Here is a 244,388-nt window from a genome sequence, read left to right on the forward strand (position 1 = left end):
GTTCTGTAGGTGCCATATTAAATCAGACGGACAGGTACAAAATATACTTTTATTTACATATATACTAACTTTCGTTTAAGAGAATATAGAAAATTGGTGCCTTGTCTCTAATTATTAAAACATATATGTCTTTAATAACTCTTTAACGAATGAAATTCTAAACATAAATAATTGTCTGTCACTAAACTTCTTGTATATACAAGAAGTTTGGTATAAGAAATAAAATATTAAAAGAAATTAACAAAACAGTTTTTCTTTTAATAAAATAATGTCTACAGAGAACAATGCAATAAAAAGGTTTTGCTCTTATAAAATGAGAACGTGATTTATGTGATTCATGCGAATATTATTGAGATACATTCTAAATCTGAAACTTACAGATACCCATCTTAAATACATATTTATTTGGTCAAGTCACATACAAAACGAGTGCACGTATCAGATACGTGCCTCCGAAAATGTTGCTCAGATGCCATCCCAACGCAGGCGAATGTCGCATTCTCCCCATCTCCATCCCCCCTTTGCTTACTTTAATTTTTCTGTAGCAATGACGATATATTCCATGTTTTATAGCAACATTCCCCAGCTACGTATGGGTGTGATAGTAATAAATAATAAAAATTTCAACGTAAGTACACCCTATACCTTCTTTCTTATAAGAGGTAGAGTTTGTATCGCTGATACTGAGACTAGAATGGTAAGATTCATGACATTAGCGTAGTATACAGTATAAAATAAATAATTTTTGTAATTACAAACTACTAACATCCTAAAACAAGCCACAAAAAACGGCTAGTTTTTCATAAAATATTTCTTTGGAATAGGACTTCTTTGCTGAAATGTTCTTGCAGATTAAATATCAGAACCTATTCAGTATTATTATAGTACATGTTTTTTTTTGTTGTCTTGAAAGAAAATTAAGGTGTCTTAATTTATATTATTTAGAAAGTTTACGTACCTGCAGAAATAGTTTTCACAGTCAAAATAATAATATAATCCTTTGTTTTATTTAATAGCACATGGTGGACAGACAGACGTTGGTAACTAAAATTATACCTACTACTAATTTAAGTGCATATACAAATTTTATTTTAAATCTGTTTCAGTGGCTCTAGTATACCTAGGAGAGGAAACGAAACTAAATCTATATTCCATGAAATGGGCATAAGGTACATACCTAATACATAATGCAGACTTTCAGACACAATTATGTAGGTAACATGCTTATAGCACCTAAAGTTCTTAAATACAGGTATCGGAAATCACTACGACTTCTGCCCACATTGTTTCATTACTTTTAAACGTAATTTCGTTTTCGTAATTCTAAAAGTAGCTATTAACAATATTTGAACCAACCGAGCAACCTTGATAATGAATACATTTTAATTTGAATGAGAAACCTTACTAATAATACCGACGTCCCTTATAGCTATGAATCCCCGCTTAAATTATATCAAATTTTAAATGTATGTATATTATTATTAAAAAATGTCGACTACATATATGTACTTTAAATTGTTATGCTAATATTCATTATTTTAAATTATATATACCATAAAATTGAATTTTAATGTATTTAGTACAGAACACAAATACTTAAGTCTGTGCAGTAGATAGGCAAAGATATACAATCTCTGCTTATGTATTGAAATAAGCATCCTCTTGTAGCCACCAGAAATAATTAGATTTTCTTACTTGCTACATTTTTACTTTAATAGAAATGGAGCTACGGCGAAGTTTTGTAGAAGTATATATTGTTATTTTTATTGTAAATTGTATTATTGTATATTTATGTAATTAAAATCAAAAATAATAGAATTTTAATTACAAATCACAGTCTAGTCCTTTACAATTTCCATTATTATCTTTGTCGATACATATTACAATTATTAGAAAATAATACAAACAGTAATAATAATAATACATTAAATATATTAATATATTTTCAAATCGTTATTAATCCTACATATGCAAAGTAAAGACCTTACCCTTCCCGGTAACGAATATAATGATTTATCTCGTTTGAAATCTATCGGTTTGAAAGAAAGTGTCGATGTAAAAATGAGGAAGGATCGGGCATGTGGGAAGAATGTCGAATGATTGGGATTGACGCAACAATGTAGAATATACAATGCTAAAATAGAAGACATGAGGCATGTAAGAAGGAATGCATGTAACCATGAATGCACCTAAATATTTTTAAACATAAAACCTGTAAAATTTTCTATGTAATTACCAAAATATGAACAAAAGAGATTTGTAACAATTCTTATTCTAATTTGAAAACTAACTTTCACTTAAAAACCTCTATAAAGTGAAGAATATGAATATTTATATATTAATATTATACTAGGATGTATCTATAAACCATTATTTATTATTAGTTAGCGATGTTGAATTATATAATAGAATTTCTATTAAAATCTAAACTAGATATTTGGACTCATTGACATTATAATATTCAAATTTTTTATTAATATCTATGCTGTATAATTTTTAAAAATCTTAGCTAATTCTTCCATTAACATTTTAAAACAGAATAATGTTCTGAAATAAACTAACGAATTTATAAAGCAGTTTATACATAAACATTATACGTTTATATAAAACGGTTGGGCAAGTTTTATCTGACATTTGGCTGTCTGTTACGACGAGCTTTGACTGCTAACAACAAATTAAAGTGACCGGCCCGGCCCCGAGCTCCCAGCGCTGTGTGGAAGAGCATTGAGCCATGATTGAGCGCTGGGCGCACGAGACTCGCTTGGCAAAATAGAACGGACTTTAATTAAGCGGCTTATCAAATTTTTGCTTCAAAATTTTCATATGAAAGCAATCGCAATATTTGAAAATGTGAACCGAAATATGAATACCACGGTGTATTAAAAGTCGCATCTATATTTATATAGGTTCAGTTAGAAAAGGCATTTAATTTCGATAACAAAAAAACGTGGAAGACCCTGCAGTTAGATGACATGAAGATATAGAAGAGAAAGGCTGAAGGGTACTGCAGTCGTGTGATAGTGATATTGTTATTAATTATTGAAAATCATCATCATATCTGTAGGCGCTAATCATCGGTTATTACCAGTCGGATTTGCAAAAATGTCTTGGAATTTGCGACTTTAAGTAAATAATGAGTAAAAATTAACTTTAAAAGTAAAGGAAAAGTCTATATATTCGTACAATGAATATCGCGTAGGTATATACTTATCCACCAAAATGCAGTCGAAATGAGTACTCAATTATTTTTAAAATGTGTTATTAGTAATATTAGTGAAATATATTGTGCTTTTTAATGCAGTAAACTTCGTTTAATTTTATTCATACATTCTGATGAATTCCGTTTAAATTTTATATAAACGAATCTTAAACATCGTGGATCTCTATTTCAATAATTCCGTTGTCAGAAATATTTACTGATAGAAATTTTAATCGTTCCATTATTTATAAGTTATATAATAACCACCATCTGGCATAACGACTTTGAACAAACTCTTGGAACTAACTAGCTTATTTTCAGTTCCACTAATTTTTAAAACCATGATACCTATTATGAATTTGTAACTCAAGAATATTGTAAAAATAGATTGTGATATGGCAGACAGATTCACACATTCAAAAGCACATGAAAAGTGTCAGATGAGGTCTAAAGAAAACTAAATTAGGAACACATATACTTACTATATTTAATATACAAGCGTAATTATTAATATTAATAATTACATTACAGTAATAAAATGTAAAAAGATCAATACACAAACTAAGTGCAAAATTCTGCATAGTTATGTACATCCGATTTTTTGTAATATACGTACTGATGACAAAGAGATTAATAATATGTTGCCTGAACAGTTTTTAATCACAACAATGGCTGCCTTTACATGTACGCCCTTTCACGTGCGAATAGAGTTTCACACAGTAAAGAATATGCATGTTAATGTAGACAAAGAGAAGAGAAAAACCGCGCGCGCCGCCAGCTCGAGCAGTCCTGCGTCCTTCAACCGTGCGTGCTTTGGCGCCTTTTTGTAATAATTAATTATCATTGCCAAATATCGGACATCTGACTATGAAGTAAAGACATAATTATAGATTTAATGATAATTTATAAAACTTAAATGTATTTTTAGAAAATATAATTGTAAATAAAACAAATATCACATGAAATACGCACGCGCGGGAAAGTGTGAATACAAAAATAGCTAAATGCAATCACTCACGATAATTACAATAATTGCATAGAAATAATTTTTCAGTTACAATATATAGGTTTATTAAAATATTACAGAAGAATGTACAGGGTTTAATGTGTAAGGCAATTTTAGAAACTAGAAAAGATTACAACACATGAATCTTAGAAGGGAGGGCACAGCTTGATGTATTTTGATACATCTTGCTCGACTTGGGGCGGCCCGAACTGGCGTAGTACCTCCTCCAAGCAGAAAACCACAGTAAAACAGTGCTGTACTTGCAACAGCACTGAGTTCCTGTGGTATGTAAGGCGACCAGAGCCCCGGGGATTGGTTGTGCTGGTATTAGAGGACCTGTGTGTTCAACAGTGCCACGGGATTGCATAGGCGCGACGTGGTGGCGCAGCGTTCAGGGAGACCCGGTGAAACGGCTAACCGCTGGCCGCCCGCAGATTGTTGGGTTCCCGAACCCAGGGATTACTTAATATCCACCCTGGGAGGCTGAATCACCGCCAGCGCATAATCCCTGGTGTAGTAGTCGTGCCGGAGAAGGAGACCGAAGTGTACCCGGCTGCTACACCAATGGGGGGACCGGGGGCCCTTCCGGCCGCTGTGCCACCAAATTGCCAAACCTGTGCAATACTGGGGTGCGTTGACACATCCTTTGTCCTTTCTAATACCAGCGTGATCATTCCCTTTCAACCTTAAAAAATAATACCCAAATGGCCAGAAAAAAGAAAAGGAATCGCAGTAAATCAGCGGCACCCCTATCCACTATTAATATGGATTTCTGTAACATCAAGGGACTACACGGAAACATCAATGCTGGACCGCATTCATCTCGAGACCGCCAAGCCGACCCTTCTGTTTCTTACGGAGACACAGATATCCTGTCCGGCTGATACTTCGTACCTTAGGTATCCCTTAGGTAGGGTATACACTTGAGCACAAATTTGTGCGTCGAGCTGGGGTATGTTTGTATGTCCGGGAGGATATCTGCTGTCGCCGCCTTCTTGGCCTAGAAAAAAAAGATCTGTCAGTACTATGGGTACGCGTAGATCAGGATGAATACACCGGTATCTACACGTGCCTATACAGGTCTCATAGCGGTGACGAGGGCACGATTCGTCTGTTTGAGCACCTTCAATTCACGTCTGATAAAGTTCTCGAGCAATGTCCCTCCGCGAATTTAGTGATACTTAGAGACTTTAATGCCCATCACACGGAGTGGCTCCGTTCTCGAATCACTAACCATGCGGGGAGAACTACTCACGAGTTTGCCCTGGCCTATGGATTCGCACAACTGGTTCTCTCCAACTTCTTTCAACAACAAAATTCTCCAGCGAGAATACCAGACATCGAGACCCATACGAGCTCCTTAATGGACCTTCTGCTGACTACAGGTCCGGACGAATATTCAGTCACCGTGGAAGCGCCTCTTGGTTCTTCGGATCACTGTCTTATTCGATCCCAAGTACAGTACACACAACCTGCCACACATCGAACACCTGGTCGACGTCGAATGTGGCATTATAAGTCTGCAGATTGGGACAGATGCGGGTATGGAATGTTTCATTCCAAATCTGCTTGTTGCTTTAGGGGCGTAAAAGCGACCGTGGTTTAATAGGTCATGCAGAGAAGCCAGTAAGGCTAAAGAAACTGTTTATCAGGCTTGGACCATGGCTCGTTCCAACAGTGATGTTGATGTATCTGATGCAGGGCGGAATTTAAATGGTGCATCCAGGTTTAGTAAGAGAGTAATTGCTAGAGCCAAATTCGACTTCGTCAGTAAAATTGGTGAACGACTAGCACGACATCCTTCTGGAAGTCGTGCCTTTTGGTCGCTTGCCAAAGCTGCCGAAGGTAACTTTAGTCAGTCGTCCTTACCACCACTACGGAAGCCGGATGATAACTTGGCAATCAGTGCAAAAGAGAAGGCCGATTTGTTGTGCGCTCTTTTTGCCTCAAATTCGACTTTGGACGCCGGGGACACCATACCTACTACCATCCCATGGTGTGGTAACTCTATGCCGGAAATATCCGTAATGCAACGGCGTGTCCGGCGAGAGTTACTGTCTCTTGACGTCCACAAGTCGAATGGGCCAGACGGCATACCGGCATTGGTGTTAAAGAAGTGTGCTCCGGAGTTGTGTCCCGTACTCACGCGCCTTTTCGCGCTTTCGTACTCCTCTGGGCAATTTCCGTCTTCATGGAAGACCACCCTTGTGCACCCTGTGCCAAAAAAGGGCGACAGATCAAACCCATCGAACTACAGGCCTATCGCTATCGCATCTCTACTCTCCAAGGTGATGGAGCGTGTAATTAACACACAGCTCCTGGGATACCTAGAGGATCACGATCTATTGAGCGATCGTCAATATGGCATTCGCCATAATCGCTAAACTGGTGATCTTTTAGTGTATCTCACACACCGTTGGGCTCTTGCCATCGAGAGTAAAGGTGAGGCATTGGCAGTCAGCCTTGACATGGCGAAGGCATTCGATCGGGTTTGGCATCAAGGTCTTCTATCGAAATTGCCCTCGTACGGTATACCAGAGGGATTATGCCAATGGGTCGCTAGTTTTTTGTCTGGCAGATGCATCAAAACCGTAGTAACCGCTGGCGTCCCGCAAGGCTCCGTTCTCTCCCCGACACTGTTTTTGCTGCATATTAATGATTTGTTAACTACGGTTGACATTCATTGCTATGCGGATGACAGTACTGGGGACGCATTTTACACGGGCCGTGCGAACATTCCTCTTTCCGTTGTGGAGTCAAACCGCGAACAGCTTGTGTCTAAAATCGAGAGTACTCTCACCAGAGTCTCCGATTGGGGGCGATTGAACTTAGTTCAATTCAACCCTACCAAAGCCCAAGCCTGCGCGTTCACCGCTAAGAAAACCCCTTTTGCTGTGACTCCGCAATACCAGAACACGTCCATTACGATCTCTAAGAGCATTGGGATTCTCGGTGTCGACATCTCTAGTACAGTTGAGTTCCGTAGTCAAGCTGGCGTCCAAAAAGCTCGGTGTGCTGAATAGAGTGAGGCGGTACTTCACTACGAACCAGAGACTTCTTTGGTATAAGTCGTAAGTTCGGCCGCACAGGGAGTACTGCTCTCATCTTTGGGCAGGAGCACCTGGATACCAGCTCGGCCCTTTTGACTCGGTTCATAGACGTGCATCATCGACAATTCTCATGAATTGTCGATGATCCCAATCTCTCAAACGGTATCGAACCACTTAGCTTGAGGCGAGACTTCACATCGCTTTGTGTGTTCTACCGAATATACAACGGACTGATGAATTGTTTGACATGATGCCTACCATGTCAAACAATTCATCAGAACACAGTCCGTTGTATATTCGGTAGAACACACAAAGCGATGGCTACCTTTTAGCATCGCACCGCTCGCCATCGCCAGGGAATTCATCCCCACACGCTGGAATATAAGTGATCTCGGACAGTGCGGTTTCAGAGGAGCTTCCTCCTGCGTACACTTAAATTGTGGAATGAACTATCTACCGAAGTTTTCTCGAGAGACTACAGCATGGGGTTTTTCAAGAAGGGTATATTAAGGTTTCTTAAGAGTCGGCAACGCGTATGTGATACCCCTGGTGTTTTTGGCGTCTATAGGCTACGGTAATCGTTTACCATCAGATGGGCCGTATGCTTGTTTGCCACCTAAGTGGTATAAAAAAAAAATTCATAAGAAACATTATAATTTCGTAAATATATATAATTTGAAATATCATCTATGTTCTATCGTCAAATAAAAACAAAATAGAAAACTATTGACATAAAATTCTTAGCAATTAACATGTTGGTAAACTCGTCAAAGAAATTTGTCTTGATCTCAAAGTCGTAAAGACAGAGGATGTTCTAAGAACAACTGTGCTCAAAACTTTACCAAGATCATTAGTATAAGTGAGAAATGTGTGTGGTGCTAATCGAGTGGGCAATACAGCTCACTTTATGAGGCAATATAAATCAAATAAAATCGAAAAGGTTTTTTTATATAAGCTGACGACCCGCCTGATGTAAAGTATGTGATAACACTCGCCTATATGTGATATGTGAACAGCATTACGAACATGAATTTCTGATGTGACTCACGCGACCAGTTACCATTGCTTTTCCAGATGATGTCATGATATAATTTCACTGTTTTAGCTCTCTCTTCAACCGATACACAGCTTAAAAAGCGAGTTGCTTGACGGCTGAAGAATTGTGAGACTGAGGTAACCTAGCAGACGACTTTTATCTACCTCAGTTATAAATATCAATAAACTTCTTATCTTTCTATTTAAACAGTAATTTTCGAATAAATAAATAATAAATACAACTAAATTATAAGAAAATAGTAATTCCGCATATATCATACAACGTCATAAATAAAGGGGATAAGGAAGAAGCAGATAATGATGATGATGGTGATATCATATAACGCCATCTGTCATGTAGCTATTCCAGTGAAGAAAGGAGTGACGTCAGAGTTAATAATTTCACAGCAAAGTTTACCTATCATTTAAATTTTAAATAATATTTATTATAATTGTATCAGCATCGCAGAAGCTGTTGAAATATCCTTCTATTTATTCGAAAAATAATTGGTAACCCAGTTAGTAATTCAATAATATCAAGTAAATAGATGAAATCTAAAATAAGGGCCTATATATATATTTCATGTAGTACTTGACTAATTTTCCTACTTTAAGTAAGCAATAAGCATTACAATACTATTTTACATAAATATGTATATTCATGAATTGTGTTATATATAAAAACATCTTCTATTTATTTTTCTCATTGAGAGGATTTTAAGAGCAAAGTGTTTCAGTCGGTCGCAAAATTCTTACCTCAGGCAGTGTACGCACCAGTATTGAATACTTCGCGGAATTCACGATTCAAAATAAATGTAAGAATATTGTTTGCTCCAAAGTACTAAGGTACAATTCACTATTTATTTAGACTCCTATGTAAAAGAAAAATGTTTATTTAAATACATTGGAAATTTAGTTTTACAAATAATAGCAATCAATGTTTTTAATTTACTTAGTTTCATAAACTGTTCCATGAAATTTTCAAATCCGAGTAAGTTTAAAAATAGGTAATTCATGCACCTATTATTAAACTTATTGTTATTTTGCATCATTAAATCGCATTTGTAAAAATTAAATTATAGTATGTCGACTGTACTCGCACTACTTCATGTGTTCACTAGTTATTAAAAAAAAGAACTACAATCATGTTTTTTTTAATTCAATGTCATTGTAAGCGGTATTACTCCACATTATGTTTCTTTTAGTTTAACCTAAAATATGCAATTGAGGTAAATTGAAATTATACAAAGACGTAGAAAAATGTTCGTAGTCTGTCAGATATTTTTACCGAGGTTCCCACCGTTTGATAAATTTATGGTTAATTAAATTAAATTAATTGAAGTTTAATAAAAAATGGAACCACAATGTGCTAATGGACCTGACCTCATGTCCATTAGCACATTGTAGCATCTATTTATCATCCGATACTAGTTCTCCTCCAGCGTAACCCAGTAGCACGCTCAAATGCATGGTGCATTTGAGTCCAATGGTCCATCATTAAAAAATATGGTTGAAATACATCCATTGCTATATGTATGTACCTACGACAAATATACAATGTAACTGTAAAACATCAATTATAATTAAAGCAATCCTGCCGTTATATCTCTTGAGACAACGATATAATAGTAAAGTTGTTGTTTTGTGACATCAATCTGTTTGTAAAATGGATTCTCAAACTATGTTTAAGGAAACAATCTCGATAGGAAAATGTATGGTTATTTAACGTCTATGTGATCAAATAAACTTGTAAGTTGTAATCATTAATTTTATTGACAAGGGTGGGATTTCTAAATATAGTACCTAGGTCTTTTTTGTTACACGATATCTTAAGGATTTTGATGATTTTTTGTAGGTCGTATATATATTTTAGATTTCTAAGCCTATTAGGCTTCGTTCATGTGTGTTCCAAATACCATTGTATTCGAAATACCCTATCCTATTTTTTTTTAGTATTAAACTTATTGTTTTTAAACTGACTGGAATAAACAAGGAATTTTAAGTAAAGCTTACTACAATTATTTCATGAAAACCGCACCCAATATTAGCCCTTGTCATTAATGATAATTGTATCTTATTCGTTGACGACACTACACTCATAATAAAGGGTGAATCTGAGATTAGAATGAAATTTGAAAATAATACTGAATAAAAATAAAATTTATAACAAAATAAGAATAACCTAAATATACATGACATAACCAAAACTAATTTTATTGAATTTCAGATTTATAGCAGCAAATCGCTAGTCATAAAAATAGTTGTGAATAATGATTGCTTAAAATTGGTTACAATTTATAAGTAATATTAAGTATGCGTTACTTAATATTAAAATTGATAATATAATTGAGTTATATATGTGAAATATATGTCAATACTTTTTATTAAAAAGTAATGCTCAATTATATGTATTAGAGCATTACTTTAAACAAAAATTATATACATACGCAAATACTTCATCATATCTATTGTATAAGGAAGAAAAATTAATAGTAATTAACCTGTTTTTATAAGCAAATCATCACAAATAAATAAATACGTGACACATTGTTATTAATAATATGTATATTACTCACACATATGTACTATAGAACTGTGACCAGAGTGTAAAATGTGCAGTTGTTTCTAGCAACTAGCTTGCTACGGCAGATCTTTAGAATAGAACTGACGTACATAGATATTACATATTAAGAGCGCCATATACGACCTGCCATGAGGATTTTCACCAACAAAACATTTTAATTTATGTTTAAAATCCTAATTCTTAATTACTATAATTAATTGAGTAATTAATTTGTACTAAAGCAATTAAGAAACAATAACGTTTTAGAAATATTTATAGTTTACGAAATACTTTACAGGTATTTATTTATGAGAGTTAGGATAATAATATGATGGATAATAAACACAGCGCCATCCAGTGTCACAATAAGCAGAGCTTATGCTATGGATACTAGACAACTGATATAAACACTTAGATTTTTTTGTAAATACATACATTATATACATAGAAAAATATCCAGATCGATACAAACACTTATGAATACAAATGTTTAAACTGTGCGAGGAATCAAACCCGCGATGATCGAACCTAAAGTGGTGGTTTATGATTTTTTAATATCTCAAAATGTAACCACATGGTTCTAAGTTTCATTTCAAGGCTAATTGTGTTCATAAAATTATTTAATATAAAGTTTTAATAATTTAATTTAAAGTACTCATATTTCCTGTGGTTTAATCCGTCTAGTATATTAAGATAAATGACCTTATAAAGCTACCTCAAAGGTTAAATACAATACAATTGTAACCCCAATATGGAATTGACATTAATAATAATATAATAATAATAATTATATAAAGATTTAACTCAGTAGAATCGTTACAATATTATTTATACAATAAGTACACTTTCAAGATTATTGTGTAGTCCTGGCTTCTGAACTAGCATTAGCCGTATGTCAGAAGCCAGAATAGTAAAATTAATAGAACTTAAGAACAAAATAAAAACATAATTCTAACATCATCCTTTTTACAATGTCACTGAATATCTGAATTACAACGTAAAATTATGATACAATGTTTATTAGTTTATTTTTTTAATTTATTATATTAAATAATTAAAATTGTTATTGTGACATAATTATCTGTTGTCATATAATTGTAATTACTATTGACATGCTATTCTGTAACGAGATGAGTTACATTTAGGAATAAAATAATATGAATATGATAAAGTCAGCATTAAAATAATTGTTGCTGACGTACTGGCCATATACTTTTATACTTCATATATTGTATTTTTCTAAAGAATTTTATTATATTATTTTGTATACAGAACTTTAATATCAAATAAACATTGTGACAGACAACAACATCTGGTGTCAGAAGCTGAAAAATTATAAAAATCTTCGCTTACACAAAATAATTTAATATTATTATCGATATATTAGTGCAAAACTGTGTTGTATATTATTTTCACTACGTAAGTACTAGTCCAATTTCATAAAAATGCTAACTCGGAGCATGACAAAGCGAACCTCCGCAAAAAGTGCACCTTCCAATCGCTCATCAACAAGCGCCGTGCAAGCAGAGAGGCTAGCAATAGAAGCAGATCATGCACGTCGCGTTGCCGAAGCCGAACGTAGATCCTTAGCTGCCGAACGCGAGGCACAGCAGCGAGCGCTTGCCGCAGAACGCGCTGCTTCTGAAGCAGAAATGCGTGCCCAGATAGCAGCACTAAATAGTCGTTCTAGCCGCCGTAGCTCCAGGAACTCAGTAGAGAACTGGCTGGACGCTAACTTCGCTACGACATCCAAGAACTGCGCATCAGCCCCGAGAGAAGATATAGCAACAAACTGCGCGCCGGAGACTCAGAACCCATCCAGTCCACCTGCCATTCCTGCTGCATGCGATGCAGTACCTGCAGGGCCTGCAGTGCCGATGCCCATGGAGGGCCCTCACGGCGCTGCCTTCAAGGCCGTGCCACAGGAGCAGGCGGCCCATAGTGGGCACTTCTCGGCGCACCCCATTGTGACGGACCCGTACATACCACAAAACAACACCATAGGCACACATACGCATAATTGTATCACAAATAAAAGCATAGAAAACCACCACACTCTACACCTTGCTCGAGCAGTCGCTGACGTCGCTATAAAAGCGGCCCAATCATCCAAGGTAAGTGCACCGCTCCCACTCTTCGATGGTCGCGCGACGGATTGGCTTATATTTAAAAAGTCATATGATGAGTCCAGCCCGGCGCTAACACCAACGGAGAACTTGGCGAGGCTCAATGCTAGTCTCCGTGGGGCCGCGCGCGATCACGTAGCTATACTGCTAGCGGCCACGCGCGACCCTCGTGAGGTCATTCATGCTCTTGAGGTATTTTTTGCTAGACCCGAATTCATAATACTTTCAGAGATCTCGGCAATGCGAGCTCTCCCAAAAATAAGTAATAATGAGAGCATGAAGGAACTCAATCTTTTTGCTTGCAAAGTACGCAGATGCACGGAAGTCGTGCGACTGCTCAACCGACCAGAGTATTTGGCGTCACCCGATTTGGCCAACGAGATCTTAACAAAATTTACGCCATTACTCAGGATCCGTTGGGCAGACTATGCAGCAAGCAAAGAGACTCTGGGCAAGTTTCGACTCGAACTACTGTCCGAATTTCTTATGCTCGAGGCGGAATTACGTGTTCGGTATGGAACCTATTCTGAACACGTAAAGCCCGAACCGCCCAAACGTCAATGTCATCCACTGACGTCATGTCATAGTACCATAGACAAAGTTGCTATTTGTCCTTATTGCTCAAAGGCTCACAACATTGAAACGTGCAAAGAGTTTAGTTTAGCTACAGTAGAAGATCGATGGAAGTGGGTCATTGCTAACAAAGTCTGTTACAAATGCCTCCAAAGCAATCCCCATTTCTTTCGCCGCTGTACGCTTAAGCATTGTCAGGTGAAAGGGTGTAAGAGTAGATTAAGCCATAACTCCCTACTCCACAGAACCACCTCACCAACAAAGACTCAAAACGACACAAGTCCATCGAGTGACGATACAGCGCCGAGTTCGTCGGCAACCGTCACCCACAGTCGATCGCTCCCTACGTCCCAGCGTCCACTACTGAAGGTAGTTCCCGTCACAGTAGCCGGCCCTAAAGGTACTTTCGATACTTTTGCCCTGCTAGATGATGGCTCTACAGCCACCCTATTAGACTCGTCAGTAGCGTCCGCCATAGGTGCAAAGGGACGAAGAAGCCATATTAAGATCGATGGTATAGGAGGTATGTCAACTGAGTCCGATATATCCCTAGTCGACATCACAATCAAGGGACGTTATAGTACGGAGTGGCATTCTTTAGAAAATGTTCGTTCTATTCCTAACCTGAACCTTGGTCCACAACATATTGATCGCGAGTTTGTTAAAGGTTTACATTATTTATCTGATTTGGTCGATTTTATATGTTATGAACATGCTAAACCGATGCTTTTAATTGGTATCGACAACTGGAACCTCACCCTGCCCACAGAGATCCGCCAGAGCTCTAAGTCTCAGCCTGTAGCCGGTCTCACCCCTCTTGGTTGGGTCCTTTTCGGTTTCAGCTCGAGTAAAACCAAACCAATCGAGTTCGTAAACCATACCATTTCCACAACTGTAAATCCGTCAAACAGCTATGAATCGTTAGAAAATCTCATAAAAGAACATTACAAACTAGATTCTATAGGCATTGTAGCTAAAGATTATCGCACCCCTACTGAGCAAAGAGCGTTAGATTTACTAGAGTCCACCACTACTCGCCTTCCTTCAGGGCGATTTGAAACAGGTCTCCTATGGCGAGACAACTTAAAAGATGTCCCCAATAATTATAAACTTGCCTTGTCCCGCTTTAAAAGCCTAGAACGAAAACTCATAGGTGATAACTCGCTTGCAGAATCATATAGGCAACAGATAAATGCCAACATTGTCAAGGGTTACGCAGAAATATGCACAGAACCTGCAGACCCCTCCAAAATCACTTGGTATCTGCCACATTTCGGCGTCGTACACCCACAAAAAAAGAAACTTAGGGTTGTACACGACGCAGCAGCCACTTTTGAAGGTGTTAGCCTCAATTCTATGCTTTTAGCAGGTCCCGATTTACTGCAACCTCTGTTAGCAATCCTGATGCGTTTTCGTGAAGGCCGCATCGCTCTCAACGGCGATATTCGGGAAATGTTTCCCCAAATTAAAATCCGGAAGGAGGACAGAGACGCTCAACGTTTCCTGTGGCGTAATGAGCCATCCCAACCGATTTTGGAATACAGAATGTCGTCGATGATTTTCGGTGCGGTCTCCAGTCCGTGCACAGCTCTCTACCTGAAAAATAAAAACGCATTAGATTATAAAAAAGAATTTCCGATGGTCGTAGATGCTGTAGTTAACAACCACTACATGGACGATTACCTGGGTAGCGTCGACTCTGCAGATGAAGCAGCTCGTCTCGTAGCTGATATTGTAGAAGTCCACTCTCGCGCAGGTTTCGAGATGAGAAATTGGGTTTCTAATTCTAAAGAAGCTCTTACCTTGATTCCTCGAGATCTATGTGCCACAAACACCTTAGAGGTAAATCTCGCAAACAATGCTCCAAACCATAAAATTCTCGGAGTGTCTTGGAACATCGTTGATGACTCTCTAGGCCTTTTGCGAAGTTTACCCCCTATCCATGAGTCTTCTAAGTGGACTAAGCGCCATGTCCTATCATTACTAATGCAAGTATATGACCCTCTAGGCTTGTTGGCTCCTATTGTCATAAGAGGTCGAATTCTTTTTCAACAAACCTGGAGGCTCGGTATCAACTGGGACGATCACTTACCATCCGAAATTCTATTAAAATGGAAACATTGGTTTGAGCACTTATCAAATCTCCGCCAAACTTCTATTCCACGCTGCTACACAACATGTGAGTGGACGGAAAAACAACTCCATGTCTTTGCTGATGCTAGCGAATACGCATACTCCTGTGTAGCGTATTGGCGTTTCATAACGCCCAACGATTGCAAAATAAGCCTTATTGGTGGAAAAGCGAGGTTAGCTCCTCTAAAGCCAGCCTCCATACCTAGATTAGAGCTCCAGGCAGCTCTGATCGCTGCTCGTTTTTGCAAATATTTAATAGAGGCTCATAAACATAAGCCTGTCAAAATTTTCCTTTGGTCAGATTCTTTGACAGTTCTCAAATGGCTTCGTAGTGATGCTCGCAATTTTAAAGTATTCGTTTCACATCGGGTTGGAGAAATTTTAGAACTCACAGACATTAGAACTCACAGACATTTCTTGTTGGAAATATGTTCCAACTCATCTGAATGTTGCTGACGACGCTACGAGGCCACAATCAAAATTCGAAATTTCACGATGGTTCTCCGGGCCACCCTTTCTATTACTCGGTCAAAATGAATGGCCTGAGGAACCTTCCACAAATGTGCGACTAGGCCCCGAAGAAATGAAATGTGATCGAGGGCTAGTTGCACTAACAACAGATAATTCTCCGGAACTATCCCCAGTAGTAGCTAATCACTGTCGTTTCAGTAATTGGTTACGTCTAGTTCGCGCTACAGCTACTGTTGCTCTCGCTGCTAGGTTTTTTATACATTTATTGTTTCGTAAGATAGGGAATAGGGTTGACGAAGCCCCTTCTCGACGGCTACAAGCCTCAGATCTAGTCGCATCAGAACTCCGCTTACTCTTGCGTTCCCAACTAGACTCCTTTGGAGAAGAACGTCGCCTTATTAAAGCCGAAAAGCCCTTGCCTTCTAGAAGTCGTTTGAGACGGCTAGCTGTCACCTTGGACGATTCCCAAATATTAAAATTAGCAGGGAGGACAAGAGCCTGTGCGGGTTCAATCACCACAAGTAACCCCATTGTGCTCGACGGCAAGCATCCCATCGTAAAACTTCTAATAAAACACCATCACAACAGAGCAGCACATGCGAACACAGAATTAATTGTCAACGAATTACGACAGAACTATTTCATCTTCGGTATACGTCCAGCCGTAAAGAAAGCCGCCAACGAATGCATGATGTGTCGCCTTCGTAAAAAGAACCCACCGACCCCACCGTTCGGTGATCTACCTGCAGAACGGATGGCTCATAGCGTACGCCCATTTTCCTTTGTTGGGCTAGATTATTTCGGGCCAGTTACTGTATCCATTGGCCGACGAACCGAAAAACGCTATGTGGCACTCTTCACTTGCCTGACAGTACGAGCCATCCACCTAGAAATTGTTGGCAGCTTATCCTCGGATGCGGCAATCATGGCTCTACGTCGCTTTATATCAAGGCGTGGATGCCCAATTAAAATTTACTCAGACAACGGGACAGCCTTCGTCGGAGCAAATAATATACTGATGCAACTCTACCATGACGACGTAGTCAATGATGCTGCCAATAAAAGGATCCAGTGGCACTTCATTCCACCTGGGGCACCCTTTATGGGCGGATGTTGGGAGAGGCTGGTCCGAAGCGTAAAGACAGCTCTCTCCACAACACTAAAAGAAAAATCCCCACGAGAAGAGGTTCTACACACACTCCTCCTAGAAGCCGAAGCCTTAATAAATTCAAGGCCACTCACCCACGTCTCCGTAGACCCTAATGACGAAGAAAGTATAACGCCATTTCACTTTCTAATTGGTTGCTCCTCTCCCCACCAATCATTCGGAGAGATGGATGAACGCGACCTTATCCGTCGAGTAAATTGGAAAAAGGGCCTTCGTCTTGCTGACCACTTTTGGGCTAGATGGTTGACGGAATACCTCCCCACACTGAATCCGAGACGACCAGGAGAAAAACCAGAATTTAAAGTCGGAGACCCGGTTCTCATTGCCGACGGCAACCTTCCGCGCGGTTCATGGCCACGGGGCCGTATCTTTAAAACATTCCTCGGTCCCGACAAAACGATCCGTGTGGCAGAGGTCGCCACCAAAGGAGGTATCCTCAAGCGCCCAGCCCGAAAGTTGGTTCCTCTACTAGACCGCCAGCATGTCAGCTCAAACTAAACCGGTGCTCACACCGCGGGGCGCCATGTTGCTGACGTACTGGCCATATACTTTTATACTTCATATATTGTATTTTTCTAAAGAATTTTATTATATTATTTTGTATACAGAACTTTAATATCAAATAAACATTGTGACAGACAACAACAATAATATTCATAGAAGCCATCCCATCGTTACTTGACAATATCAACTCAAACTACTTAAAAAAATCAACTTATTAATCCTGTTATCCTCTAAGACTATATTTCACTAGACATCACTACAGCATCTACTCTATTCCTTCCAAAACCCAACACCTTTATGTCAATACACGAGCTCATTACGATTGACAAAGGATAAAAGCTTACAAATCCTAGTATTCTAGTAGACAATATAATAGCACTCAAGTAAAATCTTAGATCGTAGTTACTATTTATATCAGTTGATCGACGGATATAAGCTTGGGGTTTAAGGTGCCTACATCATTCACCTCACATCTCACATCCACAGCAGTGTGGGCTGTATAATTAAATAGTAAGGTAAATGAAAATGAACAGTAAATTTATTTTAATACCCTAAACTTTTTAACCATTTGTTAAAAAATAACTTTTATATCAGTTTGGACCTTTGTCTACGTAAAAAAAGATCCAGACAAATAAATATAAAACTCATTTTTGAAAAAAATATTAAAAACACATGTAAGTATAAAAAAAGTAGTTTGTCGATTGTAAAAGTTTTGCTTAGTTTGGAACTACATGGTGTCTATGTCGTTATTTATTTTGTTCTATATATTTTGATATATTATCTATTATAATTATGCAAAATATTCTTCAATTCAATAAGAACCCGTTGAGCAGACACCTGCATCACTACTTCATTTATTTACTTTTAGCTAAATGAAAATTTATTATTACCTATTGTTATTGATATTGTACTATACTGTAAGAGTATTATGCAGTATAGTCAATAATTGACATGTCAAAAGATGTAGTTTGTGATACCATTCAATTTTCAAGTTTAGTTGATCTCCAATTGATACAATATTCTGGAATAACTACACAGTAAAAGTATTGAAAAAGGTCGTAATAGCAACCCAGCGTTGGAACAGAACCCTTCGTACCCACACTTTCTAAACTTTGTCTAGAAAGACGCATACCTCATAAATATGAATCGAGCTTTTGCGTCTTATTGTTATTCAACTACGGTATGAAACCTCTGATCGAATCGAGACGAAATTTATACGAACTGTGTTTCTAGTATTGGCGAATTGAATGAGACAATATAGTATAACAATTATTATAAATAATATACAACTATGTCATAATATTAAATTAAATACATATATTAATTTTATAATAAAATACAAACTCTCTTAAATGATAGGAATACACATGTAAACACAATATATCGCAGAATAAAGTAAGAATAGCAATATAGAAATAATATTATATATTGACATATTTCTAATCCCATAATATGTTTTATAGACAATAAAATAATAATACTTTAAATATGTGCAAAAAAAATGAAGTCTAATAATTAAAATACATAAATATCAAACCAAACATATTTACAAACTCACCTTGCTTTAAGTCGAAAAGGACGCGGAGAATCCTTCTATATCTGTAACAGTAAACTTCAAACGTTCTTTACAGGGGAACGAACTTATGAGACAAGTTGTGAGGGAACATATTTATATTTAATAAAGTGCTTATTGATGCAAGCTGGATAAGTGAGCGGCCGTCCGTTCTAGCAGCAGCTACAACGGCGACGGAAGGGTCAGGGCGGGCGGTACGTCGTACGTTGGACGCAAGTCGCACTAGGCGGCGACTCTCGCGTAGGGCGGCTGGGCGGAGACTGCCGTCGGAGGCTACGTTCTCCTTGCTCCTCGCAGCCTCGCCCGGACTGGTTTCCTGTTGATCGTGTACGCGACAGGTGATCTCTATCCATTTTTAATCGGAGATTACTGTTTTTCAACTTGAAATTCGTCAAATCTAAATTATAAATATTTATTAGTTCATTAATTGGACAGTTTAATTACGATTTAACTTTCTACCTAGTCTATCTTTGTACAAAATATAAATCAATGCAATATAAGTGTTTATTGAATCCTTATTTAATAAGAAAACTTAAATGAAATATAATCGGATCAATGATCATTCAGCAATTCTATTCAGACACTAAACATGGCCATCTAATTACTTATTATTTGATTAATGAGAAAAAACTAAATGTAAAAATGACAATAGCTAAGTGCTAAAGTGTATGTGAAGCAGCGAAACACCTAGCCGTGTTTCGCTGCTGCTTTGCTTCTTTGTCTTATCTGACTGCTACTGTATTTATATGTAAATTTTAATATATTTGTCATAATAATATATATTTTAAACATCTAATACCACATTTGACAGATACTTTCAGCACGTAATAATCAAATCCAAGAAGCGACTTAATCCGAAGAAACAAAGCATTCGAAGGAATAACAAGCAACGGTAACTTGATGCTTTATAAGAACAAAACTTTCCATATAAATTCCAATGAAAGCTTAAGAAAATAATTATAATGGCTGTTTACTCAGAAGGTATAAAATTACCTGAACTACCTACCTGTATCTTTATATAAAATATGTTCTTACCAAGCAAATAACATAATTATATTTCTATTTGTTACGAACGTTTACTTTAAAAATATATAATTATCATTGCATATCTAGTATAAAATAAAGTCGCTGTCGCTGTCTGTCCCTACATATGCTTAAATCTTTAAAACTACGCAACGAATTTTGAAGTGGTTATTTTAAATAGTTAGTGTGATTCCAAAGGAAGGTTTTTATATATATAATACATGTACGAACCCGTGCGAAGCCGGGGCGAATAGTTAGTATACTATAAATAACTAAGGAGTTACTTTCCTAGTAAATCAGACGATTCCACTCCATAGTTAACCTTCTTGCAATTTTAAAAACATTTATATATTAAATTACGCTTGTTAATTAAAGATTACACCTACTTACATCATTTTGTTATTGCGTTTACTTTTTAAAACAATTTCAAATCCAATGTTATGAGGTCCTAACGTTTATTATCTAGTTGTCATGTTTTATTAAATAATTGACATTACAAATAATACTGGGGACCCACCTCAATTCCGCGCGGATGTACGGTGTATACAACGGAAGTCGTATAACTTTTACTGTACGTCAAGCCAATGGAAAAATGTTCGGTTTATAGTACTTAAAATGTATATCAAATCTATTACATGGTATAAATAAAGTATAGAACCAAATGGACTACTTTGCCCAATATTTATTTACTCGAGTCAAAACATCTCTCGGACTTGTTAATTATAATTATATACTGTTACTCCGTCCGAATAACAGTATATACTTATATGTACAAATTAAATCAGTATTAACTCCAAAACTGCAATTTTGTGAAATTTTAATTAACTAGCTTTAATTGAGAAGTCTTTTTCTAATTTTATATGTGTTTGTTTATTTATTCAAGTGAACGCAGCGTAGTATTAAGCGGGCAATATAAGAGAAGTAAAAAAAATTTTAAATATGAAAAATATATAAATACAACGTTTTTATATCCATTATAATGACTTACTTGTTACGTACATCTGTTAGTACTAATGAGTAGTAGCCGTGACAACGACGCTACACTATTTTCCTCGAATAGTTCGAAGCATGAAAAACAAGTTGCTTTTGTCGGTCTCCTAATAAGTCTTAATAAGAACAAATTACCCGTCGTTCTACCTATAATTGTATTTATTTCTAAGCATAATCTATCGCTTCTCATGAATTTGTTAATTTTTATGTACAAAAATAGCATATGCTGTATGTAATATCTATGCAAATATTTTCCATTATTATTTTAATATTAAACATTATCCAACTTTATTTTAAGTTCCACCTATAAAGAGCAAAAGTTTATAAATAACATTTACGAGAACATTTTAAACATTATTTGTTAGATTATTCATTTTTAAACCAAAAACACTTATCTCGACTTACTAAGTAATCCTGATATTTTATATGAATTATTATTTCGGCATCTACTACGGGATTGTAAATCTCCCTGTGGTAGTCACGATAATATTCTTATATTATCTCTTACATCCTACGGGAATAATAATATAGTCTTGGGTGAATGCCCGATAATTATTTATTTTTTAATTAATTATAGTATATATACCTACTTCTTACTTTTCAAAACCAGTTTACATATGCGGCGGCCTGCCAGAAATAATCGAACTTTTATATTTCCATAGCTGATATTATGAGAGTACTTTCATAGTTTGAGGGATTTTAGGTAGACGTGGCGAAGTTATAGGAACGACCGAACTACCGACTAAATCTGCTAACATCTCCGTAAGAATTGGACTTGCATATCGATTAACTACAACCACGTTTGACGAGCAATGATGAGTGCTCCGATGTATGCCATGCCGACTCCGACTTGTTGACGATTGCAAACGTATTGGTGTTTCCTATTATAGTTGTTATTCAATTATCCATGTTAGACAGGATATATTAGCCAGTAGTATATCCAACAATTAAACAATATTTTAGAATTGCCCATTGTTGACTTAAGGCTATGTTATTAATAAACGGTAGCGTGATCAGAAAACGTAGTGTGAATGCAAAGTTTCAACAATATATCTATAATTAGATACGCATATAAATACACATATACATATACAATAATGATCTGAAAAATAGGTATTATATATAGTACTAATTCTTGATATCAAAAGTTCTGAATTACCTATATAGAAATAGATACATATCTTATTTATATTAATATATTTGTTATACTAAATTATATTGACTTTATTATTTAAATGTTTACTTGATGACATATAAAATAACAAAAATAATTGATATTGAGGTTATGATCTATGAAGCTGACTGTACCATCAGTGTCTTGACACCTTATCGAACTTTAGCAACTGAATCAAATAACCAATTAGACAACTAATTACCTCGGAGATTTGAAACCTTAAGTCTATAATAGATTGTATTTAATTACATTTGAAATAACCAATTTATAGTAAATCTAACAGATACCTATCTTATAATAGTTAAGGTTTTTATAAACATTACATGTATTATAAAGTATGTATCTATTACAACAGATAAAATCTACAACGACGTAATATTAAAAAGTGGACATTCAAAGTTTGTATAGTATAATTTTATGTATATATTTTAAATATGTAAAGTTTTTAATATTACGAAGTCTGTAACCAGTTATATAGTAAAGATCTATAGACACTTCAAAGTGTATGTAACCCTTGAAAATCTTGATTTACTAAAAAAGAAATTATACGAGTATACCCCATTACCCATGCATAAATTCGTGAAATATCGGTCTGTAAGTTTGATTCCATAAATTACCATTCAAAGTAAGCTAAAATATAAAAGTAGAAATATTCATTCATTTCATATTTTATATGGAGATTAATATGCTTCTTGACCTTTGCCAACTATCCCGGGACAAAAAATTTGACGAAGGTATGAACTCCGTCTGACGCAAACTAACGCCTTGGTTTCACAACCAAATAATGATAAAAGGAATAACTCTAAGTAAAATAAGATCTTTATACTCCACTGAGACCAAATTAAGGCGAATAGTTGACATATGAAATACTACTATCTCGGCATAATATCCCGTTAAATTTATATATCTGGTTCATTAATTATTATACTATATATATGTATATATATATATATAATTATATATATATAATAGTAGATATTTGTTTATGAAAGGAAAAACAAGGCTAACTACATACTACATATATATTGACTCTATATAAAAAACAGGCTTTTACAAATAACAGCAGATTAACTGTGTTAAATTCGGCATCACTACATACAAGTATAAATTAACAGAGAATGTGAAATTTGAATAAAAACAACAGAACAGTAACAAATAATGAATTTATACAAAATTTATACATATACATATTCTTCAATAATAATTATTTATTATTCAAATGACTCATATGGAGAGTATTTGTTACTCGGTGGAACATCGTGCAACCCGCCGCCTTTATGCTTACTGCTTAATAGTATGAAAACCACAAAATACAGTATGACGGCTGTGGTACCCTTCATGTGTTGTCATTTCTATCGAAAATGTTATGTGACTCGCTATGATTACTCAGAAAATTCACTGTAAGATTTTCATTTAAACCGGAACGTAGCTTCTGAAGCAAATTATAAAACGGTAAATATAGGAGAAACAAACAAAACGACGGTCCGATGGTAAGAGATAAACATATGGAATATGGACAGTTCTAGGGACATCACAATATCGTATAAAACCCGTAAGACCACTCATGTGTTGCCATTCCAGAGGACTAAGATGTCATATACCTTTTATCCTGTAATTTCACTGCTTCGTCTCAAGCTTTAAACAAAACTCAACTTACTTTGGAGATGAAATAGGTGATACTCAGGTATATATTTGTATATTTGGGGTCGTCGCAGTATATCATCTTTTTCCGCTGATCCCTATCCCCAGAGATTACACATAGATATATGTTCTAGTAAAGAACTAAAGAGGTTTTTATATACTAGAATAGCAAATATGTACTGTACTGTGCACATGACAGAAAATGATAACCGCAGTCTATTGATATGAATGGATATCAGAAGTAAATGGATATATTTAGAATCCAATGTGGTATTGAGCGAGCCTCATCATCGTCTCTGAAATAATTTTTTGGTTTGATATAGGCGTTACCCTCACCGAAGTGTGTCAGATATACAAAATTTTCTTTCTGCCAGTTTTACTATTGTTCTGGTGTAAGTCGGGATAGTAAAACACTACCTCCACCACCACAAAACTCTCAGACGATGCTCAAATTAAAAAATAAGTTATTATTATAGTGTATTATATTGTATGTACGTATGTATATTACATAAGAAATACATACGTACCTATATTAAATTTATAAACCTTATTATATCGCGGAGCATTACTACGACATAAAATCTTGAATGCCACCTGTTAAAAGAAAATTACCTTTTTGCTCATTCCAATTAAATGCTCAAGTCGTCAAATGAAGTATGTGTAAGTAACAGAGTAATGACTTGTTCAGGGAGTTTTATGTTCCCATAACGTAATACATTTGACGTCAGACATAAAAGCACGAAGATTATTGTACGCAATAAACCTTAATAGAGAAAGCACGTAAACAAGGCGTGTCATGCAGCGACGCCATGCTACACAATTCTACGATAAAGGCAACGAATAAGGTAAGTATTATTGAATGTCATCATTACTCGCCAAACTAGTCAAGTTATACTTGCCTATTACAAATCAAAGAAATGTGAGTGGTTTTATTATGATTGTATAGTTTCCGCAGGATATGTCACTAATAATTGTTGTAAAATCTAGTAACCTAGAGTAATTGCTTACTTATTGTAACGTTTTTTTCTGTAGAATATAGCTAAAGTGTCTAAACATTACTTGATACAACTTATAAGTTGTAAATTATTATATTATAGTATAATTTAATACTAGTTTAATAGGAATACAATTTATTAGGAAATAATATATAAGTTGTACAATAGCAATTGCAGTAGCAGTGTAATGCAGTACAACTTTTCAACTAGAATGTTCGATTTTATTAAATTGTAAAATATTATATTATCATAGAAAATATTAGCTTATATTCGCTATTACTTATTTAGATATACGACAAAATATATAAATTACTTTTCTCCATGCTGGAAGCAAGCTTTCATTTTGGCACAATATATTTTTATTTTTTTGTTCACATAGGTGCTTATGAAGGAAACCTTTATAGAAAAAAAAATTGGTATATACTTATTAGAGAGTAGATAAAAGAGTGTGCTTTATATGCAATTAAATATTTATCATAAATATGCTTTTTTACTTATAAAGCAGTATTACGGTTGTAGGTTGAGATAAAGCTACTGCTTTTCTTATATGCTTTTGTCATGTAACTTTACTAAGTTACAGGATACGTGGCATGACATCGTATCGATCGACTTCTTCGGAAGGACAACGCATAAGTGATATCACAAACTTCATGTGATGGCTGTAGGGTTCATGTGGCTACATAGGCGAAGGTTACCACTTACGATCAGATAGGCCGTCAGCTTGTTTGCCATCACATAAAAAACTATTTAATTTATCTCTTATTTCATATTGTGTTATATTTATTTTCCTAGCATTACATAATATAAGTAAGTACTTCAGTAGTAGACACGTTTTTATACTTTCTTAACGTTTATTTACATGGTACATAAAGTTGAAGACTTGCAAAATAAAATATATGAAGATTTATATTGATACAGTGTGAAAACATGGAGGGAAGACTAAAAGTTTCAGAATTATAACTTTCTCACCCTGCCACCGATTGACTGACGCGTAAGATCGTAAAATAATGACAATAATAATAATTATGGACATTATTTCCAACAATATTCAAATGCTGGTAGCATTTAAATAATATTTGAATATATATGATTATGTAGTACTACAATAGCATATTACAGTCGTATATCTCTCTCTTACCAGCTATGTCTCCCACATGATGGTGGCGTCAGCTTTCCTTGTTTTTCTCCGCCACTTTTCCCTGTCCCAGACATTGTCTTCAGAAACCTCGCACTTCACCATATCTCCAGCAATTACGTCTTCCCACCCCTTCCCAGTACAGTCACCCATATTACAGTCGTATATTTGCATATAATAAACATTTAGCCTTTGCAAAAAGAACAACAACATGAAAAGAGATATCTAGTCATTTTTGTGTTCTGTCGATTCACTAATTTGAAAAGTTTAGCATGTAGCATATATAGTTATGTATTTTAAATGCATGTTTTCTTGTGCAAAAGAAATTAATATATAATCTACTAGATTTTACCCGAATTTGACTACAACAAACTCTTCATCTTCTATTTTCCCACTTCCAATTTTATATTTTAAGATACAAGATAATTTGTATTCATCATCCTAATCCGTTCTATCTGCATGTCAAATTTCATTAGTATCCGTTCAGCGCTTTAAATGCGATCAGTTAACAGACAAGTATACTTTCGCATAATAGCAGATATATGTATATTAAATTTATACTTTTTAGTGATTTATAAAAGTTAGGTTAGGTTAGGTTAGGTAATCTATTTTATATTGCTGGTGGAGAAGTATATACTGATTGCTAAGATTTATTTTATTAGACAACTCAAACACTTGCACACTTGCTTACACATTATCAATAATAAAATATTGGGATGAATCAATCCTGATGCAAGAATTTGTGCTCCCAATCCAACTCTGAAAAAAGAACGTACCTAACACCAATTTTTCGAAATATGTACCTTAAATACACAAAGCTTAGAAACAGGTAGGCTTACCTCCGCCAAAAAACCTCTACATAACCATAGTATCGAAACCACTGGAGTGTGCAATGATTTATTATTTGTTCGACGTGGGAAACAGAAGCGAAACCAATTTCAATCTAAGACACAAATTTATGTTTATACACAACAATTTCATTGTGTTGTAGGACTTTTTTAAATACAATCTACACTATCAAGACCAAACTAACAATAAGTGTATGCAGCTATTAACTACTAACTAACATTTGTTGTATTACTTTGTTTGAAACCCATTTGATTAGATTGATTATAATCCGATTTTCATAAAGTCTCACAATGTTCGAACGAGTATCGTACGGTAACAAATTTTCTAATTTGTTATTTCCGAGTTTGTTCTAAGTCGTCAATAATAGAAAACGTCATGCTCATGTTAGTTTCGTTATGACTCAAGTTGTTTGTCAATCGTCTTTAATCAGAAAGGATTATCAATTACTATTCTAATTACAAATAAATGAAATTGGAGTGTCTGTTTGTATTATTAAAATAACCGTTTTTTATTACATGCATATGAAAATAAATACGGTACATACACCAAAATATTTTTTTTACAATTTTTGTCTGTCATTTTGTTCTGGCTAATCTTTGAAATGGCTGGACCGATTTTGCCTGGACTGTTTTTGTCTAGTAGCTGATGTAATAAGGAGTAACTTAGGGTACTTTTATTTCAGAAAAAATCTTTTATTATGCAATAATAATAAAGTTAAATTCCCCGCTGACGAAGTCGTACACGCGACTACATGCATGCATTATATGTATACAGCTAGTCTATACCTATAAATAAAATTGGAGCGTCTGTTTGCAATATTGAAATAACCGTTTTTTACCACATACATATGAATATAAATAAGGCAATATAAATAAGGCAAGGAGTAACTTAGGCTACTTTTATTTTAGAAAAATTCTTTTATTTTAGTAAAATAAAATTATATTCCACGCGGACGAAGTCGCGGGAACAGCTAGTATATTATAATATTACAACAGGACAGTTCACACAGCGCCGTCTAGTCCCAAGCTAAGCAGTTTAACTTGGGACTTATGTTATCGGTATTAAACAACTGATATAAATACATAGACACATTTTTTTTGGAAATACATACTTCATTTAATTAGAAAAACACCCAGACTGATACAAACAATCATACTCACGTACCTGCAACGCAACCGCCATCATCGGAAGTAAGACGGTGTATTAAGCCACTAGACCACCGAGGCCGTCGAATGCTAATGCCTACTATGCCTAATGTATAGTACATACTACATACTTTAATATAATTTATTACCACATAATTCAATAAGAAAACGACTATATTGAATTAATGTGATACCAACAGGAAGTAAAGGTGATAAAAAGCTGATTAAAGTCACTTTTTTCATATAAAATTAGAAATTATTACTTATTACAATTAACGTATTTACGTCTAATTTATTTCATGCTGTTATTTATATTACGCTAATGGGAGATTACCGAATCCATCCACAGTGATGAAAATGTTGTATTTCCTGTAGAATAATAATCCTCTGAAACAATTTGGTCACCTCCTAGTGTTAAAAACATTTTGACAAAGATTCGTATTTACAAAAAATAGTTCGCATCCTAATCACCTAGTCCTGGTAATTTGAAAATAAGAAAAATGTTACCCAGAAAAGTTAGTGTATAAACAAGTCAACATAAACACGTCACACATTGCAATGAACAACTTGTTGGGTATTTTGTATAAACTGCAATGACGTCTTTCGACCGCAATTCTCATAAATTGTCCGGACGCTTACTTATGATATACTACGCTTGCTTGCTTATGAATAATATTCACACTGTTTCCTGTGTCATTGTAACGTCCAACTTAGTTCCAGTCTGTCTGCCGCTTCTATCGAGTTACACGTATTTAGTGCCGTATAAACTTTTGTTTACAAATGTTGTTAAAATGCCAACTGAAATTATGACAACACCGTTCGATCTCGGCAGTGATACAAACTTAACTACAGAATCTTTTGCATCCCCATCAACATGGCTCAACAAAAGCGATATTACTTCTGTTACAGCCTCAGGCGCAGAAGTTTCGATCACAGAAAGTGTTAGTAACGCGATTGACGTTAAGAAGTCATTTCACAGTGAATCTGGAGATACTTTATCATTGTTCAGCGCTTTCATTATAATTGAAATTGTTATGACAGCTTTGGAATTAATAATATCGATTACAGCAGCTCTGAAGATACAGCGTTGGAGGAGGAATTACAGAAACCAAATGTTAATGCAGCTAAGTCTTGTTCGGTTCTTGAAAAGAGTAGTGCTTACAGTTATTTATTTAAAAGAAAATAATTTAATAACCACCGGAACACAACTGGATGCGGCAGTGTTGGGCTGTCAAACGTACATAGATTTTGTTATAGTTATTTTGGTTTTCTTTTTTATTAAGCATATGTATGATAGTTTAATTGTAGTGTTGATAAAAATAAGTCAAAATAATTTATACAAAGTATTGATATGTTCTTGGCTATTGCCATTACCAATCGCTATTATTTTTACTACAGTAGTTGTAACTAATGTGTTAGATAAGTGGCTCATGTACTTACTAATTTGTTCTATATTTAGATGGCCGCTTATGCTTATAGGCACTGTACTTTACTTAATGATACTACATAAAGTTTTAAAAGACAAAATTAGACAATTCGCTAGAAGTTTAACGGTTATAACCTTTTTATTGTGTTTAGTGATAAACTTTTATTTATTTTCAAGAGATGTTATTGAATTGTGGTGCAGCCATTCTTTTTCAACTTTGCTTGTAAGTTACTTATTAGGATTTCTTTTAAATTTCCTGATTCTTTGCCTTTATATTATATTAATTATACTAAATTTTAAATGTAATGTAAAATCTTTAGAATCTCAGACCAATCATAGTGTAGGTTATTAATGATGAACTAAAACTTCTACTGTATGTGATATTTATATTCCTACAATCCAGTAAATTACTAATTACTTACTTAACCAAGTAAATTACTAATTATAATCACTGTACATAATGTAAATAAAATTATTTATTAAAGTGATGTGTAGTTAATAATATCTAACCACCTAGTTTATATTTGCACATTCGTACAAGCAGATTTGGTAGATGGCATGAAAACCGTATATGACTTATTTTGTTACAGTAAACTTGGACAAATGCTTATATTTATTTGTTGACTTAACTTGACTCTACTCAAGAAGTTCAGCATTAGATATTAATATATTTTATACACAGCTACAATGTCAATAGTATTGAAATTTCACACATTGCAGCGCACTTATAACGTGGACCTACCACGTTGCGATAATGGAGTCCACGATTAATAATCATATTATCTATTACTTGTGAGTATCCATATACAAACATATTGATAACAATATACAGTATTAGTGTTATATCCGTGATAATGCTAATATTTGTTTCCTTGGGGAAGTTGATTCATCTTGGTTATTGTTAAAAATGTATTAACTAGCACATAGCGTTCAACGCCATATATGAAAAATGTATAGTATAAGTAGGTCAATAATCAAATTAAAACAAAGCTATAAAACTAATAATAAACATTTAATTTAGGATCACAATAAAAATATCTTTGTATTTTCGCTTTAGATTACAGTAAGTAATTATCACCGGTCAAATCATTATTTATTTGCTTTACAAAACGTAAGTGTGCAATAGTAAATGCAAAATGTTTTCTAGAATAATATAGAATAAAATAATAATCTATAAAACGAATATTACATCTGTCTACTTTTCACTACCAACCTACAGTTTACAATGCGCCTAAATTTAGGTTCTTTTTATTAATTTATGTTCATAGGAAACTACAAAAATGTTAAGTCATAATTACTCAAAAGTATTTTATGACTCAATTTAACCAAAAGATTAATCAATAGATATTCTCCACTACAAACTACAATTAAACAAAATATTAATTAACAAATAAAAATACAAAATAATTCTTAGCTTCCGATAGGTAATAAAAACGACATTTCTAAGCGGAGTAATTAACAACTTTATTTACAGAGAACTGTTAGCAAGAAGTCGTTATAACATGTATGGATATTAACAAAAAAGGTATTTTAATTACAAAAATGTTGTTTGTATTATGGACGGAAGTATCGCTGTTAGCTAAATAGCTAAAGCGCTACAACGCTTATGGTTTAAGCGCAGTCACAGGCGCAACGCTTGATGCGCTTCTCACGGTGCAAGAGTGCGTCCACGCTGCGAACGGAGCGGGGCTGCATGACTGTAAATAAAAAAATAATTTGAACATTATTTGCCAAAGTAGACTTTGAACAAAGTCGTCTATGTGGGCACTTCTTTTTCATAAATTTCAATCGCCGAATAGGTTGCTTAGCATATGCCTTGTAAGATTGTTCCGTTTGACGGATAAGATACAGTAGTGAAAGTGCCTTACTATCTAATAATGTCAGAACAATTCATACATAGCCATTTAGACCAAACAATCTAAAGCTTGTGTTATAGGTACCAGATAACTGATATAAATACATAGATATTTGAATTATAATTATACTCATGAATACAAACTTTTATATCGTGCGAGGAATTGAACCCGCTACCATTGGAAGTAATGCGATGTGCACTTTACATCAGCTTGTCTGCCATTCTAGTCACATACCTACATTACAAAACGCTTTTCAAAACTTTTTTAATAATAATAATATATTTTTCAAACGTTAACTAATAGTTTAAAATTACTATTTCACATTATATTTTCACAATAAAAATTTGTTCAAAACCAACATACTCATAATATATACTTGTATATATAATGCAACAAAGTAAAAAATAATAATAACGAAATTTATTTTACTATCTTTTAATACACAATATATAAGGCTAAAGACTACTAAAAGTATACTACTATTGCTACAATTTAGATAATATTGCCTAAAACACATAATGTTTTAAATTCATGTTTTAATTTAATGACATCCGTGGAAAAATATAAACTCTTTTTAATGGTTGTACTGTACCATATTTTCTTACATTTTCCTTATTTTCTTATATCCTGCTCCATGATTTTATAAATCCTACCTAAATAATTTTCATAAATTTTTAATGAAACCTTTAAATCTCCGCTTGACTTACGAATGTTCGCCAGATGTATTTTGCTGTTTCACAGATTATAACATACAGAATTGGTTTACAAAACAAGGTCTTTAATTTTCTACAATATATCCTAGCCGGAAAATTATATGAATAAAATAGCTAAATTTAATCTAATTAAGATAACTCTTCCAACATCAATCAATTTCAGAAAAAAATCATAGTAAAAATACTTAATTAAATAACGTAAGTGATGAATAATTTCGCTCCACTTGAATTTTTACCGTCCATCTCCTTGATAGATTCATTTTTAAATGTCAAAGGTGCGTCGTATCCTAAATTTCCCTTGAGATTTCGCTTATAATTTCTTTTAAAATGCAATGTTGAGGCTTACCTCATTTAAATCATTGCTCAGAAGAGGGTAATGTTTTTAAATAATAAGAATAAAATAACAAAGAGGACCAATATTCCTCATAACATGAGAATTTTATAAATAAAAAAATTACAACACATTGTAATTTAACTGCAATTAAACCTGTCATTATCATCCAGTAATCTGTACTTTACCTAGACTATATTTATTTTATTTACTATTATATTACATTTTATGCATAAAATATAGGTAATATTGTTTCTTTCATATTATACCTACATTATTTTAATTAGAGCAATAGAAAATAAATTAATAAATAAAAATAAATATATATATTATACATATCACATATTATAGTTTTAGTGGATACCTCTATTCGTTTTATGCATAATCAGTCCATTTCAATGTACCTTGCAGTAATTTAATGAAATGAATTGCATGTAGTTAAACCACGCAGATACAATAATAGACTTATATTCTTATAAATAAGATATAACGTCTATTGTGTTAAGTTTCGTTCATAAAAATTTTCTTATAAAACCATAATTAAGTTTGAAGCTGTTCATGTATACATATGTAGAATTTTTATTTATAAAAATATAATATTATTTTTGTAATACGTATATTTCTTGAACCATATTTATTTTTATTATTATGATGATATGACGGTGACATTCTGATATATATTCTTATAAAAATAAATAGTGCTATTCTTAGTTACATTTTTTAACTGTTATATTAATTTTCTACTAAAGTAAAATGAACTTAATAAAATATTAATCAACTTTATAAGAATATCATAATGTCACTGTCATAATAATTAAAATTCAAGAGGACAAATTTGTCAAATAAAGTGACAATAACATCGTAAATAATACTTACAATGTGGCCTCTCATCCACATCTTGTGGCAAAAGTAAAGTGCGAGGGGCGCGCGGGACATCGGCCTCCTGCGACACTTGTTCAGCCTGACGCCGCTGCTCGTCTTGTCGTTGTTGTTCTTCGGCCTGGGCTTGCGCTTCGGCTTCGGCTGCCGCCGCCAGAGAGTTCATAATTGTTTTCACCTAAAAATATTAAGAATTTTTAGGTATAGTTACTGCATGCTACGGCAGCTAGAACGTTTACTACCACATTCAGTCCATTCCGTGTTTAGGGTTATAATCGATTTTCTTCTTTGTTATACTTACAATTAACTTACTTGAAACCGTTCGTGTCTAGTAATGACACTTATTTAAGCACATATGCAAATGTGTTTTTATTTCTCGTATATTTCTAATTTTTCAAATTTAGAAATATGAAATAAATTATTGCCATAGTTGTACTGTAATTGTCCATAAATTTAAAAAATATTAATGTAAAAGATAGGTGATGATAGGTAAGTAAAATCTACTTCCTTTAAATAATATTAATGTATAAATAATAAAATCCGCAAAAGTCATTTACTATGGCTCATAACACATAATTCACTCTTCTTGTATTATGTGCAATTTTAATTAATTAGAATTTCATTGTAACGTTAAAAATAATGTTATTTTACTTGTTTACACGATTCTTTAAAATTAATTACGTACAAAAAAGTAAAAACTATTGTAATTAACAAAAATATCTTTAAGCCACAACTAATTAGCAACAGACAGTACCTGTAAGTTGAATGAACGCTCAACTTGTAACCTTTAATTTAGCTGCGATATAATTATACATTGTAATAAGTATTCTTTTAACTATATATTAAAAATAGATCAACATAACATATAAAGAATAGAGACAAATAAAAAAATAATTATATCTACAAATAAAAATGTGATATCACAGGGACATACTTATTATAATTTTTATATTTACTTGTGAATTATTACTAAAAACAAAATATTGCAGTATAGAAATCATTTAATCTATAGATCATATAATATATGGCCTACATAACATGGATAGAATAAAAATAGGGGGTGAATGTATGTTTGTTACGGTTTTAAGTAAAATCATATACTATTTAACACTTCTACAGCTTAACATAATTACTACTAAAGTCGTATTCATATAATGTAAATACCTCTTGCATGTCATTATCTATCTGTTGGTCGCGATGCTGTGTAGCAGCGGTATCTTCTACGTTCTGTCTGATTGCAAAGAGCTCTTGAGGACTCAAGCTCCACGGCATCTGCATCGGAGTACCTTCAAGCGAGACCTTCTTCATCTGCGATGACAATAAAAATATATTTTTACTATAAGAACGTATGTCAATGTTTTACTACATAATAATAGGACTCAATAAATTCGGAATCAATTGATAATAGATAATATCATAACCATGCGCATGTTATACAAATTATTGATATTTCATATATTGACATTTGATGTAGAGAGTACAACGAACAATGTACCTGTTTGTGAGTATTGAAAAATCAAAACATTGATGTTTACATGGTTATATCATGAAATACCATTGAAAGGTACCTATTGGTAAATTGATGTGGTTTCTGTTGAACAATAAGGAAAAGAAGCGCTATAAATGTAACTATTTGCATATATAAAAGCACAATTTAATAGGTAAATACGTTGTACAATATCATTTACACAGTAAATTTTAAGTTTTCCTGAAAAATAATCTTACTTATATCTGACCTGCACTCATTAAAAACTAACTAACGAAGATAACTAATATTTTTAAATACTTAGTAACACAAAAATAATATATTACGAAAAAGTTGTAACTCGAAAAAATCTAGGACGTACAATAGACCGTTTAAAATTTCAAAAGAGAATTTGTACTGGGGCTTAAAATTTCTAAGTATACTCACTCACTCACCAGCTTAAGTAGGATATTATATGAAAGTGGTTGATTTGTACAAGTAGGGAAAATGTAAAATATAAGATTATTTTAACAGATTTCTTAGGGATAATATCTAGTATTAGATATGTAGTTAATAAACAATCAGTAGTTATTTATTATAGTTTTTAAGTTGGCTTTCAATTCTACTATACTTTCTGAACATATGATAAATTCGGGTTGTACATATAAAAGCAAATTACATTAATAAGTATATTACTTTAGTTCGTAACACCAACACTTCATTACATAGTTTTGTCATATTATTTATAAATGATGACACTTATGTATGCCAGTAATGGACAGTCTTTACACTTGTGCGTATATTTTTATATGTCAGATATTATTAAATACGGAAAGCCGTAGCTAGTCGTTTATACAGAGCCATTACATTTACTGAACAAGACAAAAAATATTCTTACTTAACTGATGATGTCTGACAGTTGACCTTGTAGCTAATGTACCTACCTACGTTACAGCAATGTTCAATAATATTGTTTTTGTTGTCATTACAATATTTTCATAACAATTATGCTACTTCACGGTATTGCGAAGAACAAATGAACTACTATACTATTCTTACATTTACCAACCCGTAAAACATAATAACGTATGTAACGTTATATGTATTGGTATTATAATAAAGATTTCTGATATGAATAACACATTCTATTGGATTACCTGAAAAGTATACACGGAAATCTTTGCTTCTTCTATCTGTATGTGACGGGGACGGGGAGTGGAGAGTAGGTATACTGAACATATGATGATTGATGACACTTACTGAATTCAATTATATTACGTCAATTTAAAATATCAATATGGCTAAATCAGACATTTCTGAAACTTCCTACCACTAACAACGTGTGGTCGTCATTTGTTATTGTTCCAGTAGAAAATATACCATATATATCTACTTAATTAACCAAAATAGAAAATACACCTACAATTGTCCAAGTATTTAATTACCATAACGGTGCTTATGGAGGGCGGTAATCACTTAACATCAATTGACAGGTACGTTCTTTTATATCTATTCTAAATAACTAAATATAGAAAAGAATCTATTGCAGGAACCAAAGCCCCATTAATTAAAAAATAAGGCAATGTGTTGGCATCTAAGTTGTTAATAATGCCATAGGTGAAAAAATAAATTATATATGTTTTAAACGAAATCTATAGAACTTATTTGTATACATATAATTAATTACTTACTTCCGGTTGTTCCAATTCCTGTGTAGGCGCGGTCTGGGGCACGAATTGGTGGAGAACTGTGGGCTGCTGTGGAATTCAAAACATGAAAACGTGATGCTAAACGAAAACAATCATTTTTAAAGGCATTCATTATTTTTAACTGCCTGCGAAAAGGAGGAGAAATTCTAAAATTCTAAATGCATCTATATATCTAATAATAAATTTTAATAGCACTAACTAATAAGTTTTCGATGTTTATTTATTTTGATTTATTTATATATTCATGTTGCTTTACATAATTATGTTTTTCAATTATGTGGTTTACTCCAGTGTTAGACTCATATAAATAATTTCAGTATGGTAGTCAGTGTATGTTTTAGTTGGTTAAAAAATCCTTAATAGTACCTATAGACTTTCGGAATATATATGTATAAGTCAGTCAAATAATGTAATGTCTAATATTAAAATTTTTGTCTTAGACTTTGCCAGGAACTCAATATCTCATTTTTAAATTGGCTAACGCTCTTCTTTCTTTCATATTATTTTATAATAACCTTTGTAGGGACTTTGAACAAAAAAAACAAATAATTGTATTAAAATCCTACGTTTTTGCATTGGTACATTAATTCCTACTTGTATGTTATATATTATACAAAGTCACAATAATCGCTACCATTTTTATGTCTAGAAACCTAGTATCGAAAATTGATATCGTAGAGATAAATTTACGTATAAATATCGGTTTTTCACTGAGAGCAATGTCGTTTCGGTGTTAAATGTGTAAAAGTGCTAAATAAAATAATCACAAACTTGGTTTGTAAATATTGCATATACTAAATTTATAGCGTTGAAGATGTGATGAATGTACCGTGTTCGCATACCAACAATTGTCGAAGGGTTCTTTAACCTCCGCAGCACAACGCTTCGGTGGCCCCGCGATGGACATGTCTTATGTTGTTCTTTTAGCAAACACTTTTTATCCGAAAACGTAGAATTACTGAGTCATGATGACACTATGTTAGCTTAAAAACATAGCATTAAACTTAAGAGTGGACTTGCAATTACAAAATTGAAAATGAATTATCTTGTTGAAAGTTGACTAAATAAAGAAATATATTTAGAACAAAAAGAATGAATTAAAGAGGCAAAATGTGTAGTTACATATAAACAGAAACTTCAGAAATTTCTATTAATAGTCTAATTAATATAAAATTTATTCGCTCCAATTAATTTACTTCATTTATATATTAAATTAATAAATCAACGAAGCATACTTAAATTTTGATTAAACATATTTATTCATCACGGCAGACGTTTCATGAAATCAATGTACATCAATATCAATATCACAAATAAATACACAAAAAGAGTTTAACATTTCTTTTTTACACATTCTATCTTTACAGCTGTGGTCCTAGCTGGGATCATAATTAGAAGTAAAATGTGACGGTGCTGTAGGAAATATAGATAACATTTAACTAGGCATTGTGTAATCTCAATAACAATTTAAGATCTTGATCTAAAAAAAGTCTTCGACAGTGACTAAACTCATAAATAATCAACGCCAGGAAAACCTTTGTCAACAAATATATAGATAGCTTATTATCAATGCCTCCATTAGCGGAAGTATAATTAGAATACATAAATTAAAGCAGTTCTTATGCCACTCATATTCTAATTTTTTCATATTGTAATCCTTTAAAAACAAACCTAAAGATTATTAACTCGGGATAGTAAACAATTAAATCAGGAGGATTCGAGAAATGAATTATATTTTTTTGAATATGCAATACTTCTAAATAAACTACTATTAGATATCAATAACATTATAATTAATTATGCAATAGAAATAATATCGTGTTTTAAAATTCAATATAATATACGGAATGCACGTAATCAATTTTTTCCCCGTTGCTCGCTATACAAATTTGATGTTAGTACATCGTGTAAATCAATAATACCTACTAATATCGATGATTATGTAAATACAGCCAATGTTTATCAATGACTCAGATCGTGATAAGTTCATACATATACAAGTATATATATATATATAAATATATACAATTCAATCAGGTCTATTAAGATGTGTCGTTATACGTATTTCCGTGTAACAAACGTCTTCCATACGTTTTATTAGATTGTAAATTACGAAGTAACGGAATGTTTTATAAGGCTACTTTTACACATATACCTAATTTTAGTGATGCGTAAAAAGTACGACAAAGTATTAGTATTTGTTTATTAAATACAATTACACAATCTATAATTATGTATTTCTAACTTATTAACATAGAGACGGTATAGTGCTCGCAGTATTTATTTAATTTTAAAGGTTCAACGAATACTTTTAATGTTATTTTGTTTTTATTCTTTAAAAATAAAGATTATATAGGATTTATCTCTATGATCGAAAATTCAGCTTTAACAATTATATATTTAGAGTAAACTCTAAATATATAATTTTCTATCTACTTTTAACATAATGAACACAAGAAACAGAATTTACAGTTAATTAGTAGAAATTTTCATAATGTGTTAATTATGGCATATTCCTGTTTATTTGAATATTTCTGTATCAAATGTATAAACATAATACATCAAATGATTGATTAAAAATCAATATTTCTGTATTAAACATGAAATGATTATGATAATCTTATAAATGTAGTGATAATTATATGGACAAGGAAATGTTAGCAAGTTGATACAACCTCAATATACGAGTATAGACCATCATCAGCATATACCATATCTAGAATTACAATCATTAACATTTATTTAAATTTGATGCACTTATAATAAAGACAGACTTAACACTTAAAAATATTTAGAATTTAATGTGTTGAACCACAACAAGATAAACACATAAACAAGAATATTAAAATGATTTATAATCAATATGCACTACTACACAAGCACAGGAGAAACCACTTTTGCATATATGTATGTGAAAGCGATATCTATTTATTTAAATATTAGCTTACCCTACAAACGTTGTTTAGCCATTTAAATTAAAATCGATATTAAAAAATAAAGGTTGGTGATAGAAGGCTGAAAATTTAGGGTTGAATGTATTTAATATCACATTATAAAAAACCAAAAATAAATTGTTTATCCAAAAAATATCAAAAAAATTTTAGGAGTGGACAACCCCAAAAAATCACTTAGTAGTATGAAAAATAGATAGTAGCCGATTCTCAGACCTACTATCGAATATGCATATAAAATTTCATCAATATCGGTCAAGACATTTCGGAGGAGTATGGTAACTAACATTATGATACGAGACTTTTATACATAAGGTAATGTTTTACCTCATTCTGTTCAGGACCTTGGGGCATTGCTGGTGGCGATACGAATCGGTTAACTGCCTCAGGCTGAGGAGGCATATTGGGTGGCATAAAACGAGGCAGCGATTCAGGCTGAGGTGGCATGTTCTGAGGTCCAGGGATAGCGATTACCCGTTGTACGTGGATGCGCATCTCACGAGGTGCTCCCATTTGCTCCTCAGATGAGTCCCATGGCATCTATGGACAAAATTTAAATTCTATACACATATTCTTAATCAGTTTAAAAATATAAGTGTTGGGAGATTGTGTAATATATTCGGCAGAGAAGCTATTTCCGCAATTACTTTATAATCGAAAATACTTTAGAAGGATTTTATTAATAGTATCTTATGGTTAGGACATACTATTATTGACATAAAATTTATTTAGTATTCTGATAAATGCATATCGAGATATCAAATAGCATTGTTATTTTACAAATAAAAATTATATTATGCTACACATATTAGTGAGACGGTGTTTTTTGGGAAACATTATCATATCATGGCGACTTGAATAATGCATTGCGCAAACGCATCGAGAGCGTCAGTTTGTGATGCGAGCGAGATGAACACCGGTGATCAGGAAGCAATGACCGCTGGCTACCGAGGACGCAACACCGAACCCGCCGCGTCAAACAAAGCCGACGAACTCTACCTACACGTCCCCACGCTCACAACACTAAATCAATTATCTAGCAATGTGACCGACCACATATACATAGCCATCAAATTTTGTTCTCAACCAACTCCTAAGGTTCGTATTATATTTTTTGTGTGTATGGCGATACCTTCGCCACAGCCTTCGCTAAATAATATCGGGACCGACATTATTGTTTTTTTAACCTATAAAGTTAACGGATTAAGTACTCATATAAAATTAGTAACCACATTTAATACACTGGTGTCGAGACGACTGGCACAAATATAAGCCTGATCGAAATAAAAGAAAAAGTTGCGTAAAATATTTACGCAACTTTTCTTTTATTCACAGTCCCCGACATTAACTTTTCTATTTTACTCCTAACTATTGTGATGGTGGTTACTCACAAATAGATCAGAAAGCAAACCTGAGTAGAATCAAAAAAGTACAGCTCTAACCAGCTATTTCATGAGAAAAGCCAATGGAAAGGAGTTTAATACTGTTGCTATTGTTGCTATTGATAATGATGATTTATTTGCCATATATTTTATAGAATTTTATTTTGTCTTTAGACATTATTGATAAATAATTTAATTAATTGCTTCATATATTATTTATGTCATGAGGTTTTTAAAATTTCTAAACCTGTGAAACTTAATTATTTACTTTTAAAATATAAAACTGTATACATAAACAGATAATGTTGGTAACAAATGTAATTTTCAATTTCGAGTATTTCTTCCTATGCGTGTTAAGCAATGTCTCTGCCAAGCGGAATAGGTTTATATTTCTCTTTTCAAAATTGTAGAGTTTTCTTCTACGTCGTTCATATACAAATTTTCAAAATTCATGTACATTTTTATACCATAACAGTGATCGATAAACACTTTTTGGTTATAACCTAACTAAATATGAAACATAGTATGAACGAGTACATTGAATAAACACCTGGCAAAATTAGGCCTCAATCTAACCGCCACTACATATCCCATGTGGTTGTGGCGCACTCATGCATGAACGAAATATCTTCTTTGGTAATATATAACATACTCTATTTTGAAAAAGGGCGAGCACAATAGATCTTTGTAGGTCGCAGTTCAGATCTGCACAGGTCTTAATACCTTACAATAGTCCAAAACCCCCAATAAAAAGAAATAAAAACCATGTACATGTTGAACTCAAATAAAAAATATTTTAGAATATGTCGAACGCTAACTTTGTTTATGAAAAAAATCATGCACAAAAACTTGTTTAGGATACAAATAAACTCTATCGATTACCTAGCGAATTCGACCAACGATTATTAATATTCTAACGACGATACTGTGATTAACGCGGCAAGAAACAAAAACGCGGAAGCGATGCTTCTCGCATTGTATATGAGTCCTTGACAAAGTGTCATTCGGTAAATAGTAAGTACGCATTGTGAAGAAAATTGTTATGTTTAAGGAACTAAATATATTACGCAGAATAATGTAAGGGTTTGTAACAGAACGTAATTGTGATTTAATTGGATTAATATAATTATTAAGATTTGCGGGCGCCTTACGGACTACTACATTATCAGACAGCATAACTACTTAACACCAATAAATGTTGAATATTACCAGTATTTTATCTTTATTATTTTATTTAGTAGACAAAACTGCAAAATATATAGGTTTCTATAGTGGCAATAAGTAGATATTGCAAAATATTTTTAATTACCACAGCTACTAATTTTTTTAGAAAGTTATTGATAAAAGTATATTCATTTTGTTGAAATATGGAATATAAAATATAAACATTGTTTTCTTTTGTCTTATATGATCATTATGTCATGCAAGTTGATCTACATTTTCGCGCGCTGTCCATATACTATATTTATATAATAGGATCTGGCATGGTGGTTGCAGGCCAATACCCCGCTTATGCCAATACCCTTTTCGCAATTTCGCACCTGGATTCGCCAGAGATCCACCGAGATACAAAACCAAAGATGGAACCTAACCACTGATTGCAAACAAATAAAAGTGGCAATTCCAAAAACAAACCATCGATTAACAAAACGTCTACTTAATCTAGATATAACCTTAAAATAATAATAGGGACAATAACGGGCCATTGTTCCTTAAACAAACACATATACACAATTGATGCTACAGACAGTCCCCTTAGTCGGGGCTGCTTTGAAGCTGAAGAAACGGCGGCTCACGTAATCCTGGAGCGCGGCAGTGGCCCTACAAAGAAAACAAATTTTCGGAACGGTGAGGCCGCTCTGTGAAGCCTGTGAAGACACCAGGAGACTTCTGCGCTTTTAGGAGGAGCTTGGCTGGCTACTTTAGTAGTCTAGCTCTGCACGCACAACGGTCCGAATGAGAGGCTAATTGCGGAGACTGGAGTCCAACATACTATATTTATATATTCTAATACCCCTATGTATAAATAAGTATAACAACCAAAAATAAAATAATTTGTGGGATAATTAGAGTGTTAACTTTTAATTTCACTGCACTACAATCAATCAATTATAAATATAATTATTACACACACACACAGTATTTTCTCTTATTTACGTCATAATATCATGAATCCCGCAGAGTGATATAGCATGAAAAATTACTTTTACAAATTCCACAAGCGCTTATCGAATTCAATTTGCATAATCTTGACTCCATTTCAATTGATCGTTCCAAAAGAAGTAATTACTCGTCGGTATCGGCGAATCGAGATTCACAAATCAAATACCTTTAGATTTGGTGCAAATATTTTCGATCGGCGCTAATGAAATTCGAATAGGAGTGGACTCAAACATTGCTCTTCACCTTGGATAGCTAAAGCTCGTCGATATACTCGTACTGGTATAAGTATATACATTCGACACAAGTGTCCGACTTCCGTTTACTTTGAGCTCGTTTCCGCGATGACGTTTCTACAACCAAAACCTGATAATTTATTAATAGGTATTACCTTTTTAAACCGACTAAGTAAGAGCACAAACTCACAATATATAGATTTATAAAAAATAACAAAGCAAGTCATAACCACCTATACGAACTTAGAGCTACGTCTATTTATAATATAATTATTATGCGAATTAGTCAAAAAATAATTTGGCACAAATTCAAGTATAATTTCCAATATTTAACCTAAGTAATTATTCCTATAAAAAATCATAAACTATTAATATACGTACATTAATCGTTTATGATTTAAAACGTACATAAACGTATGAAGTTTTATTAATGTGTGCGTTTGTGCAAACAATTCTTGAAACGACTTAACCGATTTAAATACTGTTTTCACTGATGTATTCTTGTAAGGTTTCCGTAATATTTAGTGTTTTGTTTCAATCACAGTCACAAATAAAAACTTTATAAACTATTATTATTATATAAATACTACGGCATCGAATTCGGGGGTCATCTAGTAGGTATTTACTATTTTGTTAATTAAAATTGGTCATTAATTTATTGGACTCATTTCAACATATAATGACTACAAACTATGTATCGTATTGTAAGAATAGTATTTAGGAATGTAATCATCAGAGCAAGAATGATTTCGGAAGGTCGGCAGCTTAGGTAGGTAGGTACTTCGCTTCCTGTATTCTGGTTTTCTATTTGTATTTTGGAGATGACCTCGCATTTTCAATTCCGGATTAACAAGACATGTTTCAGCTTTCTATTTGGAAATAATCACGTTATATCAGGAGATGCATTGTATTTGTTCCTTTTTAGTGTAGTAGTTTTTGTGGTCTAAAATATTAATCATTATTTTCAAAAGTGAGATAAAATTTTTAAAGTATTTACATTACAGTACATGTAAGTCTATATTACTTTAGTTTCCATATGTTTAAAAATAATAGTGTCAAATCCATTAAGCACATTTTAAAACAAAGTTTAATAAATGTATAAAATTATACAAAACTGATTTCATAAACAAGAATTTATAGTGACATTGTAAAATATATGTGTGTCGAAAAAAAGAAGTAAAACGTCGTTAATTCATATTCACTCTTCGCATAATGATATTATATTATATACTTATACATACATTCCCACATTAAATTGTTTTTCTGTATAAATATTATCCTTGAAGAATCGTGTTCTATGTCTATAAACGAGCAATTCAAAACAGTTAACTGCATTGCACGTAAATTGAACTGAAACCTTCAACTCTGCATATTGAACCTTTTAATATACTTTCTGAACTATAACAACACAGGTAGATAAGTACTTAGATACAGATATATGGATAATTTGGTTATTTAGATTCTAGTTTGTACTTTAGGTAGAGATTGTCACAGTAATTTAAAGAAATCGTAAATATTAAATTTCACCTATTATCCCGTACTTAACGTCATTAGGCATATGGTGTGATAGGTTATGGATAAGTGGCCGCAAGCCCCAGCAACGGTACGATGGTCACCTTGTGCCGTCGAGAATATCGTGGGTAATATCGCCTAATGTAAGTGGAACAAGGTTCATGAGCGTTCGTATTCGTACCCGCCTGTGCATCAAATTATAAGAATAATTGCAGCTTAATATATAACTAGCGCGAATCAAACTCAAGACACCGTTAAGACTCATCACCCACCGGTGTCTACCTTCTGCATAATACAATAGGTATACTTTTAAAATCCAGACCGTCTCGCGTCGAACATATGATTATACAAAAAAGTGTACTCGTTTTGGGAACGAATGGTATCGATCAGTAGTATATATAAAATGTGTGTTGGGCCCGCGCGGCTCAAACACTCAGCACACACGGCAGTATGCACGCGTATCTCGCGCTCGCACTCGCGCTGGCTGCGCCCGCGCTCGCCACATCTCGCGACCGTCTCGGCTACGAAAGAGAAATAGACTCCACTAAATACAACCAAGTACCAAAACTCCAAGATTACGTACTCAGCGAGGAATACCTATCGGCACAAAAGAATAGAGGAAAGCTCATAACCAGACTGAGACCGGACGAGCTGGTAGCAAGTGATAATGTCATTTTAGAATCCAATGTTGTAACAATCTTACAACCTGAAAAGAAACATATAGAAAATGAACATCAGCTTGTACGGCGGCGGCGAGGATATAATTTAGAGAATGTCAGGGTACCAGCCCGGTATCCATACCTCCCGGTACCACGTTTCGACCGCTTCCGCAGATGGGGCTAATATCCGCGGAGTGACCGATGCTCCATGCCGAGCGCTTCCACCAAATGTCAAGGCTGCGCAGACGCTGCTCACAGTGGGTCCCAGCGCGCCTCGAGCGCATATCCCGTGCATGATGTGTGTGCGTCGTTTATGGACTATTTTTAGTTATTATATAATTTATATGTCGTGGCTGTGTTCGAACACTCAAGTTATGCCGTCATTCATAAGGCTTGAAGGCAACGACTGTCAGAATGAATATACGCACCAATTATAGATATACAAAAGTGGATCTAGATATAGAAATTACACCCATAATTATAGACGTTATTATAAGATAAAAGTAGAGTTCACATTGTTTTATTACTTTCTTAAATAACTTCAACAATAATAATATCAATAAATTTATATTATTACCTTGTTTTTACGTCATCGATCAATGGACAAAAAGATCTAGTACTCATATTTTTAACTTCATAACAAGGATACTATGATATTAAAAAGTAACTTATAAAACATTACAAAACAAACACACAAACGTATTAAATATTCTTTGCATCTAGTTAACATTGAAAAATACGCCTAATAATATTACGCCATAGATTTGTAATTACTAATTAAGTAGTATGCGTTACAAAATCTTTTCATTTTAATTATATACTAAAATATTTATAGGTTACGGGTAAACGGATATTTTTTACTACAGGATTATTATGTACATAAATGCCATTTTTTTTGTAGGACGGATACTGTAATTGATTGCAGCTGTTGCATTATGTTGCATGCGCGATATTACTAGGAGGTTTGCAGGTAGATTTGTAGGTTTGTACATAATTAATATTACAGCAATTAGACCCTATCGTGTTGTAATAGGAACAATGAAGCATAATATGCATGTTTAAAATGCAGTCAACACAATCGGTGTCACGAGGACCAGGGGGCGATTAAAATAGCAACTTTGCATTAATAATAAATAATACAATTATAATCAAACCTAAACTATTGTTGATATTCAAATATAAAAGCTACATAAATTTTAGTTTTTATTCCTTTCAATTCTAAGCTGGATATTAAAATCCAGTAGTTACCTTTTTGGATCTCTTGTTATCTCAAAATTTACCTTTTGATTTTACAACTTAAATCAAATTGAAGTCCTATTGTGCAGTATTCCTATATTTAATTATCTACGTCAGGAATATTAAATGTATGTTACTAGCGATTAAGCCAAATTACAAAATTAAATATTATACATAAACAATCTACATAGCTAAAACTTTTATTCATATCAACTGAGACATATTTCGTGCTACAAGCAACTACGACACGTACAAGAATGTTATAAAAAATCACAATACGCTTTAATCTATAAACGTCAACTGCAGTTTCATAACCTACAGAAAATGAGCAACTGACAAATGAACAACTACTTTAAGCACGTATCAAAACACAGCCGGGTCAACTTAAATTGACTGATAACTATAATTTCTCAAATAACTATAATTATTCAAAATCTGTAGAAATGCCCGACCTAACGAAACCTATCCTTTTATATTGATACTTTCTTCAAATACTAATTTTCTTCGGCACTACTGTATTACGATGACACAATAATAGTGATGTATTAAAGTGATAATAAAACGTTGCCATGTCACTCACACCAAAACAATGTCGCAATATAATAAAACAAAAAATATAATAGTTGGAATGACAAATGGTCGTGTGAATTGTTGTTGTCTGTTGGACAGCAAGATGTATATAGTGCGGGTATATATTCGCCACTTGTGAGTTCAACCCTATATGACAGACTTGCAGTCTACGGGACACACCGCAGTCCGCACCCGAGTCACCCGTCCGAGTACCACCCATTAGGGATGTAAAAAATTAATCGATTAAAGAAAAAATCGTATTAATCGATTTTCTCTTTAGTCAATTACTATTTTAATACAATAACAGTTTACACAGGTGTATCTAGTCCTAAGCTATATATAGCTTGTGTTAAAGGTACTAACAACTGAAGGAATACTTAAATATTTTTTGTAAGTAAGTACTTACAAAAAATATTTAAGTAGTAATAGAAAGAGACACAGGCCGGATAAGGTGGCGTCCTAAAGCGCGAGGCCATCAAATTGCAACAGTACTTCAATAAATTCATTAATTAAATAATTTTTGACAGATGTGAATGTGAGTTTTCTTGAAAGTGACATAAACACAAGGCGGTCTAAAAAAGTTAAACAATATATATACATACGAGTATAATCGAAATTACAGAAAACTATTCTATTCAGTAAGTGATCCCCTTTCTTAATTGATTATCCGTTACTAAAAATTGTTTACTTGACAATCGTTTTTTTTATATAAAGTGTTCATTACTACTATCCGCGGCAGTAACCGGACATCTACCCTCCGTCCTTCAACTCCTACACAATTAAACTCTGCGTGCCACAAACATCCCATTGTTCACGTAGAAGCTCTCAAAGTATTAAGCTACAAGGATTAAGTATAAACGTTATACTGGAAATTAATATGTAGATACTTGTATATTCATTGATAACGAATTTTACTCTCGTTTAAAAAGGATTTTTAGATTATCCAAACAAATTGGAGCTTCGGAACTTTAGTCATTAATTTTTATCAACCGACTCTAAACAGACTACTGAAGTCCACTGTACATTTTATATACAATTTTATGCGACTTTTGCGAAATTCACATGATTAAAAAAAAATTTTTTTTCGGATATATTTCACATTATAAAAACAAAAGATTTAATTTGTCTTTTTTTTTTAAATTTTGTAATATAGTAAACTCAAAAACTACTTAACTGATAAAATATAATGGCTGTTTATTACCAAAAATAGGTAGGTATTAATAAACCAATACAATAATTGCTGCCATGCCAAGCCGTTTAAATTACTTTAAAGAACATCTATAAATCTCTAAATATATATATATATATATATATATTAATAATAATATAAATCTCTAATATATATATATATCTTACTTACATTTTTTATCTTGGAAATGTAAGGACACGTGACACAAGACAGTTACTGATAAATTGATGGCTGATCACTGAGGACATATTTTTAAGCGAACAACACAATCTATGACACAGTATTTACTTCCTACATAAAAATAAATAGTAACTATGTTACAGAACGAAATAATAGTATCTATTTAAAACTTCACAAGTACTTAATATGGTATATTACAATAGACATAGGTAGAGCAACAAGTATCTCTATATATATTTCACATGATATTTCTTGACATCTCATCTAATAAACTATTAATAACACTATTTTTATAATCCAAGAATCACTTAAACTTGATTAACTAACCAAAAAATTCATACAAATTCCCCATTTTTCATAAGAAAATATAACGCTACTGTATCTGAAGATTTGTTTCAGGAAACAATTGACCTAATTTTAAGGTATTTTTCTAATTACAATTTTAGACGCAACATATTGTTCATATTTAAAATTAAAAGTACATACGATTCACGTTTATTCGGTTCAACGAATTCTTTAATCTATTTTTTAGCCATCTAATCTGTCAAATGTTTAGTGTATGGAATCGACCGTCAGTTACAGTTAGCTTTCTTAGCGATGAGTGATCGTTTAGATGGCTGGCCCACTGACACCTTATTGTCTTATGTGCGACCTCATGATCATGTACCGCTACATAGCAGATACAACAGCAAGTCATCTCTTTTGGCTCTTGTTTATTAATGACGTTCGTGTATTAACCAGGACAACGGTTCAGGGCATAAGCCCCAACTACACGACTGTTCAAATAACTGATTCATTGTATTAGTTACTTATGTACATTTGTTCATTTAGGTAAATATTTTACGTATATCATTGGGTGCGCCCAATAATTTAACTCGAGACTAGATTAGCAAGTAAATCAAGAGACGCCATTAAATAGATTTAAAAGAGAACTACACCAATGGCTCAAAAAAAAATGGTATTACGCTTTGCGAAAATTGTCTTAACATTTAATCTTCTGTATTTGTGATGTTATTTGTAATTTGTAAATTATTAAGAATTATGATTTGCCTCCTGAATATGAGGTGAGCTTTTGTATCTAACACGTGTAAGGTCTACTGTAAATAATGTTATATTATCTATCTAACAACACTAGACATTTCATCTATTTAATTTATTTTTTCAGTTACATTATCACCTCCTTCTCTTAGTTAATATCATTTGGGATCGCTATAGATAATATGTCTTTGTATTTCCTTTATCACTTCACAGATATCGGTTCATAATCGTTTCAATATTCACTATCTCGTCATCTAATTTTACACTGCCCATCCATCTCTTTAATAAAAGGTAGACACATTATAAAACAAAGGCCTTGGAGCGTTTGTCTATGCGCGATATTTTCAAAAACTACGTAATAAATTTCGATTTGTTAACAGTATACCTGTGTAATATTATAAATAATCTTAATGTATTTGTGATTAGTGGACTTAATCAGTTTCATATGACACGCACATATCTACCTCCATGTTTTTTATTTTAATTAACTACTTATTTACGTAATAATAATCATAATTAAATATATTACAATATAATTCAATTACTGTATAAAAACTACTTTTTATAAAAAAATGTTTGCAGATATAATTTCTATTGACCCATTTTCACAAACTCTGACTGAACTTTCACGATAGTAATAATTCAAATCTCGTTATAGTTACTGGAGAAGTCCGATCGAGTCACTACCGTAACTTTAAAAGAAAAATAACTTCGTTGACTTTAAAGCAATATTGTCTGCCAACTTCAAAAGAGAGGAGTTAGGAGTAGTTTGTGTGCATCATAAATATGTAATAAGATAACTTTTGACCTTTCTTTTTTTAATTGTAACCTCACTCCGGTGACATGAACGAAATCTTTTTTTTAATTCTTGGTACTGTAATTAATTCTATAACTTTAATATCATTTAAAAATTTTATTTCTGCCTTTTAGAATTACAATTTATTAAACTATAAAAAGATCTTCTGTCAAATTAGTATGATAAGTTATTGTTCCTATAGTAAGTAAGTGATTTATACCATTTATATTCAAAGATGCCGTGAAATAAAATAGAGTGTCTATACAGGCCATTCAATATAAAAGCAAAAAGAACACAAACATTCAAAGTATCAAATACATAGGTAGCTATTTATACCTCTAAAAGCCCCTCGCGATATCGAATCAAATTTTAACTTCTCATCATAAGCGTATTGGTACCTACCACTGATCTGAGAAATGTGAGGCTGTGTTAACGTCGAGTCAACAAGCAATAAAAACATATCTGGTCGAAATATCAGCGTGGCGGGCATCGTACGTGATCTCATTATTGGAGACCTTTTTAGCTCGGAGATCTGTTATTATTTATTTCTATGTGGTATCTTCGCAATGTTGCACTGACAATTCACAGAAATATATACATATGAAACTCTACATATGTGTATAATATATTTCGATCAGTAAAATGTATAGGCTATTAAAATAATTAAGACCCTACTATACCCTACTAACTATATATACACACTGATGCCTTCATCTTGAATATAAATATTTTGCTATGCTAGAGCCACCACCTTTCCTCTACAAAAGAAAATAACCCAAATAAGTTTTAATATTGTAAATACCTTTATGGTATTGTCTTTTGTTCCTAGCTTTAAGTTAGTTGTTATTAGTACCTGCCTATTAAACGGCTTAAACTTAGTTCCCTAGGGGTTGTTCCCCTCGAAGTCGATGCCCTAACCTTCACGTCTCTAGGGGGGTGCGGATAACTGGTGTCGTATCATGGTCAAAGGTTGTCTGGACGAAATTGTAGAAGCGATGAGACCGTTTTTTGTACCTTATTACTCTATTAATAAAGATATATGTAATAAAGAGTTAAAAAATAAATAATATAAATTCAAGTTGAAATGGAAATATCGAAAGTTGGTCTCATGTATTCAAAAACAATAATTCACAAACTCCCGCGACTTGTAATGTAAACCATCTCCGGGTGAAAGCTCCGTACAAAATAAATTATTGTTTAATATGCGAAATACCGGTTCAGTACATTATTTTAGTATAATGCTATTAATACCTTCTTTCACCCAGACATGTGAAAGTATAATGTTTACATTTTATAAAAATAAAAAAGAAATCTAGCATGAAAGATCAGAAGTTTAAATAATTCATTGAAGTAATGTACTAGCAGTACATTATTTAAGCCATAGAAATTGTAAACAACAACACTAGTAAAAAAGTCGTTGGATAATATTACTTTAGTTTCAAGGCTTCAATATTAATTTTCATGATATTCAAGGATCATACTGATATGTATTATTTTACAAGCTTTTGCAACACAACGTCGTCTGCGTGGAAAAGAGAAAATACATTTAAAAATAATGTTCATTCAAATTTACAGTTCAGTTTTAATTTATTCCTGAGGTATGAATTTGGGTAAAGAATAATATTGTGAGTAGATTTGCATACTCAAGATGATTGTGGAAGGCAAATGAATAATTATAAATTACTGACATCGCCATTCCTAATTCTAGACTAAACTAAATTCTGTTTACAATTTTAATATTTTGTACAAGTTAAAACTATAAAAGTTTTAAGAATTTGTTGTTTTATCTTATCTATAGCTAAGCTTGTACATAGCTCAAATTTAGACAATTCACCTTAAAAAGACGGAAATATATTACAGATTTACATATCGATGGCTACTTAGCTAATCTAAATAAATCTGATGAACACGCATTACGAAGACGTACACAGAAGAAAGTAAGAAATGTAAGTGTACACAGAAGAAGTAGTATGTAAGTACACACTAATGAAGTCTCCGAGGGTGTCATGAGGTGAGGACGTCTATATTCGTGGGCTACGCTTATTAAGTTTGTTTGCCGTGATCGGAAACGTTTACGTTTATTTACGTTAGCTCGTGCCTTCGTGTCCAAACTTCAGAAGACTTCAATTTTGCCGCAACACCACCCTCGCCACCCACTTTCCAAATCTTGCTGCCGTTAGATGTTCTCTAAATAAATAGCAAAGTTAATTTTCTGTACTATATTGCTGTCATTGCTATTTCTAAAAAGTAATTACATAATATTCATAATTCGTACATATATACCTACTTTCACTTTTTGATGATATTATTATTGTAAAATAAAAGATCTTACAAAAAGATAATCTCGTAACTATCGAAATGCCCATGTTTGTCACGTGTATTGAATATAGTTTCATTGAATAGTATTATAAAATAATCTCAATATATTGATATATAAAAGGATATAAAGTAAACGGTAGTGGTCAAAACCGGAACGAACGGTGATTGCATAAGCCCATGTGCACTCCGATTGCAGGAACCAGTGTTAAGGGCAACGACCGATCGACCCTGATTTTTATAAATTTTGCGCTCTGCACAATTAATTTGGTTTACAAAAAAAATGTATATAACATAAACCGCTGTTATAAGAAATCTGATATTAGGCAAAATATTTTCTTTTCAAATCAATTCCAGAAAGAGATGTATTTTGATTATTTTTTGTGTATTTTAAGCGATATTTCACAATCCTTATTATTAATTTAATCAAATCCTTTTAATTTTATAAGACTCTTTCGGCTAAATGCACACGATATTTTAACTAATATGTGCATATGCACATGTATAGCAGGCTCCTCAAGGATAAGAAAATCTAACTTCAATCCTTTTCAATAATAAATTTCATGGCGAATGTAATAGAAAATATATACGACATCTATTTTTCATGGAGATTCTCACATATGGTACTTCAGCAGATGGTACTGTCAACGCACTCTCGGGATACAACAAGTCTTGAATATAAATCATTTTAGTATAAAACAATATGTATTTTACTTAAAACAAATGAGCCCGTAAAATATATATAATAAGATATTATTAAATCCCTTCAATCAAGATTGCCTCAATTCCTAAAGGATGCGTCTACATTACATTAGTCATTATACAATAGTTTCCAAAGTCAGGTTGATAACTTTCAAGAAGCTCGAAAATACGACAGTATAATTGGTCAATCCATTCGCAATGGGTCGCGTGATGGATTGACATCGGTCCATTATAATCTTAATCGTTCTCTTGTTACCCATCGGCCGAGAAAAGAGCATATCCCAAGGGACACGCAGTTTTATCATCTAAGATTTTACTACACAAAAAATTCATCTTCAATCTTGATAAAATTAGTATGGAAATAAAAATAGACAAAGCCATTATAAATAATGGTCTGCAAATTTGCATTATGTTTATTATAAAATAAAAAAATATGTAGGTATATCAATCTGTATATCAAAAGAGGTTGAGAACTGGAAAAGACATTGCTAACCAACACACATACAAAACTTATTCGAATAACCTACAAACATGACACCACAAAGTTCAATTGTAAAATTCAAATATAACAATTTTAAAAACAACAAAATCAAATAGTTAAATCCTTTCAGAATCAGTCATTTGTAAGAACGTCCGTTGTATCTCTTTACAAAAATTAAGTAAAAAGAAAGTTGCTATGCTACAATCATACTATTCGTTATACGTCATAGCATTGAGCCGTATTTGCAATTTGGACGCACTTGTAAAATATATAAAACAAAATGTAACACACAAGTAGGTTCCACGTGTTGAATACTCGGAAGTAGGTTACCCTAATCACGTTACAACAGAGGGTTAGAATGCCAAGAGAATGTATGTTCCGCTATAAAAAGCGTGCGTGTATTTATAATATGATTTATCATTTAGATTCTTCTATAGAAGGTTCACATTTATTTCAGGTCCAACTGTCATTCTTGGCATTGCACGTGTATAGTAAAATAATGTAATTTTATTAAAATCTACCTATCGTTTAAGCGTGATTGAGTAAGAAATAACCAAATATTAAACATCCAAATGTCTTGACAAACTTTCAAACTTATGTAGTATAATTAAATTATTCTAATGTTTGCTTGAGTGCTGAATATTTAATGTTAACTGCTTTACAACAGCAAATAGACTATTACCACACCTTAACTTGGAGTAGGTAAACAGAGAATTGCCAAAGAAAATTAATTTTCATAATAACAGATTCTAAAATAGTCAAAGTACAAATACTAGGTATTAATTTTGTGTGCTCTGACAAAAGCAATTTAATAAATCGTGTAATAATAATTATTTCATTTTTGTTTAGTATTTTTAAGATTTGTTATAATTAGGTTTGATATAATGGGATTGACATGTTTGGAAACTACAACCCCAAAATAAATTCAGATAAAAAGGTAGGTCCTTTTAAAGTAGTAAATACATTGACTATTTTACAATCACATATTATGAAAAATAACAGAATTTCTTTAACAGTATCATTATAATTATTCCTATACAATTAACTTTTTTAATTGTGGCATGAACAAATTCATGGACATACGTGATAAACTGGACAAGATATAAATTGATACATATACATAACAGTCAAGTCTTCTCATACATTTATTTATTCATAGTAAGGGTCTAATTTATGTAATAACATACATTAAGAGCAATTGCCTGCGGGTGAATTGAACCTCGTGTCTTTTTCTAAGATATACCACTATGCAGTTTTGTCATGAAGTGATTGATTAACTAAGTACCTAATAGTAATCTCACCTTAATCTTATAGTTGATTAAGAATATTTAGTATTCTCAGTCATTCAGTATTTCTTTTTTATAGAAAAATAATTAGAAACATTTCGCAGATGCACCGCAATCGCACTTGTAAGGTTATAAACCCATATATTCGGATATTGTATAAAATACAGTTGTAAAAAAAGGGTGGTATAAGTTTAACGTGTCTGTGTTCGTTTGTGGTATCGTAGCTCCTAAAAGAATGGACCAAATATTATACGGTTTTTCTTTTATTGATATCTGACGTGATTGCGATGGTTCTTATCTACAATTTGTAAAAAAATATGATTATTCGGGAGAAAGGTGTTTAAAATTTCTATTTTTTTTAATTATTGTACTTATAACGTTATTAAATCTATAAAAGAAAAAAGACTAAGAACCTGAAATTCAATAAATTATAATATGATTTGCCAAATTATATTCTACTTCAGAATATACTTTATTTTACGTATTTACAGATATGTTATAAATGCTAGGTGCCTTTATCTACATAATAAAATAACCTTTTGTTTTTAAAAAATATTTTTTTCTGATTTAAGCCCAGGGATGAAAACAGATATAACGTAATTAAATAATAATCATGACTGTAGGGACTGTTAGTATCATAAAGACATCTATGAATACTGTTAAAAAATATACTAAATTTTAAATGTACTACCACATGTGTTAAAATTACATTAGCAGTGTAGTTACGAAAAGTAACAAAGAACAACTTACAGTTCACATTATAAAAAAATTGCGGATACATAAATATTAATAAGAATCATATTAAGAAAGAAGAATTATATATGTATATATGAAGAATTATATGTGTATATAATTCTTTTGTACGTGTGTTTATCTTCTAACTCCTCCTAAACTGCTATTTGGATAAAATTGTTTGTGTATATTTCTAATGGATAGATAGGTACGTGGAATATGTACCCCCCTAGGAGGTGAAGGTTGGGGCGTCGGGACGAACCCCATTGCCCCGGCCTGAACTCAGTGGGCGACAACCTCCGGAGAACGTTAAAAAAATAAAACAATTGATTCCGTTAGGTAGCATTGTTATTTCCGGCCAAAACAACGTCCGCCGTCTCTGCTTGTCTACTATGAATATATTATATTTCAAGGAATCTGTTCATGTTTAATTAGAAGAAAATTAGAGAATCTCCGTAACAAATCTATAATTTTACATCTAGTACAAATACAGTATTTATAACAGGCATGAAATTAGAATAGTCTTCCTATCTAGAAACTACATAGTAAAATATCTGCGCATTTAATAAAATATACAATATAGTACTTCTACTTACTACTTATCTAATAGTTCTCTATATAAATAACAGATTAAGGAAGTTACTGGCACAACTGCTTAGTTAATCGAAAAGTAGCATAAGTCTCTTTAGACTGAACAGTAGTCTCTCATCTACGAGTATATAAGCACTACTAGAAACAAAGGATTATCAGTCACTATGACCCGTATGTACTATTAAGAGATAAAGACTTAATTATAAAAGATATACCATATCCAAAGCCAACGATTCCTAAGAGTTCTGTTTTTTTTTTAACTTAATTAAAGCGGTGAACAGAACACAAAGTTTAATATATTCATAAAAACTGTGTGACCAATTTGAGTCAACTCGTTATGAGTATGAGTAGACTTGGTATATCTTTTACTTAAAATATTGAAATATATAGATAAGTATATATATTCTCATTAGTTTTTTAAAGAAGGTCTAAAAAGTAAATGTATGTTACTTAAGGGTCGGCAACGCGCACGCGACACCCTTGGTGTTTCAGGCGTCTGTAGGTTACGGTATCAGATGGGCCGTATGCTTGATTGTCACCGCCGTGGTTTATATTTTTGTCGTTATGTATCTATCATTATCCACACTCACATTTAATGTAATCGAGATTCAAGCATAAATATAATACAGGTTCACAAAGAATAAACTCTCATGATACTATAGATGAATAAATATAAACATCTTCTTGAATACTAGAAAGGAACGGTATGTGAGATCTATATTAAAGGTAGATTTATCTGATGTTAAAAAAGTAAAAATTATGGTAGATACTCACGGGTAACGGGAACGGCGCTTGACGGTGAGCCAGTGGCATGAATGGAGGCATGCGGGGTTCGGCAGCTTGTGGCGGAGGAGGAGCGCGTTCGGCTTGCGGTCTCAGGGGGAGGCGCACGGGACCCGACAAGGGGAACGCGAACACTTGCGACTGTGGCTCCGGGAACATGTTCACAGGCCTGTTGAACAAATAAACATTTTTGATAAACACACATCTAATGACACTTATTATTGACATTGTCCATCGATGTCGACATCTCATAGTAATTATACATAGGGAGAGCATTTTATTATGAGGAAAGTAAAACCATTGCAGCAATTTGAGAAATTGTAAAACTGTTAGAAACCGTGATAATCTATATATTATGTTAATATACACAAAATGAGAGCTTTGGCGAAGCTGAGGCGGCCCGTTAGTATCGACTATTTAAAGTAGTCTTATTTATTCCACATCCGGATTTATGAGTAAGTATATTACTTATAGGGTTTTTAAGTCTCTATCTTAGTTCAGTTATTGTTGTACATACTATGAAATTATAGTACAAATAGCTATTACACTAAAAGCAAACACATACGTATAATATATTAAAACCTAATTCTAATCATGACCGTATGCTTATTTTTTGGTTTTAATGTACATTATATGTGATGAATTTAGATTGTTTATATATTAAGTATAGTAAATTATTCAGTGTTTACATATGTATTTCATATGTTAAGTATACATATATGCCTACAGATCAAGAAGAAAGAACAGAAAGAATGAAGAAGTTAAAGAGATAGATAAACCAAGATTTAAAATGTTTCAATTTACTATTCCATTTTTTTTTAAACTTCATCAATTTGAGCATGTGACATTCAAATTACAAGTATAATCAAAGACTACAATACTGAATTGGTTTAGCATATAACACTTTAAAGATCAGAGGTTTGATTTCCGCATACACATATTTGTATTCATAAGTATGCCTGTTTGTATTCGTGTGGGTGGTGGTGGTGAGTTTGCTTTGATGAATACTGTACATATATTTATACAAACTATAGTGCCTACGTAAGTATATCTAACAGTTGTCTAATATCCATATTATAAAAATGTTTAGTTTTTCAACTAGATGGCGGTGTATAGTCCGGGTATATCCAAAGTTATTTCTTATTATTTATTACAAAGTGTATGACTCCTGTCTGGTTATTTTCTAACTCACTTCAGCAACTTACGAGTTATCTTAGGCCGTTTTTCATAAATTTCATCGAGGTAAAAAGTGCTTACTCAATATAAATATATATTATATGCTATGGATTTTCCAATATTAAATGAATAAATACAATTCATGGTACCTTATCATTTCTGTATTTATTAAATATAAATTAGATAAATTATTTAATTAAAAAATTACTATAATATATATAAAACATGATATAAAGTAAGACTCCTACAAACATCTTCTATGTGTGACATAACGTCTTTTTAACTTTTAAGTTTCGTCGTATAAGTCTAGTTTCAAGGACTTTTCCGCCAATTAGTAGGTAGAATGAATTATTGCTGTATTCATAATAAATTTTGTATATCTGTATACTTATACCGTTGTTTATATAAATGAAGATGACTCACAAAAACTACTTTTAATACAGAACTTGTTTAAAACCGGATTAATATTTACAGTAAGCCAACTGAAACAGGACGACCAATATTTGTTTGATTTGAATCTAGTATTAGTCTTATATATTAGACTTCTATTGATTTCTTGGCCTTAAATATTGTAACTGATTAGTCAAAATATACTGCTATACATAAGTTTTGTTTATAAAGTTCTGTACCAGCGCAATTTTGGTTTAATTTGTTAACTATTTAAATATTCCAAAAAGACCCTAAATACAACATTAATTAAATCAAATTTATTTTTTCAATTAATTTATTTTGCAAGCAATTATATTACGAGAAACTATAGGACAAATATATCAAAGACCAACAGACGGTTTTCCCAGCAATATGTAAGTAATTATTTTTTATATATATTTTTAAATTAAAAATTATATGCCATATTTATACCTTACTATATAATTTTAAAATATTAGGCAGATTAAAATTATTGCTTAGTTTGGTTAAATCGGGTATACTTATTACATCTGCATGAAATCTACCTACGTAAATTCCGGGAGCGTTCAGGGACACCGGATGAAATGAAAAAATACCACAACAACTAGAAGAGCGTACCTCTCTCTAATTCGACGCGGCCGAAAATTAAATGATGAATTAAATAAACCTATAGTAGGTACCGAGTCACACTAAAACAATTTATTCTACTTTTTATCAAAATACTACCTCCTCAGCTGTTTACATTAAGAATAACACTGATAGCGTCATTGTGGTATTAATTTTTTTGATTTATTTTTGGGCCCCACTATTTTTTAAACAGGTAAACCATTTTTTAGTCCATCCATGAATTCTTTTATTTTCTAAATATGCCAAACGCATTAAGTTATCTGAATTTAGAAGATTCTTAAAAAAATATACAGGTACACATAGATTGATAGCTATAACCTTCGGTCGCTTTCACATCTTTGTAAACAACCATGGATATTTATAGAATCCAGGGCGTTATTTACTCTTTCACTCTCATTGAGTCTCCATAATACTTTCCTTTCCTCACATAAATATTTCCGAATTCCAAGACACGCAATAAAGCCCGGGATAATATTCGTCTTTAACTCTAATAATGGCATTTGCATGCATGCAAATATTCTATGTATTTTTAAAGCAGTAATTTTTTTATTTTATATTTTTTTTTATAAATACTAAAACACAATATAAGTTACTACTTTTTAAACCTTTTTTTGTACGTCTTGGAAGATACCTTATGGATAGTAGCATATAGCCTGTACAAATAGATTATACAACAGGTATCAAACAACACACCTCATCCATTCCGATTGATTAAACTGTATAACTCTATGCCCATAAATATTACTACAATATGTCACCTTTGAAACCGGAGTATACAATAGTATACAAGTAATACATGCAATGCTACTTGTCTGCGTTACAAATGGTAACGACTTTGTCACTCTCCCTCTGGTATTATATTTCATTGATGGTACAAGTAATTTAGTCAGAGGCCTTAAATCACAATAGACATTTCATGAATCATGAAACCTATCGTCAATTCACAACTGTTTCCTATAAACAACAACGACAGAGACGCCAATCAAACACCGCTCTACCTCTGCTCTATATGATGTAAACCTTGTCATGTAAGTTATGGATATTTATGAATTACAATAAAAATGAGTAACTGAAGATGAAAAAGGATATGGTTACATTTTATCCCGAGCAATTATAATCAAGCGGACAAAGTAGCTGAAAACTGCTAGTTACAATTAACAAAAATGTAGACTACAATATTCTCCATGAAAAATTCTATTATTATGATGCGGGATGATGAAGCCGTCAAAAACTGAATTATGTAATATTTTAACGCACCCTGCGGCGAATGCCTAAAATAGACGTTGTATATTGAATTACAATGTATTTATACTAAGCAAAATATATTATACTCGGAATCGTAAATATTAAAATAACAGTGGGTAGACAGATTTTGTGTAGGTGTTTGTTAGATGTATAATATACAAACCTACAAACGTCCATATGAGGAAGCATTCCAAAAGTATATAAACTTATGTCAGTACAAAGCATATAATTATACCATTAACTATCTAATTTGATATTAAAGTATCAAGTCACCAAATGTAATAAGAATATAATATTGAGAGTAAAATAAAATCATTATAATAATGAATAAACAAACCTTGGCTCGTCTCCTCCGTGGCAGATGATGGCGATACGTTCAGCCTGAGCGCTGCGTGGTGCAAAGGCTCCAAGGATGTTGAAGGGGAATCGTTTCTCCATAGGATCCTCACGACGACGTTCCACCACACAATTCATGCGACCTCTACAAAAAAATAACATAGCCGTCGATAAGTATGTACGTAGAATTCATGATAATATTAGTTTTATTACATTCATTATAGACCTACCTAAGTGTATAAGTCGATCTACATAGATTTTGATTGACAACATTTATTTATTTATTTGAGAAAGTAGAAAGATGTATTTTACATATTACTAATCATATATAATTTTCCTTTGTTAACTAATAATCTTCACCAATAAATAGTATTACCTACTAAAGAAATTTTGCTCATGATCCATCAATATCTAATGCAATGTAATTACATACATACGTTACAGTGTTATAGCTATATGAGCAACTACAGGATTTAAAACAGAATATTGTAATATTACTGTAATAATTATAATTTAATTGGAATATTTCTCCTCCATTTCTTCCATTCATTACATTAATCACTACATAACAAAAAATACATATAGTGTTTTTTGGATGATTTAAGGTCCAAAGTTATAATGATTAAGATAATGTATATATCCACACATAATCGAATACACACTTTGAGATATATATTATATACTATTACCTATGTATTTCTCTACTTTAATTTTGATAAGTTTATCGTAGTGTTTTAATCTTTCTTTTCGGAAATCCCATTAAAATATACTAATATTTATTATAATATCTACAAATAGTAATTTTTTCTTTGTATTTGTCATGATATTTGTCTACAAATATGCGTTGCATATGAACTTAGTACTTGAAAAAACAAGCTAATATATACTGCACAGTTGTCACGTATGGAATATAAAACTCGTTCCAGATAGGTACCTACCGTTAGTTCGTTCACCGCGACGAGTTCGTCTCATTAATTTAATCTACACTACACACATATAAAATTAAAGATATTGTGAAATGTTCAGTTAAATTTCACATTATTATTGTATGTTCATACATTGATAATATAAATATTACTTTCCTAGAGATAGACTGTGTAAAAAGCAGTTTGCTTTTGTCGAATCCAAAAACATCTTGTATTTCGATTACAGGATAAGAAGCATTCTTAGTCCTCCGGAATAGCAGCGATTGGACATCACATGATAGCATGATGTCGTAGTGCTGTTTCATATATAGGCGACGGTTATCACTTACCATCAAGTGAGCCGGAAGTAATTTTGCCATTCCAATAACCTGAAAACTAACTGTTTAGAATTTAACATGGAAATCAACCATATTTAAAAGTTCAGTTGTTTTTATTGCATTTCTGTTAATTACTCGTATTTTTAATAAATTAAATAAAATTGTTGTCCTAACTCATATTATTTCTATGAATCACAACGCAAATACAACGCGACAAATCTGTAAATGACACTTACTTCTGATTGTTATTGGCGAGGAATGCACCAGCTAGCTCATCCAGATCAAACTGTATAGGCAGTTTGAGCATCGGCCTCACGGCAGAATCGAATTCGTCCTCCTCCTCTGCAGAGCTATCGGACTCCGCCGAACTCTCGTCGCTGCTGGAGTTCGGAGACTCATTCTTAGTGTTGTCCTCGTCAATTTTCTGAAATTGTAAACTAACTATATAAATAAAACAAAAAAATATGTAGCAATAACTTTATGTAAAGACATGTTTTTAAAATTGTATAATACAACATTTCAAATAAGTTAAGTCAATAGGGAAATTTCTTAGAATGATGTTATATCTTGTCATTGAGTAGTTTTCAAGAATATTAATAGCAGCACTAACATGCTGGCAGCGCTAACATCCTGCTCTTAACTGTAGGATGTCAATATTAGTTTTCAATTTAATTAGTATATCTGCAATTACTTAAAACTAATCACAACGATATAATTATAGAATATAGAATTTGAACAACCACCACGCAGTGGATAAAAGCAATCTAGTTTAATAAATCAATATATTATTTCTGAATAATAAACTAAATTTAAGCATTAACGCAGACAGGACGATGTTGTTATAATGTACATTTATCACTTTTATTATACCAAGAAGAATTCGTCCACCTAAGATGTATCATATACTTTCATTATGTCAACAGAATATCCTAAGTTTTAGGAACAAACGGCTACTGCATAAATAACAACAGGCGACCCACAACATGCCCCAGGGCTCCAATAATCGTTGCTACGGCCCGGGAATTAATCCCCTGCGGTACAAGGTCGTGCTCTATTATTGGTTTTAATTTTATGTGGGTACAAAGCAGTCGGTTTATTTTTGTTACAACTATTATTTATGTTAAAAATATATATACATAAATAAATATTGAAATATTCTCTTATTTGTAATAAGTATTTTATATAGATTTTCTAAAGTTATATTGTTATTTTTCTTGAATAGTGCATTATCTACCTCTTAACTAAGTTTCAATTGTTTATGTAGAACCTACACTAATTATGTCATATCCGTAACCTTATTAGGAGACATGTTTTCATATTACATATGTCTATACATAGAAATCAGTACAAACGAAGCATTATGCAAGGACTTTCTAGTGCGACTCGAGTTCGTTAGGTGCAACTGCACCTGCGCACCACGGCGGAATAATGGCCTCGACCCCGGATTATACCTAGGTACAGCAAATAAAGCCTTATAGCTTGAAACAAAGCATTAATATAAAAACCTCATCTATAGAAGCTTTTTCCTCAAACATTTCGTTATATAATAAGAATAAAACGTTTGACAAAAAACAAATTTATATAAAATTGTTCGCGGCGCATTCAAATATCCGAAAAAAGTGTTTAGCTGTGTGAAACCCGTGTCTAAATTCACTGCGTAGTTGAAATATAGTGGATATCGAGATATTTCGTTTGTACTATACAAATGAAACATCTCGAGAACATCTCTAGAAATATAATTTTTCTTCGTAAACATATATTCCACTCCTTAAGATATGAGATGTCTTCGGGTTCTTAGTCCTCGAGTCCTAGTTACGCGTTCGATACAAAATATTTATAATATATGTATTTATTTATTAAGATATCGTAAACAAGGTATCCACCTCTTCCGACGAAACTTCGGGAGAGAGACTAGTTTACACTAGCCGTGGTCGCGAGATGACTAGAATAGTTCGTTCAACTAAAGTCACTACATTTCTCAACAAAAAATCTCTACTACAGCTAGCACTCACGGCATCGGTACACTTATTGATCAATATTGCCGAACTTTATATAAAATTATTCATCACTGGATTCCAGGCAGAGCTGATGACATTACTATAAAATTCGATTAACTATAAACTTACGAGAAATAAACCCGAAACTTAAAAACAGATTTATGAGTGGTACATAGTAAATAATAATACATGTATTAAAACTTTCAATTTCGTTACTTTTAATTATACATACCTATGTATATCGAAGCTTAGTACTGGTATACAGATTAATGCAAATAATTTGATTTCAGTTTATAATATTTTAGCAATGTAGTGAATAATGCTTTTTGTGTAAGTATATGTCTGAACGAATCTACAGATTTGGTATATCATCTGTACGTTATGTTTTAGTTAAGCTAGACTTAAGCATATATGTTGGAACTAAATAATATCTTTTTTTTATATGACTGTTATCTTCCACCAAATTAGCCATATAGAAAGGGTTACAAGAATACTATACAAATTCTACGAGATTTCTCAGAAAATCTTAACTACAAGAACAAGCTCGTTAGTGCAAACTGCAAATAGTTATTACCCGAATGAATCTTTGTTCATAGTCGTCTGCATAAGCAAGTACCTTTGTTTCATTTACGTCTGCCACAATCACGCTTGCATGAATTAAGTGTTTCTATTTTACTGACAATGGATAGCTAGGTTATGAAGTTCAACTAATTGCTCCATAATACCGCTACTAATTCATGGAGTACTATGGGGCTACTATATTGTCTCAAAAACAATAATGCAATATTGCTCTGTGATGTCTATATATCTATAGGAATACTGTCAGCTTATTTATCCGCGTAGAAGAATGTAACCTGACACTAGTTGCATTCCATGGCTTTTCCACATATCATTATTATTATTACATAGTATAAAACAAAGTCGCTGTCGCTGTCGCTGTTTTGCATGCTTAAATCTTTAAAACTATGCAACAGATTTTGATGCGGTTTTTTTAATAGATAGAGTGTTTCAAGAAGAAGGTATATACGAGGCGAGCACCTAGTTAGATTTTATAAATGTATGAAACCGTGTCCACGTAATAATTTTCTCCAAGCCGAATATATGTACTGACTCTAATTTGTGAATACGTGAATATCTATAGCAAATTTTGAAATATTTTTATTTTATAATAATTCCATATTAATTTTGCTAGTATTTCCCTGTTATTCTAACCTATAAACCACATCGGCGCTGTTAGTTTGTTCGATACGTCTGTTGTAAAATGAAGCATCATAGTATTGAGTAGTGTCAATCCGCTAGAACAAGAATATTTTATCTCGTTCTGTGCTGTTTGCCAACCACAATTGGCTCGGATATCCTGCGCGAGACAATGCGCCCGCGCTCCATTGTTCCACCGCCCTCCATTTGAAAATATTTCCAGCATTTGGATTGCTCAGCCTATAATATAATCGACCTACAACTTTGTTAATTTGTAACTTTATTTTTTCTAATGTGTGCATTTATAGTAAGAATTAGTACGATGTCATTTTTATCATTTTGAAGCAATTTGTAACATAATAACATAGGCTTTATGAATTTGACATGGATTAATAATAATAATATAATTAATTTATTTGTCTCATATAATATATGCTTTAAGATTCATATAATGTATTCATACCAAAGGTAAGAATTTAGGAGACAATTTAATACGACAAAAATATAAAACAAATACTCATGACTAGTCTGAGTCAAATGCTAGACATTGTTAATCATCGAAATTATTGTGAATGCTACAATCCCAGATGGCAAAGGTTGAACTCATAGCCGTCTCTAAGACTACTTTGGTTTGTTATCGGTGATTCATAACTGGAAAGTTAATCAGAAACCTAAAAGACGCTTGTAAGCTCACTTTTTTTATAATAACTATAATAGTATAGTCTAGTAAACGTCATCGCTTTCATATTCAGAAAAAAGGATTATAGTTTTTCTAAGATTTATACAGTTTAAACTAAATAGATATATACATATAATATTGCTTAATCGTCAGTACATATGCTGTATATATACTGACGATTCAGAAATTTTATATGTACATATATAGAATTTACTCTTTGGCAAAACTTCAGTTTTATGATTATTCATATTCTGCTGATATTACTGAAATTAGCCCCGTGTCTGTATATAATTAGACGTTGCGGTAATAGTTATAATACTTTATTAACCATTGCTTAATATTATCCATAATAAATTTGTTTTGTTACAGTACATAATCGATGTTCATAATAGAAATAATAAGTAATGCCCGCTTTCACGCATCGCAACAATCGTGTCTGTCACCGGGCCTTAGCGCCGCGCCGCGCCGCCCCGCTGTGGGCTCGTGCGCCGGGCGGAGGTGGCCCGGCGTTTAACCGGGCCGGCAGTGAAAGCTGTGACGTCACAACTTACACCAACACGCTTCATCAAATACATATACAGTGAATTATGCAACGAATGTTTGTGTACGTTATAGCAATGTTATATTAACGTATGAATAAAATGCAACCACGTACATATGTTTCCATATCGATTATAAGTGACAACTTATACAATTTTCTAACTATAGTCCGCTATGTAATATAGTAGTATACATTATGTAATTCTAACATTGCATTTTTATAATATGGGAATGGCTAACAAGCTGACTCCTGATGATAAATGGCAACCATCGTATTCAACTTTTACAATACAATATTACAATAAAAGGTATTCAAATTTCCTCTCGTCGTTTTGTTATTAGAATACCGGATTTATTTAAAAAAAAAACTGAATTAATAAACACGAACACTACCACGGATATCACTTCACCATATAACGCCCATAGTACGTCTTATGCGTTGCCGTTCCGGAAAATTAGGATATCATACCTCTATCCCTCCTTAACTTCCCTGTCTTATCTTCACCCCTCAAGCGAAATACGGCCTACAAAGCAAGCTGCTTGACTAGGGTCTAGAATATGTAACTCTTATTCGTGCTAATTAATAGATAAGTATAACCTATACTAATTCTAAAATAATTAAGATTTTAAGATATTGGCTCACATTTAAAGTCGACCTCGGGTCTTAATGGCAGTAACCAATTAATTACCTGTAATTTGTCTTCGTCAATCTTAGACTCGGCGTGGTTAAGTGCGTCGTCTTTGACCTGATTGTCGCCGAGCACTGGTTGACTGGATGACGTCGAGACCGGAGCTGCTGAGGGCGGAGGCACGCCGTGCAGTGCATGGGCATTGCCCACCGGCAACGGCTCATCCTGAAACAGAATTACTTAAATAATGTCTTGCTTCATATATAATTATTATTTAGATAAAATTTGAAGAGTAATCCACTTAATAGGGATAGTAAAAGAATACCTGAATTTAAATCATCAAATGACTAATAATGATATATTTTAGCTACTGAACTTTGAAACAGTTCAGTCTTTTTCTTATGAGGTTTCTCTGTATAAAACAATACCAATGTTTTTTGTACAAAGAGCCATTGAATACATCTATTTTTGTACAAAATACGCCGTAAAATATGTCGAAAGACATTACTAACTTAATAATACAAGATGAATGACTGTGCATCTTTTACATTACTTAACAATAAGACTTCAATAATAACTGCAAATTATTATAAAATAATTCAATGGTCATAGATCCTGTAGATTACTTCTCATTTAGTACAAAAACTAATTGTACTTAAAGCTATGTTTATAATTAGTTTCATGAGAGACACAAGACCTTCGAATAACAAAGAGTAAATTAGCATCATTGTTATTGACACTAAGAATAACTTTTTTTATTGAGATCTAGACATAATTTGCATATAAGTAAGAAATTTGTAGATAATTATGCAAATAAACCGGCAAATATTTACGGATTAGTATCAATATAAAACTTTATATGTGTACAGAAAAATTAGACGCAGATCAGATCAAATACCTAACAAAAGTAAAATTGTAATTTTCCGCATTATCATTTTTTATAGTTTGCGCACTCAACACCACCGGAAAGTCTTTACAAAAGTCTGTCATTTATTTCTTCGGTACCTAACATTACGAAGCAAAAACATTGCCAACGTCGCCGCTCACTTTTAGCGCAAAAACCATCAAAGTGCTCATCGTAAAATGGCGGATGCCTTTGCATGTAGCCAGTCTCTTACGTAACTCACGTAGGTAGTACCTACATAGATTATATACATGTTCCTATACAGACATTGAGGTTTGTCATTGTTCATATCAATTGCCACGTTCTCACTGGATAATCACTACAGTTGGCGACTGACACAGTCATGCAAACTGTTTATAAAAACATTCTAGCAAAAGTGCAAGGTTACCTACCGATGGCGACTTGATTATAATGTTCTGCTTATGTTTATTTCGTGTATTGAATAGAAATAATTTGCATTCCACTAAGTGTCGCTTTGAATGGCAACTTTATAAGAAATACTTTTAAAACAACTATACACGGATAGTATAAAGAGGTAATATTTGTGTTTTTTAAACCCCTTTTAAAATTCTTGCACCATTAAGATGCTGATGATTATTATTGACAAACATGGACTATATTTATTGTAATACTAAAAAAATTAAAGCCGTCCATCGGGCGATGTCGGAACATATATGTTCAATTTCATGTATGTCGATTGCCTGGTCCTAAAACCAGAAACTTACCTATTCTAATGCATATAAATGAACTATGTACTATATTTGTTGGACGATATCGACACACAGTTCCCAACCTAATTAAAAAGTTGTTACCTACTTTCGCCTGACTGATACTTAACTGAAACTTTATTATGAGTTAACTTGATGGCATTTGAATATATTAGGTATATGACCATGATTACAGAATATAGCTCATGAATCTTATTCTGAAATGAACTCATCCTACAAACATAGTAAAAATATTTGTATAAATGTATTACGCAATCATGATCAAACGGATTTGAGGGAAATTTGATACATGTGTATATGGATAAAATAACAATCGTAGTCCTAGCAAGATATATATTTAACATTTTATACATAAACAGCACCACAGATTGACCCCGTGGTATTGCCTTAACTGACCCTTCACCGATACTTATAGACAAGCCGTTTGACGACTGAAATAGATAAGACAGAATACTACTTATTCTAGTTCTAGTAATTTTATTTTCTATCATAGATTATATGTCCATGTGTTTATAATGGTAAAGAAGTATTAATATTTCTTTATAAAAATAATGAAATAATGGTAACATGGGGTGTCGGCAAGCAGCCGAGCGCGAAGTGTTTGTGACCGCAACTGATAGAAAACGGTGATTACGTCGTCAGCACTATTGTCGCATTGTGCACAACGCCCACTACACTTTTACTGGATTTACGAAACATTCTAAATGTTTAACCGTTGTTCTTACTGAACCGAAGGTTGCAAGATAACAAGGAAATGACACTTCTTTAAACATGTACAGAATGCAATCATCTATGCGTAGGCAGTTGGGTCGGAGGAACAAAAATTAAATACCAGGCGCTTTGTATACAAAAATTACTTGAAAACATTTCAATAAAAAAAATGTGGTGTACATTTTAATAAATTATCCAAATTACAAAGATAACATTTTTAGAGAATGAATGAATATAATATTTCTGAGTTTTAATTTTTACTTGAAGACGAATTCCCGAAATTTCGAATTAGGGGAATTTCTGTATCTTATGTATAACATCTATATAGTTATTATTAATAATTTGATTTATTATCCGTTAAAATTAATAGATTTCAAGTATATAGATATAATGAAATAGGAAGGTCTACTTCATCATAAATTGATTTATAATTATTTTGCCATTTTAGATATATTTTAGTATATTTCTTATTTCTCTGAATTGAATTATTGAAGGAACGTACTTTCCTAATTGTTTTATGTCACTAAATTTATCAATTATGTGTTTACATATTGTTAGGTTCTTCGAAACATATGTTCGATGTATAGGTATATACATATGTCAATGTTCAAAAATAATTGTCGTTCACGTACTGTAATCCATCAAAATTCATACAATGGAATTGGCATACCACTAATCAACAAAACAACTGAGTCAGTTCAAGTTCTATTCATAGAAATAAAAGCTCATATAAACGGTATGAATGATGAAGACGAAGTGCAAAAATATGTGCTGGAATGAAAATAAGTAACGTTCCATTCTCTGGGACTACTTTTTGAGAAATATTACGAAGACTTACCAACGAATGTGAATAATCTTAAAGACCTTTCCGAATTCACCCACCCTCTTTTATTCTTTTGTGAAATATTACGTGAATACTTTACTTTCTACTTTACACAAAGCTTTTATTTACCCTAATATATTATACGTATATTCCTATTAAAGAACGCCCGTTCTTTTCCTTTTCAATATTTCTTATTCTTATAACATCTTTAGATCATATTACGAGGGAGATACATACATATTGATGTACCTATATAAAGGACACTATGCATTACGAAATTCCACAAATTGTTATATCCATATAATTTATCCAATATAATGACTCGCTGGTATAATGAGACTAAAAATTTCGGAGTATCTGTAGTAAAAAATAAAATTCGGTATTTAGAAAAACCCAGTCGTTTCCACTGCGTATTTTTGTTTGTTGTCGTGACAATGGCAGTAACATATCTACCCAAGTATAACTATTACTAATATATTTACTTTAAATATATAATATTCCGTACTTTGAACACATCACGAGACGTTTACATTATACTAAACCATTCATTTCTACGTATTTAAATATATATGCGTTTAATAATTCCGTAAACAAACACCTACGTAATTTAAAATAAAATCAAGATTTTATTAAAGCAAGACAGAGTTGTTTCCACACTCTATTTTCAACTACAAGCCGTTTGCTCTACATTATTCTCGAATGAATGAAATATGGCAGAGAAATTACTTGATGCAGAGGCATTCTTAGTCGTCAGCACAGATAAAATAATATTACATAGTTCTCAGCCCCCATTTGCAACATCAGGTAGATCTTTCTGCTAGATTCCTTCTAGTTGTATAAAAATAACACTTTTTTAATTAACTATAATGAAAGGTGCATCCTGCGTTACCGGTATACGCTGGAGGCTGGAGGGGGGAGTGGGGGGGCACCAGTAAATGATGATACCAGGGCTACCATTCCTTATAGCAATGCCTTCCTCTACAGTATACATATATCATTATGTAAAACAACGCAAATCAAGTGTTACATTCACCATAACTGTAAAAAGCAGTTGACAATGCCGCTGACTATCATGGGGACCGTGACGGCCATGAGCTTGTTTATTATAATACTCAAGTTGTAAAATTTTGTTATATCTATCATAAATACTAATTCAATCTTGACTTCAGATTTACTTTAAGATCTGCAGTAAAATAAGTAAATACGTGTAATATGTGGATATTTATAGATATATTTACATACATTGTCATTTTCTTTGTTGTTTATTTATGACGATTGTTAATATTTCATTATTTATATATACCCCAGGTTAAAAGAGATAAAATGTCATTCTAGTTTTTAGAGATTTCATCATTTCATTGTGTATTTAGAGTCGAATTCCTATTCGATTGTATTTTATGCTTAAATAAGTCGACCAATTTCGCATTTACACTCTTAATTTATTATTATTATATAAACATTTCATGTCTTTACTATCTAGCTTTATATTGTTATTATTTCGAAACTGACTTGAAAACAACCAGTTACAATTAAAGTGTGTATTTTTCATATTGTACCATATATTAAAATCGATACGATCTCATACTAACTTATCCCAATTACAGTGGAATTTTTGTAGGATAAATATTTTAAATCATCACATTAAAATCGCGTTCTTGTTACGCATAGTATATATCAAGCATAGTAAGTAGCTGACTAAAGTTATTTATTATTCTCAGTAGTATAGCAGGTTTGGAAAAATTGTGACTGTAATAATTATTAACTTTGTAAGTATGTAGTTATTTTTGTCTATCTAGATAACGAGCGCATTACATTGCAAATTTAAAAGTTAATACTCAATCGCAGTAGGTAGAGATAATCAGTATCTATGGCTTTAATCAGAGTATAATAATCAATAATTAAACAAACAGCGGACTGGACGGATATGAGAAAAGAGCAGTGCGCGAGCGCGGAAAATCGCTAGTTTCCGTTGGCACATGTACATAACGTACAACAATATATATGTACGTACACGTGAGCCACGATAATATATAATTATAAACATACCTACTTAGAAAATGTAACTAAGATACTAAATCAAACTTGGCAATGTTATTATTATTGTGTTATATAAAGTTATATAAACGTAACCTTTATAATATATGCAAACTATATTTTCTAAATTGAATAGATTGTAAGATAATTGGCACTTGGCATATATATAACGCATATTTATTATAATTCTATTCAAATTTTATTATAAAATAAGTATAAATAGATATTAAGTGCATATATCTTGTATAATTACCTATTTATAAATTAACTTCAATGAATTCAGACGATACAAAAATTATGAATAATATATTAATGAAACTCTTATTTTCCAGTGGGAACAAATATGGGATTACTTTTCAACTCGTGTTCTAATACATGTGTAATACTTACATTGTATCTACATCTTATAACTTAATAGTTAATATCCCTGTATTAACTATTTTCACAACAAAACACGTCTTACATATAATACATTATTCTCGTATATTTTAACGGGTACTTCCCATAGTTCTGAGTTACTGAGATTTTCTATTGATAAAATAATGTTTCAAAACGATTCAGTTAATCTAAAAATTATTCTTCAATGCAAACAAAATTTATCACTACATACAATAATATTAAATAGACATTCTACGCAGAATCTATACAAAATTATCAAGTAACACACGAAGTAGGTATTAACCATACATAGGTATTTTATTTTCAATACGATTGGTCAACGTCTGGCGAATCAAGAACTTTATGCTATTCAAATGTTTACACTTCACATATTAGATCTAGAAAATATTTCGATTGTAGAGTCACTTACACGTTTACTACATGACCTACTTATATTTGATGTTCCATGAATTAATTACTGAAACAGTACATTTTTTTTTCTAGTAAAATCAACAAGTCTCTAACATAATGTATGGCAATATTGTTTATTCATTGCCATATACCTACTGTAGGTACCTATAGTATGTGCCGACGTGCGAACTGCGACGTTACACCGTTCTTCTATAATAGGACACCAGCCGGTACCGACAGATGCTTAACATAACAATAGATATACAGATACAGAGACTGTAGGCACGCCGTGCATGTAGATGTGTAGAGGTAACACGAGAAAGGTGTTCGACGAACAGTACTGAATAACCGAATACTCATGACACAGAAAAGAAAGTCAAAATCGTTTTGAAATGCAAAAACAATCTAACTATACACTATTGAGTGTTGAGGCTCAAAAATTATTTACCGCAGAACCATCTTACATAGGAGCACTTTGTTGCACTCTTTCGCAACTTAACGAGTGAATGCTAAATATGAAAAGGTTCGACTTTCATGTATTGCAAATAGATGCAACGCGACTGAGTTCATTGACCACGACCATCGTCGACTACTTTCGCTATATGATCATCAACTCAAAAATGGTTTCTATGCTATAGCATCATAAAGGATATATGATATGATCGACACTTGTGGTCTGCACCGTCTGCGTGACGAAGCACGAGACGCTGCGCCGGCGTTGCCGACCTTTGACTTATCCCTCCTCTACTAAAAAGTGATCGTTGAAGCAAGGTAATTCCATAAACGCCACACAGTATAGGTAAATCTTTGTTCTCAAGATATTTCGTAACTTTAGTTTAACCTTGTGAACAGCAATACATTTTTAAACTGAACGTTCAGTTAACTCACATCGTTCGCTCACTTACAAACCTATTTTGTATTTTTAAATAATTAATCAACTCATTTTTTGGCTTGGTGACATTCACATATATACTGAGAGAAATTAATCTAATCTATATCTGAAATGAATATACTCGTAACTGTCGATACCTTCGTACTTTGACATTGACCTGTAGAGTAAATTAGGTACTACTTTGGTACACCTATAACAACTGTTTCATTATTTACATACACCGACGCCAATTAAAATAGCCTTCCGAGTCCTGAACTGTTGCATAAAATCATAATAACATTAGAAACGTGGCTTTGCGTCATCTGTGAAGAGATTCAAGGTGAGCCGGTTGGGTTGGCTGATGCCGAATACTGCCGCGACGTGGCTACATGGCACCAACACGACGCCGCGACGTCGCTGTACCTTATTCTAACACAATGTACCATAAGCCGAGTGTCAACATTCTTACATGCCATCACACAAAATATCAAACAAAAATAACGATTAAATTAGAATGTTTAGATTTAAGTCGAGATTGTACGACTTATTTTCATGCACCACAACAAGGCTTTACGAAATCATAAAATTTGAAAAACAAGGTTGTCGGGTTGCACAACAAAATCGTATATATGTACATCCAGAGTAGATTAAAAAACCTTATATATATTAGTTCGCAAGTTTCTTTAAGTGATTGTATATTATTATTTTAACATAGATATCAATAATAATCAATTTTCATTAAAATATTTGAACACAATGCATTAAAATATCCTAGGACTCTTTATTGTAAAATTTACCTATTGTATAATGGGTCAATCATTATCAATATTTATAAGGTGGCAAAAACACGTATTTCAAGAGAGATGTTTGATCCAGTTAGATCTTGTTTAAAATGTGTACTTATTAAGTTAATTCTAATAATTAAGTAAAAGCCATCTGTGTTTAACATCATAATATAATGATGAATTCATCTATATAAATACCTATCTGTCGTTACAATGTTTAAAATTGAATTTTTTTTTAGTTTTACACAAATATAATTACCTACATTAGATCCTATCAGTATCAATTAGTTTACATGTAGTATCAAGCTGTCACGATGGTTCTTATAACTTATGTGGTACACTTACCGCTATCAGACCATCGTTCCCGTACGCTCTACCTTCCAGAGCGAGTTCTTTGTCGAGCATAGCATCGAGCTGCTCCAGTTGGTGACAAGAGGCGCGGGCTGCTACCCAGCTGGATGCTAGGATGAATGCTCCGAGGATGAAGGAAGCTGCCACCACCGTTAGCGCTGCGATCCTTGCTATTTGTACAGATGATGACACCCGATGACGATACGCCTGTTAAAACAAATGCATCTGTAATTATTATATTCAATAAGTGTAACTCTATAGTCAAATCTAGTACAAATCGTTGAGTGTCGGCCTGTATATACATATATAAACAGTCTTATGGAGTAATTAACTACAATTATAATGAATAAGTCAAAGTTTATGTTAAAGACCCATCAATCAATAAAAACACGTATGTCACATGGAACTCCGGGCGAATATCCCTAGAAATTATCTTATTTAACTTCTTACATATTTGCCACGATATCCTGGCTGCATGCTCGTCCTATTATTCTCCACTGGCGCCTCGCCAACGAAGATCGTTAGCGGGTGTACTATCCATATACATTTGTGAAAACATGTTATCTAAAGCATACTCTTACTTTATGAAATAAGGACATATAAAGAAATCTGATATCAATTCTCTATATTTCAACAATAATATATATTTAAACTGTGACTAAATATGTAATTTTAAAATTTACTAAAACACAACAAATTTTAAATAACATACTCGAAACCTATTTGTTTCCATAAATTATTAATTTGACATGTTATTGTTATATTTGTACATCTAAAGTAATATTATTAATGTAAATCTGTTAAATATATTACTAAAAATAACAGTAAATAAAAAAATATAATTGCATCCAAAAAAAGAAATAAATTTACAGTTTATTTTACTGTTAAAATTAATTAGATATAATTTATCCACACACATCTTTATTTCCTAATTGTAATTAACTTGATCTAATATCTACTGATTTGGTTATTTTTAACAGTATAACGTAATATATATCATAAGATATACCGTTAAAGGACTTTTGAGCTATGATCGTTTAGTGCTTAAAAGCAAGCTTACATAATTTTTGCACGGTACGATACGGCGCGGCGACGTTGTGGTGGCGCACGAGAACGGGCCGTTCGGGCTGTGGTGAAAGTACGATTGCATTCGAGAAATCCATCATCTTTAGCGTGGTGTTAAACGGCGCCGATTTCAATCTAAACAATTTGTTTTGCTAAGATGCGTACAGCTCTACTAATCCGTATCGCTACGTAGTAATTTTAAACAAATCAGAGAAACTGACTATCTAATAATTTCTATTTGACCTAACGATTTCTATTTAATGCATGTTTGTTACCCTCTTAAATACCTATTAATATTTTTATAGATTAAGTTTAAAGAAATCAATATATTTTACATATAAAAAAAAGAATATTAATATTTAATCTATAATACTTCTGAATAATTGATCTACAAATGCACAACTTAAAGGCTGAGGGCAGAAACTTGAATTTTACAATAGTAGCTGCTATGATTTCAAAGGCATACATACATTCTAAAAAAAGTTTTCTCTAAATTTCCACTGTATGGACACCAACGCAGTAGAAAGACAAAATTATCTGATTACATGTTGTATTTTATTATTTATTATACTATAAGTAGGTGATATTATTTATTATACTGTAGCTTTCTACAAATGACAGACAAGAATAGGCCCTTGATTTATAGGTTCGCTGTGAAGTATAAATATATCTAATTATTTAATAGTATTAATCTGACTGCAGAATGTTATACAATTTCGATGGCTACAACACTATTTTTCCATATTAAGGTAGATAGTTAAAGATATTTACTGTTTTCTTAAATATTTAAATTTATATATGAGTAATCCAGTATTACATTTATGGCCAACTTACATTTACGTCATTGTAAACCGGTTCCTGTTCATGTGTTTTAAATAACTTGCTCTCCGAAAACATCATTAAGTGTTTAATTATGTTTATCTAATATAATAACTAACCGATTTTAACTTGAAGATCTACCTACGTCCAAACCCTTCCGATTAATTCTCAATGAATAAATAGATACCTAGTCAAATTTATTCATCAATTGTAAACACATAGCATACATAAAGTACAGAAAAAATAAATTGCCATGTCACAATTCCATAATCAGTAAAAAAAACCGGTTTCTGTTAGAGGGGACGGTATTGTTTGTGACATCGGTGGTTGTTTTCACTGTAGAGATGATAAAACATTTCAATTTGGCAGATTCGAACTCAACTCCACTATCATTTCCTTAGTTGGACCACAGGTAACATAATATTACATATAGTTGGACACAGTTACAGTTAATATTCTACATAATACAAACATAACTAAATACCTGAGCTAAAAACATATATATATATATATGTGTATATTAGACCACTAGTGGAAGTAACTGACTAGAAATTGGTGTCAGTTTATTTATTAACAATTTTATAGCCGATTAAAACAATATTAAACCACCTAAAATTTATATTAAAGATTGTCTGGAATATGGAATGACCTCTGTTTTCAGAGGTTACTGAGATTAATTTTATTTGAAATGTATTTTTATAACATTTCTATCCCTTTTAAATGCAGGTGCCTAGCTACTTTTAAAAGGGCTTTTACAAATTCATACTGGAATGGGAGATAACTTGATCAAAAAAATCAAACTGCAGGTAAATATACCTGCTTGTCTTTTTGCATCAAGTTTTATTATATAAGACTCCTAAAATAATATTTAAAATATGGCAAGTTCTTACGCAACGGAAAGTTTATTATGTTAAAGTATCGATACACATGCTAATTGGACAAGTAGCACTAAATACTTGCAACAAGCACACTGGTAATGAAGCAATGCTTAGTATATGTTAAGAACTTAACTGTATTAAGTAAGTGTACTTAAGTACTTTTCAACACATCGTCAAGCTTTGGTAATGCTGAAATAAAGAGGTTTTACTTGTTTTCATGTTTTTGAATTAAAGGTTTACAAGTTTTATTTAACTTCAAATATAATTTAAGTATATTTATTCTAATTGACACAAATTCGTAAAACAGTTGCACTGATTACGGTGTAACTGTTTTACGATTTTGTACCAACTTCTTATGAGCACTGTTGCAAACTCGCCAGTCTTCTAATATTTTATTTTCTACGGATTTCTCTACATAACCAGTTAATTATAAAAATACAAGACATATCAGTTTATCAGGACAAGTTTAAGTACATACATTATAATTATTACTGTAGTGTCTATAAATAAAGCAGTGCTTATTGGCACTCTGTAATTTTCTGTACTACTCTGTACTCACAGTACAAAGTTTACTTACCTAACTAAAATTAAATTAAAATAGTACATATTTTCAATACCAACGCTTAGCCCCTATTTCAGCCCTTAAGAAATTATTTTATTAAAAATATAAGGATTATTTAATACATCTATATCTCGATATTTTTTATGTAGATGTATCAAAAGCTTAGTCGCATTGACTATTTGTCATTCCAAGTCAAAAATTAACGTTCGTTCATGTAACTTCATTTATTTCAATCTGTTTATAAGTAAACCATTACTATTAGGTAACTATTTTGATTTTCGAACTATTTTAAATAACGCAAATAATTCTAATAAGTTTCATTAAATAAACAAATACTTAAACCTCGGCTTTTCATTCAGTAATTGACAATTTACCAAAATGCAAGATAATCTATTACGTGAATAGAAATGGACTCTATACCAATACATTTATGACATTATACTACGATCAATAGTAGCAGGGCTGCAATGAAAAATGTTGGGTCTGCTACTATGTTACAAACGCCCTCGTAGGACTAGAGGTTCAGCACACCGCCTTACTTTCAATGGTCGCGAGTTCGATTCCTAGCATGGTACATGCATTTTATTCATAAGTATGATTGTTTGTATTGGGTGTTCTGGGTGTTTTGTATACATATTATATATGTATTTACAAAAAAAATGTATCTATATATTTATATCAGTTATCGAGTATCCATAACACAAGCTCTGCTTAGCTTGGAACTAGTGTGAGTTGTACCACCGATACCCTAACATTACATGCTATATTATATATACATGATATATTATTATTATTTAACTGGCTATTACACCGATATGCAAATTTTAATAGCAGTAATGTCCGCTCATATGAAACAATCGAAATTCAAATCTATCCGGCAGACAATCATGATTTGCGATTTAATGTAACTATTATTTTACTGCGTAATAGAAGACTCCTCGCTGGAACGTAAAAAATGTAACTTGTCAATGTTCTGTGTAAATAGTAGGTTTTTACTAAGTCGCTAAAAGTAGGATGTTACGACAAGAGCAATAATAATCTAGTTTGCGGACATGATGGCGACGCTTGGTGAGGTCGAACGCGACCGATGCAAAGTGACGCAAGTGCCATTGTGTTCACTTAGTCAACTAGCGAGTAAATAGTTAGTACCTATCTATCTAACAATTGAAAACTTGATTTTACCTGAATTGTTTACTTTATTCTTTATCTAATAACTAACATCTAATGAATATATTCTTGTTTTATATTCAGAGTTATGATTAGGTACCCACGCAGGTAACTATGAAAATAAATAATTATGACTTTTCTTATACTTATATATATACTTAGTTTCAGATAGAAACCACTGAAAGAATTAAGAAGAAATTTACCAAGTATATTATGTTGTTAAATATTTAGGATAACACATAAGTGTAAAGCATAAAGTCGTAATGTCTTATTTGTTACTGACGTCCGAGTATGTCGATTATTATCAATAGATAGTATCTACAAAAGTAGGTAATTTGTGTCGGACATACAAAACATATACCTATTAATTACTCTATGGTAGGTAAATCAAAATGAAGGCGTATGAAATCATTCGTATCATATATAATTCAGATTTCTTGTCTTAATAACACTTTGTACTGCTATTACAGAAATGTGATAAGTTTAAAAGTCAACTTGTTGAGAATAAATTGTTTAAACAAGTGTTGTGTACCCCATTTGTACCGCAAAGTAAATAAACTTTGCTATTCGTTAGTATAACAGCTGACTGAAAATATGGCGCAGTAAAATGATTATTTACCTATATTATTCACGCAAAATGGGTACCAAGTTCATAACATCCATACTAAAGATCAAGTAAGATAAATACTTCGTATTGTCTGAATTTTCATCTAGTAATATTACTACTACTACTAACTTATGAATAATATTTAAAGTTAAATGAAAGTATAATCATGTCTAATTGTGTCTATAAGACAACCTGAAAATAATATAACCTGATATAAATCTTACTAATATTATAAACTACTATGTTTCTGAGAGTATGGATAGATGTTTGTTACTCTTTCACTCAAGAACTACTGAACGGATTTTGATGAACCTTCAAAGTAATCAACATCAAAATTTTTAAATAGTATATGTTTCAGAAGGTGTATCTATTAGTTCTCCAAAACCCATATTACCTAATCAAAACTGCAATGGTCTACGATATAAAAACTTTAAAACCTTTTGCATCGAATTAATTATTATTTTTTACTCGCGACTTATTCAGATTCAGTACTTGTTATATAGCCCGATATATAAGTTATAAGATTTATATATATATACAATACAAATCAGCTTGCATCTGCAAATATCAATTAGGTAATAGAATATTGCAAACCCTTCAATTTTAATCAATTACAATTCATAATTGTTAATACCTACGTACTATAATTATATAATTTGACCCGTGCTCTTTCGCTCTTCATACTTATATAGTATTGACTATTAGTAGATCCTAATAGTATTATCCCCTCTGCGTCTAGTACATAAGGCAATCGCTATAGATACACCATTGATGAAATTGCAAGATAATTAGCTACGGCCAATTATAATAGGTGGCCAAGTACAAAAGAACAATGCGTTTCCCACATTCATACGTGTGCCCACTGTTCTCGGAAAGGAACGTATCTTGCATTTATCTAAGTTGCCGTGTATTTCCTTATTTAGATTTTTTTCTATTTCATAAAAAAATACTATTTTTCTTTGTTACTTCCGTTCTGATCTCTACGCCTATGCATTATACAGTTAATTATATGCTAGTATATCTGTATTATTTGTCCTGTCAACAGGACACGCTTTTCTTACTTAATTTAAGACTACATACATGATGCAGGTGTTTGATATATAAAGTAATATTTATTTTTATTTATTTATTTCAGACAACTTAATATTATTATATAACAACTAGCTGTCCCGGAAAACGTTGTTTTGCCTTAAAATAAAAAAAAATTTAGAGGTGGACTACCCCTAACATTTAGGGGGATGTAAAATAGATGTTGGCCGATTCTCAGACCTACTCAATACGCTCACAAAATTTCATGAGAATCGGTCAAGCCGTTTCGGATGAGTATGGGAACGAAAACTGTGACACGAAAATTTTATATATAAGATATACCCAACCAAGTCTATATGGACTATTTGATAAGGTCTAATTTCCTCAATAATGGTACTTTGCACATCGACCCTAAACTAATTTAGTTTCAAGTAACGTAAATAACGGAAAGAATTTTGTAGTAGCTAGACACATCTACGTACATATAAAAAAATTGACATTATTACAAGTGAGAACAAAAGTCGTGTGGATTGTCTGATTATTATGTAGCACACGTTCAACACGACTCCATAAAATTCTTATGGTCTGTTGGTATTTGTACATACACAGTTTTCACTACACTACATATAAAATGTAAAACATGACGTTAATAAGTATATGGTGTAAGTAAAAATTTACGAATTTTCTGCTGCCATATACTTTTGTATTTTACGTTATATATTATTATGTAACCAGCACTGGACTTTGTAGGTTAATACAAGAATAACAACCGTTTCTATGATATGGGGAATAGATACTTCTAACTTTATCCCAAAACATTAGACAAGTTTTTGGACGCCATAACATTGAACATTTAGAATTTTCTATTCGACACAAGTATATATATAGACTATATTATATCGATATTGATTGCTGTGAATAGGTACGACAAACAACTCAAATGCCGTAGTATATTTTTTATAATAATAATAACTTTGTTTTTTCAAATTTTTACACTATATTCTCTGGTACTCGTAACTAAACTAAGTATAAACCGGTATTTTAGAAGCCAGTTCATCAATTTATGAATAACAAAATAGGTACCCCCATTATAAATGATATCAATAAATAAATAACAACGCCAAAAAAATATAAAGTAGGTACTACTACTATAGCGACATAATGTATTTTATAAACATAAAAACTTCGTGTGTTCTACCCAGGTAGGCAAGTTGCGTCATTCGATAACGTGACAAAACTATGGAATTAGTCTTATAAGATTTTATTATACTTTTATATAGTTTAAAACGAAGTGCTTATTATTCGCAACCGGTGTGCACCGCTAGACAATTCTCTGTTTATAAACAAGCAGCTATGCGAGGTGAGCGGACCAGCAGCCACTGCAACCAGAGAGAAAGGCGCTTTCCCGTACTTATACTGCACTTAGCCTACACAATATAATAGTTTTAAAGTAATGGCTCCACAAAACTAGTTAAACAATCCGTTTAATCAGTTGAATGAAGTCATTTAAATATTAAAACTATTATCGGAAATTGTATGTATATGAAATTATTTCATTTGTGAAGGCTGTGCGTATAAAAACTATTGTATGTACCAGTTACCATATTTTTCAGAAGGTTTCCTACTAGGTACTTACTAGTCTAGTTTCAGGTGATGCAGGGAGTTCCGTGTGACATCTGACATCATAACTGCTTAACTTAATTGTTAATGAATAACGGGTAACTCATACCGGTGGCGGTTCCGACGTGCTGTACACTTCAGAGGGTGGGTATTCCGGTTTCATGGTGATAGTCGCCATGGAGTCCGGTTGATGCTCCTTCTCCATCACGAAATTGTAGTCTTCACAAAAAAAATTGAGTCTTGTCGGTTGCGCGCGTTTTGTTTGACGATCGAAGTAGAAGTGCGGCGAGTCAGACGAGTGAATGGTTTCGAGCAATGCAAAGTGCGTAGGCGCAGCCGTGGTGGGGTAGACCGGCGTTGCGCTCACTTGGATGTAAATGGAGGTGATGGGGATTGGTGACAAATCCGGAGTTATATTCATATTAAGTATATACAGTTAGTGTTTATCTTCATCCATAGAATGCTTAAACTCTCTCTCTTAAATGACATGCCTGTAAGCTTAATTATGAATGCCGAACTTTCAAAGATAGGTGTTTTGAATGATCATGATCTAGTGTAGGTATTTAATAAGGCTATTCCTATTTTATCGTAACTCGTGCCCAAGTTATTATTTGCCCAAGTTAACATAATAAAATACTTACAACATGAATATGTTCATATATATAGACTGATGTCTGTCTATATATATGAACATATTCATGTTACTACACAGACTACATATATCTAATATTACATACCTACCATATATAAAATTCTTAGAGGTATTATAAAGGAAAATCTTGAATACGTACAATGCTCTGTTACAGATAGGTACTTACTAAAAATTAAATTATATAAATATAACACTGTACAATGTTGTAAAGTGGATGGAACTAATTAATTTGCAGATAAATCTTTCTAAGACTAAACTTATTTAATTCAAAACGTATAAGGACAAAATCATGGCTTAGGTAAATATAATTTATAAGAGCGAAAAGATTGGACAGGTAGATTCGACAGTCATCTTAATTATTACACTTTATTAGATAATTATAATAATATCTAACAATATTTTTACCTACTAATGTATACCAGAATATAATAATATTTTCTATTAATAATAATTTGTATCCCTACTAACAAAAGGTATTACAGCACCTGATATCACTGTGATATCAATTATTTATGTATATATAAATGCAATGCAAATAATAATTAACTTACTCAGTCCTAACTCTAACTAAGTAGTTTTATACAACTTACAAATGTTGAATAAATAAAGAAACGAAATAAAATTAGGTAGTAGGTAGGTACATTATATTAGGCGCAGTTCATTATTTACATTACAATGCAGATTGTCAAATCGATGACTTTTTCGAATTGATGACCAATTCTAGATGATGATCATCCTGCTTATATTTACGAGTTCCTTACTTGACAAACCTTACATTTAATCTATGTATTTCCATATTGGTCTGCATATATAGTCATAGTATCTCAAAGCGTGGCAAGAGCCGAGTCTAACGCCGCGCTGTCTCTCATAATCTAATTTGTTATTGGGGTTTCCATAACCGGAGAGTCAGTCTGAAATATAAATTGTAATACGATATTGTTGAACTCACTATATGTTTCGGCCATGGAGGTCTAATGTCGAGTAATGAATTAATTATTAGTAAATATATATACCTACTTTTTTAATAATTTCGGATTTATGTGACGGCTATTATAATACTATACTACATTGTAGACCTAAATTTGCCCCGCCAGCAAACTTTTCTGCACCAACCCTGTTAGACCGGTCACGACGTAATTTAGGTTCTTAACTAGTCTTTATTATATATTAAATACTAGCTGTTTCCGCGACATCGTCCGCGTGGAATTTAATTTTATGTTTCTAAAATAAAAGTAGCCAAAGTTACTCCTTATTAGGTACATCAGCTACCTGCAAAAAAAAGTCCCGTCAAAATAGATACAGCCATTTCAGAGAACAAACAGACCGACAGACAGATGGACAAAAATTGTAAAAAAGGTTATTTCAATATTATAAACAGACACTTCAATTTTATTTATGTGTAGGTATAAATAAGTATAATCAAATCATTCTCCAATCATGTCAATAATCATCTTCATGTTACCCAAAAAATAAATACGCAGTTATTTCAAATTCAATTTTAATAGTTAAATAAAATACGTAATGTAATTAACAAAAAGTTACACGAAGGTTACCAAAGGTTCCAAAAATGGCAAGCAACATGACTCGTACATCTGTCAACTGGTAATTGACGTGTAAAATGATTTACTACTGATTGACTGACGCACACTGAGCCCGGACTAAAATAGATCAGGATTTCAGAATTCAGAATACTAGATTAGAAACCAAACACAAATTTATTATATTTTAAATTTATAAAATATAAACAATTTTTTCTTAAATTTATCATATATAATAATAGTCGTCAATAATATTACAAAAATGTCAGGCTCCGGAAAAGGTACTTTTCAACCGGTAAGTAACGTTTTAGACAAAATAAAAACAGGTGGCTTGGTTTTGATTCACTTTATCACTATTAAGCGAGCGCCAAATATACTTTTAACTACACAAATGACCACAGATCTACGGCATAATACGGCTATTTGAGCTCTGAGCAGTTTTAAAATTTCAACATAATTCCATTTTTCTTTTCAATCTCAGATTTTGAGCGCATATCAAAACATTCGAAGTTCAGATGTCTCGCTAGAAAGTAGTTTTCTTGCGCTAAATTCAATACTATGAGCAAAAACATGTAGGAATTACACATCACTTTGCGACATATGTTAAAATGTATGCAGTAAAATCTTTTAATATACAATTAAACCTTTGAAGTTATGTCTTGCCCCTGACGGATTACTATTAAAAATAGTAACCAGGTGACACTTTAGTCTATTAATTCTGTAAATATAAGTAATATTTATTAATTTGCTTTTGTGCGTTTCAGGATTCAGATGTTCATATATCATATGAAGATCAGCAAAAAATTAATAAATTTGCTCGTCTTAATGCTAAAGTAGATGATTACAAAGATGAACTTAAAGTTAAACAGAATGATATGAAGAATTTAGAAGAAGCTGTAGAAGAGCTAAGTCTTGCAGATGACTCAGAGAAAATTCCATATTTGATTGGAGAAGTCTTTGTATGCCAAAGTCTTGAAGATACTTTAGTAAGTTAATAATTGTTATTAGACATGTTGTCTTATCCTGCATACTTACAACTCAGTGATTCAGTTAAATTATTTGTTGTTCTGAATATATTAGGCATAATAGCATTAAGTGGTAATGCATCTTGCTTTATCTATTACTATATATTGAGGGTATATATTCATCTACTAAAAGAATTATAAAGTACATGTTGTGTACAGAATACAATAATGTGAAGCATTTGTTAACCTTTTGAATGTCTGCCGTCTGTCACAGTGACCAAAAGTGAAGAGGTGGTAAGAGTGTGCCAACTGTATTTTTTCAAATGCGTTTCAATCTTATTTTGTTTTAAATAAGAACTAAATTGGTTAAAAAGAAGACTTGGTTTTAAGGCCACAGATCTGACAAGATGGTAATATGGTTTAACAGGGGTGCACAGATCTGTGCAAAACGTCTGAAGGGTTAATAATGAGCTATTAAGTACACAAATGATTTTTTTTATTCAGGCCCACTATTAAAAAAATATACTCTTAATAATAAATTTTATATAACAAAAAAATTGTTACTTAGATTCATATAGTCATATTGATGGCATGTAATATTTTAATAATTAAACAACACCATGAACAAGTAAATAAACCATACTAATCCACTTTATATCTAATATTAAAATAATTTGTTGTAAAACTTTCGAATATTATAATTGAATACTGAGTACCTATATTCCTATAGTGATTGTAATCTTAATTAGGGTGACTTAACTACTTACGTAAGATGATGAAGAATGGGGATAGATATCCTAACTCATTAGTTAATTATTGACATAAACAAAATCTTATTCATGCTCAGTATCAATTGTAATTCGACTAAAAATGACATTTCCTAAAATATAAAAATCTGACTAAGAGAAATGAAACATTGGATTTTCAGAGCTAGATAAATAACTGACTATTGACTAAAAATATACCAGCTCAATTTTTCTGTACATAAATACAACAATGCTGTATACTTTTAAATAATGATCATAATTCAATCTTACAGAAATCTCTAGAAACAGCAAAAACAAGAAAGGAAAATGAAATAAGTGAGCTAGAAGCTAAATGTGAGGAACTCAAATCGCAGATGGGCGAGTTAAAAGCACACTTGTATGGGAAATTTGGCAGTCATATAAATTTGGAAAATGAAGAAGAATAAAATAAAAACATTTGTGTCTCTAGAATACATATATTTTGCAGAATAATAACACAGATTTTGTATTTTAAATATTTGGAATAATTCTCTGCCCTATGCCTATAAGAATACTTAATTATACATTACAATGTGTATTATTATATAAGCATTTCATTTACATACATATTCTTCTTCTTAATTGTTCCCTCACTGCTGAGGATCCTGACTCTATACTATCTTGTCGACCAGCTGTCGCCATCTGCTGCGCTGAAATGCCTGATGTATTGCGGCATTTTCATTACATACATATATACTATATTGAAATACAATGACCAAAAGAAATTACTTATTCCAAAACAACAGTAACTACATAGGCTTTAGCCAAAAGTGATATATTAGCAATATATCAGTTACAATATAGTGTAAGCATATATAATAGGTAAGTTAAGTAGCTTAACTGGGATGCCAATAGTATGAAAAAGAGGAATTTATATAAGACCTAATTTATTAATTTTTCGTTTTTTATCGTATTTTATTTAGCAGGGAAAATTTGATTATTAGAAAATGTAAAAACTTGTGCAAAATTTTAACAAATTAATACATACAAGCATAATTATTTTATAACATTTTATCTAAACCAAGGAATCCCTAGTTACATAATGTTTAGCATCTATATCTTACAGATGTAATAACGTTATATTTAAATATAGTGAAGTACTACTAAAATAAATTAACTTTTAAAAACTATAGCTGTCTTTAAATATTTGTAAAGGACCCTGGGTATGTGAGTCTGACTCACAACCAGATTTTTAAACATTGTTAAATAAAAATCTCAACATATTTTAATTTAGCTAAAAATATATAAGAACTTAGACAGACTACTTTTGCTACCACATTAGTTCTGTTTAATAAATTATTGTGGGATAATTTAAATTACTATAATTATAAAACCTTAGCATTTCCAATAGGACGGCACCATTACCAATTATTCCTCTATGCCAAAAAATCGATATGCTCAAGAATCCTATTTCTTTGTATTATTTCAAGACTTTCTTCCGCAATAAAACTACCTTAACAACACATGAGTAAGAAGAAAGTCACATGACATACCTATAGTACAGTGAAATACATGTTGTATGAGCAAATTACATTTCATCGTAATAAAGTTTTTTTTATGTCAAATACATTGAAAAAAAAAACTACTTTTAATTGAAAACAAACTGACATCCAACATGACGATATGTGGCAACCGTCCATGTACACGAAATACACTTACAGCACGCCATCTATTGACATTCGTGTTACTCCTCACAAGTTATCATTCCTCTGAAATACTAAGATGTCACACGCCTGTAGCCTGCAATATCTTATCTTTCAACCGAATTTAAGTGTACAAAGGAAGCTGTATGGCAGCCGCAATAGTTTAATAGGAAAGTAGACGACTTTGTACAAAGCCTATCGTGGTAAAAATCTTTTATAATCTCTAGACAAACCACCTGTGGTGTTTATTTTCATATTATAGCACTTTTGCTTAATTTTGCATAGAAAGTTACTAAGTATAACACAATTTCAAATACCTAATTTAAAAAATAAACCTATAAAATATAAAGCTGATTGAAAAGATGAGTTAGATTATACCTATTAGAAACTCTAAAGTAATTTTAGTTATTTATTTAGAGTCATCTTTATTATTGTGACTGAATATACATACACATAAATAAATTAAAGCTACTCAACAACACTTAATCAGTTATACGTTAACTATAAATAGGTGCATTATACATTTAGCCTTGAGACAAAAATGCACAAATAACGGAATAAATATGTTTCAAATTTCTACCCTAATATTTTGCATTTCAACTTTAAATATATAGTTACTTATAGATAGACAATTAAAATTAAAATACAAACTATTTTGGGGAAAATATCCAGTAAAATTTATTACACGTATTCTAAGTATTTACATTCTCAAGGTTAAATGAAAATTTACACACAAAATCACATTTGAATACACATTCATTAAAACCAATAATTCTAAACATTAACTTGTTAAATATAAACTTTTGGTCGGTATTAAAAAGTGTAGGAATAAAAGCTCAAGCCTGCTTTAATGTCAATATTTTAACTATAGTCAAAATAAGCATTTTTCTTTTTCTGGATTAAGGATAAAATGGTTTCAATAAGAAAAGACTATATTGTAATTAATTTAAAGTCTCGGTCTTTGTTATTTTGTATGTCTTTGGCGTTGTAAAAAGATTGCCTTAATTTAGTGTAGTTTCTAATATAAGTTGTAAAATTATTAGATTCAAAGTTTATATATTTTCTAAATCAATGGCTGTACATTATATCTTACTTGAACTCAGCTTTGACACGCTCCCGCGTGTCTAGATATTATGGTTTGAAACGTTAAAACAATGGGGTAGCGTTTGTAATATTATCACAATCACTGACTATAATTGATTATGTCCATATGTGAACATTTAAATATATAATATAATAAATAGTCTATAAAACAGCTACCCACTGTAATAAACACTAATTGTACCTACTGTACAACGTGAGACGTTATACCATTATCACTAGACAATAAACTCAGGTGCATAAAATCCAAATGATCTCAAATATTGATCTCTGAATGGCCTTTTAAAAAAACGTATTGCACTAAGTGTTATGACATAATTATTTAAACATTGTTAGAAATATAACATGCACCCTCTAAGGTGTTCTCAAAATAAAATATTGATCAAAACTATATTAAATTCAAGCTCACACTCCTCTTTGAAGACTGCTATGAGAATTCGAAAGGGAGCTTTGCTGCAAGCTTTCTTCCTCATCTGTTTCCCGATCATTTGTAATTCTTATAGCTTGATACCACTGGTTAGTAAGATCTGTCATTTGACTCTTACAATCTTTAAGTTCCTGAAAAAATAAAAGTAAAAGTTGCGATAAGACAAATTAAGAAAACGAATTAATTAAATAAAAAAAGTGTACCAGTTGAGTTTTTAGCCGCTTCTTCTGAACTGAAGTATGTATCCAAACAGATCAGTAGTCATACAAAAAATGATTACTTAATGTATAAATTAACTAGAATCAAAATGTAAAAAAAACGTAACCAAATTTAACATAGTTAGTTTAATATAGATCGCAGGAAGAGGTCAAAACTTCCTCTTTATCAGGGGCGTAGCTACCACCATATCTGCCGTATCAAATATACGGGGCACCCAACGTGCGTAAGCTATAAGCTAAATTACTTCCCAATTTATTGCTTTTTTTTTCACAAATGACAAAAGTAAAAAATGCTAATATTTTTCCCTACATCAGCTATAAATAATTTTATAAATCTGTTTGCCAAAAAAAAATCAAGGAGAGTGTATATTTAATTTGAAAATAAAAATATAATTTGGAAAGAGTAATCTTTACCCTTCAAAAGGGGGGCCCTTATGAAGGGTAAAGATTAGTTTTATACCAAACAAATTTTTATACGGGGCCCCGCCAAGGCACGATACGCTTCTTTTCTTTATATTCAATTTTCATATATAACTACATTTTCTCACCTGGTGTGTAAACCGTCTAGTGAAGAATGGCGTCAAATACTTCATGTCCAATCTCACAAAGCCGCGTAATCTTGTTGCATGTGAATAATTAACCTGTAAATCATACAAATTACATTTTGAACCTGTCGGCAATAGATAACAATTACAGGTTTATATTTAAAAAAATATATTATTAAAGGTTTTAAAATTTAATAAAGTTCAACATTTACGTACCTCCAATTCTTCCTCGGTCATCTCTGATAAATGTTCTGAATCAATGGCTTGACCCCATTCCTTTGTCTTTGATAAACTTACCTCTTTTTGTTTTCTTAAAGACCGTGAACGTTTTGTTTTCTTATTGGCCTAAAACACATATTACATTAGTATTTTACAGGGTTATATACAGAAGTCTTAAAGGATATAATTCATGAAACTGAACAAATTTCCCAATTATCTTCTTCTTCCTCATAAAAACTACCAGTCACATAATGATTGTACTGTGAAAAGGCCTAGTGTCTACCAAACATATTTATTCGCGCGCGACTTCGTTGACTTGCTTGACGGGAATAAAAATAGCCTTCTCCATACCAAACTACCCTCATCACGAAATTTGGTATAGTATTAAGCAATTAAAATGTGAAATTATGGAGGAAATCGTCAATAATGAGAGTAGAAGGAGTAATATAGAGTAGTGACTCCATTGATAGCGATGTACCATGTTAGGTCGACGTCTAATTTCACATGAATAATATGATAGAATGGATAATATAAGTGAAGATTATGTATACTTGCAAATTAATGATTAATAATAATACTTACTCGCAAAAATTTTAATAACGGCATAGTGGATCCGCCCAAGAATAATGTAGTAAATAAAACTATAATAAGTGTTGTTGTTATGATCACATGGCGAGTTTCGTCAGAAAAACCAAGATGCAAGGACAAAGCGTAAGAAATTGCACCACGTAATCCTGAAAACATTGCGTCCTGTTATTAAAATTCTGGTGTCCCCATCAAATACCTGTATCATCATTATCATAACATCAATAATATATTTCTCACACATAGTCAATAAAAAATCTGATAGAGTGAGTCAAACTCCCACACAGAGGGTTCCAAACAAATGAACAGATTTTTAATTTATTTACATATTGTTCTAATGAGAAAATAACATGATTAGGATTTACTTAATATGGATATATAAGAATTTTTACTTGTAACTGAGTACACACATATGTATACATAGGTTCAATTACAAGCCGAATATTTAGACCAATACAACCTGTATAGCATTCACTAGAACAGTTAGTACATATTACTTTTTCCCATATATTAATATTTATATTAGGAGCAATTGTTTATAATGTGGACTAGTGACCCTATTGCTAATAATGTACTATGTCAGATCAACTTCCACACAAGTCAGAGATCTAGTCTGACTTGTGTACTTGACAGTTTTACATAAAATGCAGTTTAAAAATATATAGCTACGTACCACTAAACCACATGATGAACATCATTTTTTTTGTAATTTTATGTTCGCGAAATTTGTTGCACAATAATGCCAGAGGAAATATATTCGCCGCCCTGCCGAGAAGGCACATCACTATGCTCCAAATAACGAGTGCTGGCTCCACACGGTGCCTGAAACTGTTTTCAAAATATTCCTGATTGATTAGCTACATATTATAAAAATGGCTGAGCCTACAACTTCATACCCACAATCAGTTGAGAAGTTTCTGAGATTAGCATGCACACTCAGACAAACATACAAAATATCTAATAATCATATTTTTGTTTTCTACCATGTTGATAAAGTCTTCCAATAAATATCTTTTTTTTTAAATGTATTGTTGAAAAAGTAAGTTTTTGATTGTTGTTTGAAATATATACTAGCGTTACTGGTTGAATTGTTTAAGTAATTATCATATGGATATATTACATTTGTGGTAGAAAAAAGTATAAAGGATGAAAAGACATTTTAATGATAATATTTAAGGCTAAAATTCGTCAACACTGCAGTTTCTAACACCTACTCCCTACAGTGTGTTATTAAATAATATGGGAGGAAAATATGAATAGACGGAATATGAATGGAAGTTTTACAAATGTAAATTACAAATAATAATAAATGTGTACATTAATAATTATATGCTATGTATACCTGAATATAGCCAATCCCAAGTAAGCAAAAACACAAGTTTCAGCAATGAAGGCTAATGTTCTCATTGTTTGCTGCATGGTTACTTGAGTGACAGTGGAAAGGTTGAAATGTGTGTAATGAGACATTACTATACCACAAAATAGTATTGCCATTATGCCTGAAAAAGAATTAAATATATATGTTTATCACAATGCTATAGTAAAAGGTTTGTAATAAATGCTTCATAGTTTTTACAAATAATAAATCATGAATTCTTAACACTACACTCATCAACATGCCTTTCTCCCCATTATTTGGGATCAGCACAGTGTTTTATTATTAATACTGTACTATCTCTAAATTTATGGTTAGTTTGTAATAAAGCATGTTATTAACTCATTCTGTCTACAGTTCTGACCACAATAATTGTGTAACTTTTAATGATTATGCAGGCTAAATCAAACCTATGAAACTATTTCAATACCACTTCATACATTTCAAATATATAAGCAATTAAATAAACAGTAACAGATTACAGCAGTCATTATTCAGTATGATTGGACATTAAAAATAGTGATGTCTGTGTCATCTTTTGAATTTGGACTAGATTAATATTAATCTAGTCCAAATTCAAAAGATGACTCATCACTATTTTTAATGTCTACCACAAATGACATCCTTGTCGTTTATATTACTTGAGATTCATTTTATAATATGATGCATATTATCATTACATAAAAATATTATGCTTGTAATGTTAAAAATAATATTAATTACTTATAATAATTTACCTGATAAATGGATACCCTCAGCTAGCACATATGGAGCATATGTAAATACCAACATCATACCAAATTCTAATGAAGGATTTTTTCTTAAATCCACATGTTTCAATAACAGTGCACTAACTAATGCAAATAAGACTCCGATACCAGCTGAGGCAAAGAACATTAGCCAGAAACGATTTATGGCAGATAAAATAGCTTCCCCCGTTGACATGTAAGGATCATTAGAATCTAACACAGCAGTGGTGAGAACAATTGCTACGGCATCATTTAGTATGCTCTCACCAAACACCAACATATTAAGCACGGGATCAACATCCAGGGCATGAAATATAGCTACTGTTGCTACAGGATCCACAGCAGATATAAGAGATCCAAACGCAAATGACTCCACAAAACTCAGGCGGTAGACTACTTGAGCCAAACCTAGTAGATATATACCTGCACCAATTACAAATGCAGATATAGCAGTTCCAACTATAGCAAACAATAATATTGATCCAATATTTTGGAAAAAGTTGCCTTTGTGTAAATTGTAACCAGATTCAAATATTATGGGAGGCAGAAGTACTAGAAAAAAAGCAGTAGGGGAGAAAGCTTCTTCTTTCCTCCAGTTTGCTATATTCTTTATAGACATAAGATTGATAACCATACCAATAAGTGCACCAAGAAATACAATTACTACACTTTCTGGCAAATATGAGAAACCAGTTTGCAACATCAGATGAATCAATAATATACCTAAAGCCAGTATACAAAGTACAAAGAATATTGCCATTGAACTGTTATGCTCATCTTCAGCAGAGCTTTTTTCAGGCAATGGAGCAGCATCTGAGGGGCTCGCTACCGAAATATTTGGAGCTACCGATGATGAAACATTCACTTGCATTGATACAAGTGAATTAAGGGAAGTAACATTTTCATACACAGCATGTGAACTTTCGGTAGAAGAGCTAGATAGATGCGCAGATAAATTTACACTGTCCACGTTAGGGCTTGTTTCATTTGAACTGGTTACTTTCAATTCCGTGGATCGCTTTAACCTTGTGACGTCTCGTACATGTTGAACATTTGATTTTTCGTTATCATGTATGTTGACTGACTTTTGTTCGTATCCACATGATATATTAATTAAGTATATTACACTGATCCAAAGTATTTCTTTTCTAATAAATTGCAACATCTTGAGATTCCAGTGACTTATCAACAGCAATAGATTCTATTTAAATTTAAGAACTCACAGCATCACAAAATGAATGATAATATTTGCACATAATGCAATTAAACTAGAACTTATTAACAATAAAGTAAAATTGAAATAACTCTAATGACAATCTATGTATTCGGAATAAAATATTGTTATGTACAGTAATGTACAACTGTTTAAACTGAAAAATAATAATTCTTCGAATTATTATCACTTAATTTAATATTGACCATATTGATATTGACAGCTCAGATGACAGATAGACAAAGTAGTAGTAGCAAGTGCTATCCAAAACGGGTAAAGCTGTCGCAAACAGTATTTACGGATTACAAAGTAGAATATCGATATATCGAATTGTTTCGATGGTTTGGGAACAAAATTATTCTATTCGATATATTTTTAAAATCATGTAAACGATAAAGAAAACTTAAACCCTAAAAAATCAAGAAAACTCACTAACTGGGATGTTAATCTTATTTAATACAGATTTTAATTAAATGAATGCATTTCAATTTCAACTGAAGTGACTAGTAACGAAACGACACTACAAATAGTAACGAGTACCGATTGATTTAGTGAAACGGACAGGTACTTCGTATTTTATTACTTTTCATCTCTGTTATAATATGTTATTATAATTATAATTACGTGACAACGATTTATAACGTCATCTCTAATTTATTTTTGTTGCCATGAAAATATTTGATTAAAAATAGCACATTTTGGCATAATAGAAAACAAGTTTTAGCATTATTAGAACTTCAAATCAGGTTACACTAAATCTGCCAATCTGCCATTGGATAAATTCGCTTCCTTGTTTCTTCTCACGCTCAGAGAATTTCTTTTTATTTATAGTTGAATTTTAGTACAATGGATTCAACTTTACGTGAACAAGTTATGATAAATCAATTCGTGTTAGCAGCAGGTTGTGCTCAGGAACAAGCAAGACAATTATTACAAGCTGCTCATTGGCAATTCGAGGTAAATTTCATAATATATGTAAACAAACAGTTATCATGAAATGGCTGCTATATTTTTGTTTTGTGATAGCTACAAGTAGGTATTTTTTCTGATCCGAAAGTCCTAAATAATAGGTCGCTAAACAATATAATTAGTTAAACAGAAAATTCCATTGAATTTTAACTAGGAAAAATAGTAATAATAATATTTACATTTTTAGAAGCAGTAGCTGTCATTTAGCGCTAGTTCTATATTTGTTATTAAATTTAACACGCAATAGCTGCCAATATATTTGACAGGTGATGATTTTGCTTTAATATACTAACTGTTCAATCTTATTTGTTGACTACATTCTGCTTCTGTTAGATTAATAACATGATATTTAAACTGTTATGGTTAATATAATGACAAACATAACCTTCATTAAAGTTGATAATATTGTTATTGATTCTTCCATATATATTCTACTTGTACATACATACAAATGTCACTATGTGTATAATACTGACTTAGTTTATTAACATGTAGAATACTAGAATTTGAAATATATGATAGACATAGACATAATACAGAAATAATCTGTTAATATAGATTTTTGTAAATGTGCAAATTTTACTCCAATACATAAGATTGAGTTTCCATTTGTTCTAGGGGCCTGTAAACTATAGGTTAGGAGTTAGGATAGGAGAAAACAAGTGAGATTGCATAATCAAGAATTTCACAATTTTATAAAAAGTATTTACTTGAGTTGACCAGGCATGGCACCTGTATTAAATTTCTTGGTTTATATATAACATTTTTCTGAACTAAATATAGATATTCATATCAGCATGGCATAAGCTTATAAATTTGGTCAATGACAAATTTACAAACATTAAGATCAATAGTAGTAGATAACAGGACACCAGAAATGTTAAATTCTTATCAATTTGTCACAACATTTACATGATTGTATGGTACAACTTTTCAATTACTGTGATAGTACTTCAGCTGTCCTCTGAGTGCCCATCATACATTAAATATTGATCATTTTCATTGTCTATTGTAAATTCCAGACTGCTCTGTCAATATTTTTTCAAGAAGTTGCCATACCTGCTGGAGCCAATGGAATTGCTGCACCACATTATCGTCAGGTAATTACTACATTTTAATGAACTTCATCTTTTTCTTTGTATGATATTATCCTATTATCTCAATCTCAATCTCACTTATGTCAGCTGCCAAGCATTGTCAGATATGTTTTGATTAAATGTTTAAATAAGGCAATAGTCCTCCAGATAAGTAATGCATGGGTAGTATTATCAGAATTATGTGATAGTGTGGTATCCATAGTACTGTTATATATATATATATAGTTTATGGTACAACTTACCCTCAGGTAGGCTGACATTGTGATTGTCATTCCAATTAAAATTTTATTTTTGTAATAATAATGTGTGTACATATAAAGTTATATATTTGGATGTACCAAAATATTTAGTCATAGAGACTTTGTATAACAATTTTTAACAGTATTAACCACTGCATGCTCTCACACATTATTAATTTCAATAATTAGTTTTCTTATTGATACATGGTATTATATGGTCTTATTTAAAATTTTCCTTTCTTGTTCTATTTTTACTTCATTCCCAATTCTCATATTCACATAATCTGCTTTTGAGAATCTAAGGTTGAAAGAAATAATTGCCTATAGATATGCTATTATTTATTTAGGAAGCATGGTAAATAATAATTCAACTTCTAACTTAACTACATTGCAGCAACTGATGACACCATGTAACACTCCAGCTACGCCACCGAATTTTCCTGATGCTCTAGCCGCGTTCTCGCGGCTATCGACGACGGGTAGCCCAAGCAACACCGGCGGCAGCTGCATCGGCACTACTGCTCCGCCCGTGTCGCCGCTTGCTACCCATCCACCCCCGCCGCCTCCACCTCATATGCAAATGAACAATTATCCTGGCTCTCCGAACTCACAGACAAATTATACGCCGCTGTCCTGCTCAACCGCGGTTAGTTCATAATTATTTAAATATAATACCAATATTTCCCAAGAATACTATTCTATTTGTATTGCCTATTTTATTCATTCTCACTCACTCGTTACTTCCTGTAGAATATTATATAAACAACTTTTAGATTAGGTATGTAGAAATAATAAATATATTCTCATCCTATCTATTTCTGTGACGACATTAAACATCCTTTACATACCTCATTAAATTCTAGTTCAGGAATACAGCTGATTTCACTTCCTTACTTATAAATATTTCATTTTTTTTAAATGCGAAAGTAACTCGGCCTGTCTTCTAGTCGCCCTTTCACCTCAAAACTACCGAATCGATTTAAATGATATTTGGTACAAAGATACTCTAGATCCTGAGAAGACATAGGCTACTTTATATAATATATTATATATAATGCGAAATAGGGTTGTAAGGAGTTGAAACAGGAGATGAAAGTTTATATGGAAGTATCATTATTTTTAAATCTCGTAGTTTGAAACTCATGTCTTAGGCTATTTATTCAATATAAATAAATGTAACAATCAAAGTTTGTAAAAATTTTATCCTTAAGGGGATAATATAAAATAGGGGATGAAAGTTTGCATGGAAATTGAAACACTATAAATACATTATTAAAGTATTTATGTGTATATGTTTTATTTGTAAAATAATTAGTTAAAATTAAAAATACTATCCAAGGTCACTATTCCACAGCTAGTCAATCTATATATCATCAGACATCATCCGTGTATGTCAATATCAAGTCTAAAATTGGCTTAATATCGCTTTGGTAGGGTATGTTTTGTATTTAAAACGTTAATAGGCACAATTCGTCTGTTTTCTCAATAGTAAACAACTAACTTCAACAATTAATATTGTGTGGCCTGTCTGACTTAACTATCGGCTTTGCCCATGCAGTGTTTCATTTTCAGTAGTAAATTGGCAGAAACTATTACAGAAACATAATTATGTTTATATCTAGAATCTACAATTACAATCACTAATAATCGATTTGAATTATATCAGAAAATACGGCAAAATATTTCTCCCTTCACACTAAGTATTTACGTAAGGCGAACTTCACACATCACAGTTTTCTTCCTAGCGAATATGGTTTAGATAATCTGAATTTAATATTTTTTTAATAAAATCGAAATTCTAAGATCTATATCAATAATGAAATGTACTTTTGCGAAATAGTTTTTTTTAAATTCAATCATATCTACCTACCTACTTTAGCAGCTAGGGTAGCCTTATGCCATTCCGCACTGTACACGAACGGTACCTATACACAAGTATATAATAAGTGCTTTAATTTTTATAGACATCTTACTAATTCAGTCATGCTCTGATAATTTTTCATTTTACAGATCTGCAGTGAACACATGCCAAGATAAATGGAAAATGTTAGTTTAGGAGCATCTATAATTTATTTTTATAATGGTGCGCAATGTGAGCTGTGGAATTGTGTATGAAAAATGTATAAATATTTCACGAAACACCCCACTTTGAAGGCAAATTGCTGGACAATATTTGGGGTGCTGTAGTCAATCATGTTAAATATATTATAGATTATTGTATCTATTTCTATGTATACAGCAGTTTCAAGGAATAATGCACAATATACTTACTAGTTTTAGGTTATCAGAATTAGAAAATTTCTACAATTTTGATACCCTGAAAATAATTTGTGAGCAAAATAGATATGTGATTGTATAAAAAATCAAACTAAAGTTAATATTGAAACTACTTTTTTTAATTGTTAATTGTCATACTTTTTTATGACTGTGAATTAAAATCAACCTAGCTATTGTATAAACACAGGTTTATCATATTCAATGTATATTATAATTAATATTTCTTAAAAGACAATACATAGTATTGATGCAACAATTTGTTTAATTAATACCAAATTAATACCTAATACCTTAATACCAGGAGTGACGCTGTAACAGACCCTTGGACTGTAAAAAATATTTCCGAATGAAATCGAAACAATTGTCGCCAAAAACAGAAACATATAAAGTAATGAAACTCCCGTACATAAAACTATTTACATAAAATATAAAAAATTACATGTCAAATATATACAGCGACTTGGAGAGATTGAGATTCTTTGTTCCTGTAAATGATCTCCTGAGGGATCGCCGCAAAAAAATGTCTGACGGTGAGGAAGATAGCTCTGGTCCAAATTATCTGACGTCCCAAATGGATCGATGAATACAGGTAATTAACCGAATTAACGCAGGATAGATGAAGTGATGACGACGTCTGACTCACGTGTTCCTCTTAAACTAAGAGAAAAAATTACAGGGCCTTCTGTCTACTATGGATCAAAGTGCTTGCCTGTAAAGGCGACGACTGCATGCAACTAAAATGCGAATATTGAAATGTGTGCATGGTGTGGCAAAAATGAATACATTAGAGGAACTATGAAAGCGTTGGTGAGATTGTTGAAAATAAAAAAATATTTTAAATAACTATTAATAACTTTTTAAAATATCTATCAAACTTCACTCTGTAATATACTTATAGAATATAGATAAACATTTACTGATATGCTTATTTATCACTAGCTGTTCCCACGACTTCCACCGCGTGGAATTTAACTTTATTTTTCTAAAATAAAAGTAGCCTAAGTTACTCCTTATTACCTCCTGCCAAAAACTCCCGTCAAAATCGGTCCAGCCATTTCAAAGATTAGCCGGAACGAATAGACAGACAGTCAAAAATTGTAAAAAATGATATTTTGGTGTATGTACCGTATTTATATTCATATGCATGTAGTAAAAAACGGTTATTTCAATATTACAAACAGACATTCCAATTTTATTTATAGTAGACTAGTACTAAATTTTATTATATGATCAGTATTGGTTTATTGATGAACAGATTAGTGAGTCAGAAATATCATACAAATTGACGAAAAATATTTTGATGGCGGTTAGTTTGGAAATCTACAACCTTTGAATGTGGAACGACCACGGCACTCTTAATTGCATTTTTTTATTGTTCTATAATTAGTGAATAGCGAATTGCTTTAACAATATTAAGCAATAAATATTATTACGTATGATATTATGCAAATAATACGGATTAGCAATCAGTTAAAGACATACTGTTGTAGAAATATGTAATAAAACTATTTATGACTGAAAATTGTATTTTAATGTTATGGTAGATAGAGAAGGTGACACAATATAATTTTTATTTTTATATTTTTGATTATAGAATAGAAAAAACCTTTAAATATATTAATATCAAAAGAGTTTTCTCAACACATACGCACACTCGTTATCATTTTCCGCTGCATTATATACACGCAAACGTCACGACAAAGTTGGCGCCATGCTGCCAGGTTTGCCGACGTTATAAACATACGGAGTGTACGGCAAAAATGGAGCGAAATTCTAATCATTCAGTTCCTGTAATCCGACTCAAGAGTCCGGCATTCAACCCCGCTTCTATACACCACCGGGCCATGGTGCTCGCGTTGAGGGAGGTAGCATTCCAAGTAAATGGCACTGAAGACGAACGCATGTGTCCAAGCACCTACTTAAATAAGTAGAGCGAACAAACGCCTTAGCTGAGACTTACCCTATTTCACATGTTAACGCGACCCAGCGATGATGGCGGTTCATGTCCGTAAGGTACACCGTGTGGATAGAAAAAAAAAATAGTCCTAGGGCACAGATCGAAAACTAATAGGAATTTGAAGAAATGGCAAACTCCATTGTATCTTTTCCAATTTCGGTCATCTTTTGAAACGTATTGAAATCCTTGTTTCCTATTAAAAAACAATTATTATAATTTTCATGGAGAATATCTTCACTTTGTATAGGACTCGAGGTATTAGTATACTTGATTTTTTTAAATATCAACTGCAACCAACATATTTATTTATTATTAGTAAACATACTTGCTAAATAGAATCCGTACATAAACCAAACTGGACTTAATAGGTAAAAGTATGAACATTTCTATAATCAATTGATGAAAAGCCACTTAATAACATATCTACTAATATCCATTACTTTTATTTCAATAGTTTATATCTAAATGATTATCATTGCTTTTTACATTCATCCCATTACTTGGGTTATGTAATATTATTTTATCTATGTTTGGGATCAACGCAGTATGGCACCTACTGATCCCTATCGGCCTCGGTGGTCTAGCGGCTTAGCACACCATGTTCAATGGTCGCGGGTAAAACAAGACATTCCTCGCAACTTCCCTATTACGTATGCAATAGGGAACTATATATATACATTTCTGAATCTGTCATTCCTGGCACACTACACATATATACATCTCAACATCTCATCTCTACCACATACACATATTTAATTATTTGTAATTAATATAATAAAAAAATATCTCAAAGGTTTTTATAAATGAATTCGCCTTTTAGATAACTACGTTATCAGCAAATAACATGCAGTGTATTCTATGCGAACACCGCTGCTTTATAGTCAAATGTGTTCCGCAGTGAGTTATAAAACATTTTTCTGAAGTATAAATAAGTATATACAAATCTATTTTTGTTACTTAATTAAACATGTACTTACATAGTTATACCTACATATATCTAAGTATTCGCTGAGTCATACTGATATACCTATTATTAGGTATTGATTAAATACATACCTTATACAAATTTGGTATTTCATATACCAATAAGAGCAATATTGAAACGACCATAATCATAAGAGAAAACAACAAATAATTGTAGAGTAAATATAGGCATTAAATAACAATACATATATGCTCCGCATAAGTTTATGCCTTGAATGTTTATACCACTTTCGCTTGTTTTGTTCCTGGTGTCTACGAAATAAGTACATATAAAAATTAACTCATATTTTATCGATAGATGTAATTTAATTTTATCAACTAATTTTGACGTACCTACTCATGTTTACGTACTTACATCAGGTTAAAAATGCTAACTCATTTTTGTAGATGTCAGACATCATTCATGTAGAAAACGAAAACTGTTATATAACTAAAAGACTGCGACGTATGGTTTCTTGAATATCGCATATTACGTAAAGTTTATTTGTGTTAACCGATTGAAACAGGTTAAATGTTAAAATCCCTTGTTGTAATTTAATTTCGGCCCTTATACCTCAGGCTAAGGGTTCGAATATAAGCTCACAGTGTCCCGTCTGTTGGCCTTATTGCAAAGGCGACTTTAATCTGAGGGCTAAAGTAGAATCCATCAGGCATACATTTAAGCCGCTCCTTAGGTCTTTCCGAGGATTTCGAAGGCCTTCTGCGCTTGTGCCCAATTTTACAGGATGAAATAAAAACCAGCTGCGACCAAGTTCGAAAAAACAAAAAGAGTAGCATGATACAATACAGCAGGGGGAAGAGAATTCTACAGACGGCGATATGCTAGCTTACTGCCATGTTTGGTTCAATAGTGAAATGTAGGCATTGTTTGGCATGTCAAGTATTTTTTTTACGATGGTAATGGAATGGTACACCCACCTGCGCTAACAATATTCGCTGGCGAGGTATCTGTGGAAGACAAGATGGGCATGAGGTGAGGTCAGTTAGCCCATTGTAGTAAATGAACTCGAATTTATCCCCCTTCACCCCGCATATCAAGTGCCGAATACAACACATCGACAGTTTACAATGCCTTTGTCCATCTGTCTGAAACTAACTTGAGCAAGGTGATCTCAGAAAAAGCATTTACATTTTAAATGATGTACATATACCAGCAAACTACCGGAACATTTTACATTTATTTCATTCATGTATTTAATTTAGCTTAATGATTTTTTTACAATATATATGTATATATATATTAACATTGTTGTTCCGAAATCACTACTCGCTAGCTAATTAGGTTTAATTAGTTAACTTTTAAAAAGCTGTGAAATATATTTGCACGATAATTATGTAAGTAATGTGTCTATTCGCGTATAGGTTGTTACTTTTTGCGAAAATCATAATTTCATCAATAAAATGGTTCATTGTATATTTAAAAGAGTTAGAGAGTGTATACTTGTGTGTGTTGGCTTTTAGGCACACAACCAAAATTGTACTGTGAGGCTTAGAAAGAATGATCTCTCTTCTCAAAATTGTTGTGGTAATTAAGTTTTTTACACTTGGAACTTGAGACAAATCATTAAATTATTTAGTAAGCATACCCTAAGTGCACACCGGAGGATCTGTGCTTAAAAGCAGATGATGATATATCACATCACATTTAGTCAATAAATATTTACTATATTTATTAACTAAATGGAAAATATAGATTAAACTTAAAAGAACATTATTTAATTATGCGAATCAACTATTTAATTCTTCTTAGAATTAAAACATTGTAGGACATATTTTATCACAAAATATTGATCTAAATATATTTAGAATATACTTAATAGAAGATATAAATGAACATTCAATTAGCCTTATATTATTTCTAGAATTATGAAGAGAATGAGTTATTTATAGTTATTTACAATACTTCCAATAAATTCTTCCACAATTATAGAGTATAAAAAAAGAATGCATTATTACGGACATATACAAACTATAATAGGTACTTATTAAGTTTTCTATACATATGAAATGTTAATAGGGAATAAAAGAGTTATTTATTATAAATTAATTGATAAACTAGGTACAAAAAAAGAATTTAGATTTTATAACTGCTGTTCAAAATACAAGTCTACATTCAACTAATTTAGTGCCAATCACAGAAACTAAGTAGAAAATTTATTTGTCAATTTGGACTAATATTGTTTGGTCAATTCACATACCTTCTATTACCTTATTTCACCCTCTGATTTGCTAAAGTGACAGTTCAGTGACATGATAATGAAATACTAACAAATACATCCCCTACCTTATTCTTATCATATAATGTTCCTCCACAAATAATATGCATATCAATGTAATGTTTAGATGTTTAATAAATTCAAAGTAGCAAGAAATTAAAGTAAATGATAGTTATCACCTCCCAAGTATAGAATTTCTTTATGTTAAAAATATAAAATGTAAGGTTAGGAACATCTTATAAATATGTACATATATTTTAATGATCAGGTACTATTATGTTACATTCTTGAAACAACTAGTTTGTGCCACTCATTTTTATGTGATTCTAAAATCAGCATCAATAGTAACAAGACCTTATACCTTCTATCTAATGTTGCTACTCAGTTCAGAAAAATATTATTCATATAAATTGTGGAAGAAATCATTAATATTGGACCACTTGTTTTATTGTAATACATTTTCCTAAATATACATCATTTCTGCCATTGATGACATCTTCTTAGGTATATGAACCAAAGTTTCAAAATAACTTGCTAGTTCATCAATTGTAACATCACAAGGAGGGTTAAGTGCTTGTTGAGAACAAGAAGTACCTGTTTGGTTATTTTCTACTACTAATTTTCTAACTTGCCTAGCATGTATTAAATCATTCTTCCACCATTTTGCTGGATTATTAAGTTCTGCAACTGTTAACTTTCTATCCTTTTTGGAACTAGATGATATGCGTAACTGATTACAATTATCAACAAGTGCACATAAATTTAAAATATCTACATTCAAATTTTCAGCAGAACTTGGATTTACTTTATTCCTTGTTTGTTGCTCCTCTTTCTTGTTATCTACAGTATTTGTCTTGAGTAATTTTAAGACAGGATCTTTAAGTATCTTATTATTTCTTTTTTTATGAACAGCTGGATTAAAATTTTTCTTTTGCCATGTACATGAACATTTACTTTGTGTTGTTTGCCTAAAAATTCTTTTCTGTTGCAACTGGTTAATAAATGGATTTTCATCAGTAGTTGTGATATTTTGCTTTATTGGTTCTATTTCTAATTTTCCCATCTCCACCCGCAGTAGTATATCTTCTTTAGCCATTTTTAGTGTGTTCTGAAAATGAAACAGCATAGGTAAACAAATGTTAATTCCCCGGAAACCTACTTGTAATTATACTGAAATTTACAATAAAATTATCAGCAAATGATATTGTGTACAAAATCAATAAAATGGGAAACAAGTTGATGGCCAACCTAATGATAAGTGGTAACAGATGCCTATATACATGCACTACAGACACCACATCATCAGGTTTCACTCATTGTACCTATCATGAAATGCACATCTGAAGATGTCATGCCTCTTTAGCCTGTAATTTCACTGCATATCACACCCAATTTTATATGATATAAGAATGGTATATTTTTGAGAAATATGTTAAATTAGGTTGTAAAAATGTAACACCACCATCACATAAACCACATCTCTCAACACTCATTGCTTCTTTATTTACCTAATTGTATTATATTCTACAATAGCATTAATTGTGATTTTTATCTGGTACTTATATAAATGAGTTGTATGGGAAATAAATATAATTAATATCTACTTATACAATTTCATAATATGTAACAAATATTACCTAAGTCAACTAGTAACTTCTGCATTGGGAAAGTTATTTCAAATTACCTATTTACCTACTGTCATCAAATATAAAAGCAGAAAATTAACCATAAATACAATTGCCAGCAATTTATACTATGAATTAAATTAACATATCGTTACAGGTAAAGTGGGATGTAAGATAATATTTACCATAAAATAACCAATTTTGTCTTGTGGAACTCCAAACGTCTTAGAATAATACTATTGACAATGTAAATAATTCCACTAAACACACTATCATTCTGGTGAAGAAAAATACAGAAACCACGCAAATTTGTAGTTAAACAGATTAATACAGATGTGAGATATTAGTGTTATTGTGCAAATTGTAATTTGTAAATGTATGTAATCAAAAATGTATGTCATGTATTTTTTGCGTGTTTGGTATGGTCGCGTCATAAAGTGTTGCCAGATACCATTTTTTATTTTTTTTTTAATTTTGTGTTAGACCCTCTGCCCTGGGAGGTTTGTTTTTATTTTTCGATAAGAGAAAACCGCATGTTACGAAATATGGAGTTTTAAATCACTAAAATTCTACTGTTATTAACATATCGACTTTCTCCCAGTATATTCCAGTGTACTACTCTAAATACAAAAACAAATCTCATCTGTTACATATTACGTATTAGGTTGTGCGTCCCGTTGAAAGAAAACCACAAAGGATGGTATTTGTATTCAATTTCTATATAAAAATAGTAATAGGATTCGTAGATCTATTAATCTAAAATATAAATTTTCTATTGTTGTAGAATGTTCACGTCAATTTATGATAATTGAACATTTGTCGTGATTATTTTGCTACACTGTGCAATAATTAATTAACAAATATATCCGTACATTTGCGATTCTAATAAAATATTTGTTATAATTACACAAAAAAAATTCCCATCGATTTGGCAGAATTAGCGTGCCTGTTAGTGACCATCAGCGGACACACTTTAAAAACTATTATTGGTACCATGATAAGTATTAATTTTTCTGTACCTACCAATTTTCTCTTTATATTAAAATCCTGTGGTTGGATTTTAGATAGTAACATGTGTTTCTTTTTTTTTTTAGTTTCTCCATATTCTTGATTTCAGGAACTTGGGCCGCGCCGAAGATCACTGAATATCTGGCAACTCCGATAGTGTCGAAGTACATATAGTCAATTTTTTCTCACTTATCACTTTTTATTATTAAAAAATACTAAACATAGTTCTGAACTACAGCAATAAATTATTGTATTTTATTCCTAATATTTGTACGTTAATCTAGTAAATATAAACCGTATAATTTTATTCTCAATTTGTCACTTAAATTGTATTGATTTTCAGTTATCAAATAATGGAACCAAATCCTGTAATTATTGCTGCCACTGCGAAACAAACTGCATCTGTAAGTCAACTTGATAAACACGTCAATGTTTTAATAAATTTATCAGCTATCAGTACATAGTTCTTTTTTGTTTCAGCTTATATTTTTACATGGTTTGGGTGATACAGGGTTAGTAACGTACACCAAATTATTATATTTATTATATAGAACTGAATAATGGACGGAATGCAGTGATGATAAATTTAGTGTTCCAATCTACTAAATGTTTCAGACATGGCTGGGCAAGCACAATTGCTGCAATCAGGGGTCCTCATGTTAAGGTGATCTGCCCTACAGCAGCCACTATACCAGTTACACTTAATGCTGGGTTCCGTATGCCATCATGGTTTGATTTAAGGACCCTAGATGCCACAGCTCCGGAAGATGAAGAAGGAATTTTAAGAGCTACTAGTCTTGTACATGGACTAATTTCGGATGAAGTCAAGGTAAGTATCTATTTGTTATTGCATGTTATATTACATCACCTATATTTGTATAAGTTAGAACAAAATTAATATTAGTTACAGTATAGTTGATAACTATCATGATTTTAAAAAAATATCAAAAAGAGGACTTGTTTATTATTATATTATATGAATTTATGTGTTGCTAGCTGTACCTGCAACTTCGTCTGCATGGAATTTAACTTCATTTTTCTAAAATAAAAGTAGCCTAAGTTACTCCTTATTACATCAGCTACTTACCAATAAAAGGTCCAACAAAATCAGTCCAGCCATTTCAGAGATAAGCCAGAACAAACAGACAGACAAAAATTTTTGAAAATGTTATTTTGGTGTATGTACTGTATCTGTATTCATATACATGTAGTAAAAAACGGTTATTTCAATATTACAAACAGAGACTACAATTTTATTTATATGTATAGATAATCTAGACACGCGGCAGCGTGTCAAGCCGAGTTTCAAGTAAACTGGCTTGCAGCACCGTGTGTATATTTACACGAACCATTTGGAGCCACTTTTGACCCCCTCATAACTCAAAAACTCTTTCACACAAACCTGTCAAATTTGGTTCATATATTGAGACTTGCGAGATAAATATGTGTTCCAAATTTCATAAACATATCTCAAACGGTTATTTAGATATTAATGTCCAAAAATCGTCATTTTTATCACTGATCAACTATAGATCAAAATTATAACCCACTTCCAGATGACCTAGGAAGTTCAAATTTGGTATGCAGATAGGTAATTAGGTGAATATAAAGGAAAAAATCTGAAACTGGTAAATTGTTATCATTTTACTACAATTTTTCACTTTAATTGATTCTATTTCAACTTATACTGGACGAATACTAAAATTCTATGAAAACGTCGATAGCCACCAATTGACATTGATCCCTGGCGAAAAATCTCATCTTGTACTGGACCGAAAGTAATATTGTATGAAAACGTCGATCATTACCAATTTACATTGACCCCTTCACATCAGTGTCGATAACTAGCAAACTTCAAATATTGCATTGAGCGGTAAACACTAGTTGCTATAATTTAGATTCTGTCTAAAATATACTTGTACTTATAACTAGGAGTATAGTCGAATTTCGTATTTATTATGTTATTAACTGAGATTTGGTATTAATTATTGTTTCAATATTTAGCGCACATCGATAGTGTAAAATCATTATTTTTATAAATAATTATTAAATAATAGGCATTTCGGTATAGGGCGCCGCGGTGGCGCCGTGTGGGAGCGGTACGATAAAACTCAATGTTTTGTTTCTGGATATCTAACCTATAAGGTTGCGATTTATGCTACGAAATTTATAGCTTTCTTAAATTATACTTATATATTTGTGATTATATTATTATTACATTATTTTAGTAAATACGTATGGTATAGACAGTAGTTTAAACCAAAAATTAATAACAATTTTAGTATAGTTATAAGTAGGAATGTACAGTTAACTCGAGAATGAGAACTTATTGGTAACAAATTGTTTTCTTGAGAATTCAATAGATAACAGTCAATTTGTTACATAATCGTCTTTACGAACTATAACGTGTCAATACGAAGTTTCAGATATTAAATAAGGTATATGTTGATAGAGAACAATTCCGTATTTGCTTAACATATGCTATTACTATCCACAAATCACAAGGCCTTAGTTTTGGCAGTCCTCTTCTCAACATAGCCTCCTCTATATTTAATAAAGAGCAGGTTTACGTTGGAGTCTTCAGAGTTAAAACCTTAGATGGAGTACGTCTTAACAATTTTGATCCAAGTCACGAGAGCTCTATTGTAGAGTACAACCATCTGTGGACGTTATACCGCCCCGATTTGCCCAAAAATTCCTGATACTGAATTGGCATTGCACTTGAACATTTAAAAGTTACAAGAAAATATAGAAAATAACACAAAAAAAAGACAATTATACCCCGTAAATATACGAAAATACAGTAATTTATCAAAAATAATTTGGTATTAATTTAGTTATAAATAAGTACCTCGTATAATTTATGTACAAAAAGTAATGATATCCCATCAAAAACATAAATGTGAAATGATAGCCGAGTTTAATATTATGATATATGGCTTGATTGTTGACTTCTACGACAAAAGAGATGAGATCTAAATGGGTGCCAAGTTCAATGGTCTGTCCTGAAATGTATTTATAACAATATAAAATATCATTTCTTCTTATAACTTAAGATAATATACTGTAGCCTAAGGTCTAACTTGGCTAGTTTTCATATACGAAATATACTGTAGCCTTCGCAAGTTCTAAACATGTTACTTGTCGGTTCCTATTTTAATATTAATAGTAACTAGCAATCGAAAGTAATAATTGGTATATGAGAACTGGCCAAGTTAGACCTTAGGCTACAGTATATTATCTTAAGTTATAAGAAGAAATGATATTTTATATTGTTATAAATACATTTCAGGACAGACCATTGAACTTGGCACCCATTTAGATCTCATCTCTTTTGTCGTAGAAGTCAACAATCAAGCCATATATCATAATATTAAACTCGGCTATCATTTCACATTTATGTTTTTGATGGGATACATTTTATCACTATATAACACAATAATCTGTACTCTAATGACAGTAATAACATTTTAAGACAAGACAATTTTTTTACATTTAATTTATGAGTTAGTCACTTATTAAAAATAAAAATAAATTAATTAACTAATTCATGTCCAAAATTTCATTTATGACAAAGAATGACCCAAGAATTTTAGACATATAAATTTATTATGTTTATTAGTTTGTAATAATCACACATGCTCCTATAGTCAAAGAGACTATACCAACATGTTTAATGTACTTAAGAGAGATATATCTTCATCATTTTAATGAATTTACCTACTACCGGGCTACGGGGCTACTGGGCCAACTCCTGGGCCTTGTTATTATCTTTCCTCCTTTATTATTTATTAAAATCAAGCAAGAGTCAAAATAGAAAAAACATAGAACAATTATTGAAGAGCTAATGAAGAGTAATGTAATAAATTTGCCTTCAAATGCAGGGACTGTTGTTAAAACATGAATAGTGTTTCAACAAAAATGTAATAATGTAATTTGATTAAAAAATGGACTCTTTATTAAAATTATATGGAATATGATTTAAATTCTTTATTATATGGATTGAAAATTTACTTACTATTTCATTAACAAGTTTCTACTGATTTCATTCTAAAATCTATTCTTTAAGTTTCTAAAGTAAATCATCATTGCCTTGCCTTTATCCCATTATTTGGGGTTGGTGCGGTATGTTATTCTCTTCCACTGCTCTCTATCATTCGTCATATCTGAGCATACTCATCTTTTATTCATATCATCTTTCACACAATCTATCTATCTTTTCTTAGGGCCTCCCTTTACACCCATCCACATTAATATTATACACTTTCCATAAGACATGATTCTCATTCCTCCACATAACATGCCCATACCAGCTCAATCTATTACCTCGCAACTTTTCTATAACTGGTGTAACTTTTAAACTTCCTTGTATATAATTATTTTTTTTATGTTATGAATTATATAAGATAATTTCTGAGATAAGAACTCATAGATAAACTAGTAAATAGAAATAAATTCTAAGAGTCATTGTTTGGTTTCTAATGATTATGTTGTATAACATTACAGTTCTTCTCTCAGTTACATTTTTATTACATATGGTATATATAGATTGGTATCAGGTACCATAGTACCAACTACCCTTAGTTTGAGACTGTGCGGTGCTGTGTTGTAGTGCACTAGGCACTTATTTACCTTGAAAGGCGGCTAAAAATATACGAATATAATATTTGAGCAATACTCTTTTAAAATTTTTATAATTTTTATACTTACTAGTACTACTAATATTCTGATATGATAATGCTTGTATTTAATTGAAACTAATATTACACCATCACCTATATACCAATAAGTACTCATTATATATATAGTATAGTATGATTAGTCAACAAGCATAATAGATATTTGCTGTGCTAACTAATTGTTACCAATTAACCACCTTCCTTGACTCCTCAATCCTCCAGTCATCACCTAATATTTGGAAGATCAAGGTGAGGTATTGTGTGAATATCATTGTAATACCCATAACTATATATAAATGACTTAACCTATATATGCATATATGCCTTCCTCAATATCTTCCAACAAATACACACCGCATTTGTTAGGACTGCTGTTCCATAATATTAATATAATTATTATATGTATTATAGGCTGGTATACCGGCTAACAGAGTGCTGCTGGGTGGTTTCTCGCAGGGAGGAGCATTAGCTCTTCATGCTGCCTTGACTTACTCTCAACCTTTAGGAGGTGTCATGTCACTATCATGTTGGTTGCCTAGACATGCTCATTTTCCTGATGCAGTTAAAGCACCCTTGGATTTACCGGTAAGACTAACATTACATGTTAATAAAATTCAATTGTTGCCCACCCTGACTACTCGCCTATGGTCGATAATATGAGTTACGTGGCTTGTAGGAATGAAATGACCCTGTATAGAAAATATGCTTCACGTCTATCAACCCACATAAATGTTAAACACGAACAGACATTCCGCTATTTCCATTTTAATTTTTGTCATTGTATTATCATTCCTATTGAATTTAATTACTTATAATGGATCCTGATCCTGATCCTATAATGGATTTTCTTCACCTCAAAGTACAACTAAACTATAGTAATGTATTAAGGCACATTACATATAAATTTCGTTTCTTATGTTTCTTCATTGCAATTTCCGCCCGTTTTTGTTTATAAATAATATTATTGTATCATATACCGACACATTAATATTTATTACATTAGTTCACAAACTTTATTTACATTAAAAGCAGCTATTGTTTTGCCATGAACTCTTGTAATTTGATGTAACAGGATTTAAATTGTATGCTAAAATATTGGACTATTATGCATACCACATAGGGCAGGAAGGGCAGATTAAACTTAAATTATATTTATCAATACAATAGGATTTGATACATACGATTTTATATAGGAAGAAATGGACAAAGAGCCACCAAGGAACTAAAATATCCGATGCGAAAACATGTGATTTGAATATTTTATTGCATGATTACACTAGTTGTGACCCGCTAGAAATACAATAAAAAGTATCCTATACTTCTCTCGTTACAGCATAATGATGACGCATACTTAAATCTATATTCAAGATAGTGCTAATAAAATAAAGTTAATGAAGGTGGTACCGGTTATATGTATATACTAAAAATGTGTGCATATATGTGTGTACTACATGTGTGAGACTACTAACAATCAGTACCAAAACACGATGAGCGCAACCGGAAACGACACAACCTTCTCCATTGATGATCCAATTTCGACCATTATGGAGCCTATGGCCTATACTCATATTGCGACACGTGTTTGGCTGTTTGAATGAGGCGTCATTACCAGAATTAATCTCGCGAGTTCCACCTATATCATGAAATATTTTTGTTACGTTTGTGACCATAGACGAGACTTTTCATTGTACCGGACTAGAACTGTGACTTTTATCGTCATCATTTTTTGCCTTTGCCATTTTTCGCAATTTACAAAGAACTGGCTCCCATAAAGCCATTTTGTATGCTCAAGATATTTTTTTTTCTAAAGCTCTATTGTCTTCTTAGCTGACTAAGCTGACTTCTTATTATTTATTTTAATTTATGCAATTTATTGAAAGATTTGTAGTGAAATTATTAGTAATAATTAAGTGCATGATAAACCCCTATGCTATATTAACTTTCAGATTTTCCAAGCGCATGGAGACTGTGATCCAGTAGTACCCTTCAAATGGGGTCAGATGACGGCATCATTCCTGAAAACATTTATGAAGAATATTGACTTCACTACGTATCAAGGTTTATCACACAGCTCATCAGAGGCAGAATTAAAAGATATGAAGGCATTTATAGAAAGAACATTGCCTGCAGTAAAATGAAATTATTTTAAAAGATCCCATTAATATATTTACAATTATATAGAATATACTTTCTTTAACCATAGACTATTTTATGCACTTACTACACGCAAATTAAATTACAAAAACACTAATGCCGATTACATAATCCTGTTATTTATTCAAACTACTCATATAAGTAGTATCTAAGTAAGTAGTAAGTAAGTACCTATTTATTTTCTTAGGTGTCTGTTACACGACGTTGTTAAAACTAAAATGTAGAAACTGATAAAGTACATAAATAAAGTAATTAAACATTTTGTTTCACTTTACGCATATGCACACACTGGTATATCTACCCTATTAAAACATTATCAATTATCTATACATATAAATAAAATTGGAGTGTCTGTTTGTAATATTGAACTAACCGTATTTTACTACATGCATATGAATGTAGATACGGTACATATACCAAAATAACATTTTTTACAATTTTTGTCTGTCTGTCTGTCGGTCTGTTTGTTCCGGCTAATCTCTGAAATGGCTGGACCGATATTGACGGGACTGTTTTTGGCAGTTAGCTAATGTAATAAGGAGTAACTTAGGCTACTTTTATTTTAGAAAAAATCTTTTATTTTAGAGAAATAAAGTTAAATTCCACGCGGACGAAGTCGCGGGAACAGCTAGTAATATATATTATGGTAATGATATAAGTACCTAATAGATAATTATTCTCAGATATTAGAATATGTATCGTATAAAAATATAATTATTATAATATAAATTGTCTATAAGCAAAGTTGAGACTACTTCATAAAATCGATATTGTAGAAACAATATAAAAATAATATTTTGCTAGAAGTCTCAGTAAGTTTTATTGGATTTTTTATAAAGTCAAAATCTATACTAGCACTGTACGTAAATGCTTACGTATTTGGTTTACTTGTTATGTTTTCAACCCTAAACTGCTTGGTTTAGAATTTACTGGGATTGAATTTTATTAATTGGCAAGACAATAAATTCGAACAACATCTCACTCCTTACTTCCTCTCTCCAGCTATAATATTGCCGATTACAAGACATTTAAATGCTTAAAAAAATATATATATAACTTTTGTTTTACTCACTGCTACGACTATGGGGAAGACTTTCCAATCGCGGACAGTAAATGTGATCCCCATTGCCTTACCGAGTATATCTATCTTTAGTCAAGTATCTTAGGCAGTAAGTTACTAAGGGAAAATCTCATCGAAAAAATCATGATCTATGGCTATTTAAATTGATTATTCAGTTTCCCTATTTGTCACAAGGAAACGCGAATAGACTACATCCCCCTGGGTTAGTCAAGTCTTATCAACTGTTAACGTCCTTATCAATGCAGTCGTTTGACATACAGATGGCAGTGTGGACCTTACAGCTATCTTTCAGAGATTATTTTGGTTTCTATCACCGGAGAGTTAGTAAAAAGAGTTCGTAAGAAATTTGTTTTTTCCTCATTATATTAGATTTGACATTGCGCAACCTGTAGTCTGTTAGAAAACGAGTCGTGCTCTTATATTATACATATTCACGAAACAGTTATATACCATGCCGCAACGGGAATCAAATTACTTCATAAATAATTAAGAAGTTGCTGCTGCTACTAAATTTTAATTTAGTTATTTGTTGTTATAAGAAAACCCATGGTGATTACTTGTGGGCACAAACGATTAGAGTAGTCTCAACGAAGACTAAAATGTCCGCTTTGATACCTCAGTTTAACCTATTTCAGTCGCCAAGTTAAACAGTGAAATTACAGGATAAGAGGCATGAACATCTTAGTCCTCTATAATGGCAAAGCAGAATGTTATCACAGTATGTCGTTTATACTACTGTTCATGTGTAAAGGTAACGGTTACTGATTACCATTAGGTGGATAGTCAGCTTGCTTTAGGACCTGACTGCGAAATCTGAATTTTGAGATGAACACTGTCGAAACGCTGTATACTAGTCAGACATAGACTACTGGGAGGGATATTAAACATACGGAATTCGTCGAAGAAGTATAACATTTTTGGCTTTGTACAAATTTGTACAGACATCGATTAAGACAATAATTAACGAGGTTTTTTTTTATTCTTACATTTATTAAGGTTAGGTAAACGTGTTTTTGTACATTTTCCATTATCTGTAAATAAACACACCTATTTCTGGGTAACCTATAAAAATGGATAATTTTTTATTTATTAATATTTTACGGCTCTGGATACAGGTCTTTTTTAGCCCAACAAAATTAATATCCGATTAGTGCCATAACCCTATTTAAAAATTGGAAAAAGCTGGCAACATATTTACTGTCAAGTTTGTCTCCGGGATGAAAACACAATATAATATTTTTTACCAAATCCGTTTCAAATTTAATTAGAATAACTATTGCTTATGTACCATGGACGGACCAATGAATAAAAAACGAAAACCAAACTTTGATAATGGTAAGACGACAATTTTTATAACGTTATGCTTTTTTTTTGTTTTACTAACTTTGCAAGCGTAACCTATACAATAATACCTAACATATATTGTACTGGTAACTTAATATTTGCTGGTACCTAACCTAACAGTAAACATCTCTTAATCATAATTTTAAATCGATATGTTGAAATGCATGCCAATTATATGACATTTAAAAATTTAGGGTTGGCGCAGTATAACATCTTCCATCGGTTTATATCAGCTGTTACATCTGAGCTTACTCTCGATTTGTGTCTATCATCTTTCACACACTTCCTCCATCTTTTGTTCGGTCGTCTTCTCCCTCACAACCACTTTTATATATATCATGGTTCTGACTCCTCCACATGACATGTCCATACCAATACAATCTATTACTATTAGTTTTAGATCGGCTGATTTATAAACTAACTCCAGAGATTTTTACCTTATTAGATAGGAGTTTTAAAGATTGAAAAGGCAAGCAAGTGGCTTGTAATTTATAATAATTATTATATCTATGGCATTCCACTACTTAATTATAAATTTTCCTGAGATTAATAGCACTTTGTACTAATTTTGTTGACTTTGAAAGATCCAATTTATTTTAGCTTATTAAATATATATTTAATAAATAGTACAGTATGCCTATAATATTCTCCTCTGGGATGTTAATTTGTCAATTTAAAACTATATTTCTGTGTTTATTGAAGTTTTTTGACATGTTTTCTCAAATTTATTCTCATAATAGTTATAAACATGTATAAGTTTTGCATATTAAAATATCTAGAATTAAAGAGAATATGGTAATAAAAAAAAATACAAACATGTAGACGACTACTCAAATAAATAATCTTATTAAAAACTGAAAAGATTACTATAAACTGAAAATATGTATTATAAACCTGAGGCCATCTTATACAAGGAATTTTATGAGAACTGTATGAAATATCTAAATATAAAATTTTCCTTTGAATATTAGGAAAATGGTCTGATATGCTGGTGATTCAATGATAAATGTGTTGCTAAAAAACAACAGCCAATCATGAAAATCAATTTTTCCAACATTATTGATGATAATGTTAAAATATATTTTGTTACACAATTGTTCAGTGAGAAAATCAAAGATGTACTGAAGAAGAAAGCAAACAACAACAACACTTGTATACACTTGTAACACTTGTATACACTTGTTGTAACACAACTTAAAAATTAGCATGAGTAATTTTTATTAATTATAATATTAATTGAATATATAAAATAATAATGGTAAATATCTCTTCCACAGGTAAATCATCTGTAGGGGCAAAACAAAGTAAGGTACTTAAATCCAATATTTCAAAAGAAATCAATAAAAAAAAACACATCCCTAAGTTTCGTTTAAAAGCTACAGGAGAAAGTGCATCATTGTCCCATCCACAACATGAGCGTGTACCAGTGATGCTCACAGACTTACAACATTTGCTATTGCATTCACTTCTAGGTAATTTAAATTTATCCATACCACCACGCTGGTATGTGTTGGAAAAATGTAATCATATAAGTCAAACAACATGTCTCATATTAGAAGGTATTTCAATAGAACATTGGCAGAAGTATGCAAATAAATTTATACAGACACAGAAAATATTTAATGATTTTGTAGAAATTCTAACGCCTTCTGTTTATAATGGGTCATTGGTGCAAGAACTTGCATTAGTGCCTTTATCAGAGGTTGATAAAGAAGAAATTATACAAAAATATGGCAGTATGAACTTGGCTCTGGAAGCGAGAAAAGATTTAATGATTATGATGAAAGCTGTTTTTCCAATTAAAGATCAACAAACAAAAAGTATTGATTACATATCAGAAGATAAGTTTCCAAGAACACAATTGATGTTATCTGCTTGGCAACTTATTGAAGAAAATTATCCAATACCCTTGAAAGGTAAATTGAAAAATGCATATTCAGATTATGTAATGACAAAAAATGAATATAAACCAGTTACAGCTAAATCTCCAATGTTTGGATTAGATTGTGAAATGTGTATTACAAATGCGGGTTCAGAATTAACAAGAGTCTCAATAGTGAATGAAGAACATAAAACTATATATGAATCTCTAGTAAAACCTTATAATGATATAACAGATTACTTAACACGATACTCAGGTATTACAAAATCATTACTGACTGATGTAACTAAAAGACTTGAAGATGTCCAGACTGATATAAGAGAATTGCTACCAGCAGATGCTATTCTCGTAGGACAATCATTGAATATTGATTTGCATGCTTTAAAAATGATGCATCCATATATAATAGACACTAGTTTAATTTATAATTTTACTGGAGAAAGAATACGTAAGCCTAAGCTTAAAGTATTAGCAAAAGAATTTCTTAATGAAGATATTCAGTCTGGCAAAAAAGGGCATTGTTCTGTGGAAGATTCTTTAGCCTCCATGAAATTAGTCCAATTAAAACTAAGTAAAAGTATGGAGTATGGAGATGCAGTCCACACCAACAGACAAAAATATAAGGAAACTGCTGTTAAAGTTTCTAGAACACCAGAGATTGCTTTATCAATATTTAATCACATGATAGAACAGAAAAAAACATCCCTAATTATTGGTTGTGATGACATCACAGGTGACTATCATACATATTTAACACAGGCTCGAGAAAGTGTGACTTCCCAATTTAAGAATGGAAAAATAAAAAAAGTTAAATTAAGCACTGTCGATGGAGCAGAAGAAGTGATTGCCGCTGTCAGTAAAGCTGTAGTAGATTACAATTTTGTAATGGTTCATTTGAAACCAGAATTAGATAGTAAATCTGAATCCGAACAATTTGATACTATTGATAGGTGGATTGAGACTGTTTGGAGAAGTGTAACGCAATCTGCATTGTGTGTTGTTATCTTCAGTGGGACAACTACAGATAATGGTATTGCTATGATGAAAGTAAAAAATACTTTATAGTACTATGTATAGTATAGATAATCTAAGTACATTGTTTTTTTTTTTGTTACCTGTGTTTATCCTTGCTTAAGAGAATACATTATTTTTATATTTAACGTTTTCTTTTGTTTCATAAAATATCAGTATGTAGTAGTTTCTTTTATTAATTGCTGTTCGTGCGTCCTTGTGTGATCGATATTAACGGATTAAACGGCGGCCTAAGCAGAGGATCGAACCCCGAAGTATCGTCTAGACTACAGTCATATCCATTAGGCAAGAGTTTTGCGTAACGAATATATGCCGTCGTTTGATCCGATAAGATCGATCACATATGGAAGCACGTAGGACTTCAACCGCTCCATAAATCAGTCATGGGTTTGGAGTGCCTCAACACCCACATTTTCGTCCGCTGAACCTGTAAAGGCCAGTTACGGCCAATAGAATAGAACTAATTATTTCTCTTTTATCATTCAATAATAAAGCAAAATTTAAAAAGCCGAATGAAAAGATTCCTTGTTTTTTTTTTATTATAGAGCAACTTTTCTAATTATTAAATTATCTATATCTATATATCTATATCTTATCTAATTTTCAAATTATATTTTTTTTTAATAAGCGTTATTCTTAGTAAATATATTTAATAAAAACAATCTAATTCCCTTTCATTGCATAAAATCATGATATCAAGACCGAAATCAATATTATATTTTGTGCTACGTCTATGCCATAGCCATATACTGTGACTTTTTTTATTTGCTATATTTAAAACATAAGTAATTCAGAACTAGGTAAGTAGGTAAATAAAATATATAAGGTACATTAATAAAAATAAATATTAAAATTCGCATGTTTTTAATATTAACAAAAATATATTTCTGTACATAAAAAATCTAAATTAGATTTATTTAAATAAATTAATGTAACGAGTAAGCTACCTAATTTTTACTTAGAATAAAATTGAGCTAACTCCTCCAATACAAATATCTTATACTTAATTATATAGTGTACCTACTAGCGACGTGTATACACATACTAGTATTACAGTAATCAGTGTTAAAAATATCTTTCGTTAAGTTTGAATGCTTCATTTAATGCCATTGCTTTATTATACATATATAGCCGTCAGCATTTGATCTTGATTCTGCAATTAGAAACACTCGTATGGAGTCGTGAGTATGGTGATCATTTTAGTTAACATTAGCGTTGTAGATACACATAATGTGCAGAATAGTGCGAACAATGTCATAAAATACTTTTCCACATTTGATGTTTAGGAACGTAATGCAGCTGAGCAGATAGGGGTCCTGTTATATAGTGGTTGAAACATTGATATTGATCCGTGTTCAGTAAAGTATGTATATTTTATTAAATCATATTTTAAAATGCATTGTTTTTTACCAATATACATAAATTTATTAATTTCTAGGTCTTGTCTCATATTTCATTAAATAGTCAAAATCTATGACGGATTCTTGTAACATGTTAATGTAATATATGTGGTGCTGATCATATACATAGGCGACAGTAACCACATACAATAAGGTTCTCCGTAATTATATAATAATTATAACACTGAAATTATATTCTAAAAAGTTCATATCATAAAAATATTTAATAACTATAACACTGATAAAGACATTAAGAAAAAAGTTAAGTAGTTTGAAATAATTTACAGGTTTCAATAAAATTTAAACACATAAGTAGTTTATATTGAATTAGACAATCATGTTATGTACCTATATCTTTTTCTTTCACTTCCGCCTATCATCTGTTAATTGGTTACTGTAATATTAAATATTCTAATTTATTTAACATCTGATAGAAAACCAGGACCTATGTTTTTATTTAACAATAAATACATACCTATAGAGACTATTTTTATATATAACAGATAGTTCACAAAATCTATGAGAAATCAGGAACTGACATGCCTATGAATCCTCTACACAAAACAGTTTACAAAATGTAATTAATTAGTAAAAGCAATTAACTTTTATTTTGTAATAGAATAAACCTTTATTTTATTAATAAGAATTTATTGCACCAACTATCACTTGTAAAAATCTAGTTATATATTTTGTTCCAAAAGTTTGATTTATAACGTTAATTGTGAGAAAATTGGTACTACAGAACAGTAAAAAATAGAATTTTGTTTGTTATAACAATAACCATAGAAATCCACCTTGTGTTAACGAATATTATTGAATCTAAAATCCCCATTTAACAAAAAGTATTTTGCATTTTGCAAGTACAAAATGGGTTTTAATACTAAGTGGAAAAAGGTATTTTGCATTTCAAATAAGTACTATTATTAAAAAATTGTCACATCTCTGCCTACATACAGTCCGTGTTAATGAGTATTTGAAAACTGATACAATTTAGCCCTCGAGCCATCGACTAATTTCGTTAATTATTTCCTTACGTTCGAAAGCTTCTACGATGGTTAAAATGGTATTCCGAAAACAAGTGACATCGATAGCAACTACATTCTGGAAGCCGCTGTAGGTATAGGGAAACGAATTCGATTCCGTTAGAAATTAATACCTAAATATAATAACTATGTTACAAGTTGTCATCGTACCTACCTACTCGTATATTAGACGTTTGGCGTTTTTGTGAATAAGCGTATCTTCTCTACATCTGCTTTAGAGATTTGCAATGATTTATAAAAAAAAATTACATAAGCTCCTTTAAATGTCTATTGATTTCCTTTCATCGTGGAATAATCGTGTTAGCATATAGTTACATAATTGTCTGCAAAGTTTAAAAACATCATTAGGTACCTAATACAGCTATTTGTGCAACATTCACATAAGTTACGTATATGAATAGTTTTACGTCGGCACCAAAGGGTTTAAGTTATTACACACTTAATAAATGTTAACAACAGATAATAGAGAAATCCCAATTTCATTTAAATTTAAAATTCTCTTTACTTTGACAGCGCATAAATCTGGCCAGTAATCGGATCAACAGTAAGCGAAGGTGGTAATTCTGCTGCGATGTCTGCTAATGCTTCCCATCGAGTCGCCCGACTGCTAGTGGATTGACTAGGACTGATGGCTTCTTCCATTTTCTCATTTCTGCAGAATAACAGCATATTACGTTAATGATTCGTAATTCTAGAATGAAGATGTATAAGTTCTTTGGTTAATAAATGAGTTCTCATTTACTTACATTACATTATTTGTATCTGTTTTATGAACATCTACAGGGTCTTCATTAGTTTTGTTGTGATCTTCCGCCTTTGTAACATAATTTGCTTTTAATTCCTCCTGTACAATATTTTTTTCGTCGGAAGAATCCTGCACACTTTCAGGATTGTCTGTAATATATAATTCTACTACTTTTTCAACAACTTCTTGTAAAGAGGATAATTTGTCATCATCATCTTCCGCCATACCAACTGTGTTTTCGTTCTCCATCATTTGTTCATTAGTATGTGTATCTAAAATATTGTATAGTTAATTTTAATACGTTGATAATTTTAATTATAATGAACAAATTATAATCAAACAATTTACAATACTACTTGAAAGTTTCAAGTTTGTAAATCGTATGAGGTATCTACACTTCATACGATTACGAATATCTTCAATCTTACTCTTAGTCACATCTACTTTACTTACGCACCAAGTAATTTAAAGTAGAATAAGCAAACAAACAAACTTTGGTTACATTTGTTTAAACTACGTTCTTACGATAAAGTAGAGTATATACATACATGTGTATCTATTGTAGTATTGGTTGGTTTAGAAAAGGCAAATAAGACAGAAAGTGTCACACACAACAACTGTCTTTGTAAACGAAAACAAACATAAATAATAATAATAATATCCCTAGACAATTCACAGAACGCCATCTAGTCCTCAGCTAAGTAGAACTTGTGTTTATTATATACGTAAAATATATATATAGATATCATCCAGATACAAACAATTATACTCGTGAATACAAATTTCTATATCGTGAGAGGAATCGAACTCACGAACATTGGAAGTATGTAATACGCTGTGCTAAACCCAAACATCACGAAATTCGTATGTTGAGTACTTATATATTTTATACCTTTTTCCATATCCAGATTGGAGATGTTAATTACTGATTTATTATTTCTATCTAATTGTATAGATTCATCTAAAGTATCACACGAAGGAAGCACCTTATTTTCGTATTCTCCAATTCCATCATCAGCATTTACGGCCACGTTTGCATCCCCAATTGATTGCTCATGTGATTCCTCCGGAAATTGGAGTATTTTTTCTGAAGAAAAAATGTATTCAAACATATATTAATTTCTATATTTCACTGAATAATTACCTATTATTTTTTATATTAAAAAAATAATATACAAAATTATCATTGTTTCGACCTGCAAGAGGAAAGAAATTGTTAGTAATGGGGACTAATGCCCCATTGCTAGGAATATACCCTATCAGATCGACCTCCACGCTGTTTTCTTCGAAACCATTGTGGTTAATTCATGACTTCGTCACGATATGCTAACATCATTCTCCACTGGAATAAACAAAATCCTGCAGGATTCCAAAGACTAAGTACCTACCTACATATTTTCATGTCTACTTAGATATGAAAACAAAATATATATTATTACGTACCCCGGAAGGTAACATTACACTTAGACGGCACTCTCTTTTGACTGACCTTGAAGCAGGTAATAGGTACCTATATTACAATCTAAAAATAGCATGAATAGATTGTAACTATGTTGGAAATAAGTACCTACCTACGTACTTGTAAATAAATATATATTAGACAGATATTATAGTAAAACGGAACCCTGATTATGTCTTTGGTAGTCTGTCTACCCGTTCTGTTATAGCGCTATATTTTAGAAACTACAAAAATTTTACTTTGAATACAGGCCGTTAGTGTCAATCAGGAAATTAAAAATTAATTTTATTTGTACTACAATAGAGCCTCGTAATTTCGTAATATATATTCACACTTGCGTCTGTAGATAGATACCTATAACTGTATATTTGTATAAATTAAAATTCTCCTCGTAGATGTAGAAGAAAAAAACATTTTTCCTAATATTTCTAAAATGAAGCCATACTCGTGTATGCTCAGATATGCTACATGAAAAATATATTTTGCTCTAGTTATAAATTTTTCAAGAAATCATCAAACTGCCCCTTAACAACAAATCAACTTAGTTGTTCGGTTCGTTTTTATAAATAAATAGAATAAATACTTTATTTATATCTTCAGCACATACAATAGAAAATAAATAAAAAAATATGTAACAAAAACAGCACACTGTAACAATAATAACTAAACAACTGAACGTGATATGTGTCGCACATGTACCTAATGCGTGTATGGGTATATTAAGGTTTCTTAAGGGTCGGCAACGCATATGTGACACCCCTGGTGTTTCAGGCGTCCATAGGCTACGGTAACCGTTTACCATCAAATGGGCCGTATGCTTGTTTGCCACCTAAGTGGTATAAAAAAAAAATGTTACTGAATTGTGTGGTACAACAGTACAAAAAGTCCGTAATTCAGTGTGATTTTTGTCCAGAGAGAAATTTCAGCTATCTGAAGGCTATAGCTGAAAATCTGAAAATAGGTACGAAAGAGCAATGAATTACGTTACTGAAATAAATTTATTCCACGAAAGAGATGTATTAACTTCAGTAGGTATATAATTAACATTATTATTATTTAATCAGCAATAATAAAACATGAAAATATAGGCATAAATAGGTAATATTAATATTACGACAATATCGGATAAGAAAAGGGGCTGGCCTACCCTAGTACTTACGATTTTTATTTTTTACTAGCTGTTCCCATGACTTCGTCCGCGTGGAATTTAACTTCATTTTTTTTAAAATAAAAGATTTTTTCTAAAATACAAGTATCCTAAGTTACTACATCAGGTACCTTCCAAAAAAGTCCCGTTAAAATCGGTCCAGCCATTTCATAGATTAGCCGGAACAAACAGACCGACAGACAGACAAAAATGGTAAAAAGTGATTTTTTGGTGTATGTACAGTATTTATATTCATATGCATGTAGTAAAAAACGGCTATTTCAATTTTACAAACATTTTATTAATAAGGATATTAGATGTTTCTTAATAACTGACTAACTGTTACCCGCGACTCCCTCCGCGTGGTAGTTATCTTTTTAACTAATAACATTAACTATCTCCGTGTGAAAGTCCCATCAGAATTTGTCGACTTATAAAGTCATCAACAGTCATACATTTTAATATTTAAACTATGATACATATCTATACATATACTATATCTATAAAGTGATGATGTATTAGTATCACAGTTTATACATACATGAACATAATTTAAATATATGAACAGATATAATGTTTACATTATGTATATGTTCAGATCCCTTGATATTAGAGACTGACTTGTACCTTACGGTTTATTCTGGGTGATTTTCTTGCTTCTACTATATGTAATGGTATATATTATAACGTTATTAAACTAATGTTTCGCACCAGTTTAAGTAGATATAGTAGGTAAATAAAGACCTGTCATGACAACGCTAAAGTAACAGATAAACTGTTTTAGGATATTTATTATTTTAAATAGAAGGATAACTTATGTAGACACCTAATTGAATTGAATCGTTCATTATATTTATATACATAAGAAATTTCTTATAGCTATATAAGACCGCCTTTTGTTATTATTTTTCTATTAACTGTTTTTCTTATGTCTTCTTATTTTATTATTCTTATTTCTTTATATCTATGTTTCTTCTGTGCACACCACAAAGATATTATTATTATTATTCTATATAGGTATCTTCATTTTTTCATACAAAGCTGTCATATTAGTGGCTGATGAGTCTTTAATCAAAATTACTGTACATGTAATATTAGTATCTAGTTGGCAATGATTGCAGGCGCTGCCTACAACCTCTATATTTACATTACCGGTTGTTAGACTGGTATTATCTATATTATATTAATTAGGTGTTTTATTAGGCGAACTGAAGACGTTATAAATAAAACATTTCTTAACTTTCTGCTTACTGATAACAGGTGATCCTCAATTCTACCGTCAAATATTTTTTTATTTGTTGTTTGCTCTATACGTAAAACTCGTTTGATGATTATTTTTTTAATTAATAGTGTTTTCTCTCCTTATTGTGCATATTAAATTCAACATGGTTCACATTCATTTTTTGTTAGACAATCTTAATTATTATAGAGACCTATTTAGTGTTTCTGTTAATTGAATGTATATGGTACCTGTAGTGTTTACATGTGATGTGACCATATTTGGAGCGCTGCTGGTACAGCCCATGATGCATGGACTAACTTTCTATGAGATAAATGCCATCTGTAAACGAGAGTGAGGGCGGTTCAGGTCGCGGGGGCCGCGACAGTCGCCTGACCAGCCGGCCGCACAAGCTTCGCTCGACTGCGCGCTGCTGCCTTTGGTGGCGGGCTTGTCGTGTGTGTCGGCGGCTTGGCGCTGCCACCGCCAACTCTCTCGCACACAACCCACAGCACAGATTGTATCGTACCCACCTATTAGTGGAGGGAGTCCACTCAACTGACCTCGCACCCCCATCGCGTTTTTCCAATTAAACCGACGTAGTACATTCCATTATAGTGACGCGCATAATTTTTAGTGAAAAGCCTTACTTTTCAAGGTATTTCAACATTAGATATTTTTAGCTTTGTGAACAATATTAGAAAATAGAGATTATTATCAACATAAAACTAAAATGCTTTTTAATTCAACGTTCATTTCATACGTATCTATGTACTTCATCAGAATTGAAATTCTTTATAGCTCCACAATAACAATGCCTACTATTGAGGTTAATCGTAAATGATTTGTAAGTATATATATAGTAAAGAATATGACTGCAGATATCAGCCGAGCAGAATCCGTGGCATTTTATCCAAGGAGGATAATGTCATAAATCACAATATAGGTAGATATGTGCTGTTCTTGCTGGTTTAGTCTACTAGAAAACATCCGAAATGTTCTAATGCGAAGTTGATTTGAAGAGAGCACGTTTATACTCCCTTTTCTCATTTTATTAATAGATATTGTCCATTGGATTTATTTATGCAGAACCTTTTTTTATTACCCATTAGTACAGTTTTATAATACCACAGATAAGATAATCCTTACTAATATAGATATTATAAATGTGAAAGTAGGGATGTTTGTTAGGGTTTCAAAACTACTGAACCGATCATCATGAAATTTACACATGTTCTTGGAAGTATTACAATGTACGTAGGATAAATTTTATTTAAAAAAAAAATATTTAATGGATTCAATTCGAGCGAAGACCAGTAGTTGATGTACAATAATACTAACAATGATATAAACATTATACTCTTATAATAAAATCCTAGGTACTTTTGTATATTAATTTTAATATTTTCATAATATATATAGAAAACACCAAGACCAATTCAAACAGTTATACTTATGAATGCAAAATTGAGTTGTCCGGTGATTGACCGCGTGACGAAATGAGAATGCGAGGTAGTGAGGAAAATAGGGTTCCAAATAGACATCAATTTATATAAAGGCGTTTTATATTATACTAAGTGCTATTATACATTTATACTAAGTGCTCTTATACAGATATAGGTTTATACGTTCTTTCATAATTTACGAGACAATAACAGAAACAAACTAATTAAGCACAATACTTAAGTATATTGCTGGGCTAGCTTCTTGTTGACCAATAAAGCCTATGGCCCACCTATGGGAAAAAATAATTGTCACCTATCTGACAAAACGTCGGTATGTGATGCGTTGCCATTACTTTGTCCTACGATTTCCTTCTTCTTTATCAGCACAGGGTAACCCACCCTTGGGTATATGACTCTCCAATCCGTTTCCGTGCTGCACGGTTTGTGGCCTGTCGGTACCTTAATTTTGCAGTTGCTGATTACTAGGCATACCGGCCTATACTTCTTTTAGCCCGTGGGACACGGGCTAAAAGAAATATAACTATACTCAGATTGGACTTGACTCTTTTACATACTTCTTTGTGCAACCTGGTGTTTTGAATTAGCTCCGCTGTGATAATCCACGCACGCACATTGATTAAAGATCTTAGTTTTCAGCGATTGTAGGTAATATCTTTAACTGGAGGCACACCTTTGACATTTCCAAATTATTCTACGCTCTTTAATCCCGACCTAGTCGAATTAATTTTCCCAATTATAGTGTCCCAATTTCTTTAAAAGGTAGAACCTTTTAAAGAAATTGGAGATCATTTCATGTCATCATCTTGGTTTTCTCCATATTAATTTTGAGGGAAATCCTAAGTGTGATGCATGTGATGTGATGCTTTTTAAGAATATATTGCAGATTGTCGTACATTGACGCCTAAGATATCCTGTAATTTTATAACATTGCAGACTGCGACAGTATTACCGTTATTATTTATTATGTGAACCGAAATCCAGCCTACAAAATAAGCGTCATGGATATGGAAATAGGCGATACAAAGATGCCCGATATACTTTGTACAAAATGTAGCTTGGCAATTAAAGGTATACCTACTGACAATCAATATAATTGATTAGCTAAAAATTAGTTACAATACTAATTAGGGAAAATTGCAGCCACAGCGACTGGTCTCGGATCGCAAATGGTTCTTTATTAAATACTTTAATTATATCTATCATTTATTCTGTACTCGTTATTGCCTTCGAATCTTGTACACATAGCTATATTTCTACAAACGAAACCTCTTTGTTCTTAGACATGGCACTAGCATTTGGTAATTCACGCAATACCTGCCTAGTGTATAAATTATGCCGTCCCCGCCCGCTGGTATGGGCGCCCCGCTAAGTGTTCTCACGGTTTTCACGACCACCCACTCTAGGTCAGTTTGAAATTCACTATCATATTCAGAAAATGAAGTTATGCTACCAACTCTCGTGTTGAGGTCACAATAAACACGAATATCTCACGTGTTTATCGATAACACACCTTAAGGCGAAGTATCGCATTTAAAAGGAATTTAAATTTAGAAAGCTATGGAGATATGTAAAGAAATATTAAGATCTATTTACAAACTACCTAACTAAAAACTTTCAATCCACCATTTGAACTAGAAGGAGCTTGACGGATAGGTACTACGGGCGACACGTGATTGTGTGTATCCAAGGCGTTGTGGCATGGCGACTGTTAAGTACGTGCAAATATAAGCAACATCTATAAACATGTAACAATGTGTAATTTGTAATACTTGCACTACTATTTACTACCGTAGTTATAATATCAAATATTTAAAAAAAATGTTTATCTTCTCGGCAGATTCTTTAATCATCATCATTTTCTTGCCTTTATACCCATTAATTTTATTATTTGTTCATTTAATTCAGGCTACTAATGGTCCATACTATTAATACCTTATAGACTAACATACAGATGATATTGACATTAATACAAAATATAAATATATGTATATTGTCCGTGTGGTCAAAATATATAAAATGATAATGTATGTATCCTAATTTTCCTGAATATATTAGTAGTAAATTTCACTTCCATGGGGACAACACCAATCGCTCCCTTCGCACAACTAGAAGATTTTTACTTCATGTCCCGGCACATTTGTCCGGTTTTGTCCATCATTCTTTCGCCGTTCAGGCTATCAAACTTAGGAACGACTTACCCCTTGACATCAGGACTGCCACGAGTAAAATTTCTTTCAAGCGAAGATTGCGGAAACATTATCTTTACATATAATTTTGTATACTATTATTTATTATCTTTTATATATTTTTCTCTTTAGCATTAAGTTTCTTCATTTCTACTACAAGGCGAATCATATTGTATCTGTTGTAATATGCTTACACTGTCGGCTGTAATCACTATTTCATTGTCAGATTATTGGTCATATATTTATGTGTGTATGGTATATTTTTGTATATGTATATGTATTTTTGTGTATATTTGTAGGAATATTTATGTAGTTACATGTGTATATATATATATTTATTCATGTATATTCTATAAAATAATATATTATTGTTTGCACCGCCAACAACTTATCTCTGCACAACTCATGGTTGACTGGTAGAAAATGCCATTAGGTGTTAAGTCCGCCATATGTACTTTTTACCTATGTATGACGTGCATTAAAGTTATTTAAATAAAAATAAATAAAAAAATAATGTGGGGTCGGCGCAGTATATAATAATTCTTCTTCTACTGAACCCTAGATTCCTTATAATATTATAAAATTTAACATTATTTGGTAAAGTGAACCGTGACTGAAAGTTTACAAGTACTTAGGTATAGTTACCAGTATATTTTAGGTTTTAAGTTGTGTACTAATATTGTTGTGGATAAGAATACTGATGTAATGCAATTAATTAGTTAGTTTCTGTTATTGTAATGCAGAATAAATTACTTTATATTTGATTATCATTATTAGATGAAAAAAAGAGCATAGTCTTCTGTACTCTAGATTAGTCGCTGCGATCTTGATGATTTTCACATTCTGAATACAATTAAGTCTTTTGGACAAAACTAAAAATACACAAATCTAATACTTTCTAATAAGTAAATCAGTGGACAGGTAACCTACAGATTTTCAGACGATCAAAACAGTCACGCACGCAAGTCTGGACGTGTATTCAAATTTAAGGCCGACGACTTAGGAGACGCAAATTGCGTGGTGAATGGACTTGTATTAGAAGCATAATTTGAACAAAGATAACTGGAGACTACCCTTTAACTAGCTGTGCCCATGGTTTCATCCACATGAAATTTGTAGCCTATGTATTATTCTGATACTTAAGCTATATTACTGTAAACGTTCATAAAAATCCGTTCAGTAGTTTTTGTGTGAAAGAAGTAACAAACATCCATCCATCTATCCATATATACTCACAAACTTTCGCTTTTACAATATTATAAGATATTTTCGATGATATCAATATATATACAATCACATACGTATATATATACGTTATATAACGTAGAACAGAAATAGATTGTAATGGTTTGTATTATGTAACTAATAAATATCTATATCTCTTCGAGAGGACGGATTTGAAAACTCCTATCTTCATACAAGAATGATTCGTTTAAAGGTTATTTATAAAATTTATTGATTTTATAAAGGCCGACCCACAGTCTCATCGGAAGGATGGATTGTCTATAAAATCAAATCAAACTATATGCGTTAACTTCCTGCTGTTAAAATGAAATGCTCTGTTTGTGCAGGTAGAACGGCTATTTTAGATAATAGTATTTTCTTGTCTGTGGCGCGGCTCCAGTAATTATTCGCAATTAGCGAGCATGCACGCCAAGCTCCCGGCTTGCACTAGATCCGGCTAAAGTTACCAATATGTAGCATCAGATAAGAGGCTTAGAGATCTTAGTGGACATAGGTATTACGGGTATTACTTCATAATGATGACGTGACGTGCGCAATGGTGTTTATGACGTGCGCAATGGTGTTTATGTCATCAACTTAAAAAAAGGCTACAACAGATAAGTCACTAGATTAGCAGACACAGTCTGTTTTAGGTTACAGAACTCGGTTATATAGGTATAAGTGCTCAATAAAACTAGTCGGATCCCAGTAAAAAAGTATTATATTATTTTAATTTATTAAATATATTTAAAATCTCCGTTTACAACAACAGGCCTAGTCTGGAGTGTAATCGCTAATTTCCATAGTAGACGACTTTTCCAATATTGACGCATACTATACTCCTAATATGGACAGTAATCAAAGCAAAAATGAAAGCAGTGCTATAAAAAAAATAGTTAAAGTTCTCAATATTTAATATTTACCGTGTTCACTTTCAATACTGACAAGTGAGAATTTTTAGAGAAAATTAAAGGTAATAAGCGAGCCCTATCGGACTTCATAATGACCATCGACCTGCTGGGTTTAGTCGAGTTTATTAACATTTATCAACGTCCTAATATTTAATGATTACTATCGCCTGTAAGGTGGTTGGCACGGCAGTCCAAATTTTAAATACGTGAACAAGGACAAGGGCCCGCTTCGGCTACCACTAGGTCACCGCTAAGCGCGATTGCTTCGATCTCTACAGCAGCACCCATCGGAAGTTTGGCCACTTGATAAGTCGCTCGTGCTGGGAAGTCTTTTGAAAAATCTAAAAAATAAATTATTATTGATATGTAGTTACGACTACGGACTGTAAAGGTGGTTTATAACATAGGATAAAATAAAACTTACATTCTGCATAAACTTGGTTAACAGCTTGAAAGTCATCCATGTTGGCAAGCAGTATGGTTGTTTTAACGACAGATTCCAGAGACGCACCGCCTGCCTCGAGCACGTGCTTTAGATTATCAAGGACTTGCCTCGCCTGCGCCTCGGCTCCTCCACACACCAACTGAGCGTCAGCGTCTAAACCTAGCACCCCTGATACATAGAGAGTCTTATCCGCTAATATAGCCTGACTGTAAAATAAAAAGACAAAAAATCGTGATGGAATCCTATATGACCAGCTTTACGTTCTACCAATTCTGTGCCGAATTGACAAACAATATGTGTTTGTAGTTATTTTATAGTAACTCTGTAGTTATTTAAACTAATATTATACATATTGCACGAATCTATTGACTTGCAACAAAGATTTTGTACATGACACCTTAGTCCTTTGGAATGCTAACATATCAAGCACATCATGGGCGTAACTTACCATCAGGTGGGCCGGCAGTCAGTTTTCAATTCAGAATTTAGACTTAGAGATAGAAAAGAGAAATTTAGATAGAGAAAAGTATTATAGTACCACTTGGGTGGAGTCACTCAGTCAATACAAAAAATAACACTTAATTTTAATAATTCTGACTAATTAATAATCCAACATTATCATAGATAAAGCAATCTGCGGAAGTTGGTCCTAAATAGCCATTGATGTTACTTTACTAAAAGAAAAATGATAATGTCATATACAATAATTTTCCATTCATAATTATTACACCACACACTGTACAAACAAATAAAAGAAAGAATTATAAATTACACCTATACCTACCTATATAAAAATGCCTAAATAAATACGACTTAGAGATATGTACGTACGCACATACATAATAATCTGTAATTTCATAAGTTATAGGTAATTATTACAAAAAATCGAATAAATATGTATAAACTAGAAAAGTTTAAATAAAAATTATAAGTACCGTTGTCCACTATCGTTCTGTCAGTGTTCGTGCAGTTAAAAATTCTTTGTTAGCGGGTACCTATTTTATTTTTATTTGATGATAATGGAAATGGTGCACCCGCCTATGCTAACGGTATACGCTGGCGGGGTACCAGTGGAGGATGATCAGATGAACACGAGGTCAGGTCAGTTAGCCCATATATCACGATGGTTTCCAGGGTGAACCGCGTGGAGGTCAACCTGACATGGTACATTGCTAGTAATGGGGTCATGAGTCCAGATTACTAACAATCCCCTTCCCCCCCGGATACCTATGTTATAAAATAAACAGATACCTATCTTCCAAAATTCAACTTTCTATATATATACCTAATAGTTTTCTGTGAGTTGATAGTCAGTCAGGACAAACGACTTTATAAGAATAATATAGTGTAGTGTATAAATGTACTCGATATTAAAAAAATATATAACTACCCCTTATTAGACACAAAGATCAGATACACATATATTAATCAAATATTTCATCAGCATCACATTTACAAACAATCTATTCACAAATACAAGACGGACAAAATTTATTAGAATATCTACATAGGTATACTCGTATGGTATGCATTACTTTGTATTTACAGAAAATAAATGTAGGTATATGTACCTGTAGGGTCCGACAGGCTTGTATATTTTAGATGAGGTGACGATAGTCTTAGTCACTTTGTTTATATTAGTTTCCGATCTGTCTTTGGATACATTCATCTTCGATATAACGTCCGTTTTGTTCTTTGAATGTAACGCGTTTGAGCTCATTTCATATACTCACTGACAACAACTTAAGGTCAATAGATCATCGGATACCATATTTATTACTACTGATAATGATGTCTTGCAACAAAAGTATATTATTGTAATATTTTGTTAAAACAATAGGTAGGTACAACACAGAAAGCATATATGACGTATAGGTACATTCCTATAAAATTCGCTATGAAACCTCTATGGTATGAAAAAGAATATAATCTTGTTTTTTTGGTAGATATAGAAAAATAGATACCTATCAGAATTTATTCATACCAGTTATTCATTACTATAAATGGGCCACAAACACCCAGTTTAAAATCTTATAATAAAGGTAACTATAAAAAAAACTTTGTTATATATAACTAGAGTGGCTTACCAAATATTGTAAGCGGTGAAGACGGAAGCAGATACGGGTATTACACACTGGAAGGGATCGGGCGAGTAGGTACACGACACGACACGAACACTTTAACACTATTATTTACAATTTATAGAACACGTATATAACACACAGTTTTCAGTTTTTTTGTGAATGACAATAAACAAGGAGGGTAGCCCTAGTAACCACTCTAGTCATAGACTTTATACTAGCGCTATTCAATCTTAACAATATAGTCGAGAAATGAGAATTTTAAATAGAGTACCTATTTTAATATTTTGCATTTATAAAATATTAAAGTTGAGAACAAAAAGCAATATTAATTATTAAATACGTATAATAAGCAAAACAAAAAGATTAAAATCAAGAAGATGCTAAGCAACGACATCGTTATCGATACACAGACAATTAGGTCGTATATCTACAACTCATACTCCTAACATCGTCTTCTTTTTATAGCTGCTGCTACTCATTTCATGCGTGAGGACAGTTCTTCTAATCTTGGTTTGTAGAGTGGCTTCGTGAACATGTCGGCTAGTTGATATTCCGATGAGACATGCTTCACTAATAGATGCCCGTCGATTACACATTCCCTGACATAAAAATGCTTGCGCTTGATATGCTTTGTCCTTTTATGATATTCATATGCAGGGTTGTGAGCTAATTTTATTGCAGATTCATTGTCCACATAGAGAATTGGTTGCTTGTCTAGCTCCGTTAATTCAGATAGTAACTCTTTTAGCCAAATAATTTCCTGGGTTGCTTCAGTAGCAGCCATAAGTTCAACCTCTGTCGAAGATAAGGCTACTATTCCTTGTTTTTGACTTTTCCAACTTATAACCCCTGAGTAAAGGCATATTATTCTTGTGGTAGAGTGACAAGTTTCTTGATCACCACAGAAATCTGCATCACTGTAACAATTTAAATTTCCTGTGATATCAGGTTTAAATGTTAGCCCCTTATCTACTGATCCTTTCAGGTAGCGAAGTATTCTTTTACTCCAATAACATCCCATTTCGTTGGTTTTTCTAAATTTCTGGAGGCAACACTCACTGCGTAACTAATATATGGTCTTGTCCCTACCATTAAATATGACAGTGCTCCAACTGCCTGGCGATAAGGAAATTTGCTTTCATCTAGGGACGTATCTTCACTGTTTTCTTTTATTATTGATGTTAAAGCTGGTTTGGAGTCAGACATGTGAAATTATTCTAGTAATTTCTTTGTATAGGCTTTCTGACTTAATGTTATATATAATATAACTAGAGTGGCTTACCAGATATTCAAATATCGTAAGCGGTGGAGACGGAAGCAGATACGGGTATTACACACTGGAAGGGATCAGGCGAGTAGGTACACAACACGACACGAACACTTTAGACACTATTATTTACAATTTATGTAATACGTATATGACATACACTTTTTCAGTTTTTTTGAGAGTGACAATAAACAAGGAGGGTAGCCCTAGTAACCACTCTAGTCATAGACTTTATACTAGCGCTATTCAACCTTAATAATATATCCATCATTAGATCTTTGATGTGCTTGATCGATGGAAAAACGACTTGTTTTATGTAAATAGTTTATTTTGTTAATATAATATTATGAATGTACAATATAGTTTTTTTGACAATATTATTTTTCATATAAAAGCGGCGATCGAGTGAGTAGTGATGTGCCAGTGTCACCAACAAACTCCTTCTCACAACACTATTACTAGATTGTGATGCCCAGACAATTTCTCAGTTGTGATAGTCTTGGTCCTGGTAGTCCTTTAGTGAGTAATTCAGCTTCCATCGTTTTTGTGTCCATATATTTTACTTGGATCACTCCCTTTTTAACACTATCACGAATAAAGTGTAGTTTTAAATCGATATGTTTCGATTTCGATGTGATTATCGGATTCTCACTCAACTTTAGCGCAGCTTGGTTGTCATTAAATATTACAACAGTTTGTTGCGAAATGCCCAAGTCTTCAAATAGTCTTTTTAAGTAGATTGCCTCTGTAGCAGCTTCAGAGATGAGACATATTCAGCTTCGGCTGTTGAAAGTGCTACACACTTCTGTTTTCTTGATGACCAACTAATACATGAGCCAGCATATTTAAAGCAATATCCAGAAAATGATTTTCTGTCCATTTTATCTGCACCCCAGTCAGCATCTGCCAGTCCATATAAATTATTTGGGCCTTTCTTTTCAAATCTTAAACCAATAGTTTTTGTATCTTCAAATTCTTTTTGCGCATTTAATATGTTCTTCATCATAGCTATCATTGAATTGAGATAGATAACTTACGGAGTACATAATATGAGGTCTAGTAGCCACGGCGCAATACATCAGTGTACCAATCAAGTTTTGATACGGTAATTCTAGTTTTTTATCTTTATTAGGTTTCAATGTCAAACCGGGTTCAATAGGTGTGACAGCAGCTTTACATTGTTCCATTTTGAATTTATTTAAAATAATATCTATGTATACCGTCCCACGTTGCCCCATTTATAGAAATATTCAAAAATCTAGTCCATAATGGACCAAGTAGTCCAATGGAATTGCAGAAGTGTACTTAGCAAAAAAAATGTTTTAATTCATTTAATCAATAAATATCAACAACCCCTTGTTATTGCACTAACTGAAACTTGGCTTAAACCTGATTTTAATTTCAAATTATCAGAATACTCTTGTATTCGAGATGATAGGCCAGATGGATATGGTGGGGCTGCCTTACTCATCAACAAAGCTACTCATTTTTCTTCTATTTCTTTACCTCTTATAGACAAAAACAATATTTCTATGGTTGCTGCTGTTGTCAGCGACATTTGTTTAGTCTCCCTTTGTATATATACCTCGTCCTTCCTCTTCAATTATTGCATATTTAAATGAGTTATTTTCAATTCTTCCTAAACATTTTTTAATTATGGGTGATTTCAATTGCCATCATCAAGCTTGGGGCAGCTCCTATTCTAATCACCATGGTAAGCAATTGTTAGGCCTTCTTGATAATCTGTGTGTTTTAAATGACCCAGTACCTACTCGTATTACTGCTCCCACTGAAAGAAATAGTGCTGTAGATCTCTCTATTTGTTCTTCCAATTTATCTTCCTCTCTATCATGGTCTATACTTTCATCTGCATATGGGAGTGACCATTTTCCTATTATCATTTCATTACCAATTCATAAAAAAACATCCTCGAAAAAAAAATCTTTTTACAAACATAAGTTAAATAATAATAATAATTGGGATAAATTCCAAATTGGTGTACAAAATAAATTATCATCTCTACCTCCTATATTTACATTTACGGAACTTAGAACCGTTCTGTCTCATACGAAAGATTCATCTCCAGGAAATGACCACATTCCATATTCATTTTTAGCGAATATTAGTGATGAATGTATGTTGTATTAAATAAATTAAATAAGCAGAATAAACAGATTACAATCAACAAGATGCTAAACAACGACATCGTCATCGATACACAGACAATTAGGTCGTATATACAACTCATACTCCTAACATAAAACATTTGACAGCAGTTGTTGTTTTAAAATACAGTAATTGAGGAATATATTTAATATATTACGAATATAGTGACATAGTTTCGTGTTTTTCTACAATGTCAATAATCAGCTAGATGAATAATAAATATGACGTCGGTCTATAAAAAGTATTTATTATACCACATTACTCCCTCCCAAAGGAAAACAAAGCTTCTAGTCTCTATAAACCAAATCGTGCTGGTAGTTTCCGCTGGCGTTGCGAATCACGTGGCACTTGCAGCTGCGGTATTGTGGTGCTCCCGCCCAGAGGTGAGAACAGTATTCCATGTGCGGCCGGATCTGCGCCTTGTATAATTATAAGCGATGGGCCGCCGTGAAATACCGTCTCACTCTACTGAGTACTCTATTAAATAGTATAAAAATAGCCTCAAAAAAGCTTGATGTGCTCAGTAGAGCACACCAAGCTTTTTTGAGGCTATTTTAGCATTGTCCTCCAAATGACCGCAAAACTGAACGTCACTGGATATATCAACGCCAAGGACCTCGAGATTTGGCTTCACATCAAGGAGAGTGTCTTGAAACTGAGGAGATACGATAAATTGATTCTTTTTAGCGGTAAACGCGCAAACTTGTGTCTTCTTGGGGTTGAATTGAAAACAATTTTCCTGACCCCAAACCGAAACTTGATGGAGTGAAGTTTCGATTTCGGACACAAGTTTGTTCCGGTACTCTATAACTTTTACCTGCGACATATTAGCATGGCCGCTGTACAAGGCATCTCCGGTACTGTCATCCGCATAGCAATGAATGTTGTTGATTTGTAACATGTCATTGATATGCAGAAGGAACAGAGTCGGAGACAGCACACAGCCTTGTGGAACACCAGCATTCACAGAGTGTGGGTCGGAGCAAGCACCATCGACAACGATCTTGATAGCCCGATCAGCGAGAAAGCTGGCGACCCATTTGCATAACTTCGCAGGCAACCCGAAGGATGGTAGCTTTGAAAGAAGAGCTTTGTGCCAAACCCGATCAAAGGCCTTCGCAATATCCAGACTAACAGATAGGGCCTCCCCCTTACTCTCAATAGCCTCTGCCCATCGATGTGTCAAATACACTAGAAGATCACCAGCTGAGCGACCCTGGCGAAAGCCATACTGACGATCAGAACGACGACTGGTTCACTTCTAAGTATCGTAGGAGTTGACGGTTGACAATCGACTCCATTGTCTTTGAGAATAAGGAGGTGATCTTAGGGATCGGATGAACCAAAGCCGTCTTCCAAAGTTTCGGGACTACACCTGTAGAGTAGCAGTACCGGAAAAGACGCGTTAGTACCGGAGCCCTGAGTTGGCTGAGTTGGGAGTGCACACGTCCTGAGCACAATAGCAGGAATACCGTCAGGCCCACTCGACTTGTGGATATCAAGGGAGAAAAGAGACTTACGTACCAGCTTTTGGCTAAATTTTACCTCTGGCATAAAAGTCTCACACCGCGAGATGACCGGCGGTGATTACTCCCTATCGTCCAGTGTCGAGTTGGATACAAAAAGAGACCCAAGGAGATCGGCCTTCTCTTTAGCATGTTGGGCCAACGAGTTATCCTCTCTGCGCAGTGGTGGAAAAGATGGCTGACAGAAATTTCCCTGAGCAGCTTTGGCAAGAGACCAAAAAGCCCGGGATCCAGATGGAAGACTGTTTAGTCTCTTACCAATTCTACTGATATGCTCCGACTTTGCTGTGGCAATAATTCTTTTGAAGGACCTGGAAGCGGAGTTATACTTCCTTTTATGGGCACTGGTATCTGGATTACTCGACTTCACAGCTCCAATCCAGGCACGGAAGCATTCCTGCTTATGGCGAGACGCCGATCTACAGGATCCGCCATACCAGGACTGAGATCTACCACCGACAGGTACCTGGGAATTTCGAATAAACATCTCCATTCCCTGAAGTACTACATCGGTGACAGATTCAGCTATTACATCAGGATCGTCCAGTGCGAAGCAAGCTCGCCCCCATGGGTAAGATGCAAAAAAACTTCGCATCTCATCCCAATCTGCCGACTTAAAATGCCAAACACGACGTCGACCAGTAGATCGCGGCAAAGAAGGACGCGTGAGAGGCACTTCGCTCCGTATCAGACAATGATCAGAGGATCCCAATGGGGCTTCCACAGAGATCTGATATCCGTCCGGATGAGAAGTCAGCAGAAGGTCCAACAGTGAAGGTATATGGTCAACAACATCAGGTATTCGCGTTGGCGAGGATACCAGTTGCGTCAAACCATATGCCAAAGCAAAGCCATGAACAGATCTCCTCGCATAGTCGGTGGTACGTGAACCGAGCCATTCAGCGTGGTGGGCGTTAAAGTCCCCAAGAATCACGACCTCAGCGGAGGGAATCTGTTGGAGCAAAAAATCTGTAGCCATTTGGACGTGTTCAATGAGTCGGTCAGTTTCGGTGTTACTGCTATGGGACCTGTATACGCATGCATAGATGCGGGGGTAGTCATCGCAATCTACACGCAACCATAAAATGGACAGGTCAGTACCTTCAAATGTACCAAGACGGCGACAGCAAATATCCTCTCTGACATAAGCGCAGACACCGGCCCGTGGAATAAAATGGTGTTTCAATCTATATCCAGGGTAGCTCAGGTACGAAATTTCGTCGGGACAGGATATTTGCGTCTCCGTAAGGAAGAGCAAAGCCGACCTCGCCGTCTCTAGGTGGTGGTGGACGGCGTTGAGATTGGAATGAATTCCCCTGATGTTGCAAAAACTGACTCTGAGCAAGGGAAATGCCGATGGAGATTTGCTCGGTTTCCTGTTGGCCAAATTGAGCTGAGTATTGCCCACCTCAGAATACGCAGGGCAGCTTGAGTGTGATATCTCAGGGGTGGATTCTCCAGTAACACGGTTACTGGTACCACCCTGGGGTAAAAATCTCTTATATTCCGCTGCCATGGTATGTAAGAAAGGGGTGGGTAGGGGAAGGAAGTAGGAAAGGGATAGGGGGAGGGGGAGGGGGAGGGGGAGGGGCATCCGGAACCTACAGCTCACCATGCGAAACGCGATAACGCTTAACGCCGGTTTTCTGCCGAGGTGTGGTATTTCCCGGTTCGAGCGGCCCAATCGAGCTGAACAACCACGTGTGGTCGTACAGCTTGCTCTACCGCTTTAAAACTTGTAGGGTCATCATCCTGATTGCCGCTCAACCTTGGACATAATTGATCGGAATGCTTACGGTTACGAACTCCATTTGAAAACTCCATCTCGTAAGAATATGGTCCGTTACATTTCGTTATTATTGCAGGATTTGATCCCTTTGTGCTTATTTACCCAAACCTTATCTCCAAGTTTATATGTTGGTGGGACAACTTCTTTGTTTGTTGGTCTAAACTCCTTATATAATCGCGTTCTTTCTAGATCATCTCGAATGTTAGGTTTCAATAAATCGAAGGTAGTAGGTACGCATTGTTCTTCCAAACATCGCTTCGTAAGGTGTTCGGTTCGTTGAACGTCGGGTTGTGTTCCAGTATGCCTGAAGAATTCTGTTCCATTCCAGACGTCCGTGTATGTCAATATTCTTATCCGAGGCAAGCATACGTTCTTTGAATGTTCAGACAGCACGTTCAGCTAACCCATTAGTTCTAGGGTGATATGGTGTTGTTTTTATGTGTATTGTGCCGATACTCTGACAGTAGCTTCTAAATTCGCTTGATATGATTTGAGGGCCATTATCTGTAACTATATATTTCGGAATACCGAATGTGGCGTATATATTGTCTAGACGACTTATTGTTGCTCCTAATGTTGTTGATTTCATTGGTATAACTTCCAGCCATTTTGTATAAGCAATCCGGGTCCGGGTGTACCAATAATTGAAGGTAGGGTATTGTAGGCAGGTCTATTTTTGTAAACAATTGACCCACAGTTAGTTTGGATGTAATTTCCTCAAACCTTGGTAAGGGGTAGTCATCGACTTGTACATGCTGGTTGATCGTTACTTTGAAATCAGCTAAAATACGTACGTTTCCATTAGATTTAATTGCAATAACTATAGGTGCCCACTCAATCGGCGTTACCATTGTATCAATATGTTCTAGAACCCCCTCTCTTACTAAACGCTGTAATTCGTCGTTGACTTGGTCTTGTAGGGCCAATGGAACTGGTCGTGGTCTGGAAGCCTTAGGACGTACATTGTTAGGAATATGGATCTTGGCAGTATGACAGTTAATTGTACCTAATTTTCCATCAAATAGTGTTTTAAAATTCTTTAGTAAACATTCAACCTCATCCTTGTTATGTTGTCCTGTTATAGGGGGAACTGTTTTTGTTATGGGTTCTTTTATGTTACAGAGACGGGCCCCAGGTGGCATAGATAGGTTGAATTGTAAACACCAATTTAATCTAAATAAGGGTAAGTCATTATGTTTTGTTACATAGGCTGGCAATATCTTCATATTATTAAAGGCCATCACGGTTATGTCGCAGAGTCTCGACCTTGACGTCTGTAGGCAACAAGATCCTTACATTTTTTTAGTGTTGGTCGACCAATTCCTTTCCATAACAATTTGCCAATTACCGCCCCAGGGTCATATAAAATATCAACTTCTATACTGTTAAGTTTCGTCGATATCATAATTTTGCTGGCAGGATTACGAAAACCAACCGCACGAGTGTGTGTGCTCTCAGCATCAGAATCTTCATTTTCGCTATCAGTACGATGTTTCTTTATCGAAACTTGGTCTTGTATTATTATACTACTTGTTTATTATATCACTTGTTTATTTTTAAATGACCACTACCTCTACAAACGCTCGAGAAATGGTTCATTTTATTGCAAGCATTGCATCTTTTCCCCTTTACAGGACAGTCGTTCAAATTTTGGTGGTATTTTCCTCCACAAAATATACATTTTTTTGAGGGAATGTTTGTGTCTTTTCCGGGTTTTCTATTGTTTTTGATGTTAAGTTTGTTTACAGCTTGCGGTGATTCATTAGTAGTTTCCATAGCAGTATAGTTGTTGTTTGTTAAACGTTGACTCTGTATTTTTGCTTGTTCCAGTTTGTTCAGTGTAGCGATAATATCAGCAAGTTTCGAATCATACGTTAGGTGTCCTTTGATGAGTTCCTGTTGCCATGTAATGTTATTAATGCCGATTACTAGTTGATCTCGAATTCGTTCTTCTAGTGTATTTCCGAATTCACAGTATCCAGCGAGTGAACGAAGTTGTAGTATAAATTGTGAAATTGTCTCATTTTCGTTTCTATACCTTGTAGCAAAAGATAACCGTTCGGAGAGAATGTAGGTCTTCTTGCCATAATATTCATGTAATTTAAATTGTCGATGTTACGAGAGTCGGTCGAAAATAATTCACAAGTACCTTGAATGATGTTCGACCGATTCGGGAGAGAAGTAATTGTTTTCTCTTATTATTACTATCTGACATTGTTCGGCCAAGCCCATGAAGTTGTAACTCGATCTCAAACATTTGTATATAGTAATCCCAGTCTTCTGTATTGTTGTCAAATATATTAAAATTAAAACGTTCCAACGACATCTCGTCGCCAAATTTATGTTGTATTAAAATACAGTAATTGAGGAATATATTTAATATGTTACGAATATAGTGACATAGTTTCGAGTTTTTCTACAATGTTATTGACATTGTAGAAATCAGTTAGATGAATAATAAATATGACGTTGGTCTATAAAAAGTATCTATTATACCACAGCAGTAAAGATGCAAAACTGTCAATTTCAATCTATTGAAATTTCTGTTACACTCTTCCGTGCCACTTACGAAATCACTCCCACTAATTAACTACAACAAAATAAAACTATTTTTTTATTATTTAATGTATTTCGTCTTATTGTATCTTAATTGTGGTCTTATCCTTTACTGCATAATGGAATCAAAACTTTAGGTAACGATGTTACAGGATCAGATAGTAGAGAAAAAAGTCACACATCAATAAATTCACTTTCGGAAGCATGTGGTTATTAGAAAATTGTAAATACAATAGAATAATTAAAAGTTCCATAAAATTTTACGAAAATAAAAAAAAAACAGGTACATTTTAAAAGAAAAAATAGTATCATTACATGTATATTACGTACACAAACAAAACAAATTCAATCGTATTGAAATCGCGCTTCATTTTGAAGTCGGTTGTAAATATCTACAACATATATGGCTAACGGTTAATTGATAAATTAACCGTTAGCCATATATGTATGTATATACATTTTTAGAATCTTTCTGAAACAAAAGTATGTTAGATGATTTATATGGCACTAATTACAAAGAAAACTAATTTCAATCGTTAATAAGCACTACTGGGCTACGTTCCTTACAACGTATTCATAACCATTATTATTAGCTAAGGTATTCTTGTAATCATAGACAATCTTAAATGATATAGTATAACTAAAAAAACAATCTGAAAACTATGAATCCCTTTAAAAAATGTAAATTTATATTCAAATCTATATATCCTAATCTTTTCTAAGTCGGTTACAACTATCAATTAATTACCGCTGCTCAGAAATGCATGAATAGGGAATATAGGAATCATCCGCATCACCCGGCACGCCACGACATCAACAAACTCACTCACGGGGGCAACCGACGAACAAGAGGCAGGGCAGGAAATCTACTTAAAATAAACTGACATAAACTGTATGTATTAGGAACATTGCAATATTTACAGTTTAACCAACCTAATATGGTTTAACTTATGAACTATATTTGGAGATTTTATTATTTTTTATAGTGATTTATTCTGATCGTGTATATATGTGTGTGTTTGATATAGCCCTATATGATAAGGTTGAATAGCGCTAGTATAAAGTCTATGACTAGATTGGTTACTAGGGCTACCCTGCTTGTTTATTGTCACTCTAAAAAAAAATGAAAATCTGTGTGTCATATAGGTATGTGTTCTATAAATTGTAAATAATAGTGTTAAAGTGTTCGTGTCGTGTCGTGTCGATCCTACCTACCTACTCGCCCGATCCCTTCCAGTGTGTAATACCCGTATCTGCTTCCGTCTCCACTGCTTACAATATTTGGTAAGCCACTCTAGTTATATTACTATACGGTTCCGTTTCCACCGCTTGCTGAATTTGGTAAGCCACTCTAGTTATATTAGTTTATGTATCATAGAGGACGCAGAAGTTTTCAAGGTTCTTGACAGCAACCGCTACTGTCAAAGTGACATTATAGTCGCTACTATAGACTCTTGAATGTCAAATAAATCTGTGCACTGCATAGTAGACAACCAATATTATCTTAACCATTACGATTACTGTTTCGTGAATAATTGAGATGTAGATATTCAATTTTAATTATTCTATTTTTTGCAGTTCTTTTAGGTACGAAAGTATACTTATTACATAAGTAACAAATTCTTTCAAAAACATTATTGTGCTTCCTCCCCGCAAGAGCATATTGAGTATGAACGAAATTCCTATTTTTATTATGACCACTAAACTTGAATATATAATAATAATTATTGATTTTAATAAATTCTTTTCAGAAAATAAAATGCAAAGGCTATTATCATTTGTGAAGACCATATCCATGGGAACCAACCTGCCTGTTGTCAACACATTTAAATCTGGTCCCAATATACTAATGCCTACTAGTCCTTTAATGAATTTTATTTGTGGCATGAAAGTGAAAGGCCGAGTGAGGCGACGTTGTAAATCATGTTATTTTGTTGTAAGGGATGAAAGGATGTACATAATGTGTCATAAACATCCGCGCCACAAGCAAATGGCAATGAAACCAAAACCACATAATACTTGGATACTTACTCATGCAAGCCAAAGCCGCGTCAGACCATGGTAGTCTTTAGAATAAATGTAATATAATATTTAGTGTAGGTAACATAAAAAATAATAAAAATGAAGTGAACAGTAATAGTTTATTTTTTTGTAAATCTCATTCCTCCTTCTCTTCTTCTCATCCATCCTTCCTTCTCCAATGTTAAAGATTCGAATCCCATTTTTAAGCGATCTAACTGCTCACTTAATTTAATGTAAACAATTGGACCATAAGGGGTGACTAGTGGCATTCTAAGATTGTTAGTAATGTACCAATTCAATGGAAATTATTTCTTTCCGATAAACGAAAAACAAAAGCTATTTGAAAACTGCTCTCATAGCGGACATTGATATGGTTCTTAAACTATTGCTTTATTTATTTTAATGGTATAAATAATATTGGCAGTTATTATACCTTTATAAGTGTAATTTATACCTCTTTCTATCATAATATATCTATACATATTGAATAAGAATGTAAATTTCAATCAATACATGATTTTCCATTATCCTTCATTAATATTATATATTTAAATTGGTTGAAATAATTGTTACTGTAACAATTAATTATAATTAGGTAAAGCTTAAGTTACTTATGTAGAAATCTACTTTGTGAAATTTATAAAGCTCATTAAAATTTTCTATATAGCTACTATTTGGTTATCTAATTTAATAATAATGATATAAAAATAATCTGTACATTCCTTTAATTATTTAACAAGACAACAACTCTGTAATTATTTAACAAGGTGTCTAACTTATAAATTGATAACCTAATAAAACATTGTGATGCCAATTTTTATATTTTCGGAGTTATTGTAGGCTGATTATAATTTACCATCATGTATCTTCAGTTGAAGAATTGTTTGAAGGAGAATCTCTCTCATCATCATGTAAGTTTATCATACTGTAAGAAAAAAAATTTATTGAGTATAACCATAAATAATAACTTATAATACATAACCACATACATATTATAATACATAACTATTATATATAATCTTCAATATTAAAGGTGGAACATAATTTTGTAAATAATAAAATATAGTTTAAATAAAATTTAAAGCAAGTTGCACTAGTCATGGTTGCAAACTGACCGGAGTAAGGATGATACAGGAGTGTGAGCATTGCGAACTTTCCTTGGACAACCTAATAATGGTAAAAGAAAAACTGCTAGCACCTATCGCATTTATATATGGCATTGACATTTCCGTTACTCCAGTCAGCTCATAACCATTTTCACTATATGGACGTATGGAATTTCAATTTCCTTTTTATAGATATAAATAGAAATTCTAAAATAAAAATAGCCAAGTTACTCCTTATACTATTAATTAACTGTGAGTGTACATTCGGTCAAAAACAGTACAACCATATTCAAACAGGCAGACAAACATTTTTAACAACATTTTTTTATATATATTTTATAAGTACTGCATATATAAAAAGATTGTAAATAGCTGTTAATTTTAAATTAAAAAAGGACACTTCAATTGTTAAAATTTGTATAGATATAAATATTCTACTTTTTTATGGTAATGATATTTACCTAAATCTGTGAATTATATCACTGGATTCCTCATGATGAGAAGAGGTTACATCTTCATTATCAGAGACTTCAATAACTTCATTTTCTATTTCATTGACATCATTATCACTACTACTTTTAGTTTGTGGGATTTTGTTACTGTCAACATGTTTTATACCAGCTATTCCTAAAAATAAATACACCAGTTATAATATTGATTGAGGCTATATTATAAAAAATTGTTTCTGAAGAAATTAGAGAAACAAACAGCAAATAAATAATATAATGTATTGTATTCCTTACTTTAAAACTAGCTTTGCATGGTATTATGTTTTTATAAGCACCAAGGACAGAAATTGATAATATAATAACAATAGCTTAGGGCCCTATGTATACATATTCTAGTAAAACATTGTGATGTCCATACTTACATTATTTATTTTACTGGCATGCTTATACTAATTCCGATCACTTCTAAAACCTTATCAATTTAATATCTTTAATAAATTAACACTAAATAATACTGGCTATATTTTTATACTATAATTCAAATGTTTAACCTTTAGCCTGTAGTGTTGATTGATCACGACGTACAAGCCGACGTCTTGTAGGATCATTGCGTCGTATTTGAATCATATTTTGAAAATCAATATTATATAATGCACCAGCTATAAGAAGAGTACACTCCATTTCTCCATTGTTGAAAGCTGCTTCTAATTCAATATTACTGCGTTCATCATATTTCCACCAACCTAAAATGTTCATATAGTGTTAAAAATACTAAATTATATAGAAACTTTCTTACATTTACATTTGAAAAAAATATCTTTTATTAATACCACAAGATAATAATTTAAAGTGAAAGTGACAAACTATGATATACTGTATATTTTGGTATGTATGCACACACACTAAATCATATGTTATTTGTACCTATATTATTAACTGAGCAATGTAGATATTTGTATATTTTTCTTTCTTTTACTGTATGTTCAGTATGTCCTTTCATGCAAATAAAAGTTATATTTATATAGTTATGTCTTTAAATAAGAAAATAAAAATATAAATACCATTTCTGCCTTCATAATACCACTGATACTGTTCATTGTCAGATTGTGTGTTTTCAAGTAGTGTAGACGGATTCTCCAGTAACACTGGGTGGTCAAGGTAATCTGATGGGATATCAGTACGGCACATGGCGCACTTTTTACTTTGTATTGCTATACCCTAAAAAATCAGAGTAGTTGTTATAATTTTTAGAAGTTAATCTTTAAAGTTAGTACGTGTAATTTTGCAAAATGAACACTACTATGAACTACATGACTTTAGAAAGTACAAAGTACTTCCTAGACTACTTTCAATGATGTAAGCATCTCCTACAAAACTAACGATTTCAAATACGAAAGTAGAATGTTCCAACGTTATTCACATTTACACACCACTTACCTTAACACAGAGAAAACAAAAAATATGACCGCAAGGAAGCTGTGTTGGATGATGACATTTTTGTAAACACACAGGGCAGTCCTGATCTACAGTAAAAATAGAATAGTATAAATCTATATCGTTATTACATTAACTTGAATTTAAGTATTATGTTTCAATTATTTGATACATTTACCTTGATTAAAGTCAGACATCTCACTACAGTATAAAAGTATTGTTTGTTATTAATAACAAATCAAAGGGGTCTCCCCTTTAACATTTTCTTGACATATTTGACATTATTCTGCCGTACACATACATTACTTTTAAAATCATAGAGCAATGAACCACATGCACAGATAATAAAATTATAATGATATAAAGGGATCTTTGTATTCCTTTGTATCATTATAATTTTATTATCGATTAAGAAAACAATCGAGTTTTGTGAAATTATAATAATGTAGCGATAATTGATATGGAATGTTGGATACCATGGATGTTCAGTTAGAAAATATCAACGTTAAATTGTCGACATTTCAATGTGAATGTTTTGCACCACGGCAATAGCCGCTATAAGTTAGGTGTCAAGAACTTCTATATTAAATTCATATCACAGTACAGCCGTGCTCAAAGAACAAAATAGAAAATTTTAACAATAAATTGACAACCGAGTGCCACTATGCCATCAATAATAATATATCCCATCAAAAACATAAATGTGAAATGATAGCAGAGTTTAATATTATGATACATGCTTTGATTTTGATTGATTGTTGACTTCTACGACAAAAGAGGTGAGATCTAAATGGGTGCCAAGTTCAATGGTCTGTCTTGAAATGTATTTATAACAATATAAAATATAATTTCTTCTTATAACTTAGGATAATATACTGTAGCCTAAGGTTTGACTTGGCTAGTTTTCATATACGAAATATACTTATGAAATATTTATGAAATTTGGAACACATATTTATCTCGTAAGTCTCAATATATAAACCAAATTTGACAGGTTTATGTGAAAGAGTTTTTGAGTTATGAGGGGGTCAAAAGTAAAGTGTAAATATACACACGGTGCTGCTCGCCAGTTCTCTTGAAACTCGGCTTGACAGGCTACCGCGTGTCTAGATTTATTCATTTTTACACAATGTCACTTATTTATAGGCCGTAACATCTGTGCTAGGGAATCACTGTGTTACAGATGTTATTTCCTTTTCCGATTGTATGTACAAATATATTTTAGTTAAAATATCTTTGTACAATCGAGTAATATACAGTAGTATACAGTGGCCTGGCGACGATTATCCTTCCTTTTACCATTATCCTTTTCACAGTTTCGAACTTGGATTCGCCAGAGATCCTCTGAAATATAAAACCAAAGATGAAATGAACCACTGATTTCAAACTATGAAAAGTGACAATTTCAGTAGTAAACCAACGATTAACAAAACGCCCAATGAACCTAAATAGGTGAAACCCTAAAATGGTAGGGACAATAATGTGGCACTGCCTGTTGTACACAATTGTGCTATAGAAACTTCGTTCTTTGAAGCCGAAGAAACGGGCGCTTACGTAATCGTGGAATGCGTATCACTGGCCACATAATGCAAACAAGATAATAAGAAACGTTCTTTTGTCATATAAATTAAAATAGCTATTAAAAAATAGGGGTTGGTGATAGAAGGGTGAAAATTTAGGGTTGAATGCATTTTTAATGGCACATTAAAAAAATGTCCAAAAAATAACTGTTTGGGGTGAACAACCCTTATCACTTAGGAGTATGAAAAATAGTAGCCGCTTCTTAGATCTACGGAATATGCATATAAAATTTCATAAAAACCCGTCAATCCGTTTGAGTATGGTAACTAACATTCTGACACAAGAATTATATACATGAGATAAAATATGTAGTTACCTAAAATGATGTTTACAGGCAACAATTTTCTAAAATCGTGCTGCATGGTCTTTTGCGTGTAGGTCGAAGCGACCTTGTTACACCTAATATAAGAAACTAGCTGTACCCGCGAGTTCATACGCGTAAAATAGTGACCTTAACCAAGTTTCATCGCTCTAGCTTCAAAAATGAAATTTTCATACAAAATTCTATACAATTCAATCAACAGCCAAAAAAATAAGTTTCAAACTTCTAGCTTTAAAAATGACGTTACTTCCACATAACCTTACATCTCCTAAATGACGATACTTCTCAACCTCCTCGTTCAATCTCTTACAACCCTTTTCGCATTAAAAAGTAACCTATGTCCTTTCTCAGCATCTAGACTAGGTATATGTGTGCAAAATTTCATTGAGATCAGTTCAGTAGTTTTAGCATGTGAGTGAGACAGACAAACAGACAGAGTTACTTTCACATTCATAATATTAGTAAGGTATTTATTAAACTAACCCAAAAAAGCGAAGGAAAAGTTTCATCGTTCTAGATTAATATTATATGTCGTTTTATTCTTCAAAAATATTAATATTATGTTCTTACGTTCTTGTCTAAGAGCAGAATCACCAGTGATAGGCTGTATCTGGATTATATTTATGTATTTATAAAATAAAATTGCAAAGCAAACGTTTATATATTTAAATTTATAAGGACACAACGGATTGACAATAATCAGTTGCACGCGCAACTTCGCATGTGCGCCCTGCTTATACAAATGACATATGTACAACGCATTTATATGTGTTCAACCGCATAAAGATAACCTTGTATTTCCATTTTCAATCCCTTACAACCCTTTTTTCGCATTAAAAAGTAGCATATGTCCTTCCTCGGAGTCTAGACTATCTGCGTACCAAATTTCATTTAAATCTGGCCAGTAGTTTTGGCGTTAAAGCGAGACAGACAGACAGACAGAGTTACTTTCGCATTTATAATATTAGCACAGATAACATAATATTACATACAGACACCCCATCCCATACAAGAAAATGGTTCCTTCCTAACTCGGGCTATTCTTCGGGCTATTTTATTTCGCCACCGTAGCCGCTAGATGTCGCTAGATCTGAAGCAGTTCGGAATACTAGTGGGTGCTTAGTAACAAAGCATGAAAATAGATGGCAGTCAATTCAGTCTACATGACATCTGTTTTGCAAAGATATGTATATAATAGATATGTAGGTAACTGTATCGTGTACCTCATTAGGGACGATTCAAGATTCAATGTAAATGTGTAGGTATAATATCGTTAGCCGACACTCTGCAGATATGGCTTATGTGCCAATGTAAATACCTATTATGTTATGGTTTATTTTACATTCCATGCCTATTTTTTTGATATGTTGTAACGCGTCTGCGCTATACGTCTAGCCTGATTTTGATACGTTTATACTCGTACGTATCAAAATCGGGCTATACGATTTTTTATTTCAATCGTTATATGTATGAGACTGATTTTAGCTACAATTAATTTACTGGTATATACCTCATGTATTCTACGATGTACCCCTCTTTTACCTAATGAAAATTCCGCTATATCTTATATATAAATTTTGTATCACAGTGTTAGTTGCAATATTTCTCCCACATTTTGATGAAATTTGATATGTATACTTGCCAGGTCTGAGGTAGGGTTGTTATCTATTTTTTATACCCCTAAGTCATAGGGGTGGCCTACCCCGAAAAATATTTTTTTGTATTATGGACAATTTTTTATTTATTTATAATGTTACATTGAAAATACATACACGCCTAAATTTTCACCCGTCTTTCACCAACCCCTATTTTTAATAGCGATATTCTTACAAATATTATAAATGCTAAAGTAACTCAGTCTGTCTGTTTGTCTCGCTTTCACGCCAAAACTACTGAACTGATTTAATTGAAATTTGGTAGACAGATAATGTAGACCCTGAGAAAGCTACTTTTTAATGCGAAAAAGTATTGAAAGGGGAAATGAAAGGCTATATGAGGATATCGTAATTTTTAAAGTCAGATCTTGTAAGATTAAGTGAACAGGGTCGGTCTAGGTTTTTCATTATTAAAAATGTGTAACGGGGTAACACGTTATTTAGTGCGAAATTGTTTATTGTTTGTTATTCATCTAATATTTTTGGCATTATTTTTAAGTTTCTTCCAAATACAAGGGGTCTGACATGGGGTGTTATGTACCTACATTAAAAGATACTTTTTGAAATGTATGAAATGTTTTAAATGTATGATATTTTGAAATGTGTGTACCTACATTAAAAGATAATTTTTGAAATGTATGAAAGAAACGTATTGTATGAAATTTTTGAAATGTGTGAAATGTATGTATTGTATGAAATTTTTTAAATGTATGAAAGAAATGTATGTACCTACATTAAAAGATAATTTTTGAAATGTATGAGATGTATGAAAGAAATGTATGTACCTACATAAAAAGTTCATTTTTGAAATGTATGAGATGTATGAAAGAAATGTATGTACCTACATAAAAAGTTCATTTTTGAAATGTATGAAATGTATGAAAGAAATGTATGTACCTACATTAAAAGATAATTTTTGACATGTATGAAATGTATGAAAGAAATGTGTGTACCTACATTAAAAGATAATTTAATTAAATTAAAATATAATTTTTGAAATGTATGCACCGTACAATAACAATACACGTTAAACATCAGAGTCATACGCAAGTTAAAAACAAACTGCTATGATATTAATGAGAAAGGAAAATCAACTTTATGGTATTCGAGTTAGGGTCGATTTCTCTCTTTTTTTTAAATACTATTTTAATCTTACCAGTTGCCAGTATTCGAAGACAGCTACGATTCGTACTCGATATTTTAAATTATTATGTAATCGATTTTTCAGTACAAATGTAAATAACCAACGACACTAATAATGTACTACTATATTCCGTTCTTTGAAACGGAACACTGCTATAATACAAAATAATGAAAATTTACTGTTCACAACGACTCATTAAAAGCATCATCGAATAATGCGTAATAAAATCCTGTTATCGATTATTAAAAAAAATCGATAATACATGTATTTATTTTTAATATGACAACACTTCATACATAAGTATTATTGGAAATAGTATTACTTGCTTGTTCGGCTATTTTTAATTTACTTAAAATTTTTTTATATGTTTAATTTACAATAATAATATATTAAGTGCTTATTATTGGAAAATATAAAAAAGACATTTAATTAGGCCGATACAAATGACGACAATGCCATCTATGAAAGCATTTTGAAAACATTGAGCCCCGTATTAGCACTGATTAAAGTGTAATTAAGTACTGGAAAATAACAAAATGAGTAAATATATGAAAATTACTTTTCTAAACGCATTATTTCATTTTAACATGTATATATAACTTTTTAAAAATTGATTAAACATTTTTGAAAACACAGTTTTGTTTTTTAAAACGTTTGCAAAACTATGAAGAATTCCATCGATACCAATCACGCCATCTATATGCAACTTTTAGCAATAATAATGGCTACTTCCTCATTGAGTGCCACTGATATTAGTAAGGATTAATAGTGAAAAATTGGGTGACTTTTTTTTATTTTAAACAAACACAAAACGCGATCCAGACTCGTCTCAAGTGCAGTGGTTCGATGGCGCTAGAGAGGGTTCATCGACAATTTTCATAGCACATATGATAATGCAAGGCACTCCTGCCCAAAGATAAGAACACTACTCCAAATGCGGGTGAACCTGTGATTTATTTGAGTAGATATAAAGAGTCTCTGGTCCATAGTGAAATACTTCGATCTATTGAGCACTCCGAGCTTTTTGGACGCCAGCCTGACCTTTTATTCGAAATGACTGCAGACCTCAACTGTGCTAGAGATATCAACACAAAGAATATCAATACTCTTATAGATCGTAATGGAAGTGTTCAGGAATTGCGGAGTCACAGCAAAGGTCGCTTAACGGTAAACACCCAGGTTTTCTTAGTAAGGTTAAATTGAACTAAGTTTAGTCGCCCCCAATCGGAAACTCTAGTAAGAGTACTCTCGATATCAAACACACGCTGGTCGCGGCTTGGCTCCACAACGGAAAGAGAGATATTAGCACGGCTCGTGTAGAATGTATCCACAGTACTACCAACCTTATAACAGTGATATAATCATTAATATTTTATAATGCTACATGCAGGTAGGGATGTGGCAGATCGTGTGCACTGTACTTGAGATCGGATATGGCAGTGATCCGAAAACCAAGTGACGATTCCACAGTAACAAAATTTCCGAACAGACCTCTAGATGTGTGATAGATATTAATGTCTCCAAGAATCACAAATCTCGCGAAAGGATTTTGCTCAAGATTCTTATCAGACGTCAATTGAAGTTGCTCAGACAGACGAGTCGTAACCTTATCATCGCTATGAAAACCTGTATATACATCGTTATTGCTATGAAAACCTGTATAAACTTACTTAAACAGCCTAATAGTTACCCCGAGTGATCATAGAACTGTCAGATCTTTTTCTTCTAGACCAAGAAAGCGGCGACAGCAGATGACTATTGAAATGGATTTCTGCAACATCATGAAGTGCCCTGATGTTGCAGAAATCCATTTCGATAGTGGATAGGAGTGTTGCTGGTGTACCATGTTTGCTTTTTTTGATCTCTAGATATTTTTTGAGTATCTTTTTTATGCTAAATGGGGAATGAAATTGACGCACCTTTTGTCCATTTTAATACCAACACATGGGATTAAAATCGACAAAAGGTGCGTCAACGCACAACAGTATTACACGGGTTGGTCGAGCTGGTGACACAGCGGCCGGAAGGGCTCCCGGTTCTCTCCGCTGGTGCAGCAGCCGGATCCACACCGGTACTACTACTTCAGGTATTATGCGCAGGCGGTGTTGCAGGCTCCCATGGCGGAGATTACGTAGTCTCTGTATTAGAGAACCCAGCACGTTGCGGGGTTAGCCGTTTCACTGGGTCGTCCTGGTTTAAAAATGCCTGCTTAATGTACATATATGTAATATAATATCAATAGGACTTTATAAAACCCCTTATTTAAATGCGTTCCAAATCGATGAGAAAGCGTGTTATACAAAGTTACAAAAAATTCAACATTTGTCCCAGTGAATCCAATCTGACAGGTTGGACTCACTAAAACTAACGAAACTAAAATAAAAGTTTTTGATGATAGAACGCCATTTTGCGTCATCCGTCATTTTTAGAATGACGTCACTGTTCTCTTCATATTTCGATTATCAATCCCTTTCATAGATTCATCATAAGCGTAACTATAAAATTTATTGCTAAATTTCCATGACATTCGCCATATTTGCTATTCAGATCTATAATCTTGTAAATAACACAGAATAACTGATAAATAAAAATGTAATCACTGAACAAAATAAATAGTATAAAAACACATTAATTCATAAATTATTGAAAATAAGTGACGTCGTAACATTTAAAATATTTAAACATACTTCTTCTGCCATACCAGCCAGTATCAACATCGATTGCAGACCATAATAAAACATTCCGTCATTGGTCGAAAAGGTATTTTTTAACAGAGTCACAAAATCGGGACTTTACAAATGTTATTATAACGGTATCTAAATATCCCGTCCAACACATAGTGTTTGCACACATATACTTAACATAAAGATTAATGTGGTTAACAATATAAGTTTTACTGGCTAGATTTCATGAAACACTAGGGCAGGTGAAACTAAGTTTTTAATAATAAACATTTATTTACACTTACCCGATTATGAACAACCCAACTTATTTAGCCACAAATACAGTAATGGGCATGTAGGTAATCAAATATTGAGTAAAGTAAGGGGTCTAACAAAAGACAGAAAAAAAATTCAGTTACTGTACTGAACATTTATTACCCATTTTTTATAAAATGTTTGAATTACATAAAGTAAACTGGAATGAAGAGCCAAAGGAAATTATAAAGTGATATAATTTATTTTCACTTATTTAATCGAATTACGTAAAAACATATTGTATTCACTTGTCTCTTACTTTAATAAGATCATTTAGATCTAATGCTACACAAATTTCCTTAGAATCTGTACGTGGATTCCGGTCCAAAATTTCAGTGATTGGGTAGTAATTATCACGGTTGTCAACATTCCATCCAGAATACTGAAAATAGATTATTATTATAAGTTAATTACAAATTATTAAAATTTATTACATAGTTTAAACTCTATGTACATGGCATTACTGTTGTGTAATAATACATTACAGAGCATAGTGAATACCTCATTTATTTTGCAGTACTATAATTAAAAGTAAATTCCTTATGTTGTGATTTTGGTGTATGGTTATTTAAGCAATCTGTCATCCTGATATATTTTAGGAACTAGGATTCAATTAATTGACTTCACTGATATGGAATATGAAATAATTGTATATACTAGACACTATTATATACACTCTATTTATCATGGGAAAAAAATATGACCTAAAGTAGTGATTGTGCCATATTTTTTAATGATATTGAAATAATACAATTTTTAATAACTGGCTTAAAGCTATTTGGAATTTAAAATTTTCTTATTTTTAAGTTTAGACAATATTTTTCATAATGTAAGCATATTATTATTGCCATATCTTGAAGTAGAATCACATAGTACACACTACTGTGTGTAGGTCTGTACAGAGCACCATGGCTAGAAATTATGTGGTACATGCAGTATGTATGTGACTTACACCTTATTGATAATAATTTTTGTTTGTACATCATTTTCTCAGAATTGAATAAAATGATTTACTATGCTTTTATATTATTAAAAACTCACCACACAGGTGCATTTGTGAAGAATTTTTCCATTTGACTCCATTGGTATAAATTTCTGTAACAATGCTTTTCCATCTATTTTCCATAAATTTAATTCATCCAACTTTGAAATTACTGTGTCACCATCCCACTTAACATCTGTTTTCAGCAATACAAAATTTCCAGACTGTAAAAGATAATTATATTATTTCATTATAGGTATATCTTAAATATATAATTGTTGCTTTTTAAAATTTTATGTGTCATTTATACAAATTATTAACAGGATTAAGTGTGAATAGAGTGGACTCAGAACATAAATAAACAATCTCAGTTGTACATGACTAGTTCTTAATATCAAACTTATTACAGAAATATACTAAGCAATTATAAGTAGTTCAGTAAAACAACCTATTAAGCAGTTATTGGATAATAAGAGAGTGTGAAAATGTTAACAACTTACATGGAAATGCTTTGGTACATCTTTAGATTGACTGGAATCAGATTTGTTTCCATCAGAGTCATTCTTCTCATCATCAGACCCCTCCTCTTCATCTTCTTCGCCCTCTTCATCTTCACCTTCCTCATCCTCTTCAACCTCCTCTTCACTTTCTTCTGAAGTTGAGTTTTTACGTTTTTTTTTCGAGTTATTCAATGAAGCTTTTGATGTTCGTTTACGATCAGCACCACCACGAACTGGTTGTTCATTCTATAAAACAATAAGCATATAACTTAGATACTAAACTGGAACACAATATATAAACACTTCATAGTATCCGATTCACAATCCTAACGTCAATATAATTCTATATGATAATACTAGTATTAATAGGAATGTAAATATGAAGATTTTCTATTTACTTATAAAAGGTATTGAAATTTTAATATTCTGCTATTGCGTTTGTGTTATAACCTAGAGATTTGAATCTAAGAGGTAATACCGGCAAAATCTGCAATATTGGGGTGTAGAGAAAAACAAGACAAAATTCTGATAAAACCAAAGTATTATGCCTATAATATAAACATTATACATTTAATATCCTTGAGATCATCATATAACATTACCGGATCGGCATCCGGCGTCCAATCTTCTCCAGAATCCTGAAATTCTTCTGGTTCACCTCCACCTTCAGATCCGTCAGAATCGTCATTCGCTTTCTTTACTGACTTTCGTTTACGCATACTTAAAGCGGTTTAAATATATATTTTGTGAACAACAATCTGATAATAAGACCCACGCCGTTGTAAAATATTAACGACAATCAAATGAACAAACAGGGAAAGAAAGAAGGCGGTAGAATCATAGATAATATAATAATCTAAGTTGCCAACCTTAAAACTTTTTTTCTTATACAAAGAAGTACAAAAATCACGTATATTTGTGCTAATGAGAAATATAATAAAATACCATATGTTGTCACTAAAATCGGCTTAATATTAACAAATAGTATAATAAGGGTTGACACTAAAGAGAGTATGCGTCTCTATGAGTTAATACCTGGCACCAAAAATAAAATAGATTATATTTATGGAAGTGTGGCCACATTAGTGGTTTACTAAATCTGATGGATTTTACCACCTTTTGGTAGAAAAAAATTGTTTCTAGTTTTTTGTGGTAAGTTTATTTTTCTGAGGGCATTCTCTAATACTTAACTATCGCGCTGAACAGAAATAATACGCTGCGGCTCGGCGATGTAGGTTAACGATAAATATAAATACATTTAAAAATGTGAGGGAAGTTACCTAGTAACTAACTACCTAGTAAGAGCTAGTAAAGTGGAAAGAGGATTGTTAGCAATATGGATCATTGCTAGCAATATACCATGTCAGGTTGACCTCCTCACGGTTCCCCCTGGAAATCCTATCATAATAAATTCCAGGTGAATTTATCACGATAAGCTAATAACTGATCTGACCTCATGTTTTTATTACCATCCCCCATTGGTGCCCCACCAGCGTAAACCGTTAGCATAGGCGGTTGCTATACATTATCATTTAATAAAAAACCAAAGCTAGTCTGTAAAGACATTTAAATGGGTAGCTCGTTCTCACCGATTTCAGCCGCCAAGTAGCTTGCTTAAAGCTATGTCTCGAACATAGCTTTAAGCAAGCTACTTGGCGGCTGAAATCAGAAGGGTTAAGGGTGCGATTAGGCAGAGAAATTGTAGAATCTCTTATTCTACAATTTCTTCATTTTCATTTTCATGACACCTTAATTCCCGGGATTTATAAGTCATGTGTAGTGTCACCATAGTTCGATATAGTCGACGGTTACCACCTACAATCAGGTGATCCGTTAGTTTGTATGGTGTTCCAATTACATAAAAAAAGCGGATAAAATATAATTTTCTAAACATTACATTATTTATTACACATTAATTGATAAATTTTAATAATATGAAGGCTCAACATGCAAACAGTAATATGACTATGATGACTAACCACACTCTTTGTTTACTAGCTAGAATGATCATCGATTTTAAACACTAATAATGTTTGAGCGTGCTCTAAAATGTGAACTATATTTTAGGGCACGCTCAAACATTATTGGCAATACAGCTCTATGGTCATGTAACAAACATTTCTATAGTAGTATGGTTTTTGATACATTTGTAATAAAATAGATGTTTAATCTTAATGATACGGTAATATATGAAATAATAAAATATGTTGTAAATCTTGAAATATATATTTTTGAAGTAAAAGTCAATTTTAATATATACGCGTTCTTGACGGACAGTATATGTTATACTCTATGCTCATTGCATTGTCATATCAGCTGATTGCGTCATTGCATTTAAAGACAATAACGCAAAAACAAAAAACAAGTCGTAGTATCGAGCTTGGCTTCGCAGTGATCATTTTGGAAATTACAGTGTGCTTTAAATACCAAAATGAAGTTCCAATACAAGGAAGAGCATTCTTTTGAAAAACGGAAGACCGAAGGAGAGAAAATACGCAGGAAGTATCCGGATCGAGTACCAGTAATTGTAGAGAAAGCTCCGAAGGCTAGATTGGGAGACCTCGACAAGAAGAAATACTTGGTTCCGTCTGATTTGACCGTCGGGCAATTCTATTTTCTCATTCGAAAACGTATCCATCTACGACCGGAGGATGCGCTCTTTTTCTTTGTTAACAATGTAATTCCTCCTACTTCTGCGACCATGGGTTCTCTGTACCAGGAGCATCATGATGAAGATTTCTTCCTCTACATAGCCTTTTCTGACGAAAACGTTTATGGATTTATGTAAAATTTCTTGTTTGAACACCATTATGTTGATTCATGTAACCATATGGTGTGAAATTTAGTGTTAAGGCTTAGTTTAATATTGATGTATTATGTTAAAATGGTGATAATTTAATTTTAATTTGCAATTTCCACACACAACTATGTGATTACAATGTTGTTTTAGTTAATAATATTACACATACGGGAAATTTATTGAATCATTTCAATCTCTTTGTTTGGTTTAGGAGTGTGATTATTTCTATATCTATACAATAAACTATAAATAATATTGTTTCTTTCATTTACTTTTTAGACTATCACAATTCTATAGAATATTTTGTGTAATTAAGTGCATAATAGACTTTAAGGAAATAAATATTTTTCAACCTCTAGTACAAAAAAACACTAATAATATACTCAAACTAAGCAAGGCAAGTTGGTTGTCAACTGAAACTAGTAGTCATGAATGTTATATATATACTATACAATGCTCAAACTAGTTTTTAATAGTTGGAACAATAATAATGAACTAAATATAATACATTATACTATACAATATACAGGGTTAAATTTATAGAACCTTTCACAACTGTGTAAACAGTATATAGTTCATTTATAAGAATACTCTGCATATTTTGTGTGTAAGGAAACATGGGAAGTATATACTCGATACAAAATACTGAAAAAAATATTGTCCTCTGCTGGGATAATTACACTCATCTATTCTAGCCTGTAAATATATGTTATGAAGCCAAAAGCTATACCTATCTGCTGTAATTGATCAGTCAATTATTAGGCACAACTAAAATTAATTCACTTTAATCAGTAGTGCTCAGACATAAGCTTGCAGGTTTAATCTTATTTGCTGTAGCTATGTTACTTAGGAAGGATCATCATTATAAGTACTATGCAATTATTATATCTATCAAAACAAAAACTTCTCCTCGGAAAAAAGTCAATCATTATAATTATGTTGTAGTAATTCCGCCCTCATGGAATCACCTATGGGATGTAAATGTAGTATTTATACATGTACCCACCTGAACTATAACTGATTCACCAAGGAAGTCACATATTATAGTAGCACTTGCCATCTGTAGCCAAGTCCTCATTCCTTAGAAATAAACATTTTCTTCGGTTCGTCAATGCTCACCTCGCCTTAATAATATTGTAGGAATCATAATGGACACTGCTAGTGAGGCATTGGTTTATATATCTGCTTCATAACTGCTGGCCTGCGATCGTTATACTACACTACTATATGATGAATAGGATTTACTAGTTACAGAGGCCTTATTGCCTAGATATTAATTTTGACACGTTACATACTGTGGTTAATTTCTAATTAATTCGCCAAGTTCTATTAACTGACCTGACTTCTCATACTTACTATCACTATTATCCATTGGTGTCCGCGGGATATACTGTTAACACAGGAGGGTGTATTAAACTTGTTCATTACTATTACTCATAGGATATGTAAATTATATAATCTAAACAACTATTTTCATATCTAAGAAATATTTAAGGTAATATTGAATCATTTTCTCATTACAAAAATCACAATATATGTGATATTTATTGATGAAAGCTCCCAGACGGTTTGACATATTTGAACTAATGTACACAAATCCTTAATAAATATTATACGGCACGGTATTATTACAAAAAAATTTACGTTCATAAGCGGCTAAATTGTCCTACATATGAAAATATTTTAGATTTGATTACAGCTTTCTCAGAAATGACTCTGTTGGTGGATAAAATATTCATAAAAATGCGTTCCATAGCAACGATCACACATATGCGCCGAAAGAAATTATTTTATAACACAGAACAATACAATATGTAGTGATGTGTATATATGTAATAAGCAGTATGCTATTGAGTTCGCAGTGTTAGTTTTCCCATTATTTCTAATTTAAATATCATTACCTTCACAACCTCTGTATCTTTAATGTGTTGTGAGATGAACAGAGAGAGAGAGAGCACCGTCAGAACTACTTGTATACACTAGCGATATACTAGTAAAAGAGAAGTAAAACCACGTCAAACATGTTACTAGGCTCCTATAATAACGATTAGTCTAGTTGTTGAAACTTTCATGATACTATGTAGGTACGTAATATTAAGTAAGCTTAAGCACTTAAGGTACCTCTATCTTGTGACCTCTTTATAACAATACCTTTTTATATCAAAGAAATTTCAAATACTTTTAGAACAATGAATGTTTTCAAAACTAATCTTATCGGATCCTACTTTTACGCACAAAACAAAATCATATGGCTCTTTTTTTGCATAACACAACAATACGAGTTTCAATAATTATCTGATAAGCATAATTAATACAAAGACAATAAGAATCCTAAACCTCTAAAATAATAACAAGAATCCTCTAAAAACGATAGTGTGATTCGGATGCGCAATTCTTTACAAGAAGTCCGAACGAATAAAGGAAACTAGTTTTTGTTTCCTTTATACGATTAACTTGAAGTAATATTTAGACAAAAAGAAAAAAAGGTTATCTATTAATTGGTAAAAGACTAAATATAAAATAGGATAAACACCATTGTAAATAAAGATTTTTTTTATTGTATCATTGGACCGAGTATTTGAAACTATATTACAAATCCATCCATTTAAAATAAATAAATTACATAGATATACCTACCTGTTACCGGTTTGATTTGTATGACGAACAGCATACTACCACATCACGTTATTAGGTAAAGCCCTTGATACCTATCTTGTGTTGAAATTCCAGAGACCTAACGTTCCTTATTCTGCAATTTCACTTCATAATTCGCCCTTTTGAATCGAAACATAGCACACATTTTCGCAATACAGTACAGTACAATATCATATATATATATATATATATATAATATATATTGTATAAACTCGGATTTTTTTCAGATTTTATACTTATTTTAAATATACTTATTATGCATATTTTAGTAATAATCCTGTATTGTTAACAGCTGAAATGCGTATTACCTTAATGTATAAGTATTTAAAAAACTCGGATAAATTTAAATTGTAAGGAAAAAATAATGAAACTATGAGAAAGTTGACAATTTTGGTTTATTTCTATGTTTCATAAACAATTCAGACAAAGATGTATGGAAATGTTTTCTTAAATATAATGAAATGTTCAGAGAATAAGTATTACTTATTAAGTTATTACACACATGAGCACAAATATAATGTAAGTAGTACCATCATAATAGTTACCTACAGAAAATTGATGTAACATCCGCACGAACATAATTTGAAATACGTTATTGAATCAATTATATTTAGTTCAGTTTTCTTATTAATTAATAACTACACTAATGGTATCAATAATATGCAAGTCAGGTATTGAAATATGACCACTTAAATTATTATTCATCATCACTACTTTAAACATCAATAAAGTTTAAGCAATGAATCCTAAAGAAACAAAAATTACAAATTAAATTTAGTTGGCAGAACTTATAAATTCAATAAAAAAAATTACATATTAATTATAAATTACGCAGAAATGTATGTAACGTATCACATAGGTCCATTAAATCTAGTACATTTATTTTTATTTATTCGATACACCGTTTATTATTATAGTCGATAACAGGAAAATGACTTATTTATGGGAGCATTTAATACCTCATATGATAATTATGATTTCTTCGTGATGGACGCCCTCTTGATCGCATTCCACGACCTCGTGGACCGCTTTCACTATCTGTAAGTGTATAATATATTATAAAAGATATAATAAAAATACATATAAATAACTAGCTTTTCCGGCAAACTTTGTTTTGCATATGAATACATATAGCTATTAAAAAATAGGGGTTGATGGTAGAAGGGTGGAAATTTAAGGATGTAATGTATTTGTAATTCCAAATAATAAAAACGTGTGACACGAGAATTATCACACGTTTTTTATATTTGGAATTACAAGATATAATAGTAGCATATATGACTATATTCATATTGTTGGGGATTTCGGAGGTCTGTCTTAATGTTGACACCAACACAAAATGACATCTTGAACTGCAAATATGTATATACTTTAAACGAATGCCTCTATTATTATAAACAAAACTATGCTACTATATAATTATATTTAACAAATTTAAACGTAATAATTAATGCATTTTTATCAATATCAGTAAAGTGATTTCATGATTCAAATAAATTACTTCTTGTAAAAATACTCTACATATAAGTAATGTAGTAAGCAACTGAAATAATTCTATGAATACAAATGCTTGTACGAAACAAATGAAGAACTATCGTAAATTGAGGACATGTATTAAGTCGTCTTTATCGCCGTAGTTCGATTAAAATTCTAAATTTGACTGTATTTTTTATATGGTATGTACTTAACAGTAAGGTCATATAACAACGACCTTACAGCAAGTTGTTATTATCCAACCTTGCCATTACGCTACTCTGTCGTTTTATTTGTTGAACTGTCATTATGAGACCAACCTGTACAATATGGGATTGAATACATTTTTCAATACAAACCATTTATCAAAAGAAAGTAGAGTACTACGTACGTACTACTTCCTTATAAGTACGAGTAAATGGATCTGAATTATGTATACAATATAATCACAATAAATTAGAGCTAGTGTAACCCGCAATAATAACGCCAAGTTGTAAAAAAATGGTATTATACCACGCATTAAGTCGTTAATCGTACAAAAAGTATTTATCATCAGTTTCTGCAAATACATAGTATGCTACAAGAACGCTTAAAATAATTATATTCATCATTGCCTTGCCTTTATCCCATTATTTGGGGTCGGCACAGTATGTCATTCTCTTCCACTGCTCTCTATCGGTCGTCATATCTGAGCATACTCTTCTTTTATTCATATCATCTTTCACACAATCCATCCATCTTTTCTTAGGGTGTTCCCTCCCTTTATATCCATCCACATTCATATAAGACATGATCCTCGTTCCTCCGTATAACATGCCCATACCAGCTCAATCTGTTACCTCGCAACTTTTCTATAACCGACGCAACTTTCAAACTTCCTCTTTCCTTCGTACACATTCCTTATTCTGTCATTCACCAGGACTCCACTTAAAAGAATTATATTATTTTCGAAAATTTACATAATATAAATTGCGAGATGTGGATAATAAATAATTTGGGTAATGTATCAATACTGATTTCTAAATGTAAAAAAAATAACTAGTAACTAATTTTAGGTCACAATATGTACTATGTTAAGACTTAATATTACAGATTTTTGAGATAAAGTACTGTTCACACACTGTGCTTGTACACACTTGTACTGTGCACAAGTACTACTTAGCTTGGCACTGAATAGCTCTGTGTGAATTGGGTTGTTTTAGGGTTTTTATTTATATAATTATTGGCTCATGAGGCAACAGATTCTTATGACCAGTTTTGTTTTGATCGAAATCTTCTAAAATGTTTAATATCATTATAAAGCCTAGTGAATGTAAGTTGGCAGCAACGAGAGTGCTGGAGCAGCACGCTATTCTGAATTAATATAATTGTGAGCTGACTGCATGTAATGGCACATGAATAGTTATTTATATTTATTATTCATAGAGTAAATCAGCCAGCTCCTGACGACGGCTAGTGTAACTTACACGCAACTTCGCGAGACCTTATTTACCATAAAGTTATTTGTGTTCAGACTCGATTAACTATATTATTATCACAAATTTATATTAATAGGTAACTTAGTTTGTTCAGTACTCACTAGATGCCATTGTACAAATTTACTATGAATGGCATTATTGTTGTTATATGTAGTAAAACTATTTATGATTGGAAAAATGTATTTAATGGATCTTACCATTAAATACATTTTTCCAATCGGTAGAGATTGAAGTGACATAATATAATTTTGTTTTTATAGTTTTGATTATAGAATATAATGAAATGAAATGAATATGAAATTAAATTAAATGAATATTTATTGCTTAAAATATGGTACATATGTGGTTTTTAAGGTCTTTAGAATTAGTTTCACACATTTTGTCATTTCTGATATGCAACAGACAAAACAGATGTCAATTTTGGTTATTATTCGTTAGTCAATATTAATATAAAATTGTAAATATATCCATATATATATAATATATATACATTGTAAACATCATAAACCTGACCAATCCTTTATCCTACAAAATTCCGTTCTACTCCGTATATTTCTGTGTATATTTCCCTAACTTTGATATTGGCTAAATGCGAAGGCAAAGCCAAAGATGGAGGAGGAGAGAAAAAAAAAGCACGTACATTATTTATAATATGAGTATGTCAATTTCGTATTAATGAAATATTTATAAATTATACATGTCAATGTTTTTAATTAAGTATGTACTCCTGAACACTGTAGTAAGATTTGCTGATTAGCCATCTATGTAGTTCTTTCTTGAATTTATATACATACAAGGCAAAGTCAATATGTTAAGTCTTTGAAACAATGGCTTACAACTTGCTAGAACAAGTTGTAAGCCATTGTTTCAAAGACTTATTTTTGAAAAAAAAATTGCTGGTAGGCTTTTTTTTTGACAGACAAAGGCTCTGTTTATTTCTACAGAGTTACCCCACAAAATCAATCCGTATCTTAGCCTGGAAGCAACATAGCCGTGATAAGCAAGTATAGCCGTTTTGCTACCAGCAACCTTTGTTAACCGCCATAAAGCGTATATGAATCTGTTTATTTTATTATAGATTGTTTCGACATGTTCTTTCCACCTACAATTTTTGTCTAAAACAATTCCCGGGAAGGTTATTGATTTTGTTTCATTGATAATCTGACCATTATGAGTAATGACGAGATTATGAGTATTATTTGCATATTGATTATGAAATTGTATCATATGTTTTATTTACATTTACGTTTAAATTATTGTTTGTCAGACAACTTATAATATCATTGATTGTATTATTTATTGTCATTGTTATATAATGTTAGATTTTTCGCAGAGTCAGGAATAATTAAAGCAATGTCATCAGCATAGAGATTACACATATGTTTAGTTACATTTGGCAGATCATTTATATAAATCAGGAAAAGAAGTGGTCCCAATATACTACCTTGTGGTACTCCTACACTGTTTACTTTTACATTAGATTTATATGTCTTTTCCTTATTATTTTGATTAATTGTTGTTATTTCTACATATTGGGTTCTGTTATTAAGGTAGTTTTGTAGCCATTTCAGGGCTAAACCTTTTAATCCATATTTTTCACATTTTTCTAGTAATATTTTGTGCGATACGAAATCAAATGCACGGCTCATATCAATGAAGATGGCAGTAAGTGACACTTTGCTGTCAATGTAATTCATCATTGTAGTAATTAATTTGTATGCAGCAAGCGTAGTGGATTTACCTTCTGAAATCCATTTTGCTCATCTTTTAATATTTCATATTTTCCAAAAAATGACATTATTCTAAAGTACATTGCTTTTTCAAATATTTTTGAAAGTGTTGTTAATAGTAAAATAGGTCTGTAATTTTCCGCATGCAACTTATCACCCTTTTTGTGAATTGGTTTGACCACAGAGATCTTTAATGCTTGTGGAAATGCGCCCTATATAAATTATTTATTTACTAAGTAGCATAGAATAGGTGCTAGTATTGATGATGTCAATTTTAATAATTTTATAGGAAAATTGTCATATCCCACTGATTTTGTATTCTTTAGCGAGTTGATGACTTTAATAGTTTCGTAACGGTCAATAGGTAGTAAGAAAATACTGTTATCATTAGATATAATGTTATACTTATTACTGGTCATATTTGAGACGTCATTAGTTAAATTTATAAAATAATCATTAAATGTATTCGCAGTTTTACTAGGATCAGTTATTGTTTTATTATTATTTAAGATTTTATTGACACTGGATTTGTTTATTCTTTGTTGTCCCTTTGTTGTTTATTGCCCTTTATCACATTCCAAGAGGATTTACATACATTTTGAGATTTTGTAATGTATGCTTCATTACTCATTTGTATCGCGTTGTTTATGCACTGTTTAAGAATACGTGTATATTTACGGTATTTGGTTTTAATTTTTGAACTACCAGTTTTGTAGTACGTAAATATCAAATTTCTTTTAGTGACCGTTGCCTTTTTAATTCCCTTTGTAATCCAGCGCGTCCAGGTCTTTTATTGTGAACTTTCATTTTGTGTACAGGAAAGCAAAGATTAAAGAACAATAAAAGGGTTTCATGAAAAAGATTAAAGCTTTTATCCAGATCATCTTCATAAATTTCTGATCACGTTAAACTGTTTAGGTACTCATAAAACTTGTTTATATTTTCTGAACTGAAGTCACGATATTCCCTTATCCAGTATTTCGGTACATGATTTTGATCGTTTACAGGTAATGGTAGCAGTTGAGCTGTCATGGTCAGATAGTCCCAAAGGAAGAAGTTCCCCTATTGCTTGAGGGATGTTACTTATTATTAAATCGAAGCAAGACTTTTTTCTAGTTGGATTATTTATATGGATGTTATAGTTATAGTTTTGTATCAGCCGATGTAAATTTTGTGTGACTTCGTTATTGTTTAAAATATTTATATTAAAATCACCTGTTATTATGACTTTTTTGTTTATTTTATTTCTAAGTTTTGTCATTACTATGTCCAATTGTGTCAGAAATTCGTAGGGATTGGACATTTGATTATCTGGAATCCGGTATATGCAAATAATTAATATATTATACTGTATCAATTCTATTCCACAACATTCAAATATGAATTCTTTAGTAATGTCTTTTATGAATAGGATTTGTTTGTATTCTATATCATTTCTACATAAAATACATACACCTCTACGTTTCTTTTGTCTAGAATGAGTAGAAACCCATGAAGTTGAATATTTGCTTCTGTACCGCATTTAATAAAAGTTTCACTCAAACATAATACATCTACTTTTTTTTGCTTTTGTGCCAGTTCTTCGAGTGTTATCTGTAGAATATCTCTTTTACTTAGAAAGCCTGCTATATTTTGGTCTAAATATACTAATTTAGGATATTATTATTATTCACGAAAAGTCATTAGTTCGTGTATCAGTGTCTATATTTATGCACGTTTAATTGATTTCTTTTAATAATAGGAAAATAGTCGAGTAGAGTTTTTTTAGCCTTTGAATTTGTATCTTCTTGTAATTTGTCGATGATTGAAGTTTTTAATGTCCTTTTTTTAGTAAATGTCAAAAATTTTGTTTTACAGTTAATACTGTCAATGACAATATTTAAATGCATACACAATTCCGTCAGTGATGTCGTTTCTTTCGTTATGAGATGACAATTATTAAAGTTGCGAGAAATAATATATAATTGTTCATTCAGTTTTTTTCATTTAGGTAGTTGTTTTTATAAGAAAACTTAAATTAAAAATTAAATATATCAAGAGTTTCTCAACAATTATAAACATATTTTTACCTTTCATAGCCGTTAATAGAAATAAAAAAAAATGTAATTCAACATATTAAATTAAATCGATATTTTCATAAGAACGTCAATGTATTTTCCTATTCTATGGAAAATTGTTAAGAGTACGGATAACAGTATAACGCCATCTAGCGAGCACCAAACAAATTAAGTTACCCCAAGATTAGCAAAAACCCAGCCACAAGGCGACGTACCTGCGGCGCGCATCCAGCGCTGGGGCGGGGCTGGCGCTGGCGCGGGGGCGGGCGCGGGAGCGGGAGCGGGCGCGGGTGAGGGCGCGGGCGTACGTCTGGGCGCCGCCGCCGGCGCGCTCGCCTCCGCTTCACGACCCTCCCACGCTATCTGTTCCACACAATACCAACCCACATCTAACTTCAGCCTCACGTCAATTGCATATAGTAATAAAAAAAAAAGAAGTGTTTTTATACAAACTACGCCTATTGATCGAAATTCGACCACAATTAATTTAAATTATAAGTACATTATTAAGATTCTATTATAACAGGTAATAAACTTAGATATATATGTGGGTATTAAATATATGGTATTGTTTTTTATTGATTTAATGCATAATTAAAAAAAATATTCAGCATTCCTCTATATAAACTATTGTGTAAGTGTGTTAAATATAATACTCTTCCGCGTGTGAAATTTTAAATAGTTTTTGTTTCACGTATTAATATATGGATAACTCGATAAGGTTCAACTTTTGATACTTTTCATCACATTAATTTTATGTTATATTAAAATGATACCCACCCCATGCTGAGGAGAAGAAGGCTCGCTTCCCTGTGAACTGACCGCTGTAGTCTCTTCTTCAGCACGAGATTCTTCCCAGTCCCGACTTTCAACTCCTTCTGTACCTAAACGTTACAAAATTTTATTTAATTATTCTGAAGGTATAAAAAAAATAATTCTTTGAACAATGGACGTGGTAATATAATTGGCTAATAAGTTTTGTAAATACACTATGTAAAAACTAACTGTGTCCGCATCTTCGTGCGATTAATTAAAATAATGATAAGTAAACGCTTGCTTACTTATTAACTATATTTACTATAATATCAGATAAAAATAAACAAATAATAATCATCCATCCATACGGATGTTTGTTACTGTTTCACACAAAAAGGAATGTGGGGAAGGGGATCGTACGTCATGTGGCTTCCTCTCGAAACCATCGAGACTATTCGTGACATTCTTGGTCAAATTGCTACGACGGGCTAACTGACCTGACCTCATCTTATCACCGTCCACCGGTGCCCCGTCAGCGTATACCGTTAGCGCAGACGTGTGCCCCATTCCATTGTCATCTAATAAAAAAAATATAATAACGCATGCGTGACGTACGTGGGTCTGCGTGCGCGGAGGGCGGGAGCGCGGCGGCGAGGTCCGCGTGCGTGTCGTGGTGCGCCGCCGCGCCCGCGCCCGCGCCCCCCGCGCCCCCCGCGCCCGCCGCGCCCGCCGCGCCCGCCGCGCCCGCCGCCTCCGCGAACGTGAACCGCGCGCCCGCAGCGCCCGCCGCGCCGCCCGCGCCCACCGGCGACACCACCGCCTCGCCGAACCTGCACGCACACCGCGAGACGTTAACACATCATCCAAACATTATTTCTCACGTATTAATAGGTTTGTTAATCATGTATGTATATTATTTTTTAAATATGTCTTTAGTGAACAATAATTTGAGGTATGCATTATTTAACCCCTAGATGTATTCAATTTAAGTGCCAACGTATCGAAAGTTACTTTCGAAGCGGAATGAAATGAACCGGTGGGCATGCACTTTGCATAACGCGTTAGGTCCTCTCGCTCAGAGTGCTCAAACAAAGCCATAAAATGCGTACTTTAGCGCCTTTTTAACATAATCATTTTACGCGGGAATACGCCAGCTATGTATGTGTAAAACCAGCTACTAAAAAGATGTAAAATATTTTCATTAAAAAAACCAAAACAATTGGATTAGTATCATAAGTGTAATAAGTTTCGTGTGTTTGTATATAGTATACAATTTAAACAAACCCATCATTCCGTCGCGGGACGTAAAGTGTAGGCGTAGATGGAACTATGCTGTCATCGCCATCGTCGCCGCCATTGCCACCTAACGACAGTGCTCCGCTTGCTACAAAAACATTAAAATACTGTTAAAAGTGTTATGAAATTACAAATTTAATCACCGCTTAGTGCAGTCATGCGTCAAATAGTTAGAAAACAGTCCACAACAACTACTATATTTTAGTTTTGATAATAATATTTTAAATAAATAATGTATGATCAGTTAATTATAATTAGTTAAAATGCATTAGCACTAATATACTGAGTAAAAGTGATAAACTAATTTCTTAAACAGCCACATCCTAAATACTTTTTGAATATATTTATATATATCTAAAAGGTCTAAAAAAATACGATTCAAAAAATCATTATCGCAGGTGTGCTGTACCTAGCTACACCCGGTAACATTTCTTTCATTCTGTTTATCCTGCCAAAATGAACTGCGCCTATACAGCCAGCTGATAACATTATTTCAAAAATGACATTAACACCTGTCAATTTAGTCTCCGATATTAAAAAACTACAAAAAATTTAAGACTATTAGTAAGAATGCGGGGAAACATAGAATTTGGTGGTCGTGTTTTTTAGATAAGAATTAAATAAAAATTTAATAGTGATCAGTTAAGTTAGATATTGTAGATATTTTCACTCTTTTATATATATTTTATTTCTTTATTAGTGTAATTATAGTAGCTGTAACATAGGTAAGTCATAATTATTTAATTCATATATGGACCCTCCTGAGGATCCTGGGGGCACAGGCCCTCAGGTGGGTCTCCACGTAACTATTAGCAATAATGAAAATGACTCCATGGATACTGATTGCTCTTTTACCCTAGTGGAGAATTTGAAAGTTAAACGAAAACGTATATCTGCTACTCATGTGTGGAAACACTGTAACAAAAAGCGAAGAAGAAATCGCGGTTCTAAAGGAAACTCTAAAAATCAAGAGAACACTTGTCAATGCGCTGTTGTAAATGAAGGTGATCAACCTTCTTCTAATACATGTACAAATATAGAGGATAATGAGAATAAGGTCGAGCAACCTCCTGTGACATGTGAAAATAATGAGGATAAAATGGATAATGCTGGTTCAAGTCAGTTATGACCATCAGTAGCTAGGCTTTATTATCAATCAGGTGATGCGGCACCTTATGTAGTCCATATCCAAAAGGAGCAGTCTTCGCCGGATGACAGAATTACTGTACACCAAATTGCCTTTGGTCGCCTCTTAAAAAATTGTGTTTATAAAAATGTTATTAATGGTAGTTTGAAAAAAATTGGTAGGAATAGACTAGCTTTGTCATTCTCTAATTTTATTGATGCCAATTCCTTCATTGATTGTGACCGTTTAAAACAACAGAACTATAAAGCATTTGTCCCCTCTTTTAATCTTACTAGAATAGAAATTATTAAGGGTGTTCCCTCAAACTGATCCCTTGAAGAGGTAATAAGTAAAATTTCAGTCCCACTTGGCTGTGGAGAAATACTTAAAGTTAGAAGGATTAGACGTAAGAATATTATTAATGATGAATCCATATTTGTTGACACAGAAACTGTTATTATAACTTTTAATGGTCAAATACTTCCTAAACGTGTATTTATGTGTTACAACTCATTGCCTGTAGATATTTACATATACCAAACAATACAATGTTATAACTGTTGTTGATATGGTCATGTTAAGGATCAATGCCGTTCTACACCACGGTGCTATAAATGTAGTAAAGGACATTCAGGTGAAAACTGTACACAGCAAGAAGACTTCTGCTGCTGTCTATGTCTTGGAGATCATCAAGCTAACAGTAAAAACTGCCCGGAACTATGGAGACAAAAAGCAATAAAAGAAACTATGGCTAAAATCTGTATATCTTATGCAGAAGCCAGCAAATTGCATGGTCCTGTAACAAAATCGTATGCTGACACAGTTAAAACTAATTCTTCTATCATAACTGCGGAACATTTAAATAATACTAAACCCCAAAATACTCTATCTTGTAATATAATCAATAGGTCATATAAAAAAACCATTGTACAAAAACCCCGTCAACCTCCAAAATTATCACATGGTTATGATGTAAACATACATAAGCAATTAATAAAAGATTATAATCCTCCTACTCCTGCAGATGGCTGCGGTTATAATTCTGTAGCTGATCAGAATTTACCAAATCAATTTACAGAATTAATCATGGCTTTAATTAAATTGCTGACTGAGTCTAATTCTATTGTACCGTCCAACGCAGCTTCTCTATTTAGTGCTCTTCTTCAAATCTTCAACAACAATGGCTCCATTGGCCAAAGTTCTCCAGTGGAACTGTCGTAGTATTATTAATAAAAAAAGTGAATTATTTCATATTTTAAATAAAAATAAACCTTTTATTTGTGCCCTTCAGGAGACATGGCTGAAAACCATATTTACTTTTAAGATACCGGGTTATGCTTGTCTCAGAGAAGATAGGACAGATGGGTATGGTGGTGTCGCTATACTCGTGCGACATTTAGTTCCTTATTCACATATACCTATTGATCATAGCAGTAATTTTTCCATATTAGCTGTCCAAGTTAACAACATTTGTTATGTATCTTTATATAAACCTCATCCATCAACTTCTATTTTTAATGAACTTAATAATATTCTTTCTGCCCTTCCCAAACCTTTATTAATACTAGGAGATTTAAATTCACAACATCAGTCCTGGGGTAGTACAACAAACAATTCATATGGCCATCAAGTTTTAGAAATATTAGATACCCTTAACCTGTGTGTATTAAATACTGGCCAACTTACACGTCGTACTCCACCTAATGAAGGAAATAGTGTTCCTGATCTTTCCATCTGTTCACCTACTCTTGCAACATCCCTTGGTGCCCCTTGTCACTGTCATTTGGAAGTGATCATTTCCCTCTTATCTTTTCTTTTCCTTTTATTCATAAACCACTACCAAAATATGAACCAAGGATGAAATATAAGCTAAATAATGCTGATTGGGATACTTTCAATAACGTCATTGCATCTAAAATCTCATCACTGCCTATTATTACTCAAGGCACTGAAACCATTTGCTCTAATGCATTCACTGAAGTATTAATACAGGCTGCTAATGAAGTTTTTCCTAAAAAATCTTCTTCTAAGAATACAATACCTTCACCACCATGGTGGGACAGTGAATGTACTGAAGCTATTAGGAAAAGAAAAAATGCTGAAAAACAATACAATTTACACTCTACATTGGAAAACTTTGATATCTTCTGTAATATATCCAGAACTACCCGTAAATTGGTAAGAGATAAGAAATTAACAGGTTGGAAGAAATTCTGTTCATCTATTTCTCCCAATGTGAATGCATCTATAGTCTGGAGAAATATAAGAAGATTTAGAAGTGCATTCCACGATTCTAAATCAAATGTACTTCCTCCTCATATGGTTGAATGTTTCCTAGACAAGTTAGCCCCTCCCTCAGTTCCTGAAAAAGTTTTGTTGGATAAAGTTGTAATTACCTCTGATATAGATAATTTCTCTAAATTAAATGCTCCATTTTCGTTACCAGAGCTTAAGGGAGTCCTTACAAAAGTTAAAGATTCTGCACCTGGAGAAGATGGAATACCATATTCTTTTTTTTCACACTTAGATAGTACATCTCTCTCCTATTTCTTAGATATCATTAACTCAATTATGATATCTGGTAATATTCCTGCTTTATGGAAGACTCAAAATATAATCCCCATTCTAAAACCTGACAAAACTCCATCTGACATTGCTTCCTACCGTCCTTTAGCGCTATCTTCAGTTCTGCTTAAACTGTCAGAACATCTGATCAAAAACCGTCTGGAATGGTATATTGAAAGTAACCACTATTTATCAGATAGTCAATATGGCTTTAGTAGAGGGAAATGTACTCTTGATAGTTTAAGTTTGTTTATAAAGGATATTCGTTTAGCCTTTTCCAGAAATGACTCTGTACTTGCAACCTTTTTGGACATAGAATCTGCTTATGATAATGTTTCTTTCCAATACTTAAGCAGAAACTTGATATATTATATATTCCAGTTAAACTGTCAAATTTTATAATTAATATTCTTACTGAAAGAACTATTATTATAAATTCTGATGACACTGGAATCTCATCTAGAGTAGTATGGAAAGGACTCCCACAAGGTTCAGTTCTTAGCCCCTTATTATACAACCTATACACTTATGATTTAGAATAGGCTGTATTAAGTAATATGAATAATAATGTTTTTATTTTACAATATGCAGACGATCTGCTTTTTTATGCCATAGACAAATCTGTTCAAAAATGCTGTTTGCATTTGACATCTGCATTAAAATATCTAAAGCTTTGGTTTGATCAGAATGCATTGCAGTTGTCACTTAACAAAAGCAATGCAGTTTTGTTCTCTAGAATGCGTATGCCTCCTCCTATTTCTATATTATAATAATTGTCTTTTACCTGTAAAAAGTCAAAGCAAATTTTTAGGAGTAATACTAGATTCAAAACTAATTGGACTTCCCCATTGCGAATACATTACTTTAAGATGTGAACGATTATTAAATATTCTTCGATGTTTGTCTGGAACTTGGTGGGGCGCTCATCCGTGTTCACTCAAACTGTTATATAACGCCATTATTAGAAGTATATTGGATTACGGCACATTTCTACTAGAGCCGGGTAGCTCAGCTGGTCTTAAAAAACTGGATGGCATACAATCAAAGGCTTTACGAATTGTAACTAGGGCTATGCGATCAAGCCCGATAAATGCATTGCAAGTGGAATGCTAAGATCCGCCATTGTATTTAAGACGTCAATATCTTTCTGATAAATTTTTATTTCGCAGTGCACAATGTACTACTCATCCCCTATTTAGTAAATTAAAATTATTATCTAATTATATTAATAATTCTGAATACTGGCGTCATAAATCTATTCCTTGTATTATAAAGAGCTTCCAGAAATTTTCATCTCTTACATCTCCTACTCATCGTTCACAATATTTTCCCATCTTCTGTACGAATTATGAATCATTAATTCATGAACCAAGTATAATTTTTGACCTTAATATTCATAAAAATCACGACTCAAATATAGAATATAACTCAACTGTAGACAAGAAATGGCGGAATTGGCACCGAATTTTTTGTGATACATCTAAACATCATCCAACTGGATGTGTTGGGATCGGAGTTTACCATTCAAAATATAAAATAGTCCAAAAAATAAAACTTCCTCCAGAAACATCTGTATTTACTGGTGAAGTTTTGGTATTTACAAAGCTCTTGAATATATATTAATTACGAAACTTCAGCAAACAATAGTGTGTACTGATTCCAGAAGTGCACTGTTAGCTCTTCAAAAATTTCCATTTAAATCAAATATTAATTATCCTATTATCATAGAAATCAGAAAATTGCTGCAGTTATGTAACTCGAGGGGGTTCTCTGTCTCGCTTACGTGGATTCCAGGACATACTGGCATACATGGGAATGAGATAGCAGATCGCTTAGCGAACGAGGCAATTGAATGCGGTGATATTGTTCCATATAAAAATTATTGTCATGATCTGGCTGCTCTCCCAGGATTATATCTACATAATGCTTGGAGTGAATTTTGGCCTAATAGCTGTCAGAATAAGGCGTGACATTATTTTAACATTCAACCAGCTATTCAGTTTAAACCTTGGTACTTCAAAATTAATTTGAACAAAAGCGAGACTACGTCAATAATTAGAATGAGATTGGGGCATGTATGCTCTCCTGCACATCTAGCTAAGCTAAAAATTGTGGATAATGATATATGTAGCTGTGGTACAGAAGTGGGTGACTTGAACCATATCATTTTCAGTTGTCCTCTGTATGATCATTCCTACCTTTTAATCTTCTTCTTAATGATCTCCTATCTCACCGAATTCCTTTACCTACATCAATTCCAATTTTATTATATCTTAATGATATCGATGTGTATAAAAGTATTTCGATTTTTCTAAGTAGTAATAATATAAAATTGTAAATATAAAACTGACTGCCTCTATATAAATATATCATATGTAAATAGTTGTCTGTTAATATATTAAGGTCTTATATAAGTATATTGACATAGTGTACCCATCGAGTGTTTGCTGAAAACCAAATTTTTACACATATTTATCATTAGGAGAATTTATATCTACCAGGTTGCCTATCAAAATGTGGCCGCTAGTATTTTTAACTAAATTATTAATAATTCATAATCCGTAAGAAATTTCATTGACTTGTTTTTTCAGTAAAATGTCGTTCACTTTACGGCAACATCAATAAAGACTGTGAAATATCATGGTTGCCGTTGCGCACCTGGCCGCACCTCTTCGCAGCCAGGTGTACACAGGTATGATTTTATTACATTTATACACCCACAACGTACATTCATAATTTATATATCAAATTAAAGCTAATTTTTTCTGTTTATTATCATATACGGTTGCCTAATTAAATCTGGCCGCAAATAAGGGTTGCTGGCTATTAAATATAGTAAATATTAAAAGTAGAGTGAAAGAGAGCTAGCGCGTAACACCACTAGTCAAACGAGGATAGCGATTGCCAGCTGTCGGACAGTTTAAAGCCATTGCGCATGCGTCAGATGCTAGTGTTCTCAACCTCCGATTCAAACAATAGTAGGTACGCCTCAAAATAATAAATACTCCAAAAGAAACGTCTTTCTTTTCAAAATAATAAATTAATTTTTTTCTTACGACGAAACAATAACATTAGAGAACACTTTTTAAATGAAGCATTATCAAAGTCTAGTACATTACATTTTTTGTCGCACAGAAAACACGCCTTCATCTTTATAAATTTTATTTCGCACTGATGAGATTGATAATTTTTCGATGCACAAATGAAACAGCAATATATTATGTTGTGTATTACGTACTCCAAAACAGCGTGGTTTTTAACTTAGAATAAAAGTCGCAACTGATCCATTGAGAACACTAGCATCTGACGCATGCGCAATGGCTTTAAACTGTCCGACAGCTGGCAATCGCTATCCTCGTTTGACTAGTGGTGTTACGCGCTAGCTCTCTTTCACTCTACTTTTAATATTTACTATATTTAATAGCCAGCAACCCTTATTTGCGGCCAGATTTAATTAGGCAACCGTATATGATAATAAACAGAAAAAAATTAGCTTTAATTTGATATATAAATGATGTATGTACGTTGTGGGTGTATAAATGTAATAAAATCATACCTGTGTACACCTGGCTGCGAAGAGGTGCGGCCAGGTGCGCAACGGCAACCATGATTTTTCACAGTCTTTATAGATGTTGCCGTAAAGTGAACGACATTTTACTGAAAAAACAAGTCAATGAAATTTCTTACGGATTATGAATTATTAATAATTTAATTAAAAATACTAGCGGCCACATTTTGATAGGCAACCTGGTAGATATAAATTCTCCTAATGATAAATATGTGTAAAAATTTGGTTTTCAGCAAACACTCGATGGGTACACTGATTCTGCAGCGGGATCTCGGACCACAATTGCACAGACGTGCCAAGCAATAAAGAAAAAAAAAAAGTAAGAATGCTTTTTTTACGAGTTTGGTATACTGACGCTCAGTGCCGCTGCTGATGGCCTCTATCTGCTGGTGCGCGGCGGGCGGCTGCGCGTCGTCTGCGGCGGCCGCGCCCCCCGCCGCCCCCGCGCCGCCCGCCTCGCCCTCCGCGCCCGCCTCCGGGGACTGCACCGGAGACTCCTGCACACACACGCCTCCCTCTCTTGTAATACTATCATTGTACAACCGACCACACACACGATCGATCGATAGTTCGTCGTCCGGTAGACGCGGCGACGTTCACATGCGCGGACAGTGGGCGCGCAGCGCACCTAAGAGATCTCATCGTCTCCGAGCGCGCCCACCGGATGAAACTCGCGGGCTTCCGCGCGGTTTACTCTCCACCGGATGATCGTCATTACCGTGACGCGTGTGAGTCAAGCCGACCCGATGAGCAAAAGAAATGAATCCCGAGATACAACTCCCTACGTTTCAGTAGCCGGCTGAGGGAGTGGGGAGTGTATGCAAGTATATTTGCGGCGATAACGAACGACGCTGGGGTGGTGAACTATCCTGCTAAATTAAGAATAATACTAATGTGTTCGAGAAAGAACAAAATTATTGAATTGATTTATATATTTATAAATCAATTCAATAATTTTGTTCTTTCTCGATTATTTATTACTATATCTATGGACCGGCTGTGCATACAATTGCACTCTAAAAATAATTGCTGAAGAAATAAGCGAGGCATGTAAGTCACAGAATTCACTAAGGTTGAGGTCCGTGATTGAAATGTATAATTTCATTAATAGATGCAGCTTTATATATTATAGATAACTGTTACAAATATGTTATGTTAAAAAATATTTATATGCTGGTAGTACTATATATACAATCTTCAAAAAAGCTGTTAATATAAAATTCCAAACGATATTTCTATTTTAATTACTTGTAAAATTAAATATGTATATTAACATTCAGAACGAGTATCTTACTTGGTTGGCAGCATTATCACCGTCCTCTCCATCTGCTTCTTCTTCTTCTTCTCCCCCTTCAACTTCCTGTTCCTCATCCATGTCTTCTTCATCTTCTTCACCTTCCTGAAGCAAATATGCTAATTCTTACTGATTATAACTTTTAGGAGTCATAGTTATCTCTACAAATAATCACCATTTGGAGATGTACCTATATTTTCTATATCAAATTTTAATACAAATTGATTACCAATTTATATTAAAATTTGGCAATATCCCCAGACAATTCCCACAGCACCATTTAGTCCCATGCTACGCAGAGCTAGTGTTATAGATGCTAGACAACTACTTAAGATACAGTTTTTGTAAAAAGATACTTAACCTTTTCAGACCTGAATTATTTTTTTCACCCAATGGATTTGGTAAATTCCATGTGTCTAAAGTACAATAAGGAGACAGAGAGAGAGAAAAAAAAGCCTTAAACTTTTCAAAACAAATTAGTAGTACTAAACTGAGTAGTTTATAAGTAAACAAATCAATATAATCGGAAATTATAAAATTGTTTTAAATTGTATCTTATGTCTACAATTGTTACCCTTGTGTCTACCCTTTTAAAATTGGCGTGCCCAGTTTTGAAAGGGATATTTAAAAATACCCAGACCAATACAATCATATTTATGAATACAAATGTTTGTAAAAACCACCGAGGCAGTCGAAAATTACATTAATATTTACATGTAACATATGCAAACACATTCTAATACTGTACAGGCATAATATAATTGTTAGGTGTATATACGGCCTCCTCACCGATTACGATTTTGTAATAGTAGTTGTTGTCAAAATACTGATTGACATTATTGTAAATATATTATAAAAGGAGACAATAGAATTATTCTGCTGCAAACATATATATTATTTATTAGTAAACATATCATCTCACCATCTCAACACATAAGAACCCCACCACAACATCTGGCGACCGTGACTTTGTACTAAAATGTTGAGATTAAAAAAATCAAGAACAAATTTACGCCGATTATTCACAAAGACTGGGAACCAGTCATCAGAATTATCAAGGAACCCATACCAAATACTGCGGAAATAAAGGTGTGTCATTCACTATTTAAAAGTAAATCAGATGAATTATTTAAAGTAGACAAAGATATTTATAATGAATGGGTGAATGACGACGAAACAAATGAAACGGCAGATGAATTTTTGATTAAATGGATTACCCTAGATAATATCAGCAGCCTCTCAATTACCAGTCGCATCATCTGAGAGACAGGATATAAGTGCAAGAACACCAGATGAAAGTACGAGCGTAAATGGAGAATCGATAAATAATGTAATGACGAGACGATTCACATTACCAAAGATTGAGCTGAAAAGGTTTGAATCCAATGTGAGGGAATCCGCTCTCTCTGAGGAGATTTTACGTGCAAGAAAGAGACGTAACCAACTTGAAGAACTACTTCAATTTTTTAAACGAGAAGTTGACAGTGAAGAAAAAATCGAGTTGGACAAGTCCGGTTGTAAAAGTTATATAAAAGAAGTGAGTGAACCGACAATATCATATATTTCATCGGGTATGAGTAAGAAATATGAGGGAGGTAAAAAGATACTTTATGGTATGAAAAGATTACTTACGACTGTAAACAAAAGAAGGAAGAAAAAAGACTAGATATAATTTTGACATCCGATGATTATGAAGAAGAGGAAAATAAGTCTGTAATGATTATACAAAGAGAATATTTTCAAGCATATGACGAGTTTAAGAAATTGAAAAATAAGACTATTTTTACAGACGAAAAAAGTATGATAAGAATGAAAACTAAATTAATTCTGAGTCAAGAGGAAAATAGAGATTTTAAATATTTAATAATATTACCATCGCATAATTTTATTCATCTAGTTCAAGACAAGCATATCAACTGGAAAGTTAAGCCACCGGACCCTACTTGGTGGAGGGGAGGTTGGGTGGAAAAATTGTATCATTGGTGGGAAAGATGGTACGCTTGGTGGGAAAGATGGTACCCCTGGTGGGATGGAATAGAGAGAGTACCCATGGTAAACACAAACTCTGATGTATTGGAAGCTCATTTGCTGTAGGATGTTAGGTGTATATACGGCCTCCTCACCGATTACGATTTTATAATAGTAGTTGTTGTCAAAATACTGATTGACATTATTGTAAATATATTATAAAAGGAGACAATAGAATTATAATATTCTGCTGCAAACATACATATTATTTATTAGTAAACATATCATCTCACCATCTCAACACATAAGAACCCCACCACAACAATAATAGTAATGATATCATGATCTTACTCTGTACATAGTGCCCGAACATCTTTCGTCATCTTCTTCGGAGTCTACAACAATGACACCTTCATCATCTTGGTCGCAACGGGACGACGTGGGCACTTGATATTCCACTTCAACAGACCTTTCGAAGCCCTGAAAACAACCACCAATTTTAGGAAAATGTTTTTGACAATAGTATTTAACAAAAATTACATCAAAGGGTTATTTTCTGTGTACTACGAAATTACATACGATGTAATTTGCAACATAGCAATAATTTTAAGGCTGAACACTGGGATTCTGCTCCAAAAATGTATTCTTGAAAAAAGAAGCATTCATGCCATTTTGTCAGTTCCTAATAATATTATACTACTTCAAGAACCTTAGCCACACGAGGACGGATCTGCTAAACGTCTTATAGGGAGGCCATATACCCATAGCCAGAAAAGGGACTTTGATAGTGATGATAACCTGGACGCGTGTCCGCTTCGCGGTAACGGGTCGAGGCTGCAGGCGACGCTTGGGCGGGCGCGCGTCGGGCGGCGGCTGCGACGTGCTCACGCCGCCAGACACCAGCGCTGCACCGCTACCTGCCGAGCTCTGTGCTCGCTCTGGACCACTCGACGCTCCTGTTTCACCAACAGGATTATTAACGATCAGTTTCCACTTAACCCCAGGCCGTAGAGCACTCACTATTTTATTTACAACAATATAAACCAATATAAGAGATCGTAAAAAAATATATTACTTACAAAGGAGAAGGATATAAGCTGGTATTTTAGATTAATGAATATATCACAGTGGTAACCAAAGTCGCTAATAATGTAATAGTGCGCCTGCGCTGACGGTTTACGAATGCTGGGTCCCAGTAGAGCATGAGGTCAGATCAGTTAATATATCGTGCAAAATTCACCAGGAATTTATAACGATAGTTTCCAAGGAGAACTGCGGGGAAGTTAACCTGACGTGGTAAATTACTAGCAACGGAGTCAACAGTCTACTTTACTAACAATCCCTTTCCTCTCCTACTGCAGTGAGTTTGTTTAGTTGCATTCTCGCTTTAACTGCTTAATCGTATTTGGCATATAAATAACATTTTATATAAAATACATATTACCAGCTAGTGAAGGCGCAGCGTTGGCCGGAGATGCAGCGCTCGTGATGCTCGGTGCTACGACGGAGCTTGCAGCAGACACTCCCACACTCGCCGAACTAGCCCCGCTCGGCTGTTCTATGCGGGGCATTACTAATGCTACGGCCTGTACACATGGATGAGCAGACATTACAAAAATTAAGATATGACGGCATTCTCAATTATAAACGTTGCTGTGAATGCAACACTTTCTTATTTCTATCATTGCAATGTTAAATTTTCAACTAATTCGGAAACGAACAAACATAACAACACACACTTTCAATTTGATATCTCTTATCAATTTGAAAGAAAGTGCATATATAATGCAGAGTTGGCAAAAATATTGTATAGTAACACAATTAAATTGAAAAATATTAAACCAGTCAATTGTCTGTCTAAAGTAGTTATAGTTAGATATATTTCTACACCACTTTCAATTAAAAGATTTCATAAAATATTCTTAAATTGTTTTAATTTCATAAATTATTCAGAAACAAATTATATTATTCTGAATTTGCGGTATTATAATTAAGTTGAAGTTTCACCTGTTGTGGTGCTTGAGAATGTGATGAAGGTTGGGCACTATTGTCACTAGAACCCGAACTACCCATGCCTGCTTCACTCGTATCCATATCCTAATGAAAATATTGTTATTGAATTAGGTAAAAAGATGGGTTTTGTATAATTAATATGATTTATTATTATTATGAATAATAGGGATGGTATTCATAATAATAAATCAAAATCAAACGACATAACATCTTTATTCATTTAAATCTATTATTTAGATTGTTAAGATATGTCAAATCTACCGTCAATACTTTCGAGCTAAGAATAACTGACTAGAAATTCAACACTTTATCTTTTCAATCACTATTATGAAAATTTTACTTATAGGTTTATTTTTAAATTCAATTACGCCGAATATAATGGCTATTATGTAGCAGAAGTTAACAGGATAGCCGAAGCTAAGCTCTTTAAACGAGCACTTTTATCACATACACAATTAGATTAAATGTTTCTATTAAATGTTGGGCCATTATTTTTGGTAGTTCACGCTTATTGACAAGAGTTAACAGTAGTCTGGACACCCCTGTTATCTTTAACAATAATTTCATTCATGTCTGTTCAAAAGTTAGGACCTCGGCTTGATCATTGACGGTAGTTTTAACTGGGTGCATTATATTAATGATCTCATTGAATAATCTACATAGGCTCAAAAATTTACTTCCGATTAATAACAAGAGCTTGCGGATACTATATATTATATTTCATTTGAATATGTATATATAAGTTTAAAGATTACCATAAAATATACCTTATGACTTGTTTAAGTTGTTTTTAGAATGTGGTGCGTACCTGAGTAGATTCTGGAGGTGGAGCGGTAGTTGCAGATGACGCGGAGGGAACTGCAGAACCCGCAGAGGCCGCCAGAGCAGTGCGTGGTAATGGTCGCGAAGAAGACGCTGGCATGTATTCGGTGCTGTGCGCATCATGGGGTGCTGTAGGCCCCACTTGTGCCATTGGTCGAATGGACGCTAGCGGTGTCTCGCCACCACGTCGGCTCCCTGAGACGCTCTGTTGGGCTACACCTAGATAATGTTGACAAATCTATAATTACGTTAAGGAATACCATCAACACTTCTATGGGACTTGCACCATACTGCTACATATTATAAAATATGTGATATTTAATATAATCCCACATAGTAACATTTGTTTATAGACCGATTTTATTGACTTCTCAAAACGATGGTAGTTTAAAATCTCATTCTAATTTTATTTTGTAATCTTTATATATGCACAATAAGATTTGATGATGTTTATCGTTACATTTTATCTCTGCGCTGTCTAAAAAAATATAACATATAATTTTTTCATTTACCTGCCATTGGTTTTATGTTAGCTGTAGGAGGATCTGTGGTAGTCTTCTCGGTTGCCACTTGCTGTTTCGACGCCGATGTTTGGTTGGCCAATTGTCTTTGAAGGATATTAACTTTCTGCATTAATGCTTCAATTTCCCTTGATTTCTCTGTCTGAGCTTCGCCGCGCTCTTTTTCCAACCTAGTCAGACGACCCTCGTATTGTGACTTTATCAGAGCCAACCTGACGTCTTGTTCGTCACGCGTACTTTGTGCTACTTGTTCAATAGCTCCAATTTTAGTGCGTGATTCATCTAACTCACGACTTAAGGAATTTTTTAGTTCTGTTAATTGGACAATTTTACTTTTTGCCTGTTTCAATACTTGCTTAGCTTTTTCCTCCTTATCCAAATTAGCTGTTCTAAGAGATTCCAGTTCTTGCTGTAATTTTTCATTACTAGCTTTCTCAGTTGCTAATTGGACTTGAAGGTCATTCAATTGCTCTTCTAGTTTTTTGGCGCTTTCAGCTAAGGCGCTATCAGCGGCAGCAGCTTGTCCTTCAATCTTCTTTTTTTCTTCTTCAGTATTTCTGACCAATTCTTCATATTGAGTTTTATATTTTTTTGCTATCTTCCTTATTTGCATTTCTTTATTTCTAATATCAGTTAATGCAGTTTCTTTATTCAAAACTTCCTCATTTAGTTTTGCAACAGTTTCGTTTGCAGAATTAAGTTCCGATTTATGTTTCGATATTTCTTCGGTTAAACGCGCCATATCATCTTTTAGAATCTGCAATTCTTCACTTTGTTTAGCATTTTCTTCCATAAGTGTATTTTGCTGACGTGACAACAAAGTATATTGCTCTTCTAGCTTTGTCTTTTCCACTTTTATAGCGCCCAATTCTTCATTGAGTTTTCTTACAGTTTCTTTTTCATTTGTTAGCATTTTCGCTAAAGTTTCTCTTTCATTTTGAAGGCGTTTCCAGTCTTCTGGGCTAGTTTTATTGGCACGTTCTACTAAGGCATTTACCCTTGTTCTCCATCGAGAACAATCTGCTTTTAAAGCAACATTTTCAGACTGTAAAGTCTCATTTTTAGATATCACATCAGAAATTCTTTCTTGTAACGGCGTTAGTTGGTCTTCCATTAATTTGACTGATGCACTAAGTTCACCTACGCGCACAGATAAAACATCACGCTCTTCTCTTAAGATTCTGTTACTATCTGTCAAGGCATTCAATGTTTCCACTTTTCTTAGAATATCAGACTGTTTATTGACTGTTACCATGGTAACTTCAGAACGTTCTCTTTCAGATGCCAAAGCAAGTTTGGTATCATCTAGTTGTTTTTCAGCAATTTCTAACTGTGATTTCAGTCTCATAGTTTCAGCTTGTAAAATGTCAAATTTGGCCATAGCAATGTCTTTTTCTTTTCTTAGGAATTTCAATATTTGGAATAACTGTTCCGATGACTTGCCGTCATCTTCATTAACAGATATATTCATAGATTCATTAGTATTAGATTCATTCAAACTTTCAGAGTGTGATTTAGATGCATGGCTAACGGATAACTGAGTACCTAGTGCTTGAATCTGATCATGCAGCAACGTATTTTGATCATTAAGGTCTTTTAAACGCTGTGTTAACTGTTCATTTTCTTTGATGAATATAACCTGCCTTTCAGACCAGGCTTGTTTCTCAGTTTCCATCTTTTCCACTGCATTATTCTTTAAAGCAACTAACTCATTTAATTGATTTTGTGCTTTTGATAGTTCTTCTTTAACTTGTGACAAAGTTTGTATGTCACTAGAATGTAAAATCATCTCATGAGTATACTTTTCTTCAGCATTTTGGACTGATTCAGATAGCTTTGTAATTTCTCCACGAGCAGCTTCCAGTTCTAAACGACAATTATCGAAATTTGTCAACGCCAACTTCAATTCTTCTTTAACATTTATTAATTCATTCTTAAGGGTATTGTTACTATTGGAATGTTCTCCGATGGCGTGAAGAGAAAGTTCTGCTTCTAACTCCGAACATTTATTTTCAAGATGTTGTAATTTTTGCATGTAGTCACTTAATTTTTGTTCAGATTCGCGTTTATATATTTCATATTCACTGTTAAGATTCCGTAATTCTTTTTCGGCGCCCTCTGATATATCACAATATTGTTTTATATGTTCTTTTGTTATTTTCAATTGTTCCTGTAGAGACAGAATGTCTTTATCCCTATCACTTAATTTGTTATCCAATTCTTTTATTTTCTTTATAGTATCAAAGGATCCATCAGTATTAGGGGCAAGTGCAACTTTCAATTTCTTAGCGAGTTCTTCATTAGCCTTATTTTTGTCATGTAAATCTTGACGTAACTCGGCTACTTCTTTTCTCATTAAGTCAGCTGCATCCTTTTCTTCTTGCATGCGTAGCTTGGCTGTATCCGTCTGCCGTTCTAAATGCGCGGCTAATTCTCTGAATCTATCTTGCTCTTCTTGCAGTCTCCTTCTTAAAGCTGAACATTCCCTTGTGGCTTCATCAAGTCTTGATTCAATTTTAGCACGATTTTCTGCTTCTACACGCTCCAAGCTAGCTTTTATTAATTCTAAATTCTTTAATAATATGGACTGCCCTTGTCTTTCCCTATTTAAAATTTCCTTCTCGGTTTGAAGTCGTAACTCAGCATCCTTAAGTAATTTACATTCCAGCTTCAAATTTTCCACTTGAATTTCTGCAGCAGCAAGTTTACTTTGTGCATTAAGAACTTCGTCTCTTAAATGTTGTAATGAAACTTCATGTTTAGCAATCGTAGCGTTGTAAGCTTTGTTCTTGTCTTCTAATGAAGTTATTTGTTTTTTATAAGTTGTTATATTAGTTTGCAGTATTTTTAGACGTTCATTATTATACTCTGAAGTAGAGGCACATTTGCTATTTGCCGCAGTAAGCTTTGCAATTTCTTGCCTCATACTATCAATTTGCTCAAATAGCATTCTTTCATTTGTCATTTTTTCTTCTTTATATGTTTTATACTCTTCTTTTAATAATTCAAGGTGTTTTTCTGTTTCTTTATATTTTATTTCGAAATTAGACGATTCTATATTTCCAGGTTTTAGATGCTTTTCAGGCGATGATTCCACTGTAAATGAATCTCCTTTTTCTAAGTCACCCATATCTAGTACGGATGGCAATTCATGACGTTTACCTTTCATAAGATCATGATATAACTTTTTGAACATATCGCGTTGCCTAATGAGACCATTAACCATTTTTGTTTGTCTTTCTTGAGCTTCAGTTAGCTCCGTAACTCGATTCTTCAACGATTCTATTTTACTTTGCATCTCTCCACTTTCAAACTGGTCTTTATGACGCTCAAATTCTTCTTGTTTTTCTGTCAATTCACGAACCATTCTTAACAATTTTTGATTATTTGCTTGTAGTTCTTGAATATCGGTGAAAGTAACTAATGTCTTAGAAATTATACGAGATGAACTTAATTCAGATGAATTTGTAGTATTGGAAGCTGCATGAGATAAATCATGATCTCCATTTGGTATAGATGCACCACGACTATGTTCAATTTCCTTCAGTAAGAAACAAACTTGCCGTCCTAAATCCGCTAATTCCCCTTTTAATTTCCCATTCTCTCGACTGTAATGATTAGCTATTTTGGCTGATTCACTGTAATCATCTCGTAGTCTATTACATTCAATCACTAACGAGTCTATTTGTTGGGACAGTGCGGTATTACTCTCTAAAGCCTCTTCATATTCAGATTTTTGTTTCTGAAGTAGAGGTGCCTTTTCTTCTAACTCTTGAACAATTGTGTTGATAGTAATATTAAGACGCCTGTTTTCTTCCTTTTCTTGTGCTAAGTCATCAGTTACTTTTACTAACTGTGAATAAATTTGTGTTAAGGACATTCCGGATTTAAGAAGCTTACTGGCTGTAGCGGCAGATGGAGCTAAGTCGCTTAAAGCCATATCAAGATTTTGAGCATTAGCAGCTTTCAATAAATCATTTGCGTTATCTAATTCATTCTTCAAGGATCCTATAATTTCATTTTTCTTTTCCATTAATTCCTCATGGTCTATTTCAGCTTGTTTGTATTTTGTTTCCAGATCACCATATTTTTCAGTAGCTTCATTCAACAATTTCTGCAGTTCTGCAACACCCTCAGTCATTTCTATAGTTTTCGCTTCAGCATCATCATGCATTGTTTTAAACAAATCTGCAAGTTTAGTTTTAGCATCAAGTTCTTTTTTGTAATTTTCGGTCATCCTATTTTCTATTTCGCGCTGTTCCATTAACCGTTGCGTAAGAGTCTCCGCACGATTGTTTAAATTCTTTTTAACTTCATTCAATTGAGAAATTGTATCATTAGCAGCATTTAATTCTTCAATTTTTTCCATTAATTGCGTTTCTAAACTTACTAACCTGCTGGTGTTATTTAATCTCAGTGTTTGTAATTCGGAAGTGAGTCTATTTACTTCTTCTGTTAAACTACCAATTTGAGAATTTAACAGAACTCTTTCTTGTTCCATTCTCTTTTCGCGATACTGAAGAGAAAGTTCCTTGCTTTGAATTTCATCATTCAATGCCAATGCCTCACATTTAGCATCGATAGCAGCAGACAGCTGTTGCGACAGAGATGTCTCATTCGCTATTAGTCTCTCAATTTCAGTATCACGTCTTTGTAATATTCGGGTTAGGTCATTCCTTTCATCAACAGCCGCATCTCGTGAGCTCTTTAGAGATATAATATCATTTTCTAAACGTTGTATTTTATCTCGGTCTTTCTCGAGTTCAATATTTAGAATTTCAATTTGTTTATTCAGCTCCGTAGTTGTATCGTCTGCTGTTTGTAATTTTCTTGTTGCATCTTCATATTTTGCTGTTAATTCAAGAATTGTAGCTTCTGTATTAGCAATTTTATCATCTACAAAAAAAATAGTACATTATAAATAAATATACATTAACAAAATCACGATCAAGAACCAGACTAAGCAGAGCTCATACATATCAGAGGGTAAACTTTACCACATAGTTTTCAGTAAACAAGGTGACTAGGTAGGCTTTGTAAATTTATCTAAGTGTCTAAAAGGCCATATTATGTCTAACAATGCAATAGGCATGGTAGCTGATTTCTAAATAACACTCCCACAATGTTCTTCCAATTTGTATTCATACAAATAATCTCATATTTTTGAGGTAAAAATTACCTTAAAATATACAATTTAGATTTCGCGGCAAAACGCTACAATAGCAATGGTGTCACCTATGACGTCAAACTTTCGTAAATACTTGATAAGTGGCAACTTACAGTAGCGGTCATATGTTTGTTTGTTGAAAGTTTTTCAAGATTTTGTTGCAATAATCAAGATGAATTTCAATGTATATCGATGGTGTGCGGTCTCTCAATATACTAATACAACATTAAAAATGCCGAACAAGTAATAATGAACAATTAAAATTAATGCACCAATTGACAAAAAGGTTAGAAATACATGCCTGATCTAGTAAGCTGAAACCGGGCAGCTATATCTAATAATTAAGCAATTTATTTCTGCGAAGATTTTGATGTAAAAATTTACTTTATTTACTGCAAAGAAATGGAGTACATGGATAGCATAGCTCTCGCTTAGAGCTATTTATCTTGATGAATCCTTGTTCCATGATGGTTGTACTTTCTACTAGCACAATAGTAGTAGGTCCACTAATTAATTTTTATCAGGTTTTATCAACGACATCAGGAGTTTCATTTAGAAAGAGCGCGAAACAACTTTCTGAGAACTTTGTATAGGTCGTACTTTATACAAAAGACAGAATAGTTGACTGACATGTGTATGTATGTTTATAAAAGGGCGACGTCATGCGCTCCTGATTGATGTTCGATCTATCATAGTGAACTGATACGTTTTACATTTTTAATTTAACTTAAATAAATATAATCTCGCTTGTAATCTAAAAACAAATGCTGAAATATGAATTAGGAATGAGCCTATCATAGAACATTACATGAAATCGTGATTTCATTTATAAGAATAAATGAAATCACGATTTCATGTAATTTTAGTTAGTATTATCATGCCTATTCTTAGGTGTGGGACCCAAGATTTGCATTGCCCTGTTAAAAAATAAAGTAAAAAGACGTTGCTCAATGGTGTTTATCCTTACTAATATTATAAATTCGTAAGAAACTCTGGCTCGCTTTCACGCCGAAACTACTCAACCGATTTAAATTAAATTTGGTACACAGATAGTCTAGACCTTGAGAAAGGATATAGAATACTTTTAATGCGAAAAAAGTGTTTTAAGGGGGTTCAACCCTCTTCTCCCCCTCCAGGGGATATGAAAGGTTGTATGGAAGTATCATTTTTAAAGCTAGAATCTTGAAACTTATTTTTTAGGCTGTTGATTAAACAGAAAAACTCAATTGTGCAATGATATCTTTTAACATGACTACACTGTCCGCTATGACCAAAATATCGAACTGTGTTTATCGAGCGGTATGTGTATTCGTGGATCATTCTGTGTTTTGGAGCCATCGGTGTAATAAACGTATTTCATTTACTGCAGATTGGTCCCTTTCGTCCTGTTTTATTTGTACTTAGTATTTCCTGTTGAATGAACGATGTTTGAGTTCTGTCACATGGAGCAGAAACCAAAGGTTCATAGTTGTTTGCTTGGTTCAGATGGTAGTTTTTTTTTCATTTTATGGATGATAATGATGCATCCGCCTGCGCAAACAGTTTATGCTGGCGGGGCACCAGTAGAGGATGATACGATGAACATGAGGTGAGATCAGTTAGCCCATAGTGACAAATTCATCAGGAATTTATGACAATGCTTTCCAAGAGGAACGGCGCGGTGTTCAATTTTCTCCATACTCGCTGACTTCTTCCCTATTCACTTGTTTGCAGGTCGATAACTCAAAAGTTAATAACCCAATTTAGTTCAAACTTGGTATGTATACTCTTAATGAGGTTTAACAACTTAAAAAGTGACAAACTTAACAAGTGACTACCTGGACGAGTGAACCTACCCCCACCAACCCCTCCATTCCGCGAAATTTTTGACTGAAAATTTGAAGTTCCTCACCAAGCAAGGAAAACCCGCTCAGACGATTTTTCAAGAGCTGTTAGCAGTTCTCGCGGACACTGTGCCTGGTAAAACCATGGTTTACAAGTGGCATAATCTTTTCAAACAAGGAAGAGAGTCTATTGAAGATGACTCCCGCTCCAGACAGCTAATTGAGGCCACCACACCGAAAATTGGCGTAAAAGTAGAAAAACTTGTATTAGAAGATACCCGGCTGAAGAAGAATCAGCTTGCAGCAACGGTTGGAGTATCCGAAACAAGTACTTTAAATATTCTACATCATCATCTTGGCATGACTAAGGTATGTGCAAAATGGGTTCCAAAAATGCTCGCGCCACTTCAAAAAAGTGAGCGGGTCGAGTGTACTCGCCAGTCTTTGGAGCTCTGTGGAGAGAGTAGAGAAGAAGTTATGCCCCGGATTGTTACTGGAGATGAAACCTGGGTTCACCACTATGAACCTGAGTCGAAGTAAGAGTCGATGCAGTGGCATAAAAAAGGCACAACTCCTCCAAAGAAATTTTAAGTGTCACAATCGGCCGGAAAAATCATGGCGACTATCGCCATGATCTTTCTAGTTTTGAGATACAGAAGGCATTTTGCTGATCAAGATCGTGGTGTGATTATAACGGGACAGTACTACGCCTCTTTACTATACAGATTGAAAGAAGCTATCAAGGAAAAAATAAAAGGAAAGCTGTCAAAAGGTGTGCTCCTTTTGCACGACAACGCTCCCATCCACATGTGCCATGTTGCTACGGCTGCCATCCACCGATGCGGGTTTGAAAAATTAGATCACCCTCCTTACAGCTCATACTTATTATTAGCCCCAGCGACTATTATATATTCCCAAAAATGGGAAAAAAGCTGACGAAGAGAAAAATTTGGCGACGATAAAGAAGTCAAGTCTGCAATTTCGGCCTATTTTAACAGCAAAGATAAAACTTTTTGTTTCTATGATAAACACTAATTATCTTAGAGATATGAAAAATGTATTAAGGTTAAAGGAGAGTAAATTGAAAAGGAAAAATAGTTTCATGTTTAATTTCAACCCCCTTCCCCTTTATTCCGTGATTTTTTTGACCTCCTCTCGTATAGTATTGAATATTCAAGGATTATATATTATTGAGTACGCCGAAAACTAATTAAACAGAAAGATATCCAAATGGAAGTAACGGGTCCATATCAAAGTCTTCTATTAGCTTTCTCATGAATGGGTACGTTGTAGGGTTCATTCCCGGGATTCATGGGTTTTGTTCCCGGGAAATCAAGCTCGAGAAAAGTCGAGAACTCGAGAAATCATGTACTATATAGAAATTAAATTGCCCTTTGTTTTGCGTGGCGGCGCAATAATTTAAGATATTAACGTTTTTATTTTCTTTCATGTTATTTTTTTATTTTGTAGAAATTATTTTTGTTTACGTTGTTTTTTTTTCTAAATAAGCAGCCAAAAATGGTGCTGTCATTATAAATATAAGTCTGAATAATTAGGTCCTGAAAAATTTCAATTGGCGTTTTGTAAGGGAATAACCTGAAGTATTTTTTTCAAAATATAATATATTTATTTAATCAAAGTATGTACCATTTCTATTTATGCACTTTTGCCTTGTTTTTGCACTTTGGACAGCTCCATCGGAGTTTAATTTTTTCCCTTGCATGAAGTTAGAAGAAGGAGGAGGAAGAGGGAAAGGAGTTTTGGAGCAAGGTCCGGGAAGTACGGTGGTTGTCTTAGACATTCCAATTGAAGCTCTTCTAATTTGGTAACTGTCTGTTGTGCAGTATGTGGTCAAGCATTCTTGGCGTTTGACCAGCCTTAGTTGTTTTGCAGCTAGCTTTTCCATCTTGGTTTCTCAATTGCTGACAATACACATTGCCGAAGTGAACAACACTGGAAATAGTCCACCAAACGTTCACAAGTAACATTTTTTGAGAAAATTTTCGCTTGGGGCAGGATTTGGTTGGTTCGCCAGGGTTTAGCCATTGCAATGAGCGTTTTCGATTATCGCACAAGATCCACTTTCCATCACAAGAGATGATTTGATTTAAAATCCCTTCATTATTATGTCGGTTGATTAATGTAACGCAGCAGGCTACGCGCGTTTGTCGATTTACTCCATTGAATTCATGAGACTCACTTTTCAAGCTTTTTCACCTTCCCAATTTGCTAAAGGATTAAAACAGTTTTGTCACTAACACCGCAGCCTGCAGCTAACTCGGACGGGTTTGCGATGGATCCGCTTCCTCGTTTTTTTTTTTCTTCGACTAGCAACACCAACGACAGTTGTCATTTTCAGCTGGCCGTAATAAATAAATAATTTTTAATAGTCTATCACACGAATATTATATTTTCGACATCGTTATTAGTGATATAATAGTGCAATAAGTGTCGATTATTGTTTGTGTACAATTTGGTAGTGTATTATTTGCAAAAACCGACATTAAAATAGTGCACCGGCCATCTGTCAAATTTCTTTCGTTGGTAAACAACTAATTTTAAAACTATTTTATAACTATTTGCTGGATTTATTCAAAGAATTTCATAATATATACAAGTTTTATAGAAAATATTCACATTAAGTCAAATTGATATTAATAATTGTGAAGTTCAGTTGTTGCGTACGTCGAAGGAAAAAATATACCCACAAAATATATTGTAAGTAATTTTACGTTTTATATTAATATAATTTGAAGGAAAGGAGCACAATCTAATTCCATACTTAATCTTGTAAAATATAGCTTGTATAAATATACCTAACAGAAATTATTAAAAATTTTAACACTCAAAATAAGTAAGGTTCAGTTGCTGTTCTCGTTGTGATACTTTGTTTTTTAGAAATAACTCACTTCACTCTCCCTAGTAACTATTCATATTTTCAATAATGTCACTATCTACACGTTCCACAACTGCACGGCAGACAGAGATGAAGCTTAAAGTGGCCCTACAAGAACTTCAGGCATCCAAAGATCTTAGTGACAAGTTGATCAGGGAGAGAGAAGAGAGTGAAGATGAAATTTTAAAAATTATAAATAAAAATATCAATACTGTTACTGTTATTGTTAATAATAATTATTAACAATAAATAGTCGATATTGATGGTGTAAAGTCTAAGGGTACTAATATAAAAATGGGCGTTCCTCAAGGTTCAATCTTAGGGCCATTTCTCTTTTTAATTTATATAAATGACCTTCCCTACATGGTAGAGAAAGTTGCAGATATAGTGTTATTTGCGGATGATACATCGTTAGTATTTAAAATTGGTCGCCAATGTAATCATTTAGACGATGCAAATTATGCTATCTCTGCTATATTAAATTGGTTCACATGTAATAATCTATTATTAAACTCCAACAAAACTAAGTGTATTAAATTCACGCTGCCTAATGTAAGACAAGTAAATACGCAGCTATTGCTTAATGATGAAATAGTAAATTTTGTTAGTGATACAGTTTTTTTAGGAATAACAGTGGACTCGAAGTTACAATGGGGGCCCCATATTTCAAAATTAGCCAGTAGACTTAATTCTGCTGCTTATGCAATTAGAAGGATAAGGCAATTAACAGACGTGGCGACGGCAAAACTTGTATATTTTAGTTATTTCCATAGCATTATGTCATATGGCATACTGCTGTGGGGTAAAGCTGCCGATGTAAATACTATATTTATTTTACAAAAGAGAGCCATACGTTCTATTTATGGTATGGGTTCTAGAGAGTCATTACGTCAATGCTTTAAACAATCAAATATCCTCACCGTTGCCTCACAGTACATTTATGAAAATATTATGTATACAAGGAAAAACTTAGATAGTTTCAAGAAACTTAAAGACTGTACAAGTAGAAACTTACGCAATAAAAATAAGTTAATTTTACCTAAATGCCGTCTACACAAAGTTAGTAATTCATTTTATGGTAATTGCGTAAGATTCTATAATAAACTGCCAGAATCTACGCTAAATCTGACAGAGAGGCAATTCAAACTATATATTAAACAAATGTTATGTAAAAAAGCCTATTATAGGATAGATGAATTTATAGATGATAGTAATATATAGCAAGTATAAGTTTATTTGCGGACAACATTATAATTTGTTTTTCATACTGCTTTCTTGATATATGATAGCGTAGCGGCTTATGTATTGATTGCCGCATGCATCCTCATGTAAAGTGCGAATACTGTAACTACAATATAGTAATTTTTGTAGCTGTGACGTGGTCGAGTGGAATGAGTAGTCATGCTCACTAAAATGTCCAAACATGTGGCGGCGTGGTGGGCCGGGTCATTGGGCTCCCTAAAATATGGTCGAGCGCAGTGATGGCTGGCTCATCCATCATACTCGTGAACGAGTGCTGCTTGTAGGGACTGGTCTGCTCTTATCACTACGACTGATTTAATCTTATTGTGTTTTTATATTTGAGCCTAAATAAATTAGTGCTGGTTGGTAGTTTGTATTCACACGTTTCGACTTGTAAAATGTGAACTTACAAGGATTGTTTAAAAGAGCAACACACAAGTTTCTTGCTTATTCTTCTTGTGATGAGACAGCTTTCCGAATAAGCGGTAGATTTAAAAAAATGTTGACTTGAATATTGAAAAGTGCTTAAATTAAGTTTATTTGAATAACTGATTTTCTATTCTATTCTATTCTTCCACAATAGCCTTCAATTCTTCATTATCAACATTGGATTCCGGCCGCCCACGGATATTGCTTTGCAGGTCAAAATTTCCAGAACGAAAACGTTGGAACTAAAAATGCACGTGTTTTCTTTTGCGAGACCACTTAGCACCGTGTAGCACTGGTGCCACAGCGGAACTCGTATTCGTAAATAACGCGATACTTTAAGTTTTTTCATTTTGTATGCTGTGAGTGACCCAAAGTGAATAGCTGTATAAATTTGGAAATGGAGTTCCTAACCAAAGAGGAGATATTTGAGATCAAAGAGGCCAGTACGACAAAACGCCAATTTCATATGTAAGGACCTAATATTACTTCTATTTAAAAAAAAATATATTCATAATATTAATGTTTTTAAATATACTCAATAAAAGTTTAATTTAATACTTTTATTTGAGAGGAAAACCTCTGAATTTTTTGACGTTATTGGAACCAAATAATATGAGAAAACGTACGTAAATGTAAATTTCTCGACAACCCGAGAAGACGCGAGAAATTGACCTCGAGAATTCTCGAGACCCGAGAAATTGAAAAGCTCGAGAAATCATGAACCCTAGTACGCAAATAAACTAACTAGGGCTAAGTAAGTAAATATCGATTTTATACAGACTAACTGGACTACGCATGGCAAAGGTGATTCAACGACCACAAGCGCATACAAAACCAGAGTTATTATGAACAAAGAAAATATTGAGCTAGATGCATCAGGATGTCTTATTGTTAGCGTAATTCCTTTTAATAATAGTTTTGTCTAATGACATGGCTATTGTACACTACTATATGTACTGTAATATATGTACACTACTATACTACTATTGTGGCTATTGACATTTACTCGTAATACTTATTAAATACTATACATTATATATATATATATATGTATTTAATAAGTATTACGAATAAATGTCATGAATGAACACTACTTGACTTTGTACCTATTTTGCCAAATGCTCTTCCAATGTCTTGCAGTGAAATATTATATTTAGTGTATAGGAGGCGGCGTACATAACAAACAAACATTTCAGTCAAAATAAAATTAGTTTTAAACTAGATGACGATATTAAAAGGATTGTTAAATATTGTTATCAAAATAAGCGTTTTCAATGCTTATTTTGCCAATACAAATGTTCTACAAATTATTGGCATAATCTGGCTACCACAATAAACCCAGCGTGTCTCAGATACGCAAGTAGAAATATCAATAGAAAACGTGGTTCTTTTACAATGATAATATTTAACTTATGTATATACTTTTTACTACATATGTAAAATATAAACACTTGTCTATTAATCAATCAATATGTAAATTATAAGCCCCTCCCACTTTTACCATTACCATTAAATCCTCGGAATGTTGAGGTCGCTCCATGAAGCTTGTGAAAACACCAGGAGACTTCTGCGCTTCTGGGAGGGGCTTAGCTGGCTACTTTAGTAGCCTGGCTCTACACATACAACAGCCCAGATGAGAGGATTGCGGAGAATGGAGACCAACTTACATTATGTTACCCTTACCATCAATCATCTCGCAATTTCAAACTTGGATTTGCCAGGGATCCAAAGAAATACAAAAATCAAGATGGAAACAAATCACTGATTATGACCTAACAAAAGTGGCAATGCCAATAGTAAACTAACGATTAACAAAATGCCTACTGAACCTAAATAGGCAAAACCTTAAAATAATGATAGGGACTGACAATGGGCTGATCTCTGTATTTATAAAGTTCTGTAACACATACTTTCAAGTTCCTTTATTATTTATTTTTTTAATTCAGTTCATTTTTGTTTTTTAAGAAAAGGTACATTCACCCTTTTGGACATAAAATCAGTGTTTTGCTCCTTGAGTGACTCTCCACACTGAGCTATGTATATATAAAATCCCTATGCGTATGTCACTATTTCATTTCCGATTGTGTCTCAATACTATTTAAAAATTAGAAAAAGCAGGCAATGTGGGTAATGTTAAATTTGTCAACTAATATATAGCAATGTATCACTAGTTTTATAACAATTTATTTTAATTTTATGTATCAGAGGCACTGGAGATAATATATCCAAAACACCAAGTAATTTCTGATGTAGAGACTGGAAAGGACAACACAAACCTAGTTAGGAATTAGTAAAGTGCATAATTTTATATTTTTATTTGAGACAACTTAATATTATTATATATATTACATTGGCCTATAATATAGATACCTCAAGTACTAACATATATAGAAAATAATAAAACAATACATAAATAATGTTTCTAAGATAAAAAACGAACCATATAACCAATCAATGTTGGTTATACAGATAAGGTTGCAAATAATAAGCTAGTATAATAAGATAGAAATAATTTAGAAAGGTAATACCACCTTAAATTATGAATATGATAAAAACATTGATAATATGATCTCAAAAAATGATTAGGAGTTGCAAGTAAGTTTTTATTTTTATGTAATTAGTCTCATTGAACACACCAATATCACCTATATTGGTGTGTTCAATGAGACTTTGATGATTTGAATTTATTCAAATACAGATTCAAACGACTTAGATCCACCAGTTTCTGGTATCCTCCTTTAAAAAATTCTATACTTAAAGAATATTAGGTTATTCAAGACTTTTAGATTTACCATTCCGTTTAAGTATTCGTTACAGGTATTGACCTATGTATACTAGGTTATTCGAATTTTAAATTTACCCACGTAATTGTTATTAAATTAATACTATTGTACGTAAAGTATTCATGTTTAATAAAGCAATATAGAGAAAATAATATAATTAAGATATGTATGTTTGATATAAAAAAACTAAGAATGTTACTGAAATCACCGGTTACATGCTATGCTTACCTATTTGTGATTTGCTGGTCTCATGCAGCGCTTTCGAAGTCAAGTATTCTTCAAATTTTTGGTCAATATAAATGTTGATCTTTTCAGCGATTGAAACTGGTAAACTAGCAATCTCCGCTTCAGATAATACATTCTCCAAATGTTTTTTATCACCGGCTTCCGCAATTGAGGTATCAGCGGAATCCATTTTTGTTTTACTCACTGAGAGAGAAAACAAGGAAGCCACCCCATGAAACTGTCACACAAATAACCACAGAACACCAATACCATTCAATATCCCAGCGGCAAATGACAATGATCACTATGTAGTGACCTAGTCTATGGTATAGAGAATTTAATTCAAAGTGGACAAACACTCTATATATTATAGTTAGTATCAATGTTACCAAGATCGAAAAATTTTAGTTGGTTTCTTTGTGGGCTAACACGGCTTAGTACTTCGTCCAAACTTTTAGTTGTATAATATATAATATACACATACATAGTAAAAAAGTAGTTTCGCTTTAGCCTATTTTAAATGTATTACCATTACATACGCTTAATATTATCCTTGTTACTTTAAATTGAACTGAAATTGTATTAAATTTGATTATTTAGATATAAGATATAATATACTATAACCTGTCTGATCTTATTTTTATCTTAATTTTAAGTAGATAGAATATTATTATGACAAGGCTGTGTGGGCCGAGTCCTTTAATCATAACTTGCACAGGAAAAAAAATATTGACAGTAGTCTATGCTAGTTAATGTCGTAGTATCTCCTATTATCCAACCCATACAAAAACAATTAAAAGCGTAAAGAAGTAATTACTTCTCGTTTAATTAAAGTGACCAACATTTACATTTAGCCATATTATTTCAGATTTGACTTATTATATTATGAGATTAACTTTTTAATCAAAACTATTCAAAAGCTTTTTGTCTAATAACATTTGTTTTAGAATTATTGAAATATTTATATAAATATATGCCAAATGTGAGGCAAAAATGGAAGAAGAACAGTGTATACTTGACTACTCTACTTATTTTCATAACCACAACATTCAATTGTTACTTAAAGACTGCATTGTACAATTATGTGTAAATAAACCAGAAAACCCAGTTTCATTTTTACGACAATACTTTCAAAAATTAGAAAGGGTAAGAAAAATATTGTTAAATACATGTTTATAAATATAGATATATATTCATCAATATTAATTTACAATAGGAACAGGTCAAAGCAGCCGCAGCCGCGGCTGCAGCATCTGAGGGGGAAGCCGATGGGGAACTATCACCATTACCAGTGCCTGGTGGTCAACCGTCCCGTCGCCGTGGAGGTATTAGTGCTGAACCTGTTACTGAAGAAGATGCTACTAGTTATGTTAAAAAGGTACACTACACTACACTTATAAGTATATTAGGTACATTAAAGTTGTTAGATTCATATTAGAATTATTTAATTTCTTTTCCATTACAGTTTTAGAGGCTATTTTATTATTTAAATAGAAAAAACATTTTTATCTTGACTTAGTCACCTTCTACTCACTTACTTTACTTATTGTTTAACAAAAACTGTGGCATGCATATATGCATGATAAACTACACATAATGTATAGGGTGGTTACTGTTTACTGCATTTCCAGAGAAAAGTAATTTTAGTTTGATCACATAGCATATGTATTTGCAGTTTTTTTCCAAAAAGTAAAAAAATCATCAACCAATTTTGTTGTATGTTTTTTTGTTCTATGTTGTGTATATAATAATAATGACACAATTTGATTTGGTGTTTTAATTTTGTACAGGTAGTACCAAAGGACTACAAAACAATGGGTGCTCTATCTCGGGCAATAGCATCAAATGTATTGTTTACACATTTAGATGAATCAGAGCGTGCAGATATGTTTGATGCCATGTTCCCTGTGCAGTGCCTCCCGGGTGAGACCGTCATCCGACAGGGTGATGAGGGAGATAATTTTTACATTGTAGACTCTGGTGAAGTAGAGGTAAGCACTCTGTATATATATATTATAAATGCTACATTCGCCATGACATTCACTGTTGATAATCTGACTCCCTCCATTAAGAATAATAGTCATAAAGTAAAAAATTTATATTAAATTTAAAATGTATTTAGATCTATTTTTATTTTATTATTTAAATTAAATTATATTATAAGTAGTTATAATAATCGTAAGGAAAATAGAATAATAATACTAAAAATGTTATGTAGGTATATATCAGACAGTAGAAATCAAAACAGAAGGGTAAGTAGGAACAGTAAAAATTACCAATTATTGTTTCAACTACAGGTGTCATACCAACATCCTTACATTTTAACTTCTAAATTACATTTTACCTAATATAATTTAAAAAGTGGCAACAATCTTTCTACTATCAAAGCATTGAAAACACAAGACGCCACACCACAAAAGTGTCTATTCTTAAACATATGTATATATTTATTAGACATGTATAACATGGTGGAATATAAAAAAACAACCTGTTTGAAACAGCTGCACTATCTGAATAATCATTTAATATATGATTAATTATAAGTTTTGTTAATATGTTACATTACTGCATAATATACTTATCACAGGTATCAATTGTACTTATCACTTAACATACTTCCAGGTACTAGTAAATGGCGAACCTGTAACAACAATAGGCGAGGGTGGTAGTTTTGGTGAATTAGCGTTAATATATGGTACTCCTCGCGCAGCCACGGTGCGTGCACGTACTCCCCTCAAGTTATGGGGCCTAGATCGTGACTCTTACCGGCGCATACTAATGGGTTCAACAATAAGAAAGCGCCGCATGTATGACGAATTCCTGTCACGTGTTTCTATATTAGGTAATACTATGAAGTCTATACTATCTTGCTAGTACTATAAATGTCAAAAGAAGTTCATTTATTATTTGTTTGGGTTTAACATAATAGTGTGTGTAATATGTTATCATCAGTTACGGGGCGGCAGCAGCAACAAAAGACTATTAATTTCTTTTTACACTTATATGTATTTTTCACTTCGAGCATCTAAACTGAACTGGTCTGTGCACACAATATGGTGTTCATTTTAAAGTCAGTAGTTAGGTGGGACTATTATGGTCAAATTAGGAATGAAATGAAATGAAAATTTATTTGCGTATTATACAGTTAGATATTCGGTAATATGTCCAGGTAATAATATTATTGGCAACTGTTTAATTGCCCCTAGAACCTATATCTTGTGCTCAATAATAAACATGATTATATCAAACTTCCGGACCATACATTTTATGTCATAATTATAATTAGATTTAATCTTTACTATTTATATATTTAATTTACAGTTTATAAGCATAAATAATATTTATTAAATAAAAATATATTGTGGTGGATAACCACCACAATATATTAAGTTTTCACAACGCCATCTGGTTTGTAACGCCAGATGGCGTTGTAGTCGCTGAAATCTGCTTTAGCGGAACACGCTGCCGAACGGTTGCCGTTGGTGGTAACACATCATTGAATATAAATTATCAAAGTACATTCTTTACTTAATTTATAAATAATGGATCTACAATATTATATACTTATTCTAATATTCCAGAGAGCTTAGAAAAATGGGAAAGGTTGACCGTTGCTGATGCTTTGGAACCAGTATCTTTCAGTGATGGGGAAACTATTGTGCGCCAAGGGGAACCTGGCAATGACTTTTATATTATAGTGGAAGGTAATTTTAATTATTTAATAATATAAACAGTATATTTAGATATATACCCATTATCAAAATTGTGATCAAGTGCCTCATTTTGCCTCTTTGTGGCCCTAAAGGTTAACCACAAGGCCATTACATAATTGTACTGAATGATTTATCGAGCGAAAACAAAATTTCATAAGTCATGAATGAATAAAAAAATAATTTGGTATAATTGTTTCTTTGGCGGACGAATTAGATTGTTGCTACTTGTCCATAATTCCGTAATTGTACTTTATTCAGAGTATATGCTGTACCTTTCTTCGAACGGCCTAAAGTTCCAGCAATATAATAAATTAAAAATATGATCCAGGTTGCGCGGTGGTACTGCAACAACGTAGCGGGCAGAGGGAAGATTCGGCAGTGGAAGTGGGTCGACTGGGTCCATCTGACTACTTCGGTGAAATTGCACTGTTACTGGACCGACCACGTGCCGCTACTGTACGAGCTGCCGGTCACCTTAAATGCGTTAAGCTCGACCGAGCCAGGTTATTCGAAATTTTATATAGCTAATTTCGGAATATTATTTTAATTATATAGTTATGAGGCTGAATATTATTTGTTGATATACATGACACTGAAAATATAAAAATGATGCAACTAAATATGCAACATAATATAAGGTGTGCATGTAGTAAAAGATATTTTTTCAATATTTTTTTTTTTCAACAGGTTTGAAAGAGTGCTGGGTCTTTGTGCTGACATCTTGAAACGTAATATTGCGCAGTATAATAGTTTTGTATCATTATCCGTCTAACATCTGCCTTTTCAAACAAGTGTTTTAAACTGAACTTAATTTTTATATAAAAAGGTGAGTGGGTGCTCTCATTATAATGTCTGAAGTGTTATTATTGTTAATAATTAAATGTAAAACCTATGTACGTTAATTAAACATATTAATATTTTATGTAGGTACTATTTATTTAAAATTAGCTCATATTATAATTGAAGAATATAACAAAGTATTGGTCCCAATGTTTGTGCAGTTTGTGTAGTGTTTTGTCTCTTGTCAATTATAGTACAGTCATGAGCAATAACATGTAAACAGTTTAGTATTGTAATCGAAACACATTCTCAAAATAAACTGTTATTGTGATGGGATACAAGTGTTTCAATTTTATTACCCACTAGCTGTATCCGCGACTTCGTACGCGTACAATAGTGACCTTGACCAAATAATGAAAAAAATATTTAATGACCTAACACAATAAAAGCCAAATGAAATAATTTCATCGTTTTAGCTTCAAAAATAACGATCATACAATCTTTCATAACTCTTTCAACCCCTTATAACTCTTTTTCTTAATATATATTTCATAAATAGGCTAAAAATTAAACTTCAAGCTCCTAGCTTTAAAAATGACAATATTTCCATATAAACATTTAACTCTAACCCCCTTAAGAGTAACATTTTCACAAACTTTGAATGTCATATATTGGGTAGTTTCAGAAATGATACATCGATGCAGCAGTACTTTTATTTCATTCCTTTCTTCAAATTACACTCCACATAAATTGCGTCGCTCTACATTCACGTTTAGTCGTCTCCGTCGCCTTGAACAAAGAGAGCAGCCCGCTCACTCCTTGTTCCCGGCCTCTTTATCTCTATTATTATTGGTGGCGGCATAATCGTGACGCCGCGCCGCCACCAACATCACGTGACTCACTGTGGCTTTAAATGAATGAAATGTAAGTGTTAACTATCGTGTGACGCACCATTAATTAAAAATGGTAAAGTCAATAATCATGTAACCTGAAACGGAACGTCAGAGGCCAGAGCCAAAGTAATCTATGTGACATTGACAAGTGGATGACGGACGATTGAACGGAGGCAGCGGGAGTTTTGGAGCGAAAGTGTTGATATTATTATAAAAACAAATAAGAGATAGATAATTGTGAATATTGTAGGCATTGAGGTGTTTCTCTCCCTGACTAACCGGCATTACGCCTAAGTCGTCAGGATACTAGTGATTTTAAAAGTTCAGAAGCGGTACCAATCCCGCCTACAAATTCGACTGTAAGGTAATTCTGACTAGAAGTTGTGGTAAGTGAATTTACGTTAATAACACGCATACCATTAAACGCAGTTTCTCATTTGTTTTATTGAACTTTTGGATGAATTGCTTTCTACATATTAAATAGATTTAGTATGTACGATAACTTGCGAGAGTAATGACATGACATGTAGCACGATATTGAGGTATACAATATACCTAAGAAAGAAGTATTATGAATACATTAAGTATAGAACAACATGGCTATCTAATTAGTTTAAAATACAGAGTAACTATTGTTATGTTATTAATGCCTATGATAGAGTATGATAGGATATCAACAGATTAGAAACAGTTACATTAACTATGTTGACATACAGGTTGAACATGAGAACACATACCATGTTATACATATAAACAGTGTAATGGTATTGCTGAGTTTGTTGCTAATTCACAGTAAATTAGTCAAACTTACTGTTCAGTTTTGTGTGTTTGTTCTACGTGAATTGAATTGAAGAATTGTTATTATTTCTTTACATGGGTACAAATATATGTTTGATGATCCCATTTCAGATAAATGACAATCACAGGCATAGTCCAGGTATATGTCTTGATGGTGGTTATATTCCCAAATTGAGACACTGTCATATGTATATATATTATATTGGTTGATACTTTGATATGTGTTTATTAATGAATTAATAAAGCATATTAATATAGATAGACACAGTATATTGTTGACATAAACTGATACCAGCAACATAACATGTTATATTTCATAATATTAGATATTAAAGACATTTTAGATGCTATCTCATGATTAGCTGTGAAGCTCTCAGTGAAAATAGTACTTAACTCTGATAGTACAATTATTATATTTATTTCTTGCTGTGTTTTGAATTATATATATATAGCAATGGCTAACAATTGGTAGTAAACTCCAATGTTAAAAAACCGAATAACTGTAAACTATTATTATTAATAGTTCCTTATTTAATCATTATTTAGTATAAAATCCAATTGAGATCTATTAGGATCCTCAAGGTTATCATAATCATATGATATTGATTATTAATGTGTTGAAAAAGCACCTAGAAATGATATCCAATTCCTCAAAGGTGTCATATTATGCTGGAATTATATATTATATGTATGCTCAGATTGAATGTATTATATGTTTGAGCAATTGGTTCACTTCTTTGATGCTTCTCTTGAAATTCATTAGAATGGCCCTTAGCAGCCATTGTTGATCAATAAAGGTACTTAAAGGTCCTGTGCAGGTACCTGTAGCTATGTACATTTGTCATTTGAGACAATGTTTAGTAAGTGAGTGTTGGAATTTATAAGCACCACATTAATATGTGACATGTTAGAAAGTGATAGATTACAGGTAAGACTATTCTTACATGGTTCAGTTTTATAATTTATGAAGTTGTCTTTTAACCTAAAGAAAAGCTTTTGGTAACTCCAGAAATGAATGTTGTTGGCTCTTGATTGTATTATTGATTGTACAAGAAACCTGTTGAATTTTCTAAACAATACTTGAGCAACAAGCTTGTCTTTAAATTTACTATTAGTGTTATGAATATGAATAAAAGTTTTTGGAAATAAGTTAATATTTGTGTACATACAGAATGTTTGGATATATATATTGAGTCGCAACAGTGAGAGTATTTGCCTTTTGATGAGTTATAACTCTCCATACAGTAAATTGCACAAAATGTCATGATTTTATAATATGAATATGTACAACATATGACAATTGTTATCACAATAATGAAAATAGACTATTGTAATATATTGCAAAGTATTGCTATATTGTCCAATCTTGTGTAGTGCATAAGCTAATGAACTGAAGATTTGCTGCAAGGATCTGAGCTTAAGTTATCCATTGAGTTTTATTATTTAGTGTCATTTGTATAATGACAGTACTAAGAAACTATAAAGTGGACAGATTCATTGTTAAATCTGTATTGGAATTGAAATGTCAACCAAGGAGGAAATCATAATTGTTTAAATTCAAATTGTATTATATATTTGTGAAGTACAGATAATAAAAAAAAAAAATAGAATATAAGAATATATTATTGAATATTAATATAAATAAATGTATATCAGAAGATGATAATAACTGATTTAAAGCATTCATGAGTTAATAATGAACTCATCTTGAAGTTAGCACATGGATTGTGTCAAACAGTGTGGTCTAGAATTGTGAAATTTGGATAATAAACTTTATAATTCAGATATTATGGCAGGAAGATGGAAATAAATGAGTGCATAGCACTCTTTTGTTGTATATAGGTATGGACAGATGGGAGAGAATTAAGAGAATACATGTAAACTGTGATATGGTGAAATAGAGGAGAAAGGAAAATTGGATACTATTTTTAAATGGTTTATGTAACTTACCTTTTATGTATTTGTATACTACAGGATTATAAAATATTTTATGATTTGACTAATGAAGTTTCTGTATATTAATTAGTTATTATTAAATAGTCTCTGTGGGAGGCAATGTTAAGATATTCAAAATACATAAGCTTTAAAATTATTATAGAAGAAAATTATGAGACACAGACAGACAAGATTGTTAGGAAAGTAAAGAGATATGGATATTCTAGAAAACTTTGCTGATGACCTTGGTAATGTGGTTATTAATAGGCTGCATAACATTCCATGCATGGAAATTCGTTCCCATTCTATACAACCGTTATATATTTATGAGAATTCCTTATTGTTGGTGTTTTATGCTATGCCTTTATAAAAATGTGGTTTGTTTTATTTAATATAACTTTGTTACCAAAGAGGATGAGACTGAAGTTAGTCGGTTTTATGAAGATAGCATTTCTATACTGTGGCAAGCTTCCAATTATCTTCTGTGAATCTACTGTACTGTAGAGGACAGTGCATGGTGATTTCGGTATAGCTATGACAGGAATATATAAGTAAAAAAAAAAATAAAATAGGAAAAATCCTCAATATCTTGTGAACACAAGTTAATCACTGCAAATGTAACTTAGATTGAAAGTGAGATGTTGGTATCCGTTGGGATGAACAGTGATTCACAAGCACAGTATCAGTATAATTTATAGAAGAAAAAAATATATAAATAGTAATGATTCAAAAGAAAATTGTATCATATGTACAGGTATAAATACATATAGTCATGCCTATTTAACATTTAAATAGTATTGTGATTGATTGGATTGTAGGACGCCATATAATGAAATGAAAAATTTATAAGCCATATATATATATATATAAGAAAATGGCAGAGACGACAGACAAAAGAAACGTAGGACAGCAGAAAAAAAAGATAAGCAGATGACATAAGAAAAAAAAAGGAAACAGCAGGAGAAGATTGGATGCAAACTTCCATAGAGAGAGACATGGATAGTCAGTATGGACGAGCTGGTTTATGAATATGGATACTGGCGTAATTTATGAGATTTTTATATGGTTTACTGATGGATAATAAACTACTTTATGAATAGCATATATGTAGAATGAAAAATAAATACTGCATGGTCTAAGTTGTAAGTTTTACATGTTATAGAGAATTATTTGTTGAGAAAATATTTGCGAGCTGAGCCATTGTTCTTTAATTATAATGGTATTATAGTGAATACAAATTTAAGAAGCACAGGTAGTTAAAAGAAAAACAAAAACAAAAGGACAATTGATTGTTGTTAAATGTATGAGCATTAAAGTTTTGAAAAGTGTACATGGGTATACTAGATTTAAGTTGAAAGGATCCTATTGAACCTATAACTGTTTTAAGAGACCGTTATATCCAATGCAAATAAAATGAGAGACAATATAAGTTGTGGAAGTAAGGCTATATCTGTCAATTTAATCCCAGGAATATATAAGAAAAGTTACTAGAGGATATAAAGTAGTAAAGTAAGCTGGTTTAAAAAGTAGTAAAGTAAGCTGTAATAAGATTTGTATACCTGTCATAAAACTAGCAGATAAATAATTATTGTATTATATACGGCCCTGTGTGCGCACAAAGCATTCATGCTTTTTAGTACACAGTCATAACTTTGTAAGTCATTGTTATCTTTAAATAAAATAAATAAATAAAAAATAAATAAATAAATGAAAGTTAAAATATAAGAAAGTTAAATATTGTTAACAATAGATTACAGTTTACAGTTATAAATTACTGTTGTAGATGGTTTTGCCAATTTTATTAATTTCTAGTTAACCTTTGTTAAATCTTGAGATATTGTATCTATTAAGATTTTAATTGGTTGAAAAAAAAAAAGAGTATAATCGAAGCGTATAATGCTAAATTAACGAGCATGTAAGAATTGTTGGTATACATGTTGACTCAATTGACTGGAATATGAGATTGGATGTGTTGTATTTAGACCATTGTCACTTTTGACATAACTGTTGGGTTGAAGTAAAATAAAAGTGTTAACTAAGGCTTTTAATAGTAAACTCATCAACATATAAGAATTGATGTTGTCACTTGCATAGCATACGAGAACGGATGTATTAAATAAGTGAGGGTGTTTTAATGTTGAATTGTACAAAATTACAGGTGTAGAGATATTGGAAGTTTATAATAATAACGGTGATGTTGTTTTCAAATATTTGGTTGATATTGATCAGATAAATAAGATTGAATTAAATTTAAAGCGTTGTCTTTGACGACGACGGAAGTTAACATTTTTATAAGTAATGATCAACGCAATCAAATGCTGGGCATTTGATTCCATAGATTAGTCTGAGCTATACCTATATGCACTTGTATGTGTGGCTGAACGCCCTTTGGAGAAATCGGATTGACTATTGTACTAACTAAATAGTTTAAATTGAAATTAATCATTTCAGAATTGATTTTATGTGTCTGTTGTAATTAATGGGAAATTAGAAGAGGTGCTAATTTATAGAACCCAGACACCGTATACAGACACTTTAGAAATATTATGAATAAAGCGCTCGAGGTGTACAAGATAGTTACACTGCAAGATTGTAGTAAGGACGATCACAAGGTAAAATTTGATACACCTCTATGGAAAATAGTCGGTAAATATACGCGGTGAAGAGTTGTACATGAACGAATAGATCTGAAAGATTAAGGAATGCAAGTGATACAATGATGAGTTACAATCGATGACAAGTTGAATTATGAGCAAAATGGCTAATAGAACGGGCGGTTGATATGATAATGAAAAATGATTTGCAATACTTTGATGAAATTATGAGATTAATATAATAATCATATGACTATGAATACGATTTATGGATTTTAAGGTAAATGATGGTGATTTAGATTTGATGATATACTGATGAGATGATTGCGCTGAGATCGCGGCTGATGGTTCCGTATACGTTAGTTCACGGAGAAAATGGGGATCCGCGTGTGCTCAATACGACGTACAACGAACGACTCGCTTTTTGTTGATGCTACTCAAGATTTGGTAGATAATAATAGGAGTAGGGTATGTGGTAGTAATATATTGCATGTTCGTTCAGAAATTGGGAGATACTAGATATATATCAACCAGATATATAATTCGAATTTGGTACATAATTAAATTGAATTAACTTATGATTAAATGTTATAAAGTCCTTTAAAGCGTTGGAGAAATAGTAAAATGGAACCAGGAAATCCAGTTCTTAAAGATATGTAATAGAATAAAAAGTAATAGTAAATTTTGATGGGAGTGCATATAACCCATAGTTGAGTTGCAATGTAGAGCACTTGAGGCTGAAGTAAAAATAGCATAGTACCATAAAGAATATGACTAGTTGGAGGCCGTAACTCCTTGCGTGCGCAAGCGGTGAATGCCTCATTGAGAAAATGACCAGTTGTTAAATATTTGATGTGTTTCAGTTGGAGGCCGTAGTTCCTTGTGGCGGCAAGCAGTGGCTGAGTCTAATGAGAATCTGACCAGTTTGAGGCCGTAGCTCCTTGTGTGGGCAAGCGGTGGCTGAGTCTAATGAGAATTTGACCAGTTTGAGGCCGTAGCTCCTTGTGCGGGCAAGCGGTGGCTGAGTCTAATAAAATCCAGATCTGTTGAGACCGCAGTCATAGTGGGCAAGCGGTGGCATTTTTTTAATGTTTTGTTTTAACAGGTATTTCACTAATTAGCTAGGCAGCCGTGTTTGCAGAGATGCTGACTAGTACCTGGTGTGAAAAATTAAGTGATACAACTTAAGGCGGAAAAATATAACAAAGACTGAATTCATGATGTTGAAATGTAATGTGTAGTTGTCAGTGGCAACTTTCATATTTTAAGTATATAAAGTATCTCAAACTAAATTTTATATGATTTTAATTTTATTATATTACCCGATGTTAACTGTTATGATAATATCGAATGAGGCCCTTCGATAACGTTGGATGGCCGAAGTGGCTACGAATACCATCGATAAAATATAAAGTGAATAGTAGGCTTACTAAACTCACGTTCGTTTGACGAAAGTTAGTAATTCGTTTTATGGAAATTGCGCAAGGTTTTACAACAAACTCCCAGAGTCTGTACTCAATTTGCTAGAAAAAGAAATCAAATGTGTCATAAAATATTTTCTTTGTAAAAAAAAAAAAAGCTTATTATAAAATTGAAAAATTTATAAATGTCATCATTTATAAATCAGTGTTTTTTTTTAGAAAATATCTAACTTGAAATTCATAGCGCTGTCAATGTTGTCTGATTGAACGGAGATTAAGTGCGTAGCGGTTTTTATGTTGATTGCCGCACGCCTAATCCTTGTTGTTAATTAAATATAAGTAAATCAATATTTATTTAAAAGAGCAACACACAGGTTTCTTGTTTATTCTTCTTGTGATAAATCTGCGTTCCGAATAAGCGATAGATTCAAAAATCTTGACTGCTCAAAAGTGCTTATGTTAAGTTTGTTTGAATAAAGATTATTTCTATTTCACATTAATCTGGAACAGTGGGTTTTGGTTTATGTTAAACTGGTGTTGTAAAGAAAATTGAGATCAGTATCTACAATCATTTATAGTTCCCTAAATGTACAGGGTTCAAAGGGTGCAATAGATTACTTGACCAGTGAGCTGATGGTATTGTTAAGTAAATCATAACTGAAATTCAATGAATTATGTTATATTAAAATAATTCTCTGGTAAATCAAGAGTATCGTCGAAGTAAAATAGTAGTAGTAGTATTGAGGGTATTAGAACCACTTGAATAATATTGACCTGTTATTTTCTATTGGTTAGGTGAAGGCAGGCAGCGATTTTGTTCTAATTTTATGTCACGAGAATAATACTTTCTCTTTATATTTTTTTCTCTATATATGTAGGTAATTAAGTTTTACCTTTTGTAATGTGATATGTTAAATTTATCCGTTAAAATATTCATGATGAGAAATGTCAAGTTCTATTTTGGAGGTATAAAAAAAAATGCAATGTTCATAAGATCGGAAACTTACATTGTGATGGTGATATGTTACAGTCTGACTCATAGAAGTCAATCACCGCCAAATAATTGTTTGTTACTCTAAAAGGTTGTTCATGTTTTTGGGTGATTTGGATTATGTAAATTAATATATGTTATGTTATATTTTGTGCATTCTGAATGCATGCCGAAACTTAGCTCTGTTAGTATTGATTTTAGATTGTAAACCTTTGACAGTATACTAAGATAGTCAATGTTATGAAAGTAATGTGTATCTTTAGTTTATTTAGTTAAGTATTTGTTATATGATCCTGTAGACACTATATCCTTTGATAAGCATGACTACGCTCATCAGTTACCTATGTGTCTGGGCCAGACACTATTGCAGGATGGCCGACTGTTAACTATCGTGTGACGCACCATTAATTAAAAATGGTAAAGTCAATAATCATGTAACCTGAAACGGAACGTCAGAGGCCAGAGCCAAAGTAATCTATGTGACATTGACAAGTGGATGACGGACGATTGAACGGAGGCAGCGGGAGTTTTGGAGCGAAAGTGTTGATATTATTATAAAAACAAATAAGAGATAGATAATTGTGAATATTGTAGGCATTGAGGTGTTTCTCTCCCTGACTAACCGGCATTACGCCTAAGTCGTCAGGATACTAGTGATTTTAAAATAAGTAACAAATTAGTCAACCGATTGTTGTTAAATTATTATTATATTATTATTGAATATTAATAATATTGAAGCTAACACATATTCATTTATATTTAATGAACAGAAATAAGTTTCAAGCTTCAAAAATGACGAATTTACATAAAAACTTTCATCCCCTATTTTATTTTACCCCCTTAAGGGTAACATTTTTACAAATTTTTAATGTCATTTATTTATATTTAATTAACAGCCTAAAAAATAAGCTTCAATCTTCTAATTTCAAAAATGACGACTCTTCCATACAATCTTTCATCCCCAATTTCAGCCCCTTAGAACCCTTTTTTCGTATTAAAAAGTAACCTATATCCTTTCTCAGGGTCTAGACTATCAGTGTTAGGATATTGGTGTTCTGTGATCAGTGTACCAAATTTAATTTAAATCGGTTGAGTAGTTTTGGCATGAAAGCGAGACAGACAGACAGACAGTTACTTTCGCATTTATATTAGTAAGGAAATAAGGATTAGTAAGGATTACTCTACAAAAATCTTCTGAACAGGCAAGCTGACGCAAATCGGATTAATGTCAAGTAGAATTGGTCTGTAATGGTATTATAGATTTGTGTTCACTTATTTGTTATTTATGTCTTTTGTATGTAAGTTGTTATCGACATAATATCGGCTCGTTAGACACAGCTCCACGTCTTTACTCCGCGGCGCTTGCGCAGGGAATCCCTCCCCTCTTGCGCACGGCGGCCCGTGTACGCTCGGCTCGAGACGATAGATAATAAACTGCTAGTGTTTCCACATACACTACAATAGAATACTATAAGAATGTGTGGCAATCAAAGAAATAATAATGGAAGAAATTTAAGAGAATTAAACATATGAATTTCAATTCAGCCGCGATACAAAATAAATTGTGTTTATATAAAAGGTTTCGTAATTATTTACATCCGACAAAATGTTAATCAAACTGTCATTTGCCAGCATGCTACAGCGCACATGGTATAGTAAAGCAACACATATAATAGAGCAAGAGCCCACGACGACCAGACATACGTTATATTAGTAAACGTGAAAGTTCTTGTATGTGTAACCCCAACACAGGTAAGAACGATCCCCAAACATGAAACCTGGATCGTGGTTCCTAGGTGTAAAAAATTTCATATCAAATTCGTTATTTTAAGAAACTCCATATTTTCATATATTGTTCGTAGCATTATTATAACTTGCGCTGCTCATTGCCAGACACTTAGTGTGGTTCCAACCCCCCGCCGGACCCCCCTAAACTATACTATTTTATAAATAAACTTACGTCATTTTAATAAAGCTGAACTTTATATATATTATTGAGAGAACTATTAAACTGAGTTTCCTAAATTGCCAGACAGTTTTCTTATACGGTTTCAATGAGTCTGGTAGGATAAGGAACCAAGAAAGATCAGTTTAATAGTTCTCTCAATAATATATATAAAGTTCAGCTATATTAAAATGACGTAAGTTTATTTATAAAATAGTATAGTTTAGGGGGGTTGGAACCACACTAAGTGTCTGGCAATGAGCAGCGCAAGTTATAATAATGTTACGAACAATATATGAAAATATGGAGTTTCTTAAAATAACGAATTTGGTATGAAATTTTTTACACCTAGGAACCACGATCCAGGTTTCATGTTTGGGGATCGTTCTTACCTGTGTTGGGGATACACATACAAGAACTTGGCACATCAAATGAACGCCGCGTGAATGACGACTACTGAAATTCAATTTTTCGTAAAGATATTCGGGAATCTTTTTTTTTACAACTTCAAATAGTAAGCTGGCAAAGTGTAGTTTACGCTGTGTTTCCATACTCATAAGGTCTTTACTATTTAAATATGGTGATACGTGGGCTCTGCGAGGTATCGGAAAACAAAATCTTGCACAAGAATTTTGAACGCGCTGTATATGTCTCAATGCCTTCTCACAACTATATGCAATTTTGCTGAAAGTTACATATATTATACACACATAGATATAGTATGCACTTAAGTTTTATACTTTAAATCATCATATTCGACGACCTCAGTGGTCTAGCGGTCTAGCACACCGCTTTACGTCCGATGGTCGCGGGTTCGATTCCTCGCACGGCACAAACATTTGTATTCATGAATATGATTGTTTGTATCGGTCTGGGTATTTTCTATGTATAATATGTATGTTTTTACGAAAAAAAAAAAAATCTATGTATTTGTATCAGTTGTCTAGTACCCATAACACAAGCTTTAGCTAGCTTAACTTGGGTCTAGGTGGCGCTGTGTGAATTGTCCTGAGATTATTATTATTATTTTTTTAAATTAATAAAATTGTATTTTATAACCATTATTGTAATAGATAAGTTAATTTTGTTCTTGTTTATAAATATTTCAATACCTCAGTTAATTAGCATGTCATAAGTCACAGTCCTCTAATAGCACTCTATACTTCTCTGTCCAATACTTTTCTTCTCTATATTGAATCAGTCACTGCCCTTATATCATAGTATCTTAAATTATAATAATACATAATATACAATGTTAACTGACCATTAACATTTTATAATATGTCATCATCATCATCGCAGCCCGGAAGACGTCCACTGCTGGACATAGGCCTCCCCCAAAGATCTCCACGACGATCGGTCCTGCGCTGCTCGCATCCAATGCCTTCCAGCGATCTTGACCAGATCGTCGGTCCACCTTGCTGGAGGCCTTCCCACGCTGCGTCTTCCGGTCCGTGGTCGCCACTCGAGGACTTTACTGCCCCAACGGCCATCTGTCCTACGAGCTATGTGCCCTGCCCATTGCCACGTCAAAGTCGCAATTCTTCGGGCTATGTCGGTCACTCTGGTTCTTCTGCGGATCTCCTCATTTCTGATTCGATCACGCAGAGTAACTCCGAGCATAGCCCTCTCCATTGCCCTCTGAGTGACTCTGAGCTTGTTGATGGGGCCCATAGTTAGCGACCACGTCTCTGTTCCGTAAGTCATCACTGGCAACACACATTGGTCGTAAACCTTCGTCTTGAGACACTGCGGAAATTTGGACGAAAAGATATATCGGAGCTTCCCGAACGCTGCCCATCCGAGTTGGATTCGACGATTGAAGACTTTTGAGCCCTTGTTTCTCTCAATAGCCTCTTTTACACAATTTGTGTTAAAGTAGCGTAAGTCACGAGTCAAGGACTTAGAGATCTGCTGCTAAGTTGCCGATACTGGGAAACGTCAGTCGGAGACTGCAGGACCATACTTCGCCTTTCATCCATCAATTTGAGGGTAGAGATAGATATTTTTCCGGTTCTTTCTGCGCGGCGGGTTTTGAAGTGCTTAGACCCAGCCGCACGGACAGTTTCCACGAACCTGTTGTTGTAATCGTCCACGTCAACGCAGTCACCAAGGCTTTCGAAACGGTTTTGCAATTCTAGCTGAAAGCTTTCGGGGTTTTGGATCTGTATAGGTGTAGGGCGGAGCGTAGATTTCATCAATCGGGATCGTTCGAGTTTCAGATTCAGATTCAATGTGCCTCTTACAATCCGGTGATCACTTCCAATTTTGACGGCATTGATCACAGAGACATCATTGAAAATCTGTCTTCTCGTTGACAAGATGAAATCTATCTCGTTTTTTGTGGCACCATCGGGACTAATCCACGTCCATTTCCGGTGTTCCGGCTTCCTGAAGAAGGAGTTCATCATAAAGAGGTTCTCCTTCTCCATGAAGTCGGCCAGCACTTGATCTCGGAAGTTCCGATCACCGATACCAAATTGCCCCACTCTCAGCTCATCACCGCTTCGTTTACCCAATTTTGCGTTAAAGTCCCCCATGATAACGTTATAATGAGTCTTTGTACTATGTATGGCTCTGGAGATATCCTCATACATAGCCTCAACCTCATCGTCGGAGTGCGTCGAAGTTGGAGCGTACACTTGTATAACCTTCAATGAATACCGTTTGGTAATTCTGAGTATCAGGTACGCTACCATAGTCGACACGCTCTCGACCTTGATAACATTATTCACAAGGGACTTGTAGACGAGGAACCCGACACCGCCTTGGGACAGTTGATCGCCCTCCCGGAAGTAAAGCAGATTGCCGGATTTCAGGACTATCGAGTCCTCCCCCTTTCTTCGGACTTCAGATAATCCCACGACATGCCAGTGCAGTCTGCTCAACTCTTCCTCCAGTTCAGTTAACTTTTCGTCGGTCCGCAGTGTTTGAACGTTGTATGTTGCCAGGGCCAGTGGTCGTCGTTTGTGGTAGCCTGGTCTTACCCGGAGATTCTTCGCACCCCCTGTCCCGCCGTTTCCATGACCGCTACCATGGTCAAGACTAGCGGGGCCGCCGGGGACTGGGGGCCGGGGCCTTGGGTGTAAATCCATTTGGGGGGATATTGCCATGCTTGGCATGCGGGTTGGCGATCGCAGTATGATGGTAGTTACTCAGTAGAACGCTGCTGCCCGTCCACTGGTCGATGAATCCCTTAGTCGCCTTTTACAACACCCACGGGAAGAGAGGGGGTGGTGCTATTCTTACAGCGACACCACACGCCTAATAATTTATAATATGTATTGTTATTTATGATTATTTATAAGTAGGATAATGCATTTCGCACTTTAAAGAGATACACTCTATGTGATAAATATTTATAACATACAACATATTAATGTGTAATATATTGTTTTTACAGATTTGTAATACTGGTCAAAATATTAGTGTGGTTGCTAATCATCCAGGAGCATGCCATGATTCCTTTATTTGGAATTATCAACTGCTATGATCACACTTGGAAACTACAACTGAGGCAATATGGATTTTAGGTACTATTAATGGAGACATTAAAATCAAAATTTTAGTGGTATAATTATTAAAAATAATAGATATATTAAAACAAATATCTTTATTACAAGTCCACAGAGGAGTTTCAACAACAGGCTTTGATGTAACCATCTGTAATATCTCTTCAAGAATCAGTAGGGCAGCAAAATCCTGAATTACAAGTTGCTCACATCTGGACTTTTCAGCAGGCTACTGAAACAAATTATTTTAAATAATTACTTAGAATACAATACATATCATTTGCTTAATGATTTCATATATGATTTAGTGCTCTATATACTTTTCTCTTTGTCTAAATATTTCTTTCATTATTCATTTTAGGTTTTGCTATTGTGTTTAGTTAAGAAGAAACACATGATATATATAACTCTATAATTTGTATTATATAAAAAAAGAAATGTATAAATTAACTATGAATAACTATGAAACTTGTATTGAGAATAAAAAATATGTATCATTGTATCACTTTATTACTCACCTACCTTCCAAATTAATGTCCAGTCAAATCTCCTTTCCATTTCCTTCCTCACTGGTCATGTTTTGTGAAGAGCAAGCTTTAATAGGAGCGTCTAGCTGTAGAACCTAAGAAATAAAATTCTATGTTATATATACATCTAATTTTAACCTTACAATTATTTAAAAAAACAGTGTAATAAATACAGGTATTATAAGTTCTAAGTCAAGTGAAATACAGCATTTGCCTCAGTTGCAAATGGTTATACACCAGGATACATTTTCACTTAATATGGTGAGAAACTTCAGTTCAGTTTCTGATAATTCCTCACCTATTACAGGCCTACACCTGGCATCTCTTATGAGGCGAATCGGTCTTTTATTTTCCCCTTCAAATTCACACAATAAATACTAGAAGGTTTGTTTATAAACACCATAATTAAAGGATTTAGAAATAGAATAGAAAATCATTTATTCAAATAAACTTACATTGAAGCACTTTTAATTAGTCATTACATTTTTTTTAACTAATAATAAGAATAGTCTAAGGTATCTCTCATTAGGATTTTCATGCCTTATACCAATCAGGTACAGATTTAACAGATCCCTTGGCTATTAACTTATAATACTAGAAGATTTGTTTATAAACACCATAAATAAAGAATTTAGAAATAGTATATTCTAAGGTATCTCTTAACTATTAACTTCACCTAACCTTCAATTAAGAAGCTACTCTTAGCCACATATATTTCGAATCAGATGCATTCTTATATTAATTCAGAAATTCCCACAAATGTAGTTGAATGTAAACTCGTCTATTTTGCTGAACTTCTAAAACTATGATCATAAAGAATATTATTTCTAATATAACAATAACATTGTAGAGAGCATAGAAACTCATGGTATATTTTTTGTTTGATTAAGTAATTTTTATTCAATATATTCCTTTAAAAAGTTAAGAATTTTATTAATCAATGGAAAATATTGGCACTTACAAAATTATGTATTTATTTTCACGGAAATACCCTTAACACAAATGGAAGCTCAACACAATCTTGTTTTAAATTATAGTCATTTATATTTAGCTCTTAAGGCATCAAATTTTAAATAAAAACTTTGGATGAAATCCTGTCGAGCACTTGAAAACCAAAACATTTTTTTGCACTTCTTTTTTGTCATGTATTCATATTCTAAAGCGTTTCATAATGTGAAATTCTTATTGTACGATTGTTTGAAATAACAATTGATATTTCATTGAAAAATTATTAATATTATTAAAATATTTTTTGCTTATATCAGTAATTATAAATATAGGAGAATTTAACTTTTTAATTTTTCCCGGTTAAAAGCTAACAGGCCAGAGACAACATTGCGTTCACCATATTACTAAACAATTCTTAAACAGTTCACCTAATTTGACGTCATGGTACGATTTTAAGCAGGACTGTTTAAGGCCTGCTGTTGAACTGCCCTGCGTAAGAGTTGTTTCTTATTCGGCGGTCATAGTTCTTGCATACAGCTAAATATTTTAAATAGATGTTGTTTTATGATATATGACACTATAAAAAGGTCATTTTTATAAAAAGATAGTCAGGAAGGCTCCTGACTATCTTTTTATAAAAATGACCTTTTTATAGTGTCATATATCATAAAACAACATCTATTTAAAATATTTAGCTGTATGCAAGAAAAAAATGTTAGTTAGTATAAAATGTTAGTAGTAGTAATACTGCAAAAATTTATATTTGTACAGTAAAGACAAAATTGTATTTTTATGCTGTATAATACGACAACGGTTCTGGAAACATTAGTATATGTACATAAATTATAAAATTCTGTTGTGAAAATGTCATTTAAAGCTTTAAAACTATAATATATTAAAATTACTGATAATAATATACTTTACAATATGTTAAAATAAAAGTTTCCGATTAAATAAATCAGTATCGCAGGTACACCACTACCCCGTTATCATTTGAAAATTTAATATTTATTTACTTTAATAATCTTATTTAAAATTTAATTTTAGATGTAAATTTTATCTGTCTCTTAATTTTAATTTCTTTGTAGGAAGCTAAGAGTTTTTAAAGTTTGCCACCCTGGTTCTGTTGATAAATCTTTCTCAGTCTTCCTGATCTGTGCGTTTATGTTCTCTGTATAGTACAGTTTTGGCTGAACGCTTATTTATGTAATTTATTTTTAATACTCTAAAAACTATTCCTATTTAATATGGATTTTATTAATAAAGACAAAGTGTATCTGAAATGTAAACATACCGTGAAAACTTGGGAAAAAGACTTTAAAACAAAACATGCCCGCACGCCGTCCAAATTGGACATTAAAGAAGCTCCAGCTAAAATAAAGTATGCGTATAAAAAATATTTTCAGTTGAAAAGTTCAGCTCTAGAAACTTCTTTAGCAGTATGTGATTTCGAAGAAGAGTCCATAATAAGTCAATCGCCGGAGAAAGTTCGGAATTTAGAAAATACTTATGAGTTTTCACATCCTCAATCTGAGTTACTACCGGATTTGCCCACAGGTCAAGAACTAGAACAACTTTTATCAAACCATGAACACACGAAATCAAAAAGTTTGGAAAATCATAGTACATTTGTTGATAATGTATCAAAAAAAATATTTCAATCTAAAAAGTTTTCCCTAAGAAATCCAAGAAAAATATCCATTTCAAAAAATCGATCTATAACAGATATAGAGAATAGTATTATCGAAAAAACTAACAATGAAACAGGCACTGATGTTTTTATAGCAGAGGAAAAGGACCAAACTAATGATACATTTACTTTTGGTAGTAGTTCCACATGCACAGCATTAAACTTGTTCACTAGCATGAATAATATGATGGAATTAGTACCAAAACTGAGACAAGTTGATGAGGCATGGTTCAAACGGGCAACTGGGCTTACTATATCTCAAAAAGAAGCAACGGACACTAATACAAAAGCAGAATTTGGATTAAGTAATGTAAAAGTTGCAAAACTGAATGATAAACCTATTGATTATATTGAAAATAGTGAATCTGAAGGGGATGATAATATATTAATCAGTAAGTTAAAACCTGCTCTCAAGAAAAGAAAACTAGACAATGCTGTAAATTCAAAAGAAAAAATTAATCAAGTAGGAATGCATGATCAAGCTGCTAGTGAACCGTCACACTGTGTTGTAAGTTCAGATAAGAAAACAAAAACTATATCAAAACATAGAAAGTCACAAAAAATGACTGCTGAATGCAGCGAACAACAACCACCATCCATAGCAGAGTTTTTACCTTTTGGTTTAGAGAAGGATATTGTTCCACGTCATAGTGATATTACAAATATTTTAAATACATTTTCCACTGATGTAGTGATAGAAAATAAATCTGAAACCTCATATGATGCTAAAGAAAACAATGAAAGAGAAATTCTTAATAAAATTAAAAGTGGGACCTTAAATGAGAATTATGTGAAAATTAATATTGAAAAGAAAGTATTTGTTAGAGGTAAAAAGAACATCAATTATTCAAAATATAAAAAACAACAATGGAAGGATAAAAAAGCACTTCATGGTGGTATGGAATTTCCAGAGTGTGGTAAAATGAAATGTTTTAAATGTGGGTTACCTGGCCACATGGCAAGATACTGTACTGCACACATAGGAGATACACTTTTACCTTTACATAAATATGATGAAAACACATTACCATCTTTAGAAAACATGCAAGATATTATAGATAAGGAAACAAACAATATGTCTCTTTCAGATCAGCTAAGTTTATCAATTTATAAATCTAGTAAAATTCCAGAATCTGTCCTGAATGTACTGGCTGCTACTGAAGATATTCATACTAATGTTAAACCAATCTACACATATGATAGTTTAGAAACTCCAACAGAATTATATGAAACCCTCCAAAAATTTGGACATGAAAGATTTCGTTCTGGTCAAGAAGAAACAATCAAAAGGATTTTAAGTGGCATGTCAACATTGTTAATATTATCAACAGGAGGTGGTAAATCACTTTGTTATCAGCTTCCTGCTTACATCTATAGTCAATATTATAAATGTATAACTTTAGTGATTTCACCATTAGTTTCATTAATGGAGGATCAAGTACTTAGTATGCCTGAATTCTTAAAGGCTGGTTGTTTACATACAAACCAGCCCCCTAGTCAACGTCAAAAAATAATACAATGTTTAAAAAATCAAGAAATTAATGTTCTTCTGATATCTCCTGAAGCTTTGGTATCTGTAGAATCATCTACTGGTTTCTCAGGAATCTTTAAATCATTACCCCAAATAGCCTTTGCCTGTATTGATGAAGTACATTGTGTTTCACAATGGAGTCATAATTTTAGGCCCAGTTATTTAATGATATGTAGAGTGTTGCAAGAAAAACTCAATGTGAAATGTATTCTGGGTCTGACAGCCACTGCTAGTCAACAAACAGTCAGAAGTATAATTAGTCACATAAATATACCTGATGATATAACTGGTGTTATAACAAATCCAACATTACCAGATAATCTATGTTTATCAGTTTCTTTTGAAAAAAATAAAGATCAAGCTCTAGTAGCTTATCTTAAATCAAAAGAAATTTGTTATTCTAATTCTATTATTGTGTATTGCATAAGAAGGGATGAATGTGAAAGAGTTGCTGCCTTACTTAGATCATGTCTTCAAGAACCTAATAAACTTGATATGGAACGACAGCATAAACGAAAAAGAATGTCCTATATTGTTGAAGCATATCACGCTGGAATGTCTGGAGCACAAAGGAAAAAAATTCAAAAACATTTTATGGATGGTACATTAAAAATTATAGTTGCAACAGTAGCTTTTGGTATGGGAATAAATAAATCAAACATTAGATGTATTATACATTACAACATGCCAAGTAGTTTTGAGTCCTATGTTCAAGAAGTAGGTCGTGCAGGGCGTGATGGACAGAATGCTTATTGCCATGTATTTATGAATGACAGTAATAATGATAAAAATGAACTTCTTAAACATATCCATGCTAATAGTGTTGATAGACCTACAGTAAGAAAATTACTACAAAAAGTATTTTTGCCATGCAAATGTGGTCAAAGTGATGGAAGAAAAGAACTTCCTTCTACAAGCACAAATACTAGCAAGAGATGTAAAGGACATGAGGTTGGAATACCAATTGATAGTACAGTAGAAGAATTAGATTTATCCCCTGAAAATATATCTACATTATTATGTTATGTGGAACTCCATCATAAAAAATACATTAAGGTACTTAATAATTCTTATACTATGTGCAGAATTTCATCATATGGTGGTCCAGATAAAATTTTAGAAGCTGCTAAGATTTGTTGCCCTCTTGCAATGGCATATTTGCTTTTAAGCAAAAAAGACCCAGACATTTTAGCCAAAAATATTTTAGAGTTTAATGTAATTGAAGTTGCAGCAGCTATTGGTTGGGAAAGTGGGGTGACTAAATATCACTTAAAGAATTTAGAATGGAACACTGAAGACGGAGTACCTAAACGATCTCTTTTAAAAGTTGAGCTTAACACCCTGGGGTTTAAAATAAGGGCTCCAGGAGACTTGAGCCCAATTGAACTTGATTCAATTTTAGATGACATACATGGATCTGTTATTCTTCAGGAGAAAACCATGTTGTATCAAGTAGAAGAAATATATAAAGCATTTACTACCGTCGCATTTTATTCCTTCGAGAATCTTCAATCGTGTGGAACTTCATTAGATGTTAAGTCGAATGAACTTAAATGCATAATAAAGAAATATTTTCAAAGAAATGAGGCTCTACCAGTAGACATTACATTTGAACAAAGACCACTGGACGTCAATCGAGTAACATCTGATATTAGAGCATTAATGTCTTCATACAAAGATTGTAATTTTACTGGTCGTAGTATTGCCAGAATTTTTCAAGGAATTTCATCACCAAACTATCCAGCAATTGTTTGGGGTAGAACTAAATTTTGGCGATCCCATATACATGAAGATTTTTATGGCATAATTAAAATTGCAACTCAACAAATTCTTGAAATGAAAATGACATGAATCTTGTAATATATATTAATAAACAATAACCATTAAACTTTAATTTTTACAACAAGGAATATATTTTAATTACCTAATTAATAGTTCCCATATAGATATTACCCATCTTTGGTTTGATTAAAATGTTCTATTCAAATTATTAATGAAAAGTAGGATTGATTGGTCGATCTGTGGTTGGGTAAACACGTGGTCGAGCTAATTTTAACTCTTTATTTAATTTTAAACGTCAAATTGTGTTGAGTTTGTATATATTCCTTTTTGTGTTGTCCTGTGATTTGTTTAACGAGTGGTTTCGGTGAGTGTTTGTTTTTGTATGACCCACCTCCATCATTAAAACGATGGAGGTGGGTGTAGACGAAGATCCTCCTGATGGTGGGGGACCTCTTACCCAATTACCATGGACTGTGTGGAACTTTCACAACCCTCAATCGAGCTTGCTAATAATAGGAAGCGTCAAGCTTCAGATGACTCGACACCTGCAATTGATGAAAAAAAAACAAAATCACCTTCTAACTCTATTCAATCAGTTTATACGAAACCTGGTTTTGAAAGTGATGCACAGTTCAAATATAGAATTACAGACTCAGGTCCATTTTCAATTCATGTCAGTAGAGTGGAACCAGACGTACCTATCTGCCGGCTATATTCTATCCGACTTCTTAGGTTTACACAATTCATTCATAAACACAATATTCCTGGAATTAAAGAAGAAGGCATCAAAGCTTTGGGTAGAAACAAAATTTCTGTAGAATTCTCTTCCCACTCTAACGCCAATAACTTTGTAAGTAACCCAATCTTATCAAATAATAATTAAAGTGGAGTAATTCCGAAATATCAAGTATCCCGGATGGGTGTCATACGCAATATTCCAACAGACTGGACATTGGAAGAACTACTTGAAAACTTAAAATCCCCAACTAGTTGTGGTCAAGTTATTAGAGCCAGCTTAATATTAAATCTCGTAAACCAGACAATAGTGTTAGCTGGGATCCATCCACTACAGTAGTACTAACCTTTGAGGGACAAATTATTCCTGAAAAAGTTTATTGTTTCTATACCTCTCTCCCAGTGACTCCCTACAATCTCCCTACCATCCAGTGCCGTAACTGCTGCAGGTTTGGTCACATAAAAACAGTGCCGACACAGCCTAGATGTTTCCAATGTGAAGGTCAACACTCTGGTGATGCTTGTGATAAAAAAGAAGAGCAACCATTGTGTTTTATGTGATGGTAAACATATAGCCACTTATTCGATATGCCCTGAACACATTAGACAAAAAAATATTAAAATTGTTATGGTTGAATATAACATTAGCCACATGGAAGCTTCAGCCAGATTCCCTCTCCCTAGGCGCTCCTATGCTGATATGACTTCTATCGCCCAATTATATGACCACCCCTCTCCGCAGTCACCCTACTCCTCCCCTCAGAAAACAGTATCTTATCGCAAAACAGTTTATAACTCTCCTCGTCCTCATGCTCCTCTCGGCAAATTCTATGATGCAGTTGCCCACAACAACATTACACAAACTCCAAAATCTACACAACCAAATGGTTGCGCTTTAATAGACAACCAGAAGTACATAGAAACCACTCCTCTTCCCACTCCTAATGATAACTTAATTGAATTACTTACTTGCACCTTAATAAACATTATCTCCAAATTCTCTGATGCCTTACCGCCCAACGTCACTATCCTTGTTCAACAGCTCCTATCAAAGTTAATTGTTAATAACGGACCAGTCGGTCCTACAGTGGAACGTTAGAAGTATCAGAAACAAGAAGTCTGATCTCATTTACCTTCTTAATCACTATAAACCTGTTGTCACTGCCATCTCAGAGACATGGCTAAAACCTGGCACTCCATTTCTGGTAACAGGTCATGCTGTTCTCCGGGATGACAGGGATGATGGCTGGGCGGGTTCCGCCCTATTAGTATGTAAATCCTTTCCCTTTACACAAATTACCATACCTTCTCATAGCCCTGGCTTCCAAATTGTAGCAGTAAGAGTACTCAATATCTCTTTTGTGTCTATTTATATCCCTCACCCAAATTATACTCACATCTCAGAGTTGCAAACTATCCTAGGTACTATCCCTTCCCCTCTCATTGTGCTTGGTGATTTTAATTGCCGTCACACTATGTGGGGATCACATTTTAATGACCCAGTTTTCTCTTTCCTGCTGGACTTACTTGATGACCTGAATCTCTGCGTACTGAATGGTGGATCCGCCACTCGACGCATTGCCCCTACCCAAAACCCGAGCTCCCCTGACCTTAGTCTTGCATCCTCAACTTTGATAAATAAACTTACCTGGCACATCCTTCCAAACTCATATGGTAGTGATCATCTACCCATAAATATTACCATAATTAACTCCACTTTCGCTCGTACCCCTACGTACGCTGACTGGGAAAAGTATTCTGCTCTCCTTGACCAAAAACTGTCTCTCCTCCCTCCAAATAATGATCACAACTTTTTGCAAAATTATGACCAATTTATATCATGTCTTCTGTCAGCTGCTGACGACTCAATTCCCATAAAAAACTCGACAATAAATAAAATCTGCTCTCCGCCATGGTGGGATAATGAGTACACCACATCCGTTAAACAGCGAAAAGATGCCGAAAACACATACGCACTAAACTTAACGATGGACAACTATTTGGCTTTTCGCAAAATTTGTGCTAGCACGAGAAGACTCTTAGCTAAAAAAAAAAAGATAGGATGGCAGAAATTTTGCGAATCATTATCTCCACGAACACATCCTTCAGTAGTCTGGAAGAAGTTAAATTAATTCCGCAAGGGATGTACTAGCGTGGAAGCTACTTCTAATGACCCTCTGCCATGGCTTAATAATCTCTATAACAATTTAGCTCCTCCATTCGTCTCCTCCCAAGACTGCCTCTCAATACCATCCCCTCCTGTGTCAAATGATAGAATGGACGAACCCTTCTCATACCCGGAGCTGTGCTGCGCTCTCGACCACCTTAGAGACTCGTCCCCTACTATAGATGGTATTCCTTACTCCTTCATCCATAGGATCTCTATTTCTGCGAAAAAGAAGTTACTGGAAATATTTAATGCCGTCTTTGTATCAGGAAATGCCAGTTCGTACAGACCTATTGCTCTCTCGTCGGTTCTGGCAAAAATCATGGAACACTTATTAAAAAATAGGCTTGAGTGGATTTTAGAGAACAAAAACCTTCTACCGAACAGCCAATATAGTTTCAGGCGTGGAAGAGCAACTATTGATAGACTCAGTATTCTCATCAACGAAGTCCGACTTGCCTTCTCCAAAAATCAGCATCTTATAGGCGTCTTTCTAGACGTCTCATCTGCGTATGACAATGTCCAGCTTCCAATACTCAGGCAAAAATTGCAAAAGCTGAGTATCCCTGCGAGACTGACCAGCATCATATGCAATCTCTTTATGGCCAGATCTATCTCTTTGCACATTCAAGGCTCTCTTCATCCTCCAAGACTGGTCTGGAAAGGCCTTCCTCAGGGCTCCGGCTTGAGCCCCCTCCTTTTTAATCTTTACACCTGCGATCTGGAGACACCTGTTTCCTGCTTCTGCAATACATTACAATATGCTGATGACATTGCCTTATATTTAGCCTCCGACTCCCTGCCTGGAATTGTCTCTGGCCTCAACAATGCCTTGTGGTATTTACACCAATGGCTAGAGGATCACGGCCTAGCTCTCTCCATACCCAAGTGTACTGCTGTTGTATTCACCCGGAAGAGACAAATTCCTCCTATAAATCTTTCTCTTAATGGTCAGAATATCAAAACCGAAGACAAGATTAAATTTCTCGGTATCATTCTAGACTCCAAACTCTCTGGTCTCCATCATCTCACTTACATCTCTAATAAGTGTGAGAGTGCAATTAACGTACTGAAAGCTCTCTCTGGAGTTCGTTGGGGGTCTCATCCCTATAGTCAGAAGCTTCTGTACAACTCTATAGTTAGGAGCCACTTTGATTACGGATGTTTCCTGCTAGAACCATGTAATAAAATTGCCTTGGCAAAACTTGACAGAATCCAATCAAGGTGCCTACGATTAGTTCTGGGTGCAATGAAATCTTCACCTAATAACGCAGTCCAAGTAGAATGTGTAGATCCTCCCCTCCAACTTCGCAGACAATTCCTTTCAGATAGATTCTTCCTAAATGGTAAGCATTACAACGACCATCGCAGCCTTAAAAACCCTGTCAGACCTAGCCTCCACATCCGCATATTGGTCACGTAAGGACCCTTCACCAATCCTCAAGAGTTTCCACACAATTAAAGCCTTGCCTTACTCAATCATTAGAACACATCGCAACCCTATCTTTGAATATGATTATAATTCCTTAATTTTTCACCCCACAGTGCATTTAAACTTTAATATCCAAAAACACAGTATTACAGCAAATCAGGATTTTAATAAAATTATAGAGAAATACTTTAGAGATTGAGTTCTCGTTTATACTGACGCGTCCAAGTTGTCTAATGACGGCAACACTGGCGCTGCAGTATGGATCCCTAAATACAATATACTGCTCAGTTTTAAATATCCTCCTCCCACATCGATTGTTACTGGAGAATCTATCGCCATTTTAGAAGCTTTTATACGTAGAATCCCACCAAATTAATAAAACCCTAATCTTATCAGACTCTCTAAGTTGCTTACAAGATATCCAGAAGTATCCATTCCATGCCAAAAACAACTCTATTATATCCTTGGAAATACGTCAAAGTCTCTACAAATCTCATAACTCTGGTATAATTGTTGCTCTAGCATGGATTCCTAGCCACTCGGGAATAATAGGGAACGAGTCAGTTGACTCGTGGGTCAGACAAGCGGTGAATATGGGCAATACCACTCACAACAAATGTTATGCTCGTGATCTACACACAGGCAAAGCCTCAGTTGATGCAGGCATGGCACCACCTATGGCAAAAAACGAGACTGCAAAAAGGAAAGTATTATGGAAGCATTCAACCGGAAATACCCTCCAAACCATGGTTCTTCTCCCAGCGCTCACTAGACAAATGGGTTACTTCAGTCATATGCCGCCTCCGACTAGGACATATATGTACTCCCACTTTCTTTTTTAAAATCAGAGTTCGTGACCACTCTCTCTGTGAATGTGGCCTAGACGAAGGGACATTGGAGCACATATTTTTCACATGTCAAAACCTGTCAGTTCCACTCTACGATATGCTCCCCCGTAACATTGCCAGACCTATTAATATTCCTTTTCTTTTAACACTGGCCCACTCCCCTCTAGTTAAAATACTAGCCAAATTTATTGCTGTCAATAATATAAAAATATAACCCCCTTTGTATATATTCCCCACATTTTAAAATCCTTGTCTATGTCATGTCTGTCAACCTGTTATATATATTTTATTATACCTGTATTTTACTCAACTACTATTTTAATTGTAAGCTAACATATGTTGTGTTGTCTTTATTCTTAGCATTCTCAGCCAACTGAAACAGTCCTTTCTACGAACACAGTCAAGAAAACCGTAAACCACACCACTGTGTCTCCCAAACCACGACGTTGGCAAAATTATATTTAATTATAACATTTGGTGGAAGCCATTTAAACTAAAAGAAGTAGAAGAAAGGCGGATGGAAATTAAGTTGGCAGTTGACTTTCAGTCGCCTTATACCTAAGTGCTCTCGTGCTCTAGCGGTTTAGCACAACGCCTTACTTCCACGGACGGTGCAAACATTTGTATTCATGACAATGATAATTTGTATTTGTCTAGGTATTTTCTATTTTTATTACGTAATTGTTAAAAATAAAATGTATTTAAGTAATATTTGTATCGGTTGTCTAGTAGGTACTTACACATAACACAAGCTCTGCTTTTAGATGGCGCTGTGTGAGTTGATCTGCGCTATTATTCTCCTTTCGCATATTTTATTTTCATAAAAAAGGCTATAATGAGCTAAGTTTTAAAGAACTTTTCGTTATACTTTTTGCATAACGGTAACCGTTTACTCAGCGGTAGCACTTAAAATATTTTTTTTGCACAGTTATCATTACCGGTCCGCTCCTATTGATCGTAGAGTAATGTTTTTTTAAATCGGATTAGCAGAACCGGAGTTTATCCTGATAAACAAACATGCAAATTTTACCACTATAATATTACTGGAGACACTTTGCAGATGCTCGGGAAATCCCATAACTTTGACGATGTCATTAACACTTGTTGAGCAGAAAGTCCGCAGATAGAAATTATAATAATTAAAATTGTGTACTTAAACTTTAAACTGCAATTATGATTTGATGAACGACGGCCTTGGTGGCCTAGGGTTTTAGCACACCGCCTTACTTACGATGGTCGCGGGTTACGATTCCTCGCACGGCACATTTACAATATATATATATATATAACTGACACAAATACCTATATAGGTATTTGTATCAGTTATCTAGTACTCATAATACAAGCTTTAGCTAGCTTAACTTTGGTCTAGATGGGACTGTATGAATTTTCCTGAGTATTTGAAACATTGTATTATATATTTTAAGATAACTACAAAGCATAAACAAAAAAGATTTCAATCCAGTCCAAACTTTGTTCAATAGAAGCGCAGCCAAGCGAGAGAAAAGCCAACAATGTAACTGAGCCTCATATCTCGACCGTCGTGCAAATAATCACGATCCCGATGTAATCACGATAAGGATTTCAGCTCAATATGTACAGTAAATTTGAAGTGAATTATTAGAAATGAGAACATCAAGAACGTAAATGATTATGTGTATCTGGGACAGGTCATATAACTTACGCGGGAAAATGTCAACAATGAGGTCGACGCATTGGGCTGAGCTGGGCTGCGTACGGAAAATTCCGTCACATATTCACGGCACAAATCCCTCAATGTTTGAAGACAAAAATCTTTAACAAATACATTCTCCTTGTAATGACTTACGGTGCAGAAACATGGACACTAACCGTACTTCATAAATTAAAAGTCGCACAGCGGCCGATGGAGAGAGCTATGCTCGGAGTTTCTCTAAGGGACATGGTCCGAAACGAGGAAATTCGACGGAGGACCAAAGTGACATAGCTCTCAAAGTATGTCAGCTGAAGTGGCAGTAGGCCGGGCATATCAGCAGAGTCAGCGATGTAAGAAGGGAAAAAAGGTTATGGAGTGCAGGCCGCGTATGGGTCGACGGAGTGTCGGGCGCCCTACGATGGACCGACGCCCTACGATGAAGCGAGTGAATAAATGTTCTATTTTTTGGTATCTTTGAAAATAAGAACAAACAAGTTAAAAATATTTTTTTACTCTGTTCTATAAAATTAGTATTCTTCTTAAATTCATACATATACATAAGTATATTATACACATTTATTAGAGTTTGCATCAGTGATGGCTAAAATACCTATAACAATTGTCACGTTCTATCCAGTCTTCCTGATTTTGTATTTAAAATACCTATCGATCCCTTAGGATCCGGTGACAGAGAACTCCACTCGGTCTGAGTACAATATTCAAATATATGATTTCCGCATTCTATTCTGTCTTTATTTTTTTGACTAGTAAAAGAAACACATGACCCTAATATACTATAAAAATCAGCATTAAGACTGTCTATCCATTCCTTTAAATCTTGATTTACTCTGTTGACATTTGAATGAGAAATTTTTTGCAATAATAAACTTTCATCTTCATCAGGCAAAAAATTAAAAGGTTTCACATAAGAAAAATCTTTATAGGCATGTTGTGATCCACTGTGAATAATATTTGCTTCTTGATGAGTTAGTTCTTTACCAGAGAAAGATTCTAAAGGTGTAATTAAAAACTTAGTTATGGCTATCAAGTTCAATTGTTCAAATAAACCCACTTTCCAAACGCCTGGCAGAAGAGGGACTTTTAAGTTAGGCTTTATAAAGTTTGTTAGATTATTTTCATCTAAATATATGCTATTTACATCGGCTATGATACCTGCCGGATCTAGCCACATTATAGTAAAATTTTCTATTTTCTTCTCGGCAATTGGTGCAAACTGATATAATAAGATGGGTTCCGATAATGGTCCTAATATGTTGGCTAAATTTCTAAAAGTCATTTCCTTTTGATCGTAATCTGTACTGACTTTGAATATCTTAACATTATCTACGAAATGATTTTGAAAATTTAATTCTAGATGCTTTTTTGGTTTATACCAAGTTTCTATTAATATTTCATGGTCCTTATTTAGTACAGCTTTGTGAAGTATCAAATTTCCCTTATATACATCTGCATAATTATATGAAGTAATTTCAACAATATCATATGGAACAAGAGAACATCCCTCTGTAAACAAAATTTTTGAGTTTTCACGTGTAATGCTATCTGCATGTGTTAGTATCATATCATCTGAACTTGAAGGCAAATCATCAATATGATATATACTTTGCCAATAAGCTTCTAGGTTGTTTAATAAGTGATGATCAGTAAAACCTATATATTCTTCAACTCTTGTAATAATCTGTTGATTAATTATGGGTTCAAATTTCCTAGCGAAAAATAATTGTCGGTCTTGAGTGTTTTGTATTCTTGGCCAGTCTTCGGTCCTGAAATCGTTAGGTGAACAACCACACCAATCTACAACATGTTTATATTGACATTTACAGCCCAGTTTTCTTTTCCAATTAGTTACATGCAGATTATTGTCCACATAAGTATTACAAAACTTAGAATTTCGTAAAACCGTATGAAAAAATGACTCGGCAGGTAATAGCGTATGTTGAAATATAACATCCAATCCAGCCAATAATTCATCACGATCCCCAGTGACATACGAAACAAAGTCAGGGGACAATGCAATCCAATCACTTCCACCATCTATCACGATTCCTCGTGGTAATTTCCTTTCACCTACACGCCACATGTGGGTTTCACATTCAATAAAAGTTTTGTCAAGTCCTTGTTTTTTTATAAATCTTTGTACTTCACGTCCATGAGATTTCACGAAATTAAATCCTTTATTTGCAGATAAAAAATTCTCTAAATTTTCTATAGATTTTATAGGAAAGTCACTTTCGCTCAGATTTATAACGAAGTCCCATTCCCATTCCAGTCGAAAAAGGTCTTTCATGGCTGTAAGAAGCATTTTAAGTAAAGATGCTCCTCCCCAAATCGTAGAATACCGCGTGACTGCTAATTTTACATTTGGAAGTGTTTTCTCTAATGACATTAATTTCCTATGCAAATAATCTTGCCGCTGAAAGAATACAATCATAATGTTAGTTTTAGTTGGTTCAAAGATTTTCAGCATTCACAGCTTCGGTGGTCTAGAGTGTTAGCAGACCCCCTATAGTTCTGATGGTAGAGGATTCAATTTCTCGCACGGTACAAACCTTTGTATTCATGAGTATGACAGTTTGTTTCATCTCAGTGTTTTCTATATATATAATTATATTTAAAAAATATGTATGTTAATATTTGTATTCAATGTTTAGTACCTATAACAAGCTTAGCTTGGGACTAGATGGAGCTGTGTGAATTGTTCAGGGTTACTATTATTATCAGTATGCAGTACCATTTTCTATAAGTTTAAAATTAATTATAGTTCCTATCAGGAATTTAGTAGTAAGGAAACAAATGGCTGATGTTTTATAGTAGAGAGCATATTTCAAATGAACTTACAGAATCAACATGTATATAAAAATAATGATTGCTTCGATAAAGTGCGTTTATCAAGCGATGCACTTGGCGTAACGCACGTCCATTTAGCGTTAGTAGATAAACTATTCTCACTGATTTATTTATGTTTTCTGTAATTTGTGGTGTTTTGGGCTCAAATTCTGAAATAAATAATACAGTCATCATAGTAGACACTATTTCTGTTAATTGCTGTTTTTAAATTTAATAAAAAAGTAGAACTCATGAAATTTATGACACAGATATTAGGGATATGGAGCTAGACTACTTTTACTGCAGTAAAATATGCAAGGCCTGCCTATTGCAATGAGGTAGATGGAAATGACTATGTTTCTACATATATTAAACAGATATACTTTCTTATGAAAGTTTCTTCATCTCTTTTAAGAAATTGCAGTTACAGAGTCTACAGCCAGAATATATTTAGAATAACATGAGGTTTAATAATTGCTTCCTAGACCCTGGTAAATAAAAATTAAAATTTTGCTTGTTTTAAAAGTAAGGAGCTTTATGGTTTTCCATAAAATTTTTGTTGTTCTTTTTATTAGAAACTTTTTCACACTTTGAATAATATTTAAAAAAAAAAACTAAATGGATCACTCATAGTTTTTTAACACCCATTTAGAGCAACTATAATTTTTTTTAAGAAATATAAAATATAAAATCTGGTAAGATCTTATGATTTTCTAATTACACATACAAATATGTACACCACTGCTCTCATCCACTTCACAATCAACATGCAGTATGTGTGGAAGTCATATAAATGTGGTAATATTCTTTTTGTTTTGCATTGCTATTACTCACTAGTTTAAATTTATTTTATGTATAGGTAGTGTTATCAAACTTCTACCTAATTATGCCAATGTAAACTAGCTATTATATTTATCAAATTTCCTAAAATAAATTACAAACTTTTTAATCCCGTTTCATATATGTTCATTGTGAAGTAACCACCACAAACTTTACTTTGATCTCCTGGGCATTTCATGTTACACAAATTATCAGCTACTTTTGCTGCAGAGGGTGGTGGGTTGTCACCACAAAAACACTCTGATCTGAAATTAATAATAACATAGTTGGTTTATTGATCAGTCATGTTCTAAAATGATCCCTTTCAGAAAAAAAAGAGTTTTTGAGTGAACATAGAAATCTGAAATGAAGATTTTAGAGTTGGCTACCTTACATAGCAAAGAGAATTTTGTGGTATTCCATTGGTGTTATCAAAAATAAACTGGGATTAAACATTATGCATATTCATATTTATGAGAATTTCTTTAAGATTATCTCTGTTTCTGTTTGGATAAAAATACTGGTCTATCGCAATTACAACCAGTAGAACATATAAATCAAATTTGGAGGAAACAACCTCTAGTATATCTAGTATAAAATTTACTTTATTTATAGTAATTACCACTTTTAACTTCAAAACATGTCCAGTACTTAGAAAAAGCTATTATACACACCCATATTGAACTCCTGCATATGGAAAGCCTGCTTGCAAGCAAATATCCAAACATGAGTATGGGGAATTAGAGTTCACATAGTTGCCATAAAAACTGGATAGAATTCTTAGTTTCTTTTCATCTTGATAACATCCCAAATGTCGTCCATACATCATTTGCTGACTGACACATTTGTTTGTTAATATTTTTGGATAAAAATTACCATCCTGAATGAGGCAAGTTTTATTAATAATTTGTTCTTTACAATTTTGTGTTTTAGCACGGTGGATGGCAGATATTGCTTCTCGACTCTTAACTTCACATATAGGTTTAAAGTTTAATTCTTCTATCCTCAATGAAGCATGTTGTTTTTCTGTAGCAACTTTTGATTTTGCAAGTATATTTTCATTATTTATTAATTTATCAACTTTTCTATCCAGCAAAGAATCTATTTGTTGCCTTTCCAATGATATATGTCCTTTTTTGTTCAGTAAATCATCATTTTCAGAAGGAAAATAGCTTACTGCTAATAATATTTGGACGAAAAATGCGACAAAAACAACTACCATCAGACATTTAGCATACTTATAACATATCCTTCGAAAAATACACGCCATATCACAATTTGCTGAGCAATCATGAGGCAATATAAAGGTAATTTACATATTGTTTATAAATCATATAATCTATATAATAGTAGTTAATGTAATTCATGAGTAATTATATAAACCATAAATATTTAACATGACGAATAAAGTATTGTCTCCAAATTATTTCATTGTAAATCATATTACCCAAGTAAAAGTACATATTATTTCATAATTCTCTGTCCGTTACTTTGGATTAATTTTACTTTCCTTTTAATATTCATCAAAATAAGTTAATTTCTATTTACACTGCAATAAAAATTATATTTTATCTATTGGTATTTTTTTTTCTTTAGTTTTTTTTTAATAATGCTTTATTCATGACCATGGATACAGGTCCTTCAGTCGAATACATTTTTATAATGAATTGAATACAAAACATAAAAATTAAAACAAAAAATAAACTATTATATATAAGCTTAGACAGTACAATTTTAGTAATAATTCATTAATATTAATTTTTTTCCACAGTATGTACAATGTAGTTTTATATTGGAAAATAAAATATGCAAAGTGAGATAGCAAATCTTGAACGCGGCGGGGAATACGGCTAGTGTTGCCTATTATGCCACTAAAAACAGGAAACGAGACGGGATAATGGAAAGGAACGGGTTAAATTTTGAATATACTCGGAATTAGTGATCATGGGTTTTAAAGTTTAATGTTATTATGGGAAATAAAAGACGCAAATTTATAAATTATAGGACTAGGATGAGCTAATAGGCATACAATGGATGAAGGAAAAGGAATTTCTAATAAGATGAGTGTCTCTATAAATGGAGAACGATCGTAAGAGGAGCAGGAAAACACAATATGATTTAGATCACCCACATCTCCACATTCACAAATATTATTGTCTTTTATACGTAGTTTTGTTAAATGTTCAGGGCTGCAAACATGACCAATTCGCATACGAATCAAAACACTAGTTGATCTTTTATCAAGATGTAATTGTTAAGAACCTCCTTGGTTCAATGGCAGGCGATATGCATTCTAGCAGCGCTTGTCAATGTATGTAAAATAATAAAATAAAAAATATTTGTTTTATGACAGATTACCTTTTTGTCTTATATACTATGAACATTGACTGAACTTGCTAACTGACTAATATTAACTAGTGTAGGTATCCAAAATCCTAGTCCTGGTTTTCCTTAACACTGATCCTGATCCCGGCGTTGCTTAATACTGGTGAGTGCTACTACCAATTTCCTATATTAGGTTATGGGCCCAGTACCAAACTTCAAAATGGATTTGTCGAAATTTCAAATTAATAAATTAGAAGGTGAAAATTGGATACATTGGAAGTATCGCATGTCAGCACTATTAAGGGGAATAGACGGTATAACGGATGTAATAAATGGATCAATTAAAAAACCGGAAGTGCCAGATAGTAGTGCTGGGGATTCAGCAGCTACGGCTAAGTACGAAGAGGACTTACGAAGCTACACTAAGTTGGATAGTATAGCTGTACTTGTAATAACTAATAATATCTCTGATAATATCCTGGATAAAATTCTAAGGTTAACGACCGCAAAGGAAATATGGGATGAATTACATCGCCTGTACGAAGGTGTATGTGAGGACCGCCTGTATGATTTGTGTTTAGAATTTTTCAGATATAAGAAAAATCCTGTTGACGACATGGCTTCACATATCTCGAAGTTGAAAAATCTGTGGTATAAGCTCAAGCAAGAATTAATGAAAGAAGAGGAAGGTAAGGATTTACCTGAAGTTCTATTAATTTGTAAAATCTTGGATACTTTACCTGAAACATATTTTTCATTCAAGTCAAGTTGGTTGTTAATGTCTAAGAAGGATAGGAATATAGAGAATATCACAAGTCAGCTGTGTGCGCATGAAAAGGCACTCGGTAACAATGTAGACAGTGAATCTAGTTGTGAGACCTTTGCTGTCAAAGGAGTCAAGAAGAAACCTAGTAAGTGTGAAGACAAAGGCAGTAATAACAAGGACAGTAGCAAAAAGTTTAAATGCTTTGGTTGTAAAGAGGTTGGTCACCTTAAGAAAGACTGTCCTAAGAAAGTAGTTTCTCGAAAAGATGGCAGTAGTAAATGAATTAACATGATGTTACTGACTGTGAATTCGGCTGAAAGTAGTATTGCAGATCGTGACCATTGGAATGTAGATAATGGGGCTACGAATCATGTTACAATGCGAAATGATATCTTTCAAGATTTCGAATACTTCAGTGAAGGTCACACTGTAACTACGGCGGACAAAAATGTGCTCAAGGCAGTAGGCAAAGGATCAGTTTGTATTGAGGCCCATGTTAATGGACATACTGTGAGATCGACTTTGAGAGATGTTTGGTATGTTCCTCAGATAAGTAGAAATCTGTTTTCTGTATTATCGACGCAAGATAGGAATCCAGGTAGCGTGTTTGAATCACGGGTCACTACTTGTACTATGAAAATAGGAGGAATGATTACTGTGACAGGAAATAGGGAGAGGTATGGAGGATTATACAAGCTGAATTGTAGAGTCGTACCGCCTATGAATATGTTAGTAAATTTGGTACAGAAAGTTGATATATTGCAACTTTATCACGAACGTTTTGGTCATCAAAATAAAAGACATATAAGAAGTCTGATAGATAGAGAGTTGGGAATAAAAACAAAAGATAGTGAAGAATTATGCGAAGGTTGTATCTTTGGAAAATCTCACAGACAAAAGTTTGGTGTACGAGATAAAGCTACGAAACCTGGAGAACGCATACATTCGGATGTTTGTGGGCCCTTTCCATCTAGTTATTCCAAATTACGATATTTTGTACTTTTCAAAGACGAATATACACGTCATCGTTTTGTGTATTTTCTTCGGAATAAGTCGGAAGTACACGAGAAATTGAAACAGTTTCTAGTTGAAGCTAAAGTAGCTGGTCATGTTGTTAAGGAACTATTGAGTGACAATGGTGGTGAATTCGACAATGCACAAGTACGGAAAATATTGGTGGAAAATGGACTAAAGCAAAGACTGACGATGCCGTATACACCGGAACAAAACGGAAATAGCGAAAGAGATAACAGAACGATCGTGGAATGTGCTAGAGCTATGATGCATGCACATGAAAGGTTACCTGAAACTTTGTGGGCTGAATTGGTGAATACTGCTGTATATATTTTAAACAGGACAGGGCCAACGTCAGTGGAACACAAGTCACCCTCAGAACTTTGGACTGGTATAAAGCCAAGGATTAAACACATGAGGATCATTGGGTCATCATGTTATGCTCACGTACCTAAACAGACTCGGAAAAAATTACATAAGAAAGCTATGAAATGTATTTTCATAGGATATGATAATGATGATGGATATCGTCTCTGGAATGGTTCTACTGGTTTAGTAAGGTCAAGAGATGTGACATTTGATGATATGTCTCTGCTTAGAGGTGAATCACTGAAGGTGTCTGAACCCATGCAAGCAGAATTTCCTAGCAATGTAATTGAGTTGCAACCTTTGGCATTACAAAAGATAACTCAACAGAGGAATGATGAAAAATTACCTCATGTAGAATCTTCTGATGCTCAGAATATTGTAATTGATAATGATGAAGTTGAAGGTCTTGTAAACAATGATGAGTTTATTGATAGAGAAGACACTTCTGTTATTAATGAAGATATATTTGATGATGCAAGAAGTAATACGCTAGAACAAAATATTGAATGTGGGGGGGTATTAGAAGGAAACGACGAAGCCGAGCTTCACGAAACTATGGATGAACATGAGATTATAGAGGAAAGTAGTCGTATTCTTAGAGATAGGTCATCGCTTCGTCTACCACAGAAATTCAATGATTTTATTCTATATAATATAAATGGAGAGAGCACTGGTAATCAACTGGAACCTAATAGCTACAAGGAAGCTGTGAGAAGTGCTGAAAGTAAACTTTGGAGAATGGCAATGGATAAGGAAATTAATTCTCTGAAGGAAAATAAAACTTGGGTGTTGGTAGATCTCCCGAAAGGTCGGAAAGTCATACCCTGCAAGTGGGTTTTCAAGGTCAAATTAAATGCTGACGGGAATGTCGACAAATACAAGGCTAGGCTTGTTATTAAGGGATATAGTCAGAAGAAAGGCGTGGACTATTATCAAACATTCAGTCCTGTAGCAAGAATGGCGACCATTAGAAGTGTATTAGCTGTTGCCGCTAATGAACAGATGCATATGGCGCAATTTGATGTATCTACTGCTTTTCTGTATGGCGATCTTGATGAAGAAACCTATATGCGACAGCCGGAAGGTTATGAAGATAACTCTGGTAAAGTTTGTTTACTGAAGAAAAGTCTTTACGGTTTGAAGCAGGCACCTCGGTGCTGGAACAAGCGTATATTAGATTTTTTCAAGGAAATCGGTTTGAAAGTATCTGATGCTGATCCATGCCTTTTCACAAGAAAGGAGTCTAGCGAGAAGCTCATTGTGGCTCTTTATGTGGATGATGGTTTGGTAGCTGCGTCTAATCAGAAACTGATCGAAAGTTTCCTAAAAGATTTAATGGGAAAATTTAAAATCACAACGAAGTCTGTATCCTACTTTCTCGGTATAGAGATAATAACCAGAGAAGACGGCATAAAAATTCATCAGAAGTGTTATGTGAACAAAGTTCTTCGACGGTTTGGGATGGACAGCTGCAGACCGGTGCATACACCAATTGTTAGAGACATGTCTCAAAACCGGGATAAGGTCGACATGAGTAATATGTTGTTGAACTATAGACATATTGTTGGAGCCTTAGCATATCTCATGGTTGGAACGAGACCTGACATTGCATTTGCTGTTAGTGTCGTCTCAAGAAATTTGGAAAATCCAACTGAAGACGATTGTGTAAAGCTGAAACGAATTCTGCGTTATCTACAACATACGCAAGATATGGGTATTTTGTATCAAAAGGACTATAAAAAGGGCATCATAGAGTGTTATAGTGATGCTGACCATGGAGGAGACGTTGGTACTGGAAGGTCAACTTCTGGAGTACTGTGTATGTTTGCTGGTGGTGCTGTATCTTGGATGAGTCAAAGACAAGCAAGTGTTGCAATTTCAACCACTGAAGCAGAAATAGTTGCGGCCAGTGAAGCAGCTCGAGAATGCATTTGGCTAACTAGGATACTAAGCGAACTTACTGAAATACAGTATCCTCCTGTATTACAAGTGGACAATGAAGCCGCGGTGAGACTAGCGGAAAATCCTGAGTTTCACAAGAGAACAAAACATATTCTCATCAGGCACTTCTTTGTTCGAGAACTTGTGACAAAAGGTGATCTCATGGTTCAAAAAATTAGCAGTGAGTGGCAGCTTGCGGATATTTTTACTAAAGCTTTACCAAAGCCAAGGTTAGAGAAGATTAGTAAGCTGCTAGGATTACACATCGAGAGAAGATGTTAAGAACCTCCTTGGTTCAATGGCAGGCGATATGCATTCTAGCAGCGCTTGTCAATGTATGTAAAATAATAAAATAAAAAATATTTGTTTTATGACAGATTACCTTTTTGTCTTATATACTATGAACATTGACTGAACTTGCTAACTGACTAATATTAACTAGTGTAGGTATCCAAAATCCTAGTCCTGGTTTTCCTTAACACTGATCCTGATCCCGGCGTTGCTTAATACTGGTGAGTGCTACTACCAATTTCCTATATTAGTAATTTGAAAACCACGATTTAAGAGGTATAAACGGTTGGACTAAACAGTACTGTTTCCCTTTAATTTTGCTACTTATTGTCCAATCTTGACTCCATGAGTCATGAAGAGAAGACTTAGACAAAGGAAAAAGATCTCGAGAATTATCTCGAGATCTTTTTCCTTTGTCTAAGTCTTCTCTCGCTATATTAATAGCGTCATTCACAAGCAAATCTGCTTTGTCGTTGCCCCGAATGCCACAGTGACCCGGAATCCAAACGAAAGATACAATAAGTCCTTTGAGACGAATGCTATTCAACATATCTCGGATATCAAAAATCAGATGATTTGAATGGATATTTAATTAGAGCTTGAAGAGCACTTTTAGAGTCCGTAAATATAACAGTTTGCTTAAGATTAAATATTTTACTGCTTTAAAAATTCCATAGCATTCACCAGTAAAAACA

General features: G+C 33.0%; 20 protein-coding genes and 1 long non-coding RNA gene across 26 annotated transcripts; 11 read left to right on the forward strand and 10 right to left on the reverse strand.

The window, feature by feature from the left end:
- The first annotated feature begins 12,313 nt into the window (after positions 1-12,313).
- On the forward strand, positions 12,314-16,141 carry LOC131848074 (uncharacterized). Its single transcript, XM_059197832.1, has 2 exons — positions 12,314-15,116; positions 15,201-16,141. Exons 1-2 carry the CDS (start codon positions 12,314-12,316, stop codon positions 16,139-16,141), a joined length of 3,744 nt encoding a protein of 1,247 aa, XP_059053815.1.
- Positions 16,142-16,268: 127 nt separating this feature from the next.
- On the forward strand, positions 16,269-17,822 carry LOC131848075 (uncharacterized). Its single transcript, XM_059197833.1, has one exon. It carries the CDS (start codon positions 16,269-16,271, stop codon positions 17,820-17,822), a length of 1,554 nt encoding a protein of 517 aa, XP_059053816.1.
- Positions 17,823-29,025: 11,203 nt separating this feature from the next.
- LOC131848268 (uncharacterized) lies at positions 29,026-30,447 on the forward strand. Its single transcript, XM_059198071.1, has one exon. It carries the CDS (start codon positions 29,145-29,147, stop codon positions 30,129-30,131), a length of 987 nt encoding a protein of 328 aa, XP_059054054.1. The 5' UTR covers positions 29,026-29,144; the 3' UTR covers positions 30,132-30,447.
- A 325-nt stretch (positions 30,448-30,772) lies between these two features.
- LOC131848064 (bromodomain-containing protein 4) lies at positions 30,773-83,659 on the reverse strand. 2 transcript variants are annotated; one of them, XM_059197820.1, is made up of 11 exons: positions 83,462-83,659; positions 75,600-75,812; positions 67,670-67,834; positions 62,804-62,991; positions 61,326-61,469; positions 57,524-57,701; positions 40,011-40,223; positions 36,715-36,780; positions 34,723-34,866; positions 33,556-33,736; positions 30,773-31,476 (listed from the first exon to the last, which is right to left on the reverse strand). In XM_059197820.1, the coding sequence occupies exons 1-11, from the start codon at positions 83,555-83,557 to the stop codon at positions 31,391-31,393; spliced, it is 1,674 nt and encodes a 557-aa protein (XP_059053803.1). In that variant the 5' UTR covers positions 83,558-83,659; the 3' UTR covers positions 30,773-31,390. The 2 variants fall into 2 exon arrangements, with proteins under 2 accessions (XP_059053803.1, XP_059053802.1); XM_059197819.1 differs by having other exon boundaries at positions 36,715-36,777; positions 83,462-83,644.
- On the forward strand, positions 45,385-46,140 carry LOC131848065 (uncharacterized). Its single transcript, XM_059197822.1, has one exon. It carries the CDS (start codon positions 45,424-45,426, stop codon positions 45,814-45,816), a length of 393 nt encoding a protein of 130 aa, XP_059053805.1. The 5' UTR covers positions 45,385-45,423; the 3' UTR covers positions 45,817-46,140.
- A 2,096-nt stretch (positions 83,660-85,755) lies between the features above and the next one.
- Positions 85,756-87,836, forward strand: LOC131848108 (probable prefoldin subunit 4). Its single transcript, XM_059197863.1, has 3 exons — positions 85,756-85,837; positions 86,307-86,528; positions 87,547-87,836. The coding sequence occupies exons 1-3, from the start codon at positions 85,805-85,807 to the stop codon at positions 87,697-87,699; spliced, it is 408 nt and encodes a 135-aa protein (XP_059053846.1). The 5' UTR covers positions 85,756-85,804; the 3' UTR covers positions 87,700-87,836.
- A 2,510-nt stretch (positions 87,837-90,346) lies between these two features.
- Positions 90,347-95,617, reverse strand: LOC131848138 (sodium/hydrogen exchanger 8). Its single transcript, XM_059197901.1, has 7 exons — positions 94,143-95,617; positions 93,373-93,529; positions 92,704-92,858; positions 92,028-92,179; positions 91,443-91,571; positions 91,230-91,322; positions 90,347-90,594 (listed from the first exon to the last, which is right to left on the reverse strand). Exons 1-7 carry the CDS (start codon positions 95,317-95,319, stop codon positions 90,442-90,444), a joined length of 2,016 nt encoding a protein of 671 aa, XP_059053884.1. The 5' UTR covers positions 95,320-95,617; the 3' UTR covers positions 90,347-90,441.
- A 516-nt stretch (positions 95,618-96,133) lies between these two features.
- Positions 96,134-100,172, forward strand: LOC131848146 (UBA-like domain-containing protein 1). The gene is made up of 4 exons (XM_059197912.1): positions 96,134-96,324; positions 97,359-97,436; positions 98,067-98,318; positions 99,683-100,172. The coding sequence occupies exons 1-4, from the start codon at positions 96,214-96,216 to the stop codon at positions 99,707-99,709; spliced, it is 468 nt and encodes a 155-aa protein (XP_059053895.1). The 5' UTR covers positions 96,134-96,213; the 3' UTR covers positions 99,710-100,172.
- Positions 100,173-101,666: 1,494 nt separating this feature from the next.
- LOC131848102 (uncharacterized) lies at positions 101,667-107,147 on the reverse strand. Its single transcript, XM_059197856.1, has 2 exons — positions 106,917-107,147; positions 101,667-106,214 (listed from the first exon to the last, which is right to left on the reverse strand). The coding sequence occupies exons 1-2, from the start codon at positions 106,917-106,919 to the stop codon at positions 105,570-105,572; spliced, it is 648 nt and encodes a 215-aa protein (XP_059053839.1). The 5' UTR covers positions 106,920-107,147; the 3' UTR covers positions 101,667-105,569.
- A 734-nt stretch (positions 107,148-107,881) lies between these two features.
- On the forward strand, positions 107,882-114,835 carry LOC131848192 (acyl-protein thioesterase 1). The gene is made up of 6 exons (XM_059197971.1): positions 107,882-108,009; positions 108,083-108,143; positions 108,220-108,251; positions 108,355-108,568; positions 112,830-113,003; positions 114,365-114,835. Exons 2-6 carry the CDS (start codon positions 108,093-108,095, stop codon positions 114,554-114,556), a joined length of 663 nt encoding a protein of 220 aa, XP_059053954.1. The 5' UTR covers positions 107,882-108,009; positions 108,083-108,092; the 3' UTR covers positions 114,557-114,835.
- A 2,013-nt stretch (positions 114,836-116,848) lies between these two features.
- Positions 116,849-120,450, forward strand: LOC131848196 (RNA exonuclease 5). Its single transcript, XM_059197976.1, has 2 exons — positions 116,849-116,988; positions 118,275-120,450. The coding sequence occupies exons 1-2, from the start codon at positions 116,943-116,945 to the stop codon at positions 119,942-119,944; spliced, it is 1,716 nt and encodes a 571-aa protein (XP_059053959.1). The 5' UTR covers positions 116,849-116,942; the 3' UTR covers positions 119,945-120,450.
- A 2,405-nt stretch (positions 120,451-122,855) lies between these two features.
- LOC131848187 (uncharacterized) lies at positions 122,856-127,608 on the reverse strand. The gene is made up of 4 exons (XM_059197967.1): positions 127,176-127,608; positions 123,992-124,186; positions 123,101-123,371; positions 122,856-123,006 (listed from the first exon to the last, which is right to left on the reverse strand). The coding sequence occupies exons 1-4, from the start codon at positions 127,228-127,230 to the stop codon at positions 122,856-122,858; spliced, it is 672 nt and encodes a 223-aa protein (XP_059053950.1). The 5' UTR covers positions 127,231-127,608.
- A 4,901-nt stretch (positions 127,609-132,509) lies between these two features.
- LOC131848188 (2-iminobutanoate/2-iminopropanoate deaminase) lies at positions 132,510-134,976 on the reverse strand. The gene is made up of 3 exons (XM_059197968.1): positions 134,728-134,976; positions 133,136-133,362; positions 132,510-133,052 (listed from the first exon to the last, which is right to left on the reverse strand). The coding sequence occupies exons 1-3, from the start codon at positions 134,874-134,876 to the stop codon at positions 132,910-132,912; spliced, it is 519 nt and encodes a 172-aa protein (XP_059053951.1). The 5' UTR covers positions 134,877-134,976; the 3' UTR covers positions 132,510-132,909.
- A 12,300-nt stretch (positions 134,977-147,276) lies between these two features.
- Positions 147,277-149,946, reverse strand: LOC131848223 (E3 ubiquitin-protein ligase rnf146). Of its 2 annotated transcripts, none has more exons than XM_059198013.1 (6): positions 149,734-149,946; positions 149,559-149,644; positions 149,183-149,339; positions 148,673-148,864; positions 148,134-148,299; positions 147,277-147,491 (listed from the first exon to the last, which is right to left on the reverse strand). In XM_059198013.1, exons 1-6 carry the CDS (start codon positions 149,750-149,752, stop codon positions 147,425-147,427), a joined length of 687 nt encoding a protein of 228 aa, XP_059053996.1. In that variant the 5' UTR covers positions 149,753-149,946; the 3' UTR covers positions 147,277-147,424. The 2 variants fall into 2 exon arrangements, with proteins under 2 accessions (XP_059053996.1, XP_059053997.1); XM_059198014.1 differs by having other exon boundaries at positions 149,559-149,639; positions 149,734-149,942.
- A 7,471-nt stretch (positions 149,947-157,417) lies between these two features.
- LOC131848244 (uncharacterized) lies at positions 157,418-159,549 on the reverse strand. The gene is made up of 4 exons (XM_059198037.1): positions 159,320-159,549; positions 158,718-158,963; positions 158,277-158,441; positions 157,418-157,617 (listed from the first exon to the last, which is right to left on the reverse strand). Exons 1-4 carry the CDS (start codon positions 159,434-159,436, stop codon positions 157,480-157,482), a joined length of 666 nt encoding a protein of 221 aa, XP_059054020.1. The 5' UTR covers positions 159,437-159,549; the 3' UTR covers positions 157,418-157,479.
- Positions 159,550-161,021: 1,472 nt separating this feature from the next.
- On the forward strand, positions 161,022-161,772 carry LOC131848170 (gamma-aminobutyric acid receptor-associated protein). The gene has a single exon (XM_059197941.1). It carries the CDS (start codon positions 161,149-161,151, stop codon positions 161,503-161,505), a length of 357 nt encoding a protein of 118 aa, XP_059053924.1. The 5' UTR covers positions 161,022-161,148; the 3' UTR covers positions 161,506-161,772.
- Positions 161,773-164,550: 2,778 nt separating this feature from the next.
- LOC131848295 (nucleoprotein TPR) lies at positions 164,551-201,691 on the reverse strand. 2 transcript variants are annotated; one of them, XM_059198100.1, is made up of 14 exons: positions 201,408-201,691; positions 186,831-191,735; positions 186,305-186,537; positions 185,491-185,580; positions 184,928-185,069; positions 184,282-184,439; positions 183,835-183,963; positions 181,516-181,620; positions 180,577-180,718; positions 172,951-173,050; positions 172,282-172,496; positions 171,691-171,794; positions 171,126-171,273; positions 164,551-165,210 (listed from the first exon to the last, which is right to left on the reverse strand). In XM_059198100.1, exons 1-14 carry the CDS (start codon positions 201,592-201,594, stop codon positions 165,125-165,127), a joined length of 6,744 nt encoding a protein of 2,247 aa, XP_059054083.1. In that variant the 5' UTR covers positions 201,595-201,691; the 3' UTR covers positions 164,551-165,124. The 2 variants fall into 2 exon arrangements, with proteins under 2 accessions (XP_059054083.1, XP_059054084.1); XM_059198101.1 differs by lacking the exon at positions 185,491-185,580.
- A 463-nt stretch (positions 201,692-202,154) lies between these two features.
- On the forward strand, positions 202,155-206,254 carry LOC131848004 (cAMP-dependent protein kinase type I regulatory subunit). Its single transcript, XM_059197740.1, has 7 exons — positions 202,155-202,550; positions 202,621-202,782; positions 203,195-203,395; positions 204,027-204,246; positions 204,986-205,108; positions 205,446-205,620; positions 205,805-206,254. Exons 1-7 carry the CDS (start codon positions 202,398-202,400, stop codon positions 205,887-205,889), a joined length of 1,119 nt encoding a protein of 372 aa, XP_059053723.1. The 5' UTR covers positions 202,155-202,397; the 3' UTR covers positions 205,890-206,254.
- Positions 206,255-220,127: 13,873 nt separating this feature from the next.
- On the reverse strand, positions 220,128-221,774 carry LOC131848275 (uncharacterized). 3 transcript variants are annotated; one of them, XR_009357751.1, is made up of 3 exons: positions 221,475-221,774; positions 220,509-220,608; positions 220,128-220,215 (listed from the first exon to the last, which is right to left on the reverse strand). It is a non-coding gene; the product is annotated as an uncharacterized LOC131848275 (long non-coding RNA). The 3 variants fall into 3 exon arrangements; XR_009357749.1 differs by having other exon boundaries at positions 220,129-220,215; positions 220,505-220,608; XR_009357750.1 differs by having other exon boundaries at positions 220,130-220,218; positions 220,505-220,608.
- An 849-nt stretch (positions 221,775-222,623) lies between these two features.
- Positions 222,624-226,559, forward strand: LOC131848116 (ATP-dependent DNA helicase Q4). Its single transcript, XM_059197874.1, has one exon. The coding sequence runs from the start codon at positions 222,709-222,711 to the stop codon at positions 226,531-226,533; it is 3,825 nt and encodes a 1,274-aa protein (XP_059053857.1). The 5' UTR covers positions 222,624-222,708; the 3' UTR covers positions 226,534-226,559.
- Positions 226,560-233,838: 7,279 nt separating this feature from the next.
- Positions 233,839-238,592, reverse strand: LOC131848048 (xylosyltransferase oxt). Its single transcript, XM_059197805.1, has 4 exons — positions 237,662-238,592; positions 237,111-237,253; positions 236,181-236,338; positions 233,839-235,755 (listed from the first exon to the last, which is right to left on the reverse strand). Exons 1-4 carry the CDS (start codon positions 238,255-238,257, stop codon positions 233,944-233,946), a joined length of 2,709 nt encoding a protein of 902 aa, XP_059053788.1. The 5' UTR covers positions 238,258-238,592; the 3' UTR covers positions 233,839-233,943.
- Positions 238,593-244,388: the final 5,796 nt, after the last annotated feature.

The sequence above is a fragment of the Achroia grisella genome, unplaced genomic scaffold, assembly GCF_030625045.1.
Source record: "Achroia grisella isolate CSIRO2021 unplaced genomic scaffold, CSIRO_AGI_Agris_v1 utg546, whole genome shotgun sequence".
NCBI lineage: Eukaryota > Metazoa > Arthropoda > Insecta > Lepidoptera > Pyralidae > Achroia > Achroia grisella.

Excerpts from the sequence above, each read along its gene's own strand:
- LOC131848074 (XM_059197832.1), top strand. The coding sequence starts at position 12,314 with ATGACAAAGCGAACCTCCGCAAAAAGTGCACCTTCCAATCGCTCATCA. Across the intron at positions 15,117-15,200 it reads AATGTCGTCGATGATTTTCG|ATGCTGTAGTTAACAACCAC; the intron begins GTGCGGTCTCCA and ends CGATGGTCGTAG.
- LOC131848268 (XM_059198071.1), top strand. The coding sequence starts at position 29,145 with ATGCCAACTGAAATTATGACAACACCGTTCGATCTCGGCAGTGATACA.
- LOC131848196 (XM_059197976.1), top strand. The coding sequence starts at position 116,943 with ATGGACGGACCAATGAATAAAAAACGAAAACCAAACTTTGATAATG. Across the intron at positions 116,989-118,274 it reads AAAACCAAACTTTGATAATG|GTAAATCATCTGTAGGGGCA; the intron begins GTAAGACGACAA and ends TCTCTTCCACAG.
- LOC131848187 (XM_059197967.1), bottom strand. The coding sequence starts at position 127,230 with ATGGGCTGTACCAGCAGCGCTCCAAATATGGTCACATCACATGTAAAC. Across the intron at positions 124,187-127,175 it reads ATCACATGTAAACACTACAG|AAAAAATACTCCAATTTCCG; the intron begins GTACCATATACA and ends TTTTTTCTTCAG. Across the intron at positions 123,372-123,991 it reads CAATCTGGATATGGAAAAAG|ATACACATACTAATGAACAA; the intron begins GTATAAAATATA and ends ACAATATTTTAG.
- LOC131848065 (XM_059197822.1), top strand. The coding sequence starts at position 45,424 with ATGCACGCGTATCTCGCGCTCGCACTCGCGCTGGCTGCGCCCGCGCTC.
- LOC131848138 (XM_059197901.1), bottom strand. The coding sequence starts at position 95,319 with ATGTTGCAATTTATTAGAAAAGAAATACTTTGGATCAGTGTAATATAC. Across the intron at positions 93,530-94,142 it reads TGAGGGTATCCATTTATCAG|GCATAATGGCAATACTATTT; the intron begins GTAAATTATTAT and ends ATTCTTTTTCAG. Across the intron at positions 91,323-91,442 it reads TGACCGAGGAAGAATTGGAG|GTTAATTATTCACATGCAAC; the intron begins GTACGTAAATGT and ends TATGATTTACAG.
- LOC131848048 (XM_059197805.1), bottom strand. The coding sequence starts at position 238,257 with ATGGCGTGTATTTTTCGAAGGATATGTTATAAGTATGCTAAATGTCTG. Across the intron at positions 236,339-237,110 it reads ATATGAAACGGGATTAAAAA|AATTTGAGCCCAAAACACCA; the intron begins GTTTGTAATTTA and ends TATTTATTTCAG. Across the intron at positions 235,756-236,180 it reads TTTATATACATGTTGATTCT|CGGCAAGATTATTTGCATAG; the intron begins GTAAGTTCATTT and ends GTATTCTTTCAG.
- LOC131848075 (XM_059197833.1), top strand. The coding sequence starts at position 16,269 with ATGAAATGTGATCGAGGGCTAGTTGCACTAACAACAGATAATTCTCCG.
- LOC131848004 (XM_059197740.1), top strand. The coding sequence starts at position 202,398 with ATGGAAGAAGAACAGTGTATACTTGACTACTCTACTTATTTTCATAAC. Across the intron at positions 202,783-203,194 it reads CTACTAGTTATGTTAAAAAG|GTAGTACCAAAGGACTACAA; the intron begins GTACACTACACT and ends AATTTTGTACAG. Across the intron at positions 204,247-204,985 it reads GTCACGTGTTTCTATATTAG|AGAGCTTAGAAAAATGGGAA; the intron begins GTAATACTATGA and ends CTAATATTCCAG.
- LOC131848188 (XM_059197968.1), bottom strand. The coding sequence starts at position 134,876 with ATGAGCTCAAACGCGTTACATTCAAAGAACAAAACGGACGTTATATCG. Across the intron at positions 133,363-134,727 it reads AAGCCTGTCGGACCCTACAG|TCAGGCTATATTAGCGGATA; the intron begins GTACATATACCT and ends TTTATTTTACAG. Across the intron at positions 133,053-133,135 it reads TAACCAAGTTTATGCAGAAT|ATTTTTCAAAAGACTTCCCA; the intron begins GTAAGTTTTATT and ends TTTATTTTTTAG.
- LOC131848244 (XM_059198037.1), bottom strand. The coding sequence starts at position 159,436 with ATGCGTAAACGAAAGTCAGTAAAGAAAGCGAATGACGATTCTGACGGA. Across the intron at positions 158,964-159,319 it reads GGACGCCGGATGCCGATCCG|AATGAACAACCAGTTCGTGG; the intron begins GTAATGTTATAT and ends ATTGTTTTATAG. Across the intron at positions 157,618-158,276 it reads TTCACAAATGCACCTGTGTG|TATTCTGGATGGAATGTTGA; the intron begins GTGAGTTTTTAA and ends ATCTATTTTCAG.
- LOC131848223 (XM_059198013.1), bottom strand. Across the intron at positions 148,300-148,672 it reads ATCAACACTACAGGCTAAAG|GAATAGCTGGTATAAAACAT; the intron begins GTTAAACATTTG and ends ATTTATTTTTAG. Across the intron at positions 147,492-148,133 it reads GATATAATTCACAGATTTAG|TATGATAAACTTACATGATG; the intron begins GTAAATATCATT and ends TTTTTCTTACAG.
- LOC131848108 (XM_059197863.1), top strand. The coding sequence starts at position 85,805 with ATGTCAGGCTCCGGAAAAGGTACTTTTCAACCG. Across the intron at positions 85,838-86,306 it reads GAAAAGGTACTTTTCAACCG|GATTCAGATGTTCATATATC; the intron begins GTAAGTAACGTT and ends TGTGCGTTTCAG. Across the intron at positions 86,529-87,546 it reads AAAGTCTTGAAGATACTTTA|AAATCTCTAGAAACAGCAAA; the intron begins GTAAGTTAATAA and ends TCAATCTTACAG.
- LOC131848146 (XM_059197912.1), top strand. The coding sequence starts at position 96,214 with ATGGATTCAACTTTACGTGAACAAGTTATGATAAATCAATTCGTGTTA. Across the intron at positions 97,437-98,066 it reads CTGCACCACATTATCGTCAG|CAACTGATGACACCATGTAA; the intron begins GTAATTACTACA and ends ACTACATTGCAG. Across the intron at positions 98,319-99,682 it reads CGCTGTCCTGCTCAACCGCG|ATCTGCAGTGAACACATGCC; the intron begins GTTAGTTCATAA and ends TTCATTTTACAG.
- LOC131848192 (XM_059197971.1), top strand. The coding sequence starts at position 108,093 with ATGGAACCAAATCCTGTAATTATTGCTGCCACTGCGAAACAAACTGCA. Across the intron at positions 108,144-108,219 it reads CTGCGAAACAAACTGCATCT|CTTATATTTTTACATGGTTT; the intron begins GTAAGTCAACTT and ends TTTTTGTTTCAG. Across the intron at positions 108,569-112,829 it reads TAATTTCGGATGAAGTCAAG|GCTGGTATACCGGCTAACAG; the intron begins GTAAGTATCTAT and ends TATGTATTATAG.
- LOC131848170 (XM_059197941.1), top strand. The coding sequence starts at position 161,149 with ATGAAGTTCCAATACAAGGAAGAGCATTCTTTTGAAAAACGGAAGACC.
- LOC131848295 (XM_059198100.1), bottom strand. The coding sequence starts at position 201,594 with ATGGATTCCGCTGATACCTCAATTGCGGAAGCCGGTGATAAAAAACAT. Across the intron at positions 171,274-171,690 it reads CTTCTTCTCCTCAGCATGGG|ATAGCGTGGGAGGGTCGTGA; the intron begins GTGGGTATCATT and ends TGTGTGGAACAG. Across the intron at positions 165,211-171,125 it reads GCGCTGGATGCGCGCCGCAG|ATAGTGAAAGCGGTCCACGA; the intron begins GTACGTCGCCTT and ends ATACACTTACAG.
- LOC131848064 (XM_059197820.1), bottom strand. The coding sequence starts at position 83,557 with ATGGAGAAGGAGCATCAACCGGACTCCATGGCGACTATCACCATGAAA. Across the intron at positions 61,470-62,803 it reads CTCGCCAATAACAATCAGAA|AGGTCGCATGAATTGTGTGG; the intron begins GTAAGTGTCATT and ends ATTTTTTTGTAG. Across the intron at positions 34,867-36,714 it reads AGGAATTGGAACAACCGGAA|ATGAAGAAGGTCTCGCTTGA; the intron begins GTAAGTAATTAA and ends TTGTCATCGCAG.
- LOC131848116 (XM_059197874.1), top strand. The coding sequence starts at position 222,709 with ATGGATTTTATTAATAAAGACAAAGTGTATCTGAAATGTAAACATACC.